Source organism: Suncus etruscus, chromosome 17, assembly GCF_024139225.1.
Source record: "Suncus etruscus isolate mSunEtr1 chromosome 17, mSunEtr1.pri.cur, whole genome shotgun sequence".
Taxonomy (NCBI): Eukaryota; Metazoa; Chordata; class Mammalia; order Eulipotyphla; family Soricidae; genus Suncus; species Suncus etruscus.
Genome location: NC_064864.1, coordinates 37805823 through 38094180, shown reverse-complemented (window position 1 = coordinate 38094180; position 288358 = coordinate 37805823). Strand labels below are relative to the sequence as shown.

Below are 288358 nucleotides of genomic sequence, written 5' to 3'. Positions count from 1 at the left end.
TTTACCTACATGTTGTTCTATATACCTCATGGTGTCAGGTCTGATATCAAGGTCTTTAATCCATTTGAATTTTACCTTTGTACATGATGTTAGCTGGGGGTCTAATTTCAATTTTTTGCAAGTGGCTAGCCAGTTGTGCAAAGACCACTTGTTAAAGAGGCTTTCTTTGCTCCTTTTATGATTTCTTGCTTCTTTATCAAAAATAAGGTGATTGTATGTCTGGGGAGCATTCTCTGAGTATTCGAGCCTATTCCACTGATCTGAGAGTCTGTCTTTATTCCAATACCATGCTGTTTTGATAACTAATATTTGTATACAGTTTAAAGTTGGGGAAAGTTATGCCTCCCATATTCTTTTTCCCAATGATTGCTTTAGCTATTCGAGGTTGTTTATTGTTCCAAATGAGTTTCAACAGTGTTTGATCCACTTCTTTGAAGAATGTCATGGGTATCTTTAGAGGGATTGCATTATATCTGTACACTGCTTTGGGGAGTATTGCCATTTTGATTATGTTAATTATGCCAATCTATGAGTAGGGTATGTGTTTCCATTTCCGTGTGTCCTCTCTTATTTCTTGTATGCATTCTTGCCAGGAGTCTTACTCTTCAGCTGTGGTACTCACATATATTTTGCTTATAGTGCTTGCTGAGGATTGTATACTTCACTGTGATCTGTGGATTCCAGGCACCAGGGATCCCAAACAGCACTGCTTCTTGAGTCAAGTGGGAAGTACCAGAGATCAAATTCCCAGACTCTGACTTGAGAGTCAATGGTAGTATACCATTGAACTATCCCTTGATTTTCCCACTCTAAAGATTTCAATGATAAGCTTTATTCTGGTTCCAATCTCTTGCTATATTTCTTCATTTTAAACTTTGCTCTTCCCACTCCCCTCCAATTCTTCTGACTTCATTTTAATCTCTAGCTACTTGTCTGTAATTCAAAATGCATTATGACATGATGACTTCCTAGACTATACATCTTTAACAACATTCATTATTCCTAATAGAGTTTCCCAAAAGATATATAAAAGAGTTTCCCAAATTATGTATTACAATAGGCTGATTACAATATGCCAAAGACTAAGGTTGGGCTAGGTGTGCTGCCAGCTACAAGTAGTCTCAACCCCAATGTGTCATTAGTGTTTTATTTCCATGCATGGTATGCACAAGGAAAGTTAGGACATGCTATGATATTAGGTCTAAACTTCAGACACTTGCTAACTTCTCTAGTTTCATCTCGAGTACTCATCACTTCATATTGTCACATTGAATTATAGTGACTGTCGTTTCTAGCCACTTGTTACACTCTTATTTCCTTGTCACCATATGCAGTGCAAGCTCCTCTGTTAACCAGAATAACGCCCACCTCAGGCTAATTTCTGCATTTCTTTTAAAGGGCTGTAGTTCAGGCTTTGCTTTCTTGGATTGCTTTTGAGTTTTCAGTACAGAATTTGCTACTTCACCCATTGTGTGTTCACTCTAATACATAATTTACCTCACTACAGTACAGCCGCACGTAATGACATTTTAAGGGTGATTTTTATTTGCCTTGCTAATCTGCAGACTGCCTGAAGGTATTTACCTTAGCTTTCTTGGTGTCTGGTACAAAGGAAGCTTTAAGAAGATTAAGTGAACTGAGAGTATTGTGAGCATTAAATTATTATAAGCATTAAATCAAATAGGATAGGTGATGCTGCTGGAGCAATGACTTTATTCAATAGAAGTTTATTTCTTAGCTATAATATAACAATGGACGTTAATGGCTATTTCATGAGTTGATGATATTCATTACTCAAGAAAATTATATCTTCTCTCCTTCTCTCACTGTCTAGATTCATGATATATTTTTACATATAATTATATAGATTGTTAAAATATATTCATTTTAAAATTGTAGTACTATACTATAACATTTGATCTACCATTTTAGTCAAAGTATTCAACTAAATATATTTGTTTTGTTTTTTTTTGGGCCACTCCCATTTGATGCTCAGGGGTTACTCCTGGCTAAGTGCTCTGGAATTGCTCCTGGCTTGGGGGGACCATATGGTGCAGGGTCCAGAAGCCCCCCAGGGGGGCCCGGCCAGCAGGAATTTGCTGGGATGGCTTCTCAGACGACCGCACTTCTATTTTGCTGAGTAGAAGCACAACCACACTGTAAGAAATTTAAGAGAGGTTAATAATAAATGGCCTAAGACAATATCTCACTGCTCAAAGGCGTTTATTGAAATACAACTCCTTCTTTTATAGTGAAGGAGAAGGGGGCAGTACAAAGGTGCTGTCAATCATACTTTTGGCGCAAAGTGGACAGTGGGCTAGGGGGCTGGATGACCTTCAAGCTATGCTGAACGTGCTGTTTCAATGGAAACTTTTAGTGTCCTTCTAGCTGCATTCCTAATTGCTTGACTATCAGGAAATGGTGCAAGATGTGCTTGTCTCAGTGATCTTGAACAGACAATGTAGCATATACTTATTGAAAACAGCCTAATTCACTCCGGAATGTGGTCTTAAGGAATGGGGCCTAGTTTCTGATAACTGTACCAGGCAGTTTTTACTCTCCTCCGGGCTTAGAGCTAAATTATGTCCTGCAGCTGCACATTCTTTTCTCTTAGCTCAAAAATTTGCAGCAAGACTGCATATTGCTTTTAGGTGAAAAGCTGGGCTATGGCAGAAAGAACCGCAAACTGTCCTCAAACAAGTCAGTTCCCAACAATATGGGACGCCGGAGGATCGAACCACGGTCCTTCCTTGGCTAGCGCTTGCAAGGCAGACACCTTACCTCTAGCGCCACCTCGCCGGCCCCTCAACTAAATATATTTATTATGATGTGAAACTATCTCTGACTCCAAGTTTTATAATTTTTTAGCACCTCAAAGGGAAATTTCACACCTAGTCATTCTCCATCCCTTTACTATTCTACTTCCAGATCCAGTCCCTGAAAATCACTGCTCATCTATATTTAATTTTTTTTCTACTCAGGTTATTTCACATAAATGAAATCTTATAACATTTGGTCTACTGTATCTGATTTCTTTCACTGAGAAAAGGCCATTTGCCTTACATGTGATAACCTAGGACTGACCGAGGTTCGATCCCCTGGTGTCCCATATGGTCCCCCATGCCAGGGGTGATTTCTGAGTGCATAGCCAGGAGTACCCCCTGAGCATCACTGGTGTGGCCCAAAAACAAAAACAAAAACAAAAGAAACAACAACAACACTAACAAACAAGAGGAATAGTAACCATCATAATATTTATAAAGTAGACCTTATTTTTCTAATTAATTATAGATACATTTTGGTAAAATTATACAAATGCACAGTGCTTTAAAAAAAGAATCACTTTTCCTTAGTTCAAATATAACTAGAGCCAAATACCATCCAAATTCCAAAAATTAAAGTCTCCTGTAAAGTTGATTTCTTTCTCATTGAGTTTTTGAGCAACTGTTTTATTACATTTTACTGGAAAATATACAAATCACTTTCTGATGAAGAAGCTACAATATTTATTTAAAAACTTAGGAAATAAAAATCTACATAGAATTGTTCCCAAAGAAAGCATTTCCAGTCAGCATGTTTGTCCTGTTGCTCAGCAGCCATTTTTTAATGGGGCAATCTCAGCTGGCAACTCATGAAACCTTGAAATGATCCTGTTTGTTTTCCTTCTCCCTATGTGTAGAGGTCACCCACTGATAAGACTGCAGTTGCTATTAATTATTATCACCAGTGTGATAACATGACAGAATTGCCTTGAAATTATGCAGAATCTTTCTTTTAACCTTACCAATGACTTTGCATGTATAGTTGGCTCACACTTGATGCATAGATCAAACTAAAAGAATATATTTTAAAAATAAAAATAGTCAACAGGAGCTCAGGATTATCTTTGTTGTACTTTGCCTAATATGTACCTGTTCATTAAATGTTCAGTAAATGTTCATTACTTAAACAGTTTAGAATTGAATCTCAGCTCCACTACTATTTTTTTTATTTAAACACCTTGATTACATACATGATTGTGTTTGGGTTTCAGTCATAAAAGGAACACCACCCATCACCAGTGCAACATTCCCATCACCCATGTCCCAAATCTCCCTCCTCCCCACCCGACCCCTGCCTGTACTCTAAACAGGCTCTGCATTTCCCTCATACATTCTCAATATTAGGACAGTTCAAAATGTAGTTATTTCTCAAACTAAACTCATCACTCTTTGTGGTGAGCTTCCTGAGGTGAGCTGGAACTTCCAGCTCTTTTCTCTTTTGTGTCTGAAATTTATTATTGCAAGAATGTCTTTCATTTTTCTTAAAACCCATAGATGAGTGAGACCATTCTGCGTTTTTCTCTCTCTCTCTGACTTATTTCACTCAGCATAATAGATTCTGTGTACATCCATGTATAGGAAAATTTCATGACTTCATCTCTCCTGACAGCTGCATAATATTCCATTGTGTATATGTACCACAGTTTCTTTAGCCATTCGTCTGTTGAAGGGCATCTTGGTTGTTTCCAGAGTCTTGCTATGGTAAATAGTGCTGCAATGAATATAGGTGTAAGGAAGGGATTTTTGTATTGTATTTTTGTGTTCTTAGGGTATATTCCTAGGAGTGGTATAGCTGGATCGTATGGGAGCTCGATTTCCAGTTTTTGGAGGAATCTCCATATTGCTTTCCATAAAGGTTGAACTAGACGGCATTCCCACCAGCAGTGGATAAGGGTTCCTTTCTCTCCACATCCCCGCCAGCACTGTTTGTTCTCATTCTTTGTGATGTGTGCCATTCTCTGTGGTGTGAGGTGGTATCTCATTGTTGTTTTGATTTGCATCTCCCTGATGATTAGTGATGTGGACAGCTCCACTACTATTAATTGTGTATAATTAGATATAATTCATCTTGTGTGTTATGTTTTCATTTTGCTTTTTGTTTCTTTTTGTTTTCTTTTTGTTATGTTTTCTTTTTGGGAGTTCTCCAAGCAATGGTCAGAGAACCTGAGGGGCACTTCTGGCAATATTTGGCCAACTGGTACTCACCCAGTGGTGCTGAGGAGGTTATGTGGTACCAGGGCTTTGCACTGTAAACCCGATACTCTCTCCATAGTTTTCTAGGCATGCTTCTTTTTTTTTTTTTTTTTTTTTTTTTGGTTTTTGGACCACACCCGGCAGTGCTCAGGGGTTACTCCTGGCTGTCTGCTCAGAAATAGCTCCTGGCAGGCACGGGGGACCATATGGGACACCGGGATTCGAACCAACCACCTTTGGTCCTGGATTGGCTGCTTTTTTTTTGTTTGTTTGTTTGTTTTTTGTTTTTGTTTTTCAGGCCACACCCATTTGATGCTCAGGGGTTACTCCTGGCTAAGGGCTCAGAAATTACCCCTGGCGTGGGGGGACCATATGGGACACCGGGGGATCGAACCGCGGTCGCGTTCTTTCCTTGGCTAGCGCTTGCAAGGCAGACACCTTACCTCTAGCACCACCTCGCCGGGCCCCGGATCGACTGCTTTTAAGGCAAACACCGCTGTGCTATCTCTCCGGGCCCTAGGCATGCTTCTAAATCTCTCTGTTCTGTACTGAAATAAATTACCTAAAAATTGGGCTAATTATAGTAATTATAGTACCTAGCTATATAGCTGGTGAGTAGAAGAGCTTATGCTAAGAAGAGCCAGGAAACACTTAGTAGCCCTATGTAAGTCATGATTTTGCTTTAGAAACATATTCCCTCTTTACTCCTATAGGTTAAGGACCACCTAACACGTGCCTTTCCAGCATTGCCATGCTCCTCTGTGGGGGAGAGTAGAACAGAAGGAGCAGGAAAAAGACGCAGCATGGAGAGATGAGAGACAGGTTGGGTATAGAGAGGCTGTTTAGCTTAGAAGCCACACCTGGTAGTTAGGGCCTTATAATAAAGCTTCATGTCTCCTGACTTCTACTGACTGGCTGTGTGTCATTTCATTGCCATTATCCTGAAACCTCAGATCCACTTGCCTAAAGGGGCATCAGGCGCCAGGCCGAATCCATGCACTGCCCAGGACTTTATAATTAATATTTAATACAACAGAGATCTTATCAGCTTGATTCACCACTGCCTCTCAATGTATTGGGTGACTTACCAGCTGGGTAATGAACAAAGTAGCCTGAGATTGAAGAAACAAGTGTTCTGCTTTTCGTGGTGACAACAGTTTGTGGTGACTTATCAGGACTTTTCAGGCACTCTGGAAAGAAAACTGCTAAGTCATGCGTTATAAGCAGAAAAGAATCTTTGTTCTTTTATTTTTTTATTTTTACTTTTCAATCAGTTTTTTAACCGAATCACTGTGAGATGCACAAAGTTGTTCAAGATTAAATTTCGGTAATAAAATAGCCAACAGCATGTCACCAGTGCACATTTCTCACCACCAGTATCCTCAGTTTCCCCTCCTATCCTCTCTTCTGCCCTCCTTCTTCTTGCCTTTATGGCAAACACTTTTTCTTGTGCGCAGAGAATAATCTTAAATTGAAGTCTTGCAACATAACTTCTTAAGCTTCTAGCAATTATTGGCTGCCCTACCAGTAAACAAGAGCATACAACTCTTTTTTTTTTTTTTTTTTTTTTTTGGTTTTTGGGCCACACCCGGCGGTGCTCAGGGGTTACTCCTGGCTGTCTGCTCAGAAAGAGCTCCTGGCAGGCACGGGGGACCATATGGGACACCGGGATTCCAACCAACCACCTTTGGTCCTGGATGGGCTGCTTGCAAGGCAAACACCGCTGTGCTATTTCCAGGCCCCGCACAACTCTTAATAAACCTATCTTTGAATGCTTTGTCGCGACGATTGGAAATCAAATCAGAGCAAAAAAGAAAGGTGGAGGGAAAATGATTGTGAGGCTATATAAGGTGTACTTCCTAAATCAAGGGCAGAAATACTGCTGTCTTCTGTGGGGTTGTCATCAAAGCTAACGCACCCCTACAAATACTTTCCTCTCTCTCTCTGGGGCCAGATATTTCCCTAAGGCTCGATCATCCATACCATCTGTTTCTTTTTCTTTTCCAGCACTTCTTTATTCAGTAGAAGAAAAGTCTCTCAGCTCCTGGGTTGTATGTCTCTCTGTTCCAGCTGCCCTGGAAATAACTAGCTCTGATTAGCAGCCAATTTAATTTCCAGAGACAAATCTGATTGGTTTGTACCAAGCCAGATGTCTCCCTTGATCTAATTTATACTTGCCAAGGATCATCTATTACAAACAACGTTGCCAGGGTTCCACTCTCATGGGTGAACAATTCACTGTGAACAGTCACTGAGAAAGGGAAAATATGTCAATAGGTTTCTGCTCAAAAAGTGTGGAAAAATGCTTTCCAATGGTATTCAAGTTTTAGAAAAGGAAAGTAATAATAGACTTAACATTATTCATGAAAATCAAGATGATGTCAGTTCATTTCTTTTCCCTAGAACTTTATTTCTTAAACTGTACTCTTTGCTAATCTCCATTCAGATGTTATATCTTAATTTTATAATTCTTCAAGTATTGAAACACAAACTCAAGTACTTAAAAACATGAGCACATCAAGTTTTAGATGTGAACCCAAAAGGCTGCATCATAATTTTAGGGGTTTTCATTATTTATGTCCCAATTTTATTATTGAGCTTCCTATCATATTTCCACATTATATTCTAATGCTAGTATTTAGTGCTAAAATACAAAAAGAGAAAATTGCAACATCTACTTTCTATTTGCTAACATTTGCTTGAATGTCTTTAATTCTCACCTCATCTTTAGTTTTATTTCACACAGTCAGAGCTAAGTCATATCTTATTAAGATTATGCTTTGGTTCTATCCAGAAGAATTGGCTTTAGTTTCCATACTTTATCTGTCTGAGGGACTTCAAAAACAATCTCTTGGGACTATTTTTCAAAAGCACTTTAGGGCCAAGAGATAGCACACAGGTAGGGCATTTGCCTTGCATGCAGCCGAACCAGAACGGATGGTGGTTCGAGTCCCAGCATCCCATATGCTCTATGCCTGCCAGGAGTGATTTTTGAGAGCAGAGCCATAAGTAGCCCCTGAGTGCCATCGGGTGTGACCCAACCCTTCCCTCCCAAAAAAGCACTTTCACTCCAGGATTTCTGTTATTCCCTAATTTATGCCCATGCAGTCAGTCTAGAAATAAAGCAAAAAAAGTGTTTTTCTAAGAACCAGTGGTACCAACCTACTCATTGACCAAGGCCAGAGGAATTTTATTCTGTAGGTGACAGGTGGTAGAAGAAGAAGTAAGATGGGAGAAGTAAAAAAACCAGGATAAACAAACAAGCACAAGAAGGAACAAAATTAACTTTTAGATGACTATATGCATTTGTGAATCCATTGTAAAATTCTAAAAAGTTATGCTAGACAAACCCTTTAGCCACTTTGAAAAGCCGTGGTCACTGAGAACTGACAGGAATTCACTAGCTAATGTAATTTCCCACTCATCCTGGGTTTTTTAAGCTGGAAGATCAAGACAATATTGGAGACATAATAACTGGATTTCAGTAGGACAGTTCAAAAAGCAGTGGTTAACAGAGACTAGCACACATCACATATACACACACACACTCACTCACACACACAACACACACACACACAACAAGAACAAGCAGTGCTGGTGTGGATGCTGGGAGAAAAGGGACTCCCATTCACTGCTGATGGGAATGCCAACTGGTCCAACCTTCCTGAAAAACAATATGGATATTCCTTAAAAAGCTAGAAATTGAGCTTTCATATTATCCAACAATACCTCTCCTAGGGATATATCCCAGGAACAAAAATACCCTCTGCACTCCCATGTTCAACACAGCACTATTTACAATAGCCAGAATCTGGAAACAAGTCAGGTACCCAACAACAGATGAGTCGCTAAAGAACCTGTGGTAATCTGCACAATGGAATACTATGCAGCCATAAGAAAAAATGAAGTCATGAAATTTGCTTATACATGGATAGATATGGAGATTATTATGCTGAGTAAAATGAGTCAGAGGGGAAGGGATAGACATCGAATAATCTCATTTATTTGTGGGATCTAAGAAAAAAAAGAGACAGTATGGTAATAATACCCAGAGACAATAGAGATAAAGGTCAGGAGATCCAGCCCAAGGTAGAAAGCTCACCACAAAGAGCAGTGAGTGCAGTTAGAATATAGAAGGATCTACTAGGACAATGATAGTTGGAAGTGATCACTCTGGACAAGAACTCGGAGAAAGTGACATACAAGGCTCCTATTAACAATAGTAAAACCAATGTGTCATGGGGGAGAAAGAAAGGGAGAGAGAGAGAGCGAGAGAGAGAGAGAGAGAGAGAAAGAGAGAGAGAGAGAGAAAGGAGAGAAAAGCAAATTGTTCTACGGACAGGCAGGGGTGGAGAGTTGGTTGGAAAATGAAAGACACTGGAGGCTGGAAATGGTGCACTGGTAAAAGATGGTATACATAGTATGACTGAAACAAAACAACAAATAATATTGCACTCACGGTGTTTAAATAAAGCAATTTAGACCTCCGTATGTGCCAGCGGCCTTTTGGCCTGGCCTAGGGTGGGGGGCCCGGACCTGGGTCACCCGAACCCCCTCTCCCCCTTTCCTCCGGATCTCCAGGTGGGTTTCTGGGAGGAGCTCATGGGGCACCCTGGGTTTTCCCCACTCCCAGGCCGGGTCTGGGGACCGGCCTAGGTTGGGCTTAAATCCCTGTCCTTCGGGCTTGGGAGGGTCTCTCTCCCTTCCAGGAGCTGGATTTTTAGCAGCACGGGCGGGCAGCTGGCAGACCTCCGTATGTGCCAGCGGCCTTTTGGCCTGGCCTAGGGTGGGGGGCCCGGACCTGGGTCACCCGAACCCCCTCTCCCCCTTTCCTCCGGATCTCCAGGTGGGTTTCTGGGAGGAGCTCATGGGGCACCCTGGGTTTTCCCCACTTCCAGGCCGGCTCCAGAGGTTGGATCAGGGGGTGGCGTTTGATCTGGGGGGTGGCAGATAATTTCTCAGCTATACTCAGGCTGTCACTGGCAATTTCATACCAGTCTACATTTTGAAACCGCGCGGGGGCTAGCGCCCCCGCGCGATCATATGCTCCTCCCAACCATCAGTACCCCAGATTTACCCTTCTTAACTTCAGTAACACACAGCTTCAATCTCTGACCAAAGACATACAGTAGATCTTACAAATCCCAGAACTATTTAGAAGGACACAAATCGAACACATATTGAACACATATATCTTTTGAATATTTTATGATTATTTTCTTTAACTGCTGTAACTCTCTATATATTCTTCTACCATGATGTTTCTATCCACTTTTCATCTTGTCTTTTCTTTGTAAGCTGTTCAGTAAGGATTGTGGTGGAACTGTCCCTCAGTTTGATGCCTATGATTGAACTATGTCATGGAAATTGCTGGTCTTGTTCCTATTGCCTCCAGATGCACCAATAACGCTTCGTGGCATTGATCCTTGTTTGCATAGACACATTAAAATGGGAAAACACTATACATACAGATTAGTTATTATCTAATAAATCTCATTACAATGTACCTTACACCCTGAATATTGATATAATGACCTGGCATAGGCCTCAGTTGAATGGGCACTCTCCACTCACGCTGGAACCAGGCAAGCTATCTACGAAACATCCAAGGTCTTTTATAGCAACAGTTGGAAGCAGTCCTCTACCAGGAAAGACACTACCAAGGGTGTGACATCGACCTCCTAAAAAGACACTTCCGTTTACACTGAGAAGACGTGACAACAACAATGACCTGCGAGAAGACATGACAACAACGATGACCTGCTCTACAGGACATGGTTCTCTCTATTGCCCCTTAAGTGTGAGGTGAAACGAGAGGATGCTCTGCACCATCCTGACTGCAATATGGGATATGCAGACTCCAGGATCTTTAATACAGAAGAATGATACCAACAACAGAGACTATGTGAGGAATGGAGGTGTATTGCCACTACAGACTATGACTTGAATTGGACAAACTAGTTTGCCTGGAGCCTAGAGTCAGTCCTGTGCCAGGAAACTTCAGGGGTAGGGTCTCCATGTATTTAGACCATAATTTGTCTTTCCATGTCCCTTATGTTTTGGTGGGCCTATGCAAACAAATGCCACTTTAATATCGTTTTTTACTATGTTCTCTTGACTCCAATCCTTAAGAAAAACAGCCCATTAAAACTTTTGAGGTTAACTTAAACTAGTAAGCATGTGCATGAAACTAGATAAATGTACTTTGCCCTCAATGTTTAAAGAGTTACATAAGTCTAATATCTTTAGATTATATGGTGTGCTGCTAAGAAACAATATGTACTACAACTGGGGATTTGAGGGACAAAGTAATTGTATTGTACATGGGTTCAGTTTTGTTTCTCTTAATGTTCTTTGGCTGAAAGTTCAAGGCTGGGATATCATCGATGGAACTACTGAGAATCCTGTTTATGGGTGATTGGGCTTCCACTGTAACTTTACCCTGTCCTCTTTCTTTGCATCTTTGTTGTCATAATTAAAATAAAAAAAAAATTAATAAAAAAAATAAGAAAAAAATAAAATAAATAAAGCAATTTAAAAAAGTGGTTATATGAATCAGTAGGAATCCTTGGCATTATTTGGTACTTTCAAATGTATTTACTTTAGTTCTAAAATAACCCTATAAATGGAAGAATTGCATAAATTTTGAATGTCAATTATTGCTCTTGTATAACAACTAAAGAAGCTGAATTTATAAGCATTTGTAATTTCTCTCAGGTTATGGGGCTATATTAATGATAAGGCTATTAATTAAAGCAGTTTATCTACAAGATATAATATAACATAGTTAAACAGTTGAATCCACAACTTATTTCACTCCAGACATCTACCAACTTGTTTATTTGCAGTATTTAAGAAATTCAGTAGGGAGAGCATGTGAGTTGAGGCTGGAACATCCACTTGAGTGGCAAATTTGTGCTGACTTTTTATTAGGAGATGCCCAGATAACTAGTGTAATATTTATGGTATACGTGGATGTTAGATGGTACCTCAATCAGCTATAGCATATGATGCAAATGCAGGAAGTCTAGGTTCAATCCTTCAATCCTAGGCCTGTTACCACCAGGGCCCCTGGGAACAACCCTTGAGCATGGAGAGTAGCATCACTGAGCATCACTGAATGTGACCCCAATCCAAATATCTATAAATGTATGTATTTATAGTATGCCTGTGAGAGTATTTCTAAAAGTTTATTATTCAAATCAATAGATTAAGTAAAGAAAAGAGTCTATACTAATGTGGTTGGAGGTGTTCTTTTGTTCTTTAAGGGCCTGGTTATGATTTGAGAATATACACAAAGGGATCACTATAAAATGATAGTTGGAACAGGTAACTCTGGACAATAACTTGGCATTGAGTGGAGATAAATGATATTCATGGTACTCCTTCATTAACAACAGTGAACACCAATATCTAAAAGAAAAAAAGGAAGGGGGACTAAAATGCCTGCCCTAAAGGCAAGCAGGTGGGAGAGTGGGAGGAAAATGGGGACTTTGGTGGCAGGAAATATTCATGGGTTAAAGGTAGTGTAAATTGTAAGACTGAAACTAAATCATAAACAACTTTGTAATCACAGTGTTTATTTTATTTTATTTTGTTGTTGTTGCTTTTGAACCACACTCAGTGGTGGTCAGGAGTTACTCCTGACTTTGTGCTCAGAAATCACTCCTAGCTCAAGGACCATATGGCATGGTGGGGATTGAACTCAGGTCTGTCCTGGGTCAGCTGTGTGCAAGGCAAATGCCCTACCACTATGCTAACACTACAGCCCCATGTAATCACAGTGTTTAAATAAAAGGAAAAAAATTAAAAATATGTACAAAGGAATTTTTTCTCTTCTTGCTTGAGCTGGGACATTCATTTCCTTCCCCACCTTTGAACGTTGGCACTCCTGATTCCTATTGGGCTTTCAAAAATGTCTTTCTGGTTTTCAAATATATATTATATTTTAACTTTAGCATCACCACAGGTTTCCTGGGTATCATTCTTACATAAATAGATTCTGGACTTCTCAGCTTCCACAATCATGTGAACTCTGATTAGTTTATTTCAACTTATTCTATGTTTCTATCTGGGAACCTTGACCAGTACAGTGGGAATCTTCAGCTTCTCTTCCATGTGGCATTTCCAAATGTTTAGCTTAAATTTCATTATAGCTTGGTAGTCTCCAAGTAGTAGGATTTTGCTGCAGCTAGCTATGGTCTGGTTATATTAAGAACTTCTTTGAGTTCCCTCTAGTAGAGTGGGTGCACAGACAGTGAAATATGAAGAAATGAGAGACCACACAAGGTTATGTGGGAGAACAAGGTGTTCTGATTTTAATGTAAAGAATCAGAGGTATAAATGGGGGATTTTGCCAGCCACAGTTTTTTCTATGGTATAAAAAGAATGCTCTCCTATGTTAAATTACAACATATCTCTTGTAAATGGAAGCTTCTACAAAACAATTCACATGGCTCTAGGTGGTAGGCAGATTTGATGAATAGATACACTTCAAGTAAGAATCCAGAGTTGAAAAGAGATGACAAATTTTAATATCTTAAAGCTGTTCCTTAAAGCTAGGACCTGGATGCCAGTACTGATGTAGATTAGGAAATTTTGCAACAGTCTGCTTTTCCTATCAAACTTCCTATTTTCTGAGGGAACAGGTTTTGTTTTAGGGGCTAATATAGATGACCAACTTTCTAAGGTCTAACAAAGAAATAGCTTTTAGAAGAAACAAACTTATCTGAAAGAGATGTAAATTTGTACCTAATAAGGATTTTCTCAACAGCCCAATGCTATTTCCTGTCCCAAACTTTGGATGTAAGTTCTGAGGCTCGAATTAGTTAGCAAGTACTCAAAGTCCTTTAGAGATGTCCCAAAAGCAAAACATTCCTTTCTTTTTAAAAATTCTAGGTCATTTAGAAGACAATGAGAAGTAAAGTTGTTTTTTGTTTGTTTTTTGGGGGAGGTCACCCCCGGCAGTGTTCAGGGGTTATTCCTGGCTCTACGCTCAGAAATCGCTCCTGGCAGGCTCAGGGGACCGTAAAGTTGTTTTTAAGTACATTTTGGTGCTGAGTTTTCCAGGTAAAGAGAAATTTAATCAAGGCTATATTTGCCTATATAAATCCTTATGTTTGGAAGTAAAGGCTCAAATATACACATTTAATACAGCAGAGGGGAGATCATAGTTAGGCCAAATAAATGTTTGTTACTAAGCATGAGAAATATCACCTTTACTATAAAAAATCTTGGTTAGGAAAGACTTCTCAGTGGGCTTCTGATGAGATTCTCATTAGATAGTGGGGTATAATAGGATTTCTAACATAGCAGGTCGTTTCTAAGAATTCCTTAACTATAGTCTTAAAGCAAGGGCACAATGCCATTTTCACTATAGTTTATGGGTTAAAGTGAGGCAGAGGACCAACAAAATCCAATGAAATAGGATAAGGTATAACTACTGGGAATATAGTTTATTAGCAGTTACTACATTAATAGTCTAACCACATGGGGTTAAAATCTTGTTGGTTCATACATAATTCAAGTAGTATATTTGGCTTAGTCATGTCAGTAACAAGATTTTGAATTTGAATTTGAACATGAATTTGACAGGAATATGCTTCCTTTTGCCTCTCACCACTACTATCTTTATGTTGACATTATTTCAAACAAGCTCCTGAATAACAGTGGTGTAATGACTTAAGAAGCTATGTAGGATCATGTGTCTATGTTATATTCATGGAAGATCAGTATCTAACTGGCTTCTCTGGGTCACAGGCCCATGTATCACCTGCCCCTGATTTTTTTTTTTTACTTATTCAACAGCATTTACCATCTTGCTTTTTTTCAATGACAGATTCTGAAGCCAAAACCTCAAACCAATTTTTCAGTTTCCCATCCAGCTAAGTATCAATATAATTAAGCCAAACTCAAATGGGTATATGTTCTCTTAGGATTCTAGGAAAGCTTTTGGTAAAGTTTCACCTAGTTAGTATTGATGTGTATTTTCTGGCATATAAGACAACTTTTGAAACAAACAAACAAACAAACAAAAAAAGTCAACCAAAAATCGGGGGTCGTCTTATACCCCCAGTATATCTCGAAAAATGTTTCAATATGCCACTAAAGGAAACAAACAAACAAACAAAAAAATCAGGCTGCAGAGTTTCCAAATCTCTTTCTTGGGGGCTCCCAAACAGTACTCAGGAGATCTGGGGACCACTTCTGACAAAACCCAGCTAACCGTGTTGGTGGTTCAGTGCTAGGGTCCGAGGATGGGGTGTTGTTTGGTTCATGTAGTGGGGGAGATTAACTGACGCCACCAGGGAATTGCCAGAAAAGGTGCCGATGATAAGGGACCAATCACTGCAAGTCTGCTCAGACCGCCTCTCTAACTCAGCCAATCCAAGCAGGCTTTTTATGCATGCAAATTAGAAGTGTTTTGGACCCGAATCTACACTGTCAAAAGCCTGCTCAGATTGGCCAGAGTCAGAGAGGAAGTCTATTACCGTAGAACCTTTGAACCTTTGCTTGTTGTGATTGGCTCACTGTGGTACATACAGTTGCAGCACAGGAACGTTCTGTCTGATACAGCAAATATAGGCCTAAACCTATGTTTTAACTGCAAAATTAGGGGGTCGTCTTATCCGCCCAGTCATCTTATACACTGGAAAATACGGTGTGTGTGTGTGTGTGTGTGTATGTGTGTGTGTATACATACATATATATGTATATATATATGTGTGTGTGTATATATATATATATATATATATATGTATGTATGTATTTTGATTTTTGGGCCACACCTGGTGACACTCAGGGGTTACTCCTGGCTATGTGCTCAGAAATAGCTCCTGGCTTGGGGTACTATATGGGATGCTGGGAATCAAACCCAGGTCCATCCTGGGTCAGTCATATGCAAGGCAAATGCCCTACCACTGTGCTACTGCTCTGGCCTCCATGTATACATATTTTTTAACCGAGCAAAATGCATGGAACTTAAACTGCCAGTCCTTTCATAGCAACTTAATTTTAGACAGTAGCCTACAGTGTCACAAACCAATGGAAGCTACTAACAGGACTTCTCCAATAACCTAAAAAATAGTCTCTCCTGGGGCCGGTGAGGTGGCGCTAGAGGTAAGGTGTCTGCCTTGCAAGTGCTAGCCAAGGAAGGACCGCGGTTCGCTCCCCTGGCGTCCCATATGGTCCCCCCAAGCCAGGGGCAATTTCTGAGCTCTTAGCCAGGAGTAACCCTTGAGCATCAAACGAGTGTGGCCCGAAAAAAAAAAAAAGTCTCTCCTGTATTCTAGGACCTTCCCTCCTAAATAAGACCTTTAAAAACAAACCCTGGCCAGCCAAAGAGTTAGAACAAGGGTAAGATGATTGCCTTGCACTTGTGCTTCATTGACCCAAGTTGAGCCCTAGTACTTTGGATGGTCCGATGAACACTGCCAGGAGTGATCCCTGAGTACAGAGGCAAAAGTAAGCCTTGAGCACTATCAGGTGTGATCTCAAATCTTGCTTTGAAAAAATGTTTTAAAAATCCTTCCTCTGGGTCATAGGTCATTGTTGAAATGTGGCTCACCAGCCAGCAACCCTGGGTCACTACTCAACAAAACAAATGTTAAACTTAAAGTTCTAACAGTTATCTTCCCCTATTAAAAAGAGAACCTCTTCTTCCTTATGTGTTTGATTGAATCCTCCCTGCCCCTTCCTACTTTAACACTAGGTGGGCAAATAAAAAGACTGGAGTGTGGTAATGAGGAGATTTCCAGAAGAATCTCAGAGAGGCAGACATTGTTCAACCACTGGTCCAGTCCAGAAATACAAAACCTGTACAATAAACAATAAACATCTCCATTGTTTGAAGACATTTGTAATGGAATTTTCTTTGCATCATACTGATTCTGGGACCAACATAATAACACTGTGAATGTCTCTGACCCAGCTTTATAGGTAAAGGGAAGCTACAGAGGAGGAGCAAAAAGACATATATGGCTAATGAGATGAACTTTGAATTGCTACTGTCAAATGTTTGAATCATGACAATATACCTGCTTTTTCTGTCATTTGGTTTTAGAAACCAACGAAGTACTTATTTTGCTCTTCATTTGTCATTTGACATAAAAAATGTTGTCCACTCATCTAGTCTCCTATCATTTTGTTAATAATTCTCTATTAATCTGTGAGACTTTCAATATTTATCTATCTTACCCCTATACTCTCCTAAGACCACATCAGTGATTTTATCCTTCACTCATTCATAAAGGGGACTATCTGAAAGTACTGTTTTGGACAAGTTACTTGCTTCCAAACATTTAAAAGTATGTACCTAATTCACATTACTTCCTGCTCCCTTGAATGTTCCTCTATGTACTGCCCACATGAATCTCATCCTGTCTCTGTGACTGAGTTCAAATACACCTTCCTTATATAGCTTTTATGAGCATCCAGTCCTGAATGGGAAAGGAAAACATCTTATCCTTGACTTTTGGAATAGCTTGCCTCTTTTAATCGTTTGTTAATTTAATTGTATTTAAAATTTTACTTTTTGTCTTGTGTCTTTGAGTACTTCTTCAACTGTATTTTAAGTTTTGACTATGTCTGTGACACCTTATAATTCTCTTAACCTCCCACCATTGGTCTTAGAGCACTGCTTTGCTCATTGTTAATTATTTATTCATTAAAAAATATTCATTGGGTAGCTATAATGAGTCCTGAACTATTCTCTGCTCTGGAAGAACTAAATAAAACAGATGAGAAAATTATACCCTTGGAAACTAACTTTTGTTGTAGTAGAGCAGAAAAGAAGATAAGTTATTATTAACAATTATTTTAAATACAATCATTAATAAGTTATAGCAAAAACATTATATAATACATATTTTAATAAATAAATAAATAAAGTATATACTATGCTGATTCAATGTAGAGAGGTGTATTAAATGACTAATAAATATGTATTGATTAATCTTTCTCTCCCAAATATTTAAATTATATTGATAACTTTGCAAATTTATTCAATGAAGTTTTACTTTCCTTGCCTGTACACCTATGGAATCTATTTTTCAGCTATTTCTTTGTTCACTTACTATTATTTTGAAGATATAATGAATATTTTTTTCTGCCATCTATTAAATGTGTTCTTAAAAGTAGTCCTAAAATTGCAAACAATACTTCAAGGACCAGGCTGACATGTTTGTAATCCTGGTGCTTAAATAAAGATATTATTATTATTTTTTTTTAAAAGGACCAAACTGGGAGGGAATAAAGAGTGAATAGGCTTATTTTGTTTCCAGGCAGGATTCCAGACCCTGTGTTACCAAATGATTTTAAGTAAAATTTCAAAAAACTTTCAAACCTTCCTTTGTTTCTTTGCAGTTAGGAGTAGCTAACAGGCATGATGCTAGCCAAAAGGAGATAATAGAAGTTAGTAGGGAATTCTGAGAATCTTTTTGCTTTTCTTATAAAAAGCAGTTGATGGTCATAGACCCAGCTTCCTTCTTATCCTCAATCTTGCTGAACAAACATAAAGATCAGACCTCCCCCAAGTTATTTAAAACAAGCCTCCCTAAGACTTGCTACTTTGGCATAGGGATTAGAGCTGAGATAAATTGAAGCCCCTAATAGTTCATGAGGTATTTGACCATTCTCCTAATTATCTGAAAGAATGAAATTGGATATTTTACTTGAATCTAAATTACTAGAAATAACCTTTCTGTAGAGTAACCTGCCTAGTTGGCAGGCAAATATCAAATTACAGAATATCTAGTTTTTAGGATATTTCCCTGCAGCTCTTTTCTCTCGAAGTCCCAATCCCCATCCAGTTACTTAGCTTAATATATATACTCTATTTCCCCTTGCTTATCTTGAAATCCTCAAATCTATGCAGATTTCCCATCCATTTGTAATTAGATCTGGGATTTAGCATATATAGATATGAAGCATATTACATTTCCTGAATTGCATATATTGAGCCATTCTTACATCCTTGGAATTAATATCATTCACGGCTATGTGAATCTTTTGATATAGAGTTGTATTCACTTTGCTAAAATTTTATTGAGAATGTTTGCATTGATTTTCAACACAGGTCTGTTATTTTCTTTTTCAGAAATATTTCTATCTGGTTTTGGCATTAAGATAATATTGACTTTATAGAAGCTAGTAGGAAGGATTCCTGTTTCTTCAATAGTATGAAAAAGCTTGAGTATAAGTAGTTAGTCTTCTTTGAAGGTTCAGTAGAACTCACTATGAGCTCGTCTGAACTAGTGAATCTCTGATGGTCTTTTGTATTTCTGATCTGTCTGTTGTAATGATGTCTCATCCTTTATATCTGATTCAACCTATTTGGATTTTTTCTGGTCTTTTATTTTTAATGGTAAAGATTGATTTATTGGTGACAGTTAAGTACAAGTTAATAAATATTGATCCCAAAGAACTCAGATTAGTGGTCCATTTTTTCAATTGACTGTTGGGGTAATAAATTGAAGTCAATTTTGCTTCTTGGGAAATGAAGCCTTAACCAGCTCATATATGGTATATGCTGTTCCACCAAGTGTCAGAATCATAGTGGCTCTATACAGGAGGGCATCAGACACCCCACCCTTTAGATGTATTGGAATTCCATTATCCTTCTGAAATAGTTTTTGTTTCTCTGGCACCTTATTTTCAAACTGCCTGTGAGAAGCAGTACTTATGGTTCTCTGGGTAATCTGACGAAGAGCCGTCAAATTCCGCAGCATCTTACCTTAATCTTTTTCTGGTCTTTTTTCCACATAAGTCTAGCTAAGGATTAATTCAGCTTGTTTATTGTTTTTTAAAAGAAAATGCATCACATAGTTGATTATAATACATTTATTTCCAGATAAATAAAAGCAAAGCTATTGAAAAAATAGGAAAAAAATAAAATGGAAGAGGAAGAAAGAAAGGAAAAGAAAGAAAGAACATTAGCAAGCACATTTATGAAAATTACTGTTTCTCCAATGAAATCATTAATGCAATGGCAAAAGGCAAATGGTTTGGTAAGCTTTTGTTGTTAGCTGTCTATTCTGTTTAACTAGGATGACAGTATTTAAAAAATGAAGTTGTCGGGGCTGGAGAGATAGCATGGAGGTAAGGCGTTTGCCTATCGTGCAGAAGGTCATCGGTTTGAATCCCAGCGTCCCATATGGTCTCCCGTGCTTGCCAGGAGCAATTTCTGAGCATGGAGCCAGGAGTAACCTCTGAGCACTGCCGGGTGTGACCCAAAAACCAAAAAAAAAAAAAAAAAAAAAAAAAGTTGTCCAGAAATTCAAAGCACTATTACTGATAAGAAAACTTTAAGAGGCATGCTCTCAGCTGGCAAACCTCCCAGAAAAAGGAAGATACGAGGGCAGGGAGTCCACACTCTCACAATAAAAACCTGATCAGCCCCCAAACCAGAGTGCCTGAAGTGTGATCAGATTGGTGTCTCCACAGGAAATTGTAAAGAATCAGTGATGAGGCAGGGCCATCCAGAACGGTGATTCTGGCTGATGGAGGCAGCAAGCACAGCTTAGTTGGGGGGATTCTCCAGAGAGGGCCAGCTTTTTGCTCCATGGGCCAGTGTACCCATAATCTTTCATGGCTCTGTATACAGCTTTTTCGAGAAGAGAGTGAGTCTGGAGAACTGGTTCAGTTCTAACATGGTGTCTGTTTTTTCCCAGGCTTCCTGGATAAAGCAGCTTATTTATGCTTTAAAAACTAACTTGGGTGGGTGGAGCGGTGGCGCAGGGCATAAAGTGTCTGCCTTGCGTGTGTAAGGTTTGATCCCCTGGTGTCCCATATGGTCCCCTATGCCAGGAGAGATTTCTGAGCTCAGAACCAGGAATAACTCCAGAGAGTCACCAGGTGTGGCCGAAAAACAAAACAAACAAACAAAAACTAACTTGGCTGTTGCCTGAGTTTCAGGCTCTTGCTTACAGACAGCCAACCATGATCAATTCCCAGCATAATATGTCCTCTCTTGAGTATCCCCAGAGTGATGCCCAGAAACAATAAATATACATATAATAAAATAAAGAGGAGCTGGAGAAATATTACAGTGGTTAGGGTGCTTGCCTTGAATTTGGCCAACCCAGGTTCAATCTTCAGTACACTGCCAGTGGGGAAAAAAAAATCAAACTAAAATCTGGGACTGGAGAGATATATAGAGGGTAAGAGACTTGCCTTGCATATTGCCAACCTGGACTCAATCCCAACGCGAATGGCTCTGGAGAGGTTCCGGGAGTGATCCCTAAGCACAGAACCAGGAATTTCCCTGAGCAAAAGCAGTGGTGGCCTCAAAACAAGTCAATTAAACAAAAGCTTCTGTTTTTATCAACCCTTTATGTTACTCTCTTTATTTGTATGCCAATGATTTCTGCTCTTTTTTTTTTTTTTTTCGAGTACACTTGGAATGATTATTCCTGTATCTATGATCAGCAATCATTCCTAGCAGGCTCAGTGAACTATATTTGGTGTCATTGACCAAACCCACTTTGGGCACTTTCTATGAAAGTGCCTTACTGGCTATACTATCTCTATCCAACCTTTATTATTTTCTTTCTTCTATTTACTTTAGGATTTATTTGTTGTTCTCTTCCAGTTTTTCAAGCTGTGAGGTTAGATTAATGATTTGAGTTTTTCTTTTCTTTTTTTTTCTGATAGAAGCTCATATAGCTATAAAATTGCTCCTTAGTACTACTTTTTTGTCCCTTGGAGATTCTGATGATTTGGTCTTTATTCTTGTTATTTTCGAGGAATACTTTTTTCCTCCTTTTTAAAATTTCCTTTTTGATCCAATAGCTATCTAACAGTATGTTGATCAGTTTCTATAAGTTGGAGCTTTCCCAAACTTTATTTTTATGGTTACTTTCTATCCTCTTGGCATTATAGCCTGAGAAGATATTTTGTTTAATTTTCTTGACTTTATTGATATCCTAATTATGCCCAAGCATCTAGACTATACTGGAGACTGTGTAGTGGTCCTGTAATGTGTAGTAACCTAATTTCTTCCATTTCTAGGGCTCTTTATTTTTTATATTCTGTCTAGTTGATCTTTTCAATGATAAAGTGGAGTGTTGAAATTTTCCACTGCTGGGCCAGGAGAGATAGCACAGCAGCGTTTGCCTTGCAAGCAGCCCATCCAGGACCAAAGGTGGTTGGTTCAAATTCCGGTGTCCCATATGGTCCCCCGTGCCTGCCAGGAGCTATTTCTGAGCAGACAGCCAGGAGTAACCCCTGAGCACCACAGGGTGTGGCCCAAAAACCAAAAAAAAATTTTTTTTCCACTGCTATTATATTTTCATTAATATATCTCTCTAGCTCTATTAGCAGTTGCCTCTCCATCTGGTGTTGATAAAAAGTTAAGACCTCTTGATTTCTTAACTAGTATGTAATGTACATCACTATCTCATTAGTTTTTTAGGTTGAATGCTATTTGCTTTTATACAAGTATGGTTGTCACTGCACTCCTAATTCTGCTTGTATGATTGTTTTTCATCATCTCACTCTGAACCTGTTTATGTGTAAATTCAAATATGTTTCCTATAAGCAGAAAATCACTGCATTTTTTCCCCCTGATCCATCTAGTCATTCTGTGTCATTTGAGAGAGTTCAGTCCATTGGTATTTAAAGATATTTTTGATGTGAAGGAGTTTGCTGTCATTTTTTCACCATTTTCCTACTTCCCATTTATTTATTTATTTATTGGGCCACACCCAGCGTTGCTCAGGGGTTACTCCTGGCTGTCTGCTCAGAAATAGCTCCTGGCAGGCACGGGGGACCATATGGGACACCGGGATTCGAACCAACCACCTTTGGTCCTGGATCGGCTGCTTGCAAGGCAAACGCCGCTGTGCTATCTCTCCGGGCCCCCATTTATTGTTTTAATAGGAAACCTTTCAGTATTTATTTTGGAGCTGTTTTGGATACAACAAGTTCTTTATGTTTTTGTTTGACCAATAATGCTTTTGTCCTTTCCTCAAGTATGACTCTTGCAGGGTAGAAGATATTTGATTGAAGTTTCCTTTCATTCAGTTTTTTAAATATATCATTACATTTCCATCATGTTATGATATATTCACTGAACACTATAACTCCATGTATATCATTCTATTTCTTTTTTTATAGTTTCATTTCAGAAATCTGGTGTGACTATGATGTTATTGCATTTGTTATTAAGGCTTTGTTTCTCTCTCCCCAATTCAAGTAATTTATTTCTCTTTGGTGTTTGCCATTTTAATTACAGTTTGTCTTATTTTGCTTAGGTTTATTTTATTTGCCATTTTTTTAGGCCTCCGGGATCAGTATTTAAGTCTCCCTTCTCAGACTGGGGAAACTCTCAGCTGATATCTCTTCTACGAGTCCCTTTTACTTTTTCTCTCATGGAATTCATATAATTTGAAAGTTCATCCTCTTGCTGTTGTTCATTAAGTATCTTAAATGTCTTGATTTAAATTTTTTCCTTCCTCAGGATTGAAGTGGTTTACAGTAGGCAAGGAACTTGCCTTGTACATGGTCGACCAAATTAGATCATAGTTCCTCAAGCTCTGTTAGGAGTGATCCCTGAGCTCAGAGACAACAATCAGTAGGGTGCTTACTTTGTATTTGACTGAACCCAGTTCAATCCCTGGCTCTACCTATGGTTCCCCTCAATCCCACCAGCAGTGATCTACAAGTGTAAAGACAGGAGTTAGCCCCAAGAACCTCAGTGTGTGGCCCAAAGTCACACATACATACAAAAAATCATCGTGTAGATTATTTCAAGATGAAAGTAATCAAAATTCAGCAAAATAAAGCAAAAATGTTGTCCTCACCCTTAAATACCAGGAAGAGTTAAAATTGGAGGTTTTTCTCAAAAGTGTATTACCAAGCATACCTTTTTTGACGTATTTCTATGGCAGGACAAACATCTCATTACCAGTGATCTGATATGTTCTTGTCATGTGAATTAACACTGTGCTGCCCTGCTATAAAGTTCCAGGTCCTAATTCCATTCCTTCTCAGAATAGCTAATTTTCCTAATTTTACCTTTCTGTATCTGGGTATTTTTTTTTAATTTTTATTGTGACCAATGTGAATTACAGGTCTTTCACAGTTATATTTCACTATATATATATAGTGACAGTGAATCAGGGAAATTCCCACAATCAGTGTTGACTCCCTAGCCCCTGTTCCCGGCATGCATCCCATACATCCACCCTTAGCCCTTGAACTGCTAATGTAACAGGTCCCTTTTGTGTATAGCTTGTTGTAGTTTGGGTCTCTTGATTCTATTGTCATTGACTTTCAGTTGAGTATTTTGGTTTGATCATTTTTTATTTCCACTCAATGTTCATGAGACTACTTGCCCCTGGTAACATCCACTCTGTTTTTTTCTTTCTTCCTCTTTTTCCTCAATTTATGAGGCAGAACAAAATGATTGATGTTCTATGGTTCTGTTAAAAAAAAGTGGGGAGGAGCCCCTATTTAGAAGTTATAAATATAAATTTAAAAGAAGCAAGATTGTGCCAGAGATAGCACAGTGGTAGGGCATTTGCCATGCATTCAGCTGACTCAGGATTTCCAGCATCCCATATGGTCCCCTGAGCCTGCTAGGGGAGATTTTCTTTCTTTCTTTTTTTTTTTTTAGAATATCATTTTTTTTAATTTTTAAATTTCTTTTTTAAAATACTGTGATTACAAAAATGATTGCAGTTTGGTTACAGTCATACAAAGAACATCCCCCTTCACCAGTGCAACATTCCCACCACCAATGCCCCCCAACTCTCCTCCCCCACCCCCTGTCTGCATTTGAGACAGCATTTTACTTCTCCTATTCATTAACATTGTCATGGTAGTTGTTAGTGTAGTTATTTATTTATTTATTTATTTATTTATTTTGTTTTTTGGGCCACACCCGGCAGTGCTCAGGGGTTACTCCTGGCTTTCTGCTCAGAAATAGCTCCTGGCAGGCACGGGGGACCATATGGGACTCCGGGATTCGAACCAAGCACCTTTGGTCCTGGATCGGCTGCATGCAAGGCAAACACCGCTGTGCCATCTCTCCGGGCCCAGTATAGTTATTTTTCTAACTGCACTCACCACTCTTTGTGGTGAGTAAGCTTCATATCATGAGTTTGTCATTCTGGCCCTCGTCTCTGGGAATTATAACAATAATTTATTTTATTTTTCTTAAAACTCATAGAACAGTGAGCTTATTCTGTGTCTCTCTCTTTCCCTCTGGCTAATTTAACGCAGCATAACGGTTTCGGCTTATTTCACACAGCATAACGGTTTCCATGAACATCCACATATAGGAAAATATCATGACTTTATCTCTCCTGACGACTGCATAATAATCCATGTGTATATGTACCTGTTGAAAGGCATCTCGGTTTTTTCCAGAGTCTGGCTATTGTAAACAGCACTGCAATGAATATAGGTGTGAGGAAGGGATTTTTGTATTGCATTTTTGTGTTCCTAGGGTATATCCCTAGGAATGGAATAGTTGGGTCATATGGGAGCTCAATTTTCAGTTTTTAAGAAATCTCCATATTGTTTTCCATAAAGGCTGGATTAGATGGCATTTTCACCAGCAGTGAGTGAAAGTTCCTTTCTCCCCACATCCCTGCCAGCACTGATTGCTCTTGTTCTTTGTGATGTGTGCCAGTCTCTGTGGCATGAGATGGTACCTCATTGTTGTTTTGATTTGCATCTCCTTGATGATTAGTGATATGGAGCATTTTTTCATGTGCCTTTTGGACATTTGTATTTTTTTCTTTGACAAAGTGTCTGTTAATTTCTTCTCCCCATTTTTTTTTGTTGGGATTAGATGTCTTTTTCTTGTAAAGTTCTGTTAGTACCTTCTATATTTTTAATATTAGCCCTTTGTCTGATGGGTATTGGGTGAATAGTTTCTCCCATTTTGTGGGTGGATTTTGTATCCTAGGGACTATTTCCTTTGATGTGTAGAAGCTTCTCAGCTAAATATAGTCCCATATGTTTATCTCTGTTTTCACATGTTTGGAGAGTGCTGTTTCCTCCTTAAAGATGCCTTTAGTCTCAATGTCATGGAGTGTTTTATCTTCATGCAGTTCTATATACTTTATGGTTTAGGGTCTGACGTCAAGGTTTTTAATTTATTTGGATTTGACCTTTGTGCATGGTGTTAGATGAAGGTCTAAGTTTGCTTTTTTGCATGTGGCTGACCAGTTGTGTCAACACCACTGTTGAAGAGGCTTTCCTTGCTCCATTTTACATTTCTTGCCCCTTTATCAAAGATTCACTAATTGTATGTCTGGGGAACATTCTCTGAATACTCAACTCTGTTCCACTTATCTGAGGGTCTGTCTTTATTCCAGTACCATGCTATTTTAATGACTATAGCTTTGTAATACAACTTAAAGTTGGGGAAAGTGATACCCCCCATATTCCTTTTTCCAAGGGTTGTTATAGCTATTTGCAGGTGTTTATTGTCCAAATTAATTTCAGGAGTGTTTTGATCCACTTCTTTGAAGAATGTCATGGGTATTCTTAAAGGGATTGCATTAAATCTGTATAATGCTTTGGGGAGTATTGACATTTTAATAATGTTAATCCTCCCAATCCATGAGCAGTGTATATGTCTCCATTTCCTTGTGTCCTCTTTTATTTCTTGAAGCAGAGTTTTGTAGTTTTCTTTGTATAGGTCTTTCACATCTTTAGTTAAGTTGACTTCAAGATATTTGAGTTTCTATGACACTAATGTGAATGGGATTGTTTTTTAATGTCCATTTCTTCTCTATCATTATTGGTGTATAAGAAGGCTATTGATTTTTTTTTAATTTTTATTTTGATCATATTGGCTTAAATATCTTTCACAGTAGTATTTTAGGTACATATTAACATTGAATCAAGGGAATCACCAAATTTGTCCTCTCCCCCCATCCCCGTTCCCTTTCTGCAACCCATATCTCCCACCATCACTCCCCAGGCTGCTAGAGTAGGTGGTCCCCTCTTTGTCTAGCTTACAATAAGTGATCATATATCTGTTTGATCCTGCTACCCTTCCTTGTTTTCCCCTCTATTTGAGAGGTGGAACTCGATAATTCGAGTTATGTGGTCTCGTTTGAAGGAAAGAAAAGCAATAGAATGGAGTAAGAAATAAGAAAAAATTAAAAAATAAAAATAAATAAAATAAGCTGAAAATGGTTGAGTCCTTCTAGAGGCTTTCCACCTCAGTTTGAGCGAGGACATGAAAAAGGTAATTGAAACACCAAATCAATACTGAAAGAAATATCGAATTAAATATCCAGTGAGCACTACAGCAATAAAGACAAGCACCATACAATAGTCTCGGTTCTGAAATCAAATCATGCCAGAGTACAAAAAGAAAGAGAAAGAGAAAGTAAAATAAAATAAAATTGGAGACATCAACTTCAATATCTACACCAAAATAAAGACATCAAAAAAATCTATCAATCAATCAATGTATATGTGAAAAATGATTATTTTGTGCTTTTTTTTTCCCTTTTTCTCCATGCATAGGCACAGTAACTATTGGGGATATTACAGAGGGAGATACAGGGTTTCTCCACCCCTGAAGTATACTGTCATGGGATTAACTATAGACTCCTTGCATGATCATTACTCTCCCCTCGATGCTTTTTTTGGTGTATAGAAGACTTCTGCTTCATCATGGATGGTAAAATCGGACCTCTGTATCTAGAGATCTTGGTGTCTGTACAGCTCAAGGAATGGGGCTTATGATGAAGTCTTTCTTTGTGGTTCTAGCAGTTCTGCTTCTTCGGTGTCGTTTTAATCAGAAGGCCATTGATTTTTGCTTGCTAATTTTGTAGTCTGCCACTTTGCTATATGAATCTATTGTTTCTAGAAGCTTTTTGGTAGAGTCTAGGTTAGGGTATTCTAAATATAGTATCATGTCATCTGCAAACAGTGAGAACTTGACTTCTTCCTTTCCTATCTTGATGCACTTAAATATCTTTTCTTGCCTACATGTTATGGCAAGAATTTTCATGTTGAATAATAGTGGTAAGAGAGGAAAGCCTTGTCTTGTATCAGATTTTAGAGAAAAGGCTTTTATTTTTATCTCCATTGAGAATAATATTTGCCATTGGCTTGTGATAGATGGCCTTGACTATATTGAGAGAAGTTTCTTGCATTCCCATTTTGATGAGATTTTTTTTTTTATCAAGAATGAGTGTGGACCTTATCAATCAAATGTTTTCTTTGCATCTATGATTTTTATTTGTACGGATATGATCATATGGTTTTTATTTTTCTTTTTTGTTGATATGGTGTATTATGTTGATTGATTTATGTATGTTAAACCATCATTGCATTCCTGGAATGAAAGCTACTTGGTCATGGTGTATGAGCTTCTTGATGTCAGGCATTGTATCCTATTTGTTAGAATTTTGTTGAGAATTTTTGCACCTGTGTTTATCAGGGATATTAATCTGTAGTTTTTCTTTTTTTGCAGCATCTCTGTCTGGTTTTGGTATAAAGGTGATGTTAGCTTCATTAAGTACTATTTGGGGCCCGGAGAGATAGGACAGCGGCATTTGCCTTGCAAGCAGCCGATCCAGGACCAAAGGTGGTTGGTTCGAATCCCGGTGTCCCATATGGTCCCCCCTGCCTGCCAGGAGCTATTTCTGAGCAGACAGCCAGGAGTAACCCCTGAGCACTGCCGGGTGTGGCCCAAAAACCAAAAAAAAAAAAAAAAAGAACTATTTGAGAAAAGATTGGTAGTAGTTCCTTTTGAAAGGTTTGAAAGAATTCATTAGTGAATTTATTTGTGCCTGGTCTTTTGTTTTTGGGAAGACTTTTGATTACCATTTTAATTTCCTCAGTAGTGATGGGCCTTTTTAGATATGCTAGATCATCTAGGTTTAACTGTGGAAGATTATGAGTCCAAGAATTTATCCATTTATCCAGGTTCTCATATTTCGTGGCAGAGTTTCTCAAAGTAGTCTCTGATTAGCCTTTGAATTTTTGCAGCATCTGTAGTGACCTCCCCCTTTACATTTCTAATCCGATTTATTAAGTTTCTCTCTCTTCATTTTTTTTTTTTTTGGTGAGTTTGCTAGTGGTTTATCAATCTTGTTTATTTTTTTCAAAGAACCAACTTATGCTTCATTGATCTTTAAAATAGTTTTTTAAATTTCTACTTCATTGATTTCTGCTCTAAGCTTTGTTATTTCCTTCTGCCTACCTGTTTTTGATTTCTTTTTATCATTTTCTAATTTTTATAAGCTGTGTCATTAAGGTTTTTATGTAGGCCCCTTCTTTCTTTCTGATGTGTGCTTGCAAAGATAAATTTTCCTCATAGTACAGCTTTTGCTGTATCCCATAAATTCTGGTAATTTGTGTCTTCATTGTCATTTATTTCCAGGAATGTTCTGATTTCCTTTTTGATTTCATTTCTGACCCACTGGTTGTCCAGTAGTGAGCTGTTTAATTTCTAGGTGTTAAAGTTTTTCTTCCGTGTCCCTTTATAATTCACTTCTAATTTCAGTGACTTATGATCTGAGAAGGTAGTCTGTATAATTTCTATTCTCTTGACTTTATATAGGTATGTTTTATGGACCAGCATGTGGTATATCCTGGAGAATGACCCATGTACATTGGAGAAGAATATGTATTCAGTTTTCTGAGAATGGAGTGTCCTATATATATACTAATCCACTTTCTGACATTTATCTTTTCAGAGCTAGTATATTCTTGTTAGGTTTCAGCCTGGTTGACCTATCAAGGGGAGATATGACAGTGCTGAGGTCTCCCACTATTATTGTGTTGCTGTTGATGTCTTCTTTTAGACTTGTCAACAATTGTATTGAATATTTTGCTGGTTCCTCATTGGGTGCATATATATTCAGGAGTGTGATTTCTTCCTGTTGTGCATATCCTTTGATTAGTACAAAGTGTCCATCTTTGTCCCTTGTAACTTTGCTGAGTCTAAAGTTTGTGTCATCTAATATTAATATGACCACTCCAGCTTTTTTGTTTGTTTGTTTGTTTTTTTGTTTTTGGGCCACACCCGGCGATGCTCAGGGGTTACTCCTGGCTGTCCACTCAGAAATAGCTCCTGGCAGGCACAGGGGACCATATGGGACACCGGGATTCGAACCAACCACCTTTGGTCCTGGGTCGGCTGCTTGCAAGGCAAACGCCACTGTGCTATCTCTCCGGGCCCACCACTCCAGCTTTTTTAAGGGAGTTGTTTGCTTGGATGATTTTCCTACAACCTTTGATTTTGAGTCTATGTTTGTTATGATTATTCAGGTGTGTTTCTTGAAGGCAGCAGAATGTTGGGTTCAGCTTTTTGATTCATTTAGTCACTCTGTGTCTTATAATAGGTGCATTTAGTTCATTGATGTTGAGAGAAATCATTGTCGTGGGATCTAGTATCATCTTTGTGTAAAAGTTTTATGTGTCTATTGGTCTGTCTTGTCTTATAGTAGACCTTTCAGTTTTTCTTTTGAGGCTGGTTTTGAGTTTGTCTGGCTGGATGCAGAATTCTAGGTGAAACATTCATTTCATTGAGTTTTGTCAGTATATCCCACCACTGCCATAGACCTTGAGGGTTTTTGTAACAGGTCTGCTGTAAATCTTAAGGATGCTCCTTTGAATGTAATTTCCCTTTTTGATCTTGCTACTTTCAGTATTCTATCCCTATCTACAGGATTCATCATTGTGATTAGGATGTTTCTTGGGTGCTTTTCTTTGGGTCTCTTCTAGATGGTACTACTCTTCAATCATACAGAATTTGTTTGCATGCAGTATTTAGCTCTGGAAAATTTTCTGTAAAGATGTCATTGACATCTTTGATTCTTCCTATGGATTTTCTACTGTGTCTCTGGAGAGGCTCTCCATTGAAGTTTTCAGTTCATCTACTGAGTTTTTCAGACCTGTTATTTCAGTTTGGATTTTTCTGATTTCTATCTTCATATTCTCTTGATTCTTATTTGTGTTCTGTTCAATTCAATCTATGCTTTCTTTGATTTCTATGAAAATCCTTCATGTTTTTTCTCTAAACTCCTTATTTAAGAGGATAACTAGGTGATTATTTCTTCTCAGGTCCTTAGAAGCACTCTCTTCATTCTCTATACATGGACTTGGCCTGCATTGTTTCCCCATTGTCTCGCTTGTAATGTTTTTTTTTTTTAATCTATGTGTAATTGTGGATTTCATTAGCTAGAGATGTGGAGTGGTTACACTCCTCTGGTACCACCCTTGTGGGCTAGGAGAACCTACCTGGCCAGGGAGCCTTGATGGAATTAAGTTCACTGGGGATGTCTTCAGCCACTTCACCCAGGGAATCGGAAAGCCAAAAATGGAGGAATGCAGAGGCTTTTTAAAACTGGGATTGCTGAGTCATATGGCAGCTCAATTTTGAGTTTACTGAGTACACTCCACACTGTTTTTCATAGGGGTTGGACCAGGCAGCATTCCCACCAGCAGTGATGAGAGTTCTTTTCTTACCGCATCCCCACCAACAGAGATTGTTCCCAGTATTTTTGATGTGTACCATCTACATTGGTGTAAGATGGTACCTCATTGTTGTCTTGATTTGAATTTCCCTAATGATGAGTGATGGTGAACATGTTTTCATGTATCTATTGGCCATCTTTTTGTCTTCCTCAGAGAAGTGTCTATTCATTTCTTCTCCCCATTTTTCTAGAGTTTTTTTTTTTAAGGTTTTGTGGAGCTAACCTTTGTGAGTGCTTTGTCTATCCTAGATATCAAGGGTATTAGACCAAATAGTATTCAACCTCAAGAAAGTAATTGGAAGATCTGGAGAGATAGCACAGCAGTAGGGTGTTTACCTTGCAAGAAGCCAACCTAGGGACTGACCTGGGTTCGGTTCTCAGCATCCCACATGGTCCCCAGAGCCTGCCAGGAGTGAGTTCTGAGGGCAGAGCCAGGAATAACTCCTGAAGTAGTCCCATTTATTTAGGTTTGATGCTAGTTGGGTTTTTGGGCCATACCCGGTGAGGCTCAGAGGTTTCTACTGGTTATGTGCTCATAAGTTGCTCCTGGCTCGGGGAACCATGTGAGATGCCAGGGATCAAACCCAGGTCCATCCTGGGTCAGCTATATGTAAGAAAAAGGACCTACTACTGTGCTACACTCCAGCCCCCATCAAATGCATTTTTGAGGCATAAGTCTTGAAGTATTTTGCCTATGTTTTTCTCAATGAACTTTATAGCTTCAGGTTGGATTTTTAGGTCTTTAAGCCATTTTGAGTTGACTGTTGTGTAAGGTGTGAGGTAAATCTTTAATTTCTTATGGGTGGTTATCCAGTTGTTCCAACACCATATGTTGAAGAGACAATCTTTGTTTCATTTCAAATTTTTGGCTTCTTTGTCAAATATTAGTTGACCATATATTTGGGGGTATATCACTGGATATTCTATTCTGACCCATTGGCCTGAGACTGTCTTTTTTTCCAGTACCATGTTGTTTTGATCACTACAACTTTATAGTAAAGCTTCAGGTTAGGTAAAGAAATGCCACTAAGTTTCTTTTTTTTTCAATATGGATTTGGCTAACCTAAGTCTTTTGTAGTTCCATGTGAACTTTATAATTGATTGTTCTAATTACTTAAAGAATGATGTCTGAATTTGGATAGGAATTGCATCAAATCTATATAGTAGTTTAGGTAAGATGGTCATTTTGATTATGTTGATTTTTCTTACTCATGAGCCTGGGATGTTCTTCCAATTCCTTAGGTTCTCCTCAATTTCTTTCTGAAGTTTTTAAGTTTTCATAGTATAAGTCTTTCACCTCTCTTGTTAGGTTGATTCTACATACTTGATATTTTTAGATACTGTTTTTAATGGGATGGACTCCTTTATCTCTTTCTCCTCTGCTTTGTTATTTGTATTTAGGAATGCTACTATGTTTTGTGTATGGTCTTTGTAGCCAGCCACTTTGCTGTATTGGTTTATTGTTTCTAGGAGCTTTTCTGTGAATTCTTTAGGGTTTTCAATGTATATCATCATATCATCTGCAAATAGAGATACTTTGACTTCCTCTTTCCCTATTTTAATTCCTTTGATTTCCTTATTATTCCTGATTGCTATTGCTAGGACTTCTAAAACTATGTTGAATAAGAGCGGAGACAGTGGAAAGCCTTGCCTAGTACCTGGCCTTAGTAAAAATGTTTTCAGTTTTTTATCATTAAGAATAATGTTGACTGTAGGCTTTTTATAGATAGTTATAACTATCTTGAGAAAGGTACCTTCCAAATCTATTTTGCTGAGTGTTTTCATCATGAATGGATATTGTATTTTGTCAAATGCCTTCTCTGTGTCGATTGACATGATCATGTGGTTTTTGTCTATCTTTTTGTTGATGTGGTGTATGATGTTGATTGATTTGCATATATTGAACCATCTTGCATCTCTGGGATGAAACCCACTTAGTTATGGTGTATAATCTTTTTGATGTGTTGTTGTATTCAATCTGCTAAGATTTTGTTAAGAATTTTTACATCCATGTTCATTAGTGAGATTGATCTGTAATTTTCTTTCGTGGTGGTATCTTTGTTGGCTTTGGGAATGAGTGTGATATTAGCTTCATAAAAAGAATTAGGGAGTATTCCTGTCTTTTCAATGTTTCGGAAGAGCCTGAGGATCAATGGTAGTAAATCTGTTCTGAACGTTTGATAGAATTCACCTATAAAATCATAGGGTCCTGGAATTTAATTCTTGGGAGTTTCTTAATTACTATTTCAATTTTCTTAGATGTGATATTGTTCTGTTTAGGATTTTTATTTCCTCCTTATTAAGTCTCGGAAGATGATATTTTTCCTGGAATCTGTTTGTTTATTCTGGTTACTTAACTGAGTATAGTTGTTCATGATAAGCCCTCATTATGTCTTGGATTTCTTGAGGTTTTGTTATAATATCTTCCCTTTTGTTTATGATTGAATTTATTTGGGTGCTTTTCCTTTTTTTTTTTTGTAAGTCTTGCCAGTGGTTCATCTATTTTGTTTTTTCTTTTTCTTTTTCTTTTTTTTTTTTTTTTGGTTTTTGGGTCACACCTGGCGGTGTTCAGGGGTTACTCCTGGCTGTCCGCTCAGAAATAGCTCCTGGCAGGTACAGGGGACCACATGGGACACCGGGATTTGAACCAAGCACCTTTGGTCCTGGATCGGCTGCTTGCAAGGCAAATGCCACTGTGCTATCTCTCTGGGCCCAGGTTTTGTTTTATGGGCCATACCCAGTGATGCTCAGAGGTTACTCCTGGCTATGAGCTCAGAAATTGCTCCTTGGTTGGGGAACCATATGGGACACTGGAGGATTAAACTGTTGTCTGTCCTAGGTCAGCTGCATGCAAAACAAATGCCCTACCATTGTGCCACTGCTCTGGCCCCTGTCTTGTTTATTTAAAAGAAAAAAAACAGCTCCTGGTCTGGTCTCATTGATATTTTATATGTTGTTTTATTTGTTTCTATGTTGTTTATATCTGCTCTGGTTTTTATTATTTCTTGTCTTCTACCTGTGTTTGGGTTTCTTTGCTGTTGGTTTTCCAGAAACTTAAGGCGTCCCTTTAAGCTGTTGATTTTTGCCATTGTCCTTTTGTTTTGTTTTGTTTTGTTTTGGGGGGCCACACCCGGTGGTGCTCAGGGATTACTCCTGGCTATCTGCTCAGAAATAGCTCCTTGCAGGCACGGGGGACCGTTTGGGACTCCAGGATTCGAATCAACCACTTTAGGTCCTGGATCGGCTGCTTGCAAGGCAAAGGCCGCTGTGCTATCTCTCCAGCCCTCATTTTCCTCTTTTCTAATGTGTATTGCTATGAGTTTCCACTTAATTACTGCTTTTGCTGTGTCCCATAGATTTTGGCAATTTGTTTCTTCATTGTCATTCATCTCTAAGAATCTTTTTAGTTCTTCCTTGATTTCTTCTCTGACTCTGATGTTGTTGAGTAGTATGTTGTTTAGCCTACAGGAGTTATATTTTCTCCACATCTTCTTTATAGAGTCAATTTTGATCTCTGTTGCATTGTGGTCTGAAAGGGTGCTTGGTATAATTATTATATTTGTGATTTTATGTAAGTTAGATTTGAGTCCAAAGGTGTGGTCTATCCTAGAAAAGGTGCTGTGTGCACTGAGAAGAATTGTGTATTCCCTCCTAGGAATATACCCTAGGAACACAAAAATACAATACCAAAATTCCTTCCTTACACCTATATTCATTGCAGCACTATTTACCATAGCCAGACTCTGGAAACAACCAAGATGCCCTTCAACAGATGAATGGCTAAAGAAACTGTGGTACATATACACAATGGAATATTATGTAGCCGTCAGGAGAGATGAAGTCATGAAATTTTCCTGTACATGGATGTACATGGAATCTATTATGCTGAGTGAAATAAGTCAGAGTAAGAGAGATAAATGCAGAATAGTCTCCCTCATCTATGGGTTTTAAGAAAAATGAAAGATATTCTTGCAAAAATTCTCAGAGACAAAAGAGAGGAAGCCCTCATGAAGCCCTCCTCATGAAGCTCATCACAAAGAGTGATGAATTTAGTTAGAGAAATAACTACATCGAGAACTATTCTAACAATGTGAATGAATGAGGGAAGTAGAAAGCCTGTCTAGAGTACAGGCAGGGATGGGGTGGGAAGAGGGAGATTTGGAACATTGGTGATGGGAATGTTGCACTGGTGAAGGGGAGTATTCTTTACATGACTGAAACCCAACCACAATCATGCTTATAATCAAGGTATTTAAATAAAAATATTAATTAAAACAAAAGAATTGTGTATTCCATCTTCTGAGGATGGAGGGCCCTGTATAAGTCTATTTGTCCTAGTTCTTTTAGTTTCTCATTTAGGGCTTTTATGTCTTTGCTAGTGTTCTGCCTAGTGGATCTGTCAGTGGTGATAATGATGTGTTGAAATCTCCCACTACTATCACATTTCCATATGTTTCTCCAGGTTTGTGAGCAAAAGCCTTACATATCTTTCTGGCCTCACATTTGGTGCATAAATGTTGATCAGAGTTAGTACTTCTTAGTCTAATGTTCCACTGCCCAATAAGTAGTGTCCATCTTTGTCTCTGAGCACTTTCCTGAGGTTGAATGCAATTTGGTCTGATATGAATGAGTATGGCTGTCTCAGCTCCCCTCCCCAGTGGCTAGAATAATTTACTTCTATCCCCTTATTCCATCCCTTTATTCTAAGCCTGTGTCTATTCTGATTTTTTAGCTATGCTTCCTGCAGGCAGCAAATATCTGATTTTTGTTTCCTGAACCAACTCTGTACTCTGACAATTAACATTTAAGGAGATCCCACTAAATTCTTCTAATCAGGAGGTTGGGCTCCTGACCAGCAGCTCTGGCTTTTCAGCAGGGGAGGGGCCTTTTACAGGTGATTGGATTTAAAACCCCCTTTCCACACTGCTTATCAGTCACACTAAAAAAATAAGGTCTTCAAAATTGGGGTTATGAGTGCTTATGGCAGAGGGGAGTGGGGTTCCTGACCCATAGCACTGACTTCTTAGTGGGGAAGATGGGCCTTTTATTTTTATACAAAGCCCTATATTTAACTAAGCTTCTCAATTTTGAATAGTCTTTCTGAAGCTATTTGATTATTCAACTAGCCAGTAGAATTGGAAAAGAATTTTTCCTGTCCTAACATAAATATTAATAGCACTGCAATGGGTCAAGTACTGTTCTGAGCACTTTACAGATATAAACTCATTAGAGCATCCTAAGATTAACATGTGGTATGCATTATGCTCTCTCTCTTTTGAAGAAAAGGACAAAAAGATAAAGTATTACACTTAAGTTGTAAGTGAAGAGTCAGAATTGGAATCTAACCTGACTTCAGGGATTTTAAAGCAATGAGCTTGGTAGTGACAGAGAAAGCATTTCAAATATGGCAGGCGTGTTGATAATCCATGCTCCAGGAATTTGTTTTGTAAATTTAATAAAACTTCTGCTTGGTGACTAAAAAGTGCTTCTTTTCCAAAGTTTTGTTTAAAAATTAAATGTGCACTTGGAGTAATTGAGAAATTCAAAGATAAAGATTTAAATTCAACCCCCCAAAATACCTGCAGCCAACAACCTTATGACATTTAAGAAGCTGCTTCATGACTCTCTCTCTCTCCCTCTCTCCCCTCCCTCCCTCCCTCCCTCCCTCCCTCCCTCTCTCTCTCTCTCTCTCTCTCTCTCTCTCTCTCTCTCTCTCTCTCTCTCTCTCTCTCTCTCTCACACACACACACACACATCAGCACTTAGTATCAACTTTGACCAGTAGGTGTCATCATTTGTCACTAAATGTTCAGATGCTTAATTCATTTTTACATTTAAATTCAAAGATTTGAATTATGTAATGCATATTAGTTTCCTTATAATGTTTAGAAGATAGAAATTCTATTTCAGTTAGAGAAATAACTACATTTTGAACTGTCCTAATAATGAGAATGTATGAGAGAAATGGAGAGCCTGTTTAGAGTACAGGCGGGGGTCGGGTGGGGAGGAGGGAGACTTGGGACATTGGTGATGGGAATGTTGCACTGGTGATGGGGGGTGTTCTTTTTTTTTTTTTTTTTTTGGTTTTTGGGCCACACCCAGTGACGCTCAGGGGTTACTCCTGGCTATGCGCTCAGAAGTCGCTCCTGGCTTGGGGGACCATATGGGAGACTGGGGGATCGAACTGCCGTCCATCCAAGGCTAGCGCAGGCAAGGCAGGCACCTTACCTCTAGCGCCACCGCCCGGCCCCATGGGGGGTGTTCTTTACATGACTGAAACCCAAACACAATCATGTATGTAATCAAGGCGTTTAAATAAAAAAAAAAAAAAGAATGGCTGAAAGGGTCTTGGGCCTCTGAAGCACCATCAGGGAGTTCCTCTGACACCAAAGAAGTAAACAACTCTATCCCAGTCAATATTCAAATAATGAAATTCAAATGAACTAAGATTATTTTGAATTTCTAGGTACAGTGACAAGTTCAAAAGCATGCTTCTACTCTATCACTAACAGATGACAAATTATATTTTGAGCATAGAAAGTGTGACATATATTACATTTTTCAACAGTGCACCCTCTTTATATGAATACCAGTCACAACTGTACACCCTTGTGAAAAATAAACAGGAAATTTGATATACTTTCAACATTTAGTAATTAATGTAATGAAAAAAATAATGATCAGATTAAATTTGGTTAAATTTAAATTAAAGTTGCTTACTTTGGGAAAAAAAAAGAAATTCTATTTCAGAAATTTATCATTCTTCAGTATATATACAGATACACAGGATTTACTTAAGTTTGCTTGGGCTGTAGTTGGCAGTGCTCAAGGGTTACTCTTGGCTCTTTATTCAGGAATCACTCCTGGTAGTCAGTGCTCAAGGGACTATGTGAGATTCTGGGGAATGAACCCATGTTAATCAAGTACAAGAGCAAGTGCTCTACCCATTGTACTAGTGGCTAGGCCCCAGGATCTATATTTTAAATGTTAAAAACACATAGAGAAATATTTGAGAATAGAAGTTCCTGCTTGATGGAAAAAACTATTCATTGAGTATCTTACTCTGTAAATTCAGTTATAAAAATTCACTTATAAATAGGAAGCCAAAATAAAAATAAGAGTCCTGCTTTTAGTGCAGGATCCTGCATGCTATTAGATACCAACATTTTAAATAGTTGCAGGTCACTTCTGTGATGGGGGAGAAGAGAAGTCGATACAACATAGGTTACCAGAGAAAGTTCTGGAGGGAATTTGGATATAATGGAAGTTTGCTTCCAGAACCTGTGTAATACAGACCTCACAGGAGACCAGCTCCGTGTTGCAGTTGACAAAGTGTACCTGAGTCACAGTTGTTCCTTCTGGTTAGGAAATGATCCCTGCCACCTGAATTTTCAAGGAGCCATAGAACTCACAAAACAAAAATCTTGTCATTTTCAGAAATATTAATAGAGCTAGAAAATTTGACAAGTAAAATAAGTCAAGCAAGCATTTTTACTCTTATGCAAAAGATAAAGAGGCACAGGAAATATATAAACAAAACTAAACACAATCAGATTCTGGGAATAAAATAATGGTTATCAGAGGGGAAGGGGGATGCAAGTGAGTAAAATAGGAAAAGGGACTCAATTTTATGGGGATGAATTATGGAGTGGACACCCAGGACCATTGGGTGAATTTTAAGAAAGCATAAAACTAAGAATGTTTGGAAAGGCAATTTATACTTTAAAATTTTTTAAAACATTTTTTGTGTTTGGGGGCCACACCCAGTTGGAGTTATTCCTGAGGTCAGGAGTTATTCCTGGCTCTACCCTCAGAAATCACTCCTGGCAGGCTCGGGGGGGGGGGGGGAACATGTGGGATGCTGAGAATCAAACCCAGGTCAGTTCCTGGGTCAGCTTCTTGCAAGGTAAACACCCTACTGCTGTGCTATCTCACCAGTCCCTCCAATTACTTTCTTGAGGTTGAATACTATTTGGTCTAATAATTATGGCTCCCCAGCATTTTTATTTCCAGTGGCTTGTACAATTGTCTTTCATCCTTTACTCTGAGCTTGGTTCTATCCTGAGATTTTAGAAGTGTTTCATGTAGCAGCAAAAGGCTGGGTTTTGTTTTCTGATCCAACCCTCTACTCTGTACCTTTTAATGGGGAAGTTTTGTCCATCGACATTCATTAAAATTATTGACAAAAAGGGCAGTCATTATATTGTGTAGGGTTGTTACTGTTTCAACTGGTTATTTGGCTTATATAAGTGACTTTTCAGTAGTTCATTTAGAGTCAGTTTGGTCATGAATATTGCAAGTTCTTTTTGTCTGAAAATGTTTTATCCATCCTTCCTACATCAATGAAAGGTTTCTTTTGTAAAGGAATCTAGGTTGAAAATTTCTTTGATTCAATAATTTTTTTTTTTTTTTTTTTTTTTTTTTTTTTGGTTTTTGGGCCACACCCTGTGACGCTCAGGGGTTACTCCTGGCTATGTGCTCAGAAGTTGCTCCTGGCTTCTTGGGGGACCATATGGGATGCCGGGGGATCGAACCGCGGTCCGTCCTAGGCTAGCGCAGGCAAGGCAGGCACCTTACCTCCAGCGCCACCGCCCGGCCCCTGATTCAATAATTTGAATATGTCATCCCACTCTTTTCTTGCCTGGGCTCTTCAATATGGGAGATATTGTGTGGTTCTTAGTTCTTTCCTTTATACGTAAGGTTTTTCTTCTTTCTTACTGCTTTAAGTTCATTCCTCTGTTTGGTTTTTGTCATTTTTATTTCTATATATCTTGCTCTTGTTCTGATTGAGTCTATTTTGTTTGGATTTTTTTTTTTTTTTTTTGGCCTCTTGGATTTGTGCAGTTGCCTCTTTCCAGAGAGTGGGAAAATTCCCTGCTATTATCTCTCCTACTAACTGTTCTTCCCCTTTCCCTCTTTCCTCCCCTCTGGTATTCTTATAATCAGAGATTATTCCTCTTGTCTTTGTTCATTAAGCACCTAACACTTCTTTTTTTGTGGGGGGGGCACACCCATTTGACACTCAAGGGTTACTCCTGGCTATGCGCTCAGAAATCGCTCCTGGCTTGGGAGGACCATATAGGATGCCGGGGTGGGGTGGGGGTGGGGTGGGGTAGGGTGTGGGGGTGGGGGGTGGGGGTGGGGAACAAACGCAGTCCATCCTAGACTAGTGCTTGCAAGGCACCTTACCTCTAGTGCCACCTCTCTGGCTCCAACTCACACTTACTTCTATTCTTTTTTTTTCTCTTTCCTTTTTTGACTTCTTTGTTGATGCTGGCTTGTGATTTGTCAAATTTGTCTATATGGTTCTCCCCTGTGTGGTTCTACTATTCTGGCTTGCTTACACGTTTTTTAATTCTTTAATTCCATTATGCATTCTCTCATCTTCTGGAAAGAGTCAATCTTTGAGAGTTGATTGAATTGTTCATCTATTGATTGATTATTTTCTCTGGCTACTGACTCCTTGATTTCTGTTGCTACAGCATTAAGTGTTGATTTTTAGATTTTCTTCTACCAGACTCAGGGGTTTTGAAGAGCTTCAAGATTTGCCTAGGTTTATCTCCATATCCCCAACTGCAGTAGAGCTCTTTACTTTCCCTATTATTCTTTGTATTTTGGGGGAAGATATGGTAGATATTCAGGTTCCCCATAACTTAAAAATGTGATCTATTGAATTGATTATATAAAAGGTGGTATGCAAATTATTTTAATAATAAAAATACATTGCTGATTAATTGGTTTGAACAAGTAAGTTTTTTAGAAGTGCTAGGAGTCACCTATTTGGAAATATCAGGTATAAATAGGAATATCTTCATACAAACACTGATGAGTTCATGCTGTTTTGGGATGGTCAGGACTGGTGGTAGACTAGGCCTAGAGCTTGTGAAAGGGGAACAACAAGTCATGCTGTGAGCCTGGAGAGTCTAGGTTCAGGTCCAGGACTACAGATCTTTCCCTTCAAATGATGCACCTGAGATGGAGGGTAGATAGATATTAGGTCTGGCAACAGGATGGGTATAGTGTTTGACAAAAGAAAGCTCTGAGTCATGCTGGGAGCCTGGAGGATCCATGTTCGCATCCAGGACTGACTTTTTTTTTTTTTTTTTTTTTTTTTTTTGGTTTTTGGGTCACACCCGGCAGCGCTCAGGGGTTACTCCTGGCTCAAAAATCGCTCCTGGCAGGCTCGGGGGACCATATGGGATACCGGAATTCGAACCACTATCCTCCTGCGTCTAAGGCAAATGCCTTACCGCTGTGCTATTCTTGGACCCCCCCAGGACTGACTTTAATTTTTTTATAAGATGAATTTGTCTACTGGTGTAATTTTTGAAAGATGTTTTCTTATTTCTGCTGTTTCCACTGCTCCAGACTGTGAACTTTGCACAATACATCACTTGATACTTATGCCAATATATGAAATGAAAATACACGTATACTAAGACAGCTCAGTGTCATTGAATTAATATCTATTTAACACCTATCTTCTGTTAATGACGTTATGAACAAAACTTCCTTCTCATGTTTGGGTATTAAATAGTTTCACCTAAGGACCAGAGAGAATACAGTAGATAAGGTACATGCCTTGCTTGTGGCTGTTTGATGGGTTTGTTCCCTGGCATCTTATATCATTCCTGCGTCCCATTGGGAGTGATCCTGGAGTGCAGAGCCAGAAGTAAACTCTAAACACTGCCAGGTGTGATCCAAAAACCAACAAAAAGTTTCATTTAGCTATAATAAGAAACTTTAATTTTATTATAGTTCTGTACTCTGTCTCTCTTCTCCCCAGTTAAGTATGGCCAAACAACCTGAACTGAGGAAGATGATACAAACTACTCTCTCTCACTTCTTTCCATTGAGTTTCTCTATCTACTCAGAAAGTGGGAAGCCAAATAAAATAAAATACTGAAAAAAAGACCCTTCAGATTTCTGTACTATACAGATGCTACATGTCTTATGAATTAAAACAATACATTTGTTGCATTCAAAAATGTGTTCTTCGTTATGAATGACCAATGCCTCTTCTGATATGACCTTTCTAACCACCACCATTAGATTCTTCTTTTGGGGTGGGGTACACAGGACTTACTTCTGGCTCTGTGAACACGGATCACTCTGGGCATAACTCAAGGGACCATATGTGGTGCCAGGAATCAAATCTGGGAAACACTCTATTTATTGTTCTATCATTCCTGCCCCACTGTTAGATCCTTCTTGACTGGCATTCTCTTCACAGAAAGCAACTATCTACTTAGGGAACCATAGAAGATTTAAGTTCTGATAATTAATTTTTAGGTAACATGCATCTTAGGAAGTGCAGATATCTTTCCTTGAGAAAAATTCTTCCTTTAGAGCAAAGGTAGGAAAACTTTCTTTTGCTAGGATTATTTGGATATCATTTGGACACCATTCACAAGCCACATAAAGCAATCAGCATTAGCTTACTATATTTGATCAAACTCACCTCTAATGTAGTGGCTGGTACTGATTCTCTTTGGTGAGACATGTGTTGTTAAGTTAGTATTCATGAGGTTGCTCTTTGCACCTGCTTTTTTGGGTTTGAGGTAGGTCAAACAGTGAGCTCTTTCCAATGATAACTTTTAGAAGCAACTGTGCACAGTGGTTAAGTTGTTCTGAACATAGAGGCATATTTCAATATAGCTCCTCAAGAATGGTAAATTCACCATTGCTTATGTAACATTTATAGAATTCAAGCGGTGGGAGGTTTGTTGTACCTAGCTTTCAGATGATGGTTGCTTTGCAGCTGAATGTAGACACATCAGCTGGTTCCACATTGAACAGTGTAGCCAAAATGTTCAATTCCATTTGCTTACTTTTATGTCTTTGAATCCCTCATTATATTCCTCAATTGATTTTGCACATTCACCAGCATATTCAAATATTGTATAGGGATTTTATTTCTTCCAGATGGGGAGAAATGCACTTGTTCTTCCTTTTAAGTTGTACTTTCTAGAACTCTAACTTAACTTTAAATAATTCACATTTGAGTTAGTTTGGGCCCACAACTTGGTGTTGAGATTTAATAGATACTTGGTAATGTCCATTATGAATACTGTCTCGCACAGCACACACACTGTCATAAATACCCTTATAGATTTTTTCCTTTATATCAACGAATTTGCTTGATTTTTATCCTGCAGTTGATAAAGCCTCATAGCATGATCTCATGACTTAGCCATCACACTTCACAGTGATAAACAATAACACTGAACCTAGAGTTAAGATCTTTTTTGTTTGTTTGTTTTTTTGTTTTTTTGTCTTTGGGCCACACCTGTTGACAATCAGGGATTACTCCTGGCTGTGCACTCAGAAATAGCTCCTGGCTTGAGGTACCATATGGAACTCTGGGGAAACTGAACCGCAGTCCATCCTAGGCTAGTTCAGGCAAGGCAGACTCCTTATCCCTTGCACCACCACTCTGGCCTCAAGAGTCAAGATCTTTTAAACCGGTGGCTGTACAAAAAGCATGAATGACACTGCTGATATCACATTGTTGAGTTGCAATGTCACGGTATAGAAATAGCTTAGCTTATTTCTCTTGGGTAAAGACTGAAATGGCCAGTTCTTCCTTAGTAGATGCAGTTAACCCTTTTTGAAGCCAACTATGACTGGAGCAGCATCGGTAATAAGGCCACTCAGAATTTTAATTGGGAGCTCACATTTTTCATTGATAAAGCAAACCTCACCTGAAGAACCATGCATGGCTTTAGTAATAGCAGTTCCTCTTGCCTGATCTGCAGTGATCCCAGGAATGAAAATGGATAGATGGTCAGTAATTTTTATCTCTGGTCTCCTCATAGACCAGAGAAAAATTAGAACTCTTAAAATTCCCTCCATGTTTTTTCAATATGTTATGTTAAATAAGTACTCTGTGATGCTGTAGAGATAATACAGTGGGTAGGTAAGGCACTTGCCTTGCCCACAGCTGACTTGGGTTCAATCCTCAGCCTCCCATGTGGTCTCCTGCCAGAGACCACACTGCCAGAAATAACTGCTAAGCACTATCAAGTGTGATCCAAAAACAAATAAAAAATCAGCAATCTATTATAATTTTGGGTTTGGTGGGAGTTTTTTTTTTTGTTTGTTTGTTTGGTTTGTTGGTTTGGTTTTGGGGCACACTTTGTGGGCTTGCACCTGGCTCTGTGATTAGGGATCACTCTTGGTAATGATCATGGGACCATATTAGGTGTTAGAGATTGAATAAAGGTTGGCCTTGTGCAAAATTAGCACCTTAACCCCTGGTTAAATTAGTAATCTAATTTACAATAATTTCCCAAGATAAATTAATACTCTGAAATAATTTTACTTTGGTGCTGACTGCTCTGCTGTGTTTTAAATGTACTTTCCCACAAAATTCTCCCTCTACATAAGGTTTTAGCTTGTTTAAGATCAGCACACTCACTAAGAAACTATTCAAAATAATATTGTCTCAGTCACAAGGCTTAGTAAATTGACTTTACTATAGAGCATTGATTTGATCCAGATGAATTTGGCCTCCCAATTGTCAAGTTTAGCATGTTTAAGTTGTAATGATGCAGCAAATTGGCTTCTTTCAATTACTGTTAATATATCGCCACAAACTAGGCACACAGGCTTGCCTTTGACTTGGATAACAACAAAAAATAATGATTCCTTTACTCTTGGAAAAACTGACACTCTATCAACTTTTTTGTTTGTTTGTTTCGTTTTTAGGCCACACCTATTGGTGCTATGTGGTTATCCCTGGCTCTGCACTCTAGAATCACTCCTGGAGGGCTTGGGGAACCATATGGAACTGTAGGATTGAACCCAAATCTACCAAGTGTAAGGCAAGCACTCAACCTGAATATCTACCATATCTTCCCCCAAAATACAACCCAGCTTTACCAGTAACTACCTACAAGACCCGCCCATTTCTGGGAAGGGTCTTGGGAAGTTAGATAAGGCCTTTGATCCATTAGGGTCTTAGCCAGCATGGAGGTTGGAGGAGACATGGATGAAAGAAGTTAAGATGCAGGGCAAGCTAAGACCATGCTTAAATAGGTTTATGATATAGGCCACACACGTGATGGCCAGGGCCAATAAAGATGTTATCTCTCTGGAAGCCTGTCTGAGTGAGTCTAATTCCCGCCGCTACCACCTGAAGATGATGACCTGCCGGTTAATGGGGGATGGAGCCAGGTGGCCGGGGCCTAAGGACAAAGGCCTCCATCTCCACCATCCAAGCCCATCCTAAGGGCTGTTTTACTATACACAACCCACTGTACTTTTTGCTCCAGCCCCTCATCTTTGAATTTGAATCACCATTTTTAGAATGTTTACCACTTACCTTTAATAATTGTCGTGTGTGTGTGTGTGTGTGTGTGTGTGTGTGTGTGTGTGTGTGTGTGTGTATGCCAGTGATGCAATTATTTCATTCTGATCATACATCTCAGATTTGAAACATATCCAACATTGACTCTAAGGTCTTTCAGTGTAATTTTCTTTGTAATTTATTTTATCTTCACCTACAATTCAGTTTCTCTAGTATTGTTGCTCATGAAACTCTGGATAAAGATTGGATTGGGGTTGTTATTATTCATTGACAAAGAAGTTGATTATATGTCAACTTGATAAGAAATTTCTTGGCATTTCTTAAGGAATCTTAGGAATCATTTTATCACATATTGTCTGTAGTTTTGTCACAGTGTATTAACAATTTCACTGCCTGCACATTCTCCTGCTGCCTAGTCAGCACTGACTGTCCTTTGAGACACCTTAATATACATTGTTGGTCACAAGCAGCCAATGAAAAGCAATCCATGTTGTTCTCATCATGTACTCATGCATTCTGGTCTGTTCTCTGATGGATATTCTTTCTTTGTTCCCCCAAATTAATATTACCATTGTTATTCATTTAAGACAAATTTACAATGCTGTGAAAATCTTCCAGATTTATTTAATTTTAAGTTCCACCTATAATTACTCTACAGAGCTGAAACAAATACTTTTACAGGCCTTATATTATCTGCAAGTCAGGCACTCCCCATGCCTGCTCTAAAATATGGACAAAATTAACATTATGTATTTTTTTTCTGCCAAAAATGTTTCCTCTATCCTGAGAGGTCAGCTCATGGGCTGAGGTTGGTAAGTCTTTGGCTTTTATGTTGAACCCTGTGTCATAAAGCAAAGGAAACATTTTTGAACTCATAATCTGACTTGTCCTTGTCACGTTTATGGGCTACTGAAAGAAGCAGCCTAAGATAATGGTTTTATTATACACACTTGTCTATAAGTGTAGTTGTTAGGATAAGAAATTCAGATAACTGTTGGTGATATTTTAACCTGAATGTATTACTCTAGCTGAGTTGATTTTGTTAGGAATAGAGTTTTTTTTTTTCATCATAAATTAAGAATGCTATAAATATATTTTTAACTAACTGAAAATGTTAGGAATAATCTATCTTAGTTTTTGAAGAACACCTATATTTTCTTTTTGCCTGTGTATTTCAACCTATAGAAACTCAAACTAGTAAAGACAGCTCAGTCACTTGGGAAAAAAAATTTATTCTGATCTTGAACCATTTCTGGTGCTGCCTGAGAAATTATATGGAGCCCAAATTTGAACCTTGGGCGTCCACATGCAATAAACTTCTCTTTTAAACATTGGATTTGCTTCATCTTGATGATTATTTCAGTTGACAAGAGTTAGTCTATTACTCTAGCTTTAATTCTACTCTGTAGGCTCTAGCAGTAGTTTTTACTCTTTCTGGAGTCTATGGGGAATGATGACATAATATGAATAGGACCTGTTGGTCCCCCTTAGTCTGGTGAATGTACTGTACAATTTTCCTCAGTTTTAGGCTTGACTGAAAATTCTAAGAGAATAGGGAAAGACCAATTTATTATTATGTCCATAAATCCTATAGAGATATCAGAGATGAAAATAAATGAAGAATAATGAAATGATAACAATAAAGGCTCTTTCATCAGAACTTGCTACAATCGAAGAATTAGCCACCAATAATTTTATTTTTGCAGACTCAAAATCAAGAAGAGGTAAAATTCCTTTTAGTGTAAAAAACAACAAAGGTTTCATTTGCTGCCTAATTGAAGCTTACTGGTATGAGAATTGTTGTAAGTTATTAGCTAACTAGAAGCTGAACATTCTAGATGATTGGTTACATATATATTTGTTTTATCTTATTTGGTCTTCAATTTAAATTGTGGATAAAAATTAGGGAAGCAGTCAGTTGTTAATCAAGTCCAGGTTCTTTGGGAGGTTATTGTTTTATTTCCTGAATTATCAATACAGGTTGTAAACTGACTTCTTGCCAGACTGACTTATGGGAGGAGGCTACCTTCTTAGTCTGCCTCTTGTAAATCAAAAATTGATTCCCTGGGTAGGTTGCTGTAAATTGTGTATCAAAGTTTTTTTCAGTTAGACCCCCTATCTATTTGTATAATAAATTTATTTATTTTTTGATTTTTGGGTCACATCCAGCAGTGCTCAGGGGCCACTTTTGACTCTACACTCAAAGATCTTTCCTAGCAGGCTTGGGGGACCATATGGGATGCTGGGATTAGAACCTCTGACCTTCTGCATTGCAAGGCAAATGCCCTACCTCCATGCTATCTCTACAGACCCAGTGTATAACACATTCTTAAGTAGTGGTTTAGAATAAAATTTCTCCAAAGATTTCAGTATGACATATGAACTTGCATGAGTTCTTGCAAGATAAGATGTTCAAGTTCTGAATTCCTCCAAGTCTACTAGGTTTGTTGTTTATTCTCACAGAAAAACAAATTCCAGAAAAGACCAATGGTGAGGTAAAGTATTTGTATTTTTTAACTTTTTAAAATGATATTTAAAACTTTAAAAAATGATTTTTATTGAGACGAATAAAATTATTTTTCCAATAAAATTTTTTTAAAACTTTTAAAAATGATTTTTATTGAGACCAATGTGAATTACAAATCTTTCATAGTTATATTTAAGGTACATAGGGACAGTGAATTAGGGCATTCTCACCACCAGTGTTGACCTCCCTTTACCACTTTTCATAGCATGTATCTCATACCTCCACTCAGCCTCTGGATTGCTAGTGTAACAGGTCCTTTTTGTGTATAGCTTATTGTAGTTTGGGTTTCTTGATTCAATTGTGGTCGGCTTTGATTGGGTATTTAGATCTGATCATTTTTTATTTCAATCAATGCTCATGAGACCACTTTGCCCCTGATACTATCCACTATTTTTTTTTAGCCAATTTGTAGGAAGCCATAGAAATATGAGGCAAAACAAGATGATTCATTTTTTATGGTTCTGTTTTAAAAAAACATAGTGGTCTGAAGCCCCTGTCTAGAAGCTATAAATTTAAAAGAAGGAAAAAGAAAAAAAAGAAAAAGGAGGGACTGATGTGGAAAGTTTTTTTGTTTGTTTTTTGCATAGACACAATTAAGTATTGGGGAAATTAGAAAGGAAATTCCCTTGGCCTAAGAGATACACAGTGGTGTCTCCACCCTTGAAGAGTCATAAAGTCTGCCTGAAATAGACTACAAGCTCTGGACATGATCATTGTCAAACATCAAGGTCTTACTTTATGAGAGAGGGAACAGTGGAGAAAAAAAAATTCATTCCATAGACAGTGTGGCCCTCTTCAGAAAAAGGAGAGAGACTTTCACTGTGGTAGGAATGCCAATTGAGCCAGGCTCTTTTGGAAAACAATTTGGATATTCCTCAAAAATCTAGAAATGGAGCATACATATGACCCAGTAATATCACTCCTAGGACAATACCCTAGAAGCCAAACACAATGGAGAAAAGCCCTCTTCATCCCTATGTTCATTGCAGCACTATTCATAATAACCAGAATCTGGAAACAATCCCAGTGCCCAAGAACAGAAGAGAGGATAATGAAACTGTGGTACATCTACACAATGAAATATTGTGTGGCTGTTAAGAAAAATGAAGTTACAAAATTTGCTTATACATAGATGTATATGTAGAGTATTATGCTGAGTGAAATAAGTCAGAGGGAGAGGGACAACCATCGAATAATTGCACTCATTTGTGAGATATTAAAAAAATAAGATAGTATGGTAATAGTATTCAAAAAACGCAGAGACAAGGGCAAGTAGGACCAGACCATGGTAGAAAGCTGGCCACAAATAATGGGGAAGTGCTTTAGGACAGAGAAGGGACCACTCTGACACAATGATAGTTGAAAATTATTTCTCTTGACAAGAATTGGGTGCCAAAGACAGATAAAGTGATAGGTATGATACTTCTCAGTAATAGTATCGCAAATCCTTGTGTCTAAATGGGAAAAAAAGAAAAGAGAAAAAGAGAGAAGAAAAACATCTACCTCAGAGGTACATGTTGGGGGATCTGGGGACATTGGTGGCAGGCAAAGTGCAGTGGTAAAGGATTTTCTACATTATATGACTGAAATTCAACCATGAGCAACTTTAAATCTGTGGTGAGAAAAAGAAACCATTATAAACAACCTTGTAATCGTGGTGTTTAAATAAACTAATTAAAAAAAGAAAGAGGAGAAAGTAACATACCCCCACACCCCAAGTTGGGATGTGTGAGACCCCAAAATGTCTGGACTGGTAGTACTACACAAGCAGAGAAAAGGGCGTGGGTAACTCCTAGAAACGGTGCCCATTGCCCTGACTTTTGCAAAGCTGTTTTTCATAGTCTTTTATTCAAGTTAACCTGGTTGGGGAACTTCTATGTAGATAAGAGTTCCTTACTATGGCATTGTCTATTTCCCAACAGGCAATCTACTCATTGTCTGTTCCCAAATTCATTGTTTGTTTCTAATAGGGGAAAAAGGAATTCGGACTTTCGGTGCTTTCTACTGTACCAAAGAAGTTCTACCTTCTCTGCTAAGTTAGAGTCTTTTAGAATCTGATTCGTTGCCACAGTTCTTGGAAATCATTTTTATTTTTTATTTTATTTTATTTATTTTGGAGGGGTGGTCACACCCGGCAGTGCTCAGGGGTTACTCCTGGCTCTATGCTCAGAAATCACTCCTAGCAGGTTCGGGGGGACCATATGGGATGCTGGGATTCGAACCACCCTCCATCTGCATGCAAGGCAAACGCCCTAACTCCATGCTATCTCTCCGGTCCTGGAAAGCATTTTTAAAGTGGGCTCAACCTTGGTTTGGGGCTGATGCCACTTGGGAACTCAGCGGGAACATATTTTTAGGTCATATCCTAAAAATATCCATATTACTTCCAGTATCTGGTTGCCAAGGGGTCCTGCCATCTACTAGCCTACCTGTCTGCCTCTCAGTCTACCTGCCTACTTCCAATCTCAGTTTCACTTGTCCAAGTCTCTCTTACCTCTAAGCTTTTGTCAGGGCTTGCCAAGATAATTCATTGATCTGTTTAAATAAAAGATCCCTTTCAAATCTGCCAGAGAGCCAAATAATTGATGAAGGTCAATTATTAAAAGTTCTTGGTAAGAAATAATTAACAAAATAAAAATAGAAATATGAAAAGAAGACTTGGCATTTAATAGCTAAGAAACAACCACAGCAGCAGCAGCATGAACATTTGAAACGGAATACTTTGAAGTTTCATTTTGACACTGAACACTTTGAAGAGGTCTAAGCCATTTGTGACTATGTTAAACATCTTAGAGAAAGCACCTTTTTATCAAACTCAGGCCTGAACTTTAAAAACTTGACTGACTTCTTTAAAATAACAAAAACTGTGTAAATGAACCATTAACTCATTCAAGTTATTTCCTTTCAACCCAGTTTGGAACAGAATATCAACTATTTTCTGTAAGCCAATTTTGCCTTTCTCAAGCAGACTGTCTGATTGCCATAAGCAACACTACAGAAAGCTTTTTTTCTTTTTTAAAGAACAAAAAGCCTTCTGCATGGTTTATGTTAATGCAAACCTGCAGGTGGCAAATGACTACTCTTTGCAAAGAAGGCAAATGGCTACTCTGAGACTATTTGGATACAATAGAGCTCTTGATTTAAGAAAAAGAAACTCTGGGAGAGAAATTGGTTACCCAATAGCCAATTTGCAAAAGTGGGTTCTTGGACCCAGCCACTCTCTCAGCTCTCTCTCAGAGGTTTCCTGTACTTATCCCATTCCCTGTTCTCTCTGTTGAGCTATCCTTGAATAGCTACTGGGAAAGAGGATCCTTTAAAAGTCTGTGCCAAGAACACCCCCACCAATTTTTTTTTTCATTCATTGGCTACATTACATACAGCTCAAAGAGCTCAATTTAAATTTTAAGTCATTGTTGGAATTATCAAAGATTATTACATTTATTTTCCTGATTTCTAACATGGAATAAAATATTCATGGCAGTAATTCTATTTAATTTATGAGCTAAATTTCCACGAATGATATGAATGTCTGAATTGGAGCTAGAATCCCAGTTTCCACTGTACATCCTCAAATAAGAGGCAGATTGATGAGGGGGAAATTGTGGTAACATTTATGACATGCAAAAGTTCTGTAAACATAGAAGTGACTCTGAAAAATGGATTATCTTAGCACATAATTTTGGATGCCACCAGTAAATATCTTGATTATCACAGAGGATATTATGAAGAAGAAAGGGCAGGATGTTGGTCTTTTTTATTTTTAAGGCACAATAAAACAAAGGCATGAAGACTTAAGTTTGTCTATCTCCATTGACGTGAGCATGCCTGAATGATACTCTAAAGGAGATATTTTTATGCAAATCTTCCTTTAATTTGGTAATATCTGAAGTGTTATAGAAAAATCTCCTCCCCCTATACAGGACCCCTTCTCCCTGGCCTGGGGAGTGCTGGGAGGCTTTGGCAGGCCCCCAGCCGTCCTTGTCTTTTTCCCCTGACTCCAGGCCTTCCCTGGGTGCCAGCTCAGATGGCCAGAAATGGGTTCAGGTGGACTCTTAGTGGTCCTCAGGCTTCCCCCCTACCTCTCCCTACACTAATGGGAATGCACTTTGGGACTAGGGCAGGCCGTTCTAGCACTGGTTTATGTTGGGACAGTCACTGGAATTTTTTTCTCCTTGTTTTCCTATTGATAGTATTTATGTATATATTTTATATATCCATAACATCCATCTTGTATTGTGACCTTGATACTGCCCTACAAATCTCATTTCTAATATTTTACTGCCTCAGTCCCAACCCTTATTTCCCCCACATCTTCCCATGTAGGTGCGGCTGATGACATGAAGCTCACCACATAGAGTGATAAGTGCAGTTAGAGAAATAACTACACTGAAAACTATCATAACAATGTGAATGAATGAGGGATAAAGAAAGCCTGTCTGGAGTACAGATGTGGGTGGGGTGGGGAGTAGGTAGATCCGGGAAATTGGTGGTGGGAATCCTGCACTGGTGAAGGATTACATGACTGTAATCATACAACTACAATTATATTTGTAATCACAGTGTTTAAATAAAGATAATTTATAAAAAGAAAAGAAAAGAAAAATCTCCCTAAGAAGAGGCATTTCAAAAGCTTAGCAAACTGAGACCCTTCTTGCTAAAATAAGCAGCTATGCCCAAGAGAATCTGGAGGCTACACTTTGCACCATTCTTTCTCATAGTTCCTATAACTGACCTATGCACCTCTGCCTTCTCAATTTGTCCCAACCAGATGTTCATCCTATGTATCTGATACCCAGATAAAATGGCACACTATTTCTTTCCCAGAATAAACTTAAATTATTTTATGTACATTCTGTTATTTCTACATGATTGGCTAAGAAGATTTCATAGTTAATTTAATTTATTATGTATTTTTTATCTTATAATATGTTATATACAATTTACTTCCTTCCCTGAATTGGCTACATGTCTCCACTTCACCCTTTCACAGGACTAACTAATTTAAAGAAAGCAGAAGTTTCTGCCTACCCCAAAAGATGTCCCCTAAGCAATAGTACAGCAGCAGGTAGGGAGCTTGCCTTGCACATGGCTGACCCAGATTTGATCCCTGGCATCCTTATGGTTCCCCAAGGTAATGAGTAGTTCCCGAGTACAGAGCCAGGAGTAACCTCTGAGTATCTCTGGTGTGGCTCAAATGGAGAAAAAATAGAAATTGATCTTTGAAATAAAGTTTTTTATAAAAAGAACTGTTCCTTAAGAGTGCTAGACAGACCTCTTTCTTTAGAGGCCTCCACTGTGTCAGTCTAAACATTGTGCTTTATTTCTTCAATAAATTTGCTTTGCTCTTGCTTAAAACTCCTCACTCACATTTTTCTTTGTGACTCCTTATAAATGTATATGTCATTAAAGCCACTTGTTTATTTTGTTATATGTCTTTTCTTAATTTGAATCTTAGGCCCCATATATTAAAAATAGAAGGTAGAGGGAAAATCTTTCTTGTACCTTGCATATATCTTTATAATACCTCAGATATATCATTGCAATCGAGACAATGCTTATTAAAAGTCATGAAAAGGAGAGAAGGGGAACTTGGGGTCTTATAAAAGCAAAAACAATAAAATTAATTCAGGTGATACTAGAAAGATGGATACAGTTTATAGCTCAGAATCTTAACGACAGAGATGTTCTTTGTGAGATTAGTTATTTCTTGAGATATAAAAAAGTGAGCATCTCAATTTTCCATATATTCTTGGGACTTAGGAAGAATTTAATATTTTTGAAAAGGTGCTAAAAAACACATTCAAAAGCAATAGAATTAGTAAATGGCCCACTGGATTCAGACCCTAACTGACATGTGCAGCCTGTCCTGGATTTGTAACCAGAAAATAATTTTCTATGGAAAGAAAGATAGGTATAATTTACACAGGAAAAGCCAGGCCAGGAATGTCTCCCGGGAGCATGGTTTAAAATCAGTTATCTCGTGAGGCAGATGGAACCACAGAATTGATTCAATAGCCCTAACTAAATAACTCTAAAATAGATTTTTGAAGAATTTAACCAGGGCCAGAAATAGCCACAAACTAAGAAAGTAAGAACAAAGTACTAGGATTCCAAAGGTGAGGGGTATCACCAGAAACTTGCAAAGATCTAGAGATAAAAGTCCCTTTGCTTAAATTACCTCTCTGAGCATGTACAGACTGGTAGGTAGGCAGGCAGGAAGCTAAAGTATGGTCAGTTCCATTTTTTATTTCTGAGAAGCTATTGTGGTGATCCCAACAGTGACAGGCAGAACATAGGTTTCTTCATAGCTATCACTCTTCTGGATTCATTAGGCAAATCCAAGGACATTTTGGCTCATGAGTAAAATGAGTTTTTTTTTTTAAATATTTGTGCAACTTAATGTTGAAAAAGTATAGAGGGTCCAGGAAGATAATATTGGGGTTAAGGTATTTGGTTTACAGGAGCCAATTTGATCTGTGACATATGTGTATAGTATTGTAAGCTCTGGTAGGAGTCACCCCTGATCCTGGGCACAAAGCCAGAAATAGCACCAGAGCATTGCCCCCAATTTGGAAAAAAGAAGGAAGAAAAAGAAGGAAGGAAGGATGAAAGGAAGGAAGGAAGAAGGGAAGGAGGGAAGAAAGTAGGAAGGGAGGGAGGGAGGGAAGAGAAAAGGCATAGGTGGTTCTGTGCTTTCTAATTTGTGAGACCACAAATAAAGTTCTCCATGGCTGCAAATGTCAATAATCTCTCATTTAACAAATACTTATGTAGAGTTGGCCACTGATAAAGGCTATTCAGTAAATGTACCCTCTCTCTTCAGAAGCTTATAACCTAGGAGGGTAAAGAAATAAAAGCACAAATATAGGAAATATGATATATGTTTCAGAAAAAAAGAGCAAAGCAAGGGGGTTTATAAGTGCTAGGGTTCAATTTCAATAGCGTTGTCTTTTTGAGACTCTTAGTGAGCCCATTTAAGGCAAGTGCCGTACCCACTATACTACTGCTCTGATTCAATATATTTACATTCTTAACTTTTTCTCATTTTCCAATTACTTGTTTGCTTCTCCTTGAGATAGTCATCACACTCTCTTTCCTCTACTTGGATAATTTTTTTAAAGTGGTTACCATAGCAACTGCAAAGGTTAACAGCTCCTCTAGGCCAGAAGTATCTTCAGAAAACTGCTAATGATGGAATTACTAGATTTTCTGAGTGGGAATAAAATAAAAATAGGCTAAGAGCATTTCAAAAATAGGCACAGAGAACACATACATATGTACAGACATACAGAATTCCCTGACAATGTTAAGTTTTCTTTATTCTAACATTTTATTACTGTAGAGAAATGGGTTAAATTCTCAGACAGAAGGTGTTGCACACCTGCTAGGAGGTCTGGGGCTAGAAGACAAAATGAGCTCTAACAATAGGAAGAATAATATTTTTGCTGTAAAGTTTTAAGGGTGTCTCTTGGGTCACAGAACAGAAATCCTTCATTCTTCTCAGATGTTGCAAAAAACTTAAGGTTCAGCTATCTACCTGATTATAAAGGGTTTACAGAACAATACCACTTAGAAGTACAAAGGTCAAAGTAACTGAAAATAGAGAAAGAAGATAGAATGGTCATAAAAATATACCAATTAAATTTTATACTGGGAAGTATAAAGTAGCCCTGACTGCTCCCAAATCCTGCCCCCTGGGTCTACCACCAACAGTGTGTTGAGCTCTGTTTTTCAGTTCAAATCATTTTTTTCTTCTCTATATTGTGCTTTTGATATCCAATCTAAGAAAACATTATTACCCTCAAGGTCACAAAGATCTTATGCCATATTTCTTCTACAAGCTTTATATCTTTATAAAGTACTTGCCTTGTATGCAGCTGACCTGGTTCAACTCCCCCCAAACATACACACACAAACACATACATACACACACGTACACTCAAATATATCTCTTCTTATCGACCCCTGGTCCCCATGGGGAGCATAGGCTGGTAGTAGCTCCCAAGAATGGCAGGGTTTGGTTTAACCCCACCATGAAAAATGTGTTATATATCAAAATATTATGTTTAGTTTTATCATTCATGTTAAAATGCATTTTAGGGGGATAGAGCAACAGTGCAGCGGTTAGTGAATTTGCCTTTCATGCAACCAACCAGGTTTGAGCCTGCCAAGAATGATTACTAAACACAGAGCCGGGTATAAATCCTGTGCACCATTGGGTGTGGTCCAAGACCAAAAGAAAAAAATAAAGAACTTGAGGTATGTTATAATCCTTGATTTTTAATGTTTCTAGCCCATAAACTCCTAGAAACCTTGAATTTTTTCAAGTGACAAGAGACATTTCTGGTTCTAATATTTAGTCCTTGACTTGCTCTTTCATACAAGCTCCTAAAATGCTTATGAATTTCTCGTTAAGTGATAAAAATTCTAGGAATAGAGTTCCTGGATGTGAGCTCATCAGCAGAAAAACAACATCATAAATAGAAGACTATAATTTACATCTTCCACCTCATTTTGTTAAAATGAGAAGGGAATAGAAATGGAGTTTAAGATTGGTCATGCCTATGTAAAGAAGCCTACATATGAATCCCAAAGATAAACAATTGCTAAGAAACTATACAGACTCAAAAACTATCTTAAAAGAATAACTGCAAGGTCTGCTTTAAGGCAAGACAAACAATACCAATAGCAAACTTCTACAAAAAGATGGCATAAAGTTCCATAACAATAATCTCTCTCAACATCATCAACAGATTAAATGCTCCAATTAGGAGACATGAATGGCAAAATAGATCAGAAACTTGAACCCAACATTCTGGTGCCTGCAAGAAATACATTTAAAGTTTTTTTTTTTTTCAAGTCACACCCAGCAGCACTCTGGGGTTACTCCTAGCTCTATGCACAGAAATTGGCTCCTGGTAGACTCGGGGGACTATATGGGATGCCGTGATTCAAACCACTGTCCTTCTGCATGCAAGGCAAATGCCTACCTTCATGCTATCTCTCCAGCTCCAAGAGAAATACATGGAAATAGCCAGAGCAAACACAGACTCAAAGTCAAAGTTTGGAAGACAAACTTCAAGCAAAAAAACTCCCTTAGAAAGACTTGTTTAAAAAGGACAGAACTAACTATTAAAGCCAAAGGCAACAACAATGGAATCGACAGACCCAAACTTGAACAATCTAAACTTAAAATGGGCCTGTTATACTGGAAGTTAGGGGGAAGGGTGGCGGAGGCATGGGATGCTCTTGGGGAACATTGGTGGAGGGAGATGGACACTGGTGATGGGATTGGCCCTTATTCATTGTATGTCTGATACCCAAATAAGAAGGACTTTGTAAACTACAATGGTTTCAATAAAATTAAAATATAAAGGGCTAGAGAGGAAATCAAACAGGAACTCAAAATTGAGAATGAAATCACGAGTTCTCAGAATTTGTGTGACAGAGCACAAAGGAATTTGATATATTTTCAGCATTTATCTGGACAAAGCGAGTGCTTATACCAATAACTTAATGTCACAACTTAAGAAATTGGAAAATTACCAACAAAATGAGCAGAAAGCAGGCCGGCAGAAAGAAATAATAAAATTTAGAGTAGAAATTAATTAGCTGAATTCCCAAATGCAATCCAAAAGATCAATGAAAGCAAGAGTTGGTCTGTGAAAAAATAAATAAGATCAATAAACATTCGGAAAACTCACCAAAAATAGACCCCCCAATAAACTAAATCAGAAAGGAAATAGGGGTGTAACAACAGATGCAAAAAATTAAAGGGTAATCAGAGATTACTTTGAGTATCTTTATGCCACAAAACAAGACAACTGGAAGTAATGAATAAATTTTAAGACTCCTACAACATCCCAAGGTTGAACCAGGATGATCTGAAATAGCTGAATAGACCTATCACAGTTGAAGAAACTGAAATAGTAATCAAAAGGCTTCTTCAAAACAAAAGCTAAGGCCCAGATGAATTCATTGCTGAATTCTTTCAAATCATTTTGGGGGGTGGTTGTTGGTTTTGGGACCACACCCAGAGACACTCAAGGGTTACTCCTGGCTCTGCGCTCATTAATTGCAACTATCAGGCTCAAAAAACCATATGGATGCCGATATTCTAATCTGAGTTGGTTGCATGCAAGGCAAAATGCCCTATCTGCTGTGCCATTGCTTCAGACCTCTTTCAAACCTTAAAAAAAAAAAAAAGACTTACTACCAATCCTTTTCAGGCTCTTACAGAAAATTGAAGAAACAGAAATACTCCCAAATAGTTTCTATAAAGCTAAAATCACCCTGATGCCAAAAGAAGACAGAGACACCACACAAAAAAAGATAATTATAGGCCAATATTCTTGATGAAGATAGATGAATAGATCCTCAACAAAATGCTAACAAAAGGGCCCGGAGAGATAGCACAGTGGCATTTGCCTTGCAAGCAGCCTATCCAGGACCAAAGGTGGTTGGTTCGAATCCCGGTGTCCCATATGGTCCCTCGTGCCTGCCAGGAGCTATTTCTGAGCAGACAGCCAGGAGTAACCCCTGAGCACCGCCGGGTGTGACCCAAAAACCAAAAAAAAAAAAAAAAATGCTAACAAAAGGAATCCAACAATCATGAAGAAAATTATACACCAGGATCAAAAAGAACTCAGGATTCTCCCCCAAAGATGCAAAGATGGTTTTACATAGGCAAATTAATCAATATAATACACCATATTAATAGAAGGAATATAAAAATTATATAATCACAGTAAAGTGTTTGACAAGGTTCAGCACCCATTCATGATAAAATCTCTCAAGATGGGAATTAAACAAATCTTTCTTTTGGGGCAGGAGCAGTGGCGCTAGCGGGAGGGCATTTGCCTTGCAAGCACTAACCTAGGATGGATCGTGGTTCTATCCCCCGATGTCCCATATGGTTCCCCAAGCCAGGAGTGATTTCTGAGCACATAGCCAGAAGAACCCCTGAGCATCAAAGGGTGTGGCCCCAAAACAAAACAAAACAAATCAAACCAAACAAAACAAAAGAATCTTTCTTTCAAAGATATATATAATTTTTTTTTTTTTTTGCTTTTTGGGCTGATGTCCTATATGCCCCCCCCCCAAGCCAAGAGCAATTTCTGAGTTCATATTCAGGAGTATGACCCTGAGCGTCATCAGGTGTGGCCCCAAAACAAACAAACATGGTACTGGAATAAAGACAGATCCTAAGATCAATGAAATAGACTTGAATATTCTGAGACTGACCCTCAGGTATATGAGCAATTAACCTTTGATAAAAGGACAAGAAATATAAAGCCTTTCAACAAATGGTGTTGGGAAATCTGCAAAAATGTTAACTCAGGCCTCTCTTTAATATCATGCATAAATGTCATATCAAAATGATTAAAGACCTTGCTATTAGACCTGAAACCATAAGGCACATGGAAGAAATGTAAGCAGAACATTTCATGACAATGAAACTAAAAGCATCTTTCAACACCAGTGGCCAACAAGTGGAAGCAAATATAAACAAATGGGACTACATTAAACTAAGAAGCTTCTGCACCTTAAAGGAAATGGTGACTAGGATAAGAAGACTACCTACAGAATAGAAGAAACTTTTACCCAATACCCATCAGATAAGGAATTAATATCTATGATATACAAGGCACTGGTAGAGCTTAGCAAGAAAGAAGACCTTATCTAACTCTATCCAAAAATGAGTAGAAGAATTGAAGAGACATTTCTTCAAAAAACAAATACAAATGGCTAAGAGGCACATAAAAATTGCTCCTCATCATTAATCATTAAAGAAATATAAATCAAAACAGCAATGAGATTTAATCTCATACCACAGATATTGACACGCAGAACAAGAATAACCAGTGTTGGTGGAGATGCAGGGAGAAAGGTACTTTTTCTTTTTCTCACATTCACTGCTGGTGGGAATGTTGACTTGTCCAGCCCTTGACTGAAACCCAAATACAATCATGTATGTAATAAAGTTGGTTAAATAAAAAATAAAATAATAATAATAAAAAAAAGAAAAGTGAGTCCTATCCAGAAACCCCCAGTCCTGATGATGGCTTGATGGAGGATAAAAGTGACAGTGTGCTCCATAGCCATTGTGGTTCAATGAATATTCCCAGGGTAGCCTGGGGAATGCTGTTCACCCTGCCTGCAGGATTAAACTCCCCTTGGTAAAAAAAAAAAAAAAAAAATTATATGGATATTCCTCAAAGAACTGGAAATTGAGCTTCCATATGATCCAGCAATACCATTCCTAGGGGGCGCGGTGAGGTGGTGCTAGAGGTAAGGTGTCTGCCTTGCAAGCGCTAGCCAAGGAAGGACCGCGGTTTGATCCCCCGGCATCCCATATGGTCCCCCCAAGCCAGGGGCTTAGCCAGGAGTAACCCCTGAGCATCAAACAGGTGTGGCCCAAAAAACCAAAACAAAACAAACAAAAAAAAACCAAAACCAAAAACAAAAAAAAAACATTCCTAGGGATATACTTTAGGAACCTAAAAACACCATGCAGAATAGCTCTCTAAATTTCTATGTTCATCGCAGCACTATTTACAATAGCCAGAATCTGGAAACAACCTAAGTGTCTGAGAAAAGATGTATGGTTAAAGAAACTATGACACATCTACACAATAGAATATTGTGCACATGTTAGGAAAAACGAAGTCATGAAATTTGCTTATACGTGGATATGGAGAGTATTATGCTGATCAAAATGAACCAGAGGGAGAGAAACTGTAATAGATAGCACTCATTTTTTTTTCTGTTTGGGCCACACCTGCTGACGCTCAGGGGTTACTCCTGGTTATATGCTCAGAAATCAATGCTGGCTTGAGGGTTCATATAAGATGCCGGGGGATCAAAACGTGGTCTGTCCTAGGCTAGTGTGGTAAAGGCAAATGCCCTACTGCTTGTGACACCGTTCTGGTCCCAGATCACACTAATTTTGGTGATAGTGTAGTAATAATATCCAGAGACAATAGAGATGAGAGTCAGGAGGACCAGTCCATGATAGGAAGCTTGCTACAAATAGTGTGGAGTGAAGATAGAGCAGAGAAGAGAACATTATGATAATGATAGTTGGAAATGATCATTCTGAACAAGAACTGAGTGCTGAAAGGGGATAAAGTGATATGCATGATGCCCCCTCATCAACAGCATTGCAAACTACAGTGTCTAAAAGGGAAAAAAGGAGAGAGAGAGAGAGAGAGAGAGAGAGAGAGAGAGAGAGAGAGAGAGAGAGAGAGAGAGAGAGAGAGAGAGAGAGAAGAAAATTGTCTCAGAGGTAGGCAGAAATGTAGACAAGAAGGAAACTAGAGAATTTTGTGGCAGGGAAAGTGCAATGGTGAAGGGTGTTGTACATTTTATGACTAAACTGAATCATGAACAACTCTGAAACTGTGAAAAAAAAACTTTATTTTGAACAACCTAGTAATCATGTGCTTAAATAAAATAATTTAAAATAAAAAATGTGTCACAATTGAACTAAACTGGACACAAGCTGGAATCAGAGAACAGCTCAATGTAGGAATGTATCCATGCATCTAGCATTAGTAGTATTGTTAATACAAGAGAAAAGGAGAAACAAGGAGTCTGCCTAAACATGTATGAAGTTAATTTTTGCTTGAATATTTTTATTTTACTTAGTTTTTCTTATCTTTCTGCCTCTTCTTTGCAAAACTATTATTTACACCTATTTTCATTGGGTACTTATAATTCAGTCTTCATCCTAAAATAGTTTCTCCTTTTACTTATTTACCTGGGTTCAATCAGTTGCTCTGTCTAAGTCAAACAGGGAGGCACAGAAGCATGCAGGTGTGTAGGGGGAATCTCCTTGGCAAATAATAAAACCAAGATGACCTGAAAAGGGATTCCTAAGGCCAGCCTTGAGTTCTAGACCAGGGATGCCAATTCAAATCCCAACAGTAGGCCAATCCTTTATGGAGATGATTCTGTAGTAAATGTCTAATAACATTTGGGAAAATGCAACCCAAAGGAAAAGAACTGGACTCATTAACCAGGAACAAAAGGCTCTAGGAAGAATAGAAAAGAAAATACCAAAAGTTCAAAGTCCTTCTTTGCCAACATCCTGACAGCAATTCTTCACAGACAACTCCAAGGTGAGAGAACTTGGAGAAAGATCTTATAAAATCTCTCCAAAATCTGATAGAACTCCCTCTTCTCTCTTGAGATCCTGCCATCAATCTTGAATGTGTTCTTTTCTCCCTCCCTTTTCAATAATATTTCTTTGTTAACCTATCTTCTAAAAGTCCTTTTTGAAAGATTACTTGTTGAACTTAGGGAATCAGGGCAAAGTCTAGGACTAATTTTTGTTTTTCTGAGATCTTTTTTCAGCCAGAGAACCATGGCTCCTCCAAATTTGGGGTCGTACAGGTCAGTTTCCATACAACATTGATCAAGTGAATTTCAGGTGTAGTCTAATGGTTGCCTTCAATGGGCTAGCTGGATCAACATGTCCACTCTGTACAGGAGCTTGTGCAGACCTTTAGAGTTTTGACCGCTTCAGCATTTTCCTGGCAAGTCACAATGGGCTAAGAAGGAGGGCAGTAGCCACTTCATTGTGGCTACTACTTTCCCCTGTGAGTCTCTCCAAGCTTAAGCAACCGAATTTATCCATCCATAATCCATTCATCCATTACCCAGCTCCCATTCATCATTTATTATCCATAATCCAACAATCATTCATCCATCAATCATCCATCCATTAACCATCCATCATCCACTATCTGACACTCATCATCCACATCCATCCATCATCCGTCATCCTCTGATCATCCATATATCCATTGCTTTGTCCATTTCTGTTCTCAGTTTTCTGATCTAAGGTAATTTTCTTTCTTTTTTTTTTTTTAGGTAATTTTCTATAATCCCAAGTGCTTGTTTGAAGATATTAATTAAGATACGTTATATAGTGCTTTGTAGTTGCCTTGTGGTTGTTTGCTTTGTAAGAATCTTGTTTCTGGGAGGCAGGAAATCTGTGCACTCCAAGAGTAGTGAAGCAGTAGCTAAAATAGGAAAAGGCTAATCATCTTTCTGCCTTAAACTCGTTGGGAAAGTACCTGCAGTGGGCTGGATGGGGAGGTTAAGACTAGTTTAAAAATATTTGCTAAAAGGAAAGAGAGATAGTACAGTGGACAGGGTACTTGTCTTGCATTCAGCCAACTTCATTTTCATCCCTAGCACCTTAATATGATCCTTTAACCCCACAAGAGTGATCCCTGAAAACTCTGAACAAAGAGAAGTGTAGCCCTAAAATCACCACAACAAAAGGCCTATCAGTAACACCTGTTTTTTTTTTTTTTTTTTTTGTTTTTGTTTTTGGGCCACACCCGGCAGTGCTCAGGGGTTACTCCTGGCTGTCTGCTCAGAAATAGCTCCTGGCAGGCACACACCAATGTGCTATCTCTCCGGGCTCAAGTAACACCTGTTAACACAAGGGTCTTATCAGTCCTATAAGGTTGTTCTTAAAATGCACCTGAGAACCACTTGATCTACTCAGCACTGTTTCTACTACCCAACTTTTGGCAGAACCATGGTTCTTAGGCAAAATTAAATCATTTTACTTTTTTTTTCTTATCTTCCTGCCTCTTCTTCTTTGCAAAAATATTATTCACATATATTTTTCATTGGGTACTTATAATTCAGGCTTCATTCCTAAATAGCTCTCTCTTTCTTTTATTTATTTATCTGGGTTCAATCAGTTGCTCTGAGTCAAACAGGGAGGCATAAAATAAAATTTGCTCTTCACAGGAAAAGGAAAGACAATTCTGACCTCCCAGATTTCCTGGCTCATTGCCTACTACAAAAAAAAAAAAAATATCAAGAGAAGGCAAATAGTAAAGCAATGTAATTTTAGAGAACATGAACAAAATGCGAAGAGGCCTAGCCATAAAGCAAAAGAAAGGAAATACCCAAAAAGTTGGAATGTGAGTGATCACAGTGGAATGTGAGCAACTTGCTTTTGCAATATTACTTCTTTCAAATTCTTATTTATAGGCCTTTCTACCTGTTGAAATTTCTCCTTCTAAGGGAATGCAGCCTGTTCCATGCTGGCACTGGCGTCACTGTTTTCAGGTGTCAGTTCCTACATAGTCAAAAGGGTCCAACCTTCACACTTCTGGGCTGGCAAAGGTGCTGGCAACAGTAACTTATTTATTTTTTTTTAGATTATAACTTGTTTTTATTATTTCCTAAAACTCATGGCAAAGAGCCTTTCCTCTACCACATTTGTATGCTTCAGTTTTCATCAGCGAAAATAGTTTAGTCCTTAGTGCAGTTCTGTGTGGATTTATAAAAATTCATTGCATTTTGTTTAATTTTCTTTGCTTTCAACTTATAGAGAGTAGCTTGCCATTCTTAGTTTAAGAACACCCTCTTCTATCAGTACAGTTTTTATACTGGAGGTCATTTTAGCTACACCTGTCAGTGTTCAAGGGTCATTCCTGTTGGTGCTTATGGAACTATGTACTATACCAGGGGTAATCAGGGTCAGCTGTATGCAAGGCAAATACCTTCAAGTTCATCTTTAAGGGATGGAAAAATTTTTGTGACTCTTTTTAAATTGAAGTACCTATTACAGCTTTTGTATTTCAATTCTGACTTTATCGGTGGTATCTTCTTATTTTCTTTGGATGAAATCAGATTTATTTTAAAGTTCTGTTCACATTCTTTTGTTTGTTTGTTTTTGTTTCAGGGTCACACCCAGCAGCGCTCAGGGGTTACTCCTGGCTCTACACTCAGAAATCTCTCCTGGCAGGCTCGGGAACCATATGGGATGTCGGGATTCGAACCACAGTCCTTCTGCATGCAAGACAAATGCCTTATCTCCATGCTATCTCTCCGGCCCCCTGTTCACATTCTTCTTGTATTTCTGTCACTTCGAGATATAAACCTTTCCTTTGTAACAACTTTGCATGGTACTAAGTTATGGTTTCAGCCTTTTCTGGAAAACTTGTCTTGCATGGATTGTTTTCTGTACTTCCATTTACTATGAGGCATGGCAGTGTTTCAGAGATTTACTGTCACAGCACATTTCTTAGAAAAATAATTTGATTCAATATTTTGCTTCTAAGAGTACTTAGTGATGTCATATAATTATGTAAAAGGAAAATATTTATGCTGATTTTTAATACAAATCTATTAATTTCCTAACAATAAGAGAATATTTCAAAAATGCATCCAATTATTGTAATTTCGAGCAGTTTCTAAAATAATAATTAGAAAATTAGTTTCATAAAAATTGTATTCTAATGTTGAAATGTTATAGAAAAAGTATTTTTCTAAAATTGTTACAATCTTTTTACTTCTTTCCTTCTCCTTTTCATCCATTTTTAAAATATAAAAAGAATAAGAGCAAGAAGGTATTCAATCAACAGATGTCATGCTTACTGTACTTTGACATGCATACTTAATAGGCATCTCTTTCTTTTTCTTTTCTCCCTTCCTTCCTTCCTTCCTTCCTCCCTCCCTTCCCTCCCTCCCTCCCTCCCTCCCTCCCTCCCTCCCTCCCTCCCTCCCTCCCTCCCTCCCTCCCTCCCTCCCTCCCTCCCTCCCTCCCTCCCTCCCTCCCTCCCTTCCTTCCTTCCTTCCTTCCTTCCTTCCTTCCTTCCTTCCTTCCTTCCTTCCTTCCTTCCTTCCTTCCTTTTTCTTTCTTTCTTCTTTTTCTTTTGGGCCACATTTGACAATGTTCAGAGGTTATTCCTGGCTCTGTACTCAGGAATCACTTCTGGTGGGCATGGAGACTATATGGGTTTCGGAAGATGGATCTTGCGAGGCAAACACCCTTTTTGTCTCTCCGACCCCACATCTGTCTTTTTGTTGTTGTTGTTGTTGTTGTTGTTGTTGTTGTTATAAATCTGGCTATCCTGCCCTTTCAACCTCAGCATAAGGTTCCAACTGTCGTGTGGAACAGTTGCCACCAGGAGGCAGCCACGTGTAATATTTGCTCCAAGTGACTGGGTCTCTGTCCTTCTGGGTTGCTGTTCCAACTTCCCCCACTTCCAAACTCAACCACAGAATTCCCCTGCTCACTCTTAATTTTGCTAAATTAAAATAGCTAAACTCTAAAGAAATATTTTAATGTTATAATAATTAATAACATAGTAGGCATGCTTCTTTTCTAAGTTAATTGCAATCTTAAATCAATTTTGTTTCTTTAAAAACATGTATTTAACTAAAAAGACCTGCAATTCTGTCCTTTACCCAAGCCCTCCTGCCCCCAGTCTGCACTGGCTTTTGCTCTCTCTCTCTCTCTCTCTCTCTCTCTCTCTCTCTCTCTCTCTCTCTCTCTCTCTCTCTCTCTCTCTCTCTCTCTCTCTCTCTCTCTCTCTCCCTCTCCCCACACACACATACACACACACCCTCAGTCCCCACCTCTTCCTTCCTGAGCTTCCTGACCTTGTCTCCATGGTTACTTGGGACCATTTCTGTGGTGCCATCTTCCAAAGCCTGCTTCTGAGGTAATTTCCCCAGAGAATTCCAAAAGATCTTTACCCTTATCTTCTCCAATAACAGGGGGAAAAATGAGATCAGAGAATTCCAGCAGCTTACCCAAAAACTCAATTACTTGTATTCATAACCCAAGACTCTGTCCAGCCAATGTTACCTCTTCTTTTTCTTTTCCTTATTTATGTCTCTTACTCTGGTTTAATCTAAATGCACATTTTGTAATTAACTAAGTAAATTTGGCCTTTTAGTGATGATACAACTAAGCAGCTGTTCTCTTCTTTAAATGTCTGAAGGTTTGGAAAGTAAAACGTTCCTTTGAGGAGAATAAAAGTAACAGAACCAATAAGTCTGCCCTATGAGATATACATTGCCAGCCAGTTTATTCAGGCTGTCCATGAGTGGTAGCTTTGGAAGACAAATCAGACTAGAGTACCTTATTGAGATGCTAATATCAAAGGTAGGTAGCAAGAAATTTTTCACAATAGATGTAGTGAAAAGTTCCCAAAATTGTTAAGTAGCAAAGATAGCTTCAGAAAGCTTTTTGTATAAAAACATGAAAACGAAGATCCGAAAGAGCACAAATATTTAACTTTTGGTTTTATTTATTTATTTATTTATTTATTTATTTATTTATTTATTTATTTATTTATTTATTTATTTGGTTTTTGGTTTTGGGGCCACACCCGGCGGTGCTCAGGGTTTACTCCTGGCTGTCTGCTCAGAAATAGCTCCTGGCAGGCATGGGGGACCATATGGGACACCGGGATTCGAACCAACCACCTTTGGTCCTGGATCGGCTGCTTGCAAGGCAAACACCGCTGCGCTATCTCTCCGGTCCCCAACTTTTGGTTTTATTGGTTCTTGGTAACTTGAAGTTTTTTAAGCAAGGTAATTTGCCATGCTACTCAAGTGGCACTAGGACACCTACTCAAATTATGTAAATGCTCATTCAAAAAGAGAGGCAGAGTTATACTTCTCTCTTTTATCATTCTACTGGAGCCATGATTCACAGGGTCTATTCTCAAAGAAGGCTTGAATCAAATGAACAGTTAGGCAGCATGTTTTTCAATGAATGTCATTGAAGAGCTACAACCACTTATATTTACCACTTCTTACAACTTTCCTGTCCCCAGCTGCTTCTGGGCTTTTGTCATCCTAAAATTGGACTCAGACATTTCTCCATCAACCTATTATATGAGTTTCTTTGTGTTATTCTCTTTCCATTTATTTTTTTTGAGAGTTCCCCAAACAAAACACTACTAGGAGTTGATAGGAGAGTAGCCAAGTGAAAAAGTCAGAGTTCTTGAGAGTGTAGGAGCAGGGAAAACTGAATACATTGGCAGCAATTGTTTTATCTGGCCAGACTTAGATTTTTAATGCAAAATTAGTCATGCTCTCATTTAAGCATACAAGCCTCTTGTGAGACCCATTGGAATAGTCTCATAACTAACAATAATTCTGAATAGTAATTGGCATGTAACCCATGAGGGGGAGCCAAATTAGGTCATTTTGGTGTATGGATTGTCTTGTGTTAAATACAATTAAGACCCATCGATTCAGAAAAGTTTCCACTTGCTTCTCAATTGCTGAAGAACATCTAAATAGAGTCCACTAGGAAGACAAGTACCATTTTATGTAAGATTCATCCATGTGACAGAGTGAAGATCTGTTTGTAAGATATTTGTTCTTCTCATTTTCTTGGAAAATGTGCTCTTCACTCGGAAGCCCCAAGCCTTGTGTATATCCTTAGCTTGGGCTGGTAAATAAGTCCCAGTTGCTTGACTGTCTTTGAGTCTTATATATTAATGGGGTTCCTGTGTTTTCAGCTATATATGTTATATGTCAGGTCAATTTAATTATTAGTCCAGCCAAAGAACTAAGAAAGAAAAGATAAAACTTTCTGCCTGTTTTTAAGGCTCAATTACATTTGTAGTGTTCAAAGGCAGATCAATCCACTATACTCAGTCATCTGTGGCTTAACCAAACTTTCGGAAGCCATTTATGTTGGTTTGAAGTAGAGCCATTCTCTGTGTGTTCTTGCCACTCTCATCATCAATGAGTAAGAATACTGACTTGGATAAAAGAAGGGAGGACAGGACACCTACTGGCAAGATGAGAGTCAAGGGTTTGTGTTATCTCTCCTTCGTTGTAGTTTGCCGAGAAGCCTGGGAAGTTGTTTCAGGTAGAATTTGTTTCTATTTGGCTAAGCTTTTAGGGGTCTATGTTTTAATGTTCGGTTTCACATGATCCAAATTGCCATTCTGACTTGGTCCTTCTGGGTTGACCAAACTGGATTTTCTTCTTTTTCTCAGGAATTAAGATAGCAAACTCTCTCCAGAGAAAGATCTTAGGTGCTGCTTTCTTATTGATAAAATATGTGTAGAATATGAATGCCAAATGTTCTTTAAATACTTCTATCACTTTTAGATTCTTCTTCTGGCTTCTGTTTCTATCTTTTACTGACCTAAGCCAAAAACTAAATTGGCAATGCTCCCTCATGTTTAGAGCGTCTGACATAGGAATCTGTATAGGCAACCTAGCTCTGCTGCCCTCTACTGGTCCACAGTAAGCTTTTTTTTTTTTTTTTTTTTAATTGAACTATGCCAACTTCCTCCAATAATAGGCTTTGGTTTAAGTCCCGCTGCTCTCCTTCCTCAGCAGTTTTTAGCAAGTAACTATTATTATAGAACATGGCATAAAGCCATGTTGTGTTTCCAGGTAGAGTTTATCTAACATGCCAGGGTGAATGATTTTGGCAGCCATCATAATGGATAATGGGTTATTTCTGGGAAGGGCCCTGAAATATGGCCAGAAAATGTCATAACTCATCAATTATGTCCCTACACATTCGATTTGTTGTCAAACAAAGATATCTCTCTACCTTGCCTTCAGATTTTGTGAACGATCTTATTTGGGGGTAAATAACCATATCACTGCTATAGTATCCTTGAATTAAAGCTAAGCATTCCACAAATCTCAAATGTCAGTATCTGATTGACCCTTTAAATTGAAAGTAAAGGAGAAAGTATTTGGAAAGATGCTGATGGAAGTGATATCAGGTATCCGGGAATTTTAAAGAAGATGTTTACTTATTCCAAAATGCTGGGTTATTAAGGACCAGCAATGCCTGCCAGTAATACCAATCATTTTATTTTATGTAGTTCTCAGAGTCTTGAGTTAGCCCCACTGGCCTTTCTAGCATACTAGTGTTGGTAGCCTTGTGCTGTCTAGGATTTATTTCTGAGAATATACAAATCCCACTTAATTCTATTTCTTTACAGGAAAAGCATTTTAGTGATTGAATGTGTTTAAAAATGGTCTGAATTTAGCTTCATATCAGTGTAAATATGAAGACATGAGCATCTGGTTCATGGCATATTAGCCTCAGTTTAAAGGAATCAGACCCCCAAAATCTTCAAATCTGCAGTAACATCTCCAATGGCTGGGGGGAAATGAGGAGGAAACTTAGTCCCTATCAACCTTCATTTTGGAGAAAACATCTCTTTATAAAAGTTACTTAAGTATTACATGAAAACTTTTTTTAATAATTAAAGAAATTCCAGTAAAAAGATAGTCCCCTGCCCTATCCTTTGCTCTCATCTTCAAGGGTCAGTCTCTTTTTAACCACTTTTATATGTTATTTCTTATATGAATTCTGCTATCTAAATGGAGTAAAATCAATCACTAAAATACTTTATCCTCTTAGCCAGAGTTAGAGCAGGAGATAGCAAAATATTACGAAGAGCAGAAGTCCTGGGGTCAGACTGCTTAAGTCTGACCCTTTTCTGTGTCACCTTGGTCAAAGTGCTTAAGTTTGCTGTGCTCTTGTTTGTAAAGAAGCATGTTGACATTTCCTTGTCTGTAAAATAAAAATGTTGGCAACAATAGTATGTAAGGTTAGGAAGCAGTAATCTTGGCACATAGGGTATACCATGAATATTCACTTAAATTAGAGTTCATGACTAATTCAATGCTTTTTAGTGTAAATATATAAGTATTAATCCCATTGATTATTGTTTACTTTTTCTACTTGTACTACTCTAAATTTCCTGAAATTATAAATTGCATTGTTTTGTATTGCTTAGATACTTTTGGGAGACCACAGCCAATGACGCTCAGGGCTTACTTCTAGCTCTACACTCAAGGATCATTCCTTGTGAATCTTAGGGGAACATATGGGGTCCCAAGAATCAAAAGTGAGTTTACCTTGTGCAAGGCAAGTGCCATACCTGCAATACTATAGCTCCAGCACAATTGCTTAGATTTCTGTATGCCTATTATTAATCATAAAATCTTTTAAAGGTCTCTCCATATGAAACTATATTAAATAACTCATCAGTTCCATTTTCCCCCCTCAGACTTCTTCCTCATTACTAGCACCTGCTAGGCCTCCCTGTAGTCTTTGCAGGCTCACAGTATCATTCCTGTAACTGTCCTTCACCTCCATCATCAAGATTCTTCTGTTTCTATTCTATGTTCAGCCCATTTTATTTTATTTTTTGATCTCTCAAGCAGTGCTGAGGAGGCCCAGAGGCTGTTAGCAGCTATGCTCAACCAAGTAGGCTGGCAGTTTAGTTTTAGGGCTCAAGAAGACTGTGCTGCTTGGCTCTTTGGCAGCAGAGAGTACCCAGGCAACCCTTGTAAAGGCTGGGGTCCCACAGAGTGACCAGTGATGCTCCGAGGCCACATGGACCAGGGATCATGTCTGGGCACAACGATACACCCTAATCCCTGGCCTGAGCCAATCTTCTCATTCTCTATCTTTCTCTTCCTTGTTTATGTCCTAATTTTGGTGGAGAATAAATAGTAACTGTGTTAAGTTCCAGAGAAAGTTTCATAAAAGGTGCAATTTATGAGACCTTGTAAGTCTAGAAGTGTTTTTTTGTTTTCACTTAGCATCAGAGTTAAGAAAGGAGAACGAGGGGCCGGGCGGTGGCGCTACAGGTAAGGTGCCTGCCTTGCCTGCGCTAGCCTTGGACGGACCGCGGTTCGATCCCCCGGCGTCCCATATGGTCCCCCAATCCAGGAGCAACTTCTGAGCGCATAGCCAGGAGTAACCCCTGAGTGATAGCCAGGAGTAACCCCTGAGTGTTACCGGGTGTGGCCCAAAAACCAAAACCAAAACCAAAAAAAAAAAAAGGAGAACGAAGGGTTACTACACCTTGGTATTCAGGCTTTTAGATAGCCATTGTTCTAAGCTCTGTTTTATTCTAGCCTTTGTTTGCTGTTATGCCTGGTATTCTGATGGCCAAAATATTTTTCTTGTTGTTTTTGTTTTGTTCATACACAGCAATTCTCAGGAACTACTCTTGGATCTGCACTCAGGAATCACTCGTGGTAGTGCTTGGGCAACCAGGTGGGATGCCGGGAATTGAACCTGGGTTTCCACATGCAAGGCAAATGCTTTACTATAACTTCAGCCCCCAGAATCTCTTTAAGTAAATTTCTATGGGGGATTAACTCATAAATTTCTTTTTTTTTTTTTTTTGTCTGTTAAGTTACTGTAAATACAACTTTATTTGATACAAATCTACAGGTTCTTCTTAGTACCACAGGATCATGATATTTAAATTTATCAGTGTTTTGCCATAATTAAAACCATGTTCAAATAATTAACAAATAAATTCACTAGAATACTTAAAAGAATAATCTGGGGAGTGTTTGAAAGCTCTTTGTAAATAGTGATTAATATAATTAGATGTTTGATGTTTAGAATAAAACACTATTTATATAAAACACTAGTACATTGCTCTACTAATGAAGTTAGTTATTAGATATATTATTAAAACTAAAGAATAAAGCTTCATTTTATATTTTTTATTATTTTATTCATAGGACTCATAAATGAAGAATGCTGTATCCAACAATAACAAACTGCATATTGCAAGTGACATTCTGTGGAAGTGAAAAAAGAAAGCTGGAACAAAAGAAAATAGTTATCTACCATTCATATTTTTTATATAAAGTCTGTTATGAACAGTAGAATTAAATGCAGATGAAATGCTTTAAAAAGGTTTTGTGCATACGAGCAATTACAGTCTCCACATATTAAGGGGAAAGGAACAATAATAATACAGAACACAGTATTTGAACAATTACAGCATACTTAACTCCTTGAACCATATATCAATTTCTCTAATCAGATTGGCAGCTGAAATTTCACATCCACCTGGGCTTGCTTGGCTAGGGTCACTATCTCAGAGAGCTTCACAACCATTTTAGCAGCCTCATCCAAGTCATCACAAGCAAGAATTTTAAATCCACTATCTGCTATCAGTGCCTTAGCATCATCAACTTGTGTACCTTGTAACCGTACCACAATAGGTATCTTAATGTCCAGATCCTTTACTGCCATAACTATACCCTGTGCAATAACATCACACCGCATGATTCCTCCAAAAATGTTGACCAAAATAGCCAGTACCTTTTTATCTGAAGTGATGAGTTTAAATGCTTCTGTTACCTGATGAACTGTGGCACCACCACCAACATCAAGAAAGTTGGCAGGAGTACCTCCATGAAGTTTTATTATATCCATTGTGGCCATAGCCAAACCAGCACCATTTACTAGACAACCTATATTTCCATCTAGGCCAATGTAATTGAGATCTGCCTTAGCTGCATCTTTGTCCCTTTCATCTTCCTGGGTCCAGTCCTGCAGATCAAAAATTTTCTTCTGGCGATAAGCTGAATTAGAATCAAAATTGATCTTTGCGTCCATACATAGCACAGTTCCATCTGAATCCTCTACCATTGGATTTATTTCTACCATGGTTGCATCATATTTTAGAAAGAGGTTGTACAGCTTGATCATGTTTTCTGCTGCAGAATCCACAGTGTTAGCTGGAAAGCCCATCTTCTCTGCAAGCCGAACAGCTTGCTCCTTTTTGATTCCTTCTACAATATCAATGGGTTCCTTAACTATAGCCTCTGGAGTCTCAGCAGCAACATCCTCAATGTTGACCCCACCTTGAGAACTTCCTATTAGTACAGGACCCTGAAACGTCCTTTCCATTGTTATTGCAAAGTAGTATTCTTTTCTGGGATATCTCCGCTCACAAACCAATACTTGATTGCATATTCTGCCTTTTTCTCCTGTTTGCTTGGTAAATAACTTTTTTCCGATCATTTGTGAGGAAACAGCCTTTGCTTCTTCTGGAGAAAATACTATCTTCACTCCTCCTTTAAGGCCACTTTCAAATGTTCCTTTTCCTCTGCCACCAGCTAAAACCTGTGCCTTGATCACAACATCTTTAGTACCTAATTTTTTGGCAATTGCATAAGCTTCATCCGGTGATTTAGCCACCTGTCCTTTGGGAACAGAGACACCAGCTTCTTGCAACAATTCCATACTCATGTATTCATGTAGCGAGAGATTCCTTTGCTGTTGCTGCTGTATTTGGAATCCATGGTTGTTTAACAAGGCAGGGCTTCCCAGAACCTGCGCAGCTGCCTGTAAGGCTGCCTGGGGCCGATGGCTCCTCAAGGTGGTCCCGGCCAGCAGCCGGCTGTAGAATATGGAGGCCGCCATGTTTTCGCGTCCGACCCCGGTTTCCCCCCTCATAAATTTCTTGACCAAGGTGATGATAAAATAATTGTGCCCCGCATGACCTAACCACACCATATGAGTCCTTTTATCAATTAGAATGTTTTAACTTTATTTTATTGGGGTAAGAATACTAAACATTGTATATAACCTCTCAATATTTTGTTCATTACAGTATTATTAGTTACTGTTCATTATAATGTCATAAAAGAGACCTCTGGAACTTGTTAATCTTGTGTAATTGAGACTTTATGGATCTTGAATAACAATTCTTCACTTTCCCTTTCCTCTAAACTCTGGAAACCATAATTCTAATTTCTGGTTCTTGATGTCTGTTTTAGGTACCCCATGGTAGATGTTATCACATAGTGTTTATTTTTCTGTCACTGGCTTATTTTACTTAGTATTTTACTTAAGGGGCTCATGTGATAGGTATTATAGGATTTTCTTTTCTTCATATTTTTAAGATTGGGTAATAATATACTGTGTACATATACCCTATTTTTATGCATTAATCATTCAATTAATGTGTTGTTTCCACATCTTTCTATTGTAATAATGCATAATTAACATTATTAGCATACTAATATCTCTTTAAGATCCTGATTTCAATACTTTTGGATATATACTAAAATATTTAATTACTGGAACAAATGGTAATTCTATTTTTAAAATGTTTTGGGGGCCCTCGATACTGTTTTACACAACAGATGTGCCACTTTGCATTCCTATCACAGTAAAACATTTAAAAATATATTTAACATATATATATACATATATATTTATATATATTCATCCTAACAGTGATAGGAGGTCTAATAGTGATAGTTATATAGTCATCCTAACAGTGATATCTTGTGATTTGCTTTGCTTTTCCTGGTGAGTAGTCCTATTGAGTACTTTTTTATATATCTTTGAAGACCCTATTATTGTCTTCTTTGGAGAAATATTTAGTCAAGATTTAGCTCAAATTTAAATCTGTTGTGGCAATTTCTTAAGAGCATATTTCGAAAAAATTAACTATTTTTGTTTTTGTTTTGGGGTCACACCTGGCAGAGCTTACTTCTAGATCTGTGCTTGGTGATCACTCCTTGTTGGCCTTGGTGGACCATATGGTGTACCAGAATCTAACTCAGTTCAGGTAAGTACAACACTATCTGATCCTACTATCTCTTGAGCCCAATAACTCTTATCTGGTATTTATAAACATTTCCCCTATATGGATGTTGTTTTTCTTTATTATGCTGATTGTTTACACTGCTGTGCAAGAGATTTTAGTTTGATATAGTCCCACTAATTGTTTTTCTTTGCTGTCTATGCTGCTTTGTATGCCATGTCCAGGAAATCATTGCTAAAGCCATCCCACTGTCATCAAATCTTTCCATATATTTACTTCTAAGAGGTTTAGTTTTTTTCTGTTATCTTTAAAATTTAATATTTTACCACACATAATATGTTGCCTATAATGTCTTTCTTTAAAAACAGTATTATTTATAAGGTTTTTGATAAATACATACTTATGTATAAATATGATCTTAATCTGGAGTAAGTTAGTAATCAACTACTTTTAATTCAATGATGGCCAATAGGTACCTGACACATTTTGTATATGTTCATGTGAGTGCATTTTTACATTTAATATCAAGTTGGTATATTATTTCATTTTTACATGAACACTTAAGTTATTCATGTAATTGGAAAAGTTTCCATACAAGTACTTGTACATAAAACATTCATAATATAGCACATGGTTTCACACTTAACTTGTTTTTCCTTTTTCTTCTTTTATTGTTAAATTATCTTTATTTAAACACCGTGATTACAAATATGATTGTAGTTGTATGATTACAGTCATGGAAAGAACACCCCCTTACAGTTTTAAGGCATGGTCTACCTCTCAAATATTGTCTCTGCCAGACATTATACGACAGTTTTCTTCACTCAGGTAAATTAGTTACGACTCTTCTACTACCCTAACTTATCCTTCTTTATGATATCAACAACTGATAATTTCTTAATCTATGTATTATGCAAATGCAACTTTATGCTCACCAATTTGTCCCTTATGACTCATGAGACTCTTACACATAAGATTCTGAAACATTTCTCAAATTTTATCAGGATTGTAATGATTCTGTGGCTGTAGTTGAAAGATCTTAGTAATGGATATTTGTGGCCCTGTATTGAAGAGTGCTTGTCATTTTACATTTACTTCATTTTATTTAGTCTTATACTCAGGCATAGATGTACACATTCATCTCCATCTATATACTTACAATTTATTTTTCTAAAAGTTTGAAGTGCTGGGGCTGGAGTGATAGCACAGCGGTAATGCATTTGATTTGCATGAGGCCAACACAGGATGGACTCCAGTTTGAAGACCAGCATTCCATATGGTCCCCCAGTCTGCCAGGAGCGACTTCTGAGTGCAAAGCCAGGAGTGACTAATAAGCGCTGCCTGGCGGCCCAAAACCAAACCAAAACAAAACAAAAAGTCTGAGTGCTGCCATGAAAAAAGTATAGTACTTACCTAAAGCATGATTGTTACAATGTCACTGTGATTTATCATTAGATCTATTCACAGATGTTAGTATCTTTCTCTTTTCACAAAGTGGGATTATATCTCTCAGCTCTACTGATTTTAAACATGATCATGTGACTTACTTATGCCAGTGGAATGTGAAAAGAAATTATGTATGTCACTGAAGACAGATGTTTTAAGAACTAGAATGTACCGTGTATTGCTCTTATGGCAAAGACTAAATGCATGTAAAATATTCAGTATATTTTCTGCAGATAGAATGTAAATAGTAGAGAAAACAAAGGTAGCTAGTGTTGCTGTTCTCAGTCATATAAAGATGAAATGTCTATTAAAACATAGATATCTAAAACTTGTAAAGACAGAAGTAATGTATGTAAACCAGTATAGAAGTAGATGCACTACTGCCTTAAAATGGTATTTATTGGGGTCGGAGAGATAGCACAGCGGTAGGGTATTTGCCTTGCATGCGGCCAATTGTGGTTTAAATCTTGGCATCCCATATGATCCTCTGTGCCTGCCAGGAGCAATTTCTGAGTGCAGAGCCAAAAGGTAACTCCTTAACTCCTGAGCACCACTGGGTATGACCCCAAAGCCAAAAATAATAAAATAAAATAAATAAATAATTAAAATAAAATAATATATGATAAAATGGTATTTATTGGGCCAGAGACATAGTACAGTGGTAGGGCATTTGTCTTGAATGCGGCTGACCCAGGACAGACTGGATTTGATTCCCAGCATCTCATATGGTTCCCCAAGCTTGCCAGGAGATATTTCTGAGTGCAAAGCCAGGAGTAACTCCTGAGCTCTATCATGTGTTCCTCAAAAACTAACTAACTAACTAACTAACTAACTAACTAAATAAATAAATAAATAAATAAAATGGTACTTATTTGAACTAGAGAACTAGTACAGTGGGTTGGATGTTTGCTTGCTAGGTTTCTTCTGCAGCATCCTATCTTACCGTTCCCTGAGCCTCACTAGGACTGATCCCTGAGTGCAATGCCAGTAATAAGCTTTGAACATGATCAGGTGTGGTGAAAAAGCAAAAAAAAAATTTTTGTAGTGCAGAGATAAATCCCAAAATACTGATTTTTTCAAGTGACATATGAAGGGGTAATTTCTTCAAGATTTGTTATGAATGTAAGTGTAGATAAGAGTATTTTGTGTTAATAGATAGAACAGCCTTCTTATTTGGCTTTTAAAAGTAGTATCTTCTTGTTCACAGTTCATTCAGAGTACATGCCCTCTTTACTAAACCTCAGTGAATCTTGTACTAAAAATACTCTATTCCCATTTGGTATAGTGAAATGTCATAACTATTAAACACCAACATACCAAATGCTGCCTGCAGATCCTTAACACAGCAACCCAATCAAAAGAAAAATGTGATTATCTTCAATTTATTCATACTGCACAACTTAGTTAATTCTGAGGAATTATCTAAGGCTTAATTATTTTCTTAGAGCTATATCAGCAAGAAATAAGAAATAAATAACTCATGTACTCAGAAATATTTTTATTCAGAAATAAAAATGACTCAGAAAATGAACGGGACTGCTCAAGTTCATAGAACTATAACAAATAAAGATCTAAAAATATCGAAGTCATTTTTTCCTAGTATAATAAAGATATACAGAATTATCAAACTTGGTAGGACCCTTAGGATGATGGGATCTAATTTTAGATCGTAGTAAAATTACAGAGAAAATTGAGATACAGAGAAATGTCTTGCTCAGGGAATACTTAAAGCTAGTACTTTCCAGTACTTTGGTCTAATTTTTGTAATTAGTGTTTTGGTGCTATTAACATAGCACTCTGTTATTCCAATGTGGCTGTTTAGAGCAGAGGCTCTTGAAATTCCAATCAGCATATTGTTGATAGAATATTGACATCATGGTCCCCTAAATATTAAAATATAAAATTATAGGGGTCTCATTATTTGAGTATTTCATTTTAGTTAGTCTGAGGTACTATTCCAGGAATCTGTATAACAAGTTTGCATTCTAGATGATTCAGGAAGACACCCAGATTAGGGAACTCTTATTAGAAGTCAGTATTTTATATTTTTCTCTTCTCTACTATTATTGGTTAATGACAATTTATAGTCAATGACTAGATTCCTGCAGGAAAGTTAGGATCACTAAGGAGCCTTTAACATTTAATCTAAAAATTCCACTCCAGAGTGATTAGAATAAAGAAAGAGGGCAGGTGAAACTGTCTTTGTAAGTGGAGATTGATCTGGAATGTAGTTCTCATTTAAGAAGTGAACCAAAAGTGATTTAGGAACTCGTCTCCTAAGGATGAATGGTCACTAAATAGAATTGGCAACTTGATTTCACTTAAGAAAAACTCATTTTGAAACAATGGATATCAGTTTAAATATTTTTTGTACTTTATTTAAAGAACATGCATCACATAGTTGACACAGTTGACCATAATATATTCATTACCAGATAAGTGAGAGCACAATTATTAAAAAGGAAAGGAGAAAAAGAAAAAGGAAGAGAAGAAAGAAAAAAAATGAAGAACTGCAACAAGCAAATTTGTGAAAATTGTATCTTCAATGAGGTCACTAAGTCATTGGCAGAAAGTTTAGTAAGCTCGGGCCCGGAGAGATAGCACAGTGGTGTTTGCCTTGCAAGCAGCCGATCCAGGACCAAAGGTGGTTGGTTCGAATCCCGGTGTCCCATATGGTCCCCCGTGCCTGCCAGGAGCTATTTCTGAGCAGACAGCCAGGAATAACTCATGAGCACGGCCGGGTGTGGCCCAAAAACCAAAAAAAAAAAAAAAAAAAAAAAAGTTTAGTAAGCTCTTGAGCTCTTGTTAGCTGACCATTCTGTTATTTCATGTTTCCGAACACTAAGTGACCTAAGCTACACATTGGCATCTAACTTGGTGTGTTCCTATGGGGATGACAGCATCAAACTAATAGCATTATTACATGGCTGAAAATGTGGCTGTACGGAACAGGAATTTAAAGCTCAATTATTGATGCTGCAGCTTTTATGGGGTGTGTTCTCTGCTGCCAGGTCTCCCAGACCTGAAAACCATGGGAAGATACCCATGGCGAAGGGGAGGATACCCACAGTCACTCCAAAAATGTTCTGTTGATAGCAGCTCAAATACCTGGAATTTAGTCAGAATGGTGTCCCTGCAGAGAATCAAGGAGGAATGGTGAAAAAGGGCCACAGGCAACATGCTGATTATGGGTGATGGATGCAGCAGGCATGGCTTCAGCAGAATAGGGACTTGGCTTGCCCTCTCTTTCCAAGATTAAAAGTTTTCAATTGCATGGATGATGTACCCATGATTTTACATGGATTGATTTATATTTCTTTCAAGAACAGAGTTTATGGAACTGGCCTGGGGCAGACATGGTGAATGCATTTGTGGGCATAATTGAGGTTGCTAGGTCTCCCAGAAGTAGTAAAATTCAGGGAGAGAGGGAATATGACCTGACTCCAAAAAGTTATGGTGATATCAGTTATCCAATGCCAGCATATGTGGAGTCTGGCCAGATTGGTGTCTCTGCAGAAAATCGTAGAGGAGCGATGAACAAGGGCTATAGGCAATGAGGATATTATGGCTGATGGATGCAGCAGGAGTGGTTTTGGCAGGACAAGGACTTGACTTATACTCTCCTCCCAAGACTGCCAGCTTTCAGCTACATGGCCAGTGCACCCATGATTTTACATAGCTTGGTTTATATCTTTTGAGAACAGAGTGAGACTATTGAGCTGGGCCAGAGCAGACAAGGCAATTATCAGTTTAAGTATTTTAAGGTAGAATATTTCAGAGAACACAATTTAAAATGTAAATAGAAATGCTCATAGCGAGTTATCATGCATAGTAGACAAAGATAGGATATGAGATTTTTCAAGTTTCAAGAAATAAGAGCTGATGAAATCTTTTAATAATCGATTTTGAACTTTTTGAAATTTTTTAGTAATTGATTCTGAACACATTTCAGGGTATGGCCTTGCACCTTGTATTACTGACTCAAAAGATGGGTTCTCAATAGAAATGAGATCTATTGATTACTTTTGCTATGGTGCCTTTCTAGCATCCTCTGTTTTAATAGCACTGCAATTTTGCTTTAGGGAACTTTCCTTACCTCACTCTTATTATGGATGCTTCTTTCTCATCTATGGGCTCCAGGAAGTATACATATGATATAAGATTAGCCAATCAAGACCTTTTATCCTTAACAAAGACATTGCATATGGGATTAGTACTGGCTCAATAAGGCTCAGCCTTAAACTTTAGCAAGAATTAATGGCATAGAGGCATTGTCTTTCTATTGAGTGTAACTGGCGAGATGCCATTCCTCCAATATAAAAAGAGAAAGTGATATTGGAAAATAGGGGCAATAGTTTAAGACAGCCACACTTGAGGAACAACTGAGTATCTACTCCAGATATTTCTGAGGCTAGATGCACTTTCAAATTTCAATTAGTTTTATTGTATGTCAGCAGTTAAAACCTGACCACTCTCTTCTCAGAAACAAGAATGTGGGGTAGACAAATGGTCATATATATTTGGAAAAATCCCTATAGAGGTGTGTGTGTGTGTGTGTGTGTGTGTGTGTGTGTGTGTATTGTGTGTGTGGTGTGTTGGGCTCAATCTTTAGAGCTCAGGGAATCTGTGCTCTTGGGAATCACTCTTGTCAATACTTGGAGGATCAGGAAGTGTCAGAGGTAAGCCACATGCAAGGCACAAAAGCCAGACAGATAGTGAAGTCAGCATTCAGAGATCAGATGATGCCAAAGTCATTCCCTACATCATATAATAGACGGTTATTGAGTTATTGAGAAAAGAACATTCTTACTCAGTTCCCATGCTTATGTTCTGACATTTATTGAAAAGTTTTCTTTTGGGGCCGGCGAGGTGGCGCTAGAGGTAAGGTGTCGGCCTTGCAAGCGCTAGCCAAGGAAGGGCCGCGGTTGGATCCCCCAGCGTCCCATATGGTTCCCCCAAGCCAGGGGCAATTTCTGAATGCTTAGCCAGGAGTAACCCCTGAGCATCAAACGGGTGTGGCCTGAAAAACCAAAAAAAAAGTTTTCTTTTAGAAGGCCTTGGACCTCCTTAGGTCTCACAAGGAGAAAGTAACGGAAAGCTTTAAGGGACTACTTTGCTTCACCTAATCAATGATTACACTTCCTATACAATATGCCCCACTCCAGAGAACAGAAGTGAACAGCCAATTGCAGATTCCACATCACAATTTCTGTGGTTATATATGTGAGTACATCATTATCCTCATGAGTACAATTGAGGTATCAATAATAATTACCTTCTGGGATAGTTGGAAGAGCAATAATAAATATAGAAAACTACTTTATGACTTATTATCCACAGCTTGCAGACAAAATTGATTAACTTGCCTAGGGTCATAGAATTTTAAAAGTAGCCATATTGAGAAGCAAACTTAGGTTCCTCTACCTAAATCAGTGTCTAAATCACTGTGACTATGCTTCAAGGATAGAAATATTGTAGGCACCCACAGGCTAGATCTACAAGTAGGAAAACATGAATTATGCTTCATTTTTTCTTTAGAAACTGTAAACTTAATCTGCCTATTTATTTAGTTTGCCTGATGTCTTCTAGAAATAAAGCCCAAGGATTTGTAAATCCATTAAGGGTCGGGACAATTTTTTGCTCATTTAAATTTTTAGTATCAATTACCATAGTGCTTTGTATATAGGTGTTGATGGAACAGAGCTTGTGTTCATAGATATAAATAACTACCAGTAGCCCTAGGTTATTAAGGATGCTATAGGTCCCAAGTGCCTAGCCTATAACTGTCAGATGGGCAGTTTAGAGTTCTGAATTTTTAATGTATTTAAAAATTTTTAATTTAATTTTAAGCACTGATTTAAAAACTGTTATATGTAGGATTTTATATATAAAATATTTTAGCACCATCAAAGTGAACACTTTCCTCCACCATTATCTCATTTTTTAAACCCCCATCCCTTTCTAGTTTTTTTGGGGGGCACACCCGGTGACACTCAGGGGTTACTCCTGGCTATGCACTCAGAAATCGCTCCTGGCTTGGGAGACCATATGGGACACACACGGGATTGAACCGTGGTCCATCCTGGATCAGCCATATGCAAGGCAAATGCCCTACCACTGCACTATCACTCCAGCCTCCCATTCTAGTTTTTAATATATTTTTATCTGTGGAGAGGAGAGGGATGTGCCACACATGGTTGTGCTCAGGGATCAGTTCTGGTAGTGTTCGGGATACCATATAAGGTGCCAGGAATTGAACCCTGGTTATCTGCTTGCATGGCTGTTTTCTACTTACTGTGCTATCTTTCTTACCCTATTACTTTGTGTTTCTTAACTAGCTGTATAGAATGTGGTAAGTAAATTTGATTTTCTAAGATTCAACTTTCTTATTAGCATAATAATTTTGCTATTATCTAAAATCAATAAGAAAAGAATGATAATCCAGATAGAGTACTTACTATAGGGCCTAGCACTTACTATGTGCCTAGTACATAGTAAGTGCTCAATAAATATAATCTAGATTTATCATTAAATTGAAATATTAATACATCTTTTATTATTTAAAAATTCTGGTAATGAGGCATTAAAGGTCATAGGACAAGTTCAGGAACCCTACAGTTTTTGTTGTGGTTCTTGTTTTACTGGGTAAGGGTTAGGGTGGTATTTGAACCAGGGTCTGAGGATGTAAGGTAAGTGCCTTTACTCCTATAGTGTCTTTCTCACTCTAGGATCTGGCACTCTTAGAAACATTAATTTGGGATGCCATATTGCTGGGAATTTTTGTTAAAAACATCAGCTAGTGGGGCTGCAGGGATAGCACAGCGGTAGGGCATTTGTTTTGCACACGGCTGATCCATGACAGACCTCAGTTAGATCCCCAGAGTCCCGTATGATCCACCAAGCCAGGAGCGATTTCTGGGTCCATAGCCAGGAGTAATCCCTGAGCATCACTGAGTGTGGCCCAAAAACAAACAAAAAACCCCAAAACATCATCTAGGAAGATATATTCCCTGGACATCTCTGAATATTGCTGACCATCAATGTAGCTCCCTCTGGCGGGATTAAATTGCAGGACTGGGGCAATACTCAGAGAACTGGCATGCATGACCTGCAGGCAGGAGACCCTGAATACCACTAGTGTAGCTCTGGAACTTACACACACACACACACACACACACCCCCCACACCCTCTGCACACACCCCTTCAACATTATGGTCCCTGAACACCACTGGGCCCATTCAAACTTGGGCTTTAGATCAAGTGTCACTGAAAGAAGTGACCCTCCCAATCTTGGCCTACAAATTTTAAAGAACATTACTTTTCTGAAAGTGTTAGTGTCAAGTTAGTCCCTTTTTGGTTGGCTCCTGTATTAAATTAATTAATTAGTTAATTCATTAATATCTTTGGTTTTGTGGCATAGCTTTTAGGTAGACCTGAAATGTGCATTTTGAGCGGGTTGTGTTTTAATTTGGGGCCAGACTCAGAGGTGCTCAGGGTTTATTCCTGCTTAGGAATCACTCCTAGAAGGACTCAGAGGATCATATAGGTGTCAAGGATTGGATGTGGGTTAATCATCTGCAAGACATATATATGACTTATTCACTGTCTCAGCAGGAATGAAATGTGAGTGTTTAAGCATGAATTTATTGAGTGAAAAATAGGATATATCACTTTCTTTTTTTTTAATTTTTTTATTTTGAATTATGAGAACAAAAGATGCAAAGAAAGAGGACAAGGTAAAGTTACAGTGGAAGGACAATCACCCGTAACATAATTCTCAGAAGAAGTCCCCGTGCTGATATCTTAACTTTGAACTTTCAGCCAAAGAACGTTAAGATAAAATAAAACAGAATCCTTGTGCGATTATTTTGTCCCTCGAGTCCCCAGATTGTAGCACATTATAATATTTAACAGCACACAAGGCAATCTAAAGCCATCAAACTTACGTAACTCCTTTAACATTAGAGGCATAGTATTTTTTACATTTCCATGTACATGAATATTAGCTTAAGTTAACATCAAATTTTAAGTGGGTGCGTTTTAAGGATTAGAGTCAAAGGAGCACAGTAAAAACGTTGTTAGAGTGGCAATTGTTGTTTGCATAGGCCCACCAAAATATGAGAGGCATGGAAAGGAATAACCTTGGCCTAAATACAAAGAGATCCTACCCCTAAAGTTTCCTGGCATAAGACCAGCTCTAGGCTTCAGGCAAGTTATCGTCCGATCCAAGACATTGTCCGTAGTGCCAACACACTTTTCACACAGTCTCTATTGTTGGTATCATGTTTCTGTATTAAAGATTCTGGAATCTGCATGTCCTACATTGAAGTCATGATGTGGAGTGTCTTCTCGTTTCACCTCACCATGAAAGGGCAATGCAGGAAGCCCTTTCCTGTAAGCAGGTTGTTGTTGTTAAGTCTTCTCAGTGTTAAGGGAAGTCTCTTTTGAGCAGGACGATGTCTGAGCAGTGGTAGGGTCTTCCGTGGTAGAGGATTGCTTCCAGGTGATGTTATAGACAAACCTCACAATTAAGGGGCAATACAGCAAGCCCTGTCCAGTAAGCAGGTCATTGTTCTTGTTGTCTTCTCAGTGTTAAGGGGTGTTTCTTTTGAGTAGATAGATGTCAGAGCAGCTGTAGGGTCTTCCCTGGTACAGGAATGCCACCAGGTGATGTTATATACAACCCTGGATGTTTTGTAAATGTCTTCTGTAGATCAAGGGGTGAATGGAGAATGCCCATTCTTCTGAGGCCTGCGCCTGGTCTTTATGTCAATGTTCAGGGTGTAAGGTCTCATTGCACTACAAAATTTGTGTGTTCCCATCTCTATTAGATAAGAACCCATTGGTATGTATAGTATTTTCCCATTTTAGTGTGCCTAAGCAAACAAGAAATAAAGCCACGTGGTGCTATCAGATATATGGGGGCGTAAGAATATTTCCAACAAGACCCATGACTTGGTTCAAACATAAGTATTAAACTGAGGGATTCTTTCACACCAAATTCCATATTGAGCAGTTCACAAAGAGAAGATAAAAAACTTGGGGGGGGGGGATCGTCACTGTATAAGAAAATATTCAGCAAAAGTTTATAGACGTCAAAGAAAACACCCATAAAATGTTGAAAACATATAAGTGTCTTTTTTATGCCTTTTAAAATAGTTGGGTGGGTGTTAACTCCAGGGCACCACTTTGGTCTGTGACTTAGGACTCTACAGTATTTAAGTTAGAAAGGGTAAATGAGGGGTAATGATGATAGGAATTAAAGAAGTTAAAGAGAAATATGAACTTATGAAGGGGTATGCAAAAGAGCAGAGTACAAAATGGACATTCTGCATACATAAAAACATAATTCAATGATAGTGAGTACTATTAATGTTTCTTGTGTGAGTACTATTAATGTTTCTTGTGTGAATACTATTAATGTTTCTTGTGTGAGTACTATTAAAGTTTCTTGTGTGAGTACTATTAATGTTTCTTGTGTGAGTACTATTAATGTTTCTTGTGTGAGTACTATTAATGTTTCTTGTGTGAGTACTATTAATGTTTCTTGTGTGAGTACTATTAATGTTTCTTGTGTGAGTACTATTAAAGTTTCTTGTGTGAGTACTATTAATGTTTCTTGTGCACGCGGGGGCGATAGCCCCCGCGCGATTCTGAAAATATAGACTGGACAAAGATTACCAGTGACTTCAAGAAGCTGGGAGGCCAGAAGTTCAGAGCCCCACCCAGACCCTCCCTAAGGAGCTGAATGGATAATGGGGGAAGGCCTAGGGTACCTTCAAGCTCCACCAAGGGACCCAACTCACCGGCTTGCCCAGGCATGTGGCCCGGGAAAGCCCTGGAGATCTGGAGCAAGGCGGTAGAGGGGTGCTGGGGTTACCCAAGTCCCGCACCCCCACTAGACCTGGTCAAGCAGGCCTCCGGCATGGCGGGGGCCTGCCAAACCTCCTCCTGCTAGACTCCCCGATATTATCACTTTCTACCTCACTCATATTATTCTTATATAGCAGTTTGGGAAATTCTAATTTGGAGGAATAATTAATGGTCTGGTTTATTTTGGGGGTTGGAAGATTATCTTTCTTAAAAATAAAGTGCCGGGACCGGAGAGATAGCACAGCGGTGTTTGCTTTGCAAACAGCCGATCTCGGACCTAAGGTGGTTGGTCCGAATCCCGGTGTCCCATATGGTCCCCCGTGCCTATCAGGAGCTATTTCTGAGCAGACAGTCAGGAGTAACCCCTGAGCACCGCCCGTGTGGCCCAAAAAACAAAAACAAAACAATACAACAACAACAACAAAAAACAAAAAATAAAGTGCCAATGAAACATAAGACAAAAGGTAGAGTGGGACCCCAAAATGTATACTTCTTGCGGTGTAATGACTTATATAGCCTTTGATTAGTGCTGATTTGTACCAACTCTATATTAAACAGTTTGAGTACTATTCTAATATTTAGCATAATCACTCACCCTGAAATTTTATTATTTAAAACAACTTTACAGTACATTCAACTACTGCTTAAAACTACCATTTTACTACTGAATTTAAAGGTGAAGAATTTGGACAAGGTACCATGGAGATGACTGGTGCCTATTTCATAATAATTATCACTCAGTTGAAAAAATTTTATGTTTGGTGTTGATTGATAAACAGAGGGTGGAATTTCCTGGAGGCATCTTCACTCACCAACTGGCCTAGGACCTCAGCTAATGTAGTTGGCCTAAGCCTATACTTCCTTTCCATAATGGTTGCCACAGATTAGTAGGACTTGTTGTGTGGCACCTCCGTGATTACAAAGACAAGTTCTAGTTCACAAAGCAAATACTTCATGGTTTTTATTATCAACAACTAAATGTCTGTTTGCACCATTTTCCACCTTTTTTTTTTTCGTTTTTGGGCCACACCCGGCGGTGCTCAGGGGTTACTCCTGGCTGTCTGCTCAGAAATAGCTCCTGGCAGGCACGGGGGACCATATGGGACACCGGGATTCGAACCAACCACCTTTGGTCCTGGATCGGCTGCTTGCAAGGCAAACGCCGCTGTGCTATCTCTCCGGGCCCCCACCATACTCTCTTAATAGCAATACACTCACACTCAAGGACTGGAGAATTTGGTTCCTGCTTCTTCATTTGGGAAGATTTGGTTTTCAGATACCCTATGAAATGGAAGGCAGATATGGCCATTAGTAGGAAAAAATCAGTTCATTCTGTGCTCTTTATCTCACTCATTTAATTTTACATATGTCCCAAGAGTAGGCCTAATTGACCCTTTAATGATGAAGAAACTGAATCTAAAGAAATGTGCTTGTGGACAAAACATGCAGAGCTAGACTTAAGCCTAATCTAAACAAAGCAGGTAGTCTCTGACAATTTATATGCTGTTTATATGGAAAGAACTGGAAATGTATAACACACTCAAACAGGATATTTCTCCCATTGTACAGGCAGAATAAAGAGTGGATCAGGTTTCTTTTCCCCATTGATCCTGATGTTAAAGTATCTTCCCCAAGTGGTAAAGGGATGTACTTCCTGTGTGTCACTCCCTACGGTGTTACTTTTAAAGACTAAATATATACTGAATGCATCTTTGAATGGTTCATCAGACACATGTTGTATCTCCATCCCATACCCAAAGGAGTATGGGAAATAATAAGATAGAGGAGGGTCTTTTCCTACCTATGAAGTCAACATAAAAACCAATTTGTGTATGAAAGTTAATGTTTCTTTGCTATGATTGCTCTTAAAAATCCTTTCTTTTAAAAAAAAAAGGTCAAACCTAAATATCCAACCCAAAATCAATGACACAGAAATAAGAGACCCAAACTACAACAAGCTATACACAAAAGGGACCTGTTACATTAACAGTCCAGAGAACTAACGGTGGGATAAATGCTGGGCACAATGGCGGCCGGAGGTCAACACTGGTGGTGGGAATGGCCCTATTTTACTGTCACTATGTACCTGAAATACAACTGTAAGACTTATATATATAAAAAAAAAAAAAGATGAGGGGCTGGAATGATAACACAGCAGTAGAGCATTTACCTTTCATGTGGCCAATCCAGGAAGGACCTGGGTTGGATCCCCAGTGTACCAAATGATCCCCCAAGCTAAGAGCAATTTCTGAGCACATAGTGAGGAGTCGCCCCCGAGCATCACCCGGTGTGCCCCCCCCCAAAAGAAAGATGCTTTCAACAGTTTCTCTATCTTTGATATCATAAGTATGATGCATTGTTTAATAAATAAAAAAAGCTTAAAAAAACCTTTCTTTCCTCTTAGTTCAAACAAGGACCCCTGCTTCCAGAATAGCTATATTTAGTATTACCATGATTTGAACTTGGACATTCAGATGACATTATACTTTTCTGAAGTATAATGTTCTGAAGTATAATGTTCTGAAGGCTTTTGTGTCATAACCCACTTCCTCCTCACTTCGAAACACCTACCACTCTCTAAATTAGGCTCCCAAGGTTCCAAAAGGCAAAGACCATGCCATACTTTATCTCAGTTCTCTTTCTCTCACCATTGATAACCAGTTCTTGGCAAAGGGTATGTAATAGATACTCAATAAATATTACTGATTTAGATCAAAGTGCCTCATAAAGTTTATTATTATATTGTAACAAGAGGACAAACGCTTCTTTAAAAGAATTTTTGAGTGCTTACTTTATCACAGGCATTGTGCTAGAACAACCCTTGTGATCCAGGAGCAAGGATTTAGAAAATCAAATCTGAGCCTCCCAGGTACTCTGCAACATATGAAGGTGGCATCAATACTCATGTCAAAAGTGAAGTATCTTTGACCAGATGATGAGACCTTAATATCAAGTATATTTGAACTGAGTGCTGTAACATAGTCTATTAGCTGTTAGGTAATTCTAGAGTTACACATTTAAAGAAAACAGCTGAATAGGTATTTCTTTTCTTTCTTTTTTTTTTTTTGGTAGGGGGGGCACACCCAGCGGTGCTCAGGGGTTACTCCTGGCTGTCTGCTCAGAAATAGCTCCTGGCAGGCATGGGGACTTTATGGGACACTGGGATTCAAACCAACCACCTTAGGTTCTGGATCAGTTGCTTGCAAGGCAAACACTGCTGTGCTATCTCTCCGGGCCCTGAATAGGTATTTCTAAACTCCCAATTTCTACTTTAGTTTATCTATGTTGTCTGAATGATGATTTTGAACTGTAACTTTCAGACAGGAAAAGAGTCTTCTTACTGTTCTTTATTTCAAACAAGTCTTCTTAAAAATACTCTTCTTTTAATTAGTCACCATTTCATCTCAAAGCATTCCTAAAGCCATTTGAAACACATTGGAATGTTAAAAATCAGTAGATATATGGACATACTTATAAATTATGGAAAACCAACATCAGGGTTTAATCTTCATACATTTTGCACAGCAGAAATTCTTGATCAAAATAGAACAATATATCTAGATGTTATATAAAACTATTTTTTCATGAGGCTGGAGAAATAGTACAGCAGGTAGGACAATTGCCTTGCAAGTTGCCAACCTAGATTTGAGCCGTGGCATTCCATATGTCCTTGAGCCTAATTCCTGGGCAAAGAACCAGGAATAACCTGTGAGCATCATTAAGTGTGGCCCCAAAACCAAACAAAAACTATTTGACCATCACCAAAAATAAAAAATAAAGCAATGGGCCTGGAGAGATAGCACAGCGGCGTCTGCCTTGCAAGCAGCTGATCAGGACCAAAGGTGGTTGGTTCGAATCCCGGTGTCCCATATGGTCCCCCGTGCCTGCTAGGAGCTATTTCTGAGCAGACAGCCAGGAGTAACCCCTGAGCATCGCCGGGTGTGGCCCAAAAACAAAAACAAAAAAAATAAATAAAACAAATCTTTCAAATAATTACCTTTGGGATATGAAAGAAAATGTAAACATTTTATTTGGCAGTTTTTCTGAACACATGAATAAATAAATGGAAAAGTACATCTTAATATTTTTTTTATGGAGTAACAGTTACCATTAAATGCTTATTTACAAATCTTCACTGCAAAGAACAGTTACACAATTCAACTTTGTCTTATAAAAGTAACTTCCCACATCACTGGACTGGACAGTTAAGGATGGAGATATTGATAGTGCTTGGTTCTAGCAGTCTCAGTGTTTGAAAGGCATTCATTTGTTTGCGATTGTGATAAGAAGAGTCATCATGCATTGAGTTCATCTGTCAGGTACTGTAGAAAGTTTCTGATAGTAGCCACAGAACTGGGTGTCATGCGCTTAAGTCAACTATGACATGTTTGTAAATCTGTGTATTTCCCTTAAAACTGGAAGCAAAAAGAAAATTACGTTTATTAATGGACACATGGGTAAATGATCTTGGTGCCTGAACGTTTAGTTCCTGAAATTTCACAAATTTGGCTTTCTCTGCATCCCAATTATACACTTGAGTAAAGGAATAATCACTTCCAAGAATTGCATATTGATAGTTATTTATCTGAAGAGGCTGAAACACCATGGATCCTCTTGATGGCATCCTCTGAATATCTTGAAAGGAGGAGCCTCCCCATTTCATTACTTTGGAATCACCAATGAATCTTGTCAAGCAAATGTACACATCACCTTTCACCGAGAAGTGCTTTACAGCATATACGTCCTCCATGTTAGGGATGTCAGTTTGGTTCATGAATAATTGTGTTGCTTTGTTCCATTGATAAATTACAGGACGTTGGGAGCTACTAGATAGGATTAAATGAGGCATTCTCAGTGTCTGAGGTGTTCTGGCTATTTCTAGATATTCCACATCGGTGTCCCTGTACCATGCATGTAATGACTGATGGGAGTAGAATCCATTTCCATTCCATTTGTAAATGGTCGTAAAACCAGCTTTTGAACTGTCAGCAACCACAAAGTACCAGTTGTTTTCAATCTTGAATGTCTCAATGTCATTTGGTTTTCGAATTTTGAGAATTTCAATATCTTGGATTTTAATGAATTTGTTTGCAAAACTGTCTCTCTTATAGATGTGAGAGCCTCCAAACAGTTGCGCCACAATTACATAGAGTTGAGTTTCAATGACTATAGGCTTGCACACTACAGTGGACGTGCCTGAGAAAAGATAAATGAGAGATTAGTTGGATGGCCATCCTCTCTTGGAGCATGGAATCATGCAAACTGAGAGCATACAATTTTCACCAAAATCAGCCTAAAAGAAGATTTGGTTGATTAGGCAAAACCAATCTTAAAGACCCACTAGCAACAGCCTAGAAGTTCTGCACCTTTGTGCCCCACTGAACATACTTACCACCGATTGATTTGTCATGTCACATCCAACTTGCACTAGATGTTTGGGATCATATAACTACAGCCTGAGCTTTCTCTTCTCAAGGTTCTTGCTGAAAGAAGCATGATTTACCAGGCACATCATGGATTATCATCAGGATTATAGTGGTGACCTGAGATTTCTTAAGTATTTATCATGTGTTTTGATCAATTTTCTCATTAAAATTTCTTCTACAGCATTGGAGAAATAGTGCATTATGTTGAGTGCTTGTCTTGCACTGAGATGGCCTTAGTTTAAGCTATAGCATCCCATATGGTCCCCTGAGGCCTGCCAGGAATGATCCCAGGGCAAATACAGGAGTAAGCTGTGAGTACTACTTGAAATGAGCCCCTAAATTTTAAGATATAATTATTATCTTCTGTTTTGCAAATGAGCAGAGACGTTCAATGCTAATAATGAAAGTATAAGGGGATTCAAGCCCAGATCTTCCTTTATCTTTATGCGTTTAACTTAGTTTTGGAGATGTTAGCTGTTTCAGCACTTTTAACTTGTTTGGGAATTCTATGAAGTCTTGAGCTGTGGTCTGGGTAATTTATGGCTATGGCCCTATATATCATTGGTTTGGTGTAAGAATGAATTAATTTGATTTATCCCCAAGAAAAGAAAGAAATGTAGTTTTTAGGTAAGATTGGTGACATGAGAGATGAGGAGAAAAATGAATCCTTGAGAAGGATGAAAGAAGGGTACAATCATGTTCTCAAAGTTACTTTGAGAAATCACAGAAAATGATTTCTCAGTGGTCTAATTTGGTATATTTTTGGAAGGCCTTTGTATTTATCAAGAAATTTTGATTTCTTAGAGGAAAGTTTACTATAGGAAATCCAAAGATAAGAGGACAAATATTAGCCCAAACTTTTCTGACTGTAGATCTAAAACAGTATTAACTAATTGGTTAGACTCATTGACCATTATTTTGTGGCCCATTCCAGGACACAACTGATTATGGAACTTTGGGAAAACTTCTGGGATTCAGTTTTCTTTTTATGTACAAAAAGAATTTGTAGTAGAGCATTCCAGAAATGGCCACTAAATGTCAATTGTGTACTACATTGATGTTGACTTCCCAGAAAATATGTTGAGAAGGATTCTGTCTATATTCTACAAGAAAGAGCACAATAATGGAATAAAAGTATCTTATGAGGTATGAGAACAAATAGTTACCACAAGCATTTTGAAATATGTCTCTCTCTGGAGTAAAGGATGCCCTCAGGAAGTCTACAAGTATATTTCCCTTTCAAGTATAGAGTCACCCAAAGCAGCTGAGCAATTGTGCATGCAAGAAGGACCTGGCCTATACTTTTTCAAGTTCTGCTTCTGGAAAACTTGGAGGAGCTAAAGGAGATAGGAACGCATAATCCTCTTCTGTGAGCAAAAGGAGGTTTGGAGATATGCTCAGTTTGAAAGAAATTCTTTATTTTATTCATTTACAAAGCTCTTAATAACAAAGGTTTAGGCATTTGAAGAGTCACAACTCCAAATCTATCATCAATGTCAGTGTCCCTCTACGCAAGATATCTTCCTTTTCCCCACCCTATCCCACCATGTAGCAAACTTTAAAAAAAAAACAACAAACTTATTATCATTTGGATCACATAAAGTGTTGATTCAGATGGTTTTGATATGCAGTTACCTCATCTCTATTTCCCTAAAATGTCTAAGGCCCCTGACCAGTTTACCTAGAGGAGATCGCATTGTCTGGTACCTCAGTCTCAAGCAAACTCCAGACTTGCCTTAACCATTTGATCAATGGGCCTGACGACATAAACAAAATCCAACTATAACTCTTTCAGCCTTAGTGAAAAGGTGACCATCACTGTGTTTTGAATGTTGTTAGAACTAGATTTAAAGATATTAGTAGCTACCACAGATTTAAATATCTTAGAGGAAGTTCCGTGTTTTGTTTTATGACTTAAAGATTTAGAAATTGTTGAAACAAAAACCGTGATCACTTAAGTAGTAGTTTTGATAGGAGAGATTATTTTTCATGATCAAACTAAGGGCAATAAAGTACTGAAAAGAGCTTTCCTTACTGTAAAATTTTCAGTTGCCTCTAATATGTATATTATAAATTTACATGAGAGAGATAGGACTCACAGATTTATTCAAATGTAGAGATTTTTTTTATCATAGTTTTCTACTAGTCTTCTATTAGTATTGTTTTTAAATAATTTTAGGACAAAAACATTTGAAATTTACTGATATAAGGCCTTCTTAGTTTGCAGGTAAGGGAAAGGAAGTCATAGTGAAGGTCAGTGGCTTACCTTGTTTGTGGCAAAACCTGAATTAAAACTCATGATTCTTTTTTTGTTTATTTGCTTGTTTTGGATCACACCTGGCAGTGATCAGGGGTTACTCCTGGCTCTAAGTTCAGAAATCACTCCTGGCAGGCTTGGGGGACTATATGGGATGCTGGGATTTGAACCACCGACCTTCTGCATGCAAGGCAAACACCTTACCTTTATATTATCTCTTCGGCCCCAATATTTTTTCATTGAAGAAAAATTATTCAACTTTTATTGCATATTTCTAAGCGAGGCCTCGAGTTGAATCTTAAAAAATATGACCTTGTAACTCTAATTAGGTATTATTATTTCCATTTTCTAAGTGAGGAAATTAAGATTTAGGAAACAATTTCAGGTCACTTAGACTTTATATTAGACTTGGAGCTCAAATTACTAAGCTAATCAGAAGCATTGCCCTCCATACAATTCTTCTTTTCTTGTTCTTTTTGGTCCAAGAGGAGGTCAAACTCAAACTTTAAATTTTCCATTCAAAATATCCTCCTACCTGTAATGTTGTCATAATTCCGGAAGGTCTTCTCTACATGGTCCCATTCAAGGAAAATGCACTTTCCAGTAAAAGGCTGAGCAATGACTACATACTCATCATTCATATAAGAAAAAGTATCTATGGACAGTGATTGATAAGGCAGGTCTTGAGACTTTGCAAATTCTGCAAAAATAGGAGATAATAATCAGAAACTGAATGCTAATGTCTCTTTCTTGGCCAGATCTCAAATATCCATATAATATATTTACTTTAGAGAAATAGTAAAATGCAATTGTACTTAGCTTTTAAGCACATGATGTTTTAACAGTTCTGAATATTTTAAAAATTAAATTGCTCAGTTGGTTTTTAAGACATAAGAATATCAATTCCTGCGCATGTTTTTGGAAAAAAAAAAAAGGTAACTCGTGTTTTAATTTTATGAGGACGTGAAATACATTACCTGTAATGATACAATCAAAATCCTTGGGAGAGAGGCTATTGATTTTGCGCTTTTTATATTCTGGAGGACCTTCACAATAGATGTCTTCAACAGTTGCATTGGTGTGGCTTAACCATTCCACCAGCCACTTCAGTTTACAGTCACAGTTAAATGAATTTCCTCTTAGGTCTCTGAAAGAAAAACTCCAGCTGCTTTTTCTGTATCAGGGCTCTTTCTTCTTAGGCATAATTTCCACTTTGGCAATAAATGAGCACAATAACTTTCCCTATCATCCTTCATAACCTTGCACCTTACTCATCATTCATTTTACACTTAGAGTGTACCCAGGAAGGCTACCCCAGTCATTGAAATATCGTAACCTGCTCCTTCTCAAGGTCAAGATAGCTCAGTCTACATATATACTGTCCCACAAACTATAATATGAACCACATATAAAAATTTTAGTTTTCTAAAGGTATATCAAAGAGCAAAATAAATAGGTAAAAATTACCTTTAATAGTATATTTTATTTAACCAAAACATGTACAACATATCGATATATAGACAATAAATTATCAATAAATATTTTACATTATCTTTTAAACTTTTATATTGATATATAAACAATAAAATTATCAATAAATATTTTACATTATCTTTTAAACTTTTAAACTGTCTTTGAAGTTGAATAAATATTTAACACCACTTAGATGCAGAATTTTCATCAGAGATATCTTCTCTGTATTTATGTAGGTATTTACTTATTTTGGTTTTCTCAGGCAATGCTCAAGGTGTACTTGGTCAACTGAATTGGTTGGTTCAATGCTAGGGCTTTGGTGATCCTGTGTTACTCTAGCCTAGTATTGCTGGAGCCTACCAGGGCCACAGGATCTGAAGCAATCTTGGGTTCTTTTGCCTGCATAGATTGTGCTTTTGATCCCTGAACCATCTCCCCTGGCCCCCTAATCTATATTTAGGTTTAGTGAAATCTGCAATCAAAGAAAGTAGAATCATACACTCAAATTGCTTCAATTATTCTTAAATTTTCAAAAATTAAGCTGGGAATAAGCTTTTAAGCTGAAAAACTAAATAACATTAGTTTTAAATGCAATTTCTAAATAAGTAAAAGTCAAAATTCTGTTCCTAATTTTCTTTAGGAACACATTGTTCTCAGTGAACATAATGAACAGCTCAGGTCTAGAGAGCACTAGAGAATAGAATACAGTGATTATTATATCAGATTTAATTAAATCATGTAAACTGTTTCCTTTTCTTCTTCATCACAGACATAATTAATCCTGATCCTATCCTATGCCTGCAAATTCAGTTTTAATAGGAAATGACTTCAACCTACAGCCAACACAGATAGATAATAGCTCATGCCTACAATAATCAACACAGCACAGATAAATTTTTCCTATGATCTCAACTCACCAAATTCTCTTTTTATTTGCTTTTCTTTGTTCAGAACTGTCATTCAACTCCTTCCTAAAATCCTTCTTGGTTACAAAATTGCTAAGATAGATACTGTCTCCCTTTCAGCCAGCGCATGAATAAGTTTTTTGATGGGCGTTGTGGTCAGGCTTTGTGATTGGGTCATACAGAAGGGTCAGTACTCAAGGGCATCTGCTTCTTGTTCAGGGGTCACTTCACACAGTGCTCAAGGGACCACTGAGTACTACAAATTAAATTCAGGGTTCCAGCATGCAAAGCATGCACTCCAACCCTTTGAGCCATAAGAAAATCCACCACGTGGCAAGTTCTTCTGTTCTTTTCAGATGATGTCTTAATTTGATGATTTCAGAACGGACCCAAGACTCATTACAGTATATCCTGAGGAAGCTAAGGACATTTTCAGTGTTTGAGTTTTTGTTCTTATTGTTTTTTGCTAGAATGAGGCATAGGTATACAAAGGATGGGAGAGAGTTTCCCCAAAAGATGTACCCCCAACTCTATCATGGAATACTGTATAACTTCTAAGACATTCTCAGGACTGACCTCATCTCCCTCATCTCTGACCCAGACAATGAGTATCAACTGTTCTGGACTATTGTAAACAGAGTAGGTAAATGGTCTCTTGGAGACTCCCTTGGAAGTATCCTTATCCTGACACTCTTGAAAATAAGCCATCCATCAGGAATTGGGTTTATTGTCATGGAGGGTTGGGGGTCTACTGCAAAGAATAAAGAAAGTTTATCATTAATTTACTGATTTAAAGTTAAAAACAGGGTTCAACAGATATTATTAACTTGACTCAGATTACTTAGTTCCGAAAGTATTTGGGATATATATTCTATAGCAAAGTACATTTTTGTTTTCATATATCCTTTTATTTGTTTTTGTATTCTACTTTCTGGTATTTAAATATCCGTCCATTATTTCTAGAAGGCACTTAACGAATTAAATGGCTTTGGGGAAGGTTAGGCATGTATTACTTGCTTTGCTTACAGCAAAACAATCAAATTCCTTACAAAGATCTTTCACTCTGAGCTTGAAAGTCAAAGTTTGAAAGCTCTTTTGTTTGAAAAGGGGTCAAAAATAATTAAGTTCATTCCCTTCCTGGGGTTTAAGCCAAATTCTTGGGGATTAAGTTTAGATTTGTTGTTCGGTCTAATGATAAAAGGCAAATACTCTTCCCTTCCCCCATTTCCTGCTCCCTTTCTCAGCTGACCAACCAACCCTTGGGTGTAACCTTTCAGCTATGTCTGTCAGTTTCCCAGACTCCTTTATGTTTTCCTTTGTAACTCCATTTCCTGAATCTACTGGAAAAAAAAAGCACCTTGACATTTCTATATGGACCTTATTCCACCCCTTCAAAGTTCCTTATTATCACTGACTCACATAAAGAAACATACTTTGTCAAAATAATGTTTAGCACTATACCTTCAGCATTTCCAGTAGTAAGTTCCAAAACAGAGTTAAATGTTAGTGAAATTAAATTTAAATTTTAAGTCATTTAAAATTTAAAATTTCAATTTAATTTTAGATTCAATGAAAAATTCGTGTCAGCCATGGCAGACATTTTTGCTAGTGCCTACAAATGAATGAATGAGTGCGTAGTTTCATATATTCTCTTACACATTGGTTAAGGAATCCAGGCCCTTAAAGATGTCTTTTGGAAGTGTTTGCAGATTATTGTTTGCGAGGCTCCTGAAAAAGAAAGAAAAGTGATGTAAACTACAGTCATAAATTAAATAAATGTACTATAAGATTAAATTTAGTTATGAGTACCTTTTGTCTTTCCGGACTTTATTGTTAATTACTAGCCTTTTTGCTTTAACTCTCACTCCATATATGCAACACTTCATGTGTCATAGTTAAAATAATACCAATCAAAACAAGATAAAGAAAATAGTAATTCAACATTGATCTTCACATTTAGAACAGAATATGAAATTCATAGCCTCAAACATTGCAGTCTAAGAGATTTCTCCCAGCTGACGATTTAACTGGCCATTTGCCTCCCTCCTCACACTGTCCCATCTCTCCACTTCCTCCTTATTAAAGCTCTCATTATTATTAATGCTAACCGCTCTGAGGTTAACACAGTACTTGTAACACTCCTCACTTGCTCCAGAGAAATAGCTCAACTTTAACTATCTATAACTCCTGAATTTGGGAAGCACAAATCCATTCTTCTTTCCACAGCATACTACACCTTTTGGTATATTTTGACCCTTTCACTCTATTTCCACCTCAGAAAATAGTTTTCTTGCGAAACCAATTATTTTCTTCTTTTTTCTTTCCATTCTTGCTTTTTATCCCAATGACTGTTGTCTTTTTCTTCTTCCATGAACCATTATACTTAGTCTAACTGAGATTAGCAAGTATAAAATGGTCTTGATAATATTAAGCAACAGAAAATATGTCCGCACAGCAAACTGTGAATGTAATAAAGAAAAGATAGATGCTAGGTGGTATTACAGTCACTACTAATTTTAAGTTGTTATTCAAGAAATAAAAAAGAATAAGAAAAAATAGATGCTGCTGATGAGAAAGAGTTCTAGATATTGGAATTATATATTTATATATATACATATATGTGTGCGTATATATATACGTATATATATTTTTGGAGGGGAACCACAGCCAGTAATTTTCTATTTTTAATCTTAATTATATACATAATGTTATTACATATTATAACCCTTTCTTAGGAGTTTTTTAAGAAACACTCAAAAAAACCTTAAGAATCTTTATTATTGTTGTCCAAAGTCCTTACAAATTCTCTTAATTCCCTTATCTATTTATTTATTTTTGGTGTTTGCGCCACACCCAGCAGCACCCAGTAGTTACTCCTGGCAGGCTCGAGGGACATATGGGATGCTGGGGATGGAACCCACATCCACTGTGTTATCACTCTGAACCCTTAATTCTCTTTAAAACACTTGAAAATCTTGCCTTTTATCTCATATAATTTGTAACTTCTCAAAAGCAAAAGATCCAGTGTTTTAAAAGACTCACTTTAAGTTTATTTTGTTATTTTTTCCCAAGTTTTAGAAATTACTATTTTATTTCTAAAAACTTTTCAATAAATGTCAGAACATAAGCATGAGAACTGAATAAGAATGCTCTTATCTCAATAACTCAATAACAGTCCATTATGTGAAGGGCATGGCTTTGGCATCATCTGATCTCTGAATGCTGATTCCACTATTTACTGGAAGTGTGACTTCGGTTATTAATCTCTGTGATTTTGTGTTTTTATTGTCAAATGGAACTAATAATATCTCATCTCATAAGATTGTTAGAAAAAGTAAATGCAACTCAGGATAGTCCCTGGCTTCTGAATATTTTCAACAAAGAGCAATTGGGTTGAAGAGAAAGAGGGAAGTAAGAGTTTCTGTGTATTGGCCAAGAAAAACCACTTAGAAATGCTTTGTGATAATTTAGAAAATGATCACAGGCATGAACTTCTATGGCGGCTTACATTCAAAATACATTTAAATGTAGTTAAAGATTATATCACCATAATTAATTTTACTGACAAGTGGTTGGATTCTGATGTCTTGGGCCTATCTAGAGTCATTCAAGCTATGAGTCTTGATTGAGTTAATAGTGTAAGATGTCCTAAAATTTTTATGCTAGCTTTTCCTAGAAGCAAGCTCAAACAGTTATGCAAGTGGAAAACAAACTTGGAGAAAATTGGGTAATAGGACAGTGGGTATAAAGACATAAACAAATCATGAAAAATTAAAGTCTAGAATTATTGTTGCCTTTAGGGTTGCACAGGAAGAGGATCCACGTTTGCTTTGCTGCCCATCTTGTGGATCTTTCTAATTTTGGGCAAATTATAGGGTTCTATTTCCTAACTAAAGAATGAGAACACACTTTTGGTGAAGGCCAAACCACCGCTGGTGAATAGACTTGAAGCTATATAGCTCCCAAGACAGAGACAGTATTTTTGCATGACAAATTGAGGACATTAAATTCAATAGAATTAATGGTGGATTTGATGAAGGCAGGCTGGCTTAAAGAATGAGGCATAAGCGTTCTAGTAATTTTTTATGATAGAGAGGATCTTTCCCTGGAAATTAAAGAGTGGGAACAGCAGGTCTACATAAGGAGCACTAGAGGGTAGAAAAAACAGATGAGTTTGCTATACCCAGTTGGAGTCCATTCTCTGTTCCACTTCCAAAAGCCAATGAACTCTGATTCACAATGGAATGCTGTGAAGGAGGTAAGACAGAACTTCATGCCCAGGTTTGGTGGGTAGACATAAGAGGACTGCCTGGTTTCATTTAAAAAAAAAAAGAGAAAGAAGAAAGAAAAGAAAGAAAGAGAAAAGGAAGGAAGAAAGAAAAAGAGGAAAGAAAGAAAAGAAGGAAGGAAAGAAGAAAGAAAATAGAGAAAATAAAGAAAAAAGTAAAAAGAAAGAAAAGGAAGGAAAGAAGGAAGGAAAAAAGGGAGCGAGAGAGAAAGAGAGAGAAAGATGGGGCTGGAGAACAGCACAGCAGGTAGGATAGCTGCTTTGCACGTGGCTGACCATGGAAAGAAGGAAGGAAAGAAGGAAGGAAGGAAGGAAGGAAGGAAGGAAGGAAGGAAGGAAGGAAGGGAAAGAGAGAGATGAAGGAAAGGGAAAGAAAGGAAGGAAGAAAGGAAGAGAGAAAGAGAGATGGGCTGGGGAGTAGCACAGCAGATAGGGTATTTGCTTTGCACACGACTGACTATTGAAGGAAGGAAGGAAGGAAGGAAGGAAGGAAGGAAGGAAGGAAGGAAGGAAGGAAGGAAGGAAGGAAGGAAGGAAGGAGGAAGGGAGGAAGGAAAGAAGTGAGGGAGAAAGGGAAGAAAGGAGGAAGGGTGGAAGGGAGGGAAGAAGGAAGGAAGTGAGGGAGGGAAGAAAGGAGGAAGGGAGGAAGGGAGGAAGGGAGGGAAGGAGGGAGGGAGAAAAAGGCTTCTGCATGACTGGACCAAAGAACTGGATTTATACAGCTTTCATATGTCTCTAGAAGGCTGTAGTGATACAGGTTATAGTCAAATAAGGCACAAACAAGCATCAGGAACTTGGACAGAGCAAGTCTTTGGGAAACAATGCTGAAAATCCAGAAATTATTATGTGTCATAGACCTTTGATATAAGGGAATTCCAGTGCAGACTGATTGTGAAGGGTGCACAGAATCCATAGAAGGGAATGAACAGAGATTGCAAAATAAACAATATTTCCGTGAAGTGACATGCTAGAAAGAGACTACACAGTTGGGAAGATATTTAATTCAGCATTACCTGTAGCACTAATCCACTTTGATAAAAAAAATAAAATAAAAAAATTATGAATCATACACAACATAGACAATTTTAAAGGAGATTTTTTTTTAAAAATCAGGAAAAGCTCTCTAGCTCACTGATTTGATATGAAATTATGCCTAATGAATAAAATGAGGTGGAAAATATTGTGTAGAATGTAATCCTACTGGAGAAGAGAGGAGGTATGTTTATCGGTGCAGAAAGGAAAATCTGGGAAGAGATAATCTTTTTTTATTTTTTTTTGTATTTTAGAATTTTTTACTTTACAAATTTCTGGGTTGTGAAAATTTTTATCATGTGGATTTCTTGTCTCACCAGAATACCCTCAACTTTTATTTTTATTTATTTATAATTTTTATAAATATCTTTGTTAAAGCACCATGATTACGAGCATGTTTGTAGTTGGGTTTTAGTTGTATAAAAAATAGAACACCCCCCTTCACCAGTGCAACGTTCCCACCATCAATGCCTTCCATCTCCCTCCTCCCTCACCCCCTGCCTTCAACTTTTAAGTGAATAAATGGTGAATGGGTGATGTAGACTAGAGTAGAAAAGAATACCAAAAAATTGAACAAGAAGAGGCAGATAATTTTCTTAAATTCCTTGTAACAAAACACTAAGTTAGAGAGAAGTTAAAAATCCTATGGGTTTCCATGTCCGCTCACTCCCACATCCCATGGATATGCATTTCACAAAATGCCCTTCCTTCTCTCAGTTTCCCTGTGGTGATTATTCCAAAGCCGTATGGAGGTTCCTCAAAGTGGGCCTTCAATCCTGCACCATGTCTAGGCACTGATGCAGACTTTATCTAAGAAACATTCTTTAAAATGTCCAGGAAACTGAATAAAAATGACCTGTGTCGAGGTTCATATAGATGAGGTTCGTTCCTTCAAATTTGACACCTTCCTATTATACCTGAGAAAGATTCTGAGTGGAACCTACTGGACAGTCTTCCCAGGACAATCAGACTGACTTAGACCATACGTTTGTTTCAGGGCTGCAAAATGCTGCTGCAAGGTTCATTGTAAGAAATCATTACTCACAGCCATCTGGAATGTACCCAACTCTCTGCAATGCATATTCACAACTTGTGTTGGTGTCTCACTGAATTTGCTAGGTTTCAAGTAAGTTGTTTTCATTTTATACAAAATGTTTAATGAGGATAAATACACAGCAGTATTTGGAATCCTGATTCAGAACCAATAGAGGTTAGGTGATGCATTTTTTATTTATTCCTTTGTAATTGTACTTGCCGAATACCAGGCACCATTCTGAGACCCCTCCATAAACAAACTCGTTTAATCTCACAGTTTCCTTAGGATCAAAGCATTCCTAATTACCATACTAACCTGTCAGTTTTTACAAGATCATTTCAATATTACATATAAGAAATCTGAAGCACAATGGTGCTAAGTGGCTTGCTTGAAGTCCCTTTTCTGTTAAGGAATAAATCCAGAATTTTCCCTGAAGTGTATTTGCAGATCTCAGCTTCAACCATTACATAATACTGTTTATTACATGCTCATAATTTTGACATCTGAAATGCATCTTAACCAGTTGGAGTCTCACAGATACTCAGACTTTGGAAACCATTGTGTATGTCTTTTGTACTGTTATAGAATTGAACAACCAGAAGATTTTTCCATAAAACTTATGATTGATGAATATTTTGCCTAAATATTTTTATATACACATATAAACAAACCTTCTGCCTTTAAGCTTTAGCCATAGTGACAATCAAGGAAATTATTTAAAAGCTCCATTCGTACACCTTTCTCTCTTCTCTTTCATTTTTCTCTTCCATTTCTTCCTCTTTCCCTCAGACCTTCCCTCTTGTCTTCTCTCTTTCTGTTCTATCCTTTTTTTCTTCTTTCCTTGGAGGTAAGTAGGGAGAAAATTTTCTCTCTTTCAGTTTGAGGAGCCCAAGATATGCCTCAGGCCTTTGTACTGAAAAGAAACTACAGTTGAATAAATTAAGGAACATGGCAAGTCTTAGACCAGAAGTGTTAATTTGAGTCCTTCATCTTTCCTTTGGCCCCCAAGGTGACATGCTCTGGAGAGGTCATGTTAAATAGGATTGATATAATTCAGGCAGATGCCAATTTGAGATCATGAACTTCCATTTATCTTTCTATGTATTTGTTTCTTTCATCTATATTTTTGTCTAGAAATTGAGTCCTGGCAGTATTTAGCTCTGAGAGCAAATATCTTACATTTATTAAATAGATTCAATTTTGTATTAACATTTCATCATATGCAGAGTTAATCTGCAAATGTCAATTCTATTGTAATGTTAGGATTATTGGGAAGTATAACTATTTTTGTGAAGTGCACTTGCCATTAGCTCTCTTTAACAGTCAATCCAACAGCAGTAGAGATGGAGATGTTGTTGAAGTAGCATGCTGAGAATGTAAGCTCAAACATTTCTATGTGTTTTTGTTCCCTGCTGCATCCTGGGCCCTAGACCTGGGAATGTGGTATGTGAAGGAACAATTAAAGTTGCCAGAATGGCGCTTAGATATCTTATATCTTTATCTAACACTAAGGAGACAACTTATCAGACACTTAAGATTTAGTCATTAAATGAATGAATAGCTATTGCAATTTAACAGCCATGTTAATATTGCCATAATCCCCTAACTGCTCAGTTCTCTCTTTGCATTTTTTAAGTAGACGTAAGTCCCTATCTGGCAGGATTGTTGAAAGGATTAAAAGAAAATTCATGGAATGTGTAATGAGCAATATAAAGGTAGGCATTTAACAAATGTTAGTTCCATTTATTCCCATGCTCTTCTAGCTCTTGATTGTATGCTTGATACAATACAATACATGGTTGCATGTTGTATGACTATGTGCACAGTCATAAATTTGTAGGAAGATGGGGAAGGTTATGAAAAACAAATTATTTGTTTCATGCTGTTCAGGGTTCCTCAACTTCAACACAATGCCATTTAAACTGGCAAAGAAGCTTCAAGAGAAGGAAGTGAGCAAGCACTAGAAACTCCATCTTGTTCTTCACAGAATTTCTAGATATTTCTCTCATTTCTTGCTTCAATTTTCCCCTCTAATGTTAATAGATATTTATATCAATTTTTCATTTAGTGTTAAACTAGGAACCAACGATGGGATGGAGGGAAATAATTAACAATAGTTATCCTTAATGATGTCTTATAGATAGTCAAAGACTGATATTGAAAGGTACAATTATCTTGAGTTTTAGAAGTGCTCTGGTGACTTCATCACACCACTAATGGCAGTAGGTCCTCTATGAATGGACCCTTTACTCCCTCACCAGATCACTAACCTTTTCTGCTTTTACCTACTAACTCTATCAGTGCCTCAGAAGTCCTAAATCCAGTTGACAATAAAATGAATTTTGGAGACAAATTCACCATCTTTCAGGTTGCTAATTCTTGAATAAACCTATTTTTATCACACATTTCTTCACTCTCGAGTGTCAGATTTTGAGCAACAGAACTTTGGATTTGGTAAGAGATATTATCGAATGCTTCTTGGGAGGTAAAATTCCCTCATCTCAGAATACCTATAGCTCAAATCACTTATTCTGAAATTGGGTTTAATTTATAACCAAGTTGTCCAAGTACTTAGCATTATTGCTATTGTTAGAGTATATACTTAGATGGTTATAAAGTTAAGACTTATATAGGAAAAGAGAAACAAATATAAAATTAAGCTATACAGTCATAAATCTATGCATGACAAAAAGTTGTATCAGTGATACAATTCCCTATATAATTTAGGTTTTTCTTTAATTATTGCTTAGGCAAGTCATATTAATAGTAATCTTTATTTATTTATTTATTTATTTATTTATTTTGGTTTTTGGGTCACACCAGGCAATGTTCAGGGATTACTCTTGGCTCTATGCTCAGAAATCGGCCCTGGCAGATACAGGGGACCATATGGGATACCCGGATTCGAACCACTGTCCTTCTGCATGAAAGGCCTTACCTCCATGTTCTCTCTTCGGCCCCAATAGTAATCATTTTTGACACACACTGATAAAAAAGATATATAGAAATTCATAAAAAAAGAAATAATCTTAATTTCTTAAATTTTCCCAGTTACCTACGAACTTGGAGCATTAACCAGAGATTATCGAACAGCATTTGCTTAAAAATTAATAAACATAAATACTTACAGGTGAATTAAAGACTTTAGACCTCTGAAGGTATGTCTGGAAATTGTCTTGATGTTGTTGTTTTCAATGAATCTGCAACATATTACAATATTTTCTTTTGTCAATTAGCTGTTGGAACCTCTAAGCACTTGTCCTAAATCATTATGTTAGAAACAAAGTTTTCATTACTTACAAATACTCTAGATGTGGAAGGCCAATAAAAGCATCATCACTGATCACATCAAAGGAGTTGGATGTGAATAACCTGCCCAGGAAAAAAAATACAATAAAATGGTTAAACTGAGATATTTTTTTGTCAAGTGAAAGTCACATATGAAAAATGCTTGATTGTTTTCTATAGTAATTTCCTAACCCCTATTCCTTCAACAGAATTTTTTTTTAGCTTTTGGGTTACAATCAGTTGTGTTCAGAAATACTTGTGGTAGGCTCCGGGAACCATTCAGGGATCGAACCCTAGTCTAATGTATGCAAGGTAAGTGCCCAACTTGCTGTACAATTTTTTTTACAGTCCCTCCTATAGTAATTTTCACTCAGTCAATTTTTACAATTAAAAAAAAACCTCCCCAATAATTTCCTCACCAAAGTGCATGTGTGTGTGGGTTGGGGGAGGGGGTTTGTGGGGGGAGAATGTTACCTTAGCACTCCAACCCCCACAATGCTGATTTCACATACCTTGAGTAACATTTCGAGATAAAGTAAGGAAAGCACGACAGATAGTTGAAGCAACCAAAACAACATTTTGTAAATTCTCATAATGAAGACACAGACTCTCTCTCTGCTGTTTTAGAAACTTCTGGAATATTCTGGAATATTTTGACCAGATGAAGCAATATCGTCTAGAAAAGTAGGTTCAAGTCTGTGGAATCCACTTGTGAAAGCTCATAGACAAACCTTTGCAACTGGCTCAGTGCAAATGACATCCTTTAATAATAGAACAGATTGGAAACAAGGAGCTTATGATGAATTTTAGACCCATATTATTTCTAAATAATTAAAAAAAGGGACACTTTGACTTAAGCACATTTATTTGTTATTTAAAAACCCAAAAGATTTTGGTTTAAAAACTACTGATAAATAGATTATTAGCCAGCAATTTCCACTGCTGTGAGTGGAATTGTGAGTCCTGTGAACTCCTTGAAGTGTTAGATACTTTCTGTCTGGGATCCTTAAAAGAACTGATCATGGGTTAAATATACAAAGTTTTAATATTTTGAGTGAATAATTAATGAGATTACTCAGTGTTGATTCAAGTTGAAGCAAAATGATTCAAGTTGATAAAAAAAACTTTATAAAGGGCTTAAGTGATGTTCAATCTACAATCTGCTCAACTATAGAAACCTCATGTTCTACTTGTAACTATTGTCAAAAATGAGACATGATCATGGGCCAGATTCAATGTTTCACATAATTTGATGATTCATATCTTAAACTTATTGTTAAACTGTAAAGTCCAGCATTCTCTGTTAGTGAACATATTGGAAATCTAGCATTTCTGAAATCTAAGGATTAAATATTATCTATAATCTAGCATAGTGATTTCAGCTATTTAAACCTGTTAACTAAGGGTATTACAACTAGGGATTTACAGAATCAAGAGACGGTATAATGGAAAATGTGCTTGTCTTGCACTCAGCAACTTAGAACTTGCTGATCTCTTGTATTAGACATGGTTCCTGCCGATAATAAGCACAGCTGAGTATCAACCTCAAAATAAAACCAAACTAAAACCCAAATGAAAATACCTTAGGGATATCTTACTTTTGAACATTTATGAATAGCCTGTTTTTTTTTTAAAGAGTATTTTACATTAACAGTATTTACATTAACAGGGAGTAAGCACTATTTGACTTAGTAAACCTCATCCCTTAAAACATTTCCTGGTAGATAGTTTTTGTTGAAGTAGATTTCAAGGGTTGAAATCCTAGCTGAAACAACAACTACAAAAGACGAATCAATCTTACAAACCTAATATAAACCCAGCAAAACTAATTTTTGCAGGCAGGATAATGAATACCCTGGGAGGTAGGTAGTCATTGTAATGAAGCACAAGAAGTATCTCTGGGTTCCTTGACCTGAGTACTGGTTATAAGAATGTTTTCTTTGTTTAAAAAAAAAAATAGAAGTGCTTGGCAGCAGAATGGCTAGGCAGAGTGCAAAGAATTTTTATTAAAACTCTCTGAATGGTAGCTGGAGAAATAATGCAGACATTAAGTTGTTTGCCTTCTATGTGGTCAACACAGGTTTGGCACTGCATCACATGGTTCTCTGAGCACTGCCGGGAATGACTCTTCAGAAAAAGAAAAAAAAATACTCTGCATAATACAAAAATTGTAGGTACATGTCATAACACTTTTCGTTTTTGTTTTTGTTTTGGGCCACACCCGGTGATGCTCAGGGGTTACTCCTGGCTATGCGCTCAGAAATCGCTCCTGGCTTGAGGGACTATATGGGACACCAGGTGATCAAACTGCAGTCCTAGACTAGTGTGGGCAAGGCAGACACCTTACTGTTTGTGCCACTGCTCCAGCCCCACATATCATTATACTTTTGTTCAAACTATACATTTACAACACCAAAAAAAAGTGAACACTAATGTCCACTGTGGTCCCTAGATTATAATGTAGATTCATCAACCGTAATAAATGTACTTCTCTGATCAGCAATATTGGTAATGGAAGAGGCAATGCATTTGCAGGGAACACTTGCCATTTCTTCTCACTTCTGCTATAAAATTAAAAAAAAAACTCTAAATGAAGCCAATTAGAAATGTATGATAATGTATGCTTACAATATGTGTCCTTTTCTTTAGTGTACATTTTAATTTGAAGATTTTTCTTTATAAAAGTTAAAAATATTTCTCTGGCTAAGATAATAATGACAATCTTAGTCCTTCAATTCTAAATTCATCTACAGTTTTCTATGAATAAGGATTCCGTAGGCAGGAATGTGTAAATTTATACATCTATTCTAAACATAGCTGAGTGAGCTATCCATTTTATTATCTTCTGTAGACTTAAAAGGGTCATGTTCTATAAAAAGAATGAAATTTTGATCTTTGCTACTTCATAGATTCCTTGAAATATATTTGAACTCAGCAAAGAGAGGGACTGTGGGAGGAGTAGAGTTTTTTTTTTCCTTTGCAGCCAAGGCAGTATATATTTCTTTAGCAAGAAAGAAAATTTAGGAAGACTGTACATAGCAACTATCATTCCAGGCAAGGCTGGCTTACTCTTTAAATGATTGTTATCCTTAAAATATTGCACAAGTCAGACTCCTGCTGGACTGTCTCATTTGGTCTTTGGAATAACTCTAGGAAAATCATAGGGCAGGTATTAATATCTGTTTCATAGGAGAAAATTGAGGCTTAGAAGACAATTAACAGCTTTGCTCAAAACCACAAGGTCTGACTCCTCATGTAGTGCTCTTTTCATATACCAATTACTCTTTTAGTGAAGAGACACATGTGATTTTATTGTCTATATTCTGAAAGATATAATTAAAAATACTGGGAGCTGAAATGTGTACCATGCTTGCCTTGTTCACTGCCAGCATTGGTTTGATTCCCAGCATCCCATATGATCCCTTAGCTTTGCCAGGAGTGATTCTTGAGTGCAGAGCTAGGAATAACCCCTGATTATTGCCAAGTTTGGACCCCTCAAATTACAGATCAATTTGTAAGAATTTCTAGCTTTCAAGGGTTTATTTCCTAGTTTTCATGAGCTCAAGACCAATCTTGCAATACCAGATCCACCTGTACAGAACTGACAGGTATTTAGGCCCAGTGATGCAGTGTTACTAGAGCCTGCAGATCACCGAGTGTTACACCTGAAGGCACTGGGGATGAGGTCGGTGGGGGCTGAGTACAGGGATCTAATACAGGGTCTCATGTATGTAAAGCAAATTCTCTAGGCTTTTTAGATATCTCTTTCCTTGCCTCCTCATAAGGGCTTATGCCATAAAGTCAAAATCAAAATTATTTTAAAAAATGAGTTTGCCAAGAGGATGAATAAGGGGTGGGAAGGGACCTTCAGACATTAGTTGGAAATACTCTAAATAGGTAATGGGGACAGTATTGAATCATTGTGTGTCTGAAATTCTATTATTAACTGTACCATAAATCATGATGCCTAAATAAAACTGAAGGGAAAAAGAAGAAAAATCGCTTTAATGAATCAATCATTTAAATAGTCTCAAAGTCAAATTAAAATCACATTAACCCATGTTATTTTCAAGTAAAAAATGTCAAAAAATTTTTTTCATAAAAGAAAATACTGACCATTGGTACTTCCCAGGTAGTCTTATCCAGGCTGATTTTGAATATTCAATTCTCAGAATGGATGTGGTCAGATTCCTCTTTCTGCATGAACCAAAACAGGCCAGCACCACACCCTTCACCATCCAACAGCCCTGTTCCACAACTTAATCTTATCAAATTGTTAAGCCACTAAATTTGTTTTAAATCTATAGATACTGGATACTTCAAAATCATATAGTAGTCAGCCCAGTAGTATCACAGGAAATCTGACAGAACAGTTACTAGAAATCTATCAAGCTCAGTGAGCCTAAATAGTAACACAGAAGTTCTCAACTTGCACCAACAGCTGGGAAAATCCTTAGACTCTGACTTTAGTAACACCATGAAGAGACATAACAATGATTTCAAATAGGCTCTTGTTGATATGTTTTGATGATTCCATTTCCTTTGTGTTGTAACAGCAATATGAAATAAATTAATTTGTGCTTGCAAGGATGCACAATAAGGTGATATGTGGGAAATTGGGGACACTAGTGAAGGCAAGGTCACACTAGTGGTGATTAGTGTGTAAACATTTAATGCATGGCATGACTGTATTCATGACTGTATTATGAACTACTTGGTAAATCATGGTGTTATAATTAAAACATTTTTAAAGAATATTAAATTTTCAGTGGGGAGAGGATACCACACCCAGCTATGCTCAGCCTTACTCCAGGCTCTGTGCTCAGGGATCACTCCTGGGAGGATTGGGGGGACCATACGGGGTTCTGAGGATTGAACTTGGGTGAACTGCATTCACGACAAGTACCTACCTGCTGTACTATATCTCTGGCCCAGAAATGGAAAGTTTTTAATGCAGTTTGGTGTATTCTGCTTATGGAAACTACATATTCATTTAAAGAAGAAAATAAAGATCACCACAATAATATATATTATCCAAAGATACTGGTAGTAAGCATTGAGTAAGGAGTAAGGAACTCTGAGCATAGTCAGGGGTGGTCCCATAACAAATTATTTTGCCATATTCTCATGTTAGTATTATCATTTGTATCTCCTTTTCTATAAATTTTTGGCAATTTATAAGCATTTTTTTTAATTTATTAAGAATCTTATGGAGGCCAGGGCTAGTGAACACATTTGAATGTGGGAGATCCAGGGTGGATTACTGACATCACACTGAACACTTCAAGCATACCAACCTCCTAACTGGGTATCATCCTACACTGTACAAAGAACAAAATCGAAGAATTAAAGAAAATCTCCAGAAGAACTGGCACTGTCCATTCACCCCTGAACCAGGATGCCATCTATGAAACAACCATGGTTATCTATAACATCACCTGGGAGCAATCCTCTATCACGAAAGATCCTACCGCTGCCCTGGCATCGATCTACTCCAAAGAGAGGTCCCTTAACACCAAGAAGACTTAACAGCAACAACCACCTGCTTTCAGGGCAGGACTATCTGCATTGCCCTCTAATTGTGAAGTGAAACTAGAGGACGCTCCACATCATCCAGACTTTAATATAGGATGTGCACAGATTCCAGAATCTTTAACTACAGAAACCTGACACCAACAACAGTGACTGTGGGGGGGAGGGGAGAGAAGGTTTATTGGCACTACAGACAATGACTTGGGTTGGACAACCTAGTATGCCTGGAGCCTAGAAATGGTCTTATGCCAGAAAACTTCGGGGTAAGGTCTCCTTGTTAGGCCAAGGATTTTCCTTTCCATGTCCTCCATATTTTGCTGTACCTATGCAAACAACAATTGCCACTCTAACAATGTTTTTGCTGTACTTCTTTAACTCATCCTTAAAAAAAATAAGAAGAAAAGCTTATTAAACCTTTTGCTAGGCCTTAAAAAAAAGAAAAAAAATTTTCTATTATTTTCCTGTCCTATTTGATGCTGTTTTCCTTACTAATTATGATTTGCTTCTTTATTTATGATTTTGAAGATAGAAGTTTTTATGATATATAGTATTTTGCTAGAATATGCCATACATTTTGTTCTTTTCTTTATTTTCATTCCTAAAATGCTCCCTATCTGGACACTAGTAAAATATTTCTTACATCTTTCCACATTTTTATAAATAAAAGAAGGAGGGTGGGCAGGAGATAACTTAAAAGGCTAGAGTGTCCCCATGTTCCATCTCTGACACTAATTATGACCATGAGTGAGCCATGAGTACTGTACCAAGAGTATAAACCAAGTTCCACTAGGTGTGGTCCCCAAACCAAATTCAAAAGCAATTTTTACATCTGACTTTTTTTAATCCATTTGGGCTTTTAAAATTATGATATGAGGTAAGCTATTACTTTGACTCTTCTATAAATATTTACCAAAATTTACCTGAAGTCTGTTGAATAGTATTTGTCTACTTCATTAGAGAGTCATGTTTCATTCAAATGTCTTCTATTTTATAGATTTTTTTCTAGGAATCATATCTTGGATTTATTTATTATTCTTACCACTTTCTAATTTGTGATTTCCTTGGGATAGTTCTTAAAATTTTTTGTTTGATTTTATGATTAAAATTGCAATGAGATCTATAAAATTTGCTAACTCCAATACCACTGGGTCATTCATGATGCCTTCTGACTTTCTATAAGGATGTGTAACATTTACTCACAAGCAATAAATTAATACAAAGGCAATCTAGTTTATAGAGGAATCTTGGTTAAACTGAAAAGTTAGGGTCACTGGAATGTAATTCAAAAGAAGCAAAGCTCAGAATGTTGAAGGGGTAGAGAGGTTAAAGAGGAGACAGAGAAATAACATAGGGGTTATTTCTTGCCTTGTAACTAGCTGACTTGGATTCAATTCTCAGCACTATATTAGTCCCCCAAGTCTTGTCACAGTGATTCCTAAGCACAAAGCTGGAAGTAAATCCCAAGCAAACCCCACATCAGCTAGTTGTGGAGGAAAAATTTTTTAAAAAAGGAATAAAATGAAAAAAAAAATCAAAGAATGAAGAAGAAAATAGGGTTTGGTTGTATATTAGAAGGATTGGTGTTCAACAAACAGCTGAAAGGCAAGAGATGAGAGTCCATGAAAGGGAAAGGGGGCATATTAAAGCCAAGAATTATGGGTCATTAACCCATAACCCTCTTGTGGGATCAGGGAAGGTGCACAATGTGAAGGGAATCTGAATGCAGAGCCAGGAGCACCACCTAGTGTGGCCCAACAACCAACAAAATAAAAAAAAATTAGCTTTGGCCCACAAGTGGTCTGCACTTTGCCTTCTAACCTAGAGAAATAATTCCTGAATATAAAACATAAATGATTTAGAGGTTTCTTTCATACAGCCACCACCCAGGAAAGACCATGCTGGATGAAAAAGAGACGACTTAACATAGAGAATTTGACTTGTCAGCTAGTAGACTTGACTTACTACATAAGACTGCATTAATTAGGTAAATCTGTTTCAAAATATGTTAAATTAGAAATTGTAATAATAAAATGTCATAGAAGATTCTAATAAATACGTGAACTAGTACGTTTGATGTCTCCTAATCTTCCATAGAATAGCTGAGGAAAGAACATGGCCATCAAATATCAGAAATGCAAAACCTTGTGAAGATTCTTTAGCCAAACCTTAGTTTTTAAACTAAGGAAATCGAGATTAGCGAGTCACATTTCATTCAAACGTCTTCCATTTATAGATTTTTTTTCTAGGAATCATATCTTGGATTTCTTTATTATTCTGACTACTTTCTAATTTGTGATTTTATCTGTTGTTATTTATTCTTCCTGATTTCCTCGGGATAGTTCTTAAATTTTTTGGTCTGATTTTATGATTAATATTGCAATGAGATCTATTTAAATGACTACCTGCTCAAGAGAAGTGATGTGGGCATTATCCAAGGCATAAGGCAGCCATGGGCAATATACACTCACAAGTGTGCATATTTTGGGGGTACATATGTATGTCTGTATGTTTATAATATTGCACAGATGTTTAAAGATGTTCAGATTGGGGAGGTAGAATATTTGGGACACAGCAGAAAGACCCAACAACTCTTTTTAGATCTGGTTTTGCTTAAGTCATTTAGACCCTTTGGTTGTTAATAATATTCTTCTTTACTCAAAAGAACAGAGCTGGCTGTCTGAATGATAATTAATAATAGACTGATGAGTCATTCTCAATAATGCACACTTTCTGAGTACATGTGCCACATGAATAATTGACATTTGAATATTTTTAAATATGTTCTTAATATAAGGAAGTATTACACATAGGCTTATTATTTCATTTATTAACTCACCCTTAAAAACATTTTCAAAGAAATTCACCTGGTTCTAAAGCATAATTAAGGATTGATTAATACTGAAAATCCAGAATCAGAATTGATGGGAAGTCACCTGATACTTACTACACATAAATTTGAGAGTTAGAATCTGAGAGACAGCTGGAGAGATATATTGCAGTAAGTTAGGCTCTTCCCCAGCATGTTATCAGTTCAAATCATTGCCTTCACATATGGTCCTGAGGACAAAGCCGGGACCAACTTCTACCTATGATTTACACTCTCCCCAATTTTTCAAAGAGCTATATAACTCAATTCTTATTTACCAGGTAGAAAATTGAGGCATGGCCAAGATAAGTGATGTGTCCAAGGCCATACTTTGTCAGTAGCAAGGCCAGGAATAGAACACAAGTTTTCGATTTGCAGGAATTGCTTTAGGACTATTTTGGGAATACTCACTATCAAAGTTTTAAGCATGAATCTACACATTAGCTCATCATCTTTTATCCCAAGACAACTGAATATTTTTCATTCTGATGATAACCAGTTTACAGCCCACCCTCCCACATTGATTTATTCAGTCTGCGTCTCCTTGACCCTGTTAACATCAAAAAAAGAAAAGTTATATTTTGTTCTGAGGCCTATTTTATCAAAGGCTTCATCTATAGCAACTTGCATTTATTCACTCATTTGAATCCTCAAGAAAACATTATAACATAGGCTTTATATTCTCCAATTAAAATATAAGCAGGGTGAGGAAGAAAAGTAACTGATGCATATAACTGGCAGAGCCAGGACTCTGGGCTGGGATTCTGGTATGCTTTCTCCTGCAGCTAGTGAAAATCACAAGACTGAGCTTCCACTTTTAGTCCTGTCAGATTCATTCAGTACCTGTAGCAAATCTAGAACAGCCTTTGCTCAGAGTATACTCCTTGGCATAGACAAAGTCTTCCTAGAGTGGAGAGTCCTGACACACACAAAAAATAAAAGTTGGGTAAAGTGAGTACAGGATTTAATCAGGGTTTTTAGTTAGATGAGGCTTTCTATCCTTAAGTAAATTGAGATCCTTCATAAGATACTAAAACATGATGTTCCTCAATATTATTGCTAATGAAACCACTTTAACATTGAGCTTTACCCAAAGAGAATATTTCATGGAGTGTGGAATGTGCTGATTTAGCTATTTGAGAAGTAGCCATGAGGGAACCTACTCAGAATTGAAACAGTGAGAATGTAATTTAAACAAAGGGAATTTTTTTCTTGTGAAACAGACTGCATGTATATATATGAATTCTCCACAAAATTCATTGCTTGATTTCCAAAGAAGTGTTGCAAAGCTGCTGCTGCTGCTGCTGCTGGACCTACCTGGTGGTCCTAGTGAGCCTGACTCTTAGGTATTGTTTTCAATGAGCCCATAATAATAAAGCTGTGTGACTTACTCATACAACATGTAAATGGTTTAATGAATCTTTTGAGATGAAATTTTTCCTCTATCTCTCAAAACTCTGCTAGCAAAGTTTCCTTAAAACAAGATGTGTAGACTAACAAAGAAAATAAATGCCAAAGGTATAGAGTCCCAAAGAATGTTTCATAGGACCTACGTAATATAGATGTTGCAAAAAATACCAAGGTTCATTGTACACAGCCAAGCAAAGACAGAAGATATATTTCCATGAATTATCTGAACTCAGAAGACTTCTATTTCAGGACACCTGTTCCATATAACATAAGATTCGAAAAAAAATGGTGTAAGAAGAAATTGAAAGCAAATAAACTCTTACTATTCTGTGTATCTCTATATTTTGGCCTCTCACCATCTCTGTCCTGCTGTCTCTGTCTCTGTATTTCTCCTCTGTCTCTCTTTGTCTCTCTGTCTCTCTTCTTCTTTGTCTCTCCTGCACATACAAATGAGATTTGAATCCTAGGGAAACTCAATGTTCTTGCCAGCAATGCTGCCATTCTTTCAAAGGGTTTTTGAAAACTCCTTTTCAATAATTGTGCCCAGGAATCAGGACACATTCCTTCTGAATACACTAGTTAATGGCAAAGGTTGACCCTTGGAGAGAGAGTTTGATTTTGGGAACAAAACTATGCAAAGTCAAATCTAGTGATTCATGTTCAAGAGGAAGTTGGAGTGTTTTAAAGTGATGATGTGAATTTAAATTCAGCTTTACCACGTTTTAGGGTGTGACACTGAGAAGAATCCTTAATTCTTCTATGATTCAGCATTTCATCTGTAAAATATAAATGATCATGCTCACCTCACATTAAAATAAAATGTTATTTTATTATGATGCTTAAGTAAAAAATAAAATTTATAAAGTGTTTTGTGTCAGACATTATAAAAATGACAAATTCCCCCTTTAAAAAAATTTCACCTGGCTTTATTTGTATGCCTTATAAATTATACTGGAAGGACCAGAAAAATACTTCAAAAGGTTGGAGCATATTTTTTGCATGAGAGGTCCCTGGATTCAATCCCCAGCACTGCCTGCTTCCATGAGCATATGTGTGGCAAAACAAACACAATAAAGAAATAAATTAGCAGCAGACACAATTCTGGAAGTAGGATCTAGTCTTGTTTAGCCATGAAAATCCAGTTGAAGATAATGTATGACATCCCAAATCAAGAGTTCTTTGTTCAGGGGTTAGAGCAATAGCACAGTGGTAGGGCATTTGCCTTGCATGCTGCCAATCCAGGATGGACCCAGGCTCAATCCCCAGCACTCCATATGGCCCCCAATCCTGCCAGGAATTATTTGAGTTCAGAGCCAAGAGTAACCCCTGAGTGCAGTTGGGCATGGCCCCAAAACAAACAAACAAAAAAGTTATTTGTTCAAAAAACTCAAGTGTGTTCTCAAAAGAGGCTCATTGTTTCTTCTTTTCCTTCTCCATCTTCTTTATTGCACCACATCTGACTGTACTCAGTGTTTATTCCTGACTTGTACTTTGGGCTTAGTCCATCTCTATGTTCAAGGGTTATTCTGAGCAAGGATAGGAAGACCATATGAGCTTCTGGGGATTGAATCTGGGTTAACCAATTGCAAGGCAAGTACCTTACCCTTTGTACTGTCTTTCATACCCTAGCTTCTCAATCCCATTTTATATTACATATAGCTATTGTCATGCCATGTTAAGGGAACTAATAATTTACCCCTAATTTTTGCCCACAGGAATATACTGAAATATTGTCTTGTGAATAGTCACCTAGGAAAAAATGTTCCTAGTAAAGTATTCAAGGACCATCTTAGAAAACTGAAGCATAATTTTAATAATTTTATAATAGTCCATTATATGAGATCATTTCAGTAATTTTCCTAGTTTGTTAGAAGTATGCATAATGAATATTGTCTGCTTTATATATTATATTAATTAGAAGAACTTCATGTGTAGAATATAATAAAATATAATAGACTTTTGAAAGTCAGATGAGACCTTAGTTGTGTATGAATATTACAAAATGTCAACTTATTTTGTTTTGGTCTCAAATTTGTTAAAAATTCACTTCAGATTTCTTCTTTTCCCCCAAATTAGGAAAATATGGTATATATTCATTTTCTACAGAAGCAATTAGTTGAAGCTAAAAATGACATTTTTTAGTACTATGTGTCTTCTCTGCTCAACCCCAGGCACTACCACTCCTATTGTATTAAATCAACTCATTCATTTGCCTTACCACCAAAAACTATTCAATTTGAGTTCAAGAAACATCAATTAATCTATCCTTTGTATTGTGTATATATTATGTCTATATGTACTATGTATAAAAATATGTATATATTATCTGAGGTCCAAAAATATTGTGACCAACCTAAGGTACACAATCATTATTAACCCATTGAACTGGATTTCGAATCCATCTTTCTTTACTTCTAGTTCAAACCTCTTTCTATATTACTATTGAACTGTTTGTCTAAATATAGAATAATGGTAGTTATTTAATTGGTAGATTTAATTTGCTTGCATTTAAAATAATTAGGGGCAGAAGTGATAGCACAGCAGGTAGAGCATTTACCTTGCATATGGCCAACCCAGGTTTGATCCCTTGCAACCCACATGGTCTCCCAAGCCTGCCAGGAGTAACTTCTAAATGCAGAGCCAAGAATAAAATATAATACCTATTTTTAAAAAATTAACAACTTAATTTTAAAAGCATTCATAAACTGTATTTTCTCTTCTCTTAATTATCTTAATCAAAATTAGACATGTTTTTACAAAATATGGTACCAATGTTTTTTCTTTTTGGTTTTTGGGTCACATCCAGTGGTGCTCAGGTGTTACTCCTGGTCTGTCCAGGATCTGTCCTGGATCAGTGCAAGGTAAATGCCCTACCACTGTGCTAACACTTCAGCCCCTGGTGCCAATGCTTTTTGTTTTGTTTTGTTTTGGTTTGGTTTTGGTTTTTCGGGCCACACCCATTTGATGCTCAGGTGTTATTCCTGGCTACGTGCTCAGAAATTGCCCCTGGCTTGGGGAGACCATATGGGACACCGGGAGATCGAACCACGGTCAGTCCTTGGCTAGCGCTTGCAAGGCAAACACCTTACCTCTAGCGCCACCTCGCTGGCCCCTGGTGCCAATGTTTTTATATGAAGAAGTGAAAGCATTATGTCTTTTCTTCCCCACTCCCAGTGAAGTAAATAGTTCGTGTTTCCTAAGAGAAATATTTGAAGGAAAGACTTTAACATGTTGATAAAATCTATATATAGAACAACATACTTTAAAAGCTATGATTGTAGGCAAGCTCACCCTATACAATCAAAATGCTAATCTGATGTGATGGTCTTGCAAATGAAAGCGATTATTAGAAACTATAGTAAAAGCTAATGTTTATTGCGTTACAGGAACTGCACCAAGTATTTTACTTGTATTGTTTCACTTAATCCTCTGTAATTCTGTGTAATTGGCAATATAGTTATTGCCCATTTTAAAGATGCACAAAACAAGGCATGGTGAAACTTGTCACAAATCACAGAACTAGTAAACCACAGAGTTGGGATTTGAATCTAAGATAATTTAAAGATAAAACCTGTGATCTTAGCTATTTGCCACATTTCCAGAACCTCAATGTCTAATATTTTGATATAACAGCTGTCACTGGAAAGCCCCTGCAATGATTTGGTAGCCTACATCAGTCACAGGGTAACCAACTAGCATGCATCACCATTAACACCAAAAACTAAATCCCATTCTGAGTAGATGAGAAAAAGCTTTAAAAACTAACCACAATACATTCAAACACAGGCAAAATATAATTTACCTTTTAAGGGGTAATCACTAGATTGTAACCACCATATGAGAGTAGGAAAAGAGAGATATTGCTCATCTTTGTACCCCTCAAATAGCCTGTTACAGTGTCTGCTAAAATGGGAAGCATTGATTTCATAATGTTACTGCTGGAAATTATACAATGAATAAACACTCGCATTTGCTGAGCAAGGAAAAGTAAGTCAGAAAAAAAGGTCTTCTTTGTGTTGAAGAATTTTTATCATTTTCACTAACATTTCAGAATGTCCTCTCAGACATTCAGAATAGAGGGAATGTTAGCCTTCAGAAGAAAAGGATATCCGTAGTCAAATGAAGAACCTGTGAAGTTTAATGTGATTTTCCTTGTGTCAAAAACCTAGAGGAAGTCAGAGGGGGACAAAATATATTCAAGCTGGAGGGTCTAATGAAAAACTTTGTGAGCTTTGCTTATAAGTTCTGGTACACTAGAAAGCTCTGTTGAAATAGTTTGACATCATAATGTCAATGAACAAATACTGACTCATCCTTTTTTTGGTTCCGTTCACTTTCTATTCAATTTATGAGAAGTATGATAAGGTATATTTAACATAAGATAGCATTTGAGCATGACCAAGATGTTCTAGTAAGAGTCAAAGAGGGGATTTCAGTGTAAAACCAAAAAGTATGCATTGGCTTCAACTAATACTTAGTAAACAAGATCTATGTTTATAACATGCCAGCTGTTTTTTAAAACCATAACTATTGATAATCCTCCATGAAAGATACAGCACAAAAGCTCTAATAAATGATAAATGAGATTATCAGTTAAGTCTACAGAGCTTGAAAAGAGAATATTTTGCAGTTTGGTTGTAAAAGAGTGTGTGTGTGCGTGTGTGTGTGTGTGTGTGTGTGTGTGTGTGTGTGTTTGTGTGTGTGTGCTGTCAATAACATGAGTGATGAAGAGAGAAAACTGGGAAAATAACTGTTTCTATTATTATTATCTACATTCCCCCTATATTGCTTTTCTAAAAAAAAAAAAAGCATGATATTAAGCAACTTTGTAATTTATTCCCTGTAAGAACTCTCATGAGAGAGGGATTTATTTCATTAAAAATTTCTAAAGAAATGGCAATTGGGGACTACTTTATACCCTTAAATTTGAATTTTACTTCTGTGATGAGATTAGATCATTGAGAATTTCCGTTTGTAGCTAACGGAACAGGGCGTGTGAAAACACATTTATGTAAATTGCATTCATTACAAGCATCACTTCCTATCACTAAAAGGAAACTAGAACAAATAAGTGAAAGCATTAACTCAAGAAAGGTTTGGTTGTTGTTTAAAATCTTAACAGCTAATTTAAAAATTGTATTTTGTAAAAATTATATGGATGGATTTTTGTTGGACAATGTTATTCTTTCTCTCTACAGAGTGTGGCCTTTTTTTTTCCTTACTATACCACAGCCTACCACAATCTTCACCCCCTCCCCACAACCCCTTCAAACACTGTAGGTGACTTAAGGGGGGATGACATCTGTTTTCTCTGCACCCTAGTGTGAAATTTCAAAAAGTACTTCTCATTCATGTCTTTTTGCTGGTCTTAGAAAGCATATGAAGCCCTGATAAAAATTTCAGATTACCAATGTGTATACTGGGAATGGGCAATTTGTTTCCTTTTCAGAAACAGAACAAGAAACCATTACCTTGCATGCTAATCAGCTGAACTGACTGACTATCTGAAGTTTTTCTCTTCTATTTAACAAGTCAGTTTGGCAATCATTGTCACAAATGCAGTTAGAATTCATTGCAAATGCAATCAATGACTGGGTGAGCCAGACCTGATCTGATGGCAGAAGTCAGGCAAAGGCTGTTTTAGGCCCCGTTGTCTTTATGGCGGAGGTGGAGAGTCCATATAGGGATTTCAGGGTATTGGGTGGCCCTATTCCATAGAAGAATTCTTTTTATTTGTGAATCATTTTTTCTACCACAGTTCATACTTGGAGCCTATTTATTTCCTGGTCAATGAAAATGAGTTTATGAGTCCCTTTCCTGAGAAGAAAAGCACAACATAAAACATTGGGAAGAAAGAAAAATTGGGCAGGAGAAAAGCTTAAGAATTAGGATCCCAGAATTAAACACAAAACATTGCACCTCAACAAATTCTGAATAAGATCATGCCTTGCACAAATCTGTGATGTGCAAGCTTAACTAGTATGAGTTAACTAGAGGCATGCCAGTCAAGGATTACTCGCTCTTTTGTCATTTCTGAAACCTGAACTGCTTTTAGAAATAAGGTCTGGAATGTTCCATAGGAACTTGGAGCATGGGACACAGGGGCATGGCACACATTCAGTGTGGGCTATTTAAAAACCAGTTTCTTGGCTTCCCTCTGTGATTCTAAATAAAAGTAATCAAATTACCCTGTAGCAGCCAGTAACTATTTCTATAATGTTGTCCCACATCTGTGCTTTCACCCAGCAAAAACAAAGTAGAGATGTACAAAATGACTAGGGTGATCACTCCAATCTTTCTGTGGCACTGCTAACACCTATCTTGTGTTAGAATATGAGTGACCTGTGTGTTCACCAAACTCTTCTTGAATTTTAAGAACTGATCTATTTAACTATCCTGGGAAAATGGAGATGCCTTAAATCACCAAAGGATGCTTTTAAAATGAGACATTCATGAACAAATAAGCACAATATATCTCTTTTCCAGATACAACAAATGTAATTCTTTGGATACCAGCATTAGAGACTGCCCTTTTCTGTGCTTCAGACTTTTGGGGATATCTTTGATGTCTTAACACACTATCCCTAATCACACCACTAGCCATCAATCAGATACATCCCTTAGGAATCTTCTACTCAATTGTTAACCACTCAATCACATTAGCTAGAAGGAAGACATTAGCCAACATTGTTATATAATAGTATAACACCTCATCAGGTTTGTGAATAGTCAAACCACTTTTAGGCATTTTTCATATAGACAAAATAATAGCCTTCAATTCTTTACACACACACATATATATATATATTTAAAAAATATCTTTATAGGCCATATAACCATTTTCAATACCCTATTTTATCTACTTAAATCTTACTTCTCTCTAACACAGGCCTTCAAAGAGTTCCCACCTCCATTTTACAGACAGAGATACTGAGGTTCTGAAAGAGCTAGTTATTGGTACTAGATCACAGTTCTAGGTTCTGATGAATGGTGAGATTTTTGCACAACTCTATTGCCAAAGCCATGCTCCTTGGCTCTCTGTACATTTAAACTCAAAGAGGTATATTAAGATAACTAAAATTCAATTTATCACATTATCAATCCATTAGTTAATTCTGTCCTAATTCATGTAACTACTACCTTATCCATTGGCCTGATGCCTACTTGAGCACAGGGGAGACAGGGTTCCAGATCTAAGAACTAACACTCCCAACTACCAGGCAGTGTGTCTGACCAAACAATACTATTATGTTATGCCTGAGAAAATAGCTGATTTCTGCTCAATCTCTCTCTCTTTTTATTTTTTGACTATTTTTAGGCATAGTCTGAATATATGGTTCCCTCATGAACAACTTAAAACACACAGCCAAGACTAATTCCATACATGATTCTGTAGTAATATTTTCTTTTTCCTCCTCCTGGTAAGGGAACTAATTATGAATTAGGTGAGATAAGAAAACAGCTTCTTGAGAACAAAAATTTTAAGTAATTACCTAGAAAGACTGTAGATTCCCCCCACCCCTTCCCTGTTAAGGCATGCAGAGTAGCAGGCTGCCCCATATCTCTGGAAACAACATCTTGAACACATATGTTATATTTGGTTCTGTCCTGACTAATTCAAAAACTCGAAGGCAAAATAACCTAAGTTCCCAAGTCAAAATGAAAGTAAAATAGTAGAATGGAATTATGATCATTGTTGCAACATTCCAACAACTTCAAAATTAGCCATGAAAGTAGGTAGGATTATAGGTTAGTACATTTACCATTGCAAGAATCAACCTGCACCTAGGAGTCAAGTTGCAAACAAACCCATCTACCTCTCACTTTACTGATATGCATTTTCTTTCCAGAAATAGAGTCACATTTGACAAATTGAATGTTGAGATTGTTTTTGCTAGAAGACGTACTCATATATATATATATATGCTATATTAAAAATAGTCATGATATAAATATTTCTCACAAGAGCTGCAGCGATGGTGTGAATAAAAAACTCCCTTCAGAGATTTCAGTAAAACCAGATCTCACAAAGGATCTGAAAGAAAACAAAACAAAACAAAACAACAGACAGACACACACAGAGAGACACACACAGAACAAACCTTATGTTAATCCGTTTTAGCATAACAGTAACTATTTTGACACTATTTTATGAAGTACCTGACTGTCCTTTCAAAATGAAGTAGGAGATGAATCTACTACAGGTTTCTCATAATAATGTCCAGGGTGAGGAATATATATAATCATGTTTCATAGCAGCTAATAAAAAATCAAAATTGCTAAATGCAGCAAAATATTAGCACTACCAAAAAAAAGCCAAGCGTGCAAAATTTTTTTCCTTCTCTCTCTCTTTCCATGCCCCTCTACCCAGAGACATAACCCCCCAAATAAATCAACTGGAATCTTTACATCATAAATTAGATATCAAAATGCTTACGGGCCTTACAATGAGATAACATCAGGAGGAACGGTGCGTGGAATGGATCTGGCATTCTCACATAAAGCATTATCTTTGGTACAAGTACACACGGCAGGGCATTTTGACTTCGCTGGTTTCTTCCCCTCAGTCAGCAAAAGCGCAGATAAGAGACATAGGAAATAAGCAATTCTTTTCAGGGGAATGCAGGCATTTCCCATCCTTTGGTTTCTTTCTGATTCCATGCAGACGAAAAAATATCCCCAAACATGAACAGGGCTTCTGGAATTCAGATGGTGATTATCTTGCTCTAAGACCAGGTCACAGAGGAGTCCACCTTTTTCTTTTGCCTCTGTATATCTGCTTTTCAAAACAGGGACCTGCAGCTGATTCGTGAGCTGCTCCTCGCTCCAGCAATGCACTGCTCTGGGAAAGGACCTGTGAGGTGCTGTGAGATGGGAGGGATCCAACTGCTGGAGGAGAGAGTCGACTTGCATCACCACGAAAACACTGAGCACAGAGCAGCCTTCGAAGGCAAAGTGAAGTGATGTAACAGAAAATAAACAGCTTTCTCCTTGCACCGGGAGGCCCTTTAATTGTTACCAAAAATAGGACGGCATTATGTCTTATTAGTGGGTGGGTGGGCGGGAGGGTGGGAGCAGTCATCTTGCATGGGATCTCGGCGATCTCAGAAACCTCTGGGAATTTGCTTTTGCCTTGTGGCAAACAACCTACGAAGGAAAACTCAGCTTTGGAGCCAGCCCTGGCTAGAAAAAACGAAGTTAAATGAAACTCTCCCTCTGCAGCATTTGGCTAAAGCTTGGGTAGCATTTGCTGAGCTCACCTGACCCCCAGCTATCACTGAAAGACAAATAAGAATACATGGACAAGCGTGACTTTTTCAGGGCATGAATGTGAGTAAATACTTTTCTGACACTTATCAACAGGGCATGAATTATTGCTTTTCATAATCTGCTCCCTCCCCCATTCCCCCCTAAGGGTCAGTCTTTCCTTCTTTCCCTGATGAGGGAAGGAAAGAGAAGCCTGCAGGGCTCTGAGTAAATTTTGCCCTCATCACTTCTGTACATTGCTCTCTTCCTTAGCAGGAGCACCCCAAACCTGCAAGAAGCTCCCTGCCAACAGAAGGCAGCTGACTTTGGCTTCCTGGGCTTTGCAAAAATCCTGCCTTTAGTCTAGAAAGCTGTGGTAGAGTGGAACAACTCAGCTAGATAGCTAGAGACTTGACTTTGAAGTTCCAGTTCTACCATGGACTCGAGAATGTAATCTCTGCTTCTATTTCCTTATCTGTGAAATAGGGGTGTTTAAAGGGCTGCCTTATAAATAGTCTGAGCACCAAAATCAAAGTGTCAGGCTACCTGACATTATTGTCATCTTTGATGATAAGGCTGGCACACACTTGAAGCAGTGAATTTATTTAAAGAGGAAAAGAGCAAGAGGCCCCTGCCTTGGGTGCAGGTAGCAGGACAATTCAAGTAGAAATCCCCTTAGGTTAGAGGAAGAGGAAGGAAATCAATCCTTGGTTCTTTGTATCATGCCTAAAAGCAGCCAGCCCTCAAAAGAACAAGATTAGCTATGGGGGCTCAGTCCATGACCCAAACCCCAGATTCATGGATTCAGTATCCAATTAATGATCCAAGCAAGTCACAAAGTAAGTGTCAGAGCAAATAAGTGACTAGGGCATGAGTTCATTGATCAAGAGTTATTTCTTTCTTGCCTCTTGTAGTGGACCCAAATATAACCTCAAACATTTGCATTCTCTGAAAGCACCATCCAGTGAAAGTCCTGTGTCTTGTTAGATTTAATTTCTGCCCTTTTCCTCAGGAAATTGTAACTGAGTGAGAGAATCATTCACTGTGAGTTCAGTATGGGGACCATGCTTATTTGCCTAGAGATTAAACGTGGTCTGAATATACCCATCATAAGAAGTTTCATGTCATGACTGGGGTTCGATCCTAGGCATCCCATATGGTCCCTGAGCCTGCCAGAAGTAATTTCTGAGTGCAGAGCTAGGAGAAACTTCTGAGCGCTGTCAGGTATGGCCCCAAAACAAATAGAAAATTCAGGCAAAAGTAATACTCAGAAAGTGTAAATACGGAGGCTCTTTTCACATAGGGGAAGGAAGAAGAGGTATGGGGGAGAATATTCTGGTGTGGTCAGCAAGATCTGCAAAGACCCAGCCACTGAAGAGGAGAGCCATGGGGCACTCTGCTGAGCTTGAGACAAATGGATAATATCATCTGGATTGTATTTCCAAATGAAAATGCACTTTTGAAAAATATTGCTTTCTACAGAAAAAATCAGGGGAAATAATGATTCTAGTATCTTACTAATTCTTTCCTGTTAAGAATTCTGGAGTATAGGAGTATTTGATAGCATTAAAAAAAATAAGCCAATGTCTGGGGCCAGAGAGATAGCATAGCAGTAGGGTGTTTGCCTTGCACGTAGCCGACTCAGGACGGACCTGGGTTCTATTCCCGGCATCCTATATGGTCCCCCGAGCCTGCCAGGAGAGATTTCTGAGCGAAGAGCCAGGAGTAACCCCTGAATGCAGCCGGGTGTGACTTCCTCCAAAACAACAACAACAACAACAAAAGCCATGATCTATTACCTATTTTTAAATAATCTTGGTGTTGCTCTAGGGACCATGAGGTTCCAGAGATTCAGATCAGGGTTCCTACATACAAAGCGTGCACCCCAGCCCTTGCGTTATCTCCCTATCCCAGAGAGCTCCACTATATACTGCCAAAGTGTCACTGGAGAGTTGGCTGCAAGTCAGATTTTTAAAATTGAATCCTGTTTCAAGAACATAGTAGAAAATTTGCCCCATAAAATAATTATATAGTGAAGATTGAGAGAATCATTTTTATTCGATCACTTAGTCCCTAAATGATCAGACAATAAAAAGCATGTACTAGAGGGGGGCAAAGTGATAGTACAACAGGTAGGACATTTGCCTTGCATGAGGCTGACCCAGGTTCGATCCTCAGCATCCCATATGGTCCCCCCAAGTCCAACAGGAGTGATTTCTGAGTGCAGAGCTATGAGCTATCCCTGAGCACTACTGGGTATAACCCAAACAAAACAAAAATACATGTACTTCATTATAAAATAAAGATTTTGATCACTTTATAGAACTTTAGAGTTCTTGAATTCAATGTCTAAATGTTTCAAATGGGGAAACTGAGGAACTGAGAGATCAGCCACCCAGAAGGTGGTAACACAGCCTCTACTCTGCCTGTAAGGAGAGTAAATACTTGCCTAAATTGATGAGCATAGTCAAAAAAACAATTTACTTTTATTTTTCATTTTTAATGTTTTTATTTTTATTTTATTTATGTATATATTTATTTTGATTTGGGGGCCACACCCGGAGGCGCTCAGGGTTATTCCTGGCTCTGTACTCAGAAATCAGCAGGCTCGAAGGGCCATCTGGGAGGCCAGGGATCTAACCCGGGTCTGTCCCAGGTCGGCTATGTGCTAGGTAAACGCCTTATCGCTGTGCTCTCACTCCGAGCCCTAATTTTTAATGTTAGTAAGTTATTTGTAGTCTATACTATAGGTCTACTAACCCTAACATTTTTGACAATTCAAACTTCATTCATCACCAAAACTGCTTGATCTTTTCTGCTTGTATTTTGCAGGCACATTCAAAGAAAGGGTGGGCAGTTTGTTTATTGTGACCTGGCAATGCTTGGGGTGGGGGGGCAAAGGAATGAGGCACAGAGATAATATCCACAACTGCTCACTTTGCAGCTGTATTTCTCCGACATGGTCTGTCTGTAAGTTTAAGTAGAAAAAGGACCATTCTAGGGAGGAATTCTAAAGACAAATTACAATTGGGCATTTTGAAAAGACAGTAACCTTTTCTTTTTCTATGGCATTTAAAGCCCTGATTTGAATTCCCCCATTCAATGAAACACCCACTAAGATCAGGCAAAGTTTAACCTTGTCACACAATGCTGAGGGTCTTTTTGGGGAGGAGAACCCATTCTTTTGCTCTAGAATTGGATCTGAGGCTAGTTGCTACATGGAAGGGTGGAGGGCTTGCAAGAGGGAATTGTTCCATTTCCTGGGAGACTTCTCTTTCCAGAAGATAGGCAGAGAGGGTGTGTGGGGAAAAGGAGTCAGAGGGTACAGATTGGGGTTCCCACTGCCTAGGAGACCCTAAAATATGGTTTGACAATGCTTTTGTGGGTAATGGGGTAGGGGAAGGCTTTGGAATAGGGGACTAGAAAGGATGAAAGCAGAGCTGGATGGAGGCCCTGGGAGGCCAGGAGACCTGGCTGAAGTCGGCTCAATGCCCAGTCTTGGCTCTACAGAGGCAGCTGAGCAGGGTCTCACATTGGATCTGCATTTTGCCAGCATTGTGACCTTGGCCTGGCTACTAACCTTGCTAATTCACAGCTTTCTCCTCTGTAAACTGAGGTTAATCATTGTAGGTATCACATAGACTTGTTGAACAAATTCTCTATGAGCATCCTTCCAAAGGACTTAATGAAAGATGTGGTACAAGGGGGAAATCTTTTAGTCATCTTCCTAAAGTTGACAATAAAATTGAATCTAGGACGTGTGGCCCCAATTTCTGGGAAGCAACAATATTTCATAAAAATGGATTTCACAAGGGGCCGGAGAGATAGCATGGAGATAGGGCATTTGCCTTGCATGCAGAAGGATAGTGGTTCAAATCCTGGCATCCCATATGGTCCTCCAAACCTTCCAGGAGCAATTTCTGAGCATAGAGACAGGAGTAACCCCTGAGCACTGCTGGGTGTGACCCCAAAAAACAAAAAAAAAATGGATTTCACTAAGTCTAGGAAGCAGGATTTCACTGTAGGAAGCAGGTTCTTCTGGGCTGGATGACAGACTGTGGTTCCTGCCAAAAGTGTCTTCACATGAAGAAACCACAGAGTTTTTTGAGAAGGAAAGAGTTATTCACTCTGGGGGAGAATAGGTGTAATCTTGCTCTGCTCAAGAATGAGATCCCAGTAGGAGAAAAGAAGGTGGGTGTAGATACAGGAGGATGGAGATTCTATTTTCAACTTACTGCCCTCTGACCATGTGTAGAGAGGGTAAGAGGGCTCTACTTTGTGTCCCTGTAACAAAGGGATTTCCTCTTCTTTGATGGGCACTATAACCTTATATGTGGGTGTCATGCTTCTCCACACACAATAATACAATGATACCAGGTGCTGCTGAAGTGATGTGACATCAACAGCAAGTCCATATGGGGCCTCAGAGTAGGTATCACTGAAGTCCTCTAGAAGCAGTTCAGCCCCTCGGCCCTGGCTGCAGACAGGACAGAAACTGCCAAATTTTCAGTAGGGAGGGATGGATGTTCATAGCGTGTTCAAGAGCACAGCACAGCATTCCCTGGGCCTCCTCAAAAAACTGGAAGGGTCTTGGAGTAGGTGTTGAGATTCTGAGAGAGCAGATGAAAGCAGAAAAAGGGGAACAGTCTGTGCCTGGGTTCTGGTCTTAGTTTTCGCCTCAGGCTGGAGTGGCCTAGGAAACACACACTGTACAAGTAAACAAATCATTATTTTGGTCCTAAAAGGAACCAGCTTGGCCCTGCCTCCTTTTCCAATCACTCAGACATGCAAACTAGTGTCAGTTTAAGTAGCCTTCTCAATAGACCAACTATTTTGAAATAATAGTTGAGATGTATTAGCAGATCCTCAAATCTACTCTAGTGGATATAAGCAGATTTTAAAGAACAAAAGAAATTTTGAATCCTAAACTAATAATGCTACTCTTAGGAGTCACTCTGGCCTGATAAAGCCTTGTTTCCTCTGTGTGTGTGACACGCGTACACTCAGGATTATGAAGTAAAATTATTTTTTTACAGTCAATTTATAACAAAATACAAAGAAAAGGGAATTTTAATCTCCATTTTAATAAATCATTTATTTTATAAAATGGAGGAGGGCAGCAGTTACACTTGGTGGATCAGTATTTCTATTATTTACTTGCTGTGTAACTTTAGTTAACTTGCTTACCTTCTATGAATCTCATTCTGCAATGAAAAGACAAAGTAGAAATACCTTCAGGCTTCAAAGAAAGCATTCAACTCGAAAACTATCAGAATTAGGTAAAAAGAGGGTTAAAAGTGGAAGACAGAGGATTAACTCTTTTAGATTACTTAGAAGTGTGCCATTTAGGACTTTTTGGTAGAAAGTGATGACATCCACTTTTTAGTGTAAGCCAAGAAGGACCTTATTGCCTTGGTGATAGAAACAGACTCCAACATCCACAGAAGGGCTGTCCAAAGTCAGGTTGGAGGATGGAAAAATTTGTGGGACCATGAGGAAATAGGCTGTAGAAGTGAATGGATGATGATTTCAGGTGAATTTACTTCTACCAGGTTTTTTTGTTTGTTTTGTTTTTGTTTGGGGGCCACACACAACAGTGTTCAGGAGTTAGTTCTTGGCTCTGTACTCATAAATTACTCCTGGCAAGTTTGGGGGATCATATGGGATGCTGAGGATTGAACCCAGGTCGGCAGCATGCAAGGCAAATGCTCTACCTACTGTGCTATTACTCTGGCCCTACTTCTACTTGTTTTTAATTCTCCTTTTCCTGCCCAAAGGAAAGAATCCAGCTGTTTTAGCTTGGTCAGATGCTTCCCCATTTATATGCCAAGGGAAAGCAGGGCACCTTGATTGGCAGGCCAACTGAGTGGAACTGTGGCAAGAGGGGTGACTCCACAAAGGAAACTTGATGCTACTGCCAGAAACAGAGAGAGGTTGGACACAGGCAGCTCTTACTTGTAGGGCGAAGGATGCTTGCTGTGGGCATGTGCCATGGTCTGATAATATCCTATCCTGATAATAACCTCTGCCTTAGATTATCATACCCAAATGGGAAGTGATGAAAGAATGTTTTAGACAGACATGTACAGTTTCTCCAAGGACAACTCAACCCCTGAGTACTGAATGTACAACTTGACAATTAGACTCTCATGATCCAAGAAAATAGAATAGTGACCAAAGATGGCTCTTAAATATCTATCTATCTGTCATCTATCTATCTATCTATCTATCTATCTATCTATCTATCTATATTATATATATTATGTGCCAATTTGCCAAGTGTGTTTTTGAACACTTGTGTTGCCTTGCAACAATTTCACAGTTTAAATATTATCAATATCTAATATTAATAATTTTAATTTTTCCCTCTTTTAAAGAAGTAGAAGTGGAAGACCAGGAGGTTAAGGAGCTTGCTCAGTGTCCTGCATCTAGGGATAGGTAACTCTGGGTTCTAAGCTAACCTAGATGTTCTTACTTTGATCCCACCACATTAGCCACTATTGGATGCAGGCCTCCAAGGGACTATGGAATGTGAGATCTTCAGTGCTTCTGAGAGACTCCTAGTGTCTCACTAGCTAGACCTTGCTATTGTACTAGTTTCTAGCAGGCAACTGCACAACTATCTTTAATCCCTTCCTCACTAAAACTGCCCTACTCTCTTGAGTAAAACATTTTTAATAGTAGATGTAGCCAAATATGGCCTCTCCTAGAGAAAACAAAACAATTGATGCACAGATGCAGATGTAAGTGGGTATAGAGGAAAGAATATGGATTGAGGTTCTGATATCCTTGGGGGGCCAAGGAAAGAGCTCAAAGAGTAGGAAGATTGTCTTTAACTTAGAAATGTATACCATCAAAATGTAAAATTGTGTGTTTTGAACTATCTCTTCTATTACTTGGATCACTAAAAATAACTAATGTTAGAGATCAAAGTGGTAGCTCAATGGACTGAGTACTTACTTTGAGTGTGGCATGTCCTGGTTCAATACTTGGCATCAAATGGTCCCTGAGGCACTTACAGGAGTGACCCCCAAGCAAAGAGTCATAAAATATTTCTGGAACCTGCCAGTTATAGTCTCCAAATACACCTCTCTATATTCATAATGCTTGGGTCATATTGCTACAATTTCTAATTTTATTGGTTATAAATGTGACCTGGAAATCAGTAGATTTTTTAAAGTTGCATAAAATTTGAAAGTTCAACAAAATTTGGGTTGAAGAGATGGTACATGTGGCCAAACTGGGCTCAATCCCAAGAATCTCAGCTGGTTTCCCAAACACCATCAGGACTGATTCTTGAGTGCAGAGCTAGGAGTAGCCCTGAGCATCCCTGGGTTTGCCTTCCCTTCCCTCAAAAAAGTGCAGAAAATTTTGAATTTTAAAAGAATTTGTCTTAAAAGAGTGGCATCATAAAGAAGCAAGTTGTGAATATCTCATGAAAGATTTTAAGAAAGTTGAGACAGATAAAATTAATTCTAAAGAAGTGGTTCCTTTCCTTCATATTACCATTTCCCCAAAAGTATAATATTAGTACTATTTTTTATCCCATTAAAAGATAAATGAACCCATAAAAGAAATTGAATAATTTGCTCAAAGTCACACAGATCCTGTTAAATGGAACTCAGTCCAAGTTTGATTCTCAAATCCAAGTTCCATGTTTGAAGCATACAGTAGGATCAAGCTCTTCAAGAAAACTGAAAGTGACCTCTGTTAGCTCAAATTTAAAGCATGGTAGCACCTGCCATTGGTTGAAAATAAAATGTGTTGTTTAGTACAAAATGCTTCTCCAATTTTAGGATAGAAGTCATTGAAAAAATAAATTTCACATTACAGCTAAAGCTGGTGGATTAGTTTTCTAAGGAAAACAAAGGCAGCTAGTGGTTAATCTTAGGCCCAGCCATCTGTGATGAAGAGTGGTTAGACATTTAGGCATTCTGAGAAACTTAGACCAAATATCTCAAACCCAAAAGTGAGTTCCTAAACTGACAAGAGTACCTTGAGAAAAAAAACAATGCCAGATGCAAGCCAGACCAGAAAAGCTTGTGGCCTTTACTCTTCTAAACCATATAGCAAAGATTTTTGGCTATTTATTTTAAAAGTATACTAACAGGTGTTCCTGTGTCCTCTGTTGGAAGCTTTAAAAAACTTTTCTTGGGGCCGGGAAGGTGGCGCTAGAGATAAGGTGTCTGCCTTGCATGCTCTAGACTAGGACGGACCGTGGTTTGATCCCCCGGCGTCCCATATGGTCCCCCCAAGCCAGGAGCAATTTCTGAGTGCATAGCCAGGGGTAACCCCTGAGCGTCAAACAGGTGTGGCCCAAAAAACCAAAAAAAAAAAAAAACTTTTCTTGAATATTTTGTCTATGTCTAGTCCTTGATGTGTTAAAGTCAAGGATAAGAGAGATCGCAAGTCTCCTTGGGAATTTGAAATTATATATTTGCTTTCTTTTTCTATACCCACCATTGTTCTACATTCATTCATGAGTCAGTGTGTACTTATAGATCTTGTATTAAACACAGGACATAAAATGCACAAATATGGTTTCTGCCTTCAGAGAGCTCTGTAAGCCCAATGAATTGAATGCAAATAGAATGACTATCTAGATAATAAGCTCTTATCCCTAGTCTTATACTGTTTTTATTTTATTATTTGGCGATAGTCACATAATCTATATAATTATAAACTTAGATCTGAATGCAAATCCTGACACTAACACCTACAACTATGGGATATTAGTCAAGTCATGTAATCTCTCTGTTCTTAATTTATTGTGTTAAGTGAGGTTAATAGGACCAGAGAGAAAGTATAGTAGTTCAGGTGCATGCCTTGCAAGTGATTAACCCCAGTTTAGTACTCAACATCTAATGACTCCCCAACCTTTATTGGGTGAAGCCCTAGAAGGCTCAAAGCTATACCATGAAGGCACCTCTGGATAATCCTTAGTATCTCAGCTCCTTAGACACATTACATCCTCTGGTCCTCGCATTGAACTACTCTGTTGGCTGAGAATCACCAGTGGGCCTCCTGAGCATTTTTTGGGATCTCATACCAAAACAAAATATGGTTAATAATGCTTAATACAAAGCCTTTTACAATGATGAAGTTATAAAAAAGCCTTTTATCAATTTAATCCTTTTACAAATAGAAGTTATCCTATCATTCTAATCATTGATTGAGTTGACTGAGATGATTCTGTTTGTTTGGTTTTTGGTTTGGGCCACACCAGTAGTTCTCAGGGATTACTTCTGGTTTTTACAATTAGAAATTATTCTTGGCTATGCTCAGGGGACAATATGGGAGTCTGGGGATTGAACTTGGGCTAGCTGAAGACAAGGCAAACACCCTACCGAGTTGACTTGATCTTCCCTTTTCACCTGGATTTTGTCAAGGCTTCTTCTCTGCTTTGATTCTTTTTTTTTTTTTTTTTTTTTTTTTAGTTTTTTGGGCCACACCCAGTGATGCTCAGGGGTTACTCCTGGCTATACGCTCAGAAGTCGCTCCTGGCTTGGGGGACCATATGGGACACCGGGGGATTGAACTGTGGTTCATCCAAGGCTAGCACAGGCAAGGCAGGCACCTTACCTCTAGCGCCACCGCCCGGCCCCTGCTTTGATTATTTTGTGTGTGTGTGTGTGTGTGTAGTAAAGATGCACATAATTTCTATTTATCAGGCACAGTAATAAGATACACAGACTTGGAAATGACTATTGTGAAGGAAGAAACTTCATATCCTAAAGTTCAAAACAGGAGGCATGGTTTACCATGCAGGGGGTTCGCAGGAAGGAACACTCGTGTCCTTCAGAAGGCAGAAAGAATAAAGCAAAGATGCAAGCAAGAGTCTTTTTTGTTTGTTTGTGATTTCCATAGGAAAGCAGGAGCATGACAGGTTGAATGGTTTAGTTTTGGGCAAATTTGAATAACCTCTGTAGGTTTGGGGAGATAGAAGCTAATTATCTGGTACCTGACCTAGGATGATTAAGTAGTTGGATAGTGGCCTGGAATATCAAAACTCAAGAAAGAAAGAGGGCATAGACTTTTTTTTTTTTTTTTTTGGTTTTTCAGGGCACACCCGTTTGATGCTCAGGGGTTACTCCTGGCTAAGCACTCAGAAATTGACCCTGGCTTGGGGGGACCATATGGGACACGGGATTCGAACCACGGTCTTTCCTTGGCTAGCGCTTGCAGACACCTTACCTCTAGCACCACCTTGCCGGCCCCAGGGCATGGACTTTGTAATGAAATGATTGAATATGAAAAAATTTACTCAAGGTATCTTACATTATTGTTGGGTTGTAGTTCTACACTATTGCTAGGAATTGACTAATCCTGGGTAAGGCATTTCATCTTGAATCAGCAAAGTGCCAGAAGCCAAACTACCAGAATAGAGAAAACAAAGACATGTTTAACATACCCTTCTTTTCACTCTTTCATGAGAAGTAACTTAAGACATTTAGAAACTATGGAAGCTTGGAGAACTATATGGAGTGGTGGTCTGCAAAGAAGGAAAGAGAGGGCCAGTGAATCTTGGAGGATATCACTGATTCTGATGCTATTTAACAAGATTCCAAGTGCATCCAGATGGAAACCCAAATGAACAGGCTAAAAAGCTCCCAAATTTTCCTGACCTTCTTCACAGCGGGGCCCACAATTTATGTCCTTCTGTTCTCTCAAATGAATGATCATTATTTAAGGAAAAGATATAAAATGGTCTTGTTAAAAAAAAGTTACTTTAGAAGCTTGGGCTGATACTTTATATTTAGAAATAGAAGGTTTGTTTTGCTCAATTTTCATTACCCAAATTAAATCTATGATCTATAGCATTTATGTTTGGTTCTTGACTCTTTACTATAACTGAGGAAACTGAGGCAGAGATGTTAGGCAACTTGTCCAGGAGGTCAGTCTGACTTAAAACTGCAGTATCTATAATTTTAATCACTTCACAGCATTGTCTATTTACATCAGAGTTGGTTCCTAGAATAGACCTGAGGATTTAATGATCTTCTGAGCACAAGTAATAACTACACAAAGGCAGAATCCACATGAGCTGATGGGTTTCAGCAAATAACCAGGGTTTGTGAGAAACTGGAAGTTCCTTTAGTCCAAGGTAGGAAGAAAATGGGGTCAAACAGTGCTTCTCTATAGATGTCCTCAAGCACTGCTCCTAAGAGCTAAACTCTGGTTATCAAAAGCACCTCTTTGTTTGGATGATCTCTTAGGGGATCATGTCAACTATATCTCTAAGGAGATCTCCATGTCAATGATCTCTGCCAGAAATCCTATTGGAGAATAAATAATTGGAAAGATAAGAAGAGTATTCAGTGGGTTCTTATTTCTAAAAGTAAATTGCTAATAGATGAGTGAAAAAATCTTTGGGCCTAGTTGCCTTCTGCTATGTGCTGTGCTAAATACTGAAAACTGGTGAATGAATACACAATGTTCTCATGTACTTTGGATGTTCAAGAAATCTAGATATGAAGGAAGAAAGAATTATTGAATTAGAAAGGTTTTCTAGAAAACTCAGAACAGGGAAGGGAGAAGGGTAAGGACTGCTTATTGTTTATTAGAATTTCCATCCGGTGCTGTGAGTACCACTAAGGGTAGCTCTGCCTGCCTAGGAGATATTTGGAACTGTATAAGGGCATTTTTTTTCACCCTGGCTGCAACTTTGAGACTAGAGAATATTAACATTCTGAAAGTCCTAAGATCTCCACAACAAAGAATTGTCCTACTCTAAATGCTTTTGGCATTCCCAGTGAGAAGGAACAAAAGAAGTTCTCATCGTTAGGGAACATTAAAAAACTTCTTTGTGCATTTTCCTGAACAGTAATCAATAATCCATTAACTCGGGGAAGCTGAACACTCTTCATACAGAATCCAAAACAAATGGACAAACATCCTTTGGCAAGAATCGCGGAGAGGCTGGGTAGCCTTGGACAATGCTTTTCCCTTTCTTAGACCTAGGTTTCTCTTGTCTTTATAGCACTAATATTCTATCTTTGTTTGTGTTTGGGAGCCATAGTCAGTAGAGATCAAGGATCACACTCATGGTGGGTGTGATTCCTGAGCTTGGGGGTCAGCACTAAGACACAAAATATTATCATTTCTTCTCCTCAGAAAGGAGAAAGAAATACCTTGTAAAAACAGACCTGGAGGGGCTGGAGAGATAGCCTGGAGGTAGGGCGTTTGCATTGCTTGCAGAAGGATGGTGGTTCGAATTCCGCATTTCATATGATCCCCGGAGCCTGCCAGGAGCGATTTCTGAGCTTAGAGCCAGGAGGAACCCTGAGCACTGCCAGGTTTGACCCAAAAAAACAAAAAACAAAAAAACAAAAAAAAGAAAGAAAGAAAGAAAAGAAAACCAGACCTAGAAAGGCTGTTTTTTTCATTTTTAATATGGTAAGGACATAGATATTCTATAATCAAGCAAATGCTTACACATTAAAATTTAAATTTAAAGTATACAGAAAATCCAAAAGATTTGATTTATCATGATTTTAACTATTGAGAATTTTCTTTAGAAAAATATTTGAACTTTTTGGACCCAAGTGACAAAAATGAAAACAAATGATATTACGTACTAGCTAGACTTGAGTAGCAAATAAAAAGGTTATTATCTCAAACATTATTCTAAATTAGGGTGTTGTCCAAGCAAAGGAATATATTTGAGATATCTCTAGAGTGGACTAACATATTAAAATTTAAAGTTAAAATATGACTAATTACTCGGGGCCGGAGAGATAGCATCGAGGTAGGGTGTTTGCCTTGCATGCAGAAGGAGGGTGGTTTGAATCCCTGCATCCCATATGGTCCCTGAAGTCTTCCAGGAGCAATTTCTGAGCATAGAGTAACCCCTGAGCACTGCTGGGTGTGACCCCCCCCCAAAATATGATTACTATTTTACTTTATGCCTGAATCTTCTCATTAATTATTAGTCATTTTTCATTTGAAATAAATAGTCCCCCATCCTTTCAAATCATGAATTACTATTATTGTTTTGCTTTAAAATTAAAATAATTATTACTATTTTTATTTAATATTAACGCATTGTTTCATTAATAATTGTCTGAATTATTCAGATAATTCAGTTGAAATTGAAAGAAAACCCTGCAATGAGACTATTGGATTTCAGGATTTTGTAAAAGTTTTGTTTTATTCCTTTAGAAGGATCCTGTTTTGTTTGACTGTGTTCTCTCATTCTGGAAGAACAAAGAGTCTCCTACTGCTGCCTCTGACATTGTGACCTGTATTACACCCATTCTTTTTGATGGGAATGATGACCCCCAGAAGCTTGGAATTTAACCCAGAAAATGGCAAGGGAATGACGAAATTGGTTATGACCAGAGATTCGTGCCCTGCTAGCTCCAGAAAGGAATAGGCTTCAATAGTGGGAAAACTTCAGGCTTCTGCCTGTCCCCATGTGGCTCTGCCCCTACTGCTTTGGATGGATGGGAGAGGTCAGTGGAGGCACAGCTTCTTGTTAGCCTTCTAAAGGCCAGATATTCAGCTACTCATAATGGCCTGCAAGTGAGACAATAACATTCACAGTTTACAGATGACTAATTAGCTTACCCAACCACGTCCATGTTGTTTAGCTTCAAACTGGTTGCTGTTGATTTTCATGATGTTTATCCTATATTCCTTTACTTAGGATGCATGTGAAATTGTGGATAATTCTTGAAGACTTGTCTTTGTGAAGTAAGTTTTATCTAAAAAGTCAACACAGTATTAATTGTTCTTATGGCATTTGATTTGTAGAAATGTCTGAGGTCCAGAGATTCCCTGGGGATCCGGGGAGGGTATTCCTTGGATGATACCAGACCAGTAGGACACAGAATAGTAGACAGTCACAACTCAAGCCCTGACTTTGCCTTTACCATTCAGGTAAGTGTGGGCAAGATTCTTTATTGCCTCGGTTTTCAATATTCTTCATCTGTCGAATGGAGGACAGGGATTAACCTCCTGAAAGCTGTAAAGAAGAAATGAGAGGATGTGAGAAAACATTCAGCCCTTAGCTATAATTATTCAATTTTCCCACTATCCTGGCACATAGGTGCATATTCTACAGCTATTAATGATTAAGAAAGGGGTTAAGAAAGAAGAAACATATCCAGGTGCAGGAGGTGCATGGAGGAGAATCATCTTCCCCAGCACACTATACTACTAAATCCCAGTCTAATAAGTCTCTTTATTCAGCTCTGAGAATAAATTGGGTAAATAATAAAACTACGAAGAAGCACAGCTCAGAGGTTATATCTCCTTCTGTCCTGACTCATGAGAATAGGATTTCAGATTCCGAAAGATAGAAAACAATCTTTGAGTTCTGATTCTATACTATAGAACATTAATCAATTTAGTGTTCAATCTACCCACATCCTGACATTTTTTTCTCATGTGTCTATATAATTAAACTCCTCTCATATTCCTTAGCATCAGTTTTACCATCCTTCCTAAATAATTGAATACACTTCTTAATAAACTGAATATGGTCCCTTAGTATTTGTATGAGTCATGTATTTGACTTGTCAAAAAAGAAAAAAGCATTCCTTACCGAGTTGATGGCTTAGGGAGCCAGAGTGCAGGTTTTGTCTTAGGAAGCTCTGGGTTTGATCCTTGTCACTTCATGGTCCCCTCAGCACTATGGAGTCAATTTCTGAATGCCATTGGGTATGACCTCAAAGCAAACAAAAAATTATAAAAGTATTCCTTGAGAAGTAGAAGAATGTTAATAGATTTAGGATATGAATATCACAATTTAAGATAGCATAAGGCCTTATTAAATTGTAATTTTTCTCTTTTAATTTCTCAGCTTTCTCAGTTTCTTTATTAGTAGCTTCAAAGCATCAAAATATAAGATTCCCTGAAAGTCAGAGCAAATAACAAAAAATGTTAAATTGCTTTTAATCTTTTTTTTCTGGTTTTAATCTTTTATTCTACTCCTCTCTATACTTTCTTACCATATATTGAAAGGACCTCTAAGGCAACCCTTAAAAATCATCAGATTATGTTAAGGAACCACTTGGTCCATGGCTACTGATTTTAACCTTATAGTATGAACACTTGTTCTCTCACTACCTTAAATTCCTTTTGCCACCCATCTGGTTCTCTAATGTCTAATTAAAATTTGGAAGTTTTATAAAAATTCTACAGGAACAGTTTTTGTGAAATGTTTCTCTAGTAGAGCAGATTGTGCAGCTCATCCGAGTCAGTTCTTAAACTAATTTAACTCAGCCCTGTAGCCTTCATACAGAAAGCCAGGAAAGCAAAAATGGAGCTGTGATGAGCACTGCCAATTGGATGGTCTCATGGTTCTGACTCACTTCAGAACCATTATCATGTGAACAGAAGCATCTCCTTGACCCCCAGCTTCAGTTTTATTTTGCTTGGGGGCCACACCTGGCAGATGTCTGAAAGAGAACCTACTTGCTACAGTGCTCCAAGGATGATTTCTTGTCAGGGATTGAACTTGGGCTTTCAACATGCATAGCATCTGCTCCAACCCTTTGAGATATCTCCATGTCCATCCTCCCATATTACCTTTTCTTAGAAAAATTCTATGAGTAAATCCAGACCCAGAGAGATGAAACACATTAAAATTGCGATTAGTCATAAAGACAAAGATACATGCTTTAAACACTAGATCAAAGAAAAATATATAACTGGAAACAGCATTGGGACATTGGTGATGGGAATGTTGCACTGGTGATGGTGGTGTTCTTTACATGACTGAAACCCAAACACAATCATGTATGTAATAAAGTTGTTTAAATAAAAAGAAAGAAAGAAAGAAATCTGTGTAGATAAAGGAGGGTAGAAAGCACATACTAGTGAATAGCAATTGCTTACTAAACATTTGCTATACACCTGAAACTGCTTATAAATAAATTATCTTGTCTGAGCTTCACAACTGCCATATTAATTAGGGTAAGCTAGCTGCCATGCCAAAAAAGCTCTAAATCTCAGTGACCTGAGATAGTAAAGACTGATTGCTTACTCATATCCCACCCTCTCCAAATCTCGGAGCCATTTGTTGGACTCAGAATACCATAGCCACATGAAGAGTGAGAGAAACCATATACACGGGAAGTCTTTTATGGTCCTATATTGGGATAGGGCCTACATCATTTCTCACATTGTGTTGGTCAGAGCTTAGACATATGACCTGGCCTAACTGCAAGGGAGACTGGAAATGGTTCATAGGCATATGACCAGAAGGAAAGAAAAACAAGATTTAGTAATATAGTCCCTACCAAAATAAACTCATTGTCTCCTCTTTACAGATTAAATTGGGTTTTTTTTTTTTTTTTGCAGAGTAAGATTAAGTTTGCTCAAAGGGCTGATGGTAGCACTGCCAGATATGACTCCCAAATGAAGAGCAAACAAACAAATTGGGTTTGGAATGGCAAAAACAGCTTAAAGCAGCCTATGACAAGTATGTGGTAAAACTAGGATGAGTTAAGAGCACAAATTCTTGGTAAACTGCAAAATCTGACTCTGGGTTATTAGGTTTTTCCACCAGAGAAGAAACTCATTTATGAGTACATTACCCAAGCCTGAGGATTCCCTGCAATTTGCAAGGCAACATGTAAACATTATCATTTCAAGTTTCTAATAAAAAGGCAATTGTGGGAACAGGGAAAGGACAAAGTTCACTACATACTTGTGACAGGTCTGGCCACTTGGAATGCTTTCCTAGTGTTCGATAATAGAACTGATAAGATCTTATACTGCTGAATTCTATACCCTTTCCACTGCACCTTTATCAAAGATTTTCCTGAGACTCTTGTTTTGTATCATCTGCTGTAATATAGCATTGACCACATTTAAGATTGGAGGCAGGAATTAGAACCTAAAACACTACATCCTATGCTCTGTATGTTCTCTGGAACAGGTGTCATCTGAGACTATCTGAAACTATTCATTTTCCTATTTTGTGTATCAGGCATGTAGAACTATGAATATCTCTAAAATGTCTATAATCACTGGCACAGGCTTAGAAAAATTAGGGGTATTTAAAAAGTTCCATGAGTGTTTGGCTTTATGTCTAATGAGGATCAATGGAAAAACTTATTTTAAGTTCATCATGGTCAATCATACACTCTTTGGTCAAATAAATGAGTAAATATACTCTTTACCAATCAAGATAAACAAGATTTTTCAAATTAATTTTTGGGACCATGATTATTTATCTACTTAGACAATTTTGAGTGTGTTTTCAACATTTATTATAGGATTAATTAGTTCATGTTATGGGATAAACTAGACCGCGAGAAGCTATTCTAACAATAGAGTAGCTGTCCTTTTGGAAATCTGTCTATTCCCAATTTACTGCTGCAGCTCTTTAGGCTCACCTGGGGACTACCCATGCTATGCAGTACCCTGAAATGATAGAAGTAGGCACTACATTCTCACCCCAAGTCTAAAGTGTGATTTGAATAATAGTGTATTCCGGTATATTTTGAATATTACAAAGAAAGATTAACTGCTTCTCTAAATCTTGCCCCTTTTATACTCTACCCTGTCCTCTAATATAGGAACTCCCTCCAATAACCCTACCTTTCGATGATATCTATCAATTTCCAAGGTCATGATGGATTCTGTGTTCAATCAAATAAAATTTGGTGGTGGCCCTGTGTCTCCTGTTCATGTGCCTTTAGTGGTACTATTTGCTTTTCTAGATACATGTCCATCATTTCTTCTCCTTTTCATCCTTAAGGTTCTGCTCACCTATTACCTCTATTGATTCACTGTAGACATTGTCTTAGGGGCAAATGATTCATGAGTGTTACTGCATAGAAGTGGTACATTGCCTTTATATCTGTTTGATAAAGAGGTCTTTTTAGGGTGAATGTAGTCAAAAAAAGAAAGAGAGGTGCTTTCTCCTGACTTTTCTTCCAAACTTTTCTGACCTGTCTATCATGCACTATAGCCATAACCCAACAATAAGTTATCTAAATTCTAAGACAATTTACAATTTCCCTTTTAGGGCACCAATCTAAAATAGCACAAAAGGCAGACAGAAGAGTCCTTTGGCACACTGGCCAGACTAGTGGCCAGACCTCTACTTGTGTCAGATAATACTAAGGAATTAATTAGCCCCCCTGGGATTTTGTGTTGCTAGAGCACTTGTTCTTTGTTCATGGGGACAATAAACTGAGTGAGAGTAGAATGAACTCCTTTGATCATCAAGATAAAATATCAGAAACATTATAATTTGAGGATAAAGCAAATGAGAATTTACTTTGTAACAGAGGCTGAAGAATCAAGACATTTGCCAATTAAATTGCAAAAATAAAGTACCATTCATTCAATGTCAGTTTTCTTCATCCTATCTTGGTAGAGCTGAATTCACACAAGAAATGTTATATGCTACACATTGTTGTCAGTGCTAGGAAGTGCCAGAAAACTAGAGTGGCCCCAGGTTCCCAATAGGAACTTATTGTTTGTGGCCTGAAGTACATGCTCCATCACAAGACTTTGTTTTTCAGGTATCTGATTATGTTTGGGGGAAATTCAAAAGCAGCTTTTTTGAACCATGTAGTAGCGACATGGAGAGGATTGACTATTGGATGCCCACAATTTAAAGGGTAGATGCCTTTATTTCATGCCTGTTACGCTTCATGTGAGAAACAGTTGGCTTCACTGATTACGTACTGTTGAGTGTGACCTTTCTATTTTTCTCTTTGGAAATGTGTAATTGAATGTGAAGCATCCTTTGGTGGCTGCCAATATGAAGAATTCTCAGTATAATGTGCTTGATTTTTTACTTTGACATGCAATTCACAATATTAAACGTCTCTTACATATGAAGCATGGAGAAGATGCTTCACAAACATTCTATCATTTAGTTTCATTTAAGTTTCCCAGTTGCTTCTGATATTAATATCATTAGCCAGATTTTATAAACAAGATAAAAGGAGGCAAAGAAAATGGTAACTCAGGGCTCTGAAAAGTGCTAATTCACTTCCACTGGAGAATAAGAATACTATCTAGTTTCTATTAGATGCATTTCAATGAATTTGTTTAATATTAACACCTGCCTCACATTTGCATAATCCTTTCCACTTTTCAAAGCACCGTTACTCCTTTCATTTCTCATTCATCCCTATGCTTGCCCTGCACTGCTGACAGCTGAAGACTGTTAGATAGCATCTAATTTTTCAAATTGAAATCTATGTAGAGGAACCTGTCTTTGTTGCCTAGCTAAAGTTTAGGACTAAACCAATACAAAAAGAAATCTTGCTTCCAGAAATCAAATCCACACCATTATTCACAGGGTCTCCCTGGGATGGTGTAATTGCCACTCAGTACAGGCAGCACACATGAGCGCTTTCCTCCCAGAGTTGATTGCTATGGTTACACAGGCCCTCAACATTCTCAAAAACTCTGTTTTAGAAATCAAAGTGCCTTTACTACTCTGTCCTTTTCTGAATCTTTCTGCCTATCAGTTGGTGTCACTGTTAATAATCAGTCAAAAGAAAAAGAAAGGAAGGAAGGAAGCATGCATATGTGCTTATGTCATGGGTACATTTATTCTTAAAAACATAAAAACAAAAGACCATAAAGCAGAAGAAATGGGGCCACGAGGCGATGATGGCAGAGTGGGCAAGTGTTTACTTAATTGCTGCAGCTGGTATCAAGTGTTTAGCATAATTTTTCTCTTCATTTTCAGTTGGCACTAATGCTCATTTAACTTTTCAGTTGAAATATTTGAGGTCTCTAGGAAAGTTCTCTGCTTCTCTCACGTTTACAGAAAATCAAACAGCAGATTTTTTTTACAAATATTATAAATCAATATCATTCTGGTTTGTTTGTTCTCCAAACCATCCATCCAATAATTTTGGAAAGGGAAATTAACTTACATGCAATTTGGCATTTTATTGTTGTTGTTAAAATTTCTATGGATTGAACTTTTTTGTTTGTTTGTTTTTGTTTTTGGTTTTTGATTTTTGGGCCACTCCTGGCGGTACTCAGAGGTTACTCCTGGCTGTCTGCTCAGAAATAGCTCCTGGCAGGCACGGGGGACCATATGGGACACCGGGATTCGAACCAACCACCTTTGGTCCTGGATCGGCTGCTTGCAAGACAAACACCACTGTGCTATCTCTCCGGGTCCTGGATTGAACTTTTAATTTGTTTCAGGAGATGTGATTTAACTATTTGACTTAAGTGTGTGATGGGTCTAGGGGTCACACCTAGGAATATTCAATCTGCTTGTCAGTTCACCTAAGGGCCTAGCCTGCTCTGGTCCTACCCCAGAAATGCTCAGAAAATTATGTAGTGGAGGAGATTGAACCTGGTTGGGTATATGATCCCAACTATGCAATTTTAATTTCAGAACTTAATACATTTTGAATAAATCAAAATAAAGTCAGAATTTAATTTCAGTATATCTGAGCCCATACTTCCAAACTGTTAGAAAAAGCAGGCTGTTAAGTTCTCCCATTGATGTGATGTATTCCTTTTGCTATTTTCACTTTTCTCCTTTAAGCAATAAAGGGAAAAGTTGCCAAAATATTGGATGAGAATTATTTTATGCACTATCATCCTGCAAATGTTTATGAAGCATGAACCCTGTGCCAAAACCTTACGAAGAATAAGTCCTGTGCCAAAAACAATACAAAGAACCAGAAGAACTGCAAAGGTAAATAAGATAAAGTCCTTGCCTTTCAGCATGCTTGGTCCCCAAAGGGAAACAAGTCAGGAATAACATAGTGCAGTTCCTAGGGAAATAAGGATCATAAACTAAAGAAAAGACTGTGTGGTCAATCTCTTCTGATGACAGATCTAACATCATGGAAAAAATTCTTCATCTTTCCCTTTCCTAAATAATTAGACAAAGAGAATATTATTGTTCAATTACTTTAAGGCAATCTTTGAATGTGTGCACATTATTTAGGCCCTTTATTTTCTCCATAAACATACATAGAATTCAAGAGTTTTGAAATAAAAAATATGTTTTAATGTCTAGAATTTTGCTTCAGGTTGTATTTCATGGAGGAAATATCCAGGAAAGTTGTAGTTTAGAGCAATGGCTCGCAACCTTTTCCCCTTTCTACCTTGTTTCTTTTTGTGCCCCACCATACTCAGCCCTACCAGTTGGGCTCCTCCCCCATCCAGTGTTATTTTTTGGCTTCCCCATTTATGTATTTTTTCACTCGAGGCCCTCTTGGAACATCCAGGACCCAAAGGGATGGCATATAGCCATCAAATGAGAAACACTGTTTTAGGAAGGGCCTCAGGAGACATGGTTTCTGATCTTTTCTTCACTTCTAGCCACTTGTCATCCTAAATTCCAGAAGACTTATCCTAGGTGACATGAAGATTCTCTTCCATTCTAAAGGCCCCTGTCTCCCATGTTCCTGAGTAGATTCAGAATCTAGAACAAAGTAAACCACAGGTTTGAGTACAGTAGAATGCTTGAAATGGGACAAAAAGAGTGTTAATTAGATAAAATACTCTTGGGCCTTGCTCTGCCTTTAGTGTCAGATTTAAGCATCACAGGGCTTGCAGAGTCACTCATAATTCATAACAGGTCTGACTCCTTCAATTATCATTGGGTAAAATTTAGGTCTTAAAACTTTAGAAATATAGTGAGAAATTACTTAAGGATTGTAGGATTGATTAGTCTTTATATGGAGTCTGTAGTATCAGAGCCCTTAGGATGGGCTTGGATGGTGATGGATGGATGGAGGGACCTTTCTCTGCAGTCCCAGGCCATGTGGCTCCAACTCCTCCAACCGGCGGGCCATCAGGTTCAGGTAGAGACGAGTAAATCATCCACAGACAGGTTCCAGGAAATAGCAGCTTTATTTATGCCCTAGCCACCACATGTATGTGGCCTATATCATAACCATTTATGCTGTATATCTATTCAGCCCTGCATAGTACCTTCTTCCTTAGCCATCTCTCTATCTTGCTTTCTCCTCCATGCTGCATCCAGGCAAATTCCCTTTGCTCTTCCAGTCAAAGGCCTTATCTAACCTTCCCAAGACCCATCCCAGGAATGGAAGGAAGTGTCTTGCAGGTAAAGTTACCCGTAGCAAGACACCTCCCAGAAATGGGAGGGTCTTTCAGGTAAGATCAAGTTACACAGGAAGAATGGGGTTACAGAGTCCACAAAGAAACACTGAGGTAAATAAAATTAATGATAAGGAACTGAGAGAAGGAAATGGGGGGATATGTAGATGAGAGTGAGGAATTCTATGTCTTCCATGGGTTCTTTCCTGTCTCATTTTAGTGTCATCCATCTGACCTGGCTGCCATTAACCACAGGCCTATAAGTTGTTGTGTTCCCTCTAACACTTAGATTCTTCCAGTCCATTTCACACATTGTTGTCCTGCCTCCAATATTCCATACAACATGTTGCTTCCCTTGGACCCTGCCACCTGTCACATCTCATCTCAACTTATTAGCTTAGGGTTCAGAAACCTCCATTCAGGAAACATGGTAGTAAAATTAGCAGCCAGGATATGGAAACAACCCAATGTACAATGATGAATAAATAAATAAATATAAAATGTAGGGTATATATACATAATGAAATACTATTCAGCTATGTTAAAATGTGATTCATATTGCTACAACTTGTATTGAAACAGAGGGTATTCTCTTAAGCAAATTATGTCAGAGGGAAGACAAATACCAGATGATCTTGCTCATATGTGATATTTAGAGAAATAAAACATAATAAAGGAGAGTATCACACAATGACAAACCCTTAAGTTAATTACAAAACAGATTACCAAATAGGACAAGGAGTGAGAGTGAGGGAGGGATGATGAGGTGAACTAGAAATGATATTCTATCATTAGTGAAAGGTCTTGGCATTTTGGTGGTGGTAAGCTGTGGTAACTGTGTACATCAAGATCATGAACATTATATTACTGCCAACATGGTACATAAACTATAATCTCAAAGATAAAAAGGCAAAGTATAAATATTAAACAATAGGAAATCCAGCTTTATTCTTAGCCCTTATGGTTTTAATGTTACATGGTTTGAGGCAATGGTTAAACTTATTCTGCCTTCATTCTCCTTATCTTTTTTTTTTTCCCACTGTAAACACTCTTTTGGAACTGCTGATCCAATGTGACCACCATATTTACCCTTTCTCAAAAATGTCTAGATTTATATATGCTGTTCCACAGTGCCAGATGCATCTATAATATTGACAGGCTTTGCATTCCAAGTTTTGGTCTTTAAAATGCCAATCCCTATTTAAAAAAAAAAAAAGCTATAATTTGTAATTCTCTGTAGCATTCCTTTGTCCTGGACAGGTAATGGATTATAGGTTTCGAATAGGCCCAACTGCTTCCATTATTTTCTCTGACTATGAGCCATTACTGCACAGAAAGCAGCTGCTGGTCCCCTTAAACCCATGGCTTCCAAATCCCATATCCAAGCCCATCTCATATGAAAGCCCTCATTGAAAATGGCCATAAAACCCCCCAGACCCAATAGTTTTTGGCTATCCTTGTTAAAAAAAAATTATGAATACAGATGGCCTCTCAAGTAGTGCTCAGGGATATAGGAGACTTTCCCTCAGTATTCAACCAACCAATCAGATTGGTCAATGCTAGGAACAGTGATGCTGTGATACTGCTCTGACCCAGTGGGGTTGGGAATCCCCAGGGTCACATTCTGCAGTGCTTGGGTAGGAGAGTTAAGTGACCAAGCTGGGAGTTGTGTGAGCAATGTGTCTCTGACCATTGAAATAACCTCCACCCCTGGATGTTTTATTTTAAAGTCCCAATAATTCCTCCAGTAGTCCATTTTTAAAAAACATATAACTGTCCTTGTAACTATGTACAGTATGTAGAGTTTTTTTTTTAATTCAATATAGAAAAGCCAGAGAGTTTGCACAGTGGTAGGGCATTTGACTTGCACACCGCCAAAACAGGACATATCTGGGTTCAATTCTTGGCATACCAAGTGGTCTCCAGAGCCTGCCAGGGGCGATTTCTGAGCACAGAGCCAGGAGTAACCCTAAACCCTGAGTGCCACCAGATGTGGCCCAAAAACCAAAAAAAAAAAAAAATTAATATAGAAAGTCAGAGAGGTAGTATGGGGTTAAAGCACTTACCTTGTATATGACTGACCCAGGTTCAATTATGGACCCCATTTGGTCCCCTAAGGATCTCTAGAATGATCTCTTAGCATAGAGCCAGACATACACGCTGAGTACTGCTTATATTAACTCTAAAACAAAACAAATTTACTGTGGCATCATATTATTTTCTCTCATTCGTGGTTTTTGTGAGATTAATGAATGCTCTAGTCTTAATCCAATGGGGTTTGAATTTTTAAATACTAAATTGAATATTAAAGGTTACTAAAGGTTTCATTACTGACACAAAATAAAGGTTTGAGTATATACTGCTTTTTGAGTATTTTTTTAATTATATTCCCCATTGACTCACATATGCTGTTATTGTCAATTGGAGGCTTTCTCCCTTATAGAATTTGGAGTTACCCAACTTTTTTCCATAAATATTGTCCCAGACCTCTCTACTCCTTCAGCTGTTCAAATGGTCTTGAATAGGGCATACATATTTGGTATCAAAGATCCCTGACTAATTAATGATCTCCAATTTCAATTTTCTAGTTCCCCCCTTTTTTTTGGTTTTGGGGTCACACCCGGTGGTGCTCAGGGGTTTCTCCAGGCTCTGTGCTCAGAAATTGCTCCTGGAAGGCTCTGGAAAACCACATGGGATGCCGGGGGATCTAACCAGTGTCCGTCCTGGGTTGGCCACATGCAAGGCAAATGCCCTATCCACTGTTCAATTGTTTCAGCCCCTATATTTTAAATTTATTTACTGGAGTTTGGGGGTGACATTCCCAATAGCATTGGGAGCCACTAGGACTACATTCTGTGGTGCTCAGGAGGCCATGTGTGCTGGAAATTAAACCTGGGACCATATGCTTACTAGGCATTGCTCTAGCCTTTTGAGCCATCTTCCTAGCATTAACTAGCTTGTTATTCTTAAATTGAATATGTGCTGATGTCACCGGGAGAGTTAGTTCAAAGACCCAAGCCCACAGTTTCTGGAGTGGGTGATTTACAGTGGAGTCCAGAAAAATCTTCATAGGTCTAGAGTGCAATCTGAAGTAGAGACCAGAAATTCACATTTCTAATAAGTTCCTGTAGCTTGTTACTAACAAACTCCAGTAGCCTCTAACTGATGCTGCTGCACCAAGGTCCACTCTTGGTGAAGTTCTGATGTTTCTTTCCTCTGATGTCTCAGGAAATGATTTAGCTTCTTTATACATCCTGATCCCAAATCTCTGAATTTTATTTTCATCTTCCAAGGACAAATACACTAGCCCAGTTCTGCTTTTTATCCCCTATAGCCTTCTATATATGCACCACTGAAGTTTTTCTTATTCTTACTTTATATACTTCTCTTTATATAATATGATATCTCTAAAAGTCTTTTCCCTTGCTGTAAATTTTGCTGCACTTCAACCTCTGACTTTTCCTTACTACATTCTTCATCTTCATCTTCTTCTTCCTCCTCCTCTTCTTCTTCCTCTTCTTCTTCCTCCTCCTCCTCCTCTTCTTCTTCCTCCTCCTCCTCTTCTTCTTCCTCCTCCTCCTCTTCTTCTTCCTCTTCTTCCTTCTTCTTCTTCTTCTTCTTCTTCTTCTTCTTCTTCTTCTTCTTCTTCTTCTTCTTCTTCTTCTTCTTCTTCTTCTTCTTCTTCTTCTTCTTCTTCTTCTTCTTCTTCTTCTTCTCCTCCTTTTTACTTCTTTTTGGTGTTTGGGCCACATCCTGTGATGCTCAGGGGTTACTCCTAGCTATGCATTCAGAAATTGCTTCCAGCTTGGGGGACCATATGGGATGCCGGGGATCAAGTCAAGCTCCATCCTGGGTCAGCCATGTTCAAGGCAAATGCCCTACCACTGCACTATCACTCCGGTCCCTACATCTACTTCTTATTCATATGTTCCTTTAATTTTCAGAAATGTCTCCCAGCATCTCTGCTGCATTTATATGAAAAGTTAAAAATTATCTCTTTGGTGTCCCCGGTATTACTTAGTTACATAAAATGTGTGCTTTGCAAAAAAGAGACCTGCATTCAGTCCTGGTACTGCCCACATACCAACATGGTGCTGGCTTTTTGAGCAGCACAATGACAAATATGAGTGAGCCTTCCATTAGGAGTTTGATTGACCCCACTAAGTATATATGTCAGCATCACAGTGACCCCCCACCCCCCATCAAGCACTACTTATAGTTGAAAACTCTCAAGCCAGATGCACTACCTCTAGAGAGCACCAGAGCCAAATGCTTGCAACCCCACCATGGCAACTATAACAAAGGGGAACATGAAACAGTTTTTAAAAATAACCTTTTTCTTTCCCAATCCAGTAGCCTCTCTCTCTTATGTAATAATAGCAATGTATGTTCTTGGACTTCCAACTGTGTTTGTTTCCAGACATCCACTAATCACTGCATAGTTTTTATATATCATCTCATGTGATATGATATCCTGTATTAGCCCTCTGCATATTTACTCTTACCGATTTTAAAATAAACTAGTCTCAAAGAGAATCAGCAATTAGTGCCCAATAGCACCTATGATAATGCTAATTCCTATCTCCAGTGTTAGAGACTTCAACACACAGATGTGACTGAAGCCTGAGAATAAAAATATAGGACTATGAGTCCTTCATAATCCCTCAAGCGTGAATCTGGTATGGGTGTTCTTCAAGCCATACAAATTTTGAGAAATATTCTCTTGGTATTGACATAATTGGCTATTTCCTTGGTTTAAACACTTACTTCCCTTTGTTGCTATGATACACTATTTTTCTGGTTCTGCAGCTTCTGAGAGTCCATTCTTCCCTCTACCTCTCCTGCTTGCGCTGTCCTCTGCCTTGTCCTTCCTCTGCTCTCTGTCCTCAGGAGCCCATCCACCACTTGAAGAGCTCCAACTCTGACAGATGGTTTGCAACCTTGCCCTTCTGGCACACGCCTCCTGGTGAGAGTCAGGCAGCAGTGTGGAATGATTTTGGAACTGTGAGAAGCCATTGCCCAGACCACAACTACAGGCGTGAGGGAGGTGATATAGATCCTGGTGACTCAGGTCCCCAAACCTCTAGTTTTCCCTCTAGCCCCTAAATCTCCTACAATCCCTTTGCAACTTTCTAATCCAATCATTTCTGTCAAAGTGTGGTCATTTTACACAGTCATTCTACTGTGCTCATTCTCCCCATCATTTGCATGGTTAAAGCCATTTTTCTCATTTTGTGGGTTTAGCTGTTGATGTTATCTTCGAATGTTGAAGACATTTCAGGATTCACTTGGCAGATACTGGGCATTAATTTTTTTGTTAGTTTTGTTTTGGGGTCACTTCCAGTAATACTCCTGGGTTATTTCTAAATCTGCACTCAAGAATTACTCCTAGCAGTGCTTGGGAAGCCTTTGGGATGCCAGGAATCAAACCCAGGTTGATTGTGTAGAAGGCAAGTTCTTTACCCTATATAGTATTCATCCATTCCCACATTCTGGGAATTTAAAAGAAAATGAACTGTAAAGAAAGGAGGTCTGAAGAGGACTTAGAACATACCTCTCTCTACTTGAAATATTTCAAAAATATTTTGAAGCTTTAAGGGAAAAGTAACCAATAATCTCACTGTGAAGTTAGGACTTGGCCTGATCATCCTCCATCCTGCACACTAGCTGTAACCATCAGCAGACTTGCCCCTCCAGGTTCAGAGCATGAGGGCCCATTGCTATGTTGGCAGCTTACTGACTTTGCATCACCCCATACTCACAGTGACTGACTCCTTTTCACTTTCAAATCTCTACTTCAACATTGCCTTCCTTGCAGGTTGCTCTGGTTGCACTGTTTACATAGGATCCTTCTGATGGCTTTAAGTTGGCAGCTATTTTTTTTCCATTGTGTGAGTCACAATTCTTTTGTTTATTGTCTTGTTCATACTGTACCCATTTGTCCAGGATAGCCAAGTATAATTGAAATGGGTCGAGGGCCTCTGAGCAATGCTTGAGAACCCCTTTCCCCAGATTAAAAGAAAAAAAAAAAAAAACGTTGTTAGGTATTCTATGAAGAGGACAAATTTCCTCAAGACATTTCTCTTTGGCATGTAGATTCTTTTGTACAAAAGATTGTAGAAACTATCGATTCAAAAGAAATGCTTGTTTCTCCCTTAATTACCTACAAGAATTTAGATACATATTGTGTTCTCTTTGGAGAATTATTAACAGAAATAAATTTAGGTAGTCATCTGTTAGGTAAGGCAATATCTAATCACCAAAACTTTAATCTTTTTTATTATCCTTTGAATTATTTTCCTTTTTTAAAGTGCCATTTCTTAGTTCTTAGTGGCACATATATATATAATTTTACCCTTTTACCCTTGAATCTCTCCATTTTGAGGGTGTTCCACAATAGAAAACTTAATTTCTTTTTTCTCCTGTTAGTTTGTTTTATGAGAATTTCACTATTAGATCAGTCCAAAGAACCTTAAAGGGTAGAAGAAAGTTTTTCTTCACCAGCACCTGTGTAACAACTTCTTATTATATTTGGATTATTTTACAAAGTCACAAAAAGTTGATAAATTATTCTTGCAAATAGATACAGATAAATGTTTGTTCTTTGGAAGTACAATTTATTATTGCTCTCGAAATACTGCTCTTTTTAGCATCTATATTTCAACTTTATTTTAACTTCCTTAATTGCTGATACTTTGAATTGATGATAGGACCTTGACTCTCACAAAAATCAGCTAAATGAAATCTTGGAAACATTAATTTTGTTTATGTACAGACACGGTTTTAGTTTGTAAAAATTTATGGTTTTCAAATAGGATGCACATGTTGATATTCAATGATGCATACCAGAAACATGTTACATTGCAATGCTATTGAATTAAAAAGAAATAACCCTCAGCTTTTATGTTAAACTTCATCAAAATCTAAAAATAAATTTTTGTGTGCATCAAAGGTTACCAAGAACAATAAAAGAAAACATACAAAGTGGAAGCAAATGTTTACAAATTATCTATCAGAAAAGAGCTTAATATCAGAATCACTAAATAATGAACACTAACCAAAAACATAACACAAAGAAACTGATTCACAATGAACAAAAGAATATAATAGACAGCTATCCAAAGAAGATATATAAATTTCTAATAGGCACATTAAAATATGTTCACAACATTAATTATTGAGAAAATATAAATCAAAATCACAATGGGCCCGGAGAGATAGCACAGCGGCGTTTGCCTTGTAAGCAGCCGATCCAGGACCAAAGGTGGTTGGTTCGAATCCCGGTGTCCCATATGGTCCCCCGTGCCTGCCAGGAGCTATTTCTGAGCAGACAGCCAGGAGTAACCCCTGAGCACTGCCGGGTGTGGCCCAAAAACCAAAAAAAAAAAAAAAATCACAATAAACTACTGCTTCATGTTTACAGGAATGGCTTTAATAATACCAAACAAAAATGAGTATTGGTAGGATGTAAAGAAGTTTGGAATATAGAATAATGCAGTTGCTATAAAAGATATTTTAGTGATTTATCAAAAATTTTAAACATAAAATTCCATATGACCCAGCAGTTCTACTTTTAGGTAAATAAGCAAAAAAATCTAAAGCAGGAGCTCAAAAAGCTATTAGTACATTGATATTTGTACCACCACTATTCTCAGTAGCTGGCAAATAAAAATTGCGTAAGTGTTTATAAACAGAAGAATAAACAAACAAATGTATATTTCTATACAGTGGGATATTATTCAAACATTAAAATGGATGACATTTTGGCACATTGCTAAAACACAGATGGAATAACACACACAAAGAAAACCAGACACAGGGCATATTATCCAATTCTACTTACACAAAACTCATTTATTAAAACAGTGAAATAGAGGTTACCAGAGGCTGGTGGAAGGAACAGAGGACATTATTATTTAATGGTACAGAGTCTTTTGCTGGGGTGATAAAAAGTTTTGGAGATAGATAGCAATGATGGTTATACAGAAATAAAATATACTTAATGTGACTGGGCTATATACTTATGAATAAATACATGACAAATGTTACAATATGTGTACATATATATTTTACTATAATTTAAGAAAACCTTAAACTTGAGAGACCATGGAGAGAATATGGTAGCACTAAGATTGAGGACCTAAAACGCACAATTCATAGCCTCATTCACATTTCAGTTCAAGTTCAACCTGTGACCATGGATAGGCTGAATAGGCTCTAGCTGATCAGTTTGAAAGCAGATTGGGGTGACAGAGTGAGAAGTTTACTAGGTTTCTGGCATGAGCATCAGATTCCATCACTGAGGGTGTTGTAGAGATAATTTAATCCTAGTCTGTAGCACACCTGTAGTTTGAGGATGCATAAACTGAGGAAGAAAGGGAAAAATATCCTATTGCAGAAACCAACATAGACTAGTGACTACTGTCTTCATAACTAGTAACTCATTGTCCACTAATTTGAGTCAGTTTAGCTGCTGCCCAATTCTTGTGTGAGAAGGTAGAATCTAGTATACTTATACTTTTATTCAGAAACAGAAAAATTGCCAGCAACTCGCTTTGCTGTCAGAAATAATGCTAATATTAGAAGGTGTACAAAACATTGTAAAAAAACATACCTTGATGAGTCCGTTTATATTTTAAAAACATTATTGGAAGTGTGAAGGGACTATTGCAATAAAGATAACTTAAAAGTGTTCAAAAAGGACTAAGGAAAAAAAGACATTTTATTAAGTAGAGGTATGCAGGTTTTTAATTTGAAAAAAAGTCAAATGTGAGGAAATGTGATGGAAATAGATGATCAGAGAGTAAATCAAAGAGTATTTTATAAGTAAGCCAGTCAGTTTTCTGAAGAGACTATTTGCTGAGTAGGCCGAAGTTCAGAGCTTAAAAAAAGGGAAGAAAGCTTATCCAATGTTTGCTTGACAAGTATTTTGTACTAATTGATATGAGGGGACAGTAGTTATCATTTGATTCATATCACTAATGAGTTAAAGAATGAAAATTTGGAGAACCTTGTCATAGATTAAGCAGGAAATATGCCTTTTATTTAAACCATATGGAAAATAATAATGATTCTTTACATTAAGCAGTTTTCCAGAACATAGAAATAAGAGGAAAGAGATTTAATTTATAGCAACTGTTTTTAAGGAAGGCCCCTCTTTTATTTATTTATTTATTTATTCATTTATTTATTTATTTATTTAGTGGCCAGGAGAAACAGCTCAATAGGCTGGAGCACAATGTTTGAATGCAGAAGGACTGGTTTCATCTTGAGCTTCAAATGGTTCCTTGAGCACTGCAGGAATGATTCCTAAAAACTGATTTAGGAGTAGCACCTGAGCATTGCCAGCAAACAAACAAAAGCAGTTAAACATTCTCAGCATGCTTCAGGATATTATTCTACCCTTCCAGGGTTGGTGACACCCTACTGTTTGCAGCCAGCATAGACCTTTATCCCTGGACAATTACCAAGCATCCATTTCCTTTGGTGTGGCTCAGGTTATGACTCTGCTGAGTTCCCTTTCCTGGGTGTTTAAATTAGATTTTTGATTCCATTCTTAAAGAAATACGTGCTTGCCTGGAAAAGGGGGATACAAGAGTCTCTCAGTCCTTGATCCCCACTACCACTTTGAAGACACAATTGTGAGGGGAAATGGATCATTGGCTTAGAAATCTGCTTCCCCTGCACTGAATTCAGCCCACAGAAGTGTTTTTGTTCCATGTGGTGTTTTGCCTTGATTTTAAAACTGATTCTGGGTGCCAATATTAAAAATAAGAATCTCAAGTCTAAAAATCCAACTTCGCCGGGGGAAAAAATTGCTTTAGCAATTCTGGCCTGCATTCCTATTCTATGCCTCCCACACTATTTAACAAAATCCCTGTCAATAAAGTGTGCCATTGAAAAAGTTCTATTTATAAACTCAAGTATCACTTCATGTGCTGTGACTTTTAAATAATCACAGCAAGGAGAGTTGGGCACTCTCTGTCTTCAGTTTATCTCTTCTCTAGGACCTGCTCTGTCATCTTTGTGATTGCTGTGTGTTTATTTTTATTCCCTACCACTAGTGACCACTGTTAGTACTAGGACAACCTGTGAAAAAGGTTTTGTTTTCAAAGAGTATGTTAAGTGGTCATTAGAAAAATTGTTCATTATTCATGTCTAATTACCTGACCACATAAGAATGATCACATGTAGCTTTGAGTAGATGACAGATGCTTCATGGGACACTTCACATATTGTATCAAGCTACTCTGTACAGTCAACCTGTGCTTATCAATTGTAAAAAAAAATGTAAGATGGTTCAATTTCTTCTTGGTGCTTGCTCACCACTTATTAAAAGAGAGAAGCTTGGGACTAGGAATTTGATTCAGTAGTAAACTGATTACCTTGAAGGCATGAGCTTGCAAATTTGATCCTGGTATTGCCGAACATACCATTATGATCTTAGTGGCATGGCTGTTTATGATCCCAAATTCTGCAACCCAATGTAAAGTCTCCAATGAACCACAAATTAGACACCACCACTCTGATCATTAACAACAACAACCACAAAAGAGGAAGTTAGGAAAAGCAGGAGCAGGGAGAAAGAAGTAAGAGAGGCTCTTGGGGTCATAAGAGAATATGGGAGGCTCACGAAGTCATCGCTCTCCTTTGAAGGCAATGTCAGTGCAATTACTAGCACAGAATTCAACCATTTTGAACAAACAGTTCTCGTTCTCCCAAACATTTCCTCATTTTTCCTTCTCCCAGAGCCTAGGGGCCATTTCCTACACTCCAGTTACAGTAGCCCTGTGGACTTATTTCTGTCACTACCCTCAGTCCTGTAGTGAAAATACCTTTTCTATGCCCATGTATGTCCTATTTAAGGCTTTAGTTTTGGTGGAGCTCTTTCAAATATGATTGTCTCAGGGTTAGCCCGTCCTTTAGGAAAAATCCAGAAATGCAGCATCCCTTAGTTTTCTTTATCCTATTGAGTCTCTTCATTTGGCATGTCCTGAATAAGGCATGAAATCTTTATACTCAAAGATATGATCAAGCTAAAAATTAATGCATCCTTTTTCCCGGTGATGTTTACTGCTGCTGGTCTCTGCTTCTCATCTAACCTGAACCAATGAGTGTCATTCCTCTCTTAATCACAAGGCTTGTGTCTCAAAAAGCGGTTTTATAGACATCCTGTCTCTGTTCTCCCCTCCTGGGAGCAGACACAAAGATGACAATTCATTTGGCTAATTGGTATATTGCTGTCTCTCCACCTTGCTTCCCGGTGTCCCTCCAAGCACAGCCTTCATGCACTGACAGCCACCTCCAGAATCCTACATTAGTGACTAACCTTTGTCCAGCTTTTAAAAATGAGCTATGGAGTGCTGTCTTCCTTTCACTAGAACCTTGCTTCTCAAGTACAGGTTGACCTTGATAAATGTTCAGGGCCTGGGTGTTTGACTTGAGTGCTGACTTGAGTTTTTCTCAGCACTTATAGAGTTTTCCATCTGCCTCCATCTTGCAATCTACAGGAAATATGTCGAACTATAACAATTTAAATGTAATATAGTTTCAGAGATCCCAGAAAATTCCTCCTATTCACTTTCCACGATCCAGTCATGCTTGAGTTGCTTTTTCTTTCCAAATGCTTCCATTTACCAATTAGAGTCAAAGTTTTAGAAGCCTCTAGGAACAGTTAAATTTTTTTTTCAAGAGACCCAAACTTTAATACTCTAAACTTAAAATGGAACTGTTATACTGGCATGTTGTGGCATGATATGGGATACACTTGAAAAACATTGGTGAAGTGAAGTGGACACTGGTGTGGAGTTGGTCCTGATTAATCCTAATTAATTGTATGTTTGAAAATCAATAATAAAGAACTTTATAAATCACAGTGATCTAAAAATTTTAAAAAATTCCATATGTATCCTTCTAAGGATTGATTTTATATGTAAAAAGCTTTGTAAATTATGCCATTAAATTATGTTACTACTTCCAATTCATGAGCAGGACATTTGATTCTATTTCTTTCTGTCTTCTTTTATTTCTTGTCTAGGTTTTGTAGTTTTCTTTGTACAGGTTTTTCTTTTTATTTAAGTTGGTTCCAAGGTATGTAATTTCTGAGGCAAATTTTGAATGGGATTTTTTAAAATTTATTTAAACACCTTAATTACATACATGATTGTGTTTGGGTTTCAGTCATGTAAAGAACACCACCCATCACCAGTGCAACATTCCCATCACCAATGTCCCAAGTCTCCCTCCTTCCCACCCGACCCCCGCCTGTACTCTAGACAGGCTCTCCATTTTCCTCATACATTCTCGTTATTAGGACAGTTCAAAATGTAGTTATTTCCCTAACTAAACTCATCACTATTTGTGGTGAGCTTCCTGAGGTGAGCTGGAACTTCCAGCTCTTTTCTCTTTTGTGTCTGAAAATTATTATTACAAGGGTGTCTTTCATTTTTCTTAAAACCCATAGATGAGTGAGACCATTCTGCGTTTTTCTCTCTCTCTCTGACTTATTTCACTCAGCATAATAGATTCTGTGTACATCCATGTATAGGACAATTTCATGACTTCATCTCTCCTGACAGCTGCATAATATTCCATTGTGTATATGTACCACAGTTTCTTTAGCCATTCGTCTGTTGAAGGGCATCTTGGTTGTTTCCAGAGTCTTGCTATGGTAAATAGTGCTGCAACGAATATAGGTGTAAGAAAGGGGTTTTTGTATTGTATTTTTGTGTTCCTAGGGTATATTCCTAGAAGTGGTATAGCTGGATCGTATGGGAGCTCGATTTCCAGTTTTTGGAGGAATCTCCATATCGCTTTCCATAAAGGTTGAACTAGACGGCATTCCCACCAGCAGTGGATAAGAGGAACAGTTAAATTTTAAAAATAAACCTTTCATTAGAATATAGCACACATACATAAAAGTACACAAGCCACAGTTATAAATGAACTACTTAACCAGAAAAACAAAACAGTAGCATTTCCCCAGAAGCCTGCTCCACTCTCTGGTGAACTTTAAAGAGTCTTCTCCCCAGTATCCACGGTATATCAAATAGAAGACTATCTTGGCATATATTACAAAGAACAAGAACAACCAGTACTTGCATGGATGCTGGAAAACAATATGGATATTTCTCAAAAAAAAAATAAAAATTGAGCTTCCATATGATCCAGCAATACCATCTCTGAGAATATACTCTAAGAATCCAAAATCAGCATGCAGAAAAGCTTTCCTATGCTCATCGCTGTACTATTTACAATAGCAGAATCTGAAAACAACCTAAGTGCCTAGAAGAAATGAATGGCTAAAGAAACAGTGCTACATCTACATAGTGGAATACTATGTAGCTGTTAGGAATAAAGGAAGTCATAAAATTTGCTTATACATGGATCTATATATAGATTATTATGCTGAGTGAAGTGAGCCAGAGGGACAGGGATAGATATAGAATGATTATACTCATTTCTGGGATATAAAAAAAATTAGTATGGTAATAATATCCAGAGTCAATAGAAATGAGGACCAGGAAGACCAGTATTTAATAGGAAACTTGCCACAAATAGTGGCAGAGTGCTGTTAGCTTAGAGAAGAAACCACTAGGACAATGATAGTTAGAACTGATCACTCTGGTGTTGATAGAGATAAAGTGATATGCATGGTACATCTTCTTTAACAATAGTGCAAGCCACACTGTATAAAATGGGGAGGGGAGAGAGAGGAGTTAAATGCCTGCCTAGAGGCAGGCAGTAAGGGAGAAGGAGGGGAATTGCGATACTGGTGGCAGGAAAATTTTATGTGTGGTGTACATTATAAGACTGAAACCAAATCATCAACAACTCTGTAATCCTGGTATTTAAATAAAAGCAAAATTAAAAGAAAATTAACTTATAAAAGAATCTTTCTTATGGCCAGAGAAATAGTATAGGGGTTTAGATGCTTGCCTTTATACAGCTGACCAATTTCAAGAGATCTGCGCTCAGAGATCACACGATCAGAAGTGTTCTCTGAACACAGGGCAGAAACAGTACCTTCGAACCACTGAGTATGGACTCCTCTTCCCCACCAAAAGAAAGTAAAAAAGAGTTCTTGATTTATATTTATAGTGAGCTTATTGTATGCCCTACTAGGGAAGTTTTTCATGTCCTAAGAAAGATGTCATAAAGTTGTTTCTTGTGACTTAAAAAAATTAACTCTTATTTATGATTATGGGTTAGGAATCAAGATTTTTAAAATATTATTTAATCGATAAAATATTTCTTAAAAATACCATACTTAACCATATATCATTTATAATGAAGTTATATTGTAAAGGTGCATTTCTATACTGTATTCAAGAAGCAAATAGTTACTAAATTTAGTCTCAGGAGAGAATGCATTTAATCTGAGGATTTCTTCAAATATTTGACACCTATTTATTACTATGAGCTAGATATCATGACAAACATTTTAGCTGCAGCATTTCATTTAAACCTCATCATGCCCTTATAAGATCTGCACTGCTATTGTCTCCATTTTATCAATGAAAAAATTGAGGCTCAGAGAATTAAATAACTTGCCCAACGTCTCCTAGAGAGTAAATGACAGAAATTTGACTTAAATGCACATCTGGCTTTGAAGTTTGTTCCATGCTGCTTCCCAATTCTTTACCACTTTCACTATCTCTAGACTACACTCCACAGCCTGACTTTTCAGAACATCTAAATCAGCCCACCTTTAAATAATTATCCTTCTAAAAAAATTCTGCTTCAGCAAAAGCATTTTGTTCATATTTTCCTAAACAACCATGGATCTTTCTACCACTATTATTTTACTAAGACTCATTAGCCCCAATGATCTCTCCCAGGCCTCCTTTGCTCGACAATAATCATAGCCTTACGATCTATATTTAAATTATAGTTTAAGACCTACTTCTTTTGCAAGACCCTTCCGACCTCTTAGCAACCTCTGTGTCTCAACCTTTCTGTTAACATTTTCTCCATGAAAACAGTTCATAGTCTTGCTAAAAATCAAAAACACCATGGACAAAATGTGTGGTGATCAATAGGATGAACTTTTGGACTCAATTATTTCTAGGTCTCTGTTTGCTTGTTCATGACCTCTGGGAGTTATTTAATATCTAGAAGCCTGTTTCCCTGTCTGCAATAATAACAGTAGACACTTTATTTGTTCAATATGTATTTTAGTATGATGTGTCTTGTATTGTGCTAAGCTTGAATCTGCATTAAGATAATAGACTGTGGTCCCTGACCTTGTGAAGGTTAATATCTCAGTAGGCAACTAAATTATTATTATATATGTATTTATGTCTTATAGGCAAGGAAAAAACCCTTTTGTTTCTCAGTTCTTAGCTAGAGATTTGAAACAAGAGAAAGGCATGTTATTTAATATGTTTTACTTATTTTCAGTCATTGGCATGTCTAGATGCAAGACTAGAACCAGAGCTATGAGCATATGAGATGTGTTTAAAAACAAGATCACTAGCCTAATATGGAGCTACTTTTGCTGCTAACCTCCATTCTTCAAACCAAGTTTTCAGTTTTTCTACAACTGGAATTTTATACCAATCAATAAGGAATCAATTGATCATCCATAGGTAAACTGCCTAATGGATCCCAGGTATCTCTTAAAGAAAAGTGACCAATCTAGTTTTTGTTGTTGTTGCTTAATATTTGGGGGGGGCACACCCCTAAGAAATCTTGGAGGATTATATGAAATGTCGAGGATTACATTAAATGACAGCTATTGAACCAGGGTCTTATGAATGAAGCTCCCTAACCAATACATTTTGTTTTGTTTTATCTAGTGTGATTTTCTTATTACTGATGCCTTGGAGTTATAAAAGTATTTCATTTAATACATTCCCTTAGAGCTGCTTTCTATCTGTACAACTGTATGGTGCTCAAGTAAATTTTTTAAAATGTTAATATGCTTTAGGTTTTAAACAGTGATATACAGTGATTTTTTTTTGGGGGGGATGCAATTACAATAACAAAATGTTAGCAAAATCAGGCTCATAGCCTGATTTAGAAATATTAGAAATATTTCTTGTTGTTATTACCGGCAACATGAATCCAACATTCTTCACCTCAACACACATCTGTCACAGTATTCAACCACATTCACGTTTTTATAATCATTGACTAACACTCAGATTGGAAATCACAGGTTCATGCCATTTATGGGAACTTGGCATTCTTAGAATACATTTGTTATTCTAAATATTTTCCTTCCCTACTATTTAAAAGCCCTTGAGAATAAGGAGTAGACAATGTCCATTTTTGTAATCCTGACTAGTAGAGTGTCAAGAAATATTTGCATCTTTTCAAAATAACACAGTTGAGCAGTAATTGATACCTACAGATTTTCTGATCACATAATATTTTTTATTCTGTAATTTTATATTAGTTCAGATCGTGTAATCTATCCCTAACATCTATCTTCTATTGTATCCTTTTATAAACTAAAGCCTCTATGACAAGTGCAAATCTGTGGTCAAATGGTCCAATAAAAATAGATCTGAGATTGTTTTTTTTTTTATTTATCTTTATTTATTTTTTTTATGGACCACATATAGGAGGCTCAGAAGCCATTTCCTACTCAGTGTTCAGGGGTCCATATGTGATCCAAAAGACAGACCAAACTTGAGCTTCCTGTGTTTGTGCCCTTTCTTGTTGAGCTACCTACCTCTCTGGCTCCCAGATCTGAGATTTTTTAAATGTTAGAACTATGAGCCACTTCCCACAGAATCAATGGGTAAAATTAAATATAAAAAAGAAATATAGTTAAAGAGAGGAGAACAATGGGTCTTATAGAGAGACAAGTTGATCCCTTTTCTAAACCTTCAGCAGGTTTGTGTTTTAAAGTTCTGTGCTTCTGTTATTTACATGCAAGTAGGACAATAAATGAAGCAGCAGAGTTATGAATCTCATTCAGTGTAAATCTCATTAGATAAAGTAGAAGGTATCTTAGGTCCACTATCAGAGATAGAAGGCTCCCTGCACCCATATGGAGATATTTTTAATTAATATCTTTATTTAAACACCTGATTACAAACATGATTGTAGTTGGGTTTCAGTCATGTAAAGACCACTCCCCTTCATCAGTGCAACATTCCCACCACCAATGTCCCAAATCTCCCTCCTCCCCACCTGTACTCTAGACAGGCTTCCTACTTCCCTCATTCATTCACATTATTAGGATAGTTCTCAATGTAGTTATTTCTCTAACTGCACTCATCACTCTTTGTGATAAGCTTCATGTCTTGAGCTGGACCTTCAGCCCTCCTCTCTTTTGCCTCTGGGAATTATTGTAAAAATGTCTTTTATTTTTCTTAAAACCCATAGATGAGAGACACTATTCTGCATCTATCTCTCTCCCTCTGATTTATTTCACTCAGCATAATAGATTCCATGTCCATTCATGTATAGGAAAACTTCATGACTTCATCTTTCCTGATTGCTGCATTATATTCCGTTGTGTATATGTACCACAGTTTCTTTAGTCATGTGGAGATTGTTAACTACTTATTGAGAGCAAAAGAACTGATATAATGTATGTTAAGTTTTGTTTTTGTTTTGGAGTCACACCCGGTAGTGCTCAGGAGTTACTCCTGGCCCTGCAGTCAGAAATCACTTCTGGCAGGCTGAGGGGCCCATCATATAGGATGTCAGGGATTGAACCAGGGTTGGCCCTAGGTTGGCTGCACACAAGATAAAAAAAAACCTTACCTGCTGCACTATCTCTCTGACTCAAGTATCAAGATTTCCACTGTCAGTGGGAAAAAAATTAGCATTGTGATTTGGGTATTGCGTGTTGGTACTGAAGGGAATCAATATGAATGTAAGTGCAGAGGAGACAAGAACCCATTGACTAGGCTACAAAGTAAAATGGGGTTTTCACTTATAAAAATGGTAAAACATGGGAAGAGCCTGAAGAAGTGTCCAATAACTTAGTGTTAACTGCAAAATGATTTTATTATTATGTAGGATTTTCTTTGGCTATTACTGATCATGGTTAATTTAAGGGTGTATTATTATTATTATTATTATTATTATTATTATTATTATTAATTTTGAAGTCCTGTTTTTCAATCCTATTTCTCTAAGAAGCAGCTCCTATGGAATCTGAGACTGTGACATCTCCCCCTGGCCTTCAATTTTTCTTATCCTCACCAATTCGACGAAATCTGACACCAGCACTGCGTTTTGGAATGCTATCTATTGTGTGGGTGTCGCAAAGATGGAAAGTTATTTTTGTCCTAATGATGAGAACTGCTTTATAGGGGGGAAGGAAAGAGCAGAGCGGCTCAACACTGATGCTGCTGGAGGAGGAGGAGGCGTTACTAAGGTTACTAGAAAGAGGACGGCAGGGTATTCTTTTATGATTTTTCCTAAATCAAAATCTATTTCCACACGAGGAAGGTAGGCTCCATGCGGGCAATGCCACCTGACAGAAATCCTTCGAGGTGGAAAGAATTCAGAAAGCCCAGGAAAAAATAAAAAAGTGGGGCTTGGCTGCAAAGTGTTGGAGAAAGCAGACAGCCGTGCCTTTTTTTTCCCGGCCTAATTCTTTCGTCCTCTTTGTTTCCTGGACTGGGGGAATGTTATAGCGGTAGCACAAAGCCACACTTCCAGGACGGCGGGATTTAGGTGTGACACACGCTGACCTTCCGCGCCGGAAGCGAGCCATGTCGGGACCCGTAGTTGGGGGCGTGGCGTGGGCGGGGCCTGCGAGTGAATCTCCCAGGCCTGATGTGATGATGCAGTCCGGGCGACTAGTGGTCACAACTGGGAGGAAAAGAAGGGGTGCGCTTGTGTGAGGGCAGGGGGAGCATCGGCGACGACGGGCATCGATCTGGGGGCTCCCTGTCCCCCCCGACTGGGTTTTGTTTCCCTCCTTTTTTGGAAGACGCGTTCTGCGGGCTCCGGCGTCACCCGGCCCCAGTAGATTCGGAGCCGGAAGTGAGTGAGAGCTGCTTAGTTCCACCACTTGGCTAGGGATGGGGATGGGGATGGATGAGAAATCTGGGGGCTCGGGGCATTGGGAGTGGGGAACCCTTGGAGACTTTGGGGTGATCTGATGGCCGGGCCGGGATGGTCTATAGGCCCAGTAGTTTCAGGGTTAACAAAGCAAGACTTGCAGGGAAACTTAGACCCCCACAAAGGATCTCCTAGGGCCTGGACGGTGATATCTGGCTCCGCACTGGGATATGGAGGAAGGGCTGACCCCATCGGACTGAGAATGCACTAGGCCGTGGTCCCCAGCAAGGGGCTGCTGAGCTGTCAAGAGGTGAGGTCCAGGCTGGGTCCTTGTCAGTTTATACCTCCTTCCTGCCTGCCTTGGCTGGGCTCCTCTATAGATTTTTCTAAGGCAGAAAAGGTAGACACTTCTTGTACACCTTCACTCGATTAAACGGAATTACATGAATGATTCGGGATTCAAGTGTGATGTGGAAGTTATTGAAATAGTTTCTTTGCATTTTACATGTTCATGGAAGCCCTGCCCAGAAATCTTATCTCTTGCTCTCAGTACAATGCAGTCCCTTTCCCTTCCCCTCCCCCTGTAGTTGCTCTAATAAATAATACAGTTTATATGCTAATAGTACACTCTTTAAATACTGATAGTTTGACTGGTTAAAAGCATATAGGAAAGTGTTCAAATATTGGGCCAGGATGGGCTTGCCTTGTACACAGCCATCCTGGGTTCCATCATCAGCATCTGATATAATCCCCAGAGCACTCTAGGTGTGATCCTTGAGTGCAGAGCCAGGAGTAAACCTGAAAATGGCAGGATATGGCGCAAACACTAAAGAAATATTTCAAATATTGCTCTGTCATTTTAGAATGGTTCCTTTAGCCACATGAATTGGATATTTATGGTATCCACCTATTTGCAAAATGTATGTCCAGATTTAATGCTAAAACTTGGAGCTGGTTCTAACACCACTGGGGAGAATTAAGATCTTTCAGATTAACAATTTCAATAAAACAAATAACTGACACTAGTTATAAAGCGAACTAGATCAAAGAAAAGGCAAAGATGTTTGCATTGAGGAACCTAAGTTTAAAAGAAAAGGGACATTTCCATATATGTTGAAAAAGATAACAGAAAATTTGTGATCAATTGGTAGTATATACATATAGAAAGTAATGAGGAATAGTTAAACAGGAAAAAGGGTATCAGACTAGTCTATAGGGTTCAGTCAACCAGGAATTGAACAAGCACCTTAATCTCTACTCTGTCTCCATCTCCTATATTCTGAGGTGGCAGTTTGAAACAATTTAAATCATTATATAAGAACAAAATAGATCAGTCAACCACTTACTGGCTCTGTATAATATAAATTTAACATCAGTTGTCCTTGATTTCTTAATCTCTAAAATGGAGGTAATAGCTCCTAACTTTGCAGAATAAAAAAAGTAGAAAGTATCCAGCACAATATCTGCTACAACGTTGAGAGTAAACCTACAGCAACCATTATTAAAAGTGAATTGTTAAACTACATAGTCCTGTATTACCTCTCAAAGTGTGGAAAGACCAAAGGATAGTTTTGTTTGTCTAATGGTAATTAATATGAAAGTGACTCGTTTTAGTTTTTTCCTATGTGAATAGGTTTTGGAGCAGTGATGAGCACCCTTGATTTTTTAAAAGTCTTTGTGAGGGGCTGGAGCTGTGACAGCAGTGGATTGTTTGCCTTGCATGCGATTGACCTAGGACATGCCACAGTGTCATCCCCCTGCATCCCATATGGTCCCAAACTAGGAGCGATTTCTGAGTGCAGTGCCAGGTGTGACCCCTGAGGGTCACCAGGTGTGACCACCCCCCAAAAAGAAACAGTCTTTGTGAATTAGAACTTGGTTTTTGAGCTGTTCTGTTTCCCGAACTGTTAACAAGTTAAGTTTCTATGTTGCTGATTTTCTGTTCTTGCTAGATGCACAGTCATGGAGGCTACGATTCTGACTTCAGTGATGATGAGCAAAGTGGAGAATCTAGCAAAAAGAAAAAGAGGTAAAAAAAAGAAAGAAAAAAAAAGACAGTATGCTATAAAGGGATTTATGAAAAGGGAAACAAAGCAAGGGGAGCAATTTAAACTCTTAGATTCCTCTATTACATCTAGTTTTTACCCAACAAGTAAGAACTTTTAATTTGTTAATGTTATAGCTAAGTGGGAGTCAGGTTGTTGTTTTGTTTTTTTATTTGCTCTTATGTAACATCAAAGTGAGTTTTATAAGGAGGATGAGATTGCGAGGCAGCACAATTTTTATAGGTTAGTAAATGAGTAGATGCATGGTGATTAGAGGAGAGTTCATAAACATTTTTCTTGAATTGGAAGACAACTTTTAGAAAGTTGAACCTATATAAGGAGGCTATATCTTGCCGCTGTTTTTATGATTGATAAATGTTCTTAAACTTTAGTGTTTAGAAACTTGAGTTTATTAACTTAGAAGAAGTTGCAATTAATCAGATTTTGAGCAAATTTAGCTGGATATGCTACTCAAGGATTATATTTATTCAACTAACCACGACTGATAGTCTGTAGTTTATATCTGTAAATAGCTCCTTTTTTTCCTCCATAGTTATCCAAACTTCCATTTTATTAAGTGTGCAAAATCTTTACAAAGGGAATTTAAGATTAAGATTATGATTGATGGGGCCGGGCGGTGGCGCTGGAGGTAAGGTGCCTGCCTTGCCTGTGCTAGCCTAGGACGGACCGCGGTTCGATCCCCCGGCGTCCCATATGGTCCCCCAAGAAGCCAGGAGCAACTTCTGAGCGCATAGCCAGAAGTAACCCCTGAACGTCACAGGGTGTGGCCCCCCCCCCCCCAAAAAAAAAAAAAAGATTATGATTGATAGAGCCAGAATTGGAAATGTAGATCCTAACTGAAATGATACCAAAACTCAGGCTTTGTTAGTTTTATCCCCATCTTATAGAAATAGTTATTAAAATATTTAAGCATATCTGGTATCTCAATAAAGATTCGTGACTTTTAAGACTTGAATTATTTAAAATATGTTTAAGATACAAGAAATAATATATAAGATATATATTATAATATATAAGATATAAGAAATAGGAATGTTTCTATGAAAAGTAGACTCTTAATAATAATTTTTATTCTTAATAAACCAGAACTGTTGAAGATGATTTACTGCTCAAAAAGCCATTTCAGAAAGAAAAGCATGGAAAAGTGGCCCATAAACAAGTTGCAGCAGAACTACTGGATAAGTATGTTAAGATCAGCATCAATTATTTTGGTTTAAGATGTTTCTGTTATCTCAGAAACTTTGGGATTTGATTATATTTATTACACAATGGAAGGGAAAGGTGTGAGAAATATTTTTAAGTTTGAATTTGCTTAGAATAAAATTTGTCTTTAACAGAGAAGAAGCAAGAAATAGAAGATTTCATCTCATATCTATGGATGCTGTATCCTTTTTGTTTCTAGAGTTTTATAACTGGTAGTGTTTTAAATATTTCTTTTACTGATATTAACAGTGATTAATTATAACTAATATGTAAATACAGTTAATTTGTTAATTGAGAAATGTTTTCCCAGCCTAATTTTGCAAAACTCCCCATTTCTCAGTTTTACTACTTCTTGTATCTTCAATCTTACTCTCTTCCTCCCTTATTTTGACTATTCATATTATATAAACTTTTTATTTTAATTCATGTATATTTTGACCATATTTGAGGTAATATTCTTTTACGAGAGTTTAACTATTGGTATGCTTTAGCAGGCAGTGTTACCTTACCAGGCTCATTAATATCTCACCACTGCTGTCCTTAGGACCTTTCTCATTTATTCTCTCCCTTCTTAACAGTCCTCAGAACTGTTTTGTTTTCACTAGGCATGTCTGTTACCTTGCTTTGTTTCTAAACTTTTTTTTTTTTTTTTGGTTTTTGGGCCACACCCTGTGACGTTTAGGGGTTATTCTTGGCTATGTGTTCAGAAATCGCTTGGGGGACATTATGGGACTCTGGGGGATTGAACTGTAGTCTGTCCTATGTTAGTACATGCAAGGCAAACGCCCTACTGCCTGTGCTACTGCTCCAGCCCCTGTTTCTAAGCATTTTTAAGTCTGGTTTTATAAACATTTTCAGGCATTCTGCAACTTTAACTCTTAAACATTATGTGTGGCTATTTTTAAGCTGTCAGCTGTTTTCCTTTTATAGCTATGTCTCTGATTTTTTGATAAGACTGTATAGCTCAGAAAAATAATTGCTACCACTAGCCATTCCTGTTAATGTTAGAGATTGAGAGACCAAGAAAGATCTGAAGTATTTCTGGATGTTTGTTACTTTGGCCTTGCATACATGTCTTATATATGTAGTCATCTTTCTTTATCACTTTATCTTTCCTCATTCTTTGAATTACAGCTCCTCTTGACACACTTTATTATTCCTCTTATTCCTAACTCAATAGCTGAACTTTCTCATAGATCTTATCTCCCATTCCAGTATCTTCTCTTCAGTGGTGCTGTTCCATTGGAGGCACTGGAATGCCAAACTATAGCCTGCTGAGAATGACAGTGGAGGCTCCCCTTTTATGACTTGCATCTGGGCTGTTTGGAATAGAATTATTGTCTAGAAGTTAGTTTTATTAGGCTGTCATTTTCTTGGTTACTTTCTTGGTTAAATAGAGAAGACATTTGTGGGCACTTGTTTAGTCTGTTTCATTTGGCATTTCTAGACTGACATATTCACTGTCAAGTTTAGGATTTATAAAATGGAAAACTGGGAACTCAAGCCTTGCCATGCTAAGGGTATATAGCTAGTTTGCCTTCTTTCCACCTTTCAAAATCATCTTACCTTTGTTTTATATTAATTTCTTTTTTTGTGGGGGTGGGGGTTTGCATCACACCTGGCAGTGCTCAGGAGTTTCTCCTGGTTCTTCACTCAGAAATTGCGCCTGGCAGGCTCGGAGGACCCTATGGAATGTCGGGAATTGAACCAGGTCCATCTGGGGTTGGCCCCATGCAAGGCAAACAACCTACCACTGTACTATCACTCTGGCCCCTTAATTTTAAGGTTATTAGATTTCTTAGTTGATGGCATAGGGAGAAGTACACACAGCTTTATCCACTCTGTCTTCCTGGAACCAAAGACCCACCACTACTTGCTTCTTTTGTAAATAAAGATGGTTGGGGAAAGATAGCTTTATTTACTTAGGTGTTATGTGCGGTTATTTTTATGCTAATATTTTAGCAGCTATAACAGAGACCACATTATATATATGTTGTTACTCTTACTGAAGAAGTTTGCTAACCCCTGCTTTGTCTTGACATTATCACTTGATCTTAGTAGATCAGGAACTCAAGTGAGAATCTCCAGATATATTCATTTTCTTTTTCTTCCTCTACTTTTCCTCCTGAAGTATTTATTACCTTACTGCCAATATTGGAAGTGTGTATTCTGATTAAATATTTTCCTCAAACATGTTATGATCAGTTAACTTTATTTTTAATAAAATATGGAATCACAGATATTAAAGATGAAATTAGCTGTTATGTTCATATCTAACTCTGGAGAGAACCGTTGTAATTTTTAATACAAAAGTTAAGTGCTCATGTATCTTGTTAGAATGTATGGAAAATAATTGAAATATTATAAGCAAGCATTAAAAAGTAGCTTCTAATTTTTTATTTTTACTCTTGAGGGGTAAGCCTATTCTTAGGATTTATATTATAAACTTAGTATTCTAGTAGCTTTATAATCATTGTAATGACTGAAATATATTTATGAAAGGTACTTAAAGGAATGAAACAGAAAGGAATTGTGCTTTTTGCCTTTAATTTTAGAAACTATAATTTGTCACATTGTGATAATTAAAATGAGTGTGGTCAGAGTCAGTAAGCAATTCAGTTATGAAGTAGGAAGCTTTTTTTCTCCTCAGATGTACATATCTTTTATCACAGGAGTAATTTATGTTTAAAAAATGTTTAGAACAGTTTGTAGTAGAAAATTTACAAATTTACTCTGTTTAGGGGATGAGGGTGGCTTAGACCACGCCTAGTGATACTTAGGGCTTACTGCTGACTCTGCTTCATTATCACTCCTGGTGGTATTCAGAGGACCATTTGTAGTTTTGGGATTGAATCAGAGTTGGCTTCATTGCCAACAAGACCCCAAATCCCTGTACTATCTCTCTAGCTCCACAATTTTCACTCTTAATGGTTTAATATTTATTCATCTAGTCTTGAATTTATCATCATGTGTAACGTAGAATATATATTCATATTAAATGGAAATAGATCTGTAATAACTTTTTACTATAATATTGACAGGACAACTTCTAAGTGACTTAATTCCTTAATTTTGTACATTTTAGTTTCAAAGACATACAAAATTTGTAAATGACTATATTTTATACTATGGTGGCAAAAAAGAAGACTTCAGGAGATTAGGGTAAGCATCATGAAACTTACTTTGAATGGGACCCAGATATCAATATCTTTAAAAATCCACAACTGCTAAGTCTTCTGATTCCCACCCACCTCACCACCAGGGTTCCCATTTCAGTCTCCTTATTATGTTATAAATTGTAGCTAAATAGTTCAACTTAAGTCCCATTTTTTTTTTAGCAAGAAGCCCTGGATTTCATCAGCTGCGTTATGTCTACCCTTGGCATAGCAGGGTATGCGAGGTAGACTTAATATTTGATTATGAAGTAATCATGTTTTGGGAAGACTACTTGATATAATGGACTCTTTACACCTTGATGTTTGGGATTGCTTTTTAAAAAGAAGGGCAAATAGGCACAGATTTCAGATTTCTTCTACATCAGATTTTGTGTTTGTTTTTACTTTTTGGCTTAACATTTTTTGGGTTGGTAGATGCTTCAATATTACTAAGTCATCTACATCAATTTTATTTGCCTTCTCAAAAGTTTTTTTCTTTTCCCAAATGCTTGCATCTTGGAAAGTTATCCCCTTGAACTTTCTTCAGTTTCTTTCAGTTTTTCTGGGAAGCCGTAGTGAAATGAGATAAGGAATACTCTTATAAAGTTTAAAGATTAGATCTCAATAAAATGATAGTACTGACTAAGATTCTGAAATATTTTTATGCATTTTTCTTACTTAGTGTTTATTCAGCTTTCTCTTCCTAGCTTTATTAATTTTGCACCATTTGTAAATTGTAGCTAGTACTGGAAGGGATTAAATTCCTGACCCATCTAACTTGTTCCTTGTAAGCAACCTTTTGAAGATACTAGTGTTTCATAAATAGGTCACCATATATACATATATGCATTTTCTATATCTTTAGATATTCTTACTCATGTTTAAAAATACAACAGAACCATTTAAGTCTTTTAAAATTTACTAATTTCATATTAAGTTGAAATGGCTTTATTTTACAGGGAAAATGATAAGACTGACATGGACATTATACGAGAAAATCATAGATTTCTATGGAATGAGGAGGATGAAATGGACATGAATTGGTAATATTAGCCATCAAAGGCATCATGAATCAAATAATTTAATCAAATAATTCTTACCTCTCCTGCGAGTGCTTTCTTATATCTTTACTTATTTTAAGCTCTAATATTAGACAAAATCATTCCTTATATTACTAAAGTTAGTTCTCTTGATAATTTTCTATATGAGTTTTTGCTTTTGTTTTGGGACCACAATCAGTTGTGCTTGTGGCTTTATACTCAGAAATTTCTCCTTGTGAGGCTCAGGGAATGATCCCATGCTGGGAATCAAATATGGTTCAGCTGTATGAAAGGCAAGCACCTTACCTACTGTACTAGCTCTCTGACCCCAGTTTTCTATAGTTTTAACATTACCTGACTTTTCTTTGGAAAAATAGCTTGTAACATTTTTATTAAATATGCTGTATGTAGTGTGAAGTTAAAAACTTCCTTTAAAATTTTAAGATTATTTTGGGGAAGAGTTATACCTTATAATGGTTTAAAAGATTGAGATGTTACATAGGGTAAAAAAGGTGAAGGATAAATATCTGTTAGTTTTGTGTCCTTCATCTTTGTTAGTCCTTCATCCCCTTTCTTGTGAGAAACACTGTAAATAGTTTATAAATAGTTCATATTCATATATTCTGTAGAGGTAGTAAGTCTTTAAAGAAACATTAATATTTATGTTATTTGACTTGCTTCCATATGCAGTGGTTGAATTTTGAAATGTGTGAGTTTTTTTTAATGGGTCTAGGGAGAAGAAACTTGCCAAGAAATACTATGATAAATTATTCAAAGAATATTGCATAGCAGATCTCAGTAGATACAAAGAAAATAAGGTATGTCTTCCAAACGTTTATAAAATTTATATTTATATCAAATATATATTTATACATATTTATATATAAATATATTTATATAAATACTATATATATACTATTCATTATTATTAGATTGCATGTCCCACTTAATCTAAGATTTGTTTTATTGCAGCATTTCTTTTTTTTTGATTTTTGGGCCACACCCGGCTTTGCTCAGGGTGTCTGCCCTGGCTGTCTGCTCAGAAATAGCTCCTGGCAGGCACGGGGGACCATATGGGACACCGGGATTCGAACCAACCACCTTAGGTCCTGGATCGGCTGCTTGCAAGGCAAACGCCACTGTGCTATCTCTCCAGGCCCGAGCATTTCTTTTTTTATTTAATTATATCTCAGAACAATGCTTAGGTTTTTAAAGAAGTCAGTATCTTTGATTTGTAGTTTGTATCACTATGTTCTTATAGATAATAGTAGTATTCATTTTTATAGTCCTGTTGAAAACACTTGTTGCTTTCCAAATACTTTCTCAATTTCTAGTGTACTAATGTTTATTATTACTTATTGACTATCAAATTCAGTATAAAAACCTGGCTATAGTTTCATCTACTGGAAATTAATGATAGCACATTGCGTGTAAGAAGCATATAACAAAGCAGCTTTTTCATTCCTGATTCATCTGTAGAGGGTTTTTCAGTACTTACATGCTGTACTATATCTGCTGTATATATGCCCTTCAATGAAAATTCTGTCATCTACCTACAAAAATAATTATTTGTATTCTCCAGTTAAAAAATAAATTATTAAAGGGTGGGAAAAATACATTGCTACCGGTAATCATACTTACTTGAAGTTAACGTTAAATGTATTTTCCCATTTGAATGTGATTACTTGATATGACATTAAGAACAGATAAGAAATTAGCTGTACCTTGTGGGGGCTTTGGGTATGGCTACTAGGGAAATATTAAATATAGAGAGGTTTATTTTTTTATTTTAGAATTCTTTAGACAAGTATTAGATACATAGCAAAATTAAGTATTTCCCATACACCTTGTGTCCCAAGCATGTAAGGGAGACCTATTTTATGAGAAAAGATAGTGACTTTTTTTTGACCTATTTTGTGGTATTGGAGCAAGTAGAATCATATTTTTTTGGGGGGGGGGCCACACCCGGTAATGCTCAGGGGTTACTCCTGGCTATGTGCTCAGAAATTGCTCCTGGCTTGGGGGACCATCTGGGACACCGGGGGATCGAACCGTGGTCCGGTCCGTCCAAGGCTAGCGCAGGCAAGGCAGGCACCTTACCTTTAGCGCCACCGCCCGGACCCCAGAATCATATTTTTGATTCCTTCCTAGAATGCATTTTCTAGTAGCTTTATTTACACAGAAAATGCCATACTCATTTTTAATTAACCAGCTCCTAGCTCATTATCTAATATAAGTAATAAATATTTAGGACATTTTATTCTAATTTAATTTATTTTATTTTTTGGATCTTGGGCCACACCCAATGATGCTCAGGGGTTACTCCTGGCTATGCACTTAGAAATCGCTTCTGGCTTGGGGGTCCATTGGGATGCTGAGGGAACGAACCATGGTCTGTCCGAGGTTAGCCCATGCAAGTCAAATGCCCTACCACCAGCTCTACTGCTCTGACCCCAATATTTAGGACATTTTTATGAATATTTTATGCTACATATCCATTCCTATGTTTTTTGCTTTTCCTCTATTATCATTTATTTTCCTCTTCATCATTATTTTGTTCATCATATATATTCATCATTATTTTCCTCTTTTATAATTGAGAATTTAGATGAATTATTTTATTATTATGACTGGATTCAGTTGTTTAAAATATATAACACTCCCAAAGGCCACTGACTTAAGTGAACTGAAAGTTTGTTTTGTTTTACATAAAAGTCTGTATAGGTGGTCTTAGGAAATCAGTATTCTCTCTTCTTGTGTGCATGAAGGTAGAGTGAGAAGGGGAGACTAAGCACCAAATCCCATCTAACTCCATTGTTTAACCTTGTAATCTTTAGTAGTTTGTTATATTATCTTCCATATGTCATAACTAATGACAGACACTGTTTAATGATTACATTTTATCCTTAGCAAAAGGTCTAGCTAAGTCATTTAATAATTATTTGTTGTATAGATGAATAAGTTATTTGAAAACTATTGTTTGATGCATTTGAGCATGATTCAGTAGACATCCTAACCTATGCACGTTAGCAGTACTAACATGCATGCAAGCATACATTGGCTTGAAAGTAGAATTAAAGAGGTGATGTAGAGATAACAGGGGTTAAGACACATTTCTCTCTTCTTTTTTTTGTTTTGGTTTTTGGCCACACCCAGTGACGCTCAGGGGTTACTCCTAGCTATGCACTCAGAAATCACTCCTGGAGACCATATGGGACGCTGGGGTATGAAACCGTGGTCCATTCTAGGCTAGCACACTCAAAGCAGACACCATACTGATTGTGCCACTGCTCTGGCCCCAAGACACATCTCTTACATGCATCTAATCCTACTTTGATTCTTAAAACCACACCACCTGGTCCCCAAACTATACTCTAAAAAAATAAAATTTAACAGTTACTTTAATTTGTAAATTATTTTTCCCTAGCCTTGGGCAATTTAATTTAATCATAATTTTTCAAAGTATTTTTAGTCCCCATTTGCATTTAAAGTACAAAATTGCCTAATTCTTTTAATAAATGATTTTTTTAAACCAGTTAACCAGAAAATGAACACTTTGAATTATCTTTCCTGATACAGTAACCTATGATAAAAGGTTATTTCTGCATAGTTCTAGAGATGGCCTTTAAGTTACTGTCCTAAGCTGAATAGAACACTAAACCATTTCCTACAATTGAAAAGTTACCAAATGAATGTGAAAACATTTTAAAAGTATTTGGAGAGGGCTGGAGCAATAGCACAATGGGTAGGGCATTTGCCTCGCATGCATCCAACCTGGGGTCAATCCCCAGTATCCTGTATGGTCTTCTGAGCCTGCTAGAAGTGACTTCTAGGCACAGAGCCAGGAGTAATCCCTGAGTGCCAAGTGTGGCTCAGAAAACAAAAGGAAAAAATGTATTTGGAGAAAAATCATTTTTAGGCAAAACAAAATGTAAATTTATATTTTAATACTGTGGAAGTTTAACTGTTTTCTGGTTTAGGATTCTTTTTTTTTTTTTTTTTTTAGTTTTTGGGCCACACCCAGCGGTACTCAGGGGTTACTCCTGGCTGTCTGCTCAGAAATAGCTCCTGGCAGGCACCGGGAACCATATGGGACACTGGAATTTGAACCAACCACCTTAGGTCCTGGATCGGCTGTTTGCAAGGCAAACACCCCTGTGCTATCTCCCCGGGCCCTGGTTTAGGATTTTTAACCAGCAACATTGCCCTTTCCTATTGTCTTAGCCCAGATTTTGCCAATGACTAAAGACTGAATTTGCTGGTATTTAGTAAGAGATTTCCCAGTTTAGATTAAAAGTAATGCTGAGATAGTGGAATTGGAAGAGTGTTAGACTGAAAGTAGAGGGTAATCCCAGCTCAGTCTTTTGCTTGTGAGTTTTATGTTATCTTTTTTTTCCCCCCGGGCCACACCCGTTTGTTGCTCAGGGGTTACTCCTGGCTATGCTCTCAGAAATTGCCCCTGGCTTGGGGGAACCATATGGGACACCTGGTTATCAAACCGTGGTCCTTCCTTGGCTAGTGCTAGCAAGGCAGATACCTTACCTCTAGCGCCACCTCGCCAGCCCCAAGTTTTATGTTATCTTGTATGTGGGAGATGAAAGATTATATTCTTTGTGAACCCAAGAGACCTGTAATAATGTCAACTAATAAATATTAGTATTTTCTATATATGAGTTGGAAAACATTTTGTTATGTAGCTCACCTTCCAGTTCACTGATTTTGTCCTCAGCAGATGTTACTCTACTGTGAGGCCTTCCAGTGAGTTTTTCATTTCACCTACCGAGTTTTTCAGTTGTCATTTCTGTTTGAAGCTTTCTCATTTTTATTTTCATATATTCTTGAGTCTTATTAGCTTTCTTTTCCATGGTTCTTTGAATTCCTTAAACATCCTCAACATTTCCTTTTTAAAGTTATCAGAGAGTATATGCAGGTGGCTGATACTAATAGGATCTTTAGAACTACTATCTTCATGCATTAAGTATAGTGGGGTTCACAATGTTTTTCCATTGTGACCTTTGGTGGTGTTTTTTTATGTATTGTGGTGGGATTTATTGACTAGAGAAATGCATGGCCGGAGAGCAAAGTGAGTGACTACACTCTTATTTGGGGACACTGACCTGGGGCAAAAATTACTCTTTAAAGTCAAAGAGGACATGCTGCCAGTATGTTATCTGCCTCAGACTTGAGACTGTGTGTCTGGATGATTCCTCCCCTCACCCTGATGCTTTTTTCCTTTCTGGATGCACTGACCTGGAGTGAAAATGGCTCTTCTTAAGTCAAAGAGCAAGTTGGCAAACATTTGTAAACATCCCGACAGTAATTTCTTTGTTCTTTCTTTATAATTTCTTAGTATTACTACTGAAGTCTTACAGTATAGTGGGTAATGAATATGATTATGTTCTGATATAACATTATTTTAAAAATGTGCAGCATGCCATAGTCAGCTAACCTGTGTACTATGTATGAGGTGTTATTTTAAGTGCTTTATAATCTGTATTACCCTGTTTGAATCTCAGCTCCCTCCCCTGAAAACAAAGATTTTGTACTACTTATTTTTATGTGAAGGAACACATAAAAAGATAAAATTGGGGTTGGATCAATGGTCAGTGGTAGGGTGTTTGCCTTGCATGTGGCTGACCCAGGAAGGACAGATGGTGGTTCGATCACTGGGCTCAATCATTCAGTGTCCCATATGGTCCCCCAAGCCAGGAGTGATTTCTGAGCACAGAGCCAAGAGTAACCCCTGAGCATCACCAAAAAAAAAAAAAAAAAAGATGAAATTATCTTGGTCAATATTATACAATAGTCAAGTGATGAGCTATGCTTTAAACATGAACCATCTGACTCAACGCAATTCTCTCTTATGTTATACTGTGTCACTGCTAAACCATAGCCTGTTTTTCTGTGTCACAGATGGCATGTTTTTTTTTAAATTAACATATATGATCTTTTTGCCTGACATCTATAACTTTTAAGGTTATAAATATAGAAAACTCTTTTGTTTGGTCTTTTTTTTGTGGGGAGGGCCCACACCCAGTGGTGCTCAGGAATCACTCCTGGCTTTGCACTCAGAAATTGCTCTGGTTTCGGGGGAACCATATGGAATGCTGGGAATCGAACCCAGGTCCCACCTATGTCAGCTGTGTACAAGGCAAATGCCCTACCGCTGTGCTACCACTCTGGCCTCTCGTATAGAAAATTCTTAACTTGGTAATTGTTCAAAGTAATTTTTTATCATTTTGTTTCTTATCAGTTTGGATTTAGATGGCGAATAGAAAAAGAAGTAATTTCAGGAAAAGGTACTTTATTTTCAAATGTTTACTTTTTAATGGACTGTGGTTATTATGTTGTTGAACTGAAATCATCAACTAAGACTACGATCATTCCTAACATATACAATGAAGAACTTTCTGCAGAAATAAAATTGAAGATGTATTCAAGTATTAAGGATTTTTTAGTACAGTACTCTAATTGGATGAATACTTGATTCTTCACCTTCATTATTTTGAAAAATGAATTGGTATCTTTGAGTTTCAGTCAAATCTATATTTTTGTTTGTTTGTTTGTTTGTTTGTTTTTGTTTTGGGGCCACACCCGGTGACGCTCAAGGGTTACTCCTGGCTTTGCACTTAGAAATCGCTCCTGGCTTGGGGGACCATATGGGATCCCAGGGGTCAAACTACGGTTCATCTTAGACTAGCACAGGCAAGGCAGACGCTTTACTGCTTGCGCCACTGCTCTGGCCCCTCAAATCTATATTTTTGAAAATAAAAATTAAATTTACCTTTTGAATCTAAAATATATATAGGGTAGGGTGGTTCTTATTTTGAAGAGTTGTTGAGACTGAAGCCAACTGTTTTATTTTATAGTAAATGATCAAACATTTGGTAAAAATCAGAATAGTTTGTATTGTATAAATTTAGCTTTTTATCAAGTAATTGCAATTTTAAGTGCTGAAAACTATATGAATAGGAGCATCTTTAATTTTAACTGCAAATAAAGGTTACATTGAAAATGATTAAACACTGGATGTTTATGTCACATGTAAAATTGGATATGCAGTAAAAAAAGATAGATAATAAAAGATCAGTCCTGAAGTACTCTGGAGAAGGAAACATAATAAATTCAAGCTCTTTAACTTTGTAGAATTACAACTTACTATGTAGATGAATAGGAGAGGAGCTTGTTTCTTACATAAAATAATGAGAAATATTACATGTCTTTTGCAATTTTAAAATTTTATACCTTTATTGTTATGAAAATAATGCTGTTGTTGAAACCCGATATTTTCTAAATTCCAATAACTGAAAAAAATTGAGAAGTGTAAAGAAAGCTTATTGCTATGATTTCTTTCTTTCTTTTTTCTGTCATAGTTAATTAATGAGTAGCTTTTTTTCCCTTGGGGTCATTTTTTCTTTATTCAATAGGTATTAATAGATGATGAACGTAGAAAGGTAGGGCCTAAATGATGGTACAGTGGATAGGGCAACTGCCTTGCACATGGCTGACTTGTGTTTGATTCTCAGAACCCCAGTTGGTCCCCTGAGCCCCCACACAGTGGTCCCTGCATACAGACAGGAATAAGTCCTCAGTACTGCCGAGTGTGACCCCCATTCTTCCCAAAAATTTTAGTATTAATTTTTGTGTCAAGGAATTTAATATTGAGAACATTAGACTTTATACCTTATACTGTATCGTGTCCAAGTACCAGCATTTTAAACTGCTTTACATGTATATTTGTGCTAGTACTTAAATATATGCTATTATGATTATACATAAAATTACCAATTTTAATCAACTTTGCTATTAGATATTGAAGAAAATTTACCTATGTTAAAGTGATATATATGGAAAATGTATGTATTCTTTTATAGTATATTTTGGAGCACACTCTTTCAATACTCTCAGTTTTCAAAGTGTCATATTCCTAATAGGGAGTTATTAAAATGTTATAACTAAATATAACACTTGTTCTGCTTTATGAGCAGTATGTCTGACAATTTTTTGAAAGTATTTTTCTGATTTCTGATTTTTTTTTTTTTTTTTTGTGGTTTTTGGGTCACACCCGGCAGTGCTCAGGGGTTATTCCTGGCTCCAGGCTCAGAAATTGCTCCTGGCAGGCACGGGAGGACCATATATGGGACGCCGGGATTCGAACCGATGACCTCCTGCATGAGAGGCAAACGCCTTACCTCCATGCTATCTCTCCGGCCCCTTGATTTCTGATTTGATTTGCCTCTTGTATATACTTTTGTTGAGCATGCTTTAGTTATTGTGATTAATTGTTATTATGTTTAGTTGAATGCTGACTATAGAACAAAGAATTTGTTAGAGTAAATTTCTCCCCCCCAAAAAACACAAAGGGGGAAAATTTAAATATGAGGATAATACCAGATGTTGTTGGTAAAAATTGTCACTGATTCTCAGAGCAAATATTTCTTCTCTTTGCAGGCCAGTTTTTCTGTGGAAATAAAATTTGTGATAAAAAAGAAGGCTTGAAGAGTTGGGAAGTTAATTTTGGTTATATTGAGCATGGTGAAAAGAGAAATGCACTTGTTAAATTAAGTAAGTTGGCTTTAGTTGTGAAATGATTGACAAATTTATGTAATGGTTTAGATTTGAAATATATCAGCTAAATTTAAAACGCAGTTCAAAATTTTTACTTTATCGGGGAGTGCTCTTTATATTATCTTATTTTTAGACATCCCAAAGTTTCAGAGATCTATGGAGCTTTAGATTTTTGTATTCTCGGTCTTTTAGTTACATTTAATTGAAGCAGTTCTGATTGTGAATGTAAGCTGTTAATTGCTGTTAATTTGAGAATGTCACAAATTACAGTTTGTTTCAGAGAATCAGAAAAAGCATAAATCCATTTTCTTTGTGTCAAAAAAGGCACAATTTTTTGAGTGTATAGTTGCTCTTCATACCAATCTTAAAAGTTAAGGGTTATATTCTAAATGATAGTAATTTCTCCTAATATACATACTTTATAATCTGTCACTTATTTTTTTAAAACAATTTTCATGTGTCACCTTATTTTTTACATCATGATAGTCTTTTAATTCTTTAAGTAAATATATCTTTAATTATATGACCACTCCAGATTTATGTCAAGGATGAACCTTATAATAGTGGGGATTGAAACTCAGAGCCTCTGTGTGAAAGCATGTGTTCCATCCTTTAACCCATCTTCCCAACCCTCACTTCATGCACTTTCTATAAAGTTTTTGGTTTGGGGGCCACACCTAGTGTGTGTATGCACCCATCTGGGTGCTTTGAGACCACTCCTGGTGATGCTCAGAATCTAACAGGGGCTTACCCATTGTTGCCCATGAAACAAAGTTTGTTTTTGTTTTTTTGAAACAAAGTTTGTTTTCAGAATGAAATCAGTTTTCCAAAGTGGTGGTATAATATTTTCAGTTCCTCAAGTGTTTTAGTATTCTTTTGTTTACTACATAAGCTTTTTGTTTGTTTGTTTGTTCATTTTCTCCTGTTGTTACTTGTGGTGCTATGGGGATTTTGAGCTATACTTACTAGTAGTTGGGGCTTACTCCTGTCTCTATGCTCAGGTCTTGGTGGTGCTCAGGGAACCACATATGTTGACTGGGTAGTGAAACCAGGGTTAACTGTGTACATGGCAAGCACCCAAGCATCTGTACTATCTCTACATAAGCCAGTGATTATGAAATAGAGATAATTAGTTTGTTTTCTTCTAATTATAGTAAAGAAATAGAAAATTGAGTTTATGATATTCAATGTATGGTAACAGTGTTGTTAAAGTTCAGTGATTCAGTGCTATTATTTTTTTTGTAGGGTTATGCCAAGAATGTTCCCCTAAATTAAATTTTCATCACAGGTAATATTTTCTTTTAAAATGTCAGTAACATTTAGTAGTCTTAAACATAGTCATTTACCTGCTTTGTCTTTGATGGTTTAATTAGTTGATTGTATAAATATCAAACACTGCTGTTTGGTCTTATAGCATAGGGAACAAGAAGTGCATGCCATATCTTGCTTTAGCTAAGCAGCTTGAAATGAGAAGGGCTGTGCAAGGCAGTAGGTAGATGCTATAATTTTTAGTTGGGCTTAATGTTCAGATACCACAATATACTTTAAAGTTATAGTTTAAGACGTTTCCATAAAGTCATTTTAATGTTGTTTAAAACTTGTCACTGGAGCTTTTCATTTTTAGGATAAATTGTGAAATACTCATTTCATATATTAATATTAGGTTCCTTTGGAGCTGGAGAAATAGTACAATGGTTAGGGTGCCTGCCTTGCAGGAGGCCAACCCAGATTTGATCTTAGCCACCCATTGTAGTTCCCCTAGTACTGGCTGGAGTGATCCCTGAGTACAGAGCCAGGAATAATCCCTGAACACTGCTGGGTGTTGCTCAAAAGCCAAACAAACAATAAAAAAATAAGGTTCCAGTTGAATGAATGAACTTGAATGTGTTTACATAGTGATTGGGGAAGCGCCCAGGAGGAGACGCTTGCTCAACACTACTGGCTGTGTGAGCTTCCGGTTACCAATTAGGGCCAATAGGATGTCGGGCATTAGGTGGGCAACATGGATGTCTCCCAGTTAGATGCCATAATGGGTTAGATGCAACCAGGACTCCTCCAGCACATCACCATGGAGGAAAGAACTGTTGTCGTAGAACTGACTCTTGGCCTTGTTTTTCAACTCTCTATGATTCTATTATATCATCTTTGCATATGAAGATATTAAGTTTATTGAGGGGATTAAATTAAATTGCTTGTACAGTTGCTGACATATGGTAAGCCAGGCTTAGTGGAGTCACTGGTATTGACTCATTTCAGACAAAATCAGACCCTCTGTAGTTGTGGTCAGGTTTCATGGACTGACTCAGTTGAAAGTCTAAAAATGAAATTCTACTCTATAGTATATTAATATATTAATTTAAAAGTCAACTGTATTTTAAATGCACTGTTCATAGCATGTGTTAAAAATAATATTATTTTAACCCTAAATTTAGGAGAATATTTTAGATGATTTAAATGATCTAAATATTTCCTTTCTCAGTCAATGATACTAAAAAATACCAGAAATATTTTTACTTTGTCTAGCTTCATTAAAAATAGATATGAGGTTATCAAAAGAGACAACCATGGTTAGAATCAACCACAGATAAACTTGTAAGACTGGTCTAAAATAAATCTACTATAGCAAAAGGATAAATTATCATAAGTGGTTATATAAATAAACCTATCTTCATACAGTTGTACCTTTACAAATGCCTTTATTCTTAAGAGAATTTTTTTAATGTACTGGTGGTTAGAATAATTACAGAGGTTTCAGCCACTTCTTGTGTGCTTTTTTAAAGTATAGCTGTTCATGAGTTATGTGAAAGGAAATGAGGCTTGTTCTTATAACTGTCTTTTAAAGGATTAGTTCATATAATATAAATAGAAAGGAGGAGAATAGTAGAACCATGATGTATATTTACAAAGGTTTGTATATGTCATTCTTTGTCTGAGTATTCCAAGCTTCATTATCTTAGTATATAAATTGTCTTGATATACTAACCTAAAATATTTATAGGCTCTCATAAGTTTCTAATGAGATCACATTTGTCAAAATACTTTAACTGATATGTTTTTTTTCCCATTGATATTTTTTTTACTTTTGTCACAAGTAAAAGTTAGGAGAGTTAACTTTAATTTGTTGTTGTTCAACAAAAGGAGAAAAGAAGTGAAGTCAAAGAAAAGAAAAGATAAAACCAAAAAACACGATGAAGAGTCAGCACATAAAAAGTCCAGATTATCTTCTACAGAAGAACTTTTCAAGAACAAGGATAAAGGTAAAGGGAATTAAGATATAATATTGAGGAATTAGAGAAATAATATAGCTGAGTAGAACGTTTGCCCTTATGTGACAGAGCCAGGTTCAAGCCTATGGTCCCCTTAGCCCTGCCACGGTGAATCCTTAGTGCAGAACCAAGATTAAACCTTGAGCAAATGAAGTGTGTCACAAAAACAAAAAAGATAAAATATCTACATTCTGAATGGAGAATTAAATGCACTTAGAATTCTGTCTTTCCTTTAAATAGGAAACTGACAACATTTAAATATAGAATTTAGGGGCCGGGGAGGTAGCATGGAAGTAAGCCGTTTGCCTTTCATGCAGAAGGTCATTGGTTCGAATCCCAGCATCCCATATGGCCCACCACGCCTGCCAGAAGTGATTTCTGAGCATGGAGCTAGGAGTAACCCCTGAGCGCTGCTGGGTGTGACCCAAAAAACAAACAAACAAAAAATTAAAAAAATATATAGAATTTAGTAAGTTTTAAGAACAAGTTTAATTTGGGGGGCAAATGATACGCAGCAAAAGCACTCCAGTTCCTGATGTTGTTGCTAAAAGATATGCTATCATGTGTCTCTCAGTACTGAACTTTTTGAATTGTACTTTTCTCTTGTCTGTACTACATGAGTTTATTCCAGAGAATCAAATAAAAATGTGAATGGTTCATTGATCATTTTAAGTATATAAGTCTCCAAGTTAATGTAAAATTTTAAGTGCTATGATTTTAATTATCATGGCTTCTTTCTTACTAGTGATGAGCTTTTTGATGTGGTAGAAATTGCTGTATTGTACTCAGAACCTAGCATCATATGTTTGCACATGTGCTTAGTAAATAGTTATTAAATTTTTATTAATCAGTCAACCTCTTTCCTCAAGTCCTTAAAATTTGATTTTTATTTCCTTATTTGTAAAATGTTTGTGAAAACACTACTGTATGACTTCATAGGGTTGTTAAAATGAAAAAATTCAAGTAAGTTAATGCAGTATTTGTTATATAACTATATAGTTGCTGCTAGTTTCAGTTTTAGTCTAAGAAAGCAGAACCAATATGTACATTGGCTGAATTAGATTAGGCCAGTGTTAATAAAACATCTGGACAGGAGAGGGCTCTCTTGCTCCAGCCATGAAGATTATTAGCTATGTTATATCTTTACAGTCATTTTTTTCTTTAAAAATACAATTTCACCAAGTTTTAGTTGTAATTTATCAGCAAATCTTAGTTTTATTTCCTTAGTGACATATTTCTTAATTCTTACCTCTTTTTTCCAGACCTATTTTCTCATTCTTAAGCTGCTGTATTCTTATTGGTTACATCCACTGTTACATCCTCCTCCCTTTCCCTATTGACCATAAAGTCTCAATTTCCTGATGTTCTTAAGACTTAATTATCTTAATTATCAGAACCTACACAAAACCCAAAGATGCTACATGAGCTCACATACAAGGCTTGCTTTTCACACTCTATTTTACTTTTAATCTCTACCCAAATCATTTCTCTATTTCTAGAAAATCTAGTACCATATTTGCCGGCTTATAAAATGACTGGGCATATAAGACAACCCCCTAATTTTGCAGCTAAAACATAGGTTTAGGCCTATATTTGCTGTATCAGACAGAACGTTCCTGTGCTGCACCTGTATGTACCACAGTGAGCCAATCACAACAAGCAAAGGTTCAAAGGTTATACTGTAATAGACTTTCTCTCTGACTCTGGCCAAAATGGGCAGGCTTTTGACAGATTCGGTACAGAACATTGTCTAATTTGCATGCATCAAAAGCCTGCTTGGATTGGCTGAGCTAGAGAGGCGGTCGGAGCAGCCTTGCAGTGATCGGTGCAGGATCGAGTTGGAAAATTCGTTTTGTGGCAATATTCAGACAATTTAAGTTTAGCGACTTTCAGGATATACTCCGCGTATAAGACAGTCCCCGATTTTCGGTTGACTTTTTGTGTTTCAAAAGTCGTCTTATACGCCGGAAAATACGGTACTTCTTTCCATTTAGGGGTTGGCCACGTGGGTACTACTTTCTCTCTGAAGCCCCCATTCTTCGTAGTTGTTGCTTTCCAGTTCTTGACTTTCTTTCTTTGGAGATTTTCCTTGTCATTCTCTTCCCTTTTTTATCTAGGTTAAAAGTTACCATTCATGGGAAAGCTTTGGTTTATGATTCCTTTTATTAGAAAATTTCATTTGTAACAGAGAGAGAGAGAGAGAGAGAGAGAGAGAGAGAGAGAGAGAGAGAGAGAGAGAGAGAGGCAGAGAGAGAGAGGCAGAGAGAGAGGCAGAGAAAGAGAGAGATACAGAGAGAGAGACAGAGAAAGAGGAGAGAGAATTTCATTTGTTACTACCCCTTTTTATTTTACTACCCTTATACTTTCTTTGAGGACTAGAGTGATAGCACTGTGGAGAGAGCATTTGCCTTGCATGTAGCTATCCAGGGTTTGACTCCCCCACATCGCCGATGATTCCCCTGAGCCCTCCAGGGAAGATTCCCAAACACAGTTTAATCCTTGAGTGCTGCTGGATTTGGCTACTCCCTCCGCCCCCCCCCCCCCCCGCAAAAAAAAAGTATAGAAGAAAGATTTGCTTTGAGGTCTTAACTGGAGGGACTGATCATTTTTTTTTTAATTAGTAGATCTGGGGGCCGGTGAGATGGCATGGAGGTAGGGCATTTGCCTTGCATGCAGAAGGATGGTGGTTCAAATCCCGGCATCCTATATGGTGCCTCGAGCTTGCCAGGAGCAAATTCTGAGTTCAGAGCCAGGAGTAACCCCTGAGCGCTCCCGGGTGTGATCCAAAAAAACAAAACAAAACAGAACAAAAATTAGTAGATCTATACTATTTTTTAGCTTCATTTCCTTTAACAGATACCTTTGTAGAACTGGAAAATTTTAATTGCACAATTGTATGTTTCATTTCATCTGAGTATGATCTTTGAAAAGTATTATAAAAAAAGAGTTGAAGAGCTTATTTCTAAATTGATTTCAGATATTCTAAGTGGGTTATTTTTCAAAGTGGGATTTTTTTTAGGTTTATTATTTTAAATTTAGACAGTATTCTTAGGAGAACATAAAATATGATCCCTGCATAAAATAGCCTATGTTTTTAATTAGGATAATTAAGTGTAAGGAACATAGCAGATGGTGAATTTCTTGTCTATGAAACTATAAACTTAGGCTATTTGGAAGAATTTGGTTATAGCTCCAATTGCTATACTATCATAAGATGGTTAACAAAGCAAAGCTGTTTTCTTTCATAACATCCATTGTGTGAAAAGAAAATCATAGAAAACAGGCCTAAAAAATGTATCTTCTAAAAGTATATTCTCCCCCAATTTAGAATGCTTAAAAGGATCTTTTTTTAACTGACTAGTGGTTTAATGTTGTATCACCTCATTTGGTTTTAATAGTAGATATATAATGTCCCATTTTGCATATAAGGAAAAGAACCAGAGAATTTAGACAAATTGCCTAAGATAATTAAATAGTGCTGAAATTAAACACAGGTTTATTATTTCAGAGTCCAAGCCTTTATATCATCACTCACATAATCAAATTGACTAAGTTTACTGTAATCTAATTCTGGCATACATTTTAATGTATCCACACTAAGTGACTTTATTTTTATGTGTACTAGTTCTATCTGCAAATATTGTATAAAGAGATGTACTTCATTATAAGTTAAATGAGAGAAACATACTTGTAAAATGTCTGTCACAAAGCAAGTCCTTGAAAAATATGGCTATTGTTCTGTCAAGAGACAAAAATGTTTGACACTACAGAGATTCTATTTTTGTTTTCTGGAATTGATTTGGTCAGAAGTTAAGCCTGCTAGGACCAGAGCAGTAATATAGCAGGCAGGAAGCTTACCTTTCACAGGGCCACCTGGTTTTGATCCCTGGCATCCAATTAGGTCCCCTGAGCCCACCAGGAGTGATCCCTGAGGGCAGTCAAGAGTAAGTCCTGAGCACTGCCATGTATAGTACCACCACCTTCCCCCCCGCCCCCGCAAAAAAAAAAAAAAAGTTTAGTCTCATAATCTGACAAGAATCGAAGGTTTTGGCCACTCTTACATTAGGCCAAATTACTGAGTATCCATATATATGTAGCAAAACTAAAATAGTCTGCTTGCATTGTTCAAAGGTGTATGCAGTTTTGTATGCAAAATCTCTAAAAGCAGTATTGAAAATTGAGTCGAGGGGCCCGGAGAGATAACACAGTGGTGTTTGCCTTGCAAGCAGCCAATCCAGGACCAAAGGTGGTTGGTTCGAATCCTGGTGTCCCATATGGTCCCCCGTGCCTGCCAGGCACTATTTCTGAGCAGACAGCCAGGAGTAACCCCTGAGCACTGCCGGGTGTGGCCCAAAAACAAAACAAAACAAAACAAAAAAAAGAAAAGAAAATTAAGTCGAGGCAGAACAAAAATAAAACAGCTAGACTGTTGAGAATTTTAAATCACTTCATAGGAAGAAGATTGTAAGAATTGTAGCTGTTTGACTAAGAAAAAAATTAAAAGAATGGGAGGGGAAAAGGAAGAATGTAAATGTAGAAATAATAGATATTTATAAGATACTTATAAAGGTGGCTTATTTTTAAATAATTATGGTTGACAGAACAGGAGTCTATGGGTAAAAATTACCCTAGAACAGATTTTCGCCTCTATTTAAGGCAAATCTAATAGTGCTAATTGGGCGATTAGATCTATTTGAAAATTAGTGGAATAGTGAGTTTCTTCAGGAAGTAGTAAGACATTCATACATAGATTAGACAGCATGTTATTGAAAACTTTGCAATAAGAGATTTGTTCATTGGATAAGGGTTGGATTAAAGACGTTGAGGTCCCCTTCTAATTCAGTGATATTTACTGCCTGGTTTTAACACTAATGCAAGCATCATTTTCTATTGTCCTTACAATTGTTCTTTCTAGAGACATCCCTCTCTCACTGAAATAATGTTGCATTATTGTAGAGATGACCTGTTGTAAGGTAACTTAAAAGTCAGATAGCACAATCTTACAGATTTGATTTTTTTAAGGCTATTTGACCACTTTTCATTGTGTTTTTTTTAAGGAGAATTATTTTATAATATAAACTGGACAAAAGTGGCTTGTCTGATATAGAGCTAGTATAGAAGGGCTAGTATGTAGGGAAAAAAAAAACCCAAAGGGAACAAGAGAACAAGAAACTCTTATTCCTTTTTAAATAATGCCTTTTGAATTTAGCTGCCCATTTTCAAAGACTCTGGTTATTTTGTTCTCTGACATTAACAAAGTTATATCTTTGTGATTAGCTTTATTAGGCATCATTCAGTTTTCTATGCTCTTCTCATGGCCATGACTTTTTATGAAAATAATACATTTTTATTCTCACATATTCTATTTGGGACATGGATGATTCTAATGATTCCTGTTGAGTGGAATTTTACCATCATTATTAGAATTACATCGTTATTAGAATACAAATCCATTCCCATTTTTGTTTTGGTGATTTTGGTGACAGAATTAGACTCAGAATCCGAGTTCAAAGACACACGTTTCAAGAATCAAAGTCCAGCAGGTGAAAGTTTAGAAACACCATGGCAAATCAATACTCTTTGATATTTGTATGTGTTTGACTAAGGGACAGTCTGTATTGACAGGCCAGATTTTTCAGTTCTTTTTCAGACTAATGGTTGATGGGGGAGGAATTATTTGCTAATATAATTACCTTGTATCTTACAATCTTATTGTCACATAATACATTTTTTAATATTTCATAATATTTAGTTGAGCAATACAGGATGATCTATTTTTAAGTATTTTAACTGCATTTTTATTGTTTTTACTGATTTTGAAGACAATATATATTTTAAAATACAAAAAAAATGGAAAAGCTTAAAGTGAAATGTTGCATTATTTCCAGGCTAACAGGTAATATCACTATTATTAAGCTTAGTTGGGCTTTACAAACCCATAATACACATATATATGCAATACTATTCAGAGAAATAGTATTTCTCTGGCAATATGTAGATATACTAATTAGCATTAGTAAAGAATTGCTATTATGGGGCCAACGAGGTGGTGCTAGAGGTAAGGTGTCTGCCATGCAAGCACTAGCCAAGGAAGGGCCGCAGTTCGATCCTCTGGTGTCCCATAGGTCCCCCCAAGCCTGGGGCAATATCTGAGCGCTTAGCCAGGAGTATCAAATGGGTGTGGCCCGAAAAACCGAAAAAAAAAAAAAAAAAAACACACAAAAAAAGAATAGCTATTATAATATAGTCATATATGTCTATGTTATACCCACATACATATTTGCAATATTTTAAACATAAATCTGATTATAATTTTAGTTACAGAGTATAAGTTGTGAAAATGTATAAAGTTATTGTAGCATGAATATTTTTCTATGTTAATAAAAATATAAAGATTTTGATACATATAAAGTATAATATAAATATATACAAATATAAAATTTATATACAAATATATAAAAATAAAGCATTTTGATACAGGGATATGTACTTATTTAATCATCTTTAACCTAACTGATGGGAACTAGGTTTTTTCTTTTACTGTTATTCTATAATGAACATGTTGGTCTCTGTGTGTATATACATATGATATATATATGTATATATATTCATGTGTATATATCAATATGTATCAAATGTATATTTATCTTGAAGGAAAAATTTATGGAATTTTTACTTCTATCAATATATGAAAATGTGTTTACTGAAATAGATCTAACTGGCATACACAGCATGAATTTTTTAGTAACTGATAATTTGTGGGTGTGTAATTTATCTGGTCCTACATACTACTACAGTTCTTGATATTGTGGTCTTAATGTGAATATTCTCTCTACAACAATCTTATCTGTCTTTTGTGTGAGAAAAAGGAGAAACCTAAGAAGAGATATATTAGTAAACGTTCTTGAAGGTGTTAACATTGCTACATTTAGAGACTTTTCCACAAAACTTTAAATTCTTGGTATTTTTGCTGAGACTGTTTGGTATAGCTCAGCTTATTTATTTAACTTTTAAAATTAACTTATGGTGTGGAAGAGTTAAATTTCTAAAGAGCCATAGAAGTTGAAACCAAACTGCAGTTAAATCCAAAGTTAATTACATTGGTGAATAGTTCAATGTGTTTTAAATGTAATGCATTTTTTTTTTAATTTTTTTACATGAATAGGAAGCTCAGATGAGGAAGAAAATACTTCAGAATCTGAACTTTGGAAAGGCCCACTACCAGAGACAGATGAAAAATCACAGTAAGACCTAATATTAATAAATGATTTATGCCCTCAATTTAGGAAGCTATGACCACAGCTACTTTGATAGCAGTAAATGAAAATAAATCTCATCATAAATATCTGTTTAATGCCTATAAATGTCTAGCTTGATAAAAATCAGAGTTTATTCCCAGCCATTGTTTGTGGCCAGCTTGTCCAGCTTACTCTTAGTGGATCAGTCTGTCCTCAGCTCACCTCACTTTTCCTAGTGACCTTCAGGGCTTTGTTTAATCTTCAGAGAAATGCTGTTTACTAATTTACTGAGTAGCCTTTTTATGATACTTTACTTAGGATGCCCATACATCTTCTGGATATTTATAGAGGTAGCCCAAAACTTGACACGATAGCATCCGTCTTATCATACGAAGACAGTGACTCAATGTGTACATTATTCTCAGCATGGATTGCATGTGCTTTATCTGTGTTTTCTAGCATCACATCAAAACATAATAGACATTACAAGAAGAATTATGGATTAGAACCTGGCAGAGAGACCAGGAGATAGTATAGTGCTTATGGTGTATACCTTTCATCCATTTGACCCAGTTTGGTTCCCAGCACCACATGGTCCCCCATGCTTCACCAGGTGAAGCTTTTCAGGCCCTTTAGCCTCAGGAGGCTCCCCTCCAGATGTGACCCTCGAGTTTCCCCAGCACATCAAATGTGTCCCTGGAGACTTCTTCCCCTCTTACAACCAGGATGTTCTAAATATCCTGACACAGCATCACAGGACCTGAGCAATGCTGCATCCTCATCCTTTAATCTTTGCCCTCTTGCCCTGTTGGCCAAGAATCTCCAGTGGGATCCCTGAACACTTTTTGGGAGGGCCTACTCATCTACCCTAAAAAATCTGGAGAGTATGAAATGTCAGTTTTTATGATACACTGGGATGCTTGCCATATAGACGTCATCTGTTAGAAGAGGACAAATGACCTCTTTTGCTCACATAGTTTATTGTGAAGATTTAATGAAATGAATGTAAAAGATCTTGCATAATACCTGTAAATACAGTTAAGTGTATAGTAAATTTTAGTTTCAAGACCTCTTGAATTTTGTTTATTATTCTATATGTTCTCAGTATAATAGAAATCAGCTGTGTTGGAGAAAGAATATTGGACATGATTACGTCCTTCTGTGCATGTAGGCTTTCTGTTTCTCAGAATTCACAAATGTGTCCTCATTAGGTTTGATTATAAAGACATTATTTTTTTTTTTTTTTTTGGTTTTTTGGCCACACCTGTTTGACGCTCAGGGGTTACTCCTGGCTATTCTCTCAGAAATCGCCCCTGGCTTGGGGGGACCATATGGGATGCCGGGGGATCGAACCACAGTTCATCCTACGCTAGCACTTGCAAGGCAGACACCTTAACTCTAGTGCCACCTTCCCGGCCCCAAAACAGCTTTTTTTTTTTTTTTTTTTTTTGGGCCACACCCGGCATTGCTCAGGGGTTACTCCTGGCTGTCTGCTCAGAAATAGCTCCTGGCAGGCACAGGGGACCATATGGGACACTGGGATTTGAACCAACCACCTTTGGTCCTGGATCGGCTGCTTGCAAGGCAAACACCACTGTGCTATCTCTCCGGGACCTATAAAGACATTATTGCTATAAATAAAATATTTCTATCCTACTTATACATTTAATTAAAACTTCAGCTCTCTAACTTTCCCTTGAATGGCCCGTAGCTGAAAATGAAAGGATAGGTTTTAGAGTTGGCTTATCTTTTTTCAGTATTGATATTGAGTAAATTATAAGAAAGCAGAGCCCAGAAGATAGCTACATGGCTTCAAACAGTTGTCTGACAAGTACAAGCTCATGAGTTCAAACCCTGGTGCCACCTACCTGTACGTGGAGAAGCAAGCCTGGCTGCTCTGCTGTTTAGCTTTCTTGGCAGCAAAGTGCCCAGACAGAGGTTGACTCAGTGGTTCAAAGAATGTCCAGGGCAAGTGTGAGGCCAAGAGCTTATTAAACCTCAGTGCAAGGTGCTCTTGAACACAAGCTCTAAGAATCATTAGTGGGAGGTTGGAAAGGGCTCTACAAATCTTTCATACTAGTCTTGGTTACCTTATAAAAACTTAATACTGATCAGCTGAACATCTAGTTCTACACAAAAACCTCAACTAATTTCATATATTTGAACTGTGGCTGCAATTTTTTACTTTTTTATTCTGTTGCACTTTGCTGTTATGCTAGAGAAGTTGACCAAAAATCTGACAGGATCCAAAGTACTGTTAGTGTAAACTCTTAGAAAATAAATATATAAGATACTAAGAATAATTTGATGAATGAATCATTACATGTATTGAAGAAAAAAAACAAAGTATGTTGAATTAAAATTTTTCATTATATAAAGTATCACCTAGTATTTTTTATCTTTGTGATTATAATCAATATATTTTTTTCTTTTAAATAGGGAAGAAGAATTTGATGACTATTTTCAAGATTTATTTCTGTGAGAAGAAAAAAGAAATTACATTCCTTGATGTGAAAATTAACTTTGCAGTACTTCACAAATTTTCATCTACTGGTTGCAATTTTAGTGGTTTACTTTTGGAAATAAAAACCTAGTTACTCTCAATGTTAGATGCTTTGATTGTTCATTAGTTTTTCTATAAATGCTTCTCCCATTCTTGAACTGTTTTTACAACTTAATTAGGACGAAACACTAGTATATCTATATCTGAATATAGTATACTATATCTGAATTTCTAGTGGTTTTAAATGTTTTGTTTTGGGGCCATACCCAGTGGTGATCAGGGCTTATACTCCTGGCTCTGCACTCAGGGATCACTCCTGGTGGACTCCTGTTTGAGGAACCAGAGATTGAACCCAGATCAACTACATGCAAGGAAAATTTCTTATTTGTCATAATATTGCTCCAGCTCCAAGTGGTCTTAAATTTTGTAGGACCTTTCTTACCACGAATTCTACCTTACTTCACATATAAATGTCTAAGACTTGGAAGATTTCAAAAGAAATGTAAAGTAAATATGTCATCAACCTTTTTGTTTCCCTTCTTTTTGATACAGTGGTCAACTTCCTTTTGGGCTTTTGTTTTCCCATTATCACTGTGGGTGTCCCCTCCCCCAACTTGTTTATCCTGCCTGAATGATCAGAACCCCCCACCCCTGGAATGGGTGGGAGAGGAGTCTGCTTGGGAGAAAGGGGATAAGAAGGAGAGATAGAGAAGAGAGAATCAACAAAGAGAATCAGCAAAGGGGAGTCAGTCAGCTACAAAGCCTGAAGAATAGCTGAAAGGGTGACAGAGGGAGAGAGAGCGCCAGAGAAGGAGCAGAGAAATAGCTGCTAGGAAAATGCTTATCATAGAAGCCATGTGAGGAAATGTTCATGGTGGTTAGGACCATGAAATAAAGCTGGCTGATGCCCGGGACCTCATCTGACTGATTTCTGATTGTCTCTGCCATCACCTTCAGACCCACTAGGCCAGTGGTCGCAACCTGTGGCTTGCGAGCCACATGTGGATCTTTACACTTTTAATTTGGCTCTTCTGTGTGCCGGGTGGCTGCTCCAGGAGTCAGGACTCTGCTCCTAGCCTCTGTCAGTGCCTGGCCTGTGTGCAGATTGGAGGCTGGCTCCAAAAGTGTAGGATGATACCTTATCATTAACCCTATCAACCCTAAACAAAGGTGTTCCCCCAACGTCATCTTTCTTAAATCTCTTCCTTTGATATGTAAAAGTCCACTGAATATGTACTTCTGTCTGTCTTTCTCTTGACCTGAAGCCTCCTGGTATTGGGAATTGGTTTTAATAAAGAAAGAGATGTTCTAGCGTTTTGGCCTCGAGGCAGAGAGTACAAGGTAAAAGGCCATGGACTCCATGATCATCCTTTCCTGGTTTATTATTTCCTTGGTTTATTATTTCTTTCCTGCTACCCTGCTTCTTCAGACCAGGTTGGGTGGGGTTTAGAAATACAGTGCCTGGAGTGATCTTAAAACACATTTTATTTTGCACAAGAGTGGGCATCTTCCATGAAGGGATTCTCAACCCAGAGTTTTCTTTTCCATGGATTCTCATGTTCAGAGTACTCATGATTAAAGTTGTGAGCTAATGCCCTTAAATGCTGTTTTTCATATTGATTATGGCTTTCTGCATAATATAAGTGCCAATCAGAAATTTTTTGCTAGAGTGGAAACACTTCAATATCTCCTTCTCAGACACAGCTATCCTATAATCAGATTCTTTTTTGAACATATCCATCTTATGTCTCACTGTAAAAACTACTTGTGAAATTCCCCTGCAGAGAAATATTAGAGAAAATGAACAATATCTGCCAAATACACAAGCATAGCTACCCATTCCTTGTCCAACTGGGGCTGTACAAAGTCAGAGTTCTGCTCTCACAGGAACTGCACTACTTCTTTCCTCTTGCCAACAAGGTGAGAGAGTACCCTTCCCCTGAACAGTCACTTCACTTCTTCATGGAGAAGATGCTAGTAGTGGGCATCCATACTCTCACCCAGGGTGGTGAATAGCCTGGATTTGATCACAATTGTGAATTTCACAAATTATCTTTACTGTGTCATCTGTCATAGAGTTTAGTTCAGCAGGGAGTTTTTTTGAATCCAGTCTATCATACAATGAGTGGATACACTGTACGGGTGTGCAACTTCTGTTTCTTGTGACTACACAAAAACAGTCATACACAGTGCATCATCTGTACATACATCAGCACATCAGATTATTATTCTGAGTAAAATGAGTCAGAAGGAGAGGTATAGACACAGAATAATCATTTGTGGCATATAAGAATAATAAATGGCAATATGGTAATAATATCTAGAGAAAATAGGGATGAGGGACAGGAGGACTCGTCCATGATAGGAAGCTTGCCATAAAAAGTGGTGAGTTCAGTTAGAATAGAGAAAGGTACATTATGACATTGATAGTTCGAACATATCACTCTGAACAAGAACTGGATGCTGAAAATGGATGAGTGACATGCATGGTACCCTTTAGCAATATTGCAAACCACGGTGTCATAAAGGAAATTTTGTGAACCTGAGTTTCATAAAGAAAAAGAGAGATAGAGAGAAAAAAGCAAAATGCCTGCCCTTGACATAGGCAGAGGAGGGTTAAAGGGAAGGAAACAAGAGACAGTGGTGGTGGGGAAAGTGCACTGGTGAAGGATGGTGTACTTTCTATGATTAAAACTCAAGTATGAATAATTTTGTAACAAATATGCTTAAATAAAAAAATTATTTTTAAAATGTTTCAGGCACACTATCATAACTCCTTTATGATATATCATATGCCTTTAACAAAGTGCTGTTTTTGTTTTTGTGTGTAATTTAGTTTGGTTTCTTGCAGCACACACTAAAGTGTCAATAGATTTTTTTTCTTTTAGTGAAATCACTACTTTTCTCTGGAACACTGTCTTTGCTTTTAATGATTTATAAAGGTTTTTCTCTTTTACCTATTTCATCTCCATATTGTAGGGTTTCAAATTTTCAGCACATTTTGGTTATTAAGAGGAAACGTTTTGAAACGTTTTGCTTCCTTATTATCAAAAATCAAAGCATTTTTCCTAGAGAAGGGTGTTCACTACCAGAATTAACAAATGATCAGTGGATTCAAAAACTGTATTTCATGGTGGATGTTACTTCACATCTAAATCAGCTTAATCATAAACTACAGGGGAAAGGAAACACAATTTTTTTGATGCTAGAAGAAGTTATTTCATTTGGAAACAAATTATCTGTTTTTGCTCAAGATTTTGACAGAGAAACTTTGATTCACTTTCCAAGCCTGTTGAAACATGGCCAAGAAAATAATTCTGATTTTGACATTACCTATTTTAAAACAGCACTTTTAAATATGAGGAAGCTTTTCTCAAGGATTTCAGAAACAGCAAAGGGACGTTGGCTTTTGTTAAAAAAAAAAAAAAAAAAAAAAAACAAAACCTCTGGATGCCACTGTAACAGAATTAAAATTTTCTCCCTTTAATATTGACATTGGCAACTTTGAAATGCAATTTCTGGATTTAAAAAACAAAGAACTGTAGAGCTCGAAATTTGAACGTCTTTGTGCTGATTTGAAAAGATTGGAGAAACACAAATGTGAACTTTGTTCATAGTACAAGTGGTCTACTTTGAAAGACCAGGAGAAGGGGCCAGCGGCGAGATGGCGCTAGAGGTAAGGTGTCTGCCTTGCAAGCGCTAGCCAAGGAAGGACCACGGTTCGATCCCTTGGCGTCCCATATGGTATCCACAAGCCAGGGGCAATTTCTGAGCACTTAGCCAGGAGTAACCCCTGAGCATCAAATGGGTGTGGCCCGAAAAACAAAACAAAAACAAAAACAAAAAAAAGACAGGGAGAAGGAAGATATGTTGATTTTAACACCTCGAATAGTATTCCTGACTCACATAATCAACTAAAAAAGCTAGCATTTGCTGTTCTTTCCTTGTTCAGGTCTACATATTTATGCAAACAAGTATTTTCCAGCATCACTTATCAAGAGTAAATTGAGAAATCATCTCATCGATGAGAACCTGGAATCATGCCTAAAATTAAAAACAACAACATACAAACCTGACATTCAAACTATCCAAGGAAATGCAAGGCCAATGTTCACATTAGTGTTTGTAACTTTGTCAGTCATTGTCAGGATGTAATTTTCTCTATTGTAAGGCAAATTTTATGGAATTTAATGTTATTGATAAATAATATCATTTTAAAATTTTTTGTTGTATTAGTTGTGTTATTTGTATCCTCCCGACCTATGTAGATACTTGCATGCAGAATATTCTCAATAAAAACTTATTGAAACTAAAAACAGTGTACCATCCTATGCATTTTCGGTTTTAAAAATGTGGCTCTCGGGGCTGGAGATATAGCATGGAGGTAAGGCGTATGCCTCTCATGCAGAAGGTCAATGGTTCGAATCCTGGCATCTCATTTGGTCCCCTGAGCCTGCTAGGAGCGATTTCTGAGCATAGAGCCAGGAATAACCCCTGAGCACTACAAAAACAAACAAACAAACAAACAAACAAAACAAAACAAAAAAACACCAAAAAATGTGGCTCTCAAAATAAATTTCAATCGTGGTTTTGGCGAGATTTGGCTCAGTTGAAAAAAAAAAAGGTTGCCGACCACTGCACTAGGCTATAGGGGCTGCAGGATCCAGGCTCAGCCAGCCAAGAAAGTCCTCACCAACCCCATACCAACACTAGGACTCTTCAATTTATATTAAAACAACAACAGGCGCCTAAATAGGTACTTATGAATCCTGGACCCAAGGAGACCAAAGGTAGTGAGACTTGACCTTTTGGTGGATTGTCACCATGAAGCCCCCTCGAACTGGGCTGAATGTGTTGTGCCTTTCACTGGAACACTGGTGAACATGGCTTCTGTTCTGAATGGCTTCGTCCTGCTCTGGTCCATCTAACCCGCATTTCTTACTCTAGACTTTACATGCCAGGTTCCCTAGAGATTCTCTTGCACACATGCCAGAGAGGGGAATAGTGCCTTCCCAGTGGTGACGAGTTCTCGATCTAAAGGCCTTCCCAGAACTGATAATTTATCATTTACTACCTGGCACTAAAACAGAGAGACCCTCATCTCCCAAGAATGATAAGCCAGCTACTGTCTCTTCAGACTCAGAGTCTAAAAATAGCTTAACCAAATATACCCTTGTTCTCCAAGCACTGAGTCAAGTAGACAAGCCAGTGCTGGCAATCCAAGTACTGGGCACTGTTAAATGGTTCAATGTTTGGAATGGTTATAGACTTATCAACAGAAATGACACCAAAAAGGATGTTTTTGTTCACTGGACAGTCATTAAGAGAAACAATCCCAGGAAGTTTCTCTGGAGTGTTAGAGATAGGGAGACTGGAGTTTGATGTTGTGAAAGGAGAGGGGACCAAAAGCTGCTAATGTATCCAGACCTAGTGGAATGCCGGTGAGGGAAGCAGATATGTTCCCAATCTACATAGGTTCTGTGAATTCATCCCTCAGCCTCACTCAGCCAGCCCACCACCTATGGTGGCAAAGGCTCCCTTAGGTGAGACAAGCAGATAGTGAAGGGGAAAAAGTTAAAGACTGGGCAGCATCCTAAACACCACCATCTACCATCTTTCCTCTACCAGAGGTGCCTTTTGTGAGGACTCAGACCCTAACCTGCAGCAGCTTATCAAGGAGACCCCAGCAGCCTACCACAGAAGGTGAAGATTGAGAAGATGTAGGATCCAAGACCAGCTGAAGACCATCAAAAGAGAAGCTGCTTTCAGAACTTCCTGGACCTGAATTACCTCCTAAAATTTAACTTTCTCCTAGGCTAATCTCTTGACCCTATTTTCATCAGTCACTATATTGTGGGTTAAATTGAGTTTTATCTGTATGGATCTTACTGTTTTGTTTTAAGCCCCACTGCAAACAGAAAATTTTATATCTAACTTTAATATTTGTTTGCACAATTCTGGGGAAATGCATGTTAGAGTTCTGAAAGTTCTCAGCTATCCTAGTGAATATTTCACAATTGCGATGTTCTATTGTGTATCTTACGTAGTAGCTTGTTTACCAACTGTATTATTGCGGAAATGTTCTTGTGATTTTGTTTAGAAAAACTTATGAAAAGAAGCTTGGATGTTCTAGACTTATCAATAGTGCTTCTGTAATAATACAAAAAAAAGGTGGAGAATATGGGTATCCCCTCCCCCAACTTCTTATTTATCCCACCTGAATGATCAGAACCTCCCACACCTGGAAATGGGTGGGTAGAAGTGGCTGACTGGACTGGGAGGAGAGAGGGGATAAGAAGGAGAGTTAAGAGTCACCAAAGGATTCAGCATCAGCAAAGAAGCAGAAGCAGTAGCATCAGCAATGGGAGCTAGCAAGGAAGCCTGGAAGCTGGAAGGGGGACAGAGGCAGAGAGAGCCAGAGAAGGGGCAGAGAAATGGCTGCTTGGAAAAGGCTTAACATAGAAACCATATGAGGAAATGTACATGACAGTTAGGATAGGACGGTAATATAAAGCTGGCTGACTCCTGGAACTTCATCTGACTGCTTTGTGAATTTTTCTGCATCATTCTGCAACCTTCAGACCCACCAGGCCATAGGGACTGCAGGAGCCAGGCCCAGCCAGCTGAGGAAGGCCTTACCATCCCCACACCAGCACTAGGACTCTTTAATTTATATTAAAACAACATATAACCTCTATTTGGCTGCCTTTTTTGGCCTTTCTCTTGCTTCATTTATATCTCTACAACTTAAAAAATTGAACTTCCGCATCTGAAGGTAATTAAGGCAAAATAATATCACAGGAGACCAAATGAGGGCTCAGTAGTCTAAAATGGTATGTTCATAAAAGTTGACATTCTAGTAGATTAATTAATTGAATTAACCAGATAAAAATGTGCACATTAGTACTTATCTTTAGAGATGGAATCAGACAAATATTAATTTTCTTACACAAGGGAAGGCATAAAATACAATTTTGTAATTTAGGGTTTATATTTCCATTAATCTGTAGAGATGAGGCACTCCTGAAATGTATAAACAAACTTCCGTATTTGTGTAGTTTTGTTTGGGGTTTTCTTGCTTGTTAGTTTTTGATGTTGTTTTGTTTTTCCATACCTGTCTGCTAAGGGATTACGCCCTGCTCGGGATCTTTCACAGTGATGTGGCCTAAGGATCAAATCTAGGGCTTCTGCATGGAAAGTATGTGCTTCAACCCTATGAGCCAACTGAGGAAAACGATCATAGCATTCCAATTATTTTGTTGGAAATAAAGTATTGTAAATGGCATTTGAATGTGAAGTGATTGTCATTTAAATGCAAAATAAGTAAAGTAGCGTCATATTTTTGTTTATTTTTGGGGGGGAGCAAACAGCACTGTTCAGAAACTTTCTGGCTAGTCCCCAAAAGTCTTAGGGTGCTGGGGATCAAATCAACCCTGGAGTTCCTGCATACAAAGCATGTTCCTCACCTTTGAACTAGCCCCTCAGCTGTGTCTTATTTTAAAATATCTCATATCTAGATATTTTCTCTTACTAAGTAGAAGTTACTTAATTGAATATCAGGAGGCTTCTATATTTTATGTGAGTATTGTACTAAACATTGCATAAAGCACCTTATCTAAGAAATAATATGCAGTCATTTGTAAGCTATCAGAAAATAGCATATTAGTTTTATTAAACATTGGAAGTCCACCCACTTCCTAGGCAATTGCATCTTTTTCATTTTTATATAAAGTAGATTAAAAGGAATAATAATATTTGAGCAGAAAGTATTACTAGTAATTATTAATGCAATGCCCAGCAAAACTGATTTTAGTTATCTGATTTATAACATTTTTATTTAGTTTGATTTTTAGACCACATAACTGCTAGGCTTAACTCCTAGCTCTTTACTCAGGGATTTACTTAGTGGTGTTTACTCAGTTTATTCAGAGAACCATATGCTGTATCAGGGATTGAACAGTAGGATTTACTGTATGCATAGCAGCAGGCATCTTACCCCCTGCATTGTGTCTCTGTCTCAAAGAGATACATATTTCAGATTAAACTATTATTTTTCTATGTTTCCCATACTTTGCAATCATTCTATACTATGTATAATTTATACTATATGTAATCTTTATAAAATTTCACATTGACACATTGAGAGATGTGAATTCAAGAAAGGATTTGTGGGATTAATCAAGTCTTGTGAGCTGAATTTTGCCAGCTCTCAAGTTCATGTGTTGAAATTGTAGCCCCCAGAATATCTTTGTATGTGACTTTTTGGAGATAGGCCATATAGGAAAACTAGATTCATATGAATAGGCCCTAATTAAATTTGGTGTCCTTATTAAAAGATAGAGACATACATTTAGTGCATATAAAGACAAAGAGAGATGGCCTACAAAGCCTTAGAAAATGGTCTTAGAAGAAACCAACCTGCCAACACCTTATCATGGGCTTCAAGCCATCAGGTTGGTAAGAAAATTAATTTAAGTTCTTTAAATCCCCAGTCTTATATTTTATTGTTAGCTCTTGCAAATGAATACAACCAATAAGAGCTTTGAAAAGAATTGGTGACAAGCATCAAGATTATATATTTTTTAATTTAAAAGATTGGTACCAAAAATAACTTTCTGTCCTGTTTTGTACTTTCATTCAACTTTATTTTTCCCTTAGGGTTTACAGGCTAGCAATAAATTGTCTCTTTATCGTCATGGGGATAGCTTTTCTAAAGATCCTTTTATTCTACATAGTGATTTGCTGAAGTTCTTTTGAGTGTTTTGTTTTTCTTTAAAAATAGCAATGATATTCAAAATTTAGACTAACTGGCTTGATTTGTCACAACATTAGACATGTTTTGGACTTTTTGTCAGCAGCATCGCCTCCTGAATCTTCAGCAGCTAGTGAAAAGGAGAAAAAAAATTAGAATCTGGGCTGCATTCTAACCATCTTATCAATAGTACCAACACTAGAGCCTAATTAATGTGTTTACTACATACTAAGAATCTTTAAATTTTAAAACTCAAATTCAAAAATTGCTAATTTATATTATTTAATAGACTTTTTTGATCTCTTTCAAGAGAAGAATTCTGCTTTAGTCTGGAAATCTTGCAAATTGTTGCTTTATACTGAGACAACTTGAGACAACCTAGAGATAAAAATGATGTTCCTTTCGCATCCTACCTGGGGTACCAAAAAAATATAATATTCTTAATCAATATAGAATCCTCAGTGTTGGGGAGGATTCAGAACGCAATTTTTCATGCAAATAAAGCATAAAATATCCACATTTAATATACTGAATACTAAAAGAGGGCTCAAAGAATTTGCTCTTTTCACTAATCATAAAATTGAGATAATGATTTAATTTAGTTTTACTAAGAAAGTACCTTAGTTTTTATTTGCTTTTGTCTTCATATCTTTTTTAAAGTCCATATTAGATTTTAATGATTTTCCCATTGTGCTTCTGGAAGATAAATTCTAAGCAAGCCATTCAAGGCAACACATGATCAGGCAGGGCTTCCTGCATTACCAGTGTCTATGACTTGTGTGTACTCTTTGCTCTTTAGACTCTATCCAGCTACACGAGTTTATACCAAGCTGATTCCTACTTCTAGACCTTTGTGCCTATTTTGTTTCTTCTTTTCCTCCCCAAACCTTTTTTGTATGTTTTGCCTATTTAAGACAACGTTTTCAGAGATTAGCCTAATTAAGTATTCTTCAGAAAAGTATTCTTTGAGGCCCCAAGAATACACTTTATGCTTCTTGTGATGTTCACAAAATTATACTAGGATAGTCATTTATACACTAGTTTACTACTAGTTCTTTTACTAGATGGTAAACTGAGATAAAGGCCCTGTCTTCCCCAGGTTATCCCTAGCATAGGGCCTTGTACAAAATACTTAATAATTCATAGATGAGAGGATATTCATGTTAGAATCAACTATTTTTATTCAGTTAAACTTTCTTACCTTTTAAGGAAAATAATTTCTCTCTGTGAATTATTTTAAATACTACCAAACATATTAGAACCACCTAAAAGAACTATGGTAACCTTTTCTCCTTACCTTTCTCAATGGTGTTTCCTTCTTCCTTCTTTTTTATCTCTTCTTCAATTACTTTCATCTTTTCATCATACTCATCAGCTAGAGACTTCCATTCTACTCTATTATTCTGAAGACCATTCAGCATTGGGGTGATTTCTTTGTGAAATCTTGAGAACTCCTAGAAAGAATTTATGTCAGAAACTCGTTGAATTATATAGCTGATATTGAATATTGTCACAAAGAATTATAAATAGTTGTATTGTTCAGGACTGCTAAGCTCAGCCTAATTCAGTATGCTTGCCTTCTAAATCTATTCAATTGCTTTTATCAGAGCTTTCCTTTCATTGAAGCTCTGAAGGAGATAATAACAGAAACTCCCAAACTATTTGTTTTACTATCACCCCCTTTTCAAGGAAAAAAAACAAACACTCAGCACCTTGCTGGAAATTTACCTTATGTGAACAAATACAAAGTGCTTCCTACAACCAGAGTACACTCATCCTCACATTTCAGTGCCAATCCCCTCCTGCAGGTGGGCAATATCTCCTACTTTGGAAAATGTTAGATTAAAGTAATACTTCAAACTGCTTTGGAGAAACCAGGACACCCCTAATGGCTTTCCATGTAAGTTATTTTTATACTTGGTTACAATACCAAAGAAAAATTATTTAAATGATTATTCACTCAAGCAATTCAATTAAGCAATTGCTTATTTCAGTTAAGTAATTTACTTACTTTATATACAAAAGTACAAACAAAGTCAATAAAACCAACTTGAAGTTTAGGTAGTTCATCTTTTTTGTTTCTGTCCATCATAGGCTGTATCGAAAAACAAATAAGTAATTTTAGGATAGTTTCCTAAGATTTGGTGAACAAATTAGTGACAGCAATATTTTTTATAAGTAAAGACATTGGTTTTTTTTTTGGGGGGTCATACCCAGTAGTGTTCAGGGATTACTCCTGGCTCTGTGCTCAGAAATTACTCCTGACAGGGTCAAGGGATTATATGGGATGCTGGGAATCAAACCCAGGTCAGCTCTATGTAAGGCAAATGCCCTTTCTGCTCTGCTACTGCCCTGGCCCCAAGTGAAGACATTTTTATGTAAAGATATTTACAATAGGTTGTTGCTGCAGTACTGTTCTTTCCAGATCTCCTTGTTCCCAAAATTCATTTGCAACCATAAGTGCTACCTGAAAATAAAGAAAGACGGTTTAGGGAAGCCTCTTGAAAGTCAATTTTATTAGTATGAGAACTTTTTTTTTTTTTTGGCCACACCTGTTTAATGCTCAGGGGTTACTCCTGGCTAAGCGCTCAGAAATTGCCCCTGGCTTGGGGGGACCATATGGGACGCCGGGGGATTGAACCGTGGTCCTTCCTTGGCTAGCGCTTGCAAGGCAGACACCTTGCCTCTAGTGCCACCTCACTGGCTCCAGCATGAGAACTTTTTAAAGATGGAGTTTATAGTTAGTGGTTGAGGTCTTGCCTTGGATTTTAAAGAGATCATTTACAGATTATAATAAAATGGGAAAGAGAAATTACTCTTCCTATTTAGCATCTAAACTCGTTCTGAGAGTGTCTCTTACTTGCTATTGCCACCAATAAAAAGAGGATGCTTGCACAAAGTCCAAGAACAACCAGTGCTGGTACAGGTGTGGGGAGAAAGTGACTTTCATTCACTGTTGTTGGGACTGTAGACTGGTTCAGCCTTTTTTGTAAAACAATATTGATATTCCTAAAAAAAATTAGAAATTGAACTTCCATATGATTCAGAAATACACTCAGGATATACCCTAGGAACCCAAAAATCCTATGCAGAAAAGCCATCTGCATTCCTACATTTGTTGAAGCACTATTTTTAATAGCCCAAATCTGGAAGCAACCCAATTTTTCAAGAACAGATGTGTAGATAAAGAAACTGTGGTATACATACACAATGAAATACTATGCAGTTGCTAGGAAAAATGAAGTAATGAAGTTTGCTTATAGATGGATATGGAGATTATTATGCTGAGTGAGTCAGAGGGAAAACAGGTAATATACTCAATTGTGGGATATAAGAAAAATAAAAGATAGTCTAGGGATAATAGTATGTCCAGAGACAATAGAGATTAAGACCAAGAGGCCCAGTCCATGGTAGGAAACTTGCCACAAAGCAGTGAGTGCAGTTAGGATAGAGAAGGGTCCACTATGACAATAATAATTGGAACTGATTACTTTAGATAAAAACTGGGGAGCCAGAGTGGTGGCATAAGCAGTAGGAAATTTGCCTTGTACATGCTAACCTAGGACGAACCGGGGTTCAATCCCCCGGCATTTCATATGGTCTCCCAAGCCAGGAGCAATTTCTGAGTGCATACCCAGGACTAACCCCTGAGCATCACTGGGTGTGGCCCCAACCCCCCCCCCAATGCTTATTACTGAAAGGGGTTAAAGTGTTCTGTATGGTGCCACTTCATGAACAATAGAGTGCAAAATACAATGACAAAAACAAAGAGAGAGACTGAGATAGACATAGACAGACAGAGATACAGAGAGAAGTAAATTGCCTGCCTCTGAGGGGTGGAAGGAAAACTGGGGACATTGATGGTGGGAAATGTAAACTGGTGAAGAGTGGTGTACATTCTATGCCTGAAATTCAATTATGAACAATTTTGTAACCAACAACGGTTCTTAAATGAAGATAATAAACAAAGAAATAAAAAGAGGATGTTTGGTATTATTATATATTGTGCTCCCAGCTTTAATGCTTTCCAAACATTCTCTTAACTTGTTTATCTGTTGGCATCTAACATATATCTGTATAGTACACATACACACACACAAATATATAAACTCATCACTATGTGACTACAGATTTCACTGTTGAGGATATTTGAGGATTAATATAGAATTACATAGTTTTCAAAAACAATACTAAGTTCATTGAATATCTGCTAGCTGTCTTACATTAGAATGAGTTGGGCTTGACAAAGGAGTAATATGACCTTTTACTTTGATACTCATGGTCTGGGGAAGACAGTTATGTGAACAGTGTACTAAAACCTTATAAGAATAAGGTTCCCAGGCCCACCCGGAGGGATCCCTGAACACAGTCAGAATTAAGCCCTAAGCATCACCAGTGTGACACCAAAACAAAATAAGAATAGTCTGACAACAGCTTCTAAGAATAATAGTATGAAGTGCTTCAGATCAAAAAAAAGAAAGTAAAGATGTACTCCATAATGTGGATAGTTGTATCTATGTATATCGAGAAGTAATAGCTGTTGGCAAGGTAAAAAGGAAAGTAATACTATGTGCAGAGAAAAAAATAAATCAATCTCCAGAGTTTATGTGAATAGGAATTTAAAGTTATATAGGAGAGTGATGGGAAATAAAATAGGGAGTGTTAATTAGGAACAGGTAGTAAAAATTCATGTAAGTGTTGCAGGGAATTTTTAAAGTGTCTTTAGATAGTTGGTCTTAAATTCCCTTAAGTTCTAGGGCACTTAAATTCCTCAAGTTTGTTGAGCTACCAGGAGTCCAATAAAGTGGAAGCCAAAATAGATTAAAGTAAAATTTCACCTCCTTTTATAAGTGAAATAAACATTTTGTAGGACATAAGAAACATTTCTTTTTTTTTTTTTTGTACAAGAGTTTTTAAAAAATTAAATCACAACAAAGCTGGCTTGGCTTCTGAAAAATATGAATGCGTCACGAATTTGGGCGTCATTTCTTTTTTAAATAGGTGGGAAAGGGGAAAACAAGCTAAGAGACTCTAGGCCACCAACCATCTCAAGGTATGCCATAATTGTGACTGACATCCCCAAGCTCAATTTGGAATCAGGCTGGGTCACCTTCCTGATGCCTCTTACTTCCAGAAGTCCTGGCAGCCATGCCCATAACTTAGGGCCTCCTGCCATGACTGTGCAAGTGACCAACACCATGGACTCATCTGACTCTTGAAAAAGAGAAACAACTAGTAGGAAAAACTCATGGACATGTTGGCTTAGTAATTGATTACACTGAAGCCCTTGGGAGGTGAGGAAGGGCAAGTCCCTGCCCTGCTGAAGCTCGTGGGGCTTCACACACAGACCACCCTACAACTATGCCATACCAATGGCCCGTCTTCACTGCTTTTCCACTAATCTCTGCAAACTCCTAAGCACCAATATACTCCAGGTGTGCTGGTTTTGTAGTTGACATCTTTTGAGGACAGTTTGGAGCCAGGGTGGACTGCCTTTCCCCAACCCCCTCCCCCACCTCTCATTTTCAGAAGTCCTCGTAGCTACACCCATTATCCAGGGCCTTCACCATGACTGCACAAGTGGCCAACACCAAACACTCATCTGACTCAACTAACTCTTGAAGAGAAGAAAACTAGCAACAAAAACTCATGGACATCTGGCCTCACAGTTGATTGCACTGGGGTCCTTCTGAAGACCTCCATTAACCACCGCCATTGCCATATGTGATCATCAGCCCAACTCTTAGATTCTCAGAGATGGCCACTAATGTGGCCATGTGACACCCTCATAATTTTGATACTGACTTCCCAGTCTGTATAACACTAAATTAAATATGAAATAATCATAGAAGCCACATAAACTCAGCAAAGAAAACAAATAATAGAATGGTCTACTAGTAAGCAATAAATAGCTTAGAAGACCTTCTGAAAATGACATAATAACCCCATTACAAGCTAAGACAATTTTCACAAATATTCTTCTAATGACATTTTTTTCCTATAATTCCATTACTGTTTAGTTGTACCGAGCAATATTAAAGCAAATTACCTGTACCTTTTAAAGGGTAGGCTTCAGGGAAGTTGGGAAACTGATGACAAGTATGGAGGGAATGTTACATTTGTGGTAGAACTGGTGCTGGGATGTTGAATATAAAAACAAACTATTATGAGCAACTCGGTAAACAAGTGTCTAAAATAAAATTTATTCATAAAAAATAAAACAAGTTGAAATTTTTTGGCACTGGGGTTTTAGGAAGTTTTTAAGTAGTTCAGTGACTGAGCAGAAACCATCTACATTCCCAGAAGTAGCTCAGAGTAAAGCTAGGGAATAATTAGAATGAGATGGACTCATAGAAGAGTAACTCCCAGTAGTTCTGATGAAAGTGAATTAGGTGCTATATAGAGAAGAATGCCTTTGAAATAGAGTAATAGAATCCTTTGGGACCAGGGGTCTCAGGAGTGGTAATTAGGACTTTAAAAATATGAAGGAAGAACAGACATGTTAGGGCAGAAGGAGCTCACGTGTTTGATATTGGACTTATAACAATTATTCTATCTTTACAAAATATAGCCCACATTCACAATTAAAACCAAATTGTCCCAATTTCTCTTCCCTTAAGGTAAAACTCTTCTTAGGGTTTTGCCTACAAGTTATTAGAAGAGGAGAAGAGAAAGTTGATTCATCTAGTCAGTAATTATAAACCGTGGCTTCCATCTCTCACTCCTATAGACTGGAATGCTCTCATATAAATTTCCAATAGTGCCTTTAATTGACAGTTGATTGCAAAAGAAACAGGAGTAAACTTAACCATGATGGAGCAAAGCGCCTCTAAATAATCCTTGTCGTGTGACAATGTATCCCTATTAAAAACTCAGACATTCCTGGGTTTGGAGCAATAGCACAGTGGTTAAGGCATTTGCCTGGCATGCAGCTAACCTGGGTTCAACCCCCATCATCCTATATGAACCCTCCCCCAGCCTACCAGGAGTAATTTCTGAGCCTAGAGCTAGGAGTAACCCCTGAGTGCCACTGGATGTGAAAAAAAAATGGTAATAACCCTTCAGACATTTTCTAATTTTCACAAAATTTTCACAACCTATCAATAGTGAGGAATCCCAAAACTTATTTTCTTCCCAAGATTTCCTTCTCTTTGCTTTGTTCTTGTGTCTGAGTAAATGACCTCTTGTCTTACTGACATTTGTGATCTCTTGAATGCTATTTGACCCCTTCCATTAAAAAACCCAATAGGGGGCTGGAGCTGTGGCACAAGTGGTAAGGCATAAGATGGACTGCAGTTTGATACCCTGGCATCCCATATGAATCCCCAAGCCAGAAGTGATTTCTGAGAGCATAGCCAGGAGTAACCCCTGAGTGTCACCAGGTGTGGCCCAAAAACAAGAAGAAAAAAAAACCCAATAGGAAACTTTTGTGGGGGAGGGTTATGGTCACACCTGGTGGCACTCAGGGGTTGGTTACTCCTGGTGCTGCACTCAAAAATTACTCCTTGTAGGCTTGGGGGAACCATATGGGAAGCCAGGGATCAAATTCATGTTGGTAAAGTGCAAGGCAAAGACTACCCACTGTGCTATCTTTCTAGCCAGAGAACATTTTTTTTTTTTTTGGTTTTGGTTTTTGGGTCACACTGGTGGTACTCAGGGGTTACTTCTGGCTCTGTGCTCAAATTACTCCTAGCTGGCTCAGGGGACCATATGGAATGCTGGGATTTGAACCACCATCTGTCTTGGATTGGCTGCATGCAAGGCAAACACGCTACTAGCAAACACTGTTCTCTAGCCCCAACAATTTATTTTTGTCTGAACTCTTCAGATTTCTTTTTACTTGCAGTTAAGAGACAAATCAATCGTGTAAAAGGACAAGATTAGTGTAATAAAAGACAAAACTTACAAAATCTGTAATAATAATTGCAAGTTTAATGAAATTCTAAGCTTTTTTCATGGGACATAAACAGTACTTTAGAAGGTAACAAAGAATAGAAACGTTATGGACTTACCTGACTTTGAACTTCCCAGGGCTTGGTGATAGCTGACAAGTCACAAGCAGTCATCATCATTGCCCTTTGAAAGAAAAAAACGTATTAAAATTGAAAAATCATTCAAAACTTGAAACTTTCATCCCAAAAATGGGATTAAAATTAAAATTTTAATCACTCACATGATAATCTCTTTTTTGGTTGGATCAATAGTTACATATTTGATGGCTTCTTGTTCAGTTTCCATTTTCTCACAGGCATCTACAATTTTTTGAAACATGGTTCTCTTTCTAGAAAAAATACAACTGTGCAACAATTTTAGCACATACTAGTAGAGAGCAAAGGGTATCTTTAACACATGTTTTTCAGATATCCTCTCCCTGTCTTGCAGTGGACACCTACAGAGTGAAGGCTAAGGAGCCAGGGATAAGGGGACAAGGAAGAGGTATGATGTCTTAACTCAAAGGCTATTGTATAAGGTAAAATACACCAGCCATTGAGGGAAAAGAGCTGGTGAATCTGAATATATTCCAGTGATAAAAGAGACCAGAGATAAAATAAATATCACAGCCCTTTATGATTACTCTAATGCATTATAACAACAACAACAACTAAAAGTTAAAAAGATGTTCAATTTCACTGGTAAACAAAAATACAGTAATTGAATAGCTAGTTGGCTTGAGGGCAATGAGTTTTGGGAACTAAAACCAAGATAAAATATAAAAGAATTTATTTTTGGTTTTTGGGTCATACCCAGTGGTGCTCAGTGGTTACTCCGAGCTCAATGCTAAGGGAACTTTATGGGATGCCAGAGATTGCCCCTGGGGTTGGGTGCATGCAAGCCTTCACTGCTTTAACTTAATTGCTTTAACAAATACCTTAACTAATGTACTATCCCTCTGGCCCCAAAAATCCGAAAAGAATTTATTTATTCTATAAACAGCTAGCCCCGAAAGCATGAAGACTGCACCTAATTTAGAGATGATTCACAGGTACCAACAAGACCTACTAAAACTCAATAATGCCAACCTGAATGGAGAAGGCAGAACTTCTTCAGGAGGGGAGAAACTTCAGTAGGAACAAAAGGCCCTGAGTAGATTCCCTCCTCCACAAAAACCAACCATAGCAAGGGACTCTTCTTACTTATTAGAAATCCCCTAAGCCAGAGCAGTTTGGGAAAACCCCAAAATTCTACTTTGCAAAAGCAAGCGGCTGCACACTTTCCACTATATGGAAAGTGTATTCACCCACACTTTATGGATAAATCCATGTTGACATCAGGATAGTGAGTTTTATTTTGGGTTTGGAGGCCACATCTGTTGGTGCTCCGTGGCTCTTGGTTCTGTCTCAGAGGTCCTTTCTGGGAGAACACATGCAGTATTGGGACAAACAAGGATTTTGCCATATGCAAAGCAAGTTCCTTAATCTCTGTCCTAGTTCTCTGGCCCAGATGGTGATATTTGTGAGGTAGAAAGAAAGGTATTTTCATAGCAAAGTGGAAAATGCTGCAATTGCATGATTTTATTTCCTTTTATAGAAAGATTTAAACTAAATGTAGCAGAATTTTAGCATTTATAGAATATGGGTTTTGAATTATTGGAGATTATATTATTAGAGGCACCACTTCATATTTGGCATTTACAACAGTTACTTTTAATTAATGAGAATCAGAGAAGCATAATTTGACATTGTCTATTCAAGTTATTATGCACTTTGATTCCATTACTCGTCAGCAATTCTAATCTATTACCACCAAGGGAGAGAGAAAGGAGAAAGGAGGGAAAGAAAGTGAGAGAGGGAGGGAGAGAAAGAGGGAGGGAGAGAAAGAGGGAGGGAGGGAGAGAGAGAGAGAGAGAGAGAGAGAGAGAGAGAGGGAGGGAGAGGGAGAGAGAGGGAGAGGGAGAGGGAGAGGGAGAGGGAGAGGGAGAGGGAGAGGGAGAGAGGGAGAGAGAATATGGAACTGAGGATGCTTTGCATGCAGGAAGCTAGGCTTTGCAAAATTTAAGCTACTTCATGGTCCCCTGAGCACTTCTGGGATCTACTCCTGAGCGCAGAGCACAGAGTATTACCCCAAGCTGTATGAGCAAGAAACAAGATTAATTTTCTTAATTAAAAAAGTAAAAATAGTATTTGAACTGGGTCAGCTCCGTAAATCCACTCTTTTCTCGAAAGGTTATGGCTGCACCAGCCCACGCAGTACCAAGATGGCCATCTCAGGAGGAGAGGGTACGCCAAGCCCTCACCCTGCCAACACCACACTTGCTGCCTCCATCACCCAGAATCACCGTTTTTCCTATAGTCTCCCTCATCAATGACCAACTACGATTCCCTGCAGGGATGCTGATTAGTTACAACAGTTGTTGGGCTGATTTCCCCAGGGTTTTTTCTGGACCAAGTGCAGGCACCTTCCCCCATATCCTCCTTCTTCTGGGATGCATGGTAGCTGTAACCATACTCACAAACACAATCACCATGTTCAAACCCGGCCTTCTTCCAGGATGCCCTGCAGCTGAGTATATGCCCTTGAAATTCATAGTTTAGTAGCTTTAAATTTCGGGACAACTTCATTTGTTTGCTGCTGTTATCCCTAAAGGAATACCCCCAAGTTAATAGTCTGGACATAAAACAAGAGCTTGCTAAACCTTCTGACATTGTATTGACTTCATTAGTGATACAATAATTTTGACAACTGAGCTTGTTTTTGTCTTTCCTTTCTTTTCTTTCTTTCTTTCTTTCTTTCTTTCTTTCTTTCTTTCTTTCTTTCTTTCTTTTCTTTCTTTCTTTCTTCTTTCTTTCTTTCTTTCTTTCTTTCTTTCTTTCTTTCTTTCTTTCTTCTTTCTTTCTTCTTCCTTCCTTCCTTCCTTCCTTCCATCTTTCCTTCCTTCCTTCCTTCCTTCTTTCTTTCTTTCTTTCTCTCTCTCCCTCTTACTTTCCTTCTATTTTATCTTCTTTCTTTCTTTCTTTCTTTCTATTCTTCTTTCTTTTTCTTTCTTTCTCTCTTTCTTCTTTCTTCCTTCCTTTCGTCTTCCTTCATTCCTCCTTCCCTTCCTTCCTTCCTTCCTTCCTTCCTTCCTTCCTTCCTTCCTTCCTTCCTTCCTTCCTTCCTTTCTTCCCCTCTTTTTTCCTTCTTTCTTTCTTCTCTTTATTTTATCTTCCCTTTTATTTTATTTTTATCCCAATAACTTTGCTTTCACTTATCTGGAAACAAATGTATTATGATCAACTTTGTCAACTATGTAATATTTTTTTGAAAATAAAATTTAAAAATTAAAAAAATTAAAAGAGGCTGGGTCTCATGATTTTATGAGTTTGGGTCATGTATCAGTATCTTTAATATTTTTTAGTTTCCATACTTTGACAGAATCATATTTCTGCTCCTGCAATACTAAAATACCAGATCATAGACCAGAGATCTCCAAATTTATTTGGCCTACTGTTCCCCTTTTCAGATAAAAAACATTATTCAGGGACCCCAAGCCCAAGCGGAGGGCACACAGGTGAGTGCTTTCCCCGACACCTCCACACTCTCCACGTGGGAGCCTGAGACAGGCTCCTCGCCGCCACACCCTGTGTCCCTGAGCCTGAGCTGAGTGCAGACCGGGTGAGAAGAACCCTGCACCTGACCCACTCTGTGCCCCTGGGACTGGCTAAGACCAATAGACTGGGTGAGCTTGGGCCTGCCACCTGGACCATTGGCTAACCTAGAGCAGCCTACCCCCCTGAGCCCGGGAGTGGACCTGAGACTCCCCAAGAGCTGAGGGCAGTTACTGGGTGGGTTTGACTATGGGAATTTCTTCTGCTGAGGCTCGGAGAGGCGGAGCTACATTGACTTCCAGAGAGGGGAGGGAGGATAGAAAGCTAGGCTCAATAGCGCTCTCAACCATTGTGGCCAGGAGCAGAATTGCAACGGCTGGCAGGAATAAGGAGAAGGAAATTGACCAGACCCACTGAAGGAGGGCTGACTTCCAGATAGGGGAGGGGGAGGGGGCGAAGGAGCTAGGCTCAACAGCGCCCTCCACCATTGTGCCCAGGAGAGGACCTGCACTAGCTGACAACAAAAAGGAAAAGCAACGAATCAGGCCACATAAAGAGCACAGGAGGAGCCAAACCTCAGTGAGCCCACCCAACAACCCCCTCTAGAACCATGCTCAGGGAGGGGGACCAAAGCAGGCTGAATTTAGAAGGCACAGCACTCCAAACCACACCAATAAATGCAAAGAAATATGGGTAAATCAAGGAGAATCCTAATATCTGGAAATACAGAGATAAACCCTAGCAAGTTTCCAAGTACACCAAAACGCACAGATCCATAGGAAGGAGACCTAAAAGCATCCATGAAGAAGGAAATGCAAGAATTGATAAAAGAAATGAAAGAAATGCTAGCTATCGAGTATAAGAAATCTATGGATGAACAAATCAGCCAAATTAAAGAAGAAATGTTAAAGAACATGAGAGATTCCATACAAAAAGAATTGAAGGAATTAAAAGACAAAGTAACAAGCCTTACAAGCAGAAACACTGAGTTGGAGAAGCACATTGAAGAACTCGAAGGAAAACTGCAAACAAAAAATGACCAAGAAACCAACAAAGAAATAAAAGGCAAAGCACAGGAAGGAAAAGTCCAGTATCTAATGAACAAGGACAAAAGAAACAACCTAAGAATTGTGGGTATGCCAGAAAGGAAGAAAATAGGGAAAGGGGAAGAACAAGTAGTCACAGATGTAATAGCAGAGAACTTTCCTACCCTCTGGAAAGAAACTTCAGTTCAAATCCAGGAAGTGAAGAGAGTCCCTAATAAAGTAGACCCTAATAAATACCAAAACGAAGACATATAGTAATCCAAATGGCAAAAAACAAAGAGAAAGATGAACTCCTTAAAGCAATAAGGGAGAAAAAAACCCTCAAGTACAAAGGAAGGGACATAAGAATCAAACCATATCTCCCATTTGAAAGAATTCAAGCAAGAAGACAGTGGAATGACATATTTAAACAACTGAATGAAAGAAATTTCCAACCTAGGGTCCAATACCCAGCAAAACTATCATTCATATGGGAAGACAGACTAAAAACATTCTCAAATATGAACGAACTTGAACTATTTGTGCAGACAAAGCCGATCCTAAGCGACCTACTCAGAGACGAATTACACAATCCAAACCCCCGATTGTAACCACACTACACAACACAACTGCACAACAGTCATCTCTGTCAATAATCTCCTTTAATGTTAAAGGACTAAACTCTCCAATAAAAAGACACATAGTTGAGAACTTGATTAGGAAAAATATAAACCAGACTTCTGCTGTCTGCAAGAAACACACCTACAACTACAGGATAAACACAGGCTTAGAATAAAAGGATGGAAAGTAATTATTCAGGCCAATGGAAAACAAAAAAGAGCAGGGACAGCCATTCTTATATCAGACCAAATTGCATTCAACCTCAAAAAAGTGATCAAAGACAAAGAGGGTCACTACTTACTGATCAGGGGAACATTAGATCAAGAAGTACTAACCCTGGTCAATATCTATGCACATAATGTAGAGCCAGCAAAATATGTGAGGCAACTGCTTGCAAACCTGGAGAAACACATGAAGGGAAACGTGATAAAAGTAGGGGACCTCAACACTCCACTATCGCCACTGGACAGATCCACCAAACAGAAAAATAGCAAAGAAATAAGAGCTTTGAATGAAAAATTAGAAGAACTAGGGCTAATAAACTTATATAGGGCCCTCCATCACAGAAAGCAGAATATACATTCTTCTCAAGCCCACATGGAACCTTCTCCAGAATAGACTATGTCTTAGGATACAAAGCCAACCTATATAAGACCACAAATCATTAGAACCACCCTATCAGATCACTATGCAACAGAGGTCAAAATTGACTTTAAGAAGAAGCAATGGAGAAAAACGAATACCTGGAGATTAAACAACATGCTGCTCAACAACAGCTGGATCAAAGAGCAACTCAAGGAAGAAATAAAAAGATTCCTTGAGTCAAATGATAATGCAGAGACAACTTGTCAAAATTTGTGGGACACAGCAAAAGCAGTAATTAGGGGGAAACTCATAGCAATACAGGTCTATATCAAGAAACAGGAAAATGACAAAATCAACAGTTTAAAGGATCATCTCAAGGAATTGGGACAACAGCAGCACAGAAATCCAACCACAACAAGAAGGCAAGAAATAATAAAAACCAGAGCAGAAATAAACAACATAGAAACTAAGAAAACAATACAAAAAATTCAATGGGACCCAGGAGTTGGTTTTTTTCAAAAAAATAAACAAGATAGACAAATCCACTGCAAAACTCACCAAAAAATAGAGGGAAAACACCCAAATCAGTAAGATCACAAATGAAAGGGGATGGATTACAACAGAACCCCAAGAAATACAACATATCATGAGATCATATTATGAACAACTATACTCAGCTAGGCTAGAAAACCCAGTAGAAATCGACAGATTCTTGGAAAAATACCATCTTCCGAGATTGGATAAGGAAGAACTAGAAAGTCTAAACAGACCAATCACCTCAGAGGAAATTGAAGATGTAATTAAGAAACTCCCTAAGAACAAAAGTCCTGGCCCAGATGGATTTACAGGTGAATTCTATCAAACATTCCAAGAAGACTTACTACCACTTTTCCATAGGCTCTTCCAAACCATCAAAAAAACAGGAATCCTCCCCAACTCCTTTTATGAGGCTAATTTCACACTCATCCCCAAAGCTGGCAAAGACACCACCAAGAAAGAAAACTATAGACCAATCTCACTAATAAACATAGATGCAAAGATACTCAACAAAATCTTAGCAAACCGAATCCAGCACTTCATCAAAAAGATCATACATCATGACCAAGTGGGTTTTATACCAGGAATGCAAGGTTGGTTCAACATACAGATATCAATCAACATTATACATCACATCAACAACAAGAAAGACAAAAACCACATGATCATATCAATCGATGCAGAGAAGGCGCTTGACAAAATCCAACACCCTTTCATGTTAAAGACACTCAGCAAAATAGGGTTAGAAGGAACCTTCCTGAAGATAGTTACAGCTATCTATGAAAAGCCTACAGCCAACATTATACTTAATGGCGAGAAACTAGAAGCATTCCCACTAAGGTCACGAACTAGGCAAGGCTGTCCATTCTCTCCACTCTTATTCAATATAACCTTAGAAGTCCTAGCAATAGCAATCCGACAAGAGAAGGGAATCAAAGGAATTCAAATTGGGAAAGAGGAACTCAAACTATCTCTATTTGCAGATGATATGATGATATACATTGAAAACTCTAAAGAGTCCACAGTAAAACTCCTAGAAACAATTAACCAATACAGTAAATTGGCTGGATACAAAGTCAATACACAAAAGACAGTAGCGTTTCTATATACGAACAACGAAGTCGAGGAGAGAGAGATCAAAAATACAATTTTATTTAAAATAGTTCAAAAAATATCAGGTACCTAGGAATCAACCTTACAAGGGGAAGTGAAAGACCTATACCAGGGAAACTTTAAAACACTCCAGAAAGAAATTGAAGAGGATCTTTAAGAAAATGAAAGAACATCCCATGGATAGGTAGAATTAACATAATCAAAATGACTTTCCTACCCAAACTACTGTATAGATTCAATGGAATCCCAATCCAAATTCAGGCATCATTCTTTAAAGAATTAGAACAATCAATCACAAAATTCATATGGAACCACAAAAGACCCAGGATAGCCAAACACATACTGAAAAACAAGAAGCTGGGTGGCATCTCCTTACCTAACTTGAAACTATATTATAAAACCATAGTGATCAAAACAGCATGGTACTGGAACAGAGACAGGACCTCAGACCAGTGGGTCAGAACAGAATTCCCAGACATAAACCCCCAGATATATAGCCAACTAATATTTGATAAAAGAGGCAAGAACTTGAAATGGAACAAAGAAAGTCTATTTAACAAATGGTGTTGATACAACTGGAAACACATGTACGAAAGTGCAAATTGACCCATACCTTACTCCTTATACAAAAGTCAACTCAAAATGGATCAAAGACCTTGAAATCAGACCCGAAACTATAAAGTTTATTGAGAATAAAATAGGCAGAACAATCGAAGACCTATATATCAAAAAGGTCTTCGAGGATGGAGCACCAATGGCAAGAACTTTAGCATCAACATAATCAAATGGGACTACATCAAACTAAAAAGCTTCTGCATGGTGAAAGAAACCTTACTCAACACAAAAAGACAGTTAACAGAATGGGAAAAAAATCTTTTCACTCGACATATCAGATAAAGGGCTGGTATTTAGAACATACAAAGCACTCAGAAAGCTGAGCCCCCCGAAACCAAATAAAGCCATAAAGAATGGAGAGATAAAATGAATAGACACTTCTCTGAGGAAGACAAAAGGATGGCCAACAAACACATGAAAACATGCTCACCTTCACTCATCATCAGGGTGATCCAAATCAAGACAACAATGAGGTACCACTTTACACCAGCGAGGATGGCTCACATCAAAAATAATGGAAACAATCTGTGTTGGCGGGGACGTGGTATGAAAGGCACTCTCATCCACTGCTGGTGGGAATGCCCCCTAGTCCTACACCTATGGAGAACAGTCTGGAGAGTGCTCAAAGAACTCAAAATTGAGCTGCCATTTGACCCAGCAATTGCTCTTCAGGTATCTACCCCCAAGTTGGAAGGACATTCATTCCAAAGTATGTGTATACCCCACTATTTATCGCAGCACTCAGTATAATAGCCAAGTCCTGGAACCAACCTCAGTACCCAACAACAGATGAATGGATCATTAAGATGTGGTATCTATACACAATGGAATACTACATGGCAGTCAGAAATGATACATTCACAGACTTTGCAGCAATGTGGATAGACCTAGAACATATTATGTTAAACGAAGTAAGTCAGAAGACGAAAGATAAACACAGAATGATAGCACTATTCTGAAGCACCTAGAATATACACCTTATAGACAACTAATACTCAACAATCAAATAACAGGGTTTAACATGGTAGAAACTCCAAACACTGTAATAGTCAACATATACTCTGGAGTAGGGTCCAAAATACAAGAGAAAGGAGCAACACAAACTCTTGACATCACATTATACCACAAAGAAACCAGCAACAGCAGAAACAGCAGCATTGAGAGAACAGGTATGTAATCAGCCTTCTATGACAAAGGCCCATAATAATCCCTTAGGGATCTTATACAAGATCACAGGTAAAGAACACCATGGGAAATTACTGACTCCAATGGAAACATCCCATAACACTATGTTTTAATGCCTTACTCTTACTATATTTAAAATAACCTCTCAGCTTTTCTATCCACAGGCGTTCTTGGATACAAAGGGTGGACAAACTAAGATGGCATCTTGGGGCTCAGTCACACGAGATACCATACCCAGCTTGCACTACAAGAATGTCCCAAGAAAACTCTTTAACATACATTTTATCTCTAGGTTATACCTTCTTTTAGGATTTGAAGCACTTAACCAGTCAGACCACCGAAGCAGCAACTGTGATGTACAAACTTATACTACAGGCCCTACTCATCGAACACATTCAAGCAAACTAGCATTCCCTTGCTATTTTCTCCTCTCTTCTCACTACTTTCTTTTTTTATTTTTCTTTTCTTTACCTTTCTTCTCTTTTCCTTTTTTCTTTCCTCTTCTTCCTTTCTTTCTAATGTATTTTCTCTTTTCTTCTTTCCTACTCTTTCCATATACTTTCCCCTTTTTGCCCTTTGGAAATCCAACTATCCCTTCACCCTTCAATCCCATCCAGACCTCCCACAATATTAATACTCTTCACCCTCAGTTCTTAATCCATTAGGCATCAAGACTGACCTCCTACCCCAACGAACCAGTACCCAGCACCCAAGCAAAGGGACACCCAGTCAAACCCATACCTCGTCCCCTGCAAAAAAAGGCAACCATCTCCCCTGTGGACTCAGGCTGTGTGGCCCTCCTTACCAACTCCCCCTAACGTGGACTGTTACTTGAAACCGGACTTAGCTCTAAAAGTATCCCCAATGCAAGAGCTCTTCCAAGATCTCCCTGCCGCAAATCTTTACCAATCTCAAGAAGGTCAGGGGCTGTGATGGAAAGGTGCCTGGAAACCCACACACCACAAGAAAATCCCAAAAGACAATGGGGAAACCTAAACTTTCAACATAAGTATAAGACCTGTATTACACCACCTCCTTACCTGCTTATCCCCAAAAGTAAAGTAGTCTCTTGCATCACTTTGTTCCTTTAATTACTTTGTTAATTCATTTTTTTAAAATGTTTGTTCTACATATACATAGGTGAGCACATATATTTTTATTCCTATTTTTATCTTTTTTGGGTGTGTGATCTGTTTCTGTTTTCTTCTCTGTCCACCCCCAAATGCACCGACAATATAATGTAGCACCATTCCTCCCTGCAAAGGCACACTAATAAAAAGGGAAATCCTACATATAAAAACGAGCTCTTATCTATTAGGGATAAGAACTCATACTTGTTTACAATACAGGGATATCTCCCACCTTGAAAAATATGTCATGCGGACCCAACTTTGACCCCAGGTGATTGATTAGACACCATCCGTCCAGCCTTGAACCCTGGATCCCAGACATAGAAATGACAAACTTCTTCACAACAGCTACGGGAAACAAATCCCAACCAGGACATCCTTAATACTGCTGGGCCACCAACAAGTGCCAGCTCTAATATGATATCCTGACAACGAGGAAAATGGGAACAACTTGACATAAGAGCAGGTTATCCTACCTCACCAGCTAACGATAAGACAAAATCAGACTTGTCACCCTTTGGTCGGTCCAAAAGCCAAGATAGCGATTTACAGATGACTGGCTACTAGAACCATACTGGACTGTATATATCTTGGGACCAATAAAAGAGCCCCAGTCTAGGGTTTGAATTACGACCTGCACAACAACCATGACCCCCAGTTCCAAAGGTCTGGCTGAGACAATTGCAACGGAATGGGGCTTCTGGAAACACAATGAAAGATGCTATCCTAGATTCTATCCTAGGATCAGTGCAAAGATCAAGACTACCAACCACAGAAGATGGATTAAAATGACACTGAGGGAACAGAACTTCTAGAACGACAAAGAAAGACTTCATCATAAATCCCACTCCTGGACCTGTGCAGATACTGAGATCTCTAGATACAGAGGTCTGATTTTATCACCCAGGAAGGAGCAGAAGCCTTCCAAACACCACGAAAGCACCAAGGGGAGAGTAAATTAACCTGAACGGAGTCTATAGTTAATCCCATGAAAATATACTCCAAGGGTGGAGAAACCCCATATCTCTTAGGCCAAGTGAATTCCTTTTTTAATGACCCCAATATTTACTGTGCCATTGCAGGAGGGGAAAAAAGCAAATAGCACAAAACATTTTTTATATAATTTTTTTAAATACTCATTTTTTAAAATTATTTTTTAATTTTTATTTACCTATCTACTTCTTGTCGATTTCCTTGTTTTGGCGTGATTATTGAAGTTGTTGTCCCGATTTACATTTATGTTTTTTCCTTCTTTTCTTTTCTTTCTTTATATGCCCTGCCATGTTTTTTTTATCTCAAGACCATGGCTATTTTTTGTGGTGCTTATTGTTGTTATTGTTGAAGTGCTCACTGGATATTTGACACTTCTTTTTGTACTGTTGGGGTGTTACACCTTATTTTTCTCTTTCATCTCTCAAACCGATGATGAGAGCCTCTAGAAGGATCCCGCCCATTTTCGGCGTATTAGACTTTTATCCCAGTTTATTACTTTTCTCTTCTTCAAACAAAACCACATAACTTGAACTATATAGTCCTGCCTCCCAGTTAGAGGGGGAAATAAGGGAGGCACCAAGACCAAACAGGTGCAAGACTACTAAGTAGTAAACTAGGGACAGAAGGGACCACATTTTCTAGCAGCCCCGGGAGTGAGGGAGGAGGATTTGGGAGGTAGGACGAAAACGGAGGTATAGGGAGGACAAATCGGTGATGGGAATCCCCCTGATTTTATGTAAATATGAACCTAAAATATTATTGTCAACAATATATAAGCCACTATGTTCAAAATAAAAATTATATTTAAAAAAAACATTATTCAGAGCCTCCTTTAAGTAAACATACAAAAAGCATCCTCCCAATTTCATTTGATGTTATTATTTTTATAGAGGTAATAACACACACACACACACACACACACACACACACACACACACACAAACTAGCAGCCAGGTGGATATCTCCCGATTTGGGAAAGACTGAATTCACTAAAACTACCTAATAAGGCTTTGTGACTTCACTCCTCTGGGAATGCACCAAATATATTGCAATTAAAACTTTCCAATTCAGTGTAAGCTTCTGCAGATAACATTGTTAGGTGCTTAGCCACATTAAATAAAAGGAAATAAATGCATATACTTACTTGAAATATAAAGCCAGGTCGGTTGCTATTATTGCGATTTCAAACAAATGAATAACTGTTTCAAACTGACGCTTATTTAGATTCTGGAAGATGTTCAAACTCTGTAAGATGAAAGTTTATAATAATGTGTAATTACTATTAATGTTTTTGATTCAACAAGCCAAACTAGACTTAACAAAATAGTATTATAAAGAGAAGAAAAATAAGTTTTTATCACTTCTTTGCTTTTGATTTCCCTCTTATAGGTTACATTAATTAATGTACATTGAGTATGATTATTTAAACCTTGATAATGGACGTAATTTTAAATGTTTATATAAATAATGTATATGCTTTGAAGTAAGTAAAATTGTTTTTTTTATTCCGGAACCATTAAAATGTTAAAATAGGTTAAAGTATCTTTTGTATTGAGGAATTTAAATAAAAATATGAAAACTATGGCCGAAGCGGTAGCATAGTGGTAATGCGTTTGCCTAATATGCAGATGACCAAGGACAGTCCCCGATTCAATCCCTGGCATTCCATATTCCCAGGTTCCTCGAACTTGCTAGGAGTAATTTCTAAGCCAAGAGTAGCCCCTGACTGCCACCAGGTGTGGCCCCAAAACAACAACAACAACAACAAAATGAAAACTGTCCAACTAGGAGACCTATTGAATAATCCACAAGTAATTACAGATTTATCATAAAATCCACTAGAAATTTATTTTTCTTTTTTCTATCTTCTTTCCTTTTTTTTTTTTTTTTTTTTTTTTGTTTTTTTGGGCTACACCCAGCAGTGCTCATGGGTTGCTCCTGGCTCTATGCTTAGAAATCATTTCTATCAGGCTCTGGGAACCATATGGAAACCCTGAGGATCTAACCTGGGTCAGCTATGTACAGGCAAATGCCCCACCCGCTGTGCTATCACTCTGGCCCTTGGAAAATTTTCTTTTCTTTTGGAAAATTTTCTTAAGCTACAAATTACACCAACATTTTTTGTATTTGTAAGGAAAAAAATAAAATCCTCCCAAGTTATTCTTAAAATGTTTTCTTACAACTGTGGTTTGTTGTTATTTTGGAGGCCATAATCTGATCATGCTCAGGGCCAATTCCTGACTCTGTGCTCAGAGATTACTCCTAGTGATGTTCAGGGGTCTCTGTGAGGTGCCAGAGATTGAAGTAGGATTAACCACATGCAAGGAAATACCCTTAATCTTTGTACTATCTCTCCAGCTCCATAGCTAAGTGTTGACTAGACTTTTTTTTTTATATCTTGGCATAATAATCAGGTTTTTTTTTATATATTCTAGAAAAACTGAGTATACAGGTTGTAATGATTTGAAAGATCTGATATTCCATATAGACAATTTAGGCATCAAGCCCAAGGACAATCATACAGTTTTGCCAAGTGAAGGTTTTAGTTATGAAATACAGAAAAACTCCACTGGAAAGAAAGAGAAAATAATCTATCAATTTTTGTAAAGAAAGGTACACAATGTAGAAAAAAATACTGGACTAAGTACAAACTTATAGTTTATATATATATATATATATATATATATATAACATAATAGCAAATAGTTATCTAAAGCTTCCTGCTTACCAGACACCATCTAAGTGCTTTTTGAATTGTCTTAATCTATTGACAATAAATTACAGCATGGCAAGGTAGTCACTTGATATCTGTGAGAATTTCTTTTCTCAAGTGGAGAGAGCACTCAATGCATGTGCCTTACCGCATTGTGGAATGTTGAGTCAAGTAAGATAACTTGGAATGCATTTCAAAATTGTAAATTGCTACATGCTTTGTTGTATCACTTATGTTTTGATATAGTCATAAGATTAGCTCCAGATTAAAACAGAATTGTAAATTCTCAATCAAATGTAGCTCAATGTCATTTCAAAAGCTTGACTGATTAGAAAGAAAAGACTAAGAACTTAAGTTTTAGGTACTATCTCAAAATATTATACCAGTATTTCTCAACAGCAATCCAGCTATATTTTCTTGTTTTCTTCATGTCCATCCTACCTGTTTGGCACTCTATCCCATGCCTTGACCCACTATTTACATACTTTTTACCTATGGTCCCCTTGTAATATCTTGGGGGGGGTGCTAAGAGGGATATATATATACATATGTGTGTGTGTGTTTGTGTGTGTGTGTGTTCTCTGGTTGAGAAATGCTGTATTGTATATGAACCTTCATTTAAAATCCCTTTCGAACAATTTTCAGGTCAAGAAAAATAGTATTTTACACAGAACTAATTAATAAAAAGGGGACTGTGTTTTTTCTGCTGTTGTTAAAATAGTTCCTAGGTCTGGTCAAGGAAATAACTATCTATGTTTTACATTCAGGAGACCCAGGTTGATCCCCAACACTTGATGGTCTCCCCTAAAACTGAAATGATCCTAAGTCAGGAGTATCCCCAAATACTACTACATGTGGCTTCAAATCAAATTAGTTCCTAGTAGTAACTATGGTTAGTCTCTTCAAAGCAATAGGATAAAGTAATGACTATTGGGATCACTCCAAATTACAACAAATAAAGATAAAGCTTTGTCTAGGTCAAATATAGCCCATTAAGCATATCAATCCACAACTACTTGGATAAAGATTATATTCAGTCTGGTCTAGACAGCCTGAGAAGAAAAAATCATTGGGACATTGTAATTTGAATCATACTTAACCTGCCCCTGATTTTGGCATAGCATTCTGATTTACTCATATCAGTGAATTCCTATCTTTATTCACTGACATACACTGTTTCCAAAAAGGATGTGCATTGTATGTTTTGACACTTACTTTTAAGAGCCTATAAAATTTACATCATTCTTGACTTTTATTCTTGGGGGCAAAGAAGTAGGGCAGCATCTATGAAAAAGTCTTAAAATTTTTGGTAGAGTATCGAACCTAGAGCCTTACAGTTATGTAGTCTTCATTGGCTACATTTGCACCCCTAACTGCAGCTTTCAACTTTTTTTTTTAATTTTTATTGTGACCAAAGTGCATTACAAATCTTTCACTGCATCATTTATGGTAATAGTGACAATGAATGAGGGGCATTCCCACCACCAGTGCCATCATCCCTCTGCCCCTGTTCCCAGTATGCATCCCATATCTCCCTCCGATACCCCCCAGAATGCTAGTGCAACTGGTCTCCACTTTACTGCTTGTTGTAGACTGAGCATCCATTCCACTGTCATTGGAGATAAAAAGGATAAGAAAAGGAGGAGAAAAAAAATTGGTGACAACTACCAAAAAAAAAAAAAAAAAAAAAAAGAAAAGAAAAAAAAGAGAGAAAAAAAGAAAGAAAAATGGAAGAAAAAAAATGGACCTGGCAAATAAAAATAAAAATAAATCTCTAAATAATAACCACAGTGTGAAAAAGAAAGAAAAAAGTGGAAGAAGAGAAGGAAAACAGCTTTCAACTTTGAGACAAATTGTAGTTTATAGCAAAAATGTAATTTAAATCTTATATTTTATATAAAATATATATATCTTATATAAAATATATTTTTATTATATATGTTTTATATAAAGATATATCTTATATATAAAAGATCCAGTTGAAAAAATTATGAAATTAAATTATTTTTTTGAAAAAGAAGCACAGACTGCTCATAAAAATACTCCTTTAGGAGACGCCTTCCTGTATCTGCCAAGACCCAGATATATGCAGGTACATAATCTACCTCCAGCAAATAAATCAACATGGATGATGTACCCATTATTATAATGCATGCTTCTTTGTATTTGTAAGCCTGGATACCTGTGACTATTTGCTAAGCTGATGTATGAATGAAAAGCTATCTAAAAAGAGATGTAAAAGTAAATATGTGTGTCACTGCTAGACTCTATTTAGGTCATGCTTTTTTAATCCCAAAACTAAAAAACAAATGTCAAAATGTTAAATAATTGCTGAAGCTATTTCATTTTTGTTAGGGTTTTTGTGAAAATATTTTAACCATTTTTAATTTTAAATATATATATATATATATATATATATATATATATATATATATATATATATATTTGGTTTTTGGGTCATACCTGACAACATTCAGGGGTGACTCCTGGCTCTATGCTCAGAAATCACCCCTGGCAGGCACATGGGACCATATGGAATGCTGGGATTCGAACCACCGTTCTTCTGCATGAAAGGCAAACGCCTTATCTCCTGCTATCTCTCCGGCCCCCAATTTTAAATATTTTTTTAAATTTTTGTTAAAAAAAATTCTTAAAGCTGGTCCTGACTGATAGCACAGCAGTAGGGCATTTGCCTTGCACGCGGCCAATCCAGGTTTGATCCCTGGCGTCCCATATGGTTCACTGAGACAGGAGCGATTTCTGAGCACATAGCCAGGAATAACCCAAAAAGTAAAACAAAACAAAACAAACAAACAAACAAAACCCTTAAAGCTAACATATTGTTAAAAGTTCTTTAAATTTACCAAGGAACTCAATGTTGGATAATAACATACTTGCAAAATTGATATAATTAATAAAAACATAGTGTACATTCAACTTTTTAGTATTGTTCCCTTTATAGATAACAGAAAAGGGCTGCTTTTCACTCATCACATTATCTGACTTCTCACTCACCAAAAAACACGAACAAATCTGTAAGAAACATCTCATCAAGCTCTATATTTCTTTTTTATTTTATTTTATTTCTTTTTTGTAAATATTATTTAAATATAAATATATCTTTATTTCTTTTTGTAAATATTTACTTAAGCACCATGATTACACCATGATTAAGCATGTTTGGATTTGGGTTTTAGTTATAAACAGAAGACCCCCCACTACCAGTGCAACATTCCCACCACCAATTCCCTCCACCACCACCCCCGCCTGTATTCTCGACAGGCATTCTACTTCTCTCATTCTTTAGCATTGTCATATTAGCTGTTAGTGTAGTTATTTCCCTAACAGAGTTCACCACTCTGTGGTGAGCTTCAAATTGTGAGCCGGTCCTTCCAGCCCTTCCAGCCCTTAATTCTATTGTCTCTGGGCTTTATTACAGTAATGTCCTTAATTTTTTTTAAAACCCATAGATGAGTGAGACTATACTGTGTCTATCTGTCTCCCTCTGACTTATTTCACTCAGCATAATAGATTTCATGTACATCCACATATAGGAAAATTTCATGATTTCATCTCTCCTAATGGCTGCATAATATTCCATTGTGTATATGTACCACAGTTTCTTTAGCTATTTATCTGTTGAAGGGCATCTTGGTTGTTTCCAGAGTCTGGCTATTGTAAATAGTGTGGCAATGAATATAGGTGTGAAGAAGGGATTTTTGAATTGTATTTTTGAGTTTCTAGGGTATATCCCTAAGAATGGAATATCTGGATTATATGGGAGCTCAATTTCCAGCTTTTGGAGGAATCTCCATATTGTTTTCCATAAAGGCTGGACTAGATGGCATTCCCACCAGCAGTGAATAAGAGTTCCTTTCTCTCCGCATCCCCGCCAGCACTGATTGTTCTTGTTCTTTGTGATGTGTGCCAATGATACCTCATTGTAGTTTTAATTTGCATCTCCCTGATGATTAGTGATGTGGAGCATATTTTCATGTGTCTTTTGGCCATTTGTATTTCTTCTTTGACAAAGTGTCTGTTCATTTCTTCTCCCCATTTATTGATGGGTTCATGTTTTTTTCTTATTAAGTTCTGTCAGTACCTTGTATATCTTGATATTAGTCCCTTATCTGATGGTATTGAGTGAATAGTTTCTCCCATTCTGTAGGTGGCTTTCGTATCTTAGGCACTATATCCTTTGAGGTACAGAAGCTTCTCAGCTTAATATAGTCCCATCTGTTTATCTCTGTTTCCACTAGTTTGGAGAGTGCTGTTTCCTCCTTAAAGATGCCTTTAGTCTCAATGTCATATAGTGTTTTACCTGTGTGTTGTACTATACAGCTTATGGTTTCAGGCCTGATATCAAGGTCTTTAATACATTTGGAGTTGTTCTTTGTGCATGGTGTTAGATGGGGGTCTGAGTTCACTTTTTTGCAATTGGCTAATCAGTTGTGTCAACACCACTTGTTGAAGAGGCTTTCCTTGCTCCATTTTGGATGTCTTGCCTCTTTATCAAAGATTAGTTGTTTGTATGTCTGGGGAATATTCTCTGAGTACTCAAGTCTATTCCACTGATCTGAGGATCTGTCTTTATTCCAAATTTTTGGAAGTTCCATGGAATTTCAGGGGAGAGGAACCAAAGATAAAATGAATATACACATGTGCAAATATTTTAAATAAGCAATGACAGAGCCTTAATGTTTTAAACAAAGATCTCTGGATATGGCTCCTGTAGAAGTAAAGATGTTCCTCTGAGTCCTCTGAGTTCTAGTTTTGACACCTAAGTATAGCAGTACAGGTGATGAAAAAGTCATTGGACTCCTACCTGTCTTAGGTCAAGGAGAAGCTCCAGGTAACAAAAAAGGAAGAAAGACAGTAATAGCTTTGGCCCTAACACAGAGTTAATATAGAACTTCATGGAATTTTCTCATCATGAACCATATTAATTTCTGGAAATTCAAAATAAAAGAGAATTCTAAGAAAAAGAAAGTATCAGATAAGGCCATTACATCAATCTGAGCTGATCTTACAAAAGTAGAACAAATAGTTTATACTTTCTTTTAGAAAAAATGTACTAGAGAATAAAAATCTATTCAATTAAATGGGGTCAAAATAAAAGACACAAGAACAGTGAAGGATGGTATAAATACAGATGACCAATGGTTATGTAGTCCATTTCAATGTAAAATAAAAAAAAACAAAGAATTGTGGAACTTGTGGAGAAAATTTTGAATTTTATAAATACTAATAATTATATTTAAGAAATAAGTAATGTAGGGGTCAGAGAGATAGATCAAAGAGCTACAATACATGTCTTGCATGTGTCACATGCTGGATCATTTCATCACAAAGTTTTCTGAGCATAGCTATGAGTGACCTTCAGGAAATGAGCCAGGAATAGCCCTTGCACAACAACCAGGTTTTGCCCAAACCCAAACCAAAGACAAATATGAAACTAAGCCAAACAGAAGTGAAGATATGGGAAGAAAATTTGAAGTATTCTAATTGTTTTACATTTCATAAAAAAGAATGTAAAGGTAGCAAACATAGTAGAAGATTATCAAATGTATAAATGTGTCAGCCATAGTGTTTCAATTATTTTTCAAAGCCTTTTGCTATTATTTTAAAGCGGTCTTTAAAAATGAATACATTAACATATTTTTACAGACACAATTATCTCAAATGAATTATTTTTAAAATATGTGCTTTTTTTAATGTTAAGTAAAGTCTTATGAGTTTAGTTATTTAAATAAATAGAACCTTACTATAATTACAAATTTATTATAAATTTCAAATGTATTACTCTGCATGAAAGTCAATACAAAAAACTTGTAATATAATTGCATTTATATAAAAATTCAATCTAATCTATAGTGACAAAGAGCATTTTGGTGGCTGTTAAGGACTGCAAGTGAGAGATACATGGACCACAGAGGATTTATAAAAACATTCTTTATTACTGATTAGGATAGGATCAGTAACTATCACCAGGTCACACCCTAGGTTGGGACACAATTATTGACTAGGGTGGGATCAGTAATACAACACTTTATCATGATTGTAGTGATGGGCTCTCAGGTATAAGGTTTATAAAAGTGTACACAGCAAAGAGTTTCATTTTTTAAGGCTGGTTTTGAGCTTGTAGAGTTTCTGAGCTGTTGTTTATCCATGAAGCTATGTACACTTCCTTCAAATCTAAAAGTGAGTCTGGCTGGGTGCAGTATTATAGGCAAAGGGTTTATTTTGTTGAATTTTGTCACTATATCTCACCACTGCCTTTTGCCCTTGAAGGTTTCTTGTGACAGGTCTGCTGTAAATCTTAAGCATGTTCCTTTGAATTAATTTTTCTTTTTGATCTTGCTGCTCTTAGTATTCTATCCCTATCTGTGGGATTTGTCATTGTGATTAGCATGTGTCTTGGGGTGCTTTTCTTCTGGTCTCTTTTAGCAGGTACTCGTCGGGCATACAGGATTTGGTTGCATGCAGTTCTGGGAGTTTCTGTTGATTCTTTCTGGGGATTTTCTTCCTGGGTCTCTGTCACATTCTTTGAGTAATTTTTCCATTATCTTATCATTTGCTTTAAGGCTCTTTTCCAATCTCTTCTTTTGTAAGGAGTGTTATGCATCTATCTTCCAGCTCACTGATTCTTTCCTCAGCTACTGTTACCCTGTTGGAGAGGCTTTCCACTGAGGTTTTCATTTTGTCTACTGAGTTTTTCAGACCTGTTATTTCACTTTGAAGTTTTCTGATTTCTATCTTCATATCCTCTTGATTCTTATTTGTGTTCTGTTCAACTCAATTTTTGCTTTCTTTGATTTCTATGAATATTCTTCATATTTTTCTCTAAACTCCTTATCTGAGAAGATACCTAGATGGTTGGCAGTTTTTTAGTCATCAGAGCTGCCATCTTCATTATTTATGCCTGGTATTGCCTTCACTGTTTCCTATTGTCATGCTTGTAGTTTGTTTGTTTTTTTCTGCGTGTTATGCTGGGGTTCGTTGGCTAAAAGTGAAGCAGAGTGTCTGCACGCCTCTGGCTCCACCCTTTGTGGTGGGACAGCTCACCTCTGAAGAAGTGCCCTCAGGGAACGACGGTGGGGAGGATCAAGGAACAGGACACAGGATAGTTGAGAAGGTAGTCCAGAATCTGCTTCTCTTTCTTATACATCTTAATGATCTTAGACAGATTCAGGTCAAGAAGCCAGGGGATAAGATGACCCCAGCTTCAGGAAGCGATTTAGGCAAATACACACCTTTTCCTTGGCCAAGTTAGTTTCTATAATGCTTTTCCCAAGTTGACCTTAGTAAAGAATTTCAGTTTAATAAACTTACTTATGTAAAGTTGATTAAGAAACCTGACAGGTTGGGGCCGAAGCGATAGCTCAGCAGTAGGGCATTTATTTACCTTGCATGTGGACAATCTTATATGGATCTGGGTTCAATCCCTGGCATCCCATATGATCCCCTGAGCCTGCCAGGAGAGATTTCTGAGCATAGAGCCAGGAGTAAACTGTGAGTACCGCAGGGTGTGACCCAAAAATCGAAAAGAAAGAAAGAAATATGACAGAAGCAAGGGAGATGGTATAGGGATCATGTGCCTGACCCAGGTTTAATACCCTGTACCATATGGCCTCTCAGATATTATTGGGTGGAGCACTGTTGCAAGTCAGCCCCTGAAGAGGTTGACTGATGGAGGGATGGAGGATGAGGTCTTTCCCCTTCAGCTCGAAGCACGCGTCTGCCACCCTGTCTAGCCGACGGTTCTGAGGTGAAACGGCAGGTAAACAGCTCGCAGACAGTCAGGCTTGTGGAAATATTAGCTTTATTCGGTGGACAAGACTGAAGTCCAAAGACTCAGCCTCAGTTCCAGCAAAAAGCCTCTCGCCTTCCACAGACCCTTGTTTTTATCCCCCAGAATCGGGTACCACCCAATGGTGGGATCAGATACCACCCAATGGTGGAAGCAGAATCAGGTACTACCCTAGGGTGGGGGCAGAATGCCAGGTCACACCCTAGGGTAGGGCACAACCACGGATCAGGTTAGTGTCAGTAACATAATAATCCCCTAAAATATTTACATACACAACAGAGCACTAGAAGTCCCTGGGCACCAGCAGGGTGGGATGGTGGTTTCTAGCATCATAGGTCCAGAGCAGCATTGCATCCTCAGGCCTCAACACTGAACTGCCAGCCCAGATGACTGAATATTACTAGGAATGAAATCTAGGCTCCCAGAATCCCATTTGAGGAGAGAAGAGGAAAGCAAAGAAGGGCAATGAACTAAGGCCAGGGGAGGAAATGCAAAGAAAGGAGTTTAATTGACTAAAAAAAAAAAAAAATGCAAAAAAACCCCAAAAAACAAACAAACAAAAAAAAAACAAAACAAAAAAAAACATGACTTGTTAGTCTGATTCTGTTTTATGAAACTCTTTTTCTCCTGGATCTGTAAGTTTTTACAGGGTAATGCAGTGAAGTTCATCCGGTATGAATGCAACAGCTATTTCTGAGTTGTAAAATGTGGGATTTTTCTCCATAGTTGTCTTTAAAATGTTTCCTGATACTTTAATTTGTAGAGTGATGTGTATAATTTCTATAGCAACCGTCATGCAATGACTTTAAAATACATACACAGTGTTCTATTTGTTTTCCTGGGGCTATACTGATGTCCTGAATTAGAGGTGGAGCACTGAAACCTCAGAGGAGGCCTATATCCCTTTCATTCTAGTCAGGCCCTCATTTGTTCAGCTGGTTTCACTTAGCCATATAATCTACTTTTATTTTTCCTCTATTATTAAAATGGTCACACAATTCTGTGTAGCACATGAGCATTAGAAAAATGGTTCTAATTCATTTTGATCAGGGTTCCTAGGAGAGGGGAGGCTGAGGAGAAAACAAGCAGTTTCAGTTTTCAATGTAACTCCCAAAAGAAAAATGGGCAGTGCAAAGGAGAATGTCTGAGGAGCTGGCTGGAAAGTAAGTGGCTATTTAGCAGCCTTCTTTTTGCATCTGTCCTAAGATCATGCGCAAGACTTGTCTTAGCCCTGCCTAGGCCATTACAGGGTGTGTGGTCACTGTAATGCTTCCTGCCTCTACCACAGCTAAAAACCCCAAATGGAAAGCAGTGTATACAACAGAATGAATAAAACCAGTAAACAAAATGAAATAGTCAAGATAATGAGTTGGATGGTAGAGTACTAGAAAATACCCAAACAGAACAACAAATAGAAAAATGAATTAGAAAATGTGAGAGATCCACAGAGCTACATTAAGAAGATACAACAATATGTACATTATAGAGGTCCCAGAAGGAGAAGGGGGAAAGGAGTATAAATTCTATTTTTAGAAATAGTAACTGAAAACTTCCTTAATTTGGGTAATTTGGGTAAGGAACTACATATCTAAGTAAAAGACTCAATTATTCCCATACCAAATAAACCCAGGAAAGCCATACTATAATTAGAGTGGTAAAAGAAATTAAGAACTATACTGGTAAAAGAAAATTAAGAACAGAATTTTATAAGAACCTAGGAAAAAGGAATTATAAGGAACCCCCATTGCAGAATCCAGGGAGTTCTTTTTTTTTTTTTTTTTTTTTTTTTGTAAAGCATACATGCAGAAAGGAAAAGCATAGATATCCAAAGTTTTGAAGAAAAATGATTTTTAACTAAGAATATTTTATCATGAGGGGCCGGAGCTGTGGCGCAAGTGGTAAAGGCCTTGCCCGTGCTAGCCTAGGATGGACCACGCGTGGTTCAATCCCCCAGCATCCCATTTGATCATTTAAATCAGGAGCAATATCTGAGCGCATATCCAGGAGTAGCCCCTGAGTGTCACGGGGTGTGGCCCCCCCCAGAAAAGAATATTATGTTAACATGGTAACATTTAAGAAAATAGAAAGAATAGTGAGTTTTTTGGGTAATCAAAAAAAAGCAATCATATCACCATCAAAATGGCCTCATAAGAAATATTAAAACAAGAGCAGTTCCACTTAGAAGTAAGAAAACATCAAGATGATAGTTTAGGGAGTAGAATAAGAGTAAAATCTGACCCACTAAAATAAATATAAAATTAGCCTGCCTAATATAACACTAGCATAAAGTTTTATATATAAACTTCAAGATAAACTTTTAAAAGTATATGAAAGAAAAACATGATAAATAAGAGAGGGGAAAATTCACAAATGTGGAACGTGAATAATCAACAAGAAGAGTAAAAACTTGAAGACAAATGAAAATATAAGTACCAGTTATTAAGACCTCAGACATATAGCAAAAGTGATTTTAAGAAGGAAGTGAATAGTTACACAGATCTTCATAAAGAAACATAAAGATAACCCACAAATAAACAATTTGATCTGAAAGTAAAACAACTGAAAAGGTAATAACAAATAAAACTAATAGTGGAAATAATGCAACTAAAAATTGGAGCAAAAAATCAATAGAAGCAAAATAGCCCAAAAGAGTAATTAAATTTAGATGAATCAGATTATCATAATTAATGTTGCTTAAAAGATAGAAAAATGGATACAACTTTAAGTGCCTTATAAAGAAAAGACAAGACTAATAAGCATAATCAGAAATGAAAGAGGAGAAATTATAACATATACTACAGAAATACAAAGGACTATGAAGCTACTATAAATAACTATATGTTAAGCAAATTCAACAACCTATATAAACTTTTAGATAAATAAAACCTATCAAAGTTGAAATTAAAAAATAAAAAATTCAAATGAACTGATCACAGTATGGAGACTGAAACAGTAATCAAAAGCCTCCCCAAAAGGCCTGACTGAAATACAGAATTGAGAGCAGCCTCTGAGCAACACCACTGGGGCCCCAAATCAAAAGAAAAAAGAAAAGGCCTTTCTCCAGTGAACAAAAATTCTGAATCAAATGACTTGACCAGTAACTGTTATCAACTCTTAAACTTATTTCCCACAGCTTCCTCAAAAAAAAAGGGGGGGAAGGGGGAACCCAAAGATGAAGGAAACTTCCTGATATATTATGAGTCATTACACTAATACTGAAACCAGTATACAGCCCTCCCCCACACAATAGCAGTCCAACATCTCTGATGAACACATAACTTTTAAAATTCTCAACTTTTTGTAAGTCAACATGAATAATTCATCCAAAGGATCACACATCTTCACCCAGCAGAGTTTTTTTTTTTTTTCTGGAATCCAATGCAAAATAAAAAGTACAAAGATTACCTGATATAAGAGAAGAGGGGGAAAGAAATAAAATGAGAGCTGCATAAAATAAAGTACTTTTGTTCAAACACTAAAAACAAGCCAATGGACAGTTATTTACTTTTTCTAATGTGCAATACATTAAAATATTAAAATTTGGCCTCAGACAGTGTTCTCAAGTTGAAGAAAACATTTCTGTTTGGTTTAAAAGACAGGTATACATCTAATTCTTAAAATGAGTTCTAATATTCAACTCCACTGAAGTAAAAGGACATTTTAGGGATCAAGAAATAATAGGTTAGGGTTCAAACAAGAATGGAACTCATCCCCAGTACCACATAACAACTGAGCATCACTGGATGATGCCTTAGAGACCCTCAACCACTGCCAGTGCAGCTCTAAGGGTTCCCCAAATAGCAGAGTAGAATTTATCCAGACTTCTTGGGCCTCACACTGAACCATCAATGTTTGGGAGCCTACGATATTTTAGGTAATGCCCCCCAAATATCAACATTATGAAATAAATCTTAAGAACTTTCCTTAGTGTAAAAAAGTGAAGTTTTTAATGTCAGTACTTTCTCATACAAAGAATAAAGAAGTATATTGTCTCCCTAAAGGCAAAACAAAAAAACAAAAACAAAAAAAAAAACCCTCTACTAGCTGAAAATTTTATTTATTTTACTATTTGTATGCTCATAAAAAGCCCTGTATTGCCTAGCTACTCTATTTACAGGTCTTAAGAACCTGTGTTTAACAGGTAGAGTAATAGCATGGTGGAGAGATCTTGCAAGATGGTATGGATCAGCAACATGCAAGATGGTATGGATCATCAACATGCATCAATCCTTTTTTAAAATGAATAGGAAGTCTTTAGATTGCTGTCAAAACCAGTCAGACTGCATAGGTGGAAAACCACAGCTCAATTATAAACTCTCAAGTCCCAGAAAAGAAAACCACTCATAAGTCTTTCAATGTTAATCATTTTCATATTTACTGTAATTTTGAAAATATAATTTACTTCAATAAACAAATGTAAAATTAAACAATTATTTTGATATTGGCTATAATATCACATAATTATAGACAACTCTTGCATGTAAGATTATCCCACATAATAAAACAAATGTATAATAAACTGGGTAATAATAATTTACTCTCCTGAATGACTTTCTACTTTTAATTCTCATTGATCAGATACTATCAACCTTTTAACGGTATGAGTTCTACCACCAGGAGTTCTGGCTGTTCACTGAAAATACTTAGGCATCTATGAAAAGGCAGAGTACTGAGTCTGAACTCCAGAGAGCCAACTTTGTGCAAAAGAAATTCAGGTTCTTGTCTTCACCAACTGCTCCTCCTACCCTACTCAATCTGTGATTCAAACAACACTGGGCATCTGTCAATTTTAGGTTAATTACAGCACTCAAGTCACTTTTTTGCAGGGAGACACAGTTGATTAGTACCTGATTTACGTTCAGAGCTCACTACAGCCTCTGTTCATGGGATTACTCCTGGCAGGATTCTTGGGACCATATGAAGTACCAAAAATTGAATCTGGGTCAGTTTCATGCAAGGCTAGCACTTCATCCCTTGACCTATCTCTCTGGCTTCACTCTTTCTCATTTAATTCTATTTTTCGAGTCTACTCTGTCCTACAGGTTTTTCTGCTTAATTTTTGAGTATTTAGAAGAATGTAGCATTACCTTTAAATTTAGACTCATTTCCAGGCCATCTCTTTCGTAAGTCTTTAATAAAGAATAGTTATAAAATTGAAGAAAAGTCCATTCTCCTCCAGATTATTTATCCTAATGGACACCTGTGACTCTAAACAAGTTCTCTGACCATGTTAAGCAGGCTAGCTTTTTCTCTAGTGACTCATTTAAATCACTTGGTTTGGAACTGTCTTAAGAGGTTTTCTAAAAATATAATTAGATCATAGCTGCAGCTTTATCACAAATAAAAGTGATATAAGAAAAAAAATGATTGCCTTGGATACTACAGCATGCTAGCTTGCAAATTAAAATGAATCCAAAACTAAGATCAAACCCACTTCCTGAAAAAGTCTTGTTGATCTGTCTTGTGCTGCAACCACTTGAGAGTGACAGCTCTATCTCAAACTCTGGGAACTTTATTCCAGGCTTCTTTAATGGATATTGACTGATTCTGCCCCTGTCTTCTGCAAAACATGGCTTTCTCAAAGATACAGATCATGGGGATAGAAAAATAGAACTGTCAGGGCACATGCCCAGTATGTGCCTGGCCTAGTTCCATTCTAGTACTACATGATCCCTCAGGCATCAGGCTGAACCTCTGGAGGTCTTCTGTATACTTCCCCACCCCACAGATGGGGTGATGTGACCCTAATGACCTCTGAACACCTCTGAAGGATACTCCAGTAATCCTCAGCACCATAAGGCCCTTGAATTGAATTGCTAGTCAGGTTGGCTGGGAAATACAGGTGTGATTGCACCACCATCCTCACCCACCACTTATTACTCCCTCTTCAAACCCTACAATACATTTGCCATTGGTAAGATCAGTGGATCTTAGCTCCCTTTCCCTCATATTTACACATATTGTATATATGTACAGAGACCTTCATGGTCACTGTTACTCAACATCACTATAAACATTTTCTTTTTAATACAGACCTACAGATGCTGAGACTTCCTGTGTCCCCTTCCTCCTCTAGCTCAGCTACTTCCAATTTTGTTGTTCAAAAACTATTGTAATGTAGAACTATCTTCCCATTGTCTTCAACTATAATTTTAACTTCAAAAGCCCATTTTACTCCTCTTTCTGAGTATCTTATCTAATTAGATGCTTTGATCCAGAGTGTGTGAGCTACCCTAGAGAGAAACTTACAAACCTCATCCTGTAGAAGAGTCTTACTGTATTCCAGGGTGGTGCCTTTCCAGAATGGAAGATCCATGAAGGCTTTGCTAATGGAGATGTGGATCTAGGATGAAAGGATGTACTATACATTTAGGCTGTTCATAGATTAGACATAAAATTAACCCAAGTGCCCAACCTTGGATGAATGAATACATTACAGTACAATTCTATGTAGCTTTATGAAACAATAAAATCATGCAATTTTCAGCAACAGAGAACTAGAAGATACCTTGCTGAGTGAATTAAATCAGAAAGGGACAGATATAGAATGATCTCTCTCTTATATGGGACTTGAAGACACACAACAAAAGACCAAAAGCAACATAATAGGAGAGATGATCCACACAATTGAGTCAAGGGGAGGGTGGGTTAGGAGAGAGTGTTGGGGTCCTTGGAAGACAGGTTTGTTACTCTAATAATGAGTGAGGTGTTAGATTTATTTTCATGAGAAGCCATTATTAACATTACTGAAAATCATAGACTCAATTAAAAAAAACTTCAAATATTAGATATAAATCCATCCAATATAAAATCTTTATTGCTCTGAATTTTCTCTTCCTTTATCCTAATACTTTTGGATAAAAGTAACATATCTTTTGTCAAAAGCAGCATATTGAAAGTAACATAAAGATTTATTTAATTTAGGACATGAGTCTATGCTCTTGAAAAATATTCTGGGGCTGGAGAGATAGCATAGAAGTAGAGCGTTTGCCTTGCTTGCAGAAAGACGTGGTTCAAATCTCAGCATCCCATATGGTCCCCTGAGCCTGCCAGGGGCAATTTCTGAGCATAAAGCCAGGAGTAACCCCTGAGTGTTTCTGGATGTGACCCAAAAGCCAAAAAAAAAAAAAAAAAAAAGAAAAGAAAAGAAAAGAAAAGAAAAATATTCATATAAAATAAAATTTATTGAGTTAATTTTCTAAATTAGGGATCTTGGTTAATTTCTTAATCTGTAATCTTAATTCTTCCTGGTAGTGGACTAGCATTTATAGGACACAAGTGACTTTGTTAAATATCAAGTGTAATTTACACAAAAAGTGTTGTTTAAATAGTAAAGATAAGTACCATATGATCTCACAATACATGGAATCTAAAACTAATACAAACTCAAACACAGAGAATAGAATGTTTTTTATCAGAAGTGGGCTGTGAATGAAGTGGGTAAAATTTGTCTGAATGAATTTAAAGGTCCAAACTTTCAATTATAAAATAAATAAATCAGAAGGCTATTTAACATTGTATGAAAATAGTTGTAAAGACTATTTTATTGTGTGTTGAAAATCTTTTATGAAAGTAGATCCTAAAACTTCTTACCCTAAGAAAGCAAGAGAACTATTCTGATAGATGTATATTAATGTTCTTAGCCAGGAATCATATTATATTGAGATTTTCCAAGGGAACTACAGATGAAATCAAATAAATGAAGGATCATGGTATGAGATAGGAGGTGACCAGGAAGGTTCTCTGGAAAGAAACAAGACAAGAATGAGAGCACTGTTGGAAAAGTTTGAAAAACATTGATGTAGACTACTCACGAAGTAGATCATTCCACAAACAGCTATCGAATCACTAAGCTATACCCTGAAACTAATACAATGTAAAATGCCAATTATGACTCAATTGTAAGTGTCCATTAAGGATTTAAAGGTACAAAAATGAAAATTACAACACAGTGACATCTCTTTCCTCTATGAAGACAAAGACATAAATTTCAATTTCTCACAGCTTTGTAAATTGGTAGGCCATGGTTTTATGTCTTTGAGGACATTATATTTTGCTACCTTGTCATTCTTCAGGGTTTTTTTTAAATATGTTTAAGGATATGACATTGAAAATAAGAAGGTGGGAAGGTACTGAGACCAAAGGTCTACATAGATAATGTATCATTATTCATATTATTATATAATATGAACTATTATATAATATATTATATAATATATTATTATTATTATTCATCCTGATAAATATGAAATAAATCAATTGAAAAAATATATGTGGCAGGGCCCAGAGAGGTAGCACAGTGGCGTTTGCCTTACAACCAGCCGATCCAGGACCTAAGGTGGTTGGTTCGAATTCCGGTGTCCCATATGGTCCCCCGTGCCTGCCAGGAGCTATTTCTGAGCAGACAGGCAGGAGTAACCCCTGAGCACCGCCGGGTGTGGCCAAAAAAACAAAAACAAAAACAAAAAATATATATATATACACGTGGCAGTAGAAAAGAAGTTTTAATTAATTTCAGAAGAACAGAATATTAGGGAGCCAGTGAAAATAATCTAATACAAACCAGAGAGCTGAAAAAGAAGTAGAGTAAAAGAGAGCACTAAACTAGAAGGGGAAGAGATAAATTCTGAAATTCCCTGGGCTTTTTTTTTTCTTGATAACTGCGTTTCTTCAAGAGCAAGAAGAACCAAAAGAAATGAAAGACAAGATAACTGAAAAACTGAGAAAGAAAGAGGGAGTGGGGGACAAAAAGATAGCACAGCGGTAGGGCACTTGCCTTGCATGCAGCCAACCCAGGATGAACTTGGGTTTAATCCCCAGCATTCCATACGGTCCCTCAAGCCTGCCAGGAGTGATTTCTGAGTACAGAGTCAGGAGTAATCCCTGAGTGCCACCAGGTATGGCCCTCCCCCAAAATAAAGATGAACAAAGAGACCATTGAAAGTCTAAAAATGATAACAATTTGAAAATGTCTAATATTCAGGCAGAGTCTAAGGCTAGGAGTAAGAGTGGAAATCAGAACCAACTGGGTCAGACATTCTAGAAAAAAGTAATCAAATCAATGGCTCAAGGTCAAGTTTGCATCCTGAGAGCATCAGGTCAAACTTTATAGTCAGTTCATGGACAGCATAATATGAATAGGATAAAATAATCATAAGCTTTCGTTAATTTAGTTGCCAATATTAAGTCTCCATATCTATTTCTGTGAACTGCTAGGATTCTTTCAGGAGACCTAAAATAGATAATACTCTTGGCGAGTCATCATAAAAGGACATTCTGCTAAAGTCTGCCTTTGATCACAGAAGCAAAGCAAAATTGCATGAAGATATATCTCTGTGCTAAGTTGTCCACTCTCTAGAAATCTTCACCTGGGTCTCAGTGCTTCCATTATCATGTGTTCCTGCTGTACAGGAACTACATTTGTTACGATAGAAACTACACAAAGTCAGCCTATACCTGAGCCACATAGTGATACCTCTTCAGATTCCAAATGCGGGCCCTGAGAGATAGCACAGGGGCGTTTGCCTTGCAAGCAGCCGATCCAGGACCAAAGCTGGTTGGTTCGAATCCCGGTGTCCCATATGGTCCCCCGTGCCTGCCAGGAGCTATTTCTGAGCAGACAGCCAGGAGTGACCCCTGAGCACCGCCGGGTGTGGCCCAAAAACAAAAAAACAAACAGATTCCAAATGCAAGTTTTGCTGTGGTTTCCTTCTCACAAATAAAACTGAGTTGTCACATCCATTCAGCCACTTCTTGTTATCTAAGGCATACTAGACTCATCTCTGTGAATTTGTTTATTTATCAGTAAAATAAGTGGGTTATAGAATCTCAGGTGAAGGCAGAATTTGAGGATTTAGTGAAGAGATAGGTATCAAGTTATTTGCGTGTGTATATTTTCTCATTAAATGTTATTTCCTCTAGAATGGAATTTGCTACTGATCAGGAGTAAGGATAAGAACTCAAGACACTCAGGAGAACTGAAGTTAAAAGTGCAGAATGGTCAGGACCAGTTGGAACCTTTATAAATAAGTATACACTTCCCTTCCCCAGAGCCAAAGTGGAGGTTCTGTTTTCAAGAGAAAGTCTGAGAAGTAACCTTGCTGAAGGTGAGAAATCCCTCACAAGGTGATTTTGAATAATTGATTATATTTTATTGGAAAGTGTCTATGTGTGTATGTACATGCATATAATATAAAAACATGCATATAAAGGACAGATGGAAAGAAGGAAAGAAGGATGGAAAGAAGGAAGGAGGAAGAAAGGAAAGAAGGAAGGAAGGAAAATGAAAGAAGGGAAGGAAGATATTTTAAGTAGATTAAGTGACTTGCTCAAAGTCCCTAAACCAAAAAGTTGTTGGTCGCCAAAATCAAGACTCCAAAGCTCCTTCTCCCCTTAAAATGTTTCACTAGCTCCTGAGAGGGGTAGGCAGTATATTAGAGATGAGGATAAAATATAGCTAATACAGATAGAACACCATTTGGGGGTTGTTGTGGTTGTTGTTGTTGTTGTTTTTAGTTTTCGGGCCACACCCAGTGATGCTCAGGGGTTACTCTTAGCTTTGCACTCAGAAATAGCTCCTGGCTTGGGGGACTATATGGGACGTTGGAGGATCAAACCATGGTCTGTTCTATGTCAGTGCGTGCAAGGCAAATACCCTACAGTTTGTGCCACCACTCTGGTCCCTTGAATACCTTTTTAAAATCATTACTAAGAATACTATAAATGAATATTAGGCAGATATTGCAGAAAAATATCAAAATATGTTAATGACAGTACTAGTATTAGTAAATATGCCTAATATTCAATAACTGCTAATACATATGGATGCTGAATTTTATATGAATTACTTCATTTCATCTTTACAATTACCCACAAGTTAGATAAAATTATATGTTTTTAATGCTCTAGAATGAAAAATACAAAGTGTAAATAAATTTTAAACCCAGCAAACCAAAATATGTCTGAGCTGAGAGCCTTTCTTGGGGAAAAAGGAGAAAGATGACAATAATATTGGAACACAAGATCAGTTGAAGAGTTTTGTAGAAACAAAATGACCAGGGAAGTTAGAGGTAGTGAGTTCAGAAAGACCTGGTCTCTAGCTCAAGTTAGGGGCTTTTTACAATTAGGTTCAAGCCTACACAACATAATAAACATTTATAATGAAGTCAAAGCCTTTGTTAAGCAAGCTCAAAGAAAGACAGTGGCATTTATGAGTAAGGCAAAAGTATAGTTGAGAACGGAGATAGAAAGAAAAGGTAGGTGCAAGCATTCAGGGAGAAGAATTTCATATGCTTATAAAGAATGAGGAGTGAAGGGAACAGAGTGTGGTTCTGAGATTTGTAAACAAGACAAAGAACCAGATAGGCTTAGAGACAGGAATATTTTTTTTTCTTTCTCCGACAAGGAAAGGGCCCTTCTAACATCACCAGAATATGTCTATGCTGTTGTACTTACTTCATCTGGTACAAATTATTGGTACCTCTGTGGTCAATGTCATGGCAGAAAGCAGCAGCGAGCATGGCAAAGGCTTCAAGGTCTGTATAATATTTCTTTAGTCTTCCTGTCTGAAAAAATAAATATGTGTGTGTGCATTTATGAATGAATACACCTCTATGGTACATTCAGTGAGAACCTACCTGCACAAAGGAGGTAAGATGCAAATATCAGAGCCAAAACCATGGGATTATTTATTTCCTCTCTAGTCATCTACTGCTGGGGGCTTCTAGGATCAGGCCTATGAATTTCAAAAAGACCTCTCAAAAGTAATGGAAGGTGTCCATTTACCAACATGCTCAATTGTAAAATGTGGAAGATGACAGTTATTTATGTTGCCCTGTACCTACCATCAACAAAGTGAACATGGTCTGTCCCACGTTGAATCCATGCCTCCAGTTATGGTATGTGACAGAGCGGTACCCCTTTCTCACAGTGTACATCCATCTGGTAAGAACCTACCACCAATGAAAAGAACCAGCACTCAGACTTTTGAACAGACATCTACAGGCTAGAAAGTCTGTGACCATCTTATCTAAAAAGCTATATTGATCTTATTTTACAGGGTGTAGGTGAATAGATGTACCAAGTTAATAATCATTTAAAATCTAAACTAAGATTCATCTTTTGGACCATAGTAAACATCAGTGAAGGCTGAGCAACTGAATCACACCATATTTGAGGTTAAATACTCTCTTACCTCTATGGGTACTTTGAATTTCTCTACCACATTTATTTCAAAAAACATTCGTAGTCCACACTTAATCAACTCGTGCTCTGTGATGGGAAGGTCACTGAAGTGGAATTCATACAGGTCCACTGTCTGTGGCTCTGGCAAATCCTCTTTCTGTTGAAACAAGCACAGTTAAGTTCAGGTTACTTTAATCCCCCCCCTCATGTGATCTCACATATCTAAAGAAAATAGCCAGAAAACCCACTGAGCAGTGAGTTGTCAGCACTGTTTACATGATTCATGCTTTAAGTAAACCTGAGTAACATTCCTGGTTTTTAAATGCTGAAACTCAATTCTGTAAAGAAGCTTTCTTTAGACAGAATCCAATGCCAAAACCCACTCCAGAAGCTATTTACGCTCTATAGAGCAAAATACCATATTTAATCATAACAGTAGGCATATCTTCTTTTAGTACTCCACTTTCTTTGTTCTTATCCAGAATTATTCAATCTCAATAAATGTTATTCACTATCATTTTGTCATATTTTCTTTCCAAGCTGAGGAATGCTTTACCACTAGGCATCTTTTCATATGTTCCTTTCATGATGAAAAGTTAGTAAGAATTCAGCAGGAAACAAAGGAAGATTATCTCAAAATTAGGACTCCTGGGCCCCATTCACACTTACAAGTAAACCCAAAAATACCATACTCTAATAAAGCAGTTTATCACTTTGGGATAAATGAGAGGTGATAAAATAAATGCTTTGATTAGTGTGATAATTCTGGCATCCAAGGTTCATTCTTTTCTCCTTTCAAAAGCCATACAGTGGAAATGGAATGAGTAAAGGAGGGAGCTACTGTCATCCCACTTGTCTATAAATTGGCCCCTCTGGCCTCCTGCATCAGGCTAACTTACTCTGTGTACTCCCAAAAGGAACAACAGATTCTGGGACCCCTGGGCAGGCTGTCATGGTTTTGTCCTATTGAGTGCCTTATATACTATGCCTTTATTCTGAGGCTCCAATCACATATCATTGTCTTATTTCCTCCAAAAATTGTGCCATGATTTTATGCCTCCATGATTTGGCCAGGCATTATCATCCATATCAGTAGCTTGAGTCCTGCTTTCCCTTTCCACCTCATTGCCATGACTGCCACTTCTGTATTCAATCATCTTCTGCATATGGAATCAGGATCTTGCCTCTTCAAATTTCTCCTGGCTTCAGAAGAAAACCTTGAGAAACAGGTAGTAATTGTGTCTAGTGTGAAGGAGCTGAATGTTTTACTATAATTCTCTAATGCCCTTTGTGTGGCCATGGTATATTCTTAAAGTATTGTGTCTTGAAATTCTTAGAATTTTATGCAGTAATATAATTGTAAATTTATTTATAATTGTAAATTACTCTGGGGGTTGTATGATAGAGGAGAAAAGAAAAGCAGAGGACCATAAAATAACTCTTTGGGGAACAAAAGCATCCTTTACTTTTTATACTTGAATGTTAGAAGGGAAGAGGAAAATCAACAATTATTTGAAAAATTAGAAAGTGTGTCCTAACCATATATTATTAAATTGCATGCTAATAGAAATAAAACATCAAAATTGTGATAAGCTGCTTTTCTTCACAGTTTTCCACGACATCTATATTTAACTTCTCTTTAAGTTCCTAAAATGCAAAAGTACTTGAGGCATGACATTCTTATAAAAGAAAAAATTTCAAAAAAAAAAAAAAAGAAAAAATTTCTGTCTTATTACCTACTCTTATAATCAGTTAACTATATTTAAAGTTTAAGGTATTTAATTTTATTGCAAAGGTGCAAACTACATTCTAGAAGTTGATTTTAAAGTTTTATCAAGGTTGAATCTATTATAATTGATTTCTTCATTTTCTATGAAATAGAAGAAAAACTTTGAGATTGAGATAGAAAATAAGAGTGAGGTGAGGGATGGAGGAAGAAAGAAGTCTTAGATCATGCAAAAAAGGAGTGTCTTATATGATTTTCTATTAGTTTATAATAACTTCTCAATTCTCATGTTTTTTCTTATTCAAAATGTCAGACTCTAGAATCAAATTTCTCTCAAAGTGGCAAGGAAAAAAACTCTCATAGTGGCAAGCAGAACCACAACAGAAGATACTGCCCCTGCAAAATTACATTTACACCTAGGTACACTTGCCAAATGCTATGAGAATAAAAGGAATAGATATCTTTTAAGTAACCATATAGAGGCATGGTTACTGTGTTTGGTCAATGAAAGTAATGAAGGGGGAAATGGAAGAAAGGAAGGGGTATTAAGCAAAATGGTGTGCTTTATAAATAACAGAGTGAACAAATAAAGAAATAACAAAAACTTGCAATATTATTACCTATTCAAGGTTTAAATAAATAAAAGGGAAATGGTGATTTAGTGGCCATGATGTAAGGAAAATGTGAAATGTGCTTGCAGTTACAGCACTCCTCAGTACTTCTGTCATTGTTAGCATAGCTACCAGGTAGCTGCTAGTCAAGAAGAATGCCCGAGATAGAGTGAAGCAAATTAACAACTTGGAGCCAAGCCCAGCTAAAGTAAGTTGAGTCTTTGTCAACTCACAAATACATAGATGAGAAATAGATGTTTATTGTAATATGTTACTTATTCTCATTGTTATGCAGCACTATAAAACAGTAGGTAACTAATACATCTTTCTTCGTGAAAATGTTTGGTTCCCTTGTTAGTTTACTTGAGTCTAAATGTCACTGCTCTAGCTCCAACAGACTCAGGAGCTATGTTTAATTAAGTGCTACCCAAACAAGCTGCCTGGAAATCCAGTTAGAATATGCATACACTGAACTATTCACATCTTTCCCAGACCCTGCTTTTTTTGTCTCCCTGTTTTTGCCTGAGCCTACACCTACTTTTCATTGCTCAAACAACTGAGTAATTAGGTGACTTCCAAAAATTATGATTCGTTACCAGCCAATATCCATAAGCTTGAATTCCCAACTTACCAGAATAGACATGATTTCATCAGGAGTAGCTTTGGTCTGGTTCATGAGCATTTCCTGGGCAATGTTTTTTCTGTTTTCTAGCTTATTCATTTTCTCATAAGTGTCAGTATTTAAAAGGGACCACCCGAGAAACTGTGTGAGAGACTGAAGGGGTAACAGTGTGATTTAATTATCTAAAATTAAAGAAAAATTTATTTGAAGACAGCAATCTAAAAACTTTTCTTTCAGTCTATCTTCTACCATCAACTACTTCTCTTGTTTTAGCCTATTGAAAAATAGTTCCAGACAATAAAATTGGCTGAATCCTTTCAAAGCATACCATGTGCCATATATTCTCATTCTAGGAGATGATTACAAATATCTAATAAAAACATGTATAATCTGAAAATTCAAAGATAGAATTAGAATGAGAGAATGAATGAGAGAAACTAACGTGGAGGTAGTGAAATGAGAAATTGTAAATAGTTTTTGAGTGCTTACTATTGCAATGAAGTTTTATTAAACCAATCATACCTTAGTAAAAGTGTTATTTTTAAAAACCAGGAAAATAGAAATGCACAAAAAATACATATTATATCATATAGGACTCAAGTCTTTCACCCCCCCTAAATCATCATTCCAGAATAACAAGTAATTATGCATCCTTTTATTAATTTTAGTTACTTCTTTTTTATCTTTATTTAAACATTTTGATTACAAATATGATTGCAGTTGGGTTTCAGTCATGTAAAGAACATCCCCTTTCACCAGTGCAAAATTCCCATCACCAATGTCCCAAATCTCCCTCCCCTCCATCCCACACCCACCTATACTCTAGACAGGCTTTCTATTTCCCTCATTCATTCACATTGTTATGATAGTTCTCAATATAGTCATTTTTCTAACTGCACTCATTAATCTTTGTGGTGAGCTTCATGTAGTGAGCTGGACCTTCAAAAAACATTTTTACAATAATTCTCAGAGACAAAATCTTTTTTTAGTTACTTCTATTAACCTATAATTGCACTTACCTCAATAATGTATTCATCATACTCATCAAAAGGTTTTCCATCCTTCCTGTTGTAAAATGTAGCTACAGCCACAATTTCTTCTTTTTTGTTGACAATAGGCAATGATAGGACATTCTTAATTATCCAACCAGTTTCATCTACTGGTCCTTTCTACAAATAATAAGGATGCATAGGTTCTTTTAATTTTAGTTTTGAGATAATGATCAATTCATAAGATGTTGCAAAAGAAATGTATAAAAATGTTCCCTGCATCTCTTCCCAACTTTCTTCAATGATAACTTCTTGTGTCACAATAGTACACACAAATTAGACATTAGTTCAGTTTACTGAACTTGTTCAGATTTCATCAGATTTATATGCAACTATCTGTGCCTATGCAACTTCACAATAGATTGTGAAATCTCTATTAGAATCAAGCTACATGGTGATTCTATCACCACATTAGGTATAAGGCACTAGTCATTTATGCACTAGTCATTTATACCTAATACCACCATATGGTCTTTGCTTACATTTAACTTTAAGGAGATAATCTTCTTCATTGTTAGATGCATAATTCCTACTAATATAAGACTATGACCATGATTCTGTGTCCATAAACTACTCTGGTATACCAGAGTCTCCCAACTCTAAATGAAGTTATTGTTTTTTGTTATTTTTGCTGAGGGTGGTGAAGAATGGTGGGGTAGAGGATATCTGTATTGCCAGGGATCAAACTCAGAGCCTTGCACACGCTAATTTCTGACTGTAAGTTTTCTCTAGATGAAGAGGGGGATCAGGAGAATTGTGCAGGAAGGGATTTATTAAAGTTAAAGGATAAAGGAGAAATTTAAGAGTCTGATAGCAGGTGGTAACCCTTAAGGATCTAACAAAAGCTTTTCTTTTCCTGACTACATTTGCAGTAAACAGCATGGAGAGCCATGGGAAGAAAACAACCAGAAAATCTAAATCTAGGATATGGACTATTTCTAGCCAACATTCACACAGATACATTGCTTCTGGCATTACATTGATCAAGTGTCAGAGAGAATTGGAGTGGCATGGGACTCCCCTCTTGGAAGGCCAAAGTGACCAACATCTAATCTTTTAATTTCTTTCCTTCTCCTCACTGATAGATGGCCATTGGTTCAGTCAAAGTAAGTGGCACATCTCCCTTTGTCTCCTAGTCACTAGAGTAAAAGGCAGTTTTATGTAAGGTGAGTGGTGGGCATGGCTCTTGCCCAACAGGAAGAGGAAAGGCCCAGCAGGGGCCAAGGTTACCTGAAATGTGAAGTACTCATCTGCAGGAGCATTCAGCATGTTACATATCTGTAAATCAAGCAGAGACAACCTGAAACATTATCTGGTGCAGTCACTAAATGTACCAAGTAGAACAAAATAAAGCATGGGAGCAATGAAGGTGAATTATTTAAATATTTTATATCTTAATATTCTCTACCTATAGGCAATTTTTAATTTTTTTAATATTTTAATTTAACACCTTGGTTACAAACATGATTGTGGTTGGGTTTCAGTCATATCAGATGGCACCCCCCCCCCATCACCAGTGCAACATTCCCATCACCAATGACCCAAATATCCCTCCTCCCCTCCCCGCCCCTACCTGTACTCTAGACAGGCTTTCCATTTCCCTCATATATTCTCATTGTTAGGATAGTTCGCAATGTGGTTATTTCACTAACTAAACTCATCACTCTTTGTGGTGAGCTTCATGAGGTCAGTTGTAAAGTCCAGCCCTCCTCTCTTTTGTCTCTGAAAATTGTTAGAAATGTCTTTCATTTTTCTTAAAATCCATAGATGAGTGAGACCATTCTCCATCTTTCTCTCTCTCTCTCTGACTTATTTCACTCAGCATAATAGATTCATGTATAGGAAAATTCATGACTTCATCTCTCCTGATGGCTGCATAATATTCCATTGTGTCTATGTACCACAGTTTATTTAGCCATTCATCTGTTGAAAGGCATCTTGGTTGTTTCCAGAGTCTTGCTATGGTAAATAGTGCTGCAATAAATATAGGTGTAAAGAAGGGGTTTTTGTATTGTATTTTTGTATTCCTAGGGTATATTCCTAGGAGTAGTATAGCTGGATCATATGGGAGCTCAATTTCCAGTTTTTGGAGGAATCTCCATATCGCTCTCCAGAAAGGTTGAACTAGTCCGCATTCCCAGAAAATTCATCACATAGTTGATGTAACCGATTATAATACATTTGTTTCAAGATGACAGAAAGCAAAGTTATTAAAAAATAGAAGGAAAATAGAAAGAAAAACTAAATATAAAATAGAAGAGAAGAAAAAAGAAAGAGGAAAAAATTCAGTAGCAATTATATTTGTGAAAATTATTGTATCTCCAATAAAGTCATTAATACAATAGCAAAAGGTTTAATAAGTTCTTTTTCTAAAGATAAGAGATAAAAATACAATAAAAAAGGTATGTGTATCACAGTTGTTGTTTTTTGCATAGGCACAGCAAAATATGGGGAAATAGAAAGGAAAAACCTCTGGCCTAAAAACAGGGAAACCTTACCCATGAAGTATTCTGGCATAAGACCAACCCCAGGCTTCACCATGGATATGGGCATTAGAAACAAGTCAAAGTTTCTGATCACACAATGAAGTTAGCTTCTGTCTCACTAATCAGCCACTAGACAATAATTGACATCATTTTCCCACCTTTCCACTCAGCCTCTGAGGATTATTATTCCAAGCAACTCACTGTTTAAGATCAGAACAGGAGAAAGTATATTCTTCTGGGCAGATTTGACATTGATGTGAGCAATGTTCTATTTTATTTCTTTTTAGAAAGATATTCTGGGTGTGGAATCTGAGTTGAAAGAAATGGCTAAGGGGTAGGAGGAAAAATCGAGTCTTTTAGCACATCAAAGTAAAGATTCACTATGAGATATTTTAAGTATTAGAAACTTGTTCACATACACAAGAACAAGAAATTATTCCACTTCTTGTCATTTTGAATTGCCTGTACCTTAATATATCTGTAATAGCTGATCTTAATGTAAGTAGTTTATATTAAGACCATAAATGGATATTAATAAAAGAAACTTTCCTTTCCACCAGGATCACATTAAATATTTAAAATCAGAGAATTTTAAAGCTGGGATGAATGATAGTGAAGTTTTTGTTTTTGTTTTACAGATGTGGGAACAGAAATCTAAAGAGAGTAAATGACTCTTCAAAAGCATGGGAAGAAGAGTGAGTCTTTGAGGAAGACTGCTGGAAAAGTCCATTTTCCTGATGAAAGGCTGGGGAAAAAAAAAAAAAAACAAGAAATCTGTTGGGGACTGACTTGTTTGAGGACATTTTGCTGTTCTCTCTGCCATAGCCCAGCTTTTCACCTAAAAGCAATATGCAGTCTTGCTGTAAATCTCTGAGCTAAGAGAAAAGAATGTAGCTGCAGGACTTAATTTAGCTATAAGCCCGGAGGAGAGAAAAAACCGCCTGGTCCAGTTATCAGAAACTAGGCCCCATTCCTTAAGACCACATTCCGGAGTAATTTAGGCTGTTATCAATAAGTATATGCTATATTGTCTGTTCAAGATCACTAGGCAAGCACATATTGCACCATTTCCTGATAGTCAAGCAATTAGGAATGCAGCTAGAAGGACACTAGAAGTTTCCATTGAAACAGCACGTTCAGTATAGCTTAAAGGTCATCCAGCCCTAGCCCACTGCCCACTTCCTTATGAGCCTTCGCGCCAAAAGTATGATTGACAACACCTTGTACTGCCCCCTTCTCCTTCACTATAAAAGAAGGGGTTACACCTCAATAAATGTCTTTGAGCAGTGAGACGCTGCCTTGGATCTTTTATTATTAACCTCTCTCAGATTTTTTACAGGTGTGGTTGTTCTTCTACTCAGCAAAATAGGAGTGCAGTCGTCTGAGAAGCCTTCCCAGCTAATTCCTGCTGGCCGGGTCCCCCCTGGGGGGTTTCTGGACCCTGCATTTTGGCGCCCAACGCTGGGCTCGAAGATCACCGCCACACTCCGAACGACTACAGGTCGGCGAGTCTAGAGCTCCTTCGTAAATCGCAGGAAATTACCTCATCAGGGTAAGCGTTGAAACGAGTTAGCCTTAATCAAAATATTTAAACTGCAGTTTTCCAGTCGTTCTGATCGCCGCCCCTGATTGGCTTTTGGGGTTTAACCCATAGGATACGCTACCATGGGTAATTCTTTGAGTACTGAACTTAAATTCATTAAATATATACAGTCTGAGTTGAAAGCCAGACATATAGAGGTTACCAAAAAAGATATTTGTAATTTTTTAATGTTTGTTCATGATGTTTGCCAAAAATCTAGTGTTCCTGGGCTCCCTCTCGCTCTAACTCTGTCTCTCAGTTTCCTTCCTCTTCTGACCCTTCATCTTTACTTCTGCCGCTGCACCCTCTGTGCAAAATCCTAAACAGCCCTTCACTTCCCTAGCTTCAGCTCCGTCCCTGTTCCACCAACTCCCCTCCTTAACCAGCAATTGCAACAATACAAAGCCTTTAATTGGAAAAGCCTCACAGCTGTTTCAAGCCGTGTGACCCCAGCCCCTTACACGCTCTCCTGATTGAAATCTATTGGGGGCGGCGCTGTCTCCCCCGCTGAAAAGCTGAACTCTTGCAAAGTTAACTTTTTCTCCGCAGTAAAATCTTTCCTTCCAGCAAGCAAGCACAGATTCTAATCTCTGAGCTCATCGCTGGCTTCACCTTAAAGGGACAGCGCCCATTTTCCAAATCCCAGCTTAAACCCGGTTCCACACGTGACAACAAACTTTTGCTACCCCCCCCCCCCCCCCCCCGCCATCCTGGCCATGCGGCCGCTTCAGCAATTTTAGCAAGCAGGGCGAAAACCTCCCTTACAATACAAATGCCTATCTTCCCTCAGGCTTTTATAATTGTCTCTCTGGTGCTACAACTGTTCCCTTTTCCTGAGTTGGGATGCCTAAGTTGAAATGTTTTTCTAAATATAAAGGCCACAGTTGGTAAAATTAAAAAGTCTTAAATGTGTTACAAAATGTCATAATAAGTTTAACCTACGCAAAGGTGACGTACCTGTTTTTAAAACTAAGTTTCTATGTAGCTAAAATGCAAAAAAAAAAAAAAAAAAAAAAAGCCCGCCGTTTTTTTTTTTTTCTCTCTTCCCTGCGCTGTAAGCTCGGCCTCTAAGCTTTTAAAGGCGCAGTGTACATTTTCCAAACCCTAGCTTGTCAGCAGCTCTGTGCCTGAGTCACTCTCCAAAGTCTGTGTCACAGCAACAGGAAAATAACAGCAATAAACACCCTTGTTCATGCCTCTCAAAAATTTTAAAGCAAGGTCATAATTCTGTTACTTGTAATAACAAATTATCAGTAAACAAAAAACCTTTTCGTGCTTTAAAACTTAAACAAACACACAAATATTAAAATTTAAGTCTTTTTTAAAATTATTTTTAATCTTAAAAGTATATGAAGTTTGTAAAATAGTTCATGTCATGGGCATTTTTTAGTAGCTTAGGCTCCTTAATCTGCATTTAAATATTTCTTATATTTTGTCTTTTTAATTGCTCTTTCCTTCCCATGTTTGCCATTCAAATCTAATAGTTAAATAACATTTTGTAACATTTTTAACTTTGTTTTTAAGAACCTCTGCATTGGGAAAAAAAGCAAAACTCCTTTGTTAAAATTACTGCACATGTTTAGAAAGTTAATTTTTTAAGAACTAAAATAATACAAGTGAGCAAAATAAGTTGGTCAGCTTTCCTTAACAATAATGTATAAACATTCCAAAACTCTAAGCTAAGCCTAAGCTCTTTTGAATGCATATAAATATAGCAAAATAGCAATGCCATTTGAAAAACTTAAACCAAATAATCTAAACCTTAAAAGTGGTTAGGCAGTTCAAATAGTGGCATAAAAGCCATTTCAATAACAAAAACAATATGATAACTAGTTAAATAAATTTGTTCATAAATTATTGTTCATAAACTTAAACCTTAAGTAGCTTTATTTCTTTTCTTAATTTCAAGCTTAATTTTAAACTCAAAGGTAAGTACAAATAATTTTGCATTTTCCAAGTTTAATCTTAAGTTGTCTCTGTTCATGTTGTGGTTAGCCCTTTTTAAAATAATATTGTTAATTAGTATCATAAAAGTAACTAAATTTTATAAGCAAATTAACAAGTATTAAAAATAATTTTGGTCTTAAGCTCTAGGTGTGTAAATGCATCAAATGTCTTTAACTATATTTTATAATGTCTAAACATTTTGTCAATTTGGTATCTAATATTTTTTACAAATTATTCACTTTAAGTCTTCAAAGTAAAAACAGTTGTTTTTTAAAGTCAGTTTTTTATACCTTTAATAATCATAGTTCATGCTCTTGTGTTTAATCATAAAAATTTTAACACTTTATTACAGCTGTCTTACTATTCTACTGTAAAACCAATTTATAACAAACCTGTTCCTTTACAGCAAATGATATCATACTTCAGAGTGCAGACTCCTTCTACAGTGCTCACTAAGCAATTTACTTAACAAAATTTTAACTGCTAACATTTTACTTTATGTTTTCAACTTTAAATTACAATTGTTTTAAAAATGTTTTGTGTTAAAGCTAAACCTTAAAATTTATTTTCAGCAGTTCCACTCCAGCTACGTTAACAATTTTTTTACAAACATGCCGGCTAAATATTTAAAAGCGCTTGTCAATTTTTCCAATGCAAATTTTGAATAAGTCCTCTTGTCTGTTCATGTGTGTGTGTTATGCGTGAAAGTGGCCACAATGTTGTGTTTCGTGTTTGTTCTGTCTATTTGTTATTTTTGCATTTCATATAAATACAATTTTTAAAGCCTTATCCATTTTTAAAATTTCAATTAATTTTTTACCTGGCTTAGTCTCGTCATCTATAAACTGTGAAATCCTGCCAAAAAATCCTGTGCTCAGCTAGCTTTGTTCTATCAGCATGGCAAAAAAGGTAGGGGATGGTAAACCCCAAAAATTTCTCAAATGGCCATCAGGAATAACTTTTTCCTGGAGAATTTTTGGACTTTGCAATCCCCAGTTTTTCTGCTATGTGTAGTTAAGACCAATAGAATAAGGCCAGATTTGGCTAGAAAAAGAAGCATCTAGCTTTAATATAATAACTAAGAAGTTTAAAGGAAATCATTTAAGTTCAGTTTAAAGGTTTTTGAACAATTGGCTATCATTAATTATAAGATTTTTTAAAAGTGCTAAAGTCTGGCAAAAGTCAGAAGGCATTCCTGTGGCATTCACAAATAATCATTTTACCTCCTGCCAAGTTGTTTTCTTATAGACCTCCTACAGCTTCCTGCAGTCCTGTCCTCATTCACTTCAAAAAAGCCTGCCACCCCTCCTGCTATCCCACCATTCCTGCTGCACCTGTTTCTGACTGACTCTGCCTAAGGGGAATGCTGGATGATACTCTGCCTGGCAGCCCTTCTATAAACCTTCAGCATGCCCACTGCTACCAACGACCCTGCTGACCTCCACTGGGGAGCTGAGACTCATCAAGGCATACCTTTGACACAGGTCATGGGCGTGGGACCTTGCTTACTCGGACCATATATGCGCCCCCCCTGTCCAACTATCAGACATTTGCAATCAAACCATTGTGGTTAACAACACTTACATCTTCATTGAAGCCCCCAACTCCACTGGACATTCTCCCCATATTGTTACTGAAATGTTTCTTGCTTATCATGACTATTAGCTTTGTTAATGCCAGATTAACCATCAAACCTGTTGGTCCAGTTTCCACCTTGAACCTCATCCTGCAGATGGTCAACGCCTCCACCATCACCGACCCTGCCTATCTGCTATTCATCTCAACCGCCCTTCTGCTTTGGCAACCTCCTGCCTGTCTCTGACCCCTTCGCTCTGCAATCCAGCCCCAAGCCTCACTTCAGCATCACCTTCAAACAGGTGGTGAAACTTGAACTTTGCCTTTTGGTACCCAATATAATTCCCCCTATTGAAAATTGTAATCAAATTCTTGTCATTAATTCCTCCTTTCAGTTCATAATTGCCCCCAATTTAACGTTTCTTGCCTGTTTCACTGGTTTATCTCCCCACATTGTTTCACATTTGTTTTTTCAGTCCTAAAACTACTGTGTTTTCATTGTTTTAATGCCTAACTTACCTGTCAAACCTGCTCTCACCCTAGCCTTAATCATAGGCCTGGGTGCTACCGCTGTAAGCACAATAATTTATTCATTGGTTCATACTCTAAAATCTGTCAATGCCTTAAGTATAACTGTTGTTAATAATGTTTACAAACTTAAACTAAGTTTACAACACTTAAAGCACATTGTTAAATCCCTAGCAAAGATAGTGCAGCAAAACCACCATGCTTTAATTTGGTTTCCTTTTTTTTGAAGAAAGGGGGAATCTGTGTAGCCCTTAAGGAACAATGTTGTATTTTTAAAGACAAAACAGGTTTAGTTAGAGATAGCGTTCAACACATTGGTGATGGTATAAAAGATTTTGAAAAACATTTCGATGAAGAACAAGGTTGGTACCAGGATTGGTTTTTCTCTTCCCCTTGGTTCCACACAATCTTGTCCACCGTTGTGGGCCCTCTTATTAGCCTCATGCTGCTCTTTTCTCTTGGCCCATGGATTTTCCGCAAAATTACTGCCTTTATTAAAAACCAGGTAGATGAAAAGGCAAAAACCTCTATTCAGGTTAACTACCAGCGTCTAACCCCGCGTGACTCCTGTGAAAACTTGGCTTTAGTCACCAAGCCGCCTATCCAGCCACTAAGTTTCCAGGAGATAGAGCGCATAGCTAACAGACGGAGCTCGCTCCGGCACTTGTGCTCTCGGCTGTGGAGACACCTACGACGGGATTAGCAAGGTCCCAGTTAGGGCACGGCCCTAAAAGGCTACAACGCATAATTCGGATCTCTGCGCGCACCCACGGCGCTTGTAGCCACCTGTTAAATGCGGCTTTGGCCGTGTCCGACCTGGTCAAACCTTGTATGCCTAAGACACGGTTCTTCCACCCGCTCACGACTTTCCTTCTTTTATTAGAAGAGAAAGGGGGAGATGTTGGGGACTGACTTGTTTGAGGACATTTTGCTGTTCTCTCTGCCATAGCCCAGCTTTTCACCTAAAAGCAATATGCAGTCTTGCTGTAAATCTCTGAGCTAAGAGAAAAGAATGTAGCTGCAGGACTTAATTTAGCTATAAGCCCGGAGGAGAGAAAAAACCGCCTGGTCCAGTTATCAGAAACTAGGCCCCATTCCTTAAGACCACATTCCGGAGTAATTTAGGCTGTTATCAATAAGTATATGCTATATTGTCTGTTCAAGATCACTAGGCAAGCACATATTGCACCATTTCCTGATAGTCAAGCAATTAGGAATGCAGCTAGAAGGACACTAGAAGTTTCCATTGAAACAGCACGTTCAGTATAGCTTAAAGGTCATCCAGCCCTAGCCCACTGCCCACTTCCTTATGAGCCTTCGCGCCAAAAGTATGATTGACAACACCTTGTACTGCCCCCTTCTCCTTCACTATAAAAGAAGGGGTTACACCTCAATAAATGTCTTTGAGCAGTGAGACGCTGCCTTGGATCTTTTATTATTAACCTCTCTCAGATTTTTTACAGGTGTGGTTGTTCTTCTACTCAGCAAAATAGGAGTGCAGTCGTCTGAGAAGCCTTCCCAGCTAATTCCTGCTGGCCGGGTCCCCCCTGGGGGGTTTCTGGACCCTGCAGAAATCTTGAAAAATCATCTGTCTGGTGAGCAGAAATGAGTGGGCTTTTCTATACCACAAGTTCTGTCACCCACTCAGACCTAAGTCAGTGCTTTCTAGAGTGACTGAACCACACTTGCTATTTTTGTGCTACTGGCAGCACAACGTGAAAAATCTAAGTTTATAAATACATATATGTTATTTAAGAGATTTCATTAACTTTATTATCTAATTTGAATGACAAAATTGATTGAACATACTTTAGGAAGATTTTGAGGCAAAAGCAGTTTTTCCTCATTTCTGGCCTTTCCATAATTGGTATTTATTCAACTTTATCTTTTTCAGATCCCTAAAAATATTTTTTGATGGTCCAAGGTCTTAAAATCAAACTTTTAAGATCAAACTTTTTTATCTCAATTTACATATCATCATGGTTTGGTCTTATAAAAATATCTTACCAACTTTGGTTTGCTCATAAAAATTCCTTTGACAAGTTGATATATAGAAAATTGCTGGCTTCATAAATTAATTATTCAATGAGTTAGTTTTAGACACGTTATTTTTTTCCAAGTTGATTTTTAAGGGCTAGACTATTTCTTTAGAAAAACCCTAATCGAGGGGCCGGAGAGATAGCACAGCGGTAGGGCGTTCGCCTTGCAAGCAGCTGATCCAGGACGGATGGTGGTTTGAATCCCAACATCCCATATAGTCCCCCATGCCTGCCAGGAGTGATTTCTGAGCACAGAGCCAGAAGTAACGCCTGAGCACTGCCGGGTGTGACCCCTCCCCCCAAAAAAGAAAAATCCTAATCGAAAATAGATACACAAAACTTGAGTTGTAAGTCCCTTTACACTTATTGTTGCAACTTTGGAAGTATTAAATTTGATAGAAGCTCTACATAAGGATCTAATTGATGATATGCCAAAAAAGAAAATAAAAGTGGACTTGCTATTGTAGATACTTCCAAGAAATAAGAACAGAACACCAATGGGATACAGTGATACCATTTCTTGGCTTCTACCCCCAACACAAAAAACATTAGTCCAAAAGTATAGATGTAGGGGCCAGAGAAATAGTACAGCAAGTAAGGCGAATGTCAATTCTCTGCATCTCATATTGTCCCTTTAGCTTAGCACCTCTAGAAATGATTTTTGACTGTAGAGCTAGGAGTAACCTCTGAGCATCAACAAGTGTGGACTTGTATATTTTGGAGATTAGCCCCTTGTCTGATGGGTATTGGGTGAATAGTTTCTCCCATTCTGTGGGTGGCTTTTGTATCTTTCCTTTGAGGTGCAGAAGCTTCTCAGTTTAATATATTCCCATCTGTTTATCTCTCCTTCCACTTGTTTGGAGAGTGCTGTTTCCTCCTTGAAGATGCCTTTAGTTCCAATCTCATGTAGTGTTTTACCTATGTGTTGTTTTATATATCTTATGGTTTTAGGCCTGCTATCAAGGTCTTTAATCCATTTGGATTTGATCTTTGTGCATGGTGTTAGATAGGGGATTGAGTTCGCTTTTTTGCAAGTGGCTAACCAGTTGTGCCAACACCACTTGTTAAAGAGGCTTTCTTTGCTCCATTTTAGATTTCTTTCCCCTTTATCAAAGATTAATTGATTGTATGTCTGGGAAATATTCTCCGAATACTCAAGTCTATTCCACTGATATGAGGATCTGTTTTTATCCCAATATCATGCTGTTTTGATAACTACTGCTTTGTAGTACAGTTTAAAATTGGGGAAAGTAATGTCTCCCATATTCCTTTTCCCAAGGGTTGCTTTAGCTATTTGTGGGTGTTTATTGTTCTGAATTTTAGGAGTGTTTGATCCACTTCTTTGAAAAATGTCATAAGTATCTTTAGAGGGATTGCATTAAATCTATACAATTTGGGGAGTATTGCCATTTTAATTATATTTATCCTGCCAATCCATGAGCAGGGTATATATCTCTATTTCTTTGTGTCCTCTCTTATTTCTTGAAGCATGGTTTTGTAGTTTTCTTTGTATAGGTCCTTCACCCCTTTAGTCAAGTTGACCCCAAGATATTTGTTTATGGGGCACTAATTACTGTTTATTCTTTTTTAACTTTACTAAAGTACCATGTGCATAAAATGCACACCAGCCTTTACGTGTCCACTTTTCCAGTGACCAGTGTCACCAGTCTTTCTCACCCACACACCTCTCTGCCACCTGAATATGGGAGACATTTTACTCTTTTCTTTCTTTCTTTCTTTCTTTCTTTCTTTCTTTCTTTCTTTCTTTCTTTCTTTCTTTCTTTCTTTCTTTCTTTCTTTCTTTCTTTCTTTCTTTCTTTCTTTCTTTCTTTCTTTCTTTCTTTTTCTTTCTTTCTTTCTTTCTTTCTTTCTTTCTTTCTTTCTTTCTTTCTTTCTTTCTTTCTTTCTTTCTTTCTTTCTTTCTTTCTTTCTTTCTTTCTTTCTTTCTTTCTTTCTTTCTTTCTTTCTTTCTTTCTTCCTTCCTCCTTCCTTCCTTCCTTCCTTCCTTCCTTCCTTCCTTCCTTCCTTCCTTCTTTCTTTCTTTCTTTCTTTCTTTCTTTCTTTCTTTCTTTCTTTCTTTCTTTCTTTCTTTCTTTCTTTCTTTCTTTCTTTCTTTCTTTCTTTCCTTTCTTCATTCTTTCTCTCTTTCTTTCTCTCTTTCTTTCTCTCTCTCTTTCTTTATATTTTTCTTCTTTTGTTCTTCTCATTCAGAAAATGTAAGTCAAAACAACAGGAGGTGCATCTCACACCACAGAGATTTGCACACATCACAAAGAATAAGAACAATAAGTGCTGGCGGGAATATGGAGAGAAAGAAACTCTCATTCACTGCTGGTGGGAATGCTGTCTAGAACAACTTTTATGAAAAAATATTGAAGTTTCCTCAAAAATCTGAAATTGAGCTCCCATATGATTCAGCTACTAGGGATATACCATAGGAACAAAAAAATGCAATACAAAATGCCTTCTGCACAGCTATATTCATTGCAGTACTATTTACAATAGCCAGAATCTGGAAACAACCAAGATGCCCTTCAACAGATGAATGGCTAAAGAATCTGTGGTTCATATATACAAGGGAATATTATGAACCTATCAAGAGAGATGAAGTTGTGCAATTTTCCTATACATGTATGGACATGAAAACTATTATGCAGAATGAAAATAAGTCAGAGGAAAAGAGATAGACATGGAATAGCCTCACTTATCTATGAGTTTTAAGAAAAATAAGAGACATTATTGAAATAATCCCCGGAGACAATAGAGATGAGGACTGGAAGGACTGATCCAGAGCATGAAGCTTATCACAAAGAGTGGTGAGTGCAGTTAGAGAAATAACTACCCTAACAACTATCATGACAATGTTAACAAATGAGGAAAGTAGAATGTCTGTCTTGAATACAATCAGGGGGTGGGGAAGGATGGAGATGGGGGGCATTGATGGCGGGAATGTTGCACTGGTGAAAGGGGTGTTCTTTTTATGACGACCCAACTACAAACATATTTGTAATCATGGTGCTTAAATAAATATATTCTTATAAAAAATAATAAAAAGTGTTTATCCACTTCTTTGAAAAATGTCTTGGGTATCTTATAGGGATTACATTAACTCTGCACAAGGCTGTGGAATGTATTGTAATTTTTAATTATGTTAGTATTTCCAACCCATGAGCAAGGTATATGTATCCAGTTACTCATGTATTTATTTACTTGTGTCTTCTTTGATATCTTGAAGCAGTGTTTTGTAGTTTTCTTTGTATAAATCTTTTACTTCTTTAAGTTAAATCCAAGGTAGTTGATTTTTCTAAATGGGATGATTTTTACTGTCTTTTTCTTCTTTTTTATTACTTGCATATAGAAAAGTCATTGATTTTGCCTATTAATTTTGTAGCCTGCTACATTACTATACATATCTATTTTTCTAGAAGCTTATTGACAGCCTTTAGCATTTCTAAATATAGTATCATGTCATCTGCAAACAGTGCAAGCCTGACTTCTTCCATTCCTAATTGGATGTCCTTGAATTCTTTTTATTTTTTTTTAAACATTTATTTATGAGCTGTTTATTTTCCAGGTGTTTAAGTTGTTTCTCCATGTCTGTTTGTAATTTACTTCTATTTTCAATGCATCATGATGTGAGAAGATAGTTGATTTACTTTCTATCCTCTTAATTTTATGGATGTATGTTTAGTCACCAGCATGCTGTCTTTTTGGAGAATTTCCACATGCTTTGGAAAAGAATGTGTATCCAGCTTTCTGGGGATGAAAAGCTTTCTTCCATTTATTTATTCAAAGCCAGTATATCCTTGTTATATTTTAGCCTGGTTGTTCCATCAAGAAATGAGAGGGTGGTGCTGAATCTCATATTAATATGTGTTGCTACTGTTGTCATTCTTTTTAAGTCTATTAGCAATTGTTTTAAGTATTTTGCTGGTCTCTCATTTATGTAGGGGTTTTATTTCTTCCTGATGTACACAACCCTTGATTATTAAAAAAAATGTCCATCTCTGTCTCTTAACTTTATTTTTGGTTTTTGGGCCACACACATCCAGTGATACTCAGGGGTTACTCCTGACCATGCACTGGCTTGGGGGGCCAAATGGGACAATGGTGATAGAACTCAGGTTCATCCGGTTCAGCTATGTGCAAGGCGAACAACCTACTGCTGTGCTATTGCTCCAGCCTCTCTTATAACCTTATTTGGGGGTGGAGGGGTTGGCTCACACTCAGGAGAGCTTAGGGGTTACTCCTGGCTCTGCACTCAGAAATCTCTCTTGTCAGGCACGGGGGACCATATGGATGCCATGGTTTGAACTACTGTCCATCCTGAATCAGCTGTTGCTTGCAAGGCAAACGCCTTACCGCTGTGCCATTTCTCCAGCCTTTCTCAAAACTTTTTAAAGCAAAAGTCTATGTCCTCTGATATTCATATGGCCTTTCCAGTGATTTTCTGGGAGTTGCTTGCTTAAAGGATTGCCCTCCAATTTTTGATTTTGAGTCTATGTTTACTCTTGACTATTCAGATGTGTTTCTTGCAAGCATAAAATGTAGATCAATTTTTTTTTATCTGTTTTGCCCTCTGTGTCTTAACTGGTGCATTAAGCCTGTTGGTATTAAAAGAGATGATTGTCATGAGACTTTTTATTATTATCTATTTAAAGTATTTTAAGTATTTTTATTATTATATTTTAATATTTATTTATATATTTATTTTTATTATTTATATTTATTCATGTATTGTTTATATTTGTATTATTATAATATAATTATTATATTTTATTATTATCTTTTTTAAGTATCTTTTTTTTAGTGTGTTTGATTCTGTCCTTCAGCATAGAATCAAAAGCATTTTTAGGCATGCTCATTTATATATATATATATATATTATTTAAATACCTTGATTACATACATGATTGTGTTTAGGTTTCAGTCATGTAAAGAACACCACCCATCACCAGTGCAACATTCCCATTACCAGTGTCCCAAATCTCCTTCCTCCCCACCTAACCCCTGCCTGTATTCTAGACAGGCTTTCTATTTCCCTCATACATTCTCATTATTAGGATAGTTCAAAATGTAGTTATTTCTCTAACCAAACTCATCCCTGTTTGTGGTGAGCTTCATGAGGTGAGCTGTAACTTCCAACCCTATTCTCTTTTGTGTCTGAAAATTATTATTGCAAGAATGTCTTTCATTTTTCTAAAACCCATAGATGAGTGAGACCATTCTGTGTTTTTCTCTCTCTCTCTGACTTAATTCACTCAGCATAATAGATTCCATGTACATCCATATATAGAAAAATTTCATGACTTCAACTCTCCTGACTGCTGCATAATATTCCATTGTGTATATGTTCCAAGTTTCTTTAGTCATTCACCTGTTGAAGGGCATTTTGGTTGTTTCCAGGGTCTTGCTATGGTAAATAGTGCTGCAATGAATATAGGTATAAGGAAAGGATTTTTGTATTGTATTTTTGTGTTTCTAGGGTATATTCCTAGGAGTAGTATAGCTAGATCATATGGGAGCTCGATTTCCAGTTTTTGGAGGAATCTCCATATCGCTTTCCATAAAGGTTGAATCAGACGGTTTTCCCACCAGCAGTGGATAAGAGTTCCTTTCTCTCCACATCCCCACCAACACTGTTTGTTCTCATTCTTTATGATGTGTGCCATTCTCTGGGGTGTGAGGTGGTATCTCATCATTGTTTTGATTTGCATCTCCCTGATGATTAGTGATGTGGAGCATTTTTTCATGTGTCTTTTGGCCATTTGTATTTCTTCTTTGTCAAAATGTCTTTCCATTTCTTCTCCCCATTTTTTGATGGGATTAGATGTTTTTTTCTTGTAAAGTTCTGTCAGTGCCCTGTATATTTTGGAGATTAGCCCCTTATCTGATGGGTATTGGGTGAATAGTTTCTCCCACTCAGTGGGTGGCTCTTGTATCCTGGGTGCTATTTTCTTTGAGGTGCAGAAGCTTCTCAGCTTAATATATTCCCATCTGTTAATCTCTGCTTTCACTTGCTTGGAGAGTGCAGTTTCCTCCTTGAAGATGCCTGTAGTTTCAATGTCCTGGAGTGTTATGCCTATGTGTTGTTCTATGTATCTTATGGTTTGGGGTCTGGTATCGAGGTCTTTAATCCATTTGGATTTTACCTTTGTACATGATGTTAACTGGGGAGTCTAAGTTCAATTTTTTGCAAGTGGCTAGCCACTTGTACCAACACCACTTGTTGAAGAGGCTTTCCTTGCTCCGTTTAGGATTTCTTGCTCCTTTATCAAAAATTACGCGATTGTATGTCTGGGGAACATTCTCTGAGTATTCAAGCCTATTCCACTAATCTGAGGGCCTGTCTTTATTCCAATACCATGTTATTTTGATAATTATTGCTTTGTAGTAAAGTTTAAAGTTGGGGAAAGTATTTCTCCCATATTCTTTTTCCCAGTGATTGCTTTAGCTATTCTAGGGTGTTTATTGTTCCAAATGAATTTCAAAAGTGCCTGATCCACTTCTTTGAAGAATGTCATTGGTATCTTTAGAGGGATCACATTAAATCAGTACAATGTTTGGGGGAGTATTGCCATTTTGATTATGTTAATCCTGCCAATCCATGAGCAGGGTATGTGCTTCCATTTCCGCGTGTCCTCTCTTATTTCTTGGAGCAGAGTTTTATAGTTTTCTTTGTATAGGTCCTTCACATTTTTAGTCAAGTTGATTTCAAGACATTTGAGTTTGTATGGCACAATTGTGAATGGGGTTGTTTTCTTAATGTCCATTTCTTCCTTATTACTATTGGTGTATAGAAAGGCCATTGACTTTTGTGTGTTAATTTTGTAGCCTGCCACCTTGCTATATGAGTCTATTGTTTCTAGAAGCTTTTTGGTAGAGTCTTTAGGGTTTTCTAAGTAGAGTATCATGTCATCTGCAAACAACGAGAGCTTGACTTCTTCCTTATCTATCTGGATTCCCTTGATATCTTTTTCTAGCCTAATCGCTATAGCGAGTACTTTCAGTGCTATGTTGAATAGGAGTGGTGAGAGAGGACAGCCTTGTCTTGTGCCAGAATTTAGAGGGAAGGCTTTTAGTTTTTCTCCATTGAGGATAATATTTGCTACTGACTTGTGGTAGATGGCTTTAGCTATATTGAGAAAGGTTCCTTTCATTCCCATCTTGCTGAGAGTTTTGATCAAGAATGGGTGTTGGACCTTATCAAATGCTTTCTCTGCATCTGTTGATATGATCATGTGATTTTCATTTTCCTTGTTGTTGATGTGTGTATGATGTTGATAGATTTATGAATGTTAAACCATCCTTGCATTCCTAGAATGAAACCTACTTGATCATAGTGGATGATCTTCTTAATGAGACATTGAATCCTATTTGCCAGGATTTTGTTGAGGATCTTTGCATCTGCATTCATCAGCGATATTGGTCTGTAATTTTCTTTTTTCATGGCATCTCTGTCTGGTGATGTTGGCTTCATAAAAGCTATTTGGAAGTGTTCCCGTTTTTTGGCTTTCATGAAAGAGTCTTGCCAGGATTGGTAGTAGTTCCTCTTGGAAAGTTTGAAAGAATTCATTAGTGAATCCATCTGGGCCTGGGCTTTTGTTTTTCGGGAGACATTTGATTACTGTTTTAATTTCATCAATGGTGATGGGGCTGTTTAGATAAGCTAAATCCTCTTCATTCAACCGTGGAAGATTATAAGAGTCCAAGAATTTATCCATTTCTTCCAGGTTCTCATTTTTAGTGGCGTAGAGTTTCTTAAAGTAGTTTCTGATTACTCTTTGAATCTCTGCCATATCAGTAGTGATCTCTCCTTTTTCATTCCTAATACGAGTTATCAAGTTTCTCTCTCTCTCTTTCTTTGTTAGGTTTGCCAGTGGTCTATCAATCTTGTTTATTTTTTCGAAGAACCAACTTCTTCTTTTGTTGATCTTTCGGATTGTTTTTTGGGTTTCTACTTCATTGATTTCTGCTCTCAGCTTTGTTATTTTCTTCTGTTTCCCTATTTTTGGGTCCTTTTGTTAAGCACTTTCTAATTCTATGAGCTGCATCATTAAGCTATTCAGGTAGGCCCCTTCTTCCTTCCTGATGTGTGCTTGCAAAGCTATAAATTTTCCTCTCAGTACTGCTTTTGCTGTGTCCCATAAGTTCTGATAGTTTGTGTTTTTATTATCATTTGTTTTCAGGAAAGTTTTGATTTCCTCTTTGATTTCATCTTGGACCCACTGGTTATTCAGTATGAGGCTGTTTAACTTCCAAGGTGTTAAAGTTTTTCTTCTGTGTCCCTTTGGAATTCATATATAATTTCAGAGCCTTGTGGTCAGTGAAGGTAGCCTGCAAAATTTCTATCTTCTTGATATTATGAAGGTATGTTTTATGTGCCAGCATGTAGTCTATCCTGGAGAATGTCCCATGTCCATAGGAGAAGAATATGTATCCAGGTTTCTGGTGATGGAGTGTCCTATATATATCCACTAGGCCTCTTTTTCCCATTTCTCTTCTCAGGTCTAGTATATAGTATATTCTTGTTGAGTTTTAGTCTGGTTGACCTATCCAGTGTTGACAAAGCCGTGTTGAGGTCCCCCACAATTATTGTGTTGTTATTGATATTATTTTTCAGATTTGTCAACAATTGTATTAAATATTTTGCTGGCCCCTCATTTGATGCATATATGTTTAGGAGAGCGATTTCTTCCTGCTGTACATACCCCTTGATTAATACAAAATGTCCATCTTTGTCCCTTACAACTTTTCTGAGTATAAATTTTGCATCATCTGATATTAGTATGGCCACTCCAGCTTTTTTATGGGTGTTGTTTGCTTGGATAATTTTCCTCCAGCCTTTTATTTTGAGTCTATGTTTGTTCTGACTATTCAGGTGTATTTCTTGTAGGCAGCAGAAGGTTGGATTGAGTTTTTTGACACCTTTAGCCACTCTGTGCCTCTTAACTGGTGCATTTAGTCCATTGACATTGAGAGAAAGAATTGTCCTCGGATTTAATGCCATCTTTATATTCAAAATTTGGTGTGTCTTTTGGTCAGTCTTGTCTAAATTAGGTCTTTCAGTTTTTCTCTTAAGACTGGTTTTGAGTCTGTAAAGTTTCTGAGCTGTTGTTTGTCTTAGGCCCATGTATTCTTCCGTCAAATCTGAAAGTGAGTTTTCCTGGGTACAGTATTCTAGGCGAAACATTTATTTCATTGAGTTTTTTCACTATGTCCCACCACTGCTTTCTGGCCTTGAGTGTTTCTGGTGACAGGTCTGCTGTAAATCTCAAGGATATTCCCTTGAATGTAATTTCTCTTTTTGATCATGCTGCTTTCAGAATTCTTTCTGTATCTGTGGGATTCGTCATTGTGACTAGGATGTGTCTTGGGGTATTTTTTCTGGGGTCTCTTTTGTTTGGTACTCTGGGCATGCAGGATTTGATTGCATATATTCTTTAACTCTGGAAGTTTCTCTTTAATGATGTTCTTGACCGTTGATTCTTCCTGGAAATTTTCTTCCTGTGTCTCTGGGAATCCAATGATTCTTAAGTTGTTTCTGTTGAGCTTATCATAGACTTCTATTTTCATCTGTTCCCATTCTTTGACTAATTTTTCCATTGTCTGTTCATTTGCTTTAATTTTTTTCCAGTCTCTCCCGCTGTATGGAGTTGTTATTTATCTCATCTTCCACAGCACCAATTCTATTCTCAGCTTCTGTTACCCTGTTAGAGAGCTTATCCATTTTGTCATTCAGTTCATTTACTGAGTTTTCAGGCCTGTTGTTTGACCTGTTATTTCAGTTTGGAGTTTTGTGATTTCTGTCTTCATATTTTCTTGGTTCTTATTAGTGTTCTGTTCAACTCAATCCATGATTTCTTTGAGTTCTTTGAGCATCTTCCATATTGCTAGTCTAAAGTCCTTATCTGAGAGGTTGATTAGTTGGCTGGTCATTATCTGGTCATCAGAATTGTCATCTTCATTCTCTATGTCTGATGCTAGCCTGCGTTGTTTCCCCATTGTCACACTTGTATTGTGGATTTTTCTATGTGTTGTGGTGGTATTCATTGGCTAAATGATGTGCGTGGCCATGTTCCTCTGGCTCTGCCCTTTCTGGGTGGGTCGACTTGCCTCCAGGAAGGGGAGCCCTGCCATGGATGAAGCCTCACACAGGATCAAATTTTAGGCCTGAGTACGCAACAGAGAAGACTGTCTGGGGAGAAATGCTGGGCACAGTTCTTAGTGTGATTTTTTTCTTCTTATTGCAGTAGCATTCTTTCATTAAAAAGAGCGCATGGCAGCTTCGGAGTGGCTGTGCTCTTCTGGAGCCTCTGGGAGATCTAATTTTCTGGGACAATTTTTGGTCCTCTCCAAGAGGTTTCAGGAGGACAGGACAGGAAAACAAACACACACAGACGAGCACTCACCAGTTTCTCACAGTCAGGACCCCTTTTAAGTATTATCTTTTTCTAAGAGTTTGATGTGTATGTTGTGCTGCCTTTCCATAAAGTATACCCTTCAGTTCTTTTAATGTTGCTTTTAAGTCTACAAAGTTTCTGAGCTGTTTATCTTCGAAGCTGTGTATTCTTCTGAGGACATGAATGAAAGTCTGGCTGGGTGAATTATTCTAGGAAAAGCATTCATTTTGTTGATTTTTTCCCCACTATATTCCACCACTGCTTTCAGGAATGGAGGGCTACTTGAAATAAATCTGCTGCAAATCTTAAGGATTGTATATTTATATGTAATTTTCCCTTTTTATTTGCTGCTTTTTAGTATTCTATAACTCTATATGGTTTTCATCATTGTGACTAAGGATGTGCCTTGAGTTGATTTACTTTGGTTCTCTTTTAGTTAGTACTCTTAGGGCATCCACAATGTAGATACATGCACTCCACAGCTTTGACTGACAACTCTCAGCAATGATGTCTTTAACTCTTGATTCTTCATGGGGATTTTTCTCCTTGGTCTCTGGGACTCCAATGATTCATACGTTGTTTCTATTGAATTTATCCCAGAGTTTTATTGTCATCTCTTTGCTTATTTTGAGGATTTTTTTAATGCTTCATTTATTTATTTTTAATTTTTGGGTCACACCTGGAGGCACTCAGGGGTTACTCCTGGCTCTTTGCTCAGAAATTGCTCCTGGCAGGCATGAGGGACTACATGGGATACCAGGATTCAAATCACCATCTGTCCTAGGTCTTCTGTGTGCAAGGCAAATTCCCTACAGCAGTGCTATCTCTCTGGCCCTGAGGATTTTTTCATCTTCTGTTGTTTTTCTTTAAGGTTATTTTCCAAAATGTTCTACTATATGAAAATGTTATGCTTTGATATTATGATTTTTTCCCTAATCAACTGTTACTCTGCTTCTGAGGCCTTCCAGTGAGTTTTTCATTTTGCCTACCTAGTTTTATTCAGTCTGTTATTTCTGTTTGAAGTTTTCTAATTTCTATTCTCTTGAGTCTTATTTGCTGTTCATTCAGTTCATTCCATCATTTCTTTGAGCTCTTTGCAAATTCTCAACATTTCCTTTCTAAAGTCCTTATTGGAGAGGCTTTATAGACGGCTAGTATTAAGTGGATCTTCAGAAGTACAATCTTCATTCTCGAAGCATTGTGAGTTTCAGTGTTGTTTCCCCATTTGGACTTTTGCAGTGTTTTTGTGTTGTACTGAAGTTCATTGACTAGAGGAAAGTGCAGCTGCAGAGCAGAGCAGCCATGCTCTACTGTTTATTCTTTTTTGTGGGGGTCATACACAGCGGCACTCAGGGGTTACTCCTGGCTCTGAGCTCAGAAATCACTCCTGAAAGACTCAGGGAACCATATGGGTGCCAGGTCCGTCCCAAGTTGGCCACGTGCAAGGCAAATGCCTTACCGCTGTGCTATCACTCCGGTTCCTCTACTGTTTATTTTTAAAAGAAATGGTTACATAACATTTTATTGATTCCCTCTTTAGGAAAAGGTAACACACCACTCAGTTGAACCTATCTGGTCTTTTTTAACACTGACTCCAAAGTTTAGAACTTGTCTTAAAAGCCTGACATAGAAAGTTATACAGAATTTTTCTTATTCTGTCACTATTCTGAACACCAACATTTTTTTATTCAAGGAGAGGCAAATCTTCACAGAAAAAAATCACTAGATAAACTCAATGTTGCTTCATTGTGTCCCTTGAGGGACTCCATTCATCATGTGTCCTCTGACATAATAACTGGAGATGAATGAATGCTGATAAAGGTACACATTGAAGAAAAACAAATATACAAATGCATGTTTTAAATATTTCTCAGGAACTTGGATTTGAAGACATTAAAATAATCAATATAAAGAAATGTTCAAAGTACTGAACAATCTTTAGGGTGGAATTTATGGCAACAAAAGTACACAGATAATAGAAAATCCCAGGAGATAGAAATAATCCATGAAGATGAAGTAAGTCTGGTTGTAGTTCAGTAAGAAAGTTCTAACCATAGACCTTTACCCTTTGAGCCCTCCTGTAGACTCTTTTTTGTTGTTTTCCCAAATGTGATTTTTTTTCAGTGACTGAGCCCACTGTCCATCCTTCCTACCTAAGCTGAAAGGCCAAGGGGAAAAACATTCACTTCAACTCACTACATTTTATATTATAATCAGGGATCATTTTCTCCTTAAATGTTTTTTATTTTTACAATAATTTTTCATGCTTCAAAAGTCTTGAACAAAGGAAACTGACTGAATTAAGCCCAGGATGAACAACAGATATTGCAAAGACATGTGACTACAGAATAACATTTGAGGGTGAACAACTCTCCTTCATGTTATTTTCCCATATAGTTTAATTGTTCTGTTGGTTGGTTTGAGGCCTCACTTAATGATACTTAGAATTTACTCTTGGCTCTGTGCTCAAGTATCAGTTCTGGCAGGGCTTGAGAAACCATATGTGGTGGCAGGGATCAAACCCAAGTCTGGCTTGTGCAAGGCAAGTATCTTACTTTCTGTGCAATATCTTCAGTCCCTAAGTTTTTGCAAGTTCGCAGTTTCTTATTAATTTACATTCAGTGACCTAATATTATTCCTTTCTCCTATGTCTTTTTCAAAGAAAATGATCATCGTTTTCTTTTCTGGCACATTCTTAATCGGCTGTATGTAAGGCAAATTCCCTACCACTGTGCTATCTCTCTGGCCCATTATCTGACACATTCTTGATTTTGTAATTACTTCCATCTCTGAGCCAATAAGAGTTTCATAAGATTTAAATGTGTTCAATAACTTACAAATCCGTTTTCAGCAACATATGTTGGTAAACCACTAACAAGAGTCCAATGGTCTGCAGGAGGTGTCCTTGAGGAAGGTTAAGAAAAAAAGAAGAAAGAAATCATTGCTCTTCAGAAAAATGCATGATATGTAACTAAAAAAAGATGATCACTACAGTTTCATTGTAACAACACTCACGGAATTACTTGGATATCTTCTTTTCCATGTAAAATGTAATCAATTATTTTATAAAAGTTGACTTCCTAAGAAAAAAGGGAGACATTATGAGAATAATTAGATCCTCCAAGAAAAACACTTTTCATTGACAAACTCAAACTATTAATCTCACTCAAATTAAACCTCATTTCCTAATAATATTTGTCTGTATAGTAAAATTGAAATTACTTAAGAACTAAGTCAAAGCTTGTAATAAAACTAGAAACACTTTTGGATGTTTATATGACAAACTAAATGTTAGAAGTTAAGTTCACATTAATAGTGCTTGGGCTTATCTTGATTTGACTTTTAACTGATACCTTTCTATTGCCAGGAATATGTGATATGTAACTTTAAGGGGAAAAGTAATGTTGTTTCTCAATCTCAGTCAATGTTTTCCTTTCCCAGCTATACAATGAGTACTTTGCCCTTCCAGCACTGGCTTATTTGAAGAGGTGCTTCAGAATGAGGACTCATCAGATATGCACTCAAAGCTGAAAGAGATTTGAGAACTAGTCTTTCTACTTTGGGCAGATGTAGAACATGAGACTTGAACACACTCCATCCCACTCCTTTCCTTTTCCTGTAAGCTGGAGATTTGGTGATAAAAGATGCTTCATCTCCTGGTAAACTGGAAGTCCAGGGGGGAAAAGTACTTCTAGTCTGCCCTCCCTGAAATTCTAGTCCAGCACATTTGAAAAAGGATCTGGGTACAGTGTTTACAAGCTGTGCAAGTGTTTTCAAGAACCTCCTTCACTATTGTGAACCACTGATGCATCAAGCAACGACTCTTTCTATATTGACAGAAAAGGTGGCTAAACGAGGTTCTATCAAGAATCATCTAGCTAGATTGGGGGCAGAACTGGGGTTTAAACTTCAAATTACTTATCCAGTGCTGTTTCTTTTAGTCCAGAATCTTCCAGAAAAGAGTAAGACTTGAACCAAAGCTTTCTCAGGCTAGTTACTTTTCCTCCAGCATGGCTGCCCTTTGGTTTGGGTTCTCTGTATCTTGCAGAGCCATCATCAAGGAACAGTGGGCCAGAAATTGGTAAGGCACTTACCTTGCATGCAGCCAACCTGGGTTTGATCCTGACACCCTATATAGCCCCCTGAGACCTGTCAGGCATGATCCCTGAATGCAGAACCAGGGGGAAAAAAAACCTAAGCACATACATATGTGACCTTTTCCCTAAAAAGAAAGAAACCAAGAAATATGTGTACACTTACTCTGCCATCTGATGTCTTTGGACCTCTATAAGGCTCAACTTCTCCAAGCTTGATTGGCCACTCATCATAGAATTCCTGAAGGAAAATATATTTAAATATTATTAAACAAATATTGTGATTTAGGATGGGTCATTCATTTTTTATTTTAATTTAATTTTTATTTTAAACATTGTGTTTTACAAAGTTATTTAATTTAAGTCTTAGATATACAATGTTTCAGTATAAGCCCCATCACTAGTGTCAACCTCCCTCCCCCAATATTTCAAGTCCATCTTATACCCCACACCCACCCTGCCCCAGCCATAACAGGTATCTTTTAAAATCTGATTGTTAAAATTTGTTTCATGATTTCATTATTTTTGACTCCAGGATTTGGATATTTGTATATTTAGTTCTGTCCTTTCTTAAACTACCAATAAACCTGTATCTCCTTAGATCCTGTCCCTGTTATTTCACATCTGTCTTTCTCATTCTCCACTCAGTTTCTATTAGAATGGGTCATTTCTACATAAATTTCAGGTGTTAAATTTGTGTAATTTATATAATTCTGATATTTTTAGAGCTGGAAAAACCTACTTCATCTGTAAAATGGGGAAAATAAAATAATTTATATTATAGAGTTATATAAATTGAGGATTTAGTAAGTAATACATACAGAGCCCTACCCTGACACAGTTGATTATAACAGTTTCTTTTTATTTTTATGCTGATATGTTTTATTGCTTTACTTTTAATATAATTACTTTAAGTACTGTGGTTATACAATTGTTCATGGTTGAGTTTCAGTCTAGAATGCACACAACCCTTCTCCAATGAGCAGTTCCTTTTTAGATAAATAAGCTAAATTCAGTAGGTTAAAGGGCTTGACCAAGATCATCCAGAGTGACAACAGCCCTACTGGTTGCCTTACAAACACTTTATTACCTTATCTTCTCCCCTTCTTCCTTGTTAAGAAAACATGATTTTATGTAGGTATAAGGTGAATTTGGGTTTGTTAGGATTTTTGGATATAAAACCAAGGCACAATTTATGAAAGAATTAGAAAATTATAATTTGTTAAATTTAAGACTTCTACTCTTCAAAAAATATTGTTCAGTGAATTAAAAATTAAGTCAGACTTGGAGAGATAATTTTCAAAATATATTTAGAACTTCTATCCAACATATAAAAAATTATTGCAACTAAATGATAAACAACTCAAAGTGAGTGAAAAATTTGAACAGTTATTTCACCCAAAAAAATAAAGAGATGGGAACTAGAGTGATAGCTCAGGGTTTAGGTTCTTTCTTGTATTATTTCCAGCCAATTTCAGTTCAATCCCAAACATCTATGGGTCTCCTAGTACTGCCAGGAATAGGCCCTAGCACATCCAGTGTGCCCCCACCACCAAATCCAAAAAATCATATAAAAAGTAGAGAGATAACAAATAAGTATATGAAAAGATGCTCTATGTCTTATGATATCAAGGAAACAACTGTAAATTAAAACACAGAGATAAGACTATACTTATTCAAATAGCTAAAATAATTGTTTTAAATTTTCAAATGTTAGCAGTAAAGATATGGAAGAATAGAAACTCTCATGCTGGCTGTTCCTAGCAAAGCTAAACAGTTTTACTCTATATTTCAACAAGAATCCACCTTGGAATTTACACAAGAACATTATGTTTATAGTAGCACTATTTGTAATTTCCCAAGTTGAAAGAAACCAAGATGTCACAGATAAATTAATAAAAACGAGTATATCTATATATGAAATATTATTTTATAAAATAGATTCTCCGATAAAGTCAAGTAAATATTTTGGAGTAACTTTATATATATAAATATATATACTTATACATATAATATATATATTTATATATAATGGATTCTTTCATATATATGTATATGGGAAAGAACCCAATTTTAAAAAGCAATGCTGGGGCTGGTGCAATAGTGCTGCAGTAGGGCATTTGCCTTGCATGAGGCTGATTCAGGACAAACCTGGGTTCAATCTCTGGTATCCCATATGGTCCCCCAAGCCAGGAGCAATTTCTGAGCACACAGCCAGGAGTAACCCCTGAGCATCACTGTGTGTGGTCCAAAAACAAACAAACAAACAAACAAAACCATGAAAAGCAACGTACTTTTTAAAATAAAAAAGTACTAAATTTCCCCCCAAATTTTGTTTAGGCATTATAATTTACAGTACTGTCAATGACAGAGTTTTATGCATATATTTAAATAAAAAACAATGTACTGTGTAATACTCATTATATGACAACTTGGCGAAAACAAACCATAGAGAGGACAGAAACAGTAGTGAACAGAGGTTCAAAGAAGGAACACAAGGGAATGTTAGTATGGGTTTTTTTTCATCACTTATCAAGTTTATCACTTATATACAGAGAATATTATGGTAGGGATGTTATTCTTATATCAATGGCAACTATATGATATTATTCTTACGTGACTACATTGATAATTAAAATATTATTATATTTGTGTTAGACCCATAGAAGTATTTAAAAGAGTAACTATTGGCATTGATTAATAAAAATCTGTCAATCTCTGATCTATCAAATGTAACAAATACAACACATAAATTAAAGGTGTTAATAGAAAAATGAAATGAGGTTTCAGAAAGAAAGGGAGCATATTTGGGAATTGCTGAGCATTTTTACTTATTCTTTTTATAAACCTGAAAAATGCTCTAAAATATTTATTAATAAATTTAAAAAAACTACTTGTTGAGGATATATGAAACTGACAAACATTAAAACCAAGATTTAGGCTTGAACTTTCTTGCCCCCAAATACCTTCACTATACACTTACATATCATGCATTTCCTGTACTCTAAAATAACAGATATCAACATTGCTTATTATAAATAAATTTATATATTTATTATATAAATATTTTATTATAATCTATTTAAATATTTATTTATAAATCACAATTTCACAATATTTATTTATAAATCACAATTTATTATAAATCACATTTCATAATGTGCATTTTTTATGGTAAATTTTAGGCAAAAAAGAACTATTTGGAACAACAAGAACCTTCTCTTTGGTCATGTCCAGAAGTCCAATGGAGTACCGCTCGCAGTTGAGATAGGGCCTAATGGTGTAGAGAGCTTTGTGAAACTGTCGTTCAATATCTGTGAGCTCTTCAAATACTTTATTGGCTGACCACATAAGGATCTGGAATTAGGTAGTAAAAAGAAAACAGAAAAAATACATTACACAAAGAACATTAGAAGAAAGTATGGCTACATCAAACAAAATAAATACTCATTGCTAAGCATTGTGCAATATTTATAAGAAACATAGTTGACTGAAGTGTATATTTCTCATATCTTCACTCACAGTTCCAGGTTAATAGACCCTCTGACCCTTAGAATTTCTCAAGTGCCCTGAGTAACTTTTCCTTTACCTGGCTTCTTCGGGATTCAATATTATGCAAGTAGTTGGTATGATGAAGCTTTAGGATGACAGAAGCAATGTTGATGTACTTGGAAAAGACCTATGAAAGTTAAACAGAAGAAAGGGATGTTTAAAATCTTTCTTATGAAACATCTGGACTTTCAGAGCCTCTGGCTGGATGTCCAGGCTTAGTGTTACCTCTTCATCCTGTTTAGAGAATTCAGATCCATTTACTTTGTTAAGTGCCATAACCACAGCAAGAACATCCTTGCCCATCATGATCGGTGTGGCCAGCAGGTTCCTTGTCACATAACCAGTTTGTTTGTCCATGAAGTCAGAAAAATGGCTATTCTGAAAGATAGAAGCATATGTTTTCCAAGCAACACAAAAGCATGAATGGGATATCTCAGAATAGAAAAAGATTTTTTTCTATAGCCCAAATCTAGATAACTCACACTAACAGAACCCAGTAGAGCCTCCCCTTTTTAGGGCTGCGCAACATGAAACTGCCCATTTCATGGTGAGCACTTCCCACCTGCACTGTAATATATCTAGGTCAGGCTGGGTTTGGACCAGGAGGGAAAAGTGAAGTCTGAGTCAAGGACGGGATGTGACAGGCCAAGGAAAAATCATGGGGTTGTAATAGAAGATGTATGTTAAGGAGAGACCAGATTGGATGTAAATCTATTTCAAATAACTCTTCTCTCTACTTACACAAGTAAACTGTGCACTTGAAACAAGAAAAACAGTTGGGTATAACATAAAAAAACAGACTAACAAAGCTGGGAAAACGGCTCAAGTTGGAGAGCACATGGCTTGTAGATGTAAAGCCCTGAGTTCCCTGCTAGCATTGCATGCCATCTCCCAGTACTATTAGATATAATCCCTAAAACAATGAAAAGAACAACTAACCATCCCCCAAACTTCTAATCTTGCTTACACATTATGTCTCCATCCATAACTTCTCTATGCCTGGGCAAAAGTTTACTTTTCTAATTTTGTACAATAATTTAATAATGTAGCACTAGGATGAACATTTCTACTGCTTTATTTATATAGAGGCAAATTCACCTTCTAGATTCTCCAATGCTAGAGCACCATCATTCTTTAATCAAAGCTGCAAGAATAATTCTTTTACTTATATGTGATAGGTTTCTTAAAGTGAAAAGCACGTTTTCTGAATTAGTTTGTGCAGTATTTTCACAAAAGGCTAGAGTTCTGACTTTTACTGTCATATTAGAGAGTCATTCATTCTACTGAGTATTTAATGTTCCACTAAAATATCTACTCTGGGTTGGGAGTGGATGCAGTCTTCCATGGGTCCTTACAATTTCCCCATTGAACCAAAGTTTTCTTTAATTAGAATAAAATTTTCAACCTAGTCCTGAGACTTATTGGCCAAAACTAATGTGGCAGTCCTTTCATAAGTTGTGTTATTTGTATTTCTTCATGTTGATGGTGTGTCTAGGACAGTGCTTCTCAAATAGTGGGGCCCCCGGGGAGCGTGAGGCCCCATAAAGGGAGAAGCGTTTGACCTCGGCAAAACACTGTCATAACAAGCTAAGCCTCATGTTTATGTCTCTGTATGTCTCTGGAGCTGAGAGTTGCTGTGTCCTGCTTCAAACCCCGCTTAGAAAAGCTATGCATTGGGCCTGGAGAGATAGCACAGCGGCGTTTGCCTTGCAAGCAGCCGATCCAGGATCAAAGGTGGTTGGTTCGAATCCCGGTGTCCCATATGGTCACCCGTGCCTGCCAGGAGCTATTTCTGAGCAGACAGCCAGGAGTAACCCCTGAGCACCGCCAGGTGTGGCCCAAAAACAAAAAAAAAAAAAAAAAAAAAAAAGGAAAGAAAGAAAAGCTATGCGTTGTAAAACGTGCTCATTGTAGCCATTAATCCAGACATCCCCTCTGATTAAAAAATAAGGTCAAATTATTTTATATATTTTTTGTTTTGCAGGTTAAAGTTTTTTTAAAAAAATACTATTTACAGTCGCACGGGGGGTGGGGCGCAGAAATTGTTTTCTCCGGGGCCGGAGAGATAGCATGGAGGTAAGGTGTTTGCCTCTCATGCAGGAGGTCATCGGTTCGAATCCCGGCGTCCCATATATGGTCCTCCCGTGCCTGCCAGGAGCAACTTCTGAGCCTGGAGCCAGGAATAACCCCTGAGCACTGCCGGGTGTGACCCAAAAACCACAAAAAAAAAAAAAAAAAAAAAAAAAAAAAGAAATTGTTTTCTCCTTCCTAGGGGGGCATGACAGAAAATAATTGAGAAGCACTGGTCTAGGAAAAGCACACATCTTGAAAGCTGAACTTTAGTTTTTCTAGTTTAAAAGCCCACTGTATAAGACTTCTGGTCCAGAATCTTCTCCAGATAACAAGTTACATCTCTGCACAGAGCAACAATCCTGGGTTGTGCCTTAGAATAACAACAGATAAAGGCAGATTCACAGATCTCACCAAATGGTTGATCACTATGAGAAATCAACCTTTCCCTGTAATCTGTGCTTTTTGTGAGTGAATATTTCCTCTTAAGATTCCCTAGAATTGAGATCATTAAACAAAGACAATCTGAGCTATTCAAGAATCAGATGCACTCAATCTTTCAACCCAGATCTCCTCAATACCTTTCTTAGCATAAGCAATACACAAACCACTTTTTATTTTGGAGCAATTGCATAACTATGGAGTCAGATTTCACTTGCTGAAAACAGGCTCCAGTTTACCTTCTATGTATCCTCAGTATCTCCTAAGGCAAGCTTCTTAGCACCTGAGTTCTTGTTTTCTAATCTGACAATGAGGATAGTGATATTTTTTACTGTCAAGAGACCATGATGTGGAAATAGATGAACAAAAGAGAAGTTAGAAACATGACTTTCACATAGTAGAGTCCCTCAATAAATATTTGGATACAAAACAAGCACTTTGGGGAGTAGGAAAGTCTTCCTAAGTGAGAAATGGTTTCATCTCTTTGACAATAGACATTTTGCTTGTAGTTTTAGCTTGTCTAAGCAATTCAACTCACTGAAGAAATAAGGTCTCTCATATAATGAGCATGCTCCCTCCTGAGCACCAGTACTGTGTCTCATGACTTCGGGGTACATTTCTGTTCAAACTACTTTATACTAGTTCTCTTTGCTTCCAATTTTCTCTGCTTCATTGCTCTCAAGTTAGGAAGTTTCCAGATTTTGGTTCTTTCGATTAATCCACTGCTTGTCCAGATCACTTCACATTCTGTTTTCTTTTAAACCTATTACCATTATACACCATGATCACCTTTATTCAGACAGAAGTCCTGGGCACTAAAGGTACTCAGAACAACAGAAACACATAACATAGGATGCACACTTCACTACGTATCTCTGAAGCTTGATGTCTTTTACTCTAGATCCTAACCACAAGAAAATGTTTTCAACTTCAATTGGATTATTTGTACAAAAAGAGAGGAGGGCAGAAGATCCAGCTCACAACATGAAGCTCACCACAAAGAGTGATGAGTGCAGTTAGAGAAATAACTACATTGAGAACTATCATAACAATGTGAATGAATGAGGGAAGTAGAAAGGCTGTCTAGAGTACAAGTGGGGGTGGGATGGGGAGGAGGGAGATTTGGGACATTGGTGATGGGAATGTTGCACTGTTGAAAGGCGGTGTTCTTTACATGACCAAAACCCAACTACAATCATATTTGTAATCAAGGTGTTTAAAAAAGACATTAATAAAAAAGAATTGCTATCATACCTACAAGGTAAACATATTTGAAATATCAAAAAATATTGGTATGCTTCAAAATGTCATACTTTATTATTGTCTTGGAAAGTCCAATATAAAACCATCTGATAAATAACATAAATAGTAGGGAAAGTGAGTCTCATGGATTTTTTATTAATATCTTGGGGATTTTTAATTTTTACTAGCTCAAAAAATCTTCAATAAAATGTTTTTGAATAAATCCTATATTTCTTGAATTCACAATTGCCCCTGATTTCTAAGAAGCCACTGAAAGCAATTGGAGAACATTGTTTAGAGTATAAGAATGCCTGGATCTTGCGTATCTTTTTAGCTTTGAAAAATTGTGCTGAATACAGCTATGCTGTCAGGAATCATAAAGAGATAAGAGGAAAGAAGTAAGAGGAAAAAGCTATAAGCACTTTGTTAATTATTGAAAACATAGTCTCCAACCTATTTTCTTTCAAACCTTAGACAGAATGAGCACTACCCAAAAAGTTGGTCAACAGCTTTCCCAATACAAAAAAAAAAAAAAAAAAGAAATGATTAACTTGAGCTCCCAGTTTCCTATTATAAAAGTCCTCCTCTCTTTAACCTATTTTAAAAGCAGGAAATAATCATTAATCTGGTTTGGTCTGCTCCCAAACTTCTTGCATAAATATATTATTATAATAATTATTATTAACAATCCTGTAACTTTTAAATAACTGCATTATGTCACCTGCATTTCTCAGATACAGAATCTCAGTGCATCACAGTTTGAGATCTTGAGCTGCACCCAAGCTCTCATCCTATAGATGGATATTCAAGGTTGGAGTAGCTTATTTGTGTGAAAAACTTACCTTCCACTATCTTTCACACAACTCTTACCTTGCATTGTCAACCTGAGAAGTGTAGTGAAAGATCATATGTGTAAATGGGATCAGAAGATCCCAAACCTACCTAAATAACCCTGAGAAGTTTCTTGTATATATGAATTAAAATTACAATATGATCCCTGCCTTCTCTATTAAGTCTTTGACAAAATCAAGTAATATCTGGAATAAGAAAAAAATTTCAAAGTTGTCAAGTGCTGGGCTGAGATAAGGCACTTGCTTTGCATGTTCCATTTTTGGCACTGCATATGGTCTGAATGCAGAGTTGGGAGGAACCATTGGCTGGGTTTGGCCCCAAAAATAAAGTTCTCAAGGGCAATATAAATGATTAAAAATTATTCTAAAACACAGATTTTTATCTCCTTTCAAATTGTAGATTTAATCTCAATAACTAAAATGCATTGAAAGGATTATAAAATAGAGTGAGGGTGGCAAGAACTCTTTCCAGAGTTAGGCAGTCTTGATTTTTTTTTTTTTTTTTGGCTTTTGGCTTTTGGCTTTTGGGCCACAATGGGTGATACTAAAGGTTTACTACTTGTACTGCATTTAGGTATCATTTCCAGTGGGCTGGGGGCGGGGTATTCTATAGGATGTTTGGGTTCAAACTTGGGTCAGTTGTGTGCAAGGCAAGCACTCTACCTGCTGTGCACAAGGCAATCTGCTCCAGAACAAGGTAGTCTTGATCCAAATCCATCCCATTTTATTCATGAACTCTGGGCTACATCCAGTGCCCCTGAACTCAATTCCTGGCTGGTTTCTAAACATCTCTGAAGACCTCTATTTTAATTTTTACAGTGATTTGAAATTCACATCTTCCTCATTGATTTGTTCACTCAATAAACTAGTGACTTTGATGTGTGTGTGTGTGTGTGTGTGTGTGTGTGTGTGTGTGTGTGTGTGTGTGTGTGTGTGTGTGTGGCGCTTGGGCCACACCCTGCTACACTCAGGGATTACTCCTGGAAGGCTCGGGGGACAATATGGGATACCAGGTATCTAACTCAAATCCATCCCAGGTTGGCTGTGTGCAAGGCAAATGCCCTACTCCTGCCCATTCAGTGACTTTGAATTAAAACAGCCTAAATGTTTTTCTTTTAAGAGGGGAATAGAGAAGAGCTGGGTCCATACCCAGCTGTACTCAGAACTTTCTCCTAGCTCTGTGCTCAGGGATCACTGAGAGTGCTGGGAGGAGGGATGGCAATATAGAGTGCCGGGAATCAAACTGGGGCCAACTGCATGCAAAGAATACTATTTTTCTGAATCCATATTTTTTTTACAGATATGTATCGATGTCTGGTATAATTGATCTGTAAGTTATACATCAATATTTTAATAGTGTACTTTCAATGTTATTTCATGTGCATTTTAAAATATCACTATTTTAAAGCACTGAATTTTATTTTTAGGAATATTCAGAATTGAAAAGAACCAAAAAAAGGAGCAAAAAATGCTTAAAATAGGATAGAAAATGAAGAGCAAATGCAGGCCCCTGTTTTTTTCTCAGGAGGGTGTGTGTGTCTCTGTCCTATTTCCAGAAAAGAAGAGAACAGAATGATGACACTCTTCTTCCGACTCTCATCAGGGTCAACAGACTGAGGCTGCCTGATCTTTTTAATTAGTATCATTCTACTATTCTCACCTCAACAAGGAGAACTAGGTTTATTAATAAATTGTCAGCAGCAGAAGTCATTTTATCATCTCCTATTAAAAGTTGTAAAGAAAAGTTAACAATCTTACACAGCATGTTCTCATCTTTTGTTTTAGGAAATTTGGCTTCATTGGGGGCCTCACAAGAAGCATATATTCATCAATATAGCCCACCTCCGCAGGTGTGGTTATAATTTTAGAACTGGGACTAGAGGGCTCTGCCTTAAAGGCATTCATCAGATTAGTCACCTGCAGCAGCTGCAGTGTGCCTCAAAAGCCTACCTTGTTTGTTGGTTATTTGGTTTAGAAGTCATACTCAGCTTTGCTCAGGGAACTACTCCCAAGCTCTGTGCTTGGAGTGAAGAGTTACTCCTAGAGGCCAGAGTGATGACACAGCAGTACAGTTTTAGCCTTGCAAGCTACCGACCCAGAATGGACCTTGGTTTGATCCCAGCATCCCATATGGTCCCCTAAGCCTGCCAGGAGTGATTTCTGAGCACAGAGCCAGGATTAACCCCTGAGCTCCGCTGGGTGTGGTCCACAAACAAACAAACAAACAAACAAAAGAGTTACTCCTAGAGATGCAGGGCCCCCACATGGTACTCCCTGCAAGGCAAGTCCTCAAAAAGCTTACCCTCCTGGAAGAAGAATTTGCAAAGGACTGAGGAGACTCTTTGGTGTCTATGAGTAACCCTTGCATCTGTGAGTGTTTGTTGAGTGTTTGTTTGGTGCTGCTAATATTTGACAACTTGTGTGCCTTATGAATCCCAAGGGCACCTTGAACAGCCTCAGAAAGCATGCATCGGATTAGCCTCCCCTTCCAGCTGCCCCTTCCAGAGCTAGCAGTCTCTCTGCATAGAAAGCATTTCAGGTGTTGATTCTAACCAACTCCATTCCATCCCCTTTTGTTAATAGTAAACCAGTTTCATGGGAGATGTGTATGAAAAAAGAGCAGGCCAGAGAAACTCAAGGCTGCTCAGAATGGTTATTGCTGAGCAGAGGAATTATGAGGTATTTCCCCCTTTCTTTTTATTTTCATGTGATACATTTTTCTTAAATGAACACATGTCACAATGTTAAGGTTGATCTTTCTGTTTTTAAAAGAGTGCACAATGCATACACTAGGTCTTTAGAAGGGTCTAAATGTCTCATTAACAGGATTGGAATTCATTCTTGGTAAATACTATGGGGTTTGGAATGGTCAACTGAGCTTCCTCATCACCCAAGGTCATATTGTAAAGATTTAAAAGTGGACATCTGAACTTTCAGATTTGGTATCTTCTTTGTGTAACTTTAGTCTAGGAAAGCAAAAACATCCATTTATGAGCTATATATCAAGAATAGTGTCTTCAAAGGAGAGGAAGACCGGAGATTCCAGCTCACCTCATGAAGCTCACCACAAAGAGTGATGAGTTTAATTAGAGAAATAACTATATTGAGAACTATCCTTACAATGAGAATATATGAGGGAAATAGAAAGCCTGTCTAGCGTACAGGCAGGGGTGAGGTGGGGAGGAGGGAGATTTGAGACATTGGTAATGGAAATGTTGCACAGGTGATGGGGGTATTCTTTACATGACAGAAACACAACCACAATCATGTTTGTAATCAAGGTGTTTAAATAAAATATTATTTAAAAAAGAAAGATTGATAAGAAAAGAGTAAGGAAAAGAAAAGAATAGTGTCTTCAAAGATTGTAGATGAGAGGCATGAGGTGTGATCCCATACTGCCCTGTGTTGTTGCCCTGTGTCGTTTAGAACTCAAAGGCAATGTCATGAATTAAGTATGTGGAGGGCATCAGCCAGGGTGTGGTCACCAGTAAATGCCAAATACTATTTATTACAAGGAACACTCTTGCACTTAAAAAAAGGATGCATTTGTTGATGTGAAACTAAACATGAACTGCACAGCTTATGCTGCATTTGCTAAATCAGACAGTCCTTGATCTGGGTGTTTCTTTTCCACTCTGCCCACAGACTCCCCAAGTTAGAGGAAAAATAAACATTAGTTACAAAGATGAAACCATCCTGTTTCTCAGCTCCCTTTCCCATTTATTCTCTCTGACTTCCCAAGACATCTTTTCAGCAATCTCCCGTTCTAAAACCACCTACCTTTTTCACATCTGGGACATGAAGAGGTTTCTTGGTGTGGGCAACCCAGCCCACTATCCCAGTGTCTAATGGAAACACAACTTCTTGGTCAGGGACCACTAAGTCATCCTCAAACTTGGATGTTGGGGAGACATTGAGCAGCTTGGAGGCTACTTCGGGCGTGCCGTTGCGGGTTCTATATAGGAACAGGCTACATCGATCTGCACACAGCAATTGTGCCAGCCTCTGCAGGGCCCGATGCATGCCCTGCTCCAGATTGCCAGCTTCCTCCTGCAGGGCCTGCAGCAGCTCACCAAATAGGGAAGACTCCTCAGCTGGTGATAACCCGGGCCAATGCCCCTCCATGAGCAACCTCTTATGGAAGTATTCCTGGGCAAACTCTGGGTGGTCCTCCAGGTATTTCTCCACAGCTTCCTGTCTCATCTCTTCCATGGCCCCAGCTGAAGTTTCCCTAGACAGATTCTCGGAGCACTTCTCTGGGCAGAGATCCAAGGAAGTAGTTGCTGAGGAACAGTTACCTAGGAACCCCAAGGACGAAAAGTGCTTGGCAGAACCCCCCAAGGTCACGCTGAATTGTTGCTTAGCAGAGCTTTCAAATTGCCTGTAATTCCAGAGATGTGACAGAAGGTTCTGGCTTACAGTAGGATTCAGGAAGCATAAGATTAAAGAGTACTTCAGGACACCAAATCCCTAAGCACTATTAGCTCTTAAACCCTCAGAGAAAGAAGCATAGCATCTGAGATCTACAAGTGAACAGTTGAAGTGAATACTGAAGAAAATAATCATTAGATGTCAGCCACAGCAGTGGTTGTCCACAGCAATGAAGACTCATATACTCAAGAATGTGACTGACATTTACATGGGTTGACAATTTGAAGACTTCCTTCAAAATAACTATATAAAGTCAGATTATTCAGACCTCACAAGTGGCCATTTGTTTATGTAACACCTTTAATAGGAATGAAAAAATTTAGTATCAGTACAACATTAATCTTTCATTAATATTAATTTTTCATTCCTTTTCTTTGTATATCTCCCTCCCTTTCTCTTTCCTTTTCTTTCTTTCGTGCTGCAAATCAAACCTCAAACATCAGTAGATAGTACTCTACCACTGAGCCACATGAGAAATCTTTCCTTTACTTAAAAGTCCCTTGATTATCCAAAATAATCTCTAAAACTCTCACTTCTTAATTCCCCATTATTTTAGAAAGCTGGATCTCAAAAATATTTAGAACCTCTGAAATATTTTAAAAGAGCAAATTTCAGGCATTTTACTAGAAAAGTGAACTGGCAAAGTATTTGATTAAATGTAAAACACATCTAGTCAAGCCATATTTTAATACTCACTCTTCTCAAGTCATGAGTACAAAGAAAAACCTATGCAACTGACTTCAAATTTTCCCTCAATAGCAATAGCCAA

The 288358-nt window shown here is 37.4% G+C and overlaps 5 protein-coding genes across 5 annotated transcripts; 1 reads left to right on the top strand and 4 right to left on the bottom strand.

The window, feature by feature from the left end:
• Nucleotides 1–19351: 19351 nt before the first annotated feature.
• Nucleotides 19352–19741, bottom strand: LOC125994849 (cytochrome c oxidase subunit 7A2, mitochondrial-like). Its single transcript, XM_049764377.1, has one exon. It carries the CDS (start codon nt 19739–19741, stop codon nt 19490–19492), a length of 252 nt encoding a protein of 83 aa, XP_049620334.1. The 3' UTR covers nt 19352–19489.
• Nucleotides 19742–72585: 52844 nt separating this feature from the next.
• LOC126033852 (succinate--CoA ligase [ADP-forming] subunit beta, mitochondrial-like) lies at nt 72586–74333 on the bottom strand. The gene has a single exon (XM_049790884.1). It carries the CDS (start codon nt 74309–74311, stop codon nt 72920–72922), a length of 1392 nt encoding a protein of 463 aa, XP_049646841.1. The 5' UTR covers nt 74312–74333; the 3' UTR covers nt 72586–72919.
• A 16428-nt stretch (nt 74334–90761) lies between these two features.
• LGI1 (leucine rich glioma inactivated 1) lies at nt 90762–125189 on the bottom strand. Its single transcript, XM_049790859.1, has 8 exons — nt 124723–125189; nt 124240–124311; nt 106481–106552; nt 106309–106380; nt 98481–98552; nt 95424–95593; nt 94982–95146; nt 90762–91959 (listed from the first exon to the last, which is right to left on the bottom strand). The coding sequence occupies exons 1-8, from the start codon at nt 125187–125189 to the stop codon at nt 91124–91126; spliced, it is 1926 nt and encodes a 641-aa protein (XP_049646816.1). The 3' UTR covers nt 90762–91123.
• A 41087-nt stretch (nt 125190–166276) lies between these two features.
• LOC125994800 (protein FRA10AC1) lies at nt 166277–195654 on the top strand. Its single transcript, XM_049764324.1, has 13 exons — nt 166277–166496; nt 168467–168543; nt 169667–169762; nt 169918–169963; nt 172869–172945; nt 173898–173981; nt 174712–174796; nt 180232–180277; nt 182430–182543; nt 183792–183834; nt 185685–185803; nt 192978–193056; nt 195490–195654. Exons 2-13 carry the CDS (start codon nt 168467–168469, stop codon nt 195530–195532), a joined length of 909 nt encoding a protein of 302 aa, XP_049620281.1. The 5' UTR covers nt 166277–166496; the 3' UTR covers nt 195533–195654.
• Nucleotides 195655–204265: 8611 nt separating this feature from the next.
• PDE6C (phosphodiesterase 6C) lies at nt 204266–287370 on the bottom strand. Its single transcript, XM_049790844.1, is given in 24 exon segments — nt 204266–204435; nt 205603–205759; nt 206317–206400; nt 206698–206772; nt 212318–212381; nt 212479–212586; nt 224779–224879; nt 240411–240443; nt 240445–240477; nt 240479–240500; nt 245612–245721; nt 246001–246108; nt 246351–246498; nt 247920–247987; nt 249309–249452; nt 250319–250468; nt 251579–251626; nt 273746–273812; nt 273924–273988; nt 275169–275243; nt 278219–278359; nt 278592–278681; nt 278780–278932; nt 286939–287370. Coding segments are annotated over 24 exon segments (2538 nt in total). The 3' UTR covers nt 204266–204373.
• Between the last annotated feature and the right edge of the window lie 988 nt (nt 287371–288358).

Excerpts from the sequence above, each read along its gene's own strand:
- LOC126033852 (XM_049790884.1), bottom strand. The coding sequence starts at position 74,311 with ATGGCGGCCTCCATATTCTACAGCCGGCTGCTGGCCGGGACCACCTTG.
- LOC125994849 (XM_049764377.1), bottom strand. The coding sequence starts at position 19,741 with ATGCTGCGGAATTTGACGGCTCTTCGTCAGATTACCCAGAGAACCATA.
- LGI1 (XM_049790859.1), bottom strand. The coding sequence starts at position 125,189 with ATGCAAGTCGACTCTCTCCTCCAGCAGTTGGATCCCTCCCATCTCACA. Across the intron at positions 124,312-124,722 it reads CCTCCTGATGTTATCTCATT|ATCCTTTGTGAGATCTGGTT; the intron begins GTAAGGCCCGTA and ends GTTTTCTTTCAG. Across the intron at positions 106,381-106,480 it reads CTTCCACATCTAGAGTATTT|ATTCATTGAAAACAACAACA; the intron begins GTAAGTAATGAA and ends AATATGTTGCAG.
- LOC125994800 (XM_049764324.1), top strand. The coding sequence starts at position 168,467 with ATGCACAGTCATGGAGGCTACGATTCTGACTTCAGTGATGATGAGCAA. Across the intron at positions 169,964-172,868 it reads ATCTCATATCTATGGATGCT|TTTCAAAGACATACAAAATT; the intron begins GTATCCTTTTTG and ends TGTACATTTTAG. Across the intron at positions 180,278-182,429 it reads AGAAGTAATTTCAGGAAAAG|GCCAGTTTTTCTGTGGAAAT; the intron begins GTACTTTATTTT and ends TTCTCTTTGCAG.